The sequence below is a fragment of the Geotrypetes seraphini genome, chromosome 11, assembly GCF_902459505.1.
Source record: "Geotrypetes seraphini chromosome 11, aGeoSer1.1, whole genome shotgun sequence".
Lineage (NCBI taxonomy): Eukaryota > Metazoa > Chordata > Amphibia > Gymnophiona > Dermophiidae > Geotrypetes > Geotrypetes seraphini.
Genome location: NC_047094.1, coordinates 138,373,643 through 138,596,653, shown reverse-complemented (window position 1 = coordinate 138,596,653; position 223,011 = coordinate 138,373,643). Strand labels below are relative to the sequence as shown.

The following is a 223,011-nucleotide window of genomic DNA, read 5'->3' as shown; positions in this document are numbered from 1 at the left end:
TGGTCTTTGTCTCTTTCCCTTAGTCATTTTCTTGTCTTGGGGTTTTGGAGGTTTTTTCTAGTTTTAGTGATTTTTCCACCTCCATTATTGTAGGGTTTATTTTTTGTTCTTTGTTAAATTACAAGACATTGAATATGTCTTTTGGGATCCCATTCAATTACAACAATTTTTGTTAGCGCGTGAACAGAAATGAGATATTTCCTTTTATAATGATTCAATGTTTTGAGAAAATTGGTAGGATGTCAGAGTCCTATATAGTAGGGAATGATTAGGATTCATTTGAATTCAACCCATTTCTTTGTTTTCCTTTTAAAATTATGTTATAAAATGCAAGTGTGTCTCCCCAATATAGTGGGCTTGAAAAGGATTGTTATGTACTATAGAAGTGTTGTAAGATTTTGTGTAAGAAACCTTTTTCTTTGATATCATTTGATATTGTAAATGTATTAAATTTATAAATTTAAAAAAAAAATACTGGTGTTACACTTTGGAACAAGTTACCCTGAGAAATTTGTGGGCAATCATACCTCTTTAGTCAGACTTCTAATCTCTGAGTATCAATATAGAGAGGAGTAAACTGTCCTTATAGAGAAATATCTATATATCACTGGAGGAGTGAAGAGAGAGGGGGGACATGATTGAGACCTTTAAATATATCACGGGGCGTATAGAGGTGAAAGATGATATCTTCAGTCTTACAGGGCCCACGGTAACCAGAGGACACTCGCTGAAAATCAGGGGAGGGAAATTTCAAGGTGATGCTAGGAAGTACTTCTTCACCGAAAGGGTGGTCGATCATTGGAACGAGCTGCCTCAGCAGGTGATTGAGGCCAACAGCATGTCAGATTTTAAAAGAAAATGGGATATTCATGTGGGATCTATAGGGGAGTAAGAATCAGGGAGTGGGTCATTGGTATGGGCAGACTCGATGGGCTATGGCCCTTTTCTGCCGTCAATTTCTATGTTTCTATCTTACAATGAGCTAAATGTGATCTCGGGTTGGATGTGGAGGACTTTTCCATTTTTCAGAGCTACCGGATATTATATACTCACACAGAGCTGGAATACCGGTGATATGCACAGTTATATACAGAAAGTGCTAAAATCATGCATAAATGATGGTATTCTATAATCTAGGCTCTCTGGATGGTGTATCTGAGCTACTATATCATCTTATATATTTATCAATGATCTAGAGATGGAAATAACTAGTGAGATAATTAAATTTGCTGATGATACAAAGTTGGTAAATCGCAAGAGGATTGTGAAAAATTGCAAGAGGAGCTCGTGAGACTGGAAGACTGGGTGTCAAAATGGCAGATGACGTTTAATGTGAGCAAGTGCAAAGTGATGCATGTGGGAAAAAGGAACCCGAACTGTAGCTACGTGACGCTGGGTTCTGTGTTAGGAGTCACTGCCCAGGAAAAGGATCTAGGTGTCATTGTTGAGGATACGTTGAAACCCTCAGCTCAATGTGCGGCGGCTGCTAAGAAAGCAAATAGAAAGTTAGGAATGATCAGGAAAGGAATGGAAATGTTATAATGCCCTTGTTTCGCTCTATGGTACGGCCGCACCTTGAATACTGTGTGCAATTACAACTACTATTAATTATTTTTAGAGCACTACCAGATGTACGCAGCGCAGTACAGAATCACAAAGGAGACAGTCCCTTCTCAAAAGAGCTTACAATCTAAACAGACAAATAGCAATTCTGGTCACTGTATCTCAAAAAAGATATAGCGGAATTAGAAAAGGTACAGAGAAAATGATAAAAGGGATGGAACGACTTCCTATTAGGAGAGCTCTTCAGCTTGGAGAAGATACGGTTCAGAAGGGCTATAAAATACTGAGTGTAGTGGAAAGAGTAGATGTGAATCGCTTGTTTACTGTATCCAAAAATACTAGGGTTAGGAGGCAGTAGATTTAGGGTAGTAGATTTAAAATAGACCAGAGAAAATATTTCTTCATACAACGTATAATTAAACTTTGGAATTCGTTGCCGGAGAATGTGGTGAAATCAGTTACCTTAGCAGGTTTTAAAGAGAAGTCATAGGCCATTCTTGAGATGGCTTGGAGAAATCCACTGCTCATTCCTAGGATAAACAGCATAAAATCTGTTTTACTACTTGGGATCTAGCCAGGTACTTGGGACCTGGGTTGGCCATTGTTGGAAACAGGATACTGGGCTTGATGGACCTTCGGTCTGTCCCAGTATGGGCAATTCTTATGTTTTTATGCTCTTAATATTGGTCACAATGGATGCAAATGCAGTTATGCAAAACTGTGCACCAGGAACGCACAAATAGCACAGAAACAATAATGTACAGCAGTTCAAACCCCATACTATAATATGAAATTAAAAAATAAATAAAAAAAGACCCATGGAGTGAAAATCAGTCATTCTCACAATGTATTTATTTATTTTAAAAACATATTATGCTTATACTTAAGCGGATTACAAACCACCCCCCCCCAAACGTAATCATAAGAAAAAACCCCAGTATAAAACACAATAAAACAAAACAATATACAGATGATATTTCCATTAATCACTTCATTTCTTCAGTCACTGCTTCTCTTGGTATAAGTTAATGTAGGTGGGTTTAAGAAAGGTTGGAACATTTTTATGTTGGATTGGGAAATCTCAGCATGAAACCTATCTGCTTTTTGGGATCCGCCACCGTTATTGTTGGATACAAGGAACTGGGCTTGGATTCTTACATTACAACCAGCTTAGTATAATTGCACACAGAGGTACAAGTTGGTCCAGAGCTGGAGCTTTCTGCCTTGAAATGGATTACCACTTTAGGTGTGGTTGTTGCTTTTGTACTGAGCTCAAGAGTTGCTCTGTGCTGACAGAGAGAAAAAAAACCCTACTGAAGAAGGTCAGAAAGAAAATTGCTATAAAGAAATATGGTTGAGCTAGGATTGTGAAAGTAGTGTTGTTCAGGATTTTGCTGAGCCAAGCAGGATTGTACATCCAGCTTATTTGCTTTGCAATAAAAATGCAGTTTTTGAATTTCATGCACTGAGATGGACTACTTCATAAAGATTGTGGAAGACTGACCCAATAAAATGTGATGAGAGAAGTTAATGTAAGTCATATGGTAGATCTAGAAGCATTAATTGACTTAATTGCAGTGGGACTCCATGATCCTTAAAATTATTATTTTTTTAAGTTATAAAAGCAGGATATGCTGTACAGTGGTAGTGGAGAGATCAAAAGCTTCATTTCCTGTCATGTGAATCAACGTGATCTTCCTCCATCAGCAAGCAAAAGGTTTCAGTTTTGTAATTAATAAATAAAGCCTTTATGCAGACTCTGAATCAGTGATTTTTAAAGACTGAAAAACTAAACTGAACATTTAAGGGATTCTTTTATTAAATATTTCTAAACTATAAAATGTGATTTGTACTCAAACAACTCCAATAAAACTACCCCAATTTTACGAAGCCACGTTAGGCTTTTTTATTGCTCCTTTGAATGCTGAAGAATGTGGTGAAAAACAGTTAGCTTAGCAGGGTTTTAAAAAAAGGTATGGATAATTTCCTACTACTTGGGATTTAGCAAGGTGCTTGGGACCTGGGTTGGCTACTGTTGGAAACAGGATATTGGACTTGATGAACCTTTGGTCTGTCCCAGTACTGCAATTCTTATGTGAGCAAAGTTTAGGACAATCAAGCCATTGTGACATCACTGCTGAGGCTGGCTCTTAGGCATTGGTGGAATTAGGCATTATGATATCACAATCTCAGCTCTGGAATGTTGCTACTCTTTGGGTTTCTGCCAGGTACGTGTGATCTGGGTTGGCCACTGTTGGAAACAGGAGACTGGGCTTGATGGACCTTCAGTCTGTCCCAGTATGGCAACTCTTATATTCTTATGTGAGCCAAGTATGGGATAATGAAGCCATTGTGACATCACTGATGAGGTTGGCTCTTAGGCATTGGTGGAATGAGGCTTTATGACATCACAATCTCAGCTCTGGAATGTTGCTACTCTTTGGGCTTCTGCCAGATACTTGTGACCTGGGTTGGCCACTGTTGGAAACTGGAGACTGGGCTTGATGGACCTTCAGTCTGTCCCAGTATGGCAATTGTTATGTTTAAGTTATTACTTCATGTATATATAGGGTTACCATATGTCTCCAGAAAAAAGAGGACGGATTGAAACATCCGAGTTTTACTTCTATTGAAAGCAATGGAAGTAAGTAGAACAAATTGAGACATCTGGGTTTTATTTCCACTGAAAGCAATGGACGTAAAACCTGGATGTCTCAATCCATCCTCCTTTTTCTGGAGCCATTTGGTAACCCTTTTATAAGGAACAAAGTTACTCAACACCCATGTGAAAGAGTAACTGTCTCCTAAACTTAATAACTAGTTGAGCCACCATAAGCAGCAATAATTGCAACCACTTTCCAGAATTTGATTTTAATCTTTCACATCACTGTTGAAGAATCTTAGCCTGCTCCTCTTTGTACACATTTGTAGGTTTTTGTGCATGAATTGCTCATTCCAAGTTCTGCCATGGTTTGTTGGTTCAAGTCACAGCTTTGACTAGGCCAATCTAAAACTTTAAATTTTTTTAATCCTCAGTTATAATTTAAAGATTGTTTTATGTGTTTACTCATGTTCCCTTTGTCTAAAATTACATTTTGTTAAAGATCGGAAACTCTTCAGTGTAACAGAGATGCAATTATAGGGGAAATCAGGAGGGGGGGGTTAAAACCTTTTCATAATTGCCATAATTGTACCCATCTTTCTTTCTGTTTGTACCATTTTTTCTCTCTGTTGTACCATTTTTTCTCTGCCACCTAATTTTCTCTGACTGTAACATTGTACCATTTTTGCTGATTGTCCAGCCCTTCTTCGTTGTAAACTGCCTAGAACTACTATGGCTTTGGCGGTATATAAGAAATAAAATTATTATTATTATTATTACTTGTGACCTGGATTGGCCAATATTGTAAAGAGGATGCAGGGCTAGATGAACCTGTGGTCTGACCCACTATAGCAATTTTTATGTTTCTAAAAGGAATCACACCCGGCAGAGAATCCTTGATTACTCTAAGAGGACAACTTTGTAAAGAGTTTACCTGAATAAAATCTTTGGTTGAAAAATCCATTCTCCTATTGGAGGTGAAAGTACACAATTTTTAGATCTAATGTTAAAGGGGAAAGGGAGGGCAGGAGCTGGCAGATCGGGTGCAGAGATAGCATCCTAAAACCTAAGGGAGAACCTAAGAATGCAATCTTTTGCATAAAGTACAATATTCATGGATATAGAAGGTGAAATTTGTTACAGTGACTTTGCCAGTATGAGGAGCGATACAGGCTGTAACTAGTCAGTATGCAAATACCAAAGCAAATATAAACAGAAAATCAACACACAATATCCAATCATGGATCCCCACCAATACCCCTATTCCATCAAGCAAAGCAACAGAGAGTGAGGCAGATTTCCCCAGATAATCCCTGCATGTGCAGTCTTCCTGGATGGGTGTTTTGCTTCTTGCTAGACCAATCCAGACTGAAGAATGTACCACCACTCTATCCCTCAGGGTGGAAGAGACGGCCCCTCCAAAACTGCCCTGCCAAAATACATTTTCAGGCCAGAAACCAACATCAATCTTAGAGTTTACATTCCTTTAGAAAGGAATGCAAGAACGACCGAGTTCCACCTTCCAAATAACCTCTATCCAGGAAGTAGCTTGAGCTCAAGTTGAATTTGCCTTAATCCATTTAGCCAAGATCTTGAAGGCTGCCTTTGGGGTATAACCGCATTTCCTTTTGGTTTTCCCTTCCCCTTCATTTTTTTATTTTATGATATGATAGAACCATGCTGTCTTCCTTTTGTCTCCTTCACTGTTTGTATCAAAAACAGTCTCCTACATTATTTGAATTGTTTAAGTCAAGTCTCTCTGTTTTCAATTACTTTTAGTTATGCTTTATGCAAACTACTTAGAATGTATTTTAAATTTGAAACCTTTGCGCAGATCAAAACAGGAGGAAGACATTTGTAACCTCTCAGCAGCGGGGGGGGGGGTAGGTCTTCGTGGGGGGCGCTGGCACCTCTTCTCCTCTCTGCATACCTCTTTAAATGTTCGCCAGCGCACGCAGCATCTTCCACTTGCAGCTTGCACTGGCTTTGGCTCCCTTCTCATGTCACTTCCTGGTCACAGGTGGAAGATGCTGCTCATGCCAGTGAACATATCAAGAGGTAGCCAGGGGGTGGGGGGTGCATGGCACGGTGATGCCAGGTGCCACTGCCCTGGGCATTAACCTCCTTCGCTACACCACTGGGTGTATGCACATAAATGCCAAACTTCTATGCACATAGGGAAAGGGAACCCAATGAACAGTTACACGATGGGGGGATAATATTGGGGGAAGGCAACCTAGAAGAGGACTTGGGGGTTTTGGTGGATAAAACAATTAAACTGGCGGTACAATGCGCAGCGGCCTCAAAAAAGGCGAACAGAATGTTGGGCATTATCAAAAAAGGTATCACTACCAGAACAAGGACGTTATCCTCCCGCTGTATAGGGCGATGGTGCGACCGCATCTGGAGTACTGCGTTCAGTACTGGTCGCCGTACCTAAAGAAAGATATGGCGATACTCGAGAGGGTCCAGAGAAGAGCAACAAAAATGATTAAGGGCATGGAAAACCTCTCATATGCTGAGAGGCTGGAGAAGCTGGGGCTATTTTCCCTGGAAAAGCGGAGACTTAGAGGGGATATGATAGAAACTTATAAGATCATGAAGGGTATAGTGAAGGTAGAGAGAGACAGATTCTTCAGACTGGCGGGGGCAACAAAAACTAGAGGGCACTCAAAAAAATTGAAGGGAGATAGGTTCAAAACAAATTCTAGGAAGTTCTTCTTCACACAGAGGTTGGTGGACAGCTGGAATGCACTTCCAGAGGAGGTGGTTGAGCAGAGTACGATTTTGGGTTTCAAAAAGGGATTGGACGAGTTCCTGAAGGGAAAGGGGATCCAGGGGTACAATTAGAGGGTTACTATACAGTACAAAATGCTTTAGAGTAATAGATCACTACAGGTCATTGACCTGGGGGGGCCACCGTGGGAGCGGTCTGCTGGGCATGATGGACCTATGGTCTGACTCGGCAGAGGCCATGCTTATGTGCTTATGTTCTACCTAAATGCAATTCAATAAATATGGGCATATCTTCCATGGTATTTCTTTGACAAAGAGGCATACACATATGGTACTGCTAAGTTTCATGCGGGAGTTACACCAGCTCTATGCATTTTCTAAAGGAAAGTAGGCAGTTAATTCTCTTTTTAGCATAGCTCCTCCCACAGAATTCCGTTCCTCAGATAAGCTACTCTTAGATTTATCCTTCTCCTCCACTGCCACTTCTAAGCTTCGTTCCTTTCATCTATGCCTGGAATAAATTACCTGAGTTTGTCCGCCAAGCCCCTTCCCTTCCCTTGTTAAAAAGCAGACTGAAAACCCTTAACCCTACTCTTCTGCCCTCCAACCCAGCCAGCTGATTAACCATTCCCATTAACTGTATCCATGACATCTTGTTTGTTTGTCTTGGCTGTTTAGATTGTAAGCTCTTTCGAGCAGGGACTGTTTTCTTTGTGACTCTGTGCAGCGCTATCGAAATAATTCATAATAGTAGTCGTGCCTCTGCATAGGTTTTTTTGTTACAGAATTGTCCTCCACACATTTAGAGCAGTTCAGTATCCTGACAAGTGTCTTAGCAGAGTTTAACTCATCTTTTTCAGGCTGGGACAATTTGGAGACGCTGCTAAGCAACAGTCCACGGCCAATTTATTCATTTCATTACCATCTTAGAACTGGATTTGCAATTAGGATTTCTAGGATTTTACTATGCATGAAAATTCTCATCTCAGAAGTATGGGAAATCCTTCCACACTGTGCTGGGGTATTCCCAGTTCATGCGTCGCACAACTACCACATGGTTTTTTGGGTTTTTTTAGAACATGGATTACTAGGAGGAGATTTTCAAAGTGTTCAGTGGGATCCTGTTCTCTTTCCTTTCAATAAGAGGAGGGACACCATTGCCAGAATTGTGGTTTGAGTGTTACGGTTATTGGATAGTTGACTGATGTGAAGAATGAACTGCTGGGATCTCTCCTGAAAATACAAGTTGAGCGCAGAGATTTTGTGGTTATCCATGCTATGGGTTCAAATGCTAATGCTTTCACTCATACAAAGTCAGTAGAGAAATGTATTCTGAATTCATGAATTTGGGTGATGTGGGATGCCCTAATCTGGAATCACCCTGAAGTCTATAGAATACATTCCTCTCTATCACCTTTTGCATTTTAGCCCATAATTAATTGTATGAGGCTCCATGACTTATTCCATTCCTAAGAGTTACTGTTACATGTCATGAGCCAACGTCCCCCTCCTTCCTGCATGTCAGTCTGCTATAGTCTATTAATTCCAGGTTTCTTTGTCAAACCACAAGAGTTGCAAAGTAAAGCAACACTGACGATGGTGTTTAGGGTTTCTCTGTGCTTGGCTACCTGCAGCCACATGATTCCACCACCATATCTTCATATTGTTTGTAGACCACATTATTGGCAGAGTCAATGTAGAGAATGCTGATGGGAGTCAGTTTTGTTGGGACACAGCAAGTTGGGGGAGTAAACTCCGGGTCCATGGAATTCATCAGCGTTTGGATAACTGCATGGTTGGTGGGCTCCAGATGAGACCTAAGAGGAAATTCACAAAGCCCTTCACAGTGATAAGCCTCATACTCCAAAGGAGCAATGATCCAGTCATCCCAACCCAAGTCCTTGAAGTTAACGTGAAGAGGTTTCTTGCTGCATCTTGCTTTTGGATTCTTGTTAGGTCTCTTCCCTTGCCGAGCTGAAAGAGGAGCCCTCCTCTTCCTTCTTTGATTAAATAAATATTCATAAACAGTTTTATCATCCTGCCCGGATCTGGCTTTGATTTCATTAAAGAACAGGTCCCGTTTCTTAGTCCTGCCAAAAACCAGGAGAAGTGCCTTTTCGTTGGTTTGCCGTCCTGTTCTGTTAAACCCCATGCTTCTTGGGTCAATGGATTTCCCCTTCTCTGATGCTTCCAGTTCAAAACACAACTGATCAAAGTTTCTAAAATGTTTGGAAACTTTCCAGATGTCAAACACTTCCCACTTTGGAGTGTCTACTGCACTGATGGTGCGAGTGTCAATGAGGATCGAAGACTGCCTGGTAATGGGGCAGCTGTACAGCTTTAGCTGGTAGGACTTCCCAGAAGGGAGATTCTTCCATGAGTCCAGGGACCTTTTCCTGAGAATTCGCAGTTCAGCTCCCAGTAAACCATCCTTTTCCAAAGTGCTGATATCAAAAGTGTATTTCTGCTTTCTGCTAAATGGAGAAAGGTCATCTGAAAACAAACAGACAAAAAATAAGTACTTTATGGAATTTTATTTCACTTTTCATTTATTCACTTAGAAGCCACCCCATTTGTAGAAATGTGAGCAAGGAAGCAAAATCATTTCTATCAAACATACAGTAGAACTCCAAGACCCTAATCACCTACTCATAAGCACAGAACTGAAGAGGACTGCAGAAAAAAAATGTTTCCTTTTTTTTCACAAAATGTTAGAAATGTAACTAAGAAAATCAAAGCAAGTGTTAACTGGGATACTGGACTGGATTTACATTTATGATATGTATGTACAATCTAAGAGTTCAAGATGACGTTTATCGCCAGTTGCCTAATTTGATAAATTTAAGGAGAAAGTCAGAGTCTGCCATGGTCTGTGCCTTCAAAATGGCAAGGAGAAACCAAATATGCATATGAACATAAGACGAGCCATACTGGGTCAGACCAATGGTCCATATAGCCCAGAATCCTGATTCCAACAGTGGCCAATCTAGGTCACCAGTACCCAGCAGAAACCCAAATAGCAACATTCCAGAATCTCAAAGAGTAAGATTTCGGAACCCCAAAGAGTAGCAATAGTAGCATTCCGGAACCCCAAATAGTAGCACTCCATGTTACCAATCCAGGGCAAGCAATCTTATATCCTGCCAAATCCTCACAAATCAGAGTTCTAAGAAGGTTACATATTGCTAGATAGAATTCCATATAGAGTCAAACATGTTACATAGAGTTATACATACTACATCAAATTATACATACAGTCCAGGACAGGGGTGGGCAATTCCGGTCCTCAAGAGCCGGAGCCAGGTCAGGTTTTCAGGATATCCACAATGAATATGTAAGAGATAGATTTACATGCACTGCCTCCTTGAGATGCAAATCTATCTCATGCATATTTATTGTGGATATCCTGAAAATCTGACCTGGCTCCGGCTCTCGAGGACCGGAATTGCCTACCCCTGGTCTAAGATAAGACATCTTAATAATGGCTTGAGCACTTTTAAGAACTTGTCCAATACTTTTATAAACCTTGCCAATCTAACCCCATTTACTATGTTCTCTGGCAATGAATTTCAGAGTTTACAGTAATTACAAGCAGAATGAAGAAATATTTTCCTAATTTGTTTTAAATCTCTCTGGTCCTTGTATTTTTGGAAAGAGTAAATGTGATTAAAATCTAACCATTCCAGTCATTCTACCCATGAAGGGCAACATTAAATCTTCTCCCCCCCAAAAAAATATTGTATAGCAGTATAAAAATCAGGACATCCATTCCTTGGTTGTTCTTTATCACAGAATTGAATATTGACTAGAATATTTTTAGGCTTGGGGATAAATATACTGAAATGTGTATACTAATCCAGTTAATGCAAAGTATTTAAGGCAGGTCCCATTTCATGCAGTGAGATTGATTTACTATGAGTACAGACTAACACAAAAAGGCACTTTAGTACGTCTAGCTCTAATGTAATCGTGACTAGCAATAAATATGAACCAAGGGAAATATTAACATTTTGAGGATGTTATACCAAACAGGTTTGGCTCTTCTCAGTGGCTTAGACTTTGATGCACTCTGTCTAGGCTATTTATGCTGAGCAAGTGGGGAACAATGGTGCTCCCCTGCAAACCTTAAGCGGGATCTAACTCTTTTGCAAAACATTTCAGCAAAAGCATCCTTCTTCTCTTTTAGAACAGCTTATAATTTAACTGAAATAGCAAATCAACAAGCAATTACTGGCATTAATTAGAATTAATTTTAGTAATAGCATCATAAGTTAGGTGGTGGCAGGCTCTCTACCACCGCCTCAATTAATTGGTTCAATCAGCGTAGTAATTGACCTAATTTTAAAAAACGCCTTTAAAAAAACGGAGGCGCCTACAGGAGCCTTCAAAAATGGTGCTGTTGCCTGACTAAGGAGGCACCTTACAATGCCTACAGCCACTGTAGGCATGGTTAATGCCGGAAGTGGCCTTAGGCGCCAAGGTACACATCAGAACTGTAGGCCTTTAAAACTCTGGCCTACATGATTCTCCAAATAGCGCCATTGAGTGATTGACATGCAATCAGTGCTGCTTTTGTAAGCAACCACTGATGCAGGTGCTCAATGTACGTAAATTTTGTGATACTTATGGTAAAAGCCATTAGCCTTTATGGTACGTGAAGAGGTAAAATGCCCATCTTATACACAACCCCAATGTGAATATTGCCTAACTTCAACTCTTGATGCTCATTTCAAGGACGTTTGACCAACTCATGCTGCCCATATCCTCTGCCATGTCATGTTGTGCTAGTTACTCTTCAAAAGTAATTAAGTACAATTACTGTGAGAAGGAATAAAAGTAAACTACATGATTTATTACTACAAGGAAGTAATTACATAGAAACATGACAGAAGATAAAGGCCAAATGGCCCATCCGCAGCATCCACTATCTCCTCCTTTCCCTATTGGTTAAGGCTCTTTACACCTGCATTGTGATGTCATAGAGCATTATTGTTATAAGCTAAGGCTCTTAACACTTGCATTGTGAGGTTAGAGAGCTTTATGGTTATAGAAACATGATGGCAGATAAGAGCTAAGTGGCCCATCCAGTCTGCCCAACCACAGTAATCATTATCTCTTCCTCTCTCTCTCTCTTCTCTCTTAAGAGATCTCACGTGCTATCCCAGGCTTTCTTGAATTCAGATACAGTCCTTGTCTCCACTAGGAGAGTATTCCACGCATCTACTACCCTGTAAAAAAGTATTTCCTTAGATTACTTCTGAGCCTATCATCTCTTAACTTCATCCTAGCATCCATAGCTTCCTTTAAAATGAAACTCGACTCATGCGCATTTACATCACATAGGTATTTAAATGCCTCTATCATATCTCCCCTCTGGATATATATATATATCTATATCTACAATGCCTCTGGATTTTTAAAGTACTTAGACATTTGTTATGTGCTGAATGTATCTTGCACAGCCAGGTTCACTGTACAGTAGCTCAGTGAATTAACTAGACACCATGCTATGTGGAAGAAAGAGGACAGATATTCAAAGATTAGTGTCAACCTCTCCTGAGGGAGCATCTGATTTTCAGGATACTCACAACAAATATGCATGAGATAACTGAAATATCCACTGCCTCTATTGTATGGAAATTTCTAATGTTCAGTCATTGCAGATATGCTGAAAACCTGACAGGATGGTGCTTCCTCAGGACTGACCTGAAGTGACCCTGTTTTCTTTGGTATATAGTAGGTCAACATTCCTTCTTCTAGTGAGATATGACACAGTCCCATTCCTTACCTTGACCTTTATCTAAGAAGCTAGTTATGGTATTAGCCAGCTCAGCCTCCATCTTCATACTTCCATTCAAGCCTTTCTTCTCAGCATGGGACAGTGTGTGATACAGGGACAGCATGTACTCATGTGGGGTGACTAACGGTCGCTGAGATGTCTCTGTAGTGCCCCTCGGGGTGCCAGCGGTTTTGTACCCGCTGGAATCGATGTTCTCAAGGACTCTCCTAGTTGAGGCTTTGCTACTCATGTCCTGCACTGTTGGAGTGACGGTCCTCGCTGAAGGCTGCCTATTTAGAGGGTGCACCAGCTTACCATCTGGGCTCCTTGCTCTACCCAGCAATTTGGGGGGCTCCTCACTTTTATTCTGATGGGCTGCAGTCCGAGATATGGCCCCTTTGAGCCTAGATTTGGAAGAGTCAGACCCTTGCCCATGGTTTTCAACCCTAGAGGTTCCTGGTCTTGGCAAAAGGCTCTTCTTTCCTTCTGCCTTTAATAATCCAAGCACAGCTCCTGGCCGGCTGTGACCTGCGTCAGAAAGGCTCAGTGCTACAGGAACTAGATCCAGACAGAAGCAAGCAAAATGCCAAAGCAGGACATGGCGAAGCCCCAGCAGGTTCATCCTCTCATCTTCCTTCCAGTGCCACCAAAGAAGAAATCAGAAGAGCTTTCTCCAGGCTGAAATCATGTAAGTGATAGAAAGCTAAAGGGAGCAAAGAGTCGTTGCTTCTCAGCTTTGGACTCTCTCTGTCTGTAAGCAGAAGGTCTGAGCACAGTCCCATAGTGGAAATTCTGCTGTGACAAGCTGGAGAGGGCTTCTGGAAAGGTGAAGCTCACCTCCTGCTTTTCTCCTACAGAAGTAGTTGAAAACTTGAAGGAGTCTTGTTTAAAAGTGAGGGTTTTTGGGTTTTTTTCCAAGAAGGAAGAATGATGTAATGTTGCCTCTGTGTAAAATCTGGCTCTTTTTTTTTAATAAAAAGTTTTGAATTATTTCCAGTAAAAATATTTCTCATACAGGCTCTCCAGGTGCTCTGAGATCTTTTATAAACCTGAACCGAAGAACTGGAACTGGAATGCCAACAAAAAACCTCTTTAATTACCTTCTGATGTCATGCTGTCTACACTAATTTAAGTGCAGTGTATTTCTTTAAAAAGGTCTACTTTCCCCTCTCTGTACTATGAGTCATAGGCTATGTGAGAGAGCTCCATAGGCCACACTTTTCATACTGTGCCATTAAAAAGACCTCCTTCCCTTCTCACACATGTGCGCCAGCCTGAAGCTTCTCTGCAGGAGCAACTGGCAAGCTTGGGGACTTGAGAGACTGACTGACATCATATTCTGCAGTCTAGGAGAAACCAGAGCTCTTTTATTAAATGTAGGGCTAGCATGGCATGTTTTATTACTTACAAACATTCTTTCACTCTTCAAGCCTTCATCTTTCTGGACTATATATCAAATCTTTGGGGGGGAAAAAAAAAGATGAGGGTAATGTGGTTGCATAAGTGCATTACAGAAATGTTCTCTTAACGCCTGCTTTAAAATGAACTTTCAGTGCCTGAGCCAATGGGAAATTCTGAAGAACCCTCTCCAGGCATCATAGCTAGCAAACCCCTGCTCTTCCCAGTGGAATGTCTGCAGGGGGTTTCGTCTGAGATGGAGCAGCAGCGCCCTCTAGCCTGCTCTCTGCAGCATTGCATAAAACAAAATCAAAGTAAAGCGTCAGGAAAGCCAAGGTTCAAATCTTCCTTCTCCTACTAACATATTTTGTGACCTTGGGGTAAGTCACTTCACCCTACATTGTCTCAGGCAAAAACTTAGAGCACAATTTCCAAAGGATCAGACACTCAGCATATCCAGTAGCTTCACAGATGCCGTATTAGGAAGATCTTGTCAACTGCTTCCCTAACTGCATATATACTGAAACTGCACTATATCCTATCTGTACAGCATCCCGAATTGAATATCCACTGGAATAGCCCAATCCTCCTTGCCGTATCCCATTCCCTAAACTATACTACACCATTCTTCTTGTAACTCCTCTGGAAATGTTCTTCTTCTTGTAACTCTTCTGGAAAAGTCCAGAAGTCTCTTTGTAATCATCCTGGAAATGTCCAGATGTCTCTTTTGTAATCCGCCCAGAACTGCAAGGTTGAGGTGGAATAGAAATCAGTAATGTAATGTAATGCATTAGATCAAATTTGCTGGTCATCTCATTTATGTTGTAAATAAACATTTTATGCACAAAAATGGTTTATAAAATTGTGCTCTAAGAGGAGAAGTAATCAACATAAGATACTGTGAAGATGTGTTATTTTGCTACTAACCCCAGATATTAATAACTTACTCCCCCTTTTTACAAAGCTGCATTAGACTTTTTTTTTTATCGCCGGCTGCATTAGCTTCAACACTCATAGAATTCCTAATATTGCTACAGCCGGCGATAAAAAAGCCTAGCATGACTTTGTAAAAGGGGTGATGGTGGTATGTCTTTTTGTATAAAATGGAACCTGTGCTAAAACAGCCCATTAATGATAAAATAACAGGTCTTAATGGTTGCTCACATTGACAACTATGTGAAAACAGGTTTAAAAACTTACCTATTGGGGGGGAACTGTGGACTGTCTTGAGCCCATTGTTTTGGGTTTTTTTTAAATTTTGTGTGGTGGAGCCTCAGCGTGGCCCAAACGTTTTCAGAGTCCTGCTATGGCTTGTTGACAGGACCTGGGTGGGACACAAGTGTGCACTTAATCCAGCAGTGGCGGCATTGAATTTTGCTGAGCGCTGGCTGATAGGAGAGGAGGACCTGTTGGCGCATGCGTGGTGGTTTGTGCATACACAGCAGCAGCAGGGGGCAAGCCTGAATGGTGCGCCGGTAATGTGCACCTATAATGGGGATGCGCCAGCATGCCGAAGACTAGGCCGCAGGCCTGAAGACGGGGCTGAGAAAACCAGAATCGGACTAAAGCCAGCACCAGACCCCAAAGATTAAGTTGGGCTAATTATGGCCTTAGCCAGCCAGGAGGGGCTTTATGCAGGCTCAAAAGTGTGCTGGATGGCATGGAAGCACGCTAGGGGGTGCGGTGGTGCCCGAGTCAGCTGGGGTGTCCCTGTTAAAGGGAAATGTTGTTTTTGAGGCCCGGTGGCAGCTGGGATTGATCGGGACCCTAGCGATGGGAGGCCAGGGGTCCCAGAAAGTGTTTTATGGCTTAAATAAAATATAAAAGATATGCACGACTAGCGTGCATGTGCATGGGGTAAGCATGCAAGAGGAAATTCCCTGGATGTCAGGAGCGCGAATTTGGTGCAGAGAGTGAGCTTGAGCTGCTTGTTATGCTGGCACGAGAGAGGAGATGTAGAATAACTGCATGCACAACCAACTTTAAGGTAATGCAGCTAAAATATTTATTTTAAGTTTATGAGACGTTTTAAGTTTAGTGCAGGATTATTCTTTGGAGCAGATGGAAAAATTATGTTCTTACCTGTTAATTTTCTTTCCTTTAGACGCAGCAGATGAATCCAGAGACTAGTGAGATAGCACCAGCAGGTGGAGATAGAGAAACTGATTAACAGGTGGTCCTATTGGTTGGCTGCTCCTTGCCCAAGCATTCGGAACTTGTAATCTGCTTAGCATGTAAAACACTTCTTGTAATCTGCTTAGCATGTAAAAAACTTCTTTACCAACTATAACGAAACCTCTGAAACTTGCAAAAAATAAACCAACCTGCAATATGTAGAAAGGGTGGGGCTCTGGATTCATCTGCTGCATCTAAAGGAAAGAAAATTAACAGGTAAGAACATAATTTTTCCTTCCTTTGCAACAGCAGCAGAATCCAGAGACTAGTGGAATGTAGCAAAGCAATCCTCAATCTGGGTGGGAAGCAAACCCTGCCTCTGCAATGACTGAAGCACCAAAAGTAGCTTGCGCAGTCTCCGACATCCACAATCGCACCAAGCTTATAAAATGCCTTTTTAATGGCATGCTTATAAAATGCCATCTTAGAAGCACAGACCAATGGCTGCCAAGGAAAACCTCTGGACTCAATCCAAGAAGGTGGCAGTGGTCGAGGTGAAAGTGCATGAAGCTCATGCGAGAACCGCTTCCCTGCCATACAGAAAGCGGAAGTCAAGATCCCCTTGAGTCCTCAAGCGATGGGCGCTTTGGTCACTCCCAAAGCTTTGATGTGTCGCACGAAGAAGACAAAGAGGAAGAGTCAAAGTTCTAAGAAGCACCATGAAGAGAAGCACGCGCCCCTCCTGTCCTCCTCCCAGAAAGCAGGAAGGAATAGGGAAAACGACTGAAATGCAAAGAAGACATCACCTGAGGAAGAAACAATGGGACTATACTAACCGATACCCCAGAATCTGTAATACATAAAAAAAAGATCCCTGGAGAAGGCCTACAATGGAGAAACTCACCTAAATGGAGTCATGGCCACAAGAAACACTGTTTGCAATGCCCCTCCGTTACAGCGTCAAAAGACAAAGGCTCAAACGGTATGTGTTTGAAATTCCGAATAACTATCATAAGTGTCTACCTAAGATAGGGTATCTACACCGATGAACGAATAGGCTGTACTATTATCAGGAACCGAACTACAGCTGACTGATAAGCAAGACATAGAAGTATAGAAGGGCTAAATACCAGGAGAACTGCCTAAGACTCAAAAGAACCCCTCCAGACACAAGCGTAAGCCGCAGATATAGACATCTGAATTGCCTGGAATAAAGGAGAAATAATTTGTACGCCTCGGCTGTGACGAAGAGCTAGGCCTGAACGTCAGTGAGACAAATGTTCATGTCGACGAATCCCTGGGTAAACAAATCGGAAGATACTGAGAACTACAACGGCTCACCCACCAACAAACCCCTCCGACCCGCATACCATGGACGGCGCGGCAAAACCGGAGCTACAAATATCATCATGTCGTGAAAGCGAGCCATGAGAAGGAAGTATGCAAGCATTGTTCAAGGGAAACACTTAAAGAAGAGTACCCAGAGGTCAGAAAAGAGCGAACGCAGCTACCTACTCCGACTCCCTCGGAATCCCACTCACTGAGCCCGCTGAAGAAGCTGGCATTTCAATATAAGGAGATGTCATCTCTACACAAGAAGCTGGAGCTCCTAAGCGGAAACTTTGCAAAGCCCGGGATGTAGAAGCCCCATGTTGAGTAAGTATGTGGAAACATGTGGGATTTTTTTTATTTATTTTATTTATTTATTTTTAATCTCGCAATGTGAGTCACTGAGAGAAGAGGAAGATAAGGTACCACCTACCGAAACAGGATTATTGCTTTGACTAGCAACTGACGAATCCACACACTTCTGTGGTGGCTGAAAAAATGCAACCGCCAAGACGCTACCCTACAATTCCCTCATTGAAGGATGGTCTGAAACTCTGGAATCGCTAGACTGAACGTCCACAACTCCCGAAGAGCAAGCGAATACTGAGCCTCTTACTGAGACCAGATTCCTAACGCTGAGCCTGGAAGGAACTGAGTCTCCTAACCACAAAGACTGGAAACCTTGGTGACTATAAGAGGGCCCATTGATAATTGTGGCATGCCTTTGAAAAAATAATTTCACTGAGCTACCCACTTATACTGAACTATGGATAAGGAGTCCATGAGATACTATGGGTGCAGCCTCCTACACCGGGCACTATCGGCACAGAAGCCACAGCTGCAGCATGCTGACGTGAAATCCAGCCGAAGGCGCTAATTCCAGAAATGCCACCATGGATTCTAGAACCTGTATATAATCCTACACTCTCGGTCTGAGTGACTGAAGAAAAAAGACAAACCTGAGACTGGAAGTGGTCACCCTGCATGTCGAACAATCCTACGAGATGTTCCAATGACTACCACAGGACAAGAGAGTTCTGTAGGGAATCCAAAGATTGAAATAGATAAATCACTCGTTTGTGTCACCCCCAAACTGACCTGCTGGAAGGCACCTGAATGAACTGGATGATGAAGGATGTATTTGAGTCCCCTTAAACATAAGAACATAAGAACATAAGCAGTGCCTCCGCTGGGTCAGACCACAGGTCCATCCCGCCCAGCAGTCCGCTCCCGCGGCGGCCCAAAACAGGTCAAGACCTGTCTGAATCATCAGAAGGGGCTCCCTTGCCACCTTGGTTTCCCATTTAAGTCCTGCCTTCCTATCGAAGTCCTAGCCCTCCGGTCTTGCACATGCACGACCAGGTTAGTTTATACTCATTACCTGATTTACTTCCTATACTTGTGTTACCTCCCAGCTCCTCCCTCAGTATCCCACAATCCCTTTATCCCTCAGGAATCCATCCAATCCCTGTTTGAATCCTTGTACCGTATTCTGTCTGATCACTTCCTCCGGTAGTGCATTCCAAGTGTCCACTACCCTTTGGGTGAAAAAAAACTTCCTTGCATTTGTTTTGAACCTATCTCCCTTCAGTTTCTCAGAATGTCCCCTCGTATTTGCTGTCCCCTTCAGTCTAAAGAATCTGTCCCTATCCACCTTCTCTATGCCCCTCATGATCTTGAAAGTCTCTATCATATCTCCCCTGAGCCTCCTTTTCTCCAGAGAGAAGAGCCCCAGCCTATCCAGCCTCTCGGCATATGAGCAGTGTTCCAGCCCTCTTACCAATTTCGTTGCTCTCCTTTGGACTCTCTCAAGTACCGCCATGTCCTTCCTGAGGTGCGGCGACCAATACTGAACGCAGTACTCCAGATGTGGACGTACCATCGCTCGATACAAAGGCATGATGACTTCCCGTGTTCTGGTTGCTATGCCCTTCTTTATGATGCCCAGCATCCTGTTGGCTTTTTTCGAGGCTGCTGCGCACTGTGCAGATGGCTTCAGTGATGCATCCACCAGCACACCCAAGTCTCTCTCGAGTCTGCTGTCTCCCAACAATACCCCCCTTAATTTGTAGCTGAACAACGGGTTCTTTTTCCCTATATGCATGACCTTGCATTTGTCCACGTTGAAGCGCATTTGCCATTTGTTTGCCCAGTCTTCCAGCTTGTCCAGGTCCCTTTGTAGGTCCTCACACTCCTCCCTGGTCATAACTCTGCCGCACAGTTTGGTATCGTCTGCGAATTTTATAACCTCGCACTTTGCTTCCTTTTCCAGGTCATTGATGAATATGTTGAAGAGTAAAGGCCCCAGCACCGATCCCTGTGGCACACCGCTCGTGACTCCCCGCCAGTCAGAATATTGACCCTTTACTCCAACCCTCTGCAGTCTTCCCGACAACCAGTGCTTGATCCATCTGTGCACATCCCCTCCCACCCCGTGGTTCCACAGCTTCTTAAGTAGCCTTTCATGTGGCACCTTGTCAAAAGCCTTTTGAAAGTCGAGGTAAATGATGTCTATGGGCTCCCCCTTGTTGCGATAAAATGCCACAACCGCTACCATCACCTTCGAACCTGTCCTTGAAGCCATTGTTAGGACAAATGGCATCCACCGAAAGCGATAGCACCTGGCCAAGGGGTTCAAAGCGAAGATACTGCAGATACGGCGACCACACAGGAATATGTAAGCAACCTTATTTGAGATTGAGTGTTGAAGAGAACTCTCCCAGTTGAACCAATGTAGGAATCTTGAAAGATACAGGTCCCCCAGAAAGAATCTGTGAGAGGAAAAGAGTACTCAAATTGTTATCATCCTGAATAATGTCCAAAGTCCATTTTTGAGAAGTCCTAAAGAGCTAGCAGAGGGAGACAAGAAACAACTTCTCTGCGCAACCCATACGTCCCTAAAAGGAAAAGCGCACTATATGAAAGCTAGAAATGCCTCCGCCGCCCAAAGGCCGAAGAGCTGCACTTTGCCACCTACAACAGCAAGAACTCAAATCCAAAGAAAAATCCTAGGGATGGAACTAATTGCCAAGTCATTGAATCCATGATTGCAACCCCTCCATTATTATATCATATTAAATTGAAGCCGTCTATTCCGCCAATACCTTTCAGTTCTAGGTGGATTACAACAAAAGTTAGCCTAGGCAAGTCCATGGAGAATAAATGGTTAATAGATGAAGTATGTGGCGCGATCAGGGAGGGTCAATCTGGAGCCCTGCTCCGCCCCCCTCCCGAACCCGACGCCTCAAAGCCGCCGCACCCCCGGAGAGCGGCCTTCTTCTCTCGGCCCCCGCACTGTTGCCAGTGGGTAGCCGAGCCTGTGGGAACCAGCAGGAGAGGAGCGTGGGAGCCCTGCTCCGCCCCCCTCCCGAACCCGACGCCTCAAAGCCGCCGCACCCCTGGAGAGCGGCCTTCTTCTCTCGGCCCCCGCACTGTTGCCAGTGGGTAGCCGAGCCTGTGGGAACCAGCAGGAGAGGAGCGTGGGAGCCCTGCTCCGCCCCCCTCCCGAACCCGACGCCTCAAAGCCGCCGCACTAACGGCGTGCAGCCGTTCGGCGTGCCGTCAAAGGCGCACGTCTAAGGTGCGTGCGCCTTAGCACACGCCTTTGCGAAGCGACTGCGAGCGACTCTTGTACTTGGTGAGCCAGATCCCATCACCCGGATCCCAGCAATACCTAGCCCCCAAACACCCGGGCTGCCATCTCATCTCATTTCTTCTCACTATCGCCCCCCTCACGCGGGGTCCTGACATCACAGACTGGACTAGACACAGCCTGGTCACCCCACACTATTGCGACGGGTCTACCGATACGATTCTATCTGGCCTTCCTGCAACGCGGAACCTGAGCTGATAGGGCAGGGCATCATTTTACAAAAGTACATAGTGTTTTTTGCATTGTACCGCCTTATTCGTTAGAACCTAGAAAAGTTTACACTGTACTGCCTTGCTGCACTGCGTGAACCCGCTTAACCTGTTTAACTTTACATTGCTTTATTGCATCGCTGTAACCTGCCCAACTTTATATTGCCTATTGCACCGCTGTAACCTGCTCAACTTTATATTGCCTATTGCACCGCTGTAACCTGCTCAACTTGGTATTGCACCCTTCCCCCCTACTATTCCCCCCTCAGCCTCCCCCCTGGCTTCTACCAAACCCCACTTCCTTCCCCCCCACGAGCGTGTCACCATGGCATGGCCAAACACCCCTCAATGTGCAGCACTACTTCTAATATATCTCATCACCCTCAGGGTCTGCTCTGCAGACCCATCACACGCAACCACCATCCCTGTCCACTTCTCCCTATATCGCCCTTTAAAACCCAAAGTACCTTCGCTCACACCCCACACCCCACATTTTCACCCTAACACGATTCCGCCCCCACACCCGCCACCCTCCCGCAAACCCACCAAACCCTGCTCAAAAAAACCTAGAACACTAAAAAAACTGGCCTACTCCCACTATGCCCCAGCCAACTACCCAAACCACCAGAACCTACTAGGTTTCTACCTAAATATTAGATCCATGAGGAACAAAGCCATTCTAATTAGAGACTGGCTGACTGATACCAACCCCGACTTTGTCCTACTCACCGAAACCTGGCTACTATCAGACAAGGATATTATAATCAAAGATTGTCTACCCGCAGGATACAAGATCCTCTCCCTGGCCAGAACTTGGGGAAGAGGAGGAGGTCTAGCAATAATCTTCAGAGACCAGTTTAATTGTACTATACTTAACACCAAATCCTCTCCCAATGCAGAAATACTAGCCATCTCACTCACCTCTAAATCCCTGGCCTCCTCGCTAACTATCACTCTATTCTATATCCCACCCAAAAAATGGTCCCTAGCCAAAGAGGACTTCGCTGATTCCTTATTAACTAATTATCTAACAAGTCCTTACAACCTTCTATGCGGAGACATCAACATCCACCTGGAGCAAGCTGACCAACCAGAAGTTGCTGACTTCTGGTCACTCACCTCCCAACTAGGCTTCTTCAAACCCCCCCAATCAAAACTCACCAAAAGGGCCATCAACTAGACCTGGTCACTTTCTCCTCCAACGAGCCGACCAACCCAAAAATATACTGGAAACAAGCCAACTGGACAGACTCCCTATGGTCTGACCACAGACTATGCGACTTTTCCATGAACTGCCAACAAAAACATTCAAAAAACAGCAAAACAAGAAACATCTCAACCTACACTTCCAGAGGAATGATAGACCCAGCGGAATTCTGGTCTCGCTACGACACGCACACAAAACAAAACGAAGAAACAGATCAACTCATGTCCGCCTGGATTATTGACAGCACAAACATTTTAAATGAAATAGCCCCTATAAAAACCCGCCACATCAGAACCACAAATCAGGAGGGATGGTTCGACACAGAGCTGCTACTGTTAAAGAGGGACCTCAGAAAGTCAGAAAGATCATGGATAAAGTCAGGAACTCAGAACTGCCTGGAGACTCAAACTAAAAACCTACAAAAACCTTATCAAGGAAAAACGGAAAAAATTCTACTCCCACATAATTGGTAACATCACAACCAACAGCAGCAACCTCTTTAAACTCGTCAATAACCTTTACAACATCGAAACACTTACTAACAACCATGAAGAATCAACACTAACCGCCAACACCCTAGCGGATTTCTTCAACTCCAAGATCCTAAAACTAAGATCATCATTACCCACCATGACCAATCCCCTGGAGCTCTTTCCCATCCTCCCTGACATCGACATAGCTAAACCAGACCAAGGGTCTAGATCCGACTTAAACTGGAACCACTTTACCACAATCGACTGGAAAACCTTCAACAAATATTATAACAAATACACCAACTCCTTCTGCAAACTAGATACCTGCCCCCCAAATGTAATGAAAACGGCTCCGATCCACTTCAAAGCAAACATGCTATTAAGGGTCAACTCCCTACTATCCACAGGAAACTTTCCTCCAGAGCAAGGACATATCTTAATAACCCCAATCATAAAAAGCATAAAGGAACCTTCCAACGCACCTTCCAATTATAGACCAATAGCTAGCATACCGCTATTTACCAAAATCGCGGAAGGGGCAGTAAAAGCAGAACTCTCCGCATACCTGGAAAAATTCAATATCCTAAGCGACAATCAATCGGGCTTCTGCACGGACCACAGCACAGAGACCATTATAGCCTCCTTACTTGACCACTTGCACATACTCTTCAGTCGGGGCTCCAGCGCCCTGATCTTGCAATTTGACCTAAGCAGTGCGTTTGACTTAGTCGACCACACTATTCTCCTGGAATGCCTGGCCCACATTGGCATCTCCGACCTGGTCCTCAGCTGGTTCCAAGGGTTTCTACGAAACAGATCCTACAGGGTACGGAAAAATGACAATTTCTCCTACAGCTGGGTTAACTCCTGCGGCGTACTGCAAGGCTCCCCCCTGTCCCCCACCCTGTTCAATATCTACCTCGCCTCCCTCAGTAACCTCCTTCACAAACTCAAACTTAAATTTTTCATCTATGCAGATGACATCACAATTGTCATCCCTCTAACCAGTCTATCCCAGGAACTTCTCACCTACATAACTAGCATACTCAGTCAGATAGAACTCTGGATGCTCTCCTTCAGACTAAAACTCAACCCGGACAAAACAAAATTCTTCCTAGCCACCCCCAAAGACAAAATCAAAGACACCACAATCCAAGTGAAAGGATTGGTTTTCCCACTCGAACAAACATTAAAAATACTGGGAGTCACGCTTGACAAACATTTATCCCTAGAAAATCACACCGACCTCACTGTCAAGAAAGGCCTTTCAGCACTCTGGAAACTCCGTACCATAAAGAAATACTTTGATGACACCGCATTCCGCCTACTAGTTCAATCCTCCATTCTCAATATACTGGATTATTGCAATATCATTTACCTAAGCTCCACAAAGAAAATCACCAGAAGACTAAAACTGATTCAAAACACAGCCGTCCGCCTCATTTTCGGCCTGAACAAATGGGAACACATCACTCCCTTCTACCACTAACTGCATTGGCTACCTTTCGAATCCCGAGTCCTTTTCAAGTTCGCCTGCATCTACTACAAAACAGTATTTGGTCTTTCACCAAAATACCTCTCCCCCCATTTCACTATGTATTGCACCAATAAGAAATCCCGCAGAATTCAGATGTTTGCCTTCCCCTCCATTAAATTATGCCAGCTCAAAAGATTCCTCGACAAAACCTTCGCCTTCCAGGCGGCCAAGCTGAACCCTTGGCTAGCCCAAATGATGCTAGTGGCCCTGACCTACCTCGACTTCAGAAAACTTCTCAAAACACACTTCTTCCGCGAACAGGACCCTTAACCCTTTTTCCCCGCTACAATCCTACCCCCCCATCCCTTCCTTTCTCTCCCCCTCCCCTCTCTTGGTTCCCTCTCCCTCCCTTTTCTCTTCCAATCCAACTATGATAAACATCTGCTAAAACCCCAATACTTCCTTCCTCGTTGTTTGTAATTCCGACAAAATTTTGTAAATCCGTGTTCAGACCGGATCCTAATTTAATTGATGTGAACTGCCTAGAACTCTTTGGGTATGGCGGTATATAAGAACTTAATAATAATAATAATTTAACAAATGTCTTGAATAGAAACCGGAAAAGAGGCCATATGGCTAGCATTAAATGAGGTTGAACATCAGGGAACTGGACTGTAGACTTGAACTCCTGACGCCACCAAGCAGTCAGGATACACTGGAACATAAGAAGTTGCCTCTGCTGGGTCAGATCAGGGGTCCATCGCGCCCAGCAGTCCGCTCCCGCGGCGGCCCATCAGGTCCACGACCTGTAAGTGATCCTTTGTCTAAAACCCTTTAATCCCCATTTTTCTTCTATCTATACCCTTTCATGATCCTATCTCTACCTCTATCTATATCCCTCAATCCCCGTATCCTTCAGGAACTTGTCCAATCCCTCTTTGAATCCCCTTAATGTGCTCTGTCCTATCACATCCTCCGGAAGCGCATTCCAGGTGTCCACCACCCTCTAAGTGAAGAAAAATTTCCTAGCATTGGTTCTAAACCTGTCCCCTTTCAATTTCTCCGAGTACCCCCTTGTTCTTGTAGTTCCCAATAGGCTGAAGAATCTGTCCCTTTCTACCTTCTCTATGCCCTTCATGATCTTGAAAGTCTCCATCATGTCTCCTCTGAGTCTTTGCTTTTCCAGGGTGAAGAACCCCATAACCCCATAAAGGTTTTCCATAACTTTTATCATTCTTGTCGCTCTTCTCTGAACCCTCTCAAGTATCTCCATGTCCTTCTTTAGGTACAGCGACCAATATTAGACACAGTACTCCAGATGTGGTCGTACCATCGCGCGGTACAGTGGCATGATGACTTCCTTCGCTCTTGTTGTAATACCCTTCTTAATAATACCCATCATTCTGTTTGCCTTCTTTGAGGCTGCTGCGCATTGTGCCGTTGACTTCATTGTTGTGTCCACCAGTACAAGCCGAAAAGCAAAGGAGAGATTTTCTTTTCCTGTGTTAACTTTGTCTAGTAGTTCACGTACCTGAAAAGTTTCCAGTAGGTTCCTGCAAAGTAAAGATTCAGTAATTAAAATATGGCTGCGCTTCAAGGAGAAACACACTGGAGAAAAGAGTGAAGATAGCTCAAAGGTGTATAAGAAGGGAAGAAAGGGGTACTTACCTGTAACACGCCTTAATGATTACCTGTGGGTTGAAAGAAAAAGTTCAGGGTCACTGAATTTGGAAGATAAGTTAATGAAAAGGGTAGAGAAAGTTTTGTAAGATAATATTTACCTGGAAAGTTCCTAGGTTTGCCTAAGATGAACCTGCAGGAGACAAAAACAAGATATTTAAGCACTTTACACAAAAGAGAGTTGTTATTGAGAATGTCAAGCAAATTATTTTAATTAGAATATTTACAATTGCACTTTAAGTGAGGAATGTTTTTAATGCTGTTCTTACATGATATTTTAATTTGATAAAGCACTTTAATGTTTTGCAATGCACTTTTATCTTCTTTCTGTACAATAAAATCTAATTTATTCTGAGATGGTGTTTGTGAAGTTGTAATCCTTTAGCAGACTCACACCAAACACAGCCATTGTGCCTTGACCCGGGGATTCTGTCCTATGAAATACTGGAGCTCCTTTCTGGTTTTGAATTTTGTATAGTACACTGCTGAATTTCCCAGTGTAAGAAGGCGGTTTATATAATTTAATAAATCTGTAATCAAGAAGGCGAACATGGGCTTGAACACATGACTTGGTGTTCCTGCATTTCTGTACTGGAAGTCTGCTTTCTTTCCTTAGCTTTGTCTGTCTGATGGCAGCAGGTGGCAGCCTGCACTCAGTGGAAGGACGGTGCAGGGCAGAAGGCGTGTTTGGTTAGATTAGAATTCAGGCACAACACAGCTCCTCAAGTTGTCCCTTACGTCACAACATGGAAGTTCCCCGCATTCAGCAACTGGGCCTATAATATTAGTCAGAGAACAATACTTGGATTCTAAAGCTGCTACTACAGTTAGTTAGAGTGAAATCACCCTGAGGGGAGTTAGCCTCGTACCATCTCCCTACCATCCCTGAGAGGAAAATGAAATGCGGCCTGTAAACAGCTTCTTAATATCAGGCAACAGTTGGAATCAAACCACTCTACGTGTGGCTGAATAGAGGAGGGGAAAGCCCTCTTGGAGCTATACCCCCTCCAATCTCCCTAAATCCCGCATTCCCTGCCCCATGGTCCTGTCACCCCTCCCTCTCCACTCCAGCCTTGTTCTCCTTTCCCTTTTCTCCCGCTCCTGGATCTGGGACTGACGGGATCTTCAAAGCTTAGTAAACATTTCAAAACACTCATGCACACAGGCATAAGCCATCATCCATGACTTGGGTGCAACTGCATTATGGAAGCAACCTCATCTTCCCCCCCCCCCCCAACCTCATTCTTCTTTTTGAAAATTAAAAAAAAAAACCAAAACTGAAGGAGCGTGAATAAGCTCCATGAAATAACATACAGTGATACCTTGGAATCCAAATGCCCCAGTATTCGATTAACTTGGAATCTGAACAAAAAATTCAAGCAAATTTTGCCCCAGAATCCGAATGCTGCTTTGGAATCTGAACGCTCTGCACTTTGTTTATGTATGTTTGTGCGTACATTTCCCCAGCGCTCGGACCATACATACGTCGTTCAGTTCATTGTCGGAAGTTGTAGTGAAAGCATCTTGTGTGATTTTCACCTTTGTGTAGTGTAGTGAAGAAAATACTGTATTGTATTATTATCAGTTGTTAATATCGTACCTTAAAATCCAGTGTATTTACTGTTAAAATTTGAGTTTGTGGGACCCAGGAACGGATTAATCCAGTTTCTATTATTTTAAATGGGAAAAATTGTCTTGGAACTCGAACAGGGTTCTGGAACAGATGAAGTTCGGATTCCAAGGTATCACTGTATTTTAACTTCTTCCACCTGCTGCCAGTGTCTGAATTCTTCTATAAGTAATGCTGGGTACTTGGTGACATTGAAAAGCGGGTGGAGGAGGAAGGGAAGGGAGGGATATAATATTGCAGATGCAGGGTGGTACATTAGTAGGTTACAGTTGGAAGAAGAGGGATGCAGCGCCTCTATGTAGTGGAAGTGGTCAGGTCACAAGCAGGTGCATGCTTGTGAACTGTCAGAGAAAAATTACAGAAAGGAGAGTAAGTGAGAAAAGGACAGGACTGGAGAAAAAGACACATATGTTTGATACCCCTGATCCCACTGCAAGAGCAGTCAGCACTGCCAGATACTTAGCGGTCATGTAATTTAATATATGCTGTTAGGAGGAGCCAATAATATAATTTTCTTCTTTTGTATAATTAATCTGATTCAGCCCATCCTTGATAAAAAATCTTCAAATGTTCTTGCTAGCTCTTTTTTTTTTTTTAGACTCAATAGCTTCAGTTTATTCAGCTGTAAATGGGTGTAAACACTGTTCTTCTCTGTCAGAACTGCTGTTGGTCAGTGACCTCAGATGATGATAGCTCCTGTTGCTTTTGTTGGATGATCTGATATAGAAAGCTGTTCTTGCTAGCTCTAAACATAAGTCATTTTACCTAGGGTAGGAACATAAGAATAGCCTTACTGAGTTAGACCAATGGTCCATGTAGCCCCAGTAGCCCATCTTCATGGTGGTCAACCCAGGTCCCTAGTACCAGGCAAAAAACCCAGATAGTAGAAACATTCCATTCTACTGATCCAGGGAAAGCAGTGGCTTCCCCCATGTCTTTCTCAATAACTGACTATGGACTTTTCCTTCAGGAAATTGTCCAAACCCTTCTTAAAACCAGCTACACTATTTGCTCTTACCACAACCTCTGACAATGCATTCCAGAGCTTAACTATTGTCTGAGTGAAAAAATATTTCCTCCTATTGGTTTTAAAAGTATTTCCCTGTAACTTCTTTGAGTGTTCCCTAGTCTTTGTAATTTTTGACAGAGTGAAAAATCGATCCTCTTGTAACTGTTCTACTCCACTCAAAATTTTGTAGACAGGATGCTAGATGATCACCCACTGTAGCATAAGAAACACTTTCCCCGTTTGAAAGCACTAAGTCCAGTATGACCCTATCCCAAGTGATGGAACCAACCAACTGATGGAATAGTTCTCCTTGTAGAGGATCCAGGATCTCCCTACTTCTAGAAGACCCGCAATAGGGATACCCTAATCAACATCCGGCATGTTAAAATCACCTATTTGTAAGACTTCCCCTTTTTTAGAGATATTCTGAATGTCTACTATTAAATCTCTATCTACTTCTTCCGTCTGTGAAGGAGGCCTGCATATCACACCAATATAAATATCTAATCTAATCTAATCTAATCCTTAGGTTTGTATACCGTATCATCTCCACGTTCGTAGAGCTCAACGCAGTTTACAGTAGGAGAAATAGGAAGGAACTACAACAGAGGGTTAGAGGTAGAAGTGTGAAGAAAATTTAGAGGACTTGGGATGCCAAGATATAAGAGTTTTCTTGATTCCTAAGTTGGAGGAAGACTTACATTTTTTGAGAAAAGCCAGGTTTTCAGATGTTTGCGGAAAACTTGGAGAGAGCTCAAGTTCCGAAGAGGGGAGGTAAGGTTGTTCCAGAGCTCAGTGATTTTGAAGTGGAGGGAGGTCCCTAGCTTTCCTGTGTGGGAAATGCCTTTTAGCGAGGGGAAGGATAGTTTTAATTATATTATTAAATTAAATTATATTTAATTTTAAATATATTCATCATTCCCTCTTTCCAAATTGATCCATAGTGCCTCTTCCTTGCCCTGCAGATTCTGCAATTGTGTGGCTTTAATATGATCTTTAACATAAGTATAATGCTACTCCTCCTCCTTTTCTTCCTACCCTGTCCTTCCTAAACAGATTATAGCCCGGTATAACTACATCCCAGTCATGGTTCTCTGTGAACCATGTCTCCATAATCACTACTATATCCAGCTCATCTTCTTCCATCCCAACTTCTAGATCCAGAATCTTGTTTCCCATCCGTGTAGAGGTATTCAGGTATTTACTTACCTGAGGGCTTATACTCAGCTGGGGGCTTTGATCACCCTGCCCCATCACTTCTAGTTTAAAGCTCTCTTCAGTAGATTAGCCAGCCTGCCGCCAAAGACACTTCTTCCCTTCTTTGATAGATGCACACCATCCCTACTCAGCAGGAAAATCATCCCATGGTCCAGGTAGCCAAAACGTTCTCAATGACACCATCTAAGTAGCCGCACATTCATCTCTAGGATGCATGCTTCTCTGATATGTCCCTTCCCCTCGACAGGAAGGATTGGTAAGAATACCTGTGCACCTGACTGCTTCACCTTCTCACCCAGAGCCATAAAGTCACTTTTGATAAGTTTGCAGGGGTACCTGGCAGTATTGTGGATGAGCAGCATCAGATAATAGTCATTAAGCTTGATGAGTTTTGGCATGCTCGCCATAACATCTTGGATTTTGGCATCAGGCAAAATACCTTTCATGATATCATGTCTGATATGCAGATGGATGCTTCTGTACCCCTCAGAAGGGAATTGCCAACTACCACTACCTTACGTTTCCTAGTGGTCACGTATCCAGTAATTTTGGGGATTTCAAGCTTTAGTCCTTCCTCTCCTTGTGATGCTCTCAACTCCTCCACTTCCAGGCAGCATACTGGTTCTTCAGTTTAAGGGCGGGGGAGTCACAGTACCAATCTTGCTGTGTTATGTAATCAGAGTCTAGCTGTCTTCCCTTAGCACAGCCTCTTCTTCCCCACTGCTGGAAATCTTTGACGCCTCATAAACCATTTCATTGAGGTACCTCTCATTCTTACAGATGCTTCTCAGTCTTGCCACCTCCTTTCTCAGTTCCTTTACTTCCTTCATGAGGGATTCAAGCTGAAGACAGCTTGCACATGGAGCCACTCCCTCTGCCTGGGTAACATTTTCTGTCTGCACAGAGACAGAAGTTGTTATCTGAGTGGCAGCTTTGGTAATACGATGTATTCCAGCCATACTGTGGTGCAGAAGTACTTATACCTGGAAGAATAAAGACAGGGCAGAAAAATCATACCAAAGTAATGCCTTTTTTCTGGTTGGCTGAAGAGCCTATAATTCAAAAAGCTCTGCCTTGGGGTGGGCGAGAGGGAATTAAATTAACATCAGAGTCTTTCCTCAACAGCTATTTGTGCCCTAATCTGATATTATGTCCTGAAATGCAACCTAAAACAATAATCTAGGCTAAAACACTGTTTTGTATCAAACCCTAACAGAGACTCTAAAGGCTATACTATTGCCTAATGATTTTGCTGAGCTAAAAAAGAGAACTACAATGATATAATCTACTAAAACCCAAGTTTACCTTTCCCAAGTTTGAACGCCAGCAGGCAAGATATTCCAATGAATGTTTTTTTTCTCCTTAGCAGAGCAGATCCTCCCTCAATACCTCTTCAGGTGTGGGGAAAAGGGTGTTTTCAGATCTGGTGAGAGGGTTTGGGGGTTAGGTGTTTCAGGTTTGTGCAGATTGTCCTTGTTAAAATCAGCTGGAGAAATGTGAAGGGTAATTTAAGAGTAGTATAAGAGTAATTTGAGCCTGGGGATGGGTGGGTGGGCAGAAGTAGACAGTAGTTCACAGGTTGCTGTGAAAACTATCTTTAATGTTGAGCCTCTACAACCTTTCTCTTAGAACCACTGAGGGTTAGGAACTAGGCCAGCATTCCACCCCTCAAGGGTCACCTGTAGAGTCTGATCTCTTAAGAAAGTCCTCAGAGTTCAGTCATGTTTGGAATTCTTTTAATACCCTGGGATGTATACCATCTGGTTCAGGTGATTTATCACTTTTTAACTTGTCAATTTGGCTTAGTACATCTTCCAGATTCACCATCATCCTTGAAAACCATTTCCGGTTCAGGTAGATCTCTTACATAGCCACCAACCTCCTTCGTAACACTTTCCCCAAAAACAAAACAATATTTTCTTTATCTTGCCAGAGTCTTCATTTTGCTCCCATTACCTCTAAACTTTGCAGATTTTCTTTCTCCAGACAGCGTCCTTCCAGCTTCGCAGCTCTGGCAGCCGTGCATATGTCCCTCCTGCTCCTGTCACACAACATTTGTGGAGCACTACAGCCCTGGCCTGCTCAATCTGCAATATCTAGCTGTAATATATAAATGAATACAGTACTTACCTGAAATGATGTTTGTGGAGTTGGCTTGTGCCATAAATCTGAAATCCTGTAATTAAAATATCCCCCCTCCTCTTTTACAAAAGTGTAGTATGGCTTTTAGCGCCGGTCGCAGCAGTAACAGCTCCAATGCTCAAATGAGCTTTGGAGCTGTTACTGCCACAGCCGGCGCTTTAAACAGTGCTACAGCTTTGTAAATGGGGGGTATGTGTTAATTTGACATCTGCAAGTACTGAAATTAAATTGATAGCTATTCAACATCTAATAATCAACAACCTATTTTTTATGTTTAATCTCCTGACTTGGTGTTGAGATTAACTGGGGAAACCAACGTGACATATTTAACATCAGGTTTAAAAAAAAAAATTTAATATTTTTTCCACCCCCCCAGGGGGGTCTACACTAACTCTGTTGCACTAGGTCAACGTCAGCCTCTCTCTCACACACACAGTTCCCCCCCCCCCTCTCTCTCTCTGCTCCCTGCCCATATGCATGCAACTTGAATGCATTTGCATGAAGTTATTAAAACAGTAGATATACTTAGTGGTGAGTGTAATCTGGAAGTGAAAAGACAGTTCAGGAATCATCCTCTGGGCTCTTTTTCATTTTCTGTTCAGTGTCTTTCCACTTTAATTTCTGTTTTCACAGTGTCTTGCACCTGGAGTTCTTTTTCAGTTTATAAAACCAAACTGCTCTTCCTATCTGATGCTGGAACCATTCCAGACCTGAGCTGATGCATTTCAGCATCAGCCCCCTGCTGAGTTGGAACTGGGTGTCCAAAGGTAAAGTCACATACTGGTGGTATTAACAAGTGCCAATAAAGACTATAGATGAGCACAGAAAGAAGAGCTGAATGCCTGCCATAGTAGCTACGGTATAGCTATGGGCAGCAGCCTTAAGAACATTTTGGGAAGCACTGGAAGAGAGGGAGGGGCAGGGAAGGATGAATGAGCCAATGAGATTGCTCAGTTGACTGACACACCCCATCTGTATTTTGGCCCAGTACCAATGCATGGAGAGGAACAGCACTTGGCTGAAAGGGGAACTTTGTCCCGTGCCATACGTTTTAAAATTAAAGAAGCCCTGTATGTGTACAAATAGAAATCTGGAGGTTTAAATTTTATTATTTATAGTCTGCCTTTAACAAGGTGGATTACATACAAAATAAATATACAATCAACATATAACAATATCTCATTCATCTAATACAAAGAAACGTCAATAATCATCTTACAAAATAAATGACGTTTCAACAATTTCTTTAAATTACACAAGTCTTTCTGCTTTCGAATATAGAGTGGGAGTTTGTTCCATTCAGTAGGGCTCGCACAGAAGAAGACCCTAGCTCTTACTGCTTCCAAATGCAACTTTTTTTCGTGAACACGCAGGACAATCGAGCGCCGACAATACAGAGCAGACAATGGCGTGCAGGACATCAGCACGCCGGACTTAAACTTAATTTTAAAGTGCTCTGAGTGGGGGTTTGTGGAAGAAACCCCCGCAGTTAAGTTAGTACTGTTTGCGCTGCCATCAGAGGGGGGGTGTTGGGGGGGACCCCCCATTATAGAGGGAAGAGGCGTTTTTCCCTTTTTTTAGGGAAAAACATCAATTTCCTCTGTAATGTGGGGGGCTTCCCCCCACACACCCCTCCCCAAAAGCAGCGGCAACAGTATTAACTTAAGTGTGGGGGTTCCCCACACACCCCTCGAAGCACTTTAAAATGCAGATGAATGTGTGGCTACGTGGATGGTGTCGTCGAGAGCGTTTTGGCTTCCTGGACCACGGGATGATTTTCCAAGGGCTGCTGAGCAGGGATGGTGTGTATCTGTCAAAGAAGGGAAGAAGTGTCTTTGGTGGCAGGCTGGCTAATCTACTGAAGAGGGCTTTAAACTAGAAGTGATGGGGCAGGGTGATCATAGCCCCTGAGTTAGGTAAGTAAATAACTGAATACCTCTACACGGATGGGAAAAGGGGGCAATGTCTGGAAAGCTCTAAGTATGGGAAATAATATTCTGGATCTAGAAGCTGTGATGGAAGAAGATGAGTTGAATATAGTGGCCATCACGGAGATGTGGTTCACAGAGAACCATGACTGGAATGTAGTTTTACTGGGCTATAATCTGTTCAGGGAAGACAGGGTAAGAAGAAAAAGAGGGGGAGTAGTGTTATATGTTAAAGATCATATTAAAGCTACACAATTGCAGGATCTGCAGGGCAAGGAAGAGACACTGTGGATCAATATGGAAAGAGGGAATGGTAAATATATTTACATTGGTGTGATTTACAGGCCTCCTTCACAGACGGAAGAAGTGGACAGAGATTTAATAGCAGACATTCAGAATATATCTAAAAAAGGGGAAGTCTTACTAATAGGTGATTTTAACATGCCAGATGTTGATTGGGTTATCCCTATTACGGGGTCTTCTAGAAGTAGGGAGATCCTGGATTCGCTACAAGGAGAACTCTTCCAGCAGTTGGTAATGGTCTGAAATTTGGCAGCCAAAATTTAGTGCTAAGAAATGCAAGGTCATGCATTTGGGCTGCAAAAACACAAAGGAACGGTATAGTTTAGGGGGTAAAGAACTTATGTACATGACAGAAGAGTGGGGCTTGGGTGTGACTGTATGTGATGATCGTAAGGTAGCCAAACAGGTTGAAAAGGTGACGGCAAAAGCTGGAAGGATGCTAGGGTGCATAGGAAGAGGTATGGCCAGGAGGAAAAAGGAAGTGAGACCTCATTTAGAATATTGTGTTCAATTCTGGAGGCCGCACCAACAAAAAGATATGAAAAGGATGGAGTTGGTCCAGAGGAAGACTACTAAAATGGTGCGTGGTCTTCGTCATAAGGCGTATGGGGACAGGCTTAAAGATCTCAATGACCAATCTTAGTCTTAGGCCACGTCCAGTGAATCCCAGAATGCACTGGGAAGGAGGCCTAAGACTCCAATTGGCCCAGGCCTGTAACTTCTACTAGTTGTTATGATGATCTACCTGTTGTGGTTACGTTTTAATTGTGCTGACTGCTACTTGCTGAATTTACTTGCAGAATAGATGCGTCCATCTGTGATTTCTGATTTAATAATAATACCAAACCGCCAAACCATCAGTTTATGGCGGTTCACAACAATAATGCACTGGGCATTGGAAGTACTAAATTATACAGCAATGTTAAAAAAGGAAAATTACACAAATCTAAGTAATTCAGCACTAGGCAAGGAACTTACAGCATCCTAACTTGTAAGAAATAGAATACAGGTTGATAGTATAAATTCATCAAATAATCGATAAAAAACTTAACTGAATTAATAAAATTTAAAAATTAAAATCAATTTTGTGTTTCATGTTTTTTTAATAAATAAGTTTTAAGATCTTTCCGAAATTGATAATAGGAAAGGGATGGGGAGATAAGAACATTCAAACATGAATTCATTACTCCAGCCTGACATGCCAAGGTCCAGTCTAAACATTTTAGTGACGGAAGAGAGAACCAACCTGATCTTCAAATGTTTTTTTTTAATAGTAGAAAATCTAAAATGGGAATAAAGATACGATGGCCCTGGGTCAGGCGTAGGCAATTCTGGTCCTCGAGAGCCGGAGTCAGGTCAGGTTTTCAGGATATACACAATAAATATGCATGAGATAGATTTGCATCTCAAGGAGGCAGTGCATGAAAATCCATCTCGTACATATTCATGGTGGAGATCCTGAAAACCTGACCAGGCTCTGGCTCTCGAGGACTGGAACTGCCTACCCCTGTTCTAGACCAAATAAAATCTTAAAACAGATACAGCCGAATTTAAATAACACTCTGGCCTCAAATGGCAACCGATGACGCTTTTGATAATATAAGCTAATATGATCATGTTTTTTAAGGTTAAAGATCAGACGAACTGCTGTGTTTTGTATTACTTGCTAATCTAATTGTCTGTTCATGAATAAGTGGCTGCACTTAATGATATCACTGTCTAGTACTAATAAAAGCTAAGTACTTTATATTCCCAGGGTGTCTGGGTGGAAATGTTTACTCACCACATTCAAGGCCAGGGGTGTCCAACCTGCAGCCCAGTGAAGTATTTTGTGCGGCCCGGTCAAGGATGATGCAGTGCTTTCCTCTGCTGCTCCCGGGTGTTTACCGTCTTGCCGGCTCCCTCCTCTGTCTTGCTGCAGAGTTTGCACATTTGTGCAGCCCCAGAAACATTTTTTTTCGACCAATGCGGCCCAGTGAAGCCAAAAGGTTGGACACCCCTGCCCTAGGCTGTGGCCCTATCTAGTTTATCTGTGGCCCCAGAAGTTGTTAGCAGATCAGATCATCCCAGCATTACTTTGCAGCCAGGGAGAAGGAGGGTTTCTAGCTGTTGAAGGGAATAGCCTCCCTCCCTCAAGGATCAGGGGCTGACTGGCTGACATCAAAACAAGCAAGAGGCTCCTCCATTAAAAGGCTGGCTTTGAAGGACTAATGGCTCAGGATTAATCTAAGGAAATACCTTTTTTTAACATAAAGGGTGGTAGATGCATAGAACAGTCTCCTGGAAGAGGTGGTGGAGACAGAGACTGTGTCTGAATTTAAGAAAGGCACATAAGATCTCTTAGAGAGAGGAAGAGATAATGGTTACTGTGGATGGGCAGACTGGATGGACCATTTAGAAACATGATGGCAGATAAAGGCCAAATGTCCCATCTAGTCTGCCCATCTGCAGTAACCATTATCTCTTTCTGTACTGTGTTTCTATGTTTATTTCAGACATACAGGCAAGAAGAAAGGAACGATGTCTGAAACTGGAAGTGGAAAAAGGTATAGATAAAAGCAATTTGTCTGAGAAACGGAGTTCTTGGGGAGGTGTATAAGGAGAGACAAGAGAGGAGAGATACTGAGGAACTGCAGCAAGAACACACTTGTAGGTTAGTAATAGGAGTTTGAACTGTTTGCAAAGGCAGATAGAAAGCCAGTGAAGTGATCTGAGGAGAGGGGTGAGGTGAGGTGAGTGTAGCAAAGTTGGCAGAAGATAAGTTGTGCAGCAGATTTTTGTACAGATTGCAGGGGAGAGAGGCAGTTCAGCGGGAGACCTCAGAAGTACATTGCAGCAGTCTAAGCATGAGGTTACAAGAGTGTGGCCAAGGGATTGGGTAGTGTGCTCAGAGACGGGTGAATTTTGGCAACAGGCTTTAGCAGTCTGTTGGATATGGGTAGAAAATAAGAAGATGGAGTCGAAGATGACTCCAAGATTAAGAACCGAGGAGACAGGAATGATAACTGTATTAGTTACAGAGATGGAGAATGGAGGGAGAGGAGCAGAGGGTTTAAGAGGACAGAGGAGCAGTTCAATCTTGCATATGTTTAGTTTTAGGTGGCAGTGGGACATCCAGGCAGCAATATCAGCCAGACAGGCTGAGACTTTGTCTTGGATTTTAGGTGAAATCTTGGGTGTAGAGAGGTAGATCTGGGAATCATCAGCAAACAGGTCTCCATATTGATCGCATTTTTGCCGAAGTGGTGAAACATTATGATCCCAATTACTAATGAAGGCAGAAGAATTGAGATCTTTGGAGGTCGGCACAGTAAATGCCCCAAAGCCCATAGGGATTTAAATAATTTTGGAGCTTTTGCTGCACTCGCTAGCGCCAATTTGTAAAAGAGGCCTTAGTTTGTAACCATATTTAAGGAGGTGGATATTCTAGTTATACATATGCAAAAAACAGTGGTTAGAAATGGTTCCAACCACAGATCCCCATTGTGTTTAATATAACTGGGGTGGGTGATAGATTTAGTAAAGATGAGGCTTTTTACATAGACCAGCTAAGCAATAACTGTCTGTTCCTGAAACTCTACTATTGGAAAAATAACAATATTTAGATTGTTGGGATTATTTTCAAAACCTTTAATAAAGCAAAGGTCACAGTTCTCCAGACGAAGAAAGCCTGTCATCTATGGAAACCCATTGGCATTTATTTGCAAACTGTCTAAACCAGGGGTCTCAAAATCCCTCCTTGAGAGCCGCAATCCAGTCGGGTTTTCAGGATTTCCCCAATGAATCTGCATGAGTTCTATGTGCACGCACTGCTTTCAATGCATATTCATTGGGGAAATCCTGAAAACCCGACTGGATTGCGGCCCTCAAGGAGGGACTTTGAGATCCTAATATCCCATCTTATCGATGACTTTCGTGAACTTTAATTTATAACATTTTATTGAAGGAATCAAATATATATACAATAATAAGATACAAAGAGATATTCATTACAATTAAATTCACAATAATAATATTTCCATACGTATTTTTATCATTCCTCCAAAATATATTTCCATATACCTAATCCATTCCTTTCTATACCCCCTCGATCCCTCCCCCTTCCCCCTTCATTCTTTTTATTTCATTTATGTTATAACATTTTATTGAAGGAATCAAACAAATATACAACAATATGATTCAAAGAGACATTCTTTACAATCAAATTCACAATAAAACATTTGCATAAACATTTTATCATTCCTCCAAAATATATTTTAATATATCTAAACCACTTTTCCCCTATATCCCCCCTCACCATATACAGTATATTAAAATCATTCCAATTTCCCTCCCTACCCCAGAATGAAAGGCGACACAAAACACCAAATAAACAAAAATATTTAAATAAAAATAAATAAATAAATTTAATTAAAAAAATTGAAAGAATTACTTTAACTGTTTTACAATGTTTATTTTTGCTAAAATTCCCAATAAACAGATTGAAGTAAAGAACAAACCCAAAACCACCTGAAAAGTTCCAGGCGAGGTGGTTCCTTCCGTAGAGTCGGGGGGGGGGGGAGGGGGATAGTCCCAAACACCTCGCACCGTTTCGGCCCCGGGGAAGTCCCGCTTCACCGCAGAGACAACCCACTTCCGCAACAGCCCCCGTGACGTCGCGACGCAGCCCACGTTCGCCTGACGCAAACGACACGGAAAAAAAACAAAACCAAAACACCTCGCGTACTTTCCCCGCCCGGCCCCAGGCGACGTGCGCGCGCGCGCGCACGCACGGACGGCGCGCCAACTTGGATATAAAGGCGGGCGGGCGCCGCCGTCCTCGTTTATTGCTTTTACGCACTCGTGTGGAGAAGACGCAGGGAGCGCGCGTGCCCTTCTCCGTCTCGTGCTTCACGTCCACGCTTTTGGCCGTCCGTCTCGTGCCCCCCGCGCTTTTTTTTCCTCGCCGCCTGGAAGGATGATGAAGCTGCTGCTGCTGCGCGCGCTGCCCGCTCTGCTGCTGTTGGGCCTGGCCTCGGCCGAGTCGGTGAGTTGTGTCGGCGGGGGAGGGGCCGGGGGCCTGGGTGGGCGAGTGCAGGCCTTAGCTCGCTCTTTGCCCGGCTTCCATGAAGTAGACTTAAAAACAAACCGAAGACGACGTTTCTTCACGCGGCTGTGGAATTGGTTGCCTGGGAATGTGGCGAAAGCGGTTCGCTTAGCAGGGTTTAAAAAAAAAAAAAAAAAAAAAAAAAAAGCCGAAAAGAAGTTTGGCTAACTTCTAAGCTGTTTTGTCAGAGAGTTTGCTCTAAAGCTCTTTCTTGCCTGTTTCACTCCTCCTACTTGCTTTCAAAACTTGTGCCAAATCTTATCAATCCGAGGGAGGGGGGGGGGGTGTTGCTCATCAGTTGAAAAGAATTCAATTCCATTATGCAAAGATCGTATTTATGGACGCCTTTCTCTAACCTTGTGGTTATTTGTTTTAGATTTAAGAAAACTGGAGATTGACTTATTTGACTATTGCATTTTATGGTTGTGCTTCAAATTGTGGATGTCGGTGATTCATAAACTTTTTGGGGCTTGGGGTAAATCCACTGCTCATTGCTAGGAGAAGCAGCATAGAATCTCTTTCACTACTTGGGACCTGGATTGGCCACTCTTGGAAACAGGAGACTGGGCTTGATGGTCCTTCCTGGTCCCAGGATGGCAGGTCTTTATGTTCTCCTATGCAGACACTTTATCACTGGCTCTGCTTTTGTACCTGGGGCACTGAAGAGTGAAGAGTTTAGTGGTCATCAAAGTGTGTAATGTGTGGCTCTTGTGTGGTGAGCCTGCTGTGGGCCACTGGCGCTCAAATTGGATGGACCATGACCTGGCGGCGCAGCTTCCCTGATCCGGTCAACAGTGGGATGTACTGGCCCAGCTCTGTGGGCTGGGGAGAAAAATCTCAACTAGTTTGACCATAACTTTCCTTTGTTTTTCTAAGCATGTACTTAACAGGCTCATATTGATAGTGATCTTCTCCTGAAGTCATAATTGTTACAGAGTACTTATCATGTAGTTTTAGTGCAAAGGTTTGTTTAAACTTACTAGTAAATATTTTGTGACGATATAAAAACACCTTAATTGCTCAAATTTAAAACGGGCCTATGACAAGGTCTTTTTTTTTTTTTGGGCGGTTATTATTATAACATTTTATTGAAGAAATGCAATAAATACATAATATAACACAGTAAAATAGTCATTACATTTAAATTGGCCATGTTAACTTCTAATAAATGTTTCATTCCTTCAAAATAAATTTTTTAAACAGGACTTTTTATATGTATGTACTTGCAAAAAACCCCACAAAACTCAATGTCTTTTCTTCCTCTCTCCTCTCTCCCCCCTCCCCACCCCCAGGTCTTACTTTACCTCTTTCCAGATCAATGCTTGGTTAAAAAAAAGTGCATCACTTAAGCATTTTCCATTTATTATGCAATATCCAGGGATCCGACTTTGTGTGGTGATGGCACAGATTTAAAGGAGATGATGGATGTCATTCTCCAATTATCATGTTTGAATTAAAAGTGAAAGAAATCCCTCCCATCTTAATGTATAAACTTAATGAAGTCTGTGGCGAAAACTAGAATTTATGTGCTCTAGAAGAAAGGAGGGGCAGAGAAGATGATAACCTTTGAAAATTTAAACATTTGTACTGTATCAAACCTTTAGTTAAGACAAGAAAACGGTACAACTAAAGAGTAGCAGGATTTGATATTTCTGTGGTACAGTAATATAATAATAATAATAATAACTATTTTTCTATACCGCCATAGTCAAACTGACTTCTAGGTGGTTCATAGTCTTCATTTAGTATAAGCAGGTACTGTACTTTCTCAGTCCTTAGTGAACTCAGTTTTAAGTATTGTACTTGGGGCAAGTGATTTGCCCAGAGTCACAAGGAACTGCAGACATGAAATGTACTTGTTTACATTTTGTGGTTTCATCAGGCCAGTATTTTTTTATGGGAAGGCTGGTGGATGTCTGATTTGTCCTCCCAATTAAGATGGTAGGGGTAAAAAAAAAGTGACAAAATTCAAAAAGGTGTGGCACAAATACAGGAAATCCTTATATAGCAACAGGATGACTTTCCCACTTCAAAAATAGGCATAGAGGAGTGTAACTCACACAGAACAGATACATCTCTAGTTACCTTAACTTCATGGGCCATACTGGGTTTTATCTGCAGTCATTTACTGAGACTGCTACAATTTTCAGACATCAAGTTTTGACTATTCAAGAAGGGGCAGGAACAATCTGCTTTTTGCTCTTGCCCCTTGCAGTGCGATCTGGAAAGATGGCATTTCCTGACCATTAGTGGTGTCGGGGGGGGGGGGGGGAAGCAGCCCCTTTAAAACTGTGCTGCTAGTGAATGAAAGGGATCTCTGAAAATTTTGAAACTATGGAAGTGTCAGTTGCCATACACCTAGATAAAGTTTTCAGCTGCTTTTTAAAAGATACGCCTGTCACGGGAAGATATGTAATACATGCTATAGAATTTTGTACCATCTGCAATGCCATGTGTGAGGGAACCCAGCATACAAAGCATTGTAATAGTCCAGTTGAAAAAGTACCAAACTGCGCTACTGTTCTCAAATCTATTAGAGCACAGGTGTCAAAGTCGGTCCTCGAGGGCCGGAATCCAGTCGGATTTTCAGGATTTCCCCCAATGAATATGTATTGAAAGCAGTGCATGCAAACAGATCTCATGCATATTCATTGGGGAAATCCTGAAAACCCGACTGGATTCCGGCCCTCGAGGACCGACTTTGACACCCCTGTAATAGAGGAATCATTAATATACAACTGAGAATAAAACCTGTAGATCGGTAAAGTATTGCTTATAAATTGTTAACCTTTGTGTGCGCATGTATGTATATATATATATATATATATATATGTATGTTGTAAGGCAGGGGTCTCAAAGTCCCTCCTTGAGGGCCGCAATCCAGTCGGGTTTTCAGGATTTCCCCAATGAATATGCATGAGATCTATGTGCACGCACTGCTTTCAATGCATATTCATTGGGGAAATCCTGAAAACCCGACTGGATTCTGCCCTCAAGGAGGGACTTTGAGATCCCTGTTTTAAGGGAAGGTTGCTAAAAAGTGAGTCTCCAGGAGTACACTGGGAGAAATGATTTTTCATGTTTTGTGCTTTGCCTGAAAAAAAACCCCCCACACCTCCCATTAATCACTTTCTAAGGGGTATTAATAAGCTTATACTCTGGAAAGACAGCATATACTCTAACTTTATACTGCTTTTGATGAGTTGTTCATAGTAAACGTAGGTATTCCTGTGGTTCTTACTTGGGAGAAGGGCCCAGAAATCTTTAGGACACGGTGTTTAGATGTGCATAAAGTGATATGTAATTTTTCAGTCATTCTACCATGTTGGGGGGAGACCGTTGTCCTCTTTCTTTAGCCTTTAACGCTTGCTTTCTGTTCCCTATAACTTTCCTCATTATAATCTCTCAACTTTGCTGTCTGTTTCCTGTTTTCCCCTTTCTTTCCACAGCCTGGCAGGTTACCACTGAATTTCTTTTCCTTGGTGTATGGCAGTCGTACTTCTAGATTTTCACTAGTAAAGCAGATGTACTTAGCAGATGTGTTTCCTGTTGGTAATGTTGACTAGGATGACATGAATTACTTGGGATAATTACCAAGGGCGAGGAGAATTTAATTGTAAACTGGAAGATTTTAGTTAAGTTCAGCTTATTTCAAAATTTAAAAAATTGTTTTCTGGTGATTAAGGGAGACACTGGAAATGTAGTCTTTAAATCCATTCTTCAGTAGTACAAAGAGTATCACAAAATAGATTTGAATACACTTGGGCTAGTTTCTAATAAATCAGCTTGGGTGGAATTAACTTTTTCACAACGGAAATGACTTTTCAGTCTGAAGGGTAATTTGGATGTTTCTAAATTTATCCTCCTTGGTCTTCATTGAGGAAACATAACTTTCATGTTGCAGGACGTCATTGCATGTTTGGATTGCAACAGGGTTTTGATTTTGCATCGAGTACAGTCATAGGGAAATTCTTTTCCAAATATGGCTATGCTTCCTTTCTGCTTCTGTACCACCTCTCCTGTGGGAAAACTGAGTCAGAATTAGTGCTATGCATTTCAGTTTCTCCATTTGTGTGGTGGGGGAAAGAGGGGCAGTATAGCAAAGAAAAACGAAGATGAAAACTTAAGATGGGGATCATGTTTGCATGTATTAAATTCACATTCACCCCTCTGAAGGGACACCACATTGTAGTGGTGGAGGAGCTTCTATGTTTCATTGACTTAGGGGGCTGTTGAGGAGAAACCAGACAATGCCCCAAACCTGTGGGACTCAAGATGGTGTTTGAAGCAGAAGTGCTGTCAGTTCAGCTCCTGTGTTGGCATCTGTTTTAAGCCATTTTCTCCCTGTTTGTGCTGGATATAGTGGAGAAAAAAAAGGGACAGATATGTACCTACCCACGGGTGCGAGGTTCTGTTCTTCAGCTAACTATCCTCGAGGTTGTGGGCATTAGAGAATGACACAAGGACAAAATTTTCCCTTCCCATCCCTGTGAGTTCTTTTCTTGTTTTCCCCATTCTTGCAAACTCCGTCCTCATCTGCTCAAGCCTCAAACACTTTAAAATCATAAGAGTTTGAAGCTTGTACGGTTAAGGCAGAGCTTACAGGAATGGGACAGTGACAAAACTCACCGACGGAATGGGGACATTTGTGTCCATGTCATTCTCTAGCTGGCATCATGACCTATGGATCTGCTACAGTGCCTTTGGGTTGGGGGGGGGAGAACAATATTTAATGAGTTGGGCCTTTGTGCAGAGTTGGGTGTCTTTGAGGCTTGAAATAGGCTGGTTCCACCAAGATTAGGAAGCAGTTTGTTGGCTTCCGCACTGTCTGCGAAGGGGCAGGAGAAGTAGTGGCCTCATTGAGCAGGGGACCAGTGTGTGGAATGCCCTGTTTCCAGGTTGGCCGGGGAGAGGATGTCGGAAATCAAATGTTTTGACATTGCAACAACTTCTGGAGCTGCTGAGTTGGTTCAGCATGGCACCACCCCTTGGTGGATTTTAGAAACCAGAGGTAGTTGATTGTGACCCCATAGGAAGCCATTATAGGGACTTCTGGAGAGGTCTGGTAATATCCAGGCCCAGATGGAATTACAGGGTGTTTACCGTATTTTCACGCAGATAACGCGCACCTGTGTAAAACGCGCACACGGGTATAGCGCGCAGAAACCACGATTTTATGTACAAAAACTTTTGTATACCGCGCATGCTGCCCGACTGTCCTTTCGCCCGCCCCGACTCTCCTCTGGCCACCCCGACTCTCCTTTCGCCCTCCCTGACTTTCCGTGCACTGCCCCGCCTCTCCGTGTGCTGTCCCGACTCTCCGTTCACCCTAAGGCGTGGCCTGGGGGCGCGGCCTGAGGCACATGGTCGGGTTGGACCCATTTGCCTCAGGCCGCGCCCCCAGGTGGGACATAAGGCTCCAGGTCCTATTCTGATTGGCCCACGCGCCTTAGGCCCCACCAGTAGGCGGAGCTTTGGGACGGATGGGCCAATCCGGCCTCATTCCGTCGTTGGCTGCCTGCCGGACAGGCGGGTTTGGCTCCCGTCTGTCCGGCCAACTACCAAAGGTACGGGGAAGGGGGGTGGGGGTGTCGTGGGGGTCGGCCAGGGGGGCGGTCGGAGGTTCTTGGGGGGGGCGGTCGTTGGAGGGAGGGGGGTTTGCGTCGAGGGCAGGAGGGCCTGGGATCCCTCCTGCTCGTAATGTAGTGCGGGGTGGGGGTAGGGGGTCGCCGTGGCCAGGAGGGTTTGGGCTCCCTCCTGGCCCGATATTGTTGAGGAGTTGGGGAGTCGGCCGGGCAAGAGGGCTTGGGCTCCCTCTTGCTCTGATCGTGGGTGCGGGTGGGAGCGCGTGCGAGCGGTCGTTCGGGGTGGGGGTGCGAGCGGTCCTGCTGGGGGGGGGTGAATCGGGCATCGGGTGGGGTGGGAAATAAGTAAAAAAAATTTTTTGTATAACGCGCGAGGGGTATGCGCGGTAGGTAAACGCATATAACGCGCGCGTTATATGCATGAAAATATGGTACATCTAAGGAACTTTTGTCCTGGAACAGGACTGAAATTTAGGGTTATGTAATCACTTCAGATATATGTATGAACAATTTCTGGGTTCTCATGGTTTGTATTTTTTCCTGATTTTTCTTTGATTAGCCCAAGGTGCTGTAAGGAATCTTCTTTTTTTTTTGGGGGGGGGGTGTGATGGAGCCATCTTGCTTTATTAAAATTTTTTGTGATGTCATGTTAAATTTAATGGTGGGGTCTTATTTCTTGAACTCAAGCAATTAAAATGTTTTGGCCCCTTGGGAGGGGGATCAGCTATGATTGTAGTCTCCTTTGGTTAGCACCTAATCTGGCTGTCACTGTCTACGATTCATCTGCTTTGTAGTTGGTGGGTTTTTTTTTCTTTTTTCTATATGTATGTTTTCTGCTTGACTCCAGCAATATTGTGGACTAATATTTATTTCCTGTATTAAGGAGTTTCCCTGTATATTTGAAATATATATTTGAGTATTATGTTGAACTCTAAAATAAAATATGAAATCTGTAAAAAGAATTCTCATCCACTGTAATGTTAAGTTAGCCACAGCCTCCTTGCTCATGTTGACAGTAAATGAAAAATGAAGGCAGGAAAGCCATGTGGCCTGTTTGGTCTACCTGTCCATAGGAATTAGAATTAGAACAAATTGTCCCACCTTGGCCAGAGTGAAAGAATTCAGTCAATACTGGATGTTCAAGAACTCCGAGCTATCTCCATTCCTTCTGTCTAGCCCAGTGTTCTTCCACAAGGTTACTTTGAGTCTGTTCTTTTTTCGCTTTCATCTTATACCACTTCATTCCAGGGTTTCTTTTCAATTGACTTGCCTCCTGGGTATTTGATAGACATTTAAATACCTCAGCGGCATATCTCCCTTCTTGCCTTTCTTCCAACTTAGTATACTTCTTGAGGTCTGTCTGTCCTCTCCCCCTGTGCCGAATGACAGATTATTGACCATTTTTAGTAGCTGCCTTCTGCACCAACCCAGACTTACATGGGAGCATTATTGCATTTTCCTGCTGGCCATTCCTTTTCCTATGTGCCCAAGCAGCCTTCTGGATTTATTCTCTTTTCTACCTGTTTTAGCCACCTTAAAATCACTACATATAATCATCCCAAGTCTTGCTCTTCTGTGCACAGAAGTTCTGTACTGCTTCCCTGGGCTTTTGCAAAGCAAATGCATGACTCTTTTTTTTTTTTTTTTTTAAAGCATTAAATCTTGGGTCTAGTTCTCGAATTTGGCAGCTTTCTTCAAACTTTAGTGCTAATTAGATACACTAACAAAACTAACACAATGTAATATGATCAAGTTGGCTTAATGGCAGAATTGGCACCAAGGGAAGCTACAGCACTAGCATTTAAATTTTAAAAGGTGGTTTACTCACATTACCAGTTCAGGAAAATGTTACATACCTCTTTTTCTCCGTTGACCACATTTCCTCCTATTGGTTTTAAAAGTATTTCCTTGTACCTTCGAGTTTGATGGAGTGAAAAATCAATCCACTTGTAACTGTTCTACTCCACTCAGGATTTTGTAGACTTCAAACATATCTCCCCTCAGCCATCTCTTTTCCATGCTGAAGAGCCCTAAACTCTTCAGTCTTTCCTCATACGAGAGTTTCATTCCCTTGGTCACTTTTGTTTGAATCTTTTCTAGTGCTGCTATATCTTTCTTGAGATAAGGAGACCAGAATTGAACACAGAACTCCAGGTGAGGTCATACCATTGAGCAATGAGATGTATTATAACATTAGCCTTGTTAACGATCCCTTTTTTTAATATTTCCTAGCATCTTTGCTTTTTTGGCTGCCGACGCACATTGGGCAGAAGGTTTCATTAAATTGTTTACAATGACACCCAGATCTTTTTCTTGGGCTCTAACCCCCCAAGGTGGACCTTAGCATTTGGTAACTGATTTGGGTTGTTCCCAATGTGCATCATTTTGTTTGTTCACATTAAATTTCATCTGCCACTTGGACACCCAGTCTTCCAGTTTCCTAAGGGCTATCTGCAAATTTTCACAATCTGCTTGCATTTTAACAACTTTGAACAGTTCAGTGTCAGCAAATTTAATCACCTCACTTGTCATTCCAATTTCCAGATCATTTATAAATAAGTTAAATAGCACCAGTCCCAGTACAGGTCCCTGCAGCACTCCATTATTTACTCTCCTCCATGAAAAGTCGTTTTCCTCATTGCCCTTAGTTCTTCATGCTGTGTGAACGAACTTCGAGCTCTTGTCAGGTTCTCCCTCTACAAGATTCTTCCATGACAAGAGTAGTACTTCGCACTCATCCAAAATTCCTACCCAAGGTTGTCCATACGTGGAGAAATGCAAGGTAATGCATTTAGGCAGTAAGAATAAGGAATATGAGTACAGAATGTCAGGTGCAAGTCTGGGAAAAAGTGTACAAGAAAGGGATCTGGGTGTACTGATAGATAGGACCCTGAAGCCGTCAGCACAATGCGCGGCAGCGGCAAAGAAGGCAAATAGAATGTTGGGCATGATAAAGAAAGGAATCTCGAGTAGATCGGAGAAAGTTATAATGCCGCTTTATAGGGCAATGGTCAGACCCCACTTGGAATACTGCGTCCAACATTGGTCTCCCTACCTAAAGAAGGATATAAAACTGCTGGAGAGGGTGCAGAGAAGAGCAACCAAACTAGTGAAGGGTATGGAGAAACTGGTATATGAGGATCGACTTAAAACACTGGGATTGTTCTCCCTTGAGAAAAGAAGACTGCGTGGGGATATGATCGAGACCTTCAAAATACTGAAAGGAATCGACAAAATAGAGCAGAGAAGATTATTTACATTGTCCAATTTGACACGGACAAGAGGACATGAAATGAAGCTAAGGGGGGACAAGTTCAGGACTAATGTCAGAAAGTTCTGCTTCACACAGAGAGTGGTGGACATCTGGAATACTCTCCCAGGGGAGATTATTGCAGAATCGACAGTCCTAGGCTTCAAAAGCAAACTAGATGCATATCTCCTTGAGAGAGGCATATAAAGTATGGTTGGCTATAAAATAAACCAGGTGTATACCTGGCAGGGCCTCCGCGTGTGCGGATCACCGGACTTGATGGACCGAAGGTCTGATCCGGAGATGGCGCTTCTTATGTTCTTATGTTCATAGTTCTCCTTTGTTTTCTTTCCAAAGCCAATTTTGCATCCTGGAGCGGAGGTGCTGCACACTTTGATTGTGGCGTGCTCTGGCATAGTTCCTAGAACTAGGGTTACTAACTGTCCGGGTGCCCAGAGGGATTTCCAAAACCCAGGAGTTTGTCCAGGTTTTGGAAGTCCCCGAGCTCAGGGCTGTGCCTGGAGGGCCTCTGTGTGTGTGTGAATGTTGATGCAATGTCACGTGTGTGTATAATAACATGTTGACATTCACACATGTGCAGAGGCCCTGCAGATGTGGCCCCAAACTTGGGGAGGCACTTGTGGGGGCAGGGCCAGAAAATCTGGCAATGCTACCTAAACCTCAGAGGATCTTCTCGGCTCTTTGTAAGCTTTTGTCCCTAACAGACCTGGAGTTCTGTTTGCAAGAGAAAATCTGCACTTGGCTAGCTGGCAGACCATATCTCCTTCGTGTATACTCAGGCTAGGCTAATGCTGCAGGGTTGTGTACCAGCCCCCAGTGTCCAAGCTATAGCTGCATCTGTAGCTCATTTCCACTCTGCATCCATTGAGGACATTTGCAAAATGGCCACTTGGTCCTCAATCCATACCCTGCTACTATTTGGACCAAAACTCCAGAGGAGATGGTTTGGGCAAGGAGTCCTGCAGACTTTACTTCTTGAGCACCAACTTTCCATCCAACCCACTTGAGTTTTCATCAGGCTTATTGTTTATATATCCATTATCCTTGTCTAGAGCCATGATCCTGGCAGTTTGGGGAGTCCCACATGTGAGAATATGCCTCCTTGTCCTTGGAGAAAGCAAAGATGTTTACCTGTAGCAGGTGTTCTCCGAGGACAGCAATCATTTATTCTCACAACCAACCCACCTCTCCTGGTTGGCTTCTTGGCTTTTTTACTGAACTGATTGATAGTCCTGTAAGCCAATGTTGGGTGGGAAGGCATATGGGCTTTGGCCAAAAATTTAAAGTAATAGGCACTTGGTCATGTCCATAATGGGTTCTGTGGATGTCTCACCACTTGTGAGAATATAGCTTTGCTCTGCTGGCACAGGCATTTCAAAGGAAGTAGGTTTATTCCTGACCCAAAGATTTTAGGGAGAAAACATGAGATTACTGGGAACACAATCCTACTTTTTGTGGTAATAGACTTAAGATTTTCTCTTTGGTTACCAGTTCTGCAATATGACCTGTTCAAATATTATATTAATACATTTCTTATATCCTACAAATCCCTTGTGTAGTTCAATATGGATTACAAACTAGGCATATTTAGAAATTATAACTAACTTTTAAACAGATTAAAACATTTTTGAAACAAATGCCTTCAGATGCATCTCAAATAGTAATTTAAACCAAAACAAAGAAAACTGCAGACAGGTGTACAAAGATGCAGGCTAAATTTATTAAACCAAAACCATGAATGTAACAGGACATTGATCTTGAATTCAAAAAGTAAACTATTCACAATTTTACAAGTGAACATTAAACATAAATATCCTTATTTTAGTCCTTTACAACCTGGAAAATGTAGTTTCCTTAATTCCTCAAACATTTATTTATTTATTTTTTTTCCTGCTGGGTATAGTAAAGTTGTGGAGATTGGTACTTTAGAATATGGTCAATATACAGTCCTTAAAAATTGTATGCACATGTATTAGAAGTCAATGTGATCGTGTAAATAATGCTGTTTCAACCCCCAAAATTAAATCTTATTGCTATATTATGTAGTGCCTGTAATCTTTTTTGCATTTTTTTAATAACCTTTCTTCAATATTAAATGCATAGATACTCAATTTTTCTACAAATTCCTAATAATTCAACCACTGAAATAATGATTTCTATATTAGAAAATGGAGCAAGCAGTTCTGCCTCATCTATTCTCTACTTTAACCCTCTAAGGCAGTGGTTCTTAACCTGGGTTCGACCGAACCCCAGGGGTTCGGTGAGTCAGTCTCGCGGGTTCGGCGGAGGTCAAAACACACCTCCGACTCATATAGCACTTCGGTCACGTTCAATCATCTATCAGTTATTCAGTGATTTTGATCAAGACTGATCGTGTACTCGGTTTCTTGATCTATCAATCTGTAACTAACGCCTTATATACATCAATCAATTCCTGATCAAAATTTGTGATTTAACTGATAAGATGATTGAACGTGACCGAAGCGCTTATGATTCGTGATGATACGCCCCGCTTGTCCATAATTGGCTGCAGGTGATCACGCAACATCGCTTGGCCTATCTGTGCTGCAGGGGATTTGATGCGCACAGTAGTCGAATTGTAACTGTTGTGATGGTACGTCGTGTTATACCTATCTTAATATTTTAATCCCTTACTAACTATGTCGAGCAAAATACGAAAGAGGTCGGACGAATATGTACAATATGGATTCACATGTATAATGGAACGTGATGGGAGTCAGCGTCCTAATTGCATGATTTGCAATGCCAAGTTGAGTAATTCTAGTCTAGCTCCGGCAAAACTAAGGGAATAAAGAAGGGTTCGGTGAACACGCATATGAAACTGGTGGGGTTCAGTATCTCCAACAAGGTTAAGAACCACTGCTATAGGGTTTTGCCAGACTCAAGAGTATATTCAACATTTAACCTCTGCCAGAGGTTTGGTCATTGGATATGTGGGGTGGTAGCTGCCTCTCAATTATGCAGTCACACCAGATGAATGTTCAGTGTGAAAGATTAAATCATGAATGTGTAATAGCTGGTGGTAAAAATGGCATAGAGCTCGGCTTTCTGTGCTTTCAGCAATTAGAATAGTGTGCATACCCAAGGCTGTGACAGACAAGTGAAAGAAGGCCCTACTATGGTAGCTAATGCATAATTAAATGGTTTAATTAGAGCACATCCAAAACCATCTGGATCAGAGATTTAGTATAGGAGATGTGTGCTCAAAGGGGCCAGAAGACTTATATACTGATTTTAGTCTGTAGCCTAAGTTTTAGAATCTGCTTCTGACATGTAATTCAGACTGCAACTGATCTCATGCTGCTCTCCTTGAACTTGTACAATGTGGCTCTTCTGAATACTGGCTTTTACCCATCTGCTCTTTGCTCTCATGTTTTGCACATACTCAGAGATGTAAGTTCAGAAGCAGTCTTCTCTAGGACGGTTGCAATGCTCTTGACCACCACTTATTTCACACCTTAGCTATTTTTCCCTACTTTTCAGTAATGCTGCCTGATTCAGGGGAAAAAAATTTGATTCGATTCAGCCTATTGAATTGATTTTTCAATTCAATTTTCCTGCCCAATTGGGTGGATTTTTTTTTTTAAACATCCTTGTTGGTTTATTTTATAGCTTCACCCCTTTGCCTTCTCCTACCCACACTGGCACTGTGGTGTAAACAAAATAAACAAAAAACTTTTCCTCTCTGTTAAATCCTAGCTCAAGTTTGTGGACAGCTCTGGCAGGATACACATTTCAAATCTGACATTGCAATCACAAAACAGAAAATAATTTTTTTACCTTTTGTTGTCTGGTCATTATTCAAACCATGTTGGTCCCAGGCTCTGGTTGTCTTCTGATAACTCGCTTGTCGGTCTCCTTCTTTCTTCTTTCTCCATGCTAACCATCCATCTTCCATCTCTGTCCTCCCCTTCCGTTTCCCTTCCCTCCCTTGGAGGTCTGGCATCTTTCCTTTTTTCATCTCCATCCCTACAGCTGCATCGATGGACCCCCCACCATCCCCAAATCCACTATCTCCCCTTTTCCCAGCTACCCTCCTATCTAGTATCTCTATCCCCCACCCCATCCCACATGTCCAACTTCTCTCCCTTTCTGTTCCTTCCCTCCCTAAATCCCATTGCCCACCATCTCTCCCTCTCCTCTGTTTTTAGACCCATTATTTCTCCCCCCCTGGTCCAGCATATGCACATCTTTGAACCCCCCTCCCTACCTCTGTGTACTTATACACCAGGGCCCCCCCCCCCGAAGGCCTGCATGTTCCCCTCCCCCCGGCCTCCCGGTCTTGCTTTTACTTAATTACAGCAGCGGAGCAGCCTGCAAAGGATTGCCAGTGCTGTAGCGATCCTTGCAGGATGCCATCGGCCTCCACAGCTGTGGTTCCCTCTGCCGCAGTCCCGCCCCGCCTCTGACATCAGGGGCAGGATCACAGCAGAGGGAACGGCGGCTCCAGAGGCTGATGGCAGCCTGCAAGGATCGCTAAAGCACCAGTGATCCTCTCTGCAGACTGCTCCACTGTTGTAATTAGATAAATGTAAGAGTGGGAGCCAGACACTGCAGCACTTCTTGACTGACCCTCCCACCTTGCCCCCTAAAGCAGCAGTGGCCAACCAGCAAGAGGCAGCGCCCCCACTCCTGCTTTAGGGGGCGAGGGGGAAGGGTCAGTCACCGAATCAGGAGGCTTTTTTTTTTTTTATTTTAAACAAAATTGATTCGAATCAATTCACCCGAAGTGAATCGGAAATCGGGTTGCATTATTTTCAGACAAGACTAATTTTATTTAAATCAACTAAGGATGTTTATTTTCTAATCTTCCCATCTTCCCAATTTTATCTGCCTCTTTATTAATCTTCTCATCTATCAGCTATTATAGCACTGGTAAACTAGTGATCGGTGCTGAGCAGTGCATTTCTTCTGGCATATTTACTTGCTTAATGAAGGGACATGTAAAAAAACAAACCTGAAGAAAGGGCGAGCTCTTGTAGCTTTAAATGGTAACATTTTTTATAACCTCTTTTTTATCTGCTTAGCACTCTTCCCTTCCTTGTATGGGGCTTAGGACCTTAAAGCGGGTCAATATGACGGCACACTAGTGCAATTTCTGCAAATTTGAGCCTGTAGTGCTCGGGTTAAGAACATAAGACTAGCCATACTGGGTCAGACCAATGGTCCATCTTGCCCAGCATCCTGTTTTCAACAGTGGCCACCAATCCAGGTCACAAGAATCCAGCAGAAATCCAATCAGTAGCAATATTCTGTGCTGCTAATCCCAGGGCAAGCAGGTTCCCTTCATAGCCCACTCAACTTTTTCACAGAGTCTATCCTTAGGCTGATTAATCTTCTTGCTCTGGAAGGTGCCCATCCAGTTTGAAAGCACTTGAAATTCTTGTGAAAATCAAGACAGCATATTTCCTTCGAGGAAATGTAAAATATTGACCCCTTGAGTGAAACTAGTTAATACATTGTGTAAGTTCAGTAGAAATATACCACCTAATATTACAATTGTAGGAGAATTTTTACACCACACTGGGCTCCACAAGTAGTGGTTGGATTAGTGTCCAAAGCATGCCATCCACTGGATAACTTGTGGTTCAAAGGTGCCCCTCAGAGCAGATGTAGAACATAAGAAGTTGCCTCCGCTGGGTCAGACCAGAGGTCCATCCCGCCCAGCGGTTGCTCCCGCGGCGGCCCATCAGGCCTGTCACCTGTGCAGTGGTCCCTGACTATTCCTATAACCTGCCTCTACTTCTATCTGTACCCCTCAATCCCTTTATCCTCTAGGAACCTATCCAAACCTTCTTTGAAGCCCTGTAACGTGCTCTGGCCTATCACGGCCTTCGGAAGCGCGTTCCATGTGTCCACCACTATCTGGGTAAAAAAACTTCCTAGTGTTTGTTCTAAACCTGCCCCCTTTTAATTTCTCCGAGTGCCCCCTTGTACTTGTGGTTCCCCACAGTGAGAAGAATCTGTCCCTGTCTACCTTCTCTATGCCCTACATAAAGGAAAAGCATGAACTAGTACATGTGTGAACAGTAAAATCAAAGCCTGCTTACTACATTTAATAGTAGAAAGCAGTTTATGAAATGGTAAATCCTAATATAAATGTTACAAATCAGTATTCGTAAGAATTCAAGTTACTTCTGTTTTTGTCCCTGGAATTGAACAGACCACAACTTAGTTCATGCAGGCCCTATTAAAGGCCCTGTTGACATCACCTGAGGTAGTGGACGATTGCCTTCAGTCATGCAGTCCTCTCTGCAGCTTTGCTATTCCGTAAAAATATAGGGGCTGAGCAGAAGTGACAGGAGGTGTCTGGGCTGTGAGGAATGCAGCTATACCAGATCCACCTAGATTATAACATGTAGAGCAGGGGTGCCTACACTTTTTGGGCTTTGCGAGCTACTTTTAAAATGACCAAGTCAAAATTTACCAACAATAAAATTTTTAAAAAACACAAAGCACACTGTACGCAGAGAAAATGTTAATTATCATTTATATTCTAGAATTTTTTCAAAGGGGTCACGGCAGATGACTTTAAAATATGCAATGTCACCTCAGTAACAACTATACAAAAATAGACAAATATACCCCTCCCTTTTTACTAAACCACGATAGCAGTTTTTAGCGTAGGGAGCTGTGCTGAATGCCCTGCGCTGCTCTCAATGCTCAGGTTCCCTGTACTAAAAATCGCTATTGCGGTTTAGTAAAAGGGGGCCATAGTGTAAAATATAGACAGCAGATATTAAGTCTCAAAACAGACATTTTGATCACTAAATTGAAAATAAAATCATTTTTCCTACCTTTGGTGATTTCATGAGCTCTGGTTGCACTTTCTTCTTCTGACTGTGCATCCAGTATTTCTTCCCTTCTTTCAGCCTACTTACTGTATGCTTCCTCTACTCCAGACCTCATTCCCTCCCCAACTTTTTCTTCCTCTCTCCCTGCCCTCTCCCCTTTTTTCTTTCTGCCCTGCCCACTCCCCTTTCTTTCTGCCCACTCCCCCAAGCCACTGCAATCGCCATTGGGGAATAGGTCCCAAAGCCATGCTGCCCCAAGCTCTTCCTGCTTCCCGACGTAGAAGTGCTGGGTCGACCAGCTTTTCTCTCCCTGACGTCAATTCTGACGTATGAGAGGAAGTCCCAGGCCAGCCAGGCAGCGATTGGCTGGCCCGGAACTTTCTCATTGACGGGGAGAAGAAGGCTGGTTGGCCCAGAGCTTCTGCATCCTGTTTACGGCATCGGTATGCAGGTAGAACATGAAGGCAATGCAAGTATCACGGAGCCTGAGATGGGCTCCGCAATCGACTCGCATTGCCTTCGATCTACTGGTCGATCGCAATCGATCTTTTGGGCACCCCTGATGTTGAGGAAATTGACTCTATATATCTTAAATCTTAACTGACGTCAAGGGCATGTTTGAGGTGCCTGAAACCCTTTGTAGAAAATTACTCCTTTTCTGAGCTTAGGAGCTCCATTAAAGCTTAAGCATACTGTGGCTATTGAAATATGTTATGCAAAGTTACCATGTGGTACAGATCCTGTATGTGCTGCCGCTCCCACAATTCGCGGGTATTCACTCTTGCACAAAAGGGGAAAACAGCCGGACTCTGCTTCCTGCCTGTGAGTGGCACACAGCCAGTTTTAACTACTGTTCTAATATATGTCCTCCCTCAAAGCTTTCTGGGAATTTTATTTAATGCAATAAAAGGAGCAGGAGTTAGCCCTCACTCTGTGGTTGCAGGCATAGAACTGAAAGGTATTGGCAGGATAGAAGACACTAAAATAATGTAATTAAGAGATTTCTAAAGATAAGCTGCCCCCAGACTGCCCTAGGCTGCAAACAAGCTACAATCTTTAAATCTTTAGAAACAAACAAGCTACAATCTTCAGAAATGCAGAGATTCCTGAAATGTTTTTGTAGAGCATTGGAATACCCTGGAAAGGAATTCTCAACTTAAGAATTGCCCAGTTCTATATGCTTTTATATAGAAGTTGTAGGCTACAGAATAAGGCAAAACTGGCCAAGGTTGTCCCTCCAAAGACTACTTAGAAATCTGTCTAGAGCCCATGCCTTTGAGAGTCACTTTCACTAAGATGTCAGAGGGCACGATGTAATGAATTGGCAGCTTGAGGGCAGGACGCCAATCTGCAAGAAAGCTACATTTTGATAATAAGCTGGGACAGATAATGTGTTTGTGAAATCCCTTCAGACAGAATGAAACAAGGCTCCTAAAGGGTGACTAGTACTTACTCTTTGGAACATAGTGTGAAAACTATCAACTTGAGTCCCTTACTTCGGCGTCTAGACACAACTTCATCAGAATAAGGAGCCCCCTTTGACCTGTTTAAGCTAAATATAAACTGAGATTTTTGGACCTAAAAATAGGGGCCTCGGGTCAGCACTGACCCGCTCCCCTCCTGAACCTGTTGCAGGCCTCTGCAGGGCCTGCTGTAAGATCTGGTGGTCCAGCAGCGGCCTGGACAGGGGGATTCCCTCCCACCTCCTGTCTCGGCTGATTCTGAGACGTGTACTTTAGTTTTCCTGGTGGTCCAGCGGTGAACTGTGGCAAGAGCGACCTTCCTTTGCTCCTGCCCGTGCAGAGCCGCTATCTGATTGGCTACTGTGAGTTCCTGGCTTTTCTCCATGTTCATCCATCTGTTTCTGCAGTGCAATTACTATTGCCACCTTTCCACTGCATGAGTTCAGCTACCTTTGTGCTGGCTTATATTCCACCTGCCTTTGTGTGCTTAGGTGTGTTTTCAATGCTGCAAACACGTTATTTAGGTGTGTCCTGGAAAAGGTGTGGTGCAGTGTTTCATATTACAGAAAGTGCACGCATTTCCTGTCAAATCCTTGGATGCTTTCATTAATGCAAGGGGATACCCTTGAGAATGTTCATCGGGCAGTGCTTTTTAATCAATGAAGGACAACAATTCCTGTAATTGCTGTCCCTGTTTTAGTCTATGGCAGTGTGCAAGGGTAAGGAGGAACTTTTTTTTTTTAATTTTGCTGCTATGAAGTGTTTACAGTGATTAACACTAAATTTAAGCCTAAGCTTGTCTTTTTCAGATGTCTTGGATGGCATTACATAATTTAGTGGTCACCATTAATGACACTATATTGTCTGCCTGTTTGAACAGCTGATTGCTAATGTGTCCTACAGACCTGCCAGTATGACTAACTGTAACATGACCAGACTTTCCTGTTGAGAATTTGCAGTTCTGTGGAATGTGTTAAACTATGAAATGGAGCCAATTTGGAATGGAGTGGGGGGGGAGAAAAGATTTGGCTTTCAGTGGGGTCAGCTTGGTGTAATCTGAATTAGATAATGACATGGAGACAAATTTGTCCCCGTCCCTGTGAGTTTTGTTGCTGTCCCTGTCCCATTCCTGTAAGCTAAGCCTTGACTGCAGAAGCCTTGAACACTTATGATTTTAAAGTGTTTAAGGCTTGTAAAGATGAGGATGGAGCTTGCAGGAATGGGATGGGCAAATGAGCTCCGGCGTGGACGGGGGAAAATTTGTCCCCATGTCATTCTCTAATCTGAATGCACCATACCTTGTTATGCCTCCATTATCTTTCCAGTGTTAGATGAAATGGGAGGTGCAAGTGACATTCGTCTTGCTTTTAGAGAGCCCAGACTTCTGGCCCCAGTGGTATACACTAAGTGCTGAATCTTAGATAATTGAGTAACTTGGCACCCAGATTTATTCCAACCTTGATGACTGAACAAAGTAGTACACTTACTAGCTTTTTGGTTGCTATTAATGCTGTGCCTCTCAAAGCTGCATTGGGTGTGTCTGCATTGGTGGATCACTAACTTAAGGCTGTTTTTCTGATTCAGATGAGAGAGACGGAGACCATGCAGCCTGCAGAGATAGATTTCAACGATGACATATTTTCAGGAGCCTTTCCAGATGATGAGGATGAAGATGACTTCCAGACTGAAGACTTCTCTGGTTCTGGAGACACAGGTATGGCACAAGACTAGAGTATAGCTGTGGGAGCCATTAGCTGACAAATTGCTGCTGCCTGGAAAGCTCATCTTAAGTCAAGAATACAGATGGAAGGAACTGGGATGCCAAAGGTCAACACCTGGCAGTTGTCCTGTCAACTGTTCACTTCCTGTCAGCCTTGTTCTACGTTGTCTTTACAAGGCTGTGCAGTTTACCTGCAGACTGAGTAATTTTGAGGTTGGGTTTGAGTGATATGTAAATAGTTCTACATTGGTATGAGGGGGATAGAGCATTTGGGCCACACCAGTGTATGACTAAAGCAGTTGCTAGTAGTCCTGAAAGCTTTATTCAGAAGGAACTGCACTGCCTTGCAAAATCAAGTTTTGACAAGCGAATGTTGCATTTATGTATGTACAATATGGTATTTGAAACCCAAAGAAAGATCAGGCAGTGATGGTACATGACATGTCCAGGCATATTTGGAAGTGTACTTAGGAAATATCTCAAGCAAGGTAGTGGCATTCTGGAGAGGCAGCCAATAAGACAGGATCAACATGGCACTGCTAGGTGGCCTGTAGGCTTCTTGCGGAAAATGTGCCTTACCCCAGCCAACAATGCACAGAAGTCTCCTTTGTTTCTTGTTTTGAAGTAGCATTCCACATTGAGCTAATGAAGGCCCTTTGTTTTTGTTTCTTTGGTGAAGTACATGTAGCTGGGGTGATGGGACAGAATAGAAATAACCAAGCTCAGCTAGCAGTCCTTTTTACCAGTGCTAGAAGGTTTGCAGGTTCAAATTCTGACAACCTTAGTTGGAAAATAGGTTGTGAAATTGTAGTGATTCAGAGGATGCAGAGGATCTCATTCTTATATTCCTTTACTTCTAGATGATGACTTTGGAGAAGATGAGGAGGAAGATGATGCTGAAACAACAGCTGAGGTCAGTATCCTGTCATTGATTTGCACTAACACAAGCTGCATCAATATGTTGGGCCTTTTTACAAGAAATCCAAAATGCTGATATCTGCAACATTAGGAACTGTGTGTGGCACCTTCTGGCACCCCAGATGTTTCAAAACTTTGCTGCTTTGTTTTAATCAAGCCATTTCCCCCTGAATGCAACCCTGCAAAGGCAAATGCCACATTTTGATTTATAGTATTCAGAAAGCTGTATTAAAGCTCACTTGTCAAAGTTAAATACAGCTTCAGTGGCAGCAGTCGGCAAGTGTGGAAGAGCAGCTTAATGGTTAGAACATCCAGGGCTGCTTGATTTAAATCATAACCATTAAAAAGATGATCTCGCAACGGTCCAAGAAAGGTTTTCAATCAGGAAAAGATCTCGGCAACCCTACAGACAATCCAATCTGGATAAACAAATCTGCATGACGTGGGTTCTGTTGTCTCTGATAAATAAGAGGTTTTTGATCAATGAAAGACGACGGAACCCACATTCTGCAGACTCGTTTATCCAGATTGGATTGTCCATTGGGTTGCTGAGATCGTTCTCTCTCTGATTGGAAAAAAACCAATTTTTCTTGGACTGTTGTGATCTCATTATCGGCTGAACTAATGCTGTGGGTTATAAATGAATAAACTTATCGGGCAAGTCACTTAACCTTCCATTGTCCCAAGTATGAAATTTAGATTGTGAGCCCACTAGGGACAGAGAAAGTACTTGCATGTAATGTGTTGAGTGCTGCATACACCTAGTGTTTCTATGGAAATCAGTCGTCGTACATGGTGCTCTGCTTTGCCTCAGAACATGGAAGTCTTTCAGTTCTGCTCCAGGACTAGCCTGAGGTGCCTTCTTTCTAGATTAGGCCTAATGTACATGTCCTAATTCCAAAGATTCTAAGTCAAACAAGACCAGTAGTAAGTCTGGAATTTCATAATCCCTTTAACACCAGTAGGACTATTATAAGGTTCTGGTGATTGCTTGTATTTTAGTTGGTCAACTGGAGAGAATATTTCTTCTCACAATGATGCAGACAGCCCTTGCTGCTTGAAACATTTAGGAAGTCTGAGTTGGGTCACGGCAGCCTCAGTTCAGCTAAAAATGAAGCCTTTACCCAGTTAAGTAAATCAGCAAAAAAAATCTTTACCCTACAATTATCTATAAGCAGAGCAAGAGGATGGGAAAAAGGTGGAAGAGACTTAATGTCACCAGCAGTTTGAGCTAGTCTGCTCTGCTCTGAAAGCAAACAATAGTGCAAGAATAGTTATTAAACTGTTTACTGCTACAGGAGAACTCAAGGCTATTTTGAGAGATGCTTCATAATGTATGTAGAACAATCACCACTGGACTTTGCAAAGAAACAAACTTAATTTCAGCTTGTAGGTGATTTGAACTGGGTCAGCCAGCCAGAACTCCTTGGCCAGTCACGTTTAAGAAACGTATGATTGGATTAATATGCTGCGTACTAAGCTTGTGCCTTGGAGCTGCTCATTACTATGCTTTGCAACTCTGCTTTTGGTTTTTACAGATACCAATGGACAACAGTATCCCTGATAATGATCCCCAGGATAAGAACAAGGTGGTTGATGACGATGATTTGCTAAAGAAAAATGAAGTTGTTCCAGAGCGTGCTTCTCCAGTAGATAAGGAGCCAGCCAATAAGGTGTCCATGGCAAGCACGGCCAACACAAGTATCTTTGAGAAGACGGAAGTCCTTGCCGGTGAGTGTTCACTTTCTATAATTTTAGTAGAAACAGGTGTAGCATTGTCCGGTTCTAGATTTATCAATGTACAGGAGGAAGAAAAACATACAACGCCAATTCACTATCAGTTTGAATAAATGCAATCTGAAAAGACTGCAACTGCAAAATATTGGGACAAAATTGATATTTGGTAAACATACGATCATGTGACCCTTTGTTTAGGATACTTGGCTCCCCATGTTTTGGAGAATTCAATTCAAATTCACTTGTGATTTTTAAAATTTTATACAGGATTTTCTCCTTTAATTCCTGTCTCTTTCAATTCTCGTTTACCTTTTCATTCAAGAAATACTCCAATGTAAACTTGGTTAAAAGAATCAAAACTTGTATCCAATTTCTGACAATCTTTTGCTTTCTTATCTGCAAAAATTTGGAATGAGCTTCCTTCAGAGATTAGGTTACCATCTCAATTAACCTTTTGAAAAATATTAAACATTTCAAAAATCTCTTCCGTTTTTAAGATAATTGTAGGATGGAAATTCTTATTTTCTAGTTGTACTCAAGAAATTTTGTTTACCGAGTCGAGCCCTTTTTCAAGGGATGAATCAGTATCTAAAGTCAAGGATTGGATTGGACAACGTATTGTATGAAGGTTTCAGCACTTCTACGCTACTGACTTGTTATACTTTTCTTCACAGCTCTTATTGCTGGTGGTGTGGTCGGACTGCTCTTTGCAGTCTTCCTTATCCTCTTCTTGTTCTACCGCATGAAGAAAAAGGATGAAGGCAGCTACGACCTGGGGAAGAAACCTATTTACACCAAAGCAGCCACCAACGAGTTCTATGCATAAGCTGTGCTGCCGACACCCAGTCATAAGACTTAGGAGCATCTCATGCCCGTGCAGGAATCTGGGTGTGCAGACAAATGCTTTCCTTATCTTACTTCCAAATGATTTTTACAAAATCTTTCTGTACAGACACCCTATTTTACTAAGCTAGAGTAAAATGTAACAGGGCTGAAAGGGTTTTTGTTTGCAATTTGCCAAACATTGCCAAAAGTTTTGGTTGGGTGGAGGGCATGAATTTATGGCTGTATCTTGAATGTAAGGGAAGTCTTGGGAAGAGGGCAGTGACGGAACTGGAACATTTTACCAGCATGGACTGTTTGTTTAGAATCTACATGTCCTTCAGCACTGAGTTGTTGGCATTTCACAGACTGAAAAAGGAAGAGGACTGAACTTTTTTTAATTTAACTTTTTTGATGCCTTATTGATACTGAAGTGCCCATTCACGCTGGCTTGTGTGAAAGTTTTTGCTAGGGTCAGGACCAGATCGCAAAGAAATTCTTTCCTTGGTGCCATAGTTACTGCCTTTGTCTTGCCAGGCTTCTTGGAGCAAATCCACTCACTACACAGCAAAATACTCTAAATCTTAGAGCTTTCTTATGTCTGACTGCTGAGGATCTTCTTCCCTGTTACCAATGGATACGTGGAACTGGACTTTTGAAAGGGCTCTGAAGCAGCTTTTTACTTGCTGGTCCCCAGATCATGTTTTTAGATGATGCCTACAGCTTTAAATATGTTGGTGCTATTTCTCAAACAAATGCTGTTGTATTGGAATACACATCTCGGGTCACATATGCAGGCCTAGATGTATATAGCTGGGCCAAGCTCTCTGGCAGCAGTGTGGAAATTTAATGAAGCCATAGGCTGCTTTCTACTGGTCAGGCCTGGAGCACATTTGCCATCTTGGCTCTACAGGACTACAGTCCTGAAGCATGGCATATGAGATTTTCCAAGCAACAATGTTATCAACTCTGGAACTGATTAGAAATAGCCACAAGGGCTGATTTGGCTCAAGTTTTGCAGGTTGCAGCTAGAACACAAATCTGTAAAGCCAGTGTGCCAGTTGTCTATTTCCAGGTGTGATACATATTTCTCTTCCTGTTTAATAGTGGTTGGAATAAAATAGCCTTATTTTGTAATGTCTCTAGAATTTTTCTTAATGTATTTTAACTTTTCTGTTAGCAATGATATGCATATTGACAGGGCATTCTTTGTATTCATGTCGTAACTCAAAATGAAAGCTGTTAAGTTTGGCTTGATAGCATGGCATTCTCTAGCTGCTGTTGGTTAAGAAGCTAAGGGAGGGCCAGAGTCCTCTGGCACTTGAGATGTTTTGCTATATTTTATTTTTATGCTTTTGACTTTATATTAGTATTGCTGCTTTCTCCTTATTTTCCCCCTTATACAATGAAGAAAAATGGGGTTGTGTTGCTCCCTTGAACTGTGATCCTTAACAAGATCGGTTTGTGGAGATGTGGGGTTTTGAACTGTGTAGTGCTACAGTCTGAAAGAGGTTTTGTGTCAGGTTTTTCCCCTTACTGAATACCTACTATTACTAATCATTTCTATAGTGCTACTGGAGCTGTGCAGCACTGTACATCAAAACAGACTGTCCCTGCTCAAAAGAGCTTACAACCTATATTGGTGCTTAGAAGGTGGGTTGGAGTTTGGAATACCTAACGATAAGAAGGTGATGAGACCCCAAAAGACTCTACAGCAGCTGGAACATGACAAGCAAGAGGCCAGATCTGTCAGTTTGGCTTGATGAACAGTGGACAGTGTTGCCATAGTCTAGGAGAGGACATTTTGTGGCTGTTCAGCTTCATGTCATTCCTAAAGTGCTTCAGCAGGCTTTGCTTTTCTGCTTTCAGATTTGGTGGGAGTTGGGGGCCTTATTACAAGCATAAATTTCTGCTTTTGAAGACTCGTGTTTTTGGGGTCTGGGTCCACTGAAGACCGTGACTCGCCTAATTCCTGCTTATGTACTCTTTTCAGACACGTACAAAGCATTCCTCTTAATCAGTAGGGAAGCTTTTTTTCACACTGGCAACCCTATTGACACAAACTTAGCTAGAGCCACATTAAAGGCTCAAGTTACCTGAGGAATGCAAGATCTTATGCCTTGAGCAGTTACTGTACATGGCCTAGCAGAAATGAATACAGCCTACTACTACTGCTACTATTTATCACTTATATAGTGCTGAAAGGTATATGCAGTGCTGTACATTTTCACATTTAATACAGTCCCTTCTCAGAAGAGCTTACAATCTAACTTAAGTGTAGAAGTTTCATCCTTTAACTTTGGCGTCCCAGACCATCAAAGAGATGACTGTTGCCAATCTTTGTACCTTGCTTTCCAAATATAAACCCCATCAGAATGTGCTTTGACCGCTACATCCCAATATTTAAGACAGAATAACTACATGGTCACAAACTGCATTTTCAGCCCATAGTTTGCCTTTTCCAGCATTTAATGCAGATTCTGTACTTTTGGAAGCTAAAATCCTTTCAGGAGGGTGTACAGTGGTTTAAAGGCTGAGTGATTGCTACCTTGGGACACCCAGGTTGAAGCATCTAGCACTTGAGGGGGGAAAAAGGAAGGCATTTCAATGCAGGCAAACCTCCTTTCCTGGAGGCAGCTCAGTTTTCAGGATTGCCACAGTGAGATTTGCATATGCCTTTACCAAGGAACTGTACCTCGTGTGTAGTCATTGACAGTTTTTGAAAACCTGACTTGGTAACTTGTATTTCAAGTGCTGCTGACGCTGCCATGTCCACACCGATCCTGGAGTCCCTTTGTCTAATATCTATGAAGTTGTTTTTTTATACCTTTGCTTTCTTTGTAAGATGGCTTTTAGTGGACATGGGGAGAAAAGTGTCGAATGTATAAGATTTTTGTGCTCAAGTACTATTTCTAGCCGCAGAGTGCCTTTGTGCAGTCTGTTACACCACGTAACCTAGAACAAATGTGCATTTCTGATGCTGCTGTTAACTCACATGGTACTCCATCACTACACTGCACACAGTACTTCTGCACATGTTGTATACACATAAATAATGAAACAGTGCAATCTTGAATTTGTTTTATAATCTCAATTGATAAGGAATTTTGTATAGCTGTATGAAATCTATGTAAAAGGTAGACTTAATTCTTTAAATGTCAGAGAAAGTGCTTTTATCTTTCTATTACTGATTAAAATAAACTATTTCTACACTTTGCCTCTGTGTTCTTACTTAACTGCTTGCTGCTCGTTTATAAAATGTAGAAGGTAGTTAGGAATACGAGACTGATTCAGTTAGGGAGCTGAAATTGGCCCAAAATCCTTTGGTTCCAATTTTGTCTGAAAAGTGACGGCCATCGTTTTGGTTTCAGTGTGTTGAATGGAAGCCAAATGTTTGTGCTTTGTCCTGTCTCCCTCCCTCTGTGCATTGAGCAGCCTGCACTGTTAGAAAATGAGGAATTTGCATTAGGGAGAGCTGGACCAAAGGCAGCGGAGTGTGCCAAGATGTTTCCAAAGAGAAATCGAGTTGTGCAGTTCAAAAACATTTGGCATTTAAATCACAGGGTTTTTCTGTTATGTTAATTTATACATCATTCTAACCCTATACTTTTAGGAAAAATGACAATTGCCTCTGTTTACAATGCAACTTCAAACTTCTGCACCAAACAAACACTCCACAGAACTGTTTTCCTACCAAGACAGAACTGTCTGATTTGCTAACCCTATACATCAAATAACTTTAGTTTCTGCTTTATTCAAAATGGGTTCGTCTGTGGGCTTAACCACAGTAAGTTAATAGAACATGAAATTTAAAAATAACTAGAACTTTTCCATATTGATTTTCAAAATGTACATAGAGGCAAATAACATGTTTGTCCCTGCCTCCAGGTGATATGACCAACAAATACCTGACCCCCCCCCACCTTGACAACTAGTGCCTTATAAAGGGCCTAATGAGTCACAAGCTAAAAGGGTAGGCCTACAAACCTTAGTCTAAAAAGTCTTCCCTGTGCCGTGTCACTGATGATGCAGCAGAGGGAAGCCCTGGCGAAGAAACCTGTTCAGAGCTGGCATCTGCTAGATGTTCTCTGTGCATTAGGAGACTTGATGGTATGTCAGATTCTGGAGGAAGGGAGGGACAATTGAATTGAAAAATTTGATGCAAACATTTTTCTCAAACTAATCCTCACTGTGCAATTTGATATGTAAAACAGGCTTGACACAAAAACCTTGATCAAATTTTTAGTAAGATATTTGGAAACGTAGATGGCATTTACTAAAATGGCACGGAATGCTGTGTAAGTTGCAGCTTTCCCTGTGCTTTTCACCTTGACCTACTGAGTCCACATATCATGTTACAACGTTCGTACTTGAACTGAGAAGGAGAGGAACTGGCAGCCATGTCATCCGTTTGCTCTTCTAGGTTTACATTTCATTTATCCATATAAACTTAAAACTTCATGAAATAGAATATTACCCACAAAAATGAACCCTTACAGAGTTTTGAGTAGCCTAGAGATCGATCAGCATTTAGAATAGTGAGGCCCAAACTAGCCAGGATGGCTAATGCCCGAGGTGCACGAAAGAGAACACGTGTGCCTAGTGTTTGTTCTAAAATGATGCCAAACAAATCGTTCTCATTATTTGAGCTTCTGCCCTGTCTTTTGGAATGCTTCCACGCGGGTTAAAGAAAAGAAGGAATTCAATAAAAGGGTTGGGATGGCTTCAGTCCAGGGACCTATTGTACCATCAGGGGGAGTCTGATTTTTTTGGGGGGGCTGTGGTTGGGGTAGAGTGAGGGGGTGGAGGACAGTGCTGTGGCCCCTCTTAAGATGTAGTCTTGGAGACATTGACAGGATAGTAAAATAACCTCTGCTTTTTGCTGGGATTATTTTTCTGGCTACAGTACAATAGAATCTAAATCTCATTATGATGTAGCTCAGGGTGATTTAAATTACAACACGGTGGCAACTAAATCGCATTAGTACTCTTTAACATGCATAAAGGAACAAAAAAACTTAGGGCCCTAGCGCAGCTTGGTAAATTCCCACCATCTGTCTTTATAAAATAAAATTAGATGCTGCTGCTAGAAGGAGTAGAGATCTATGTTTCACAGTGTAAATGATGGCCTGTCAAAAGAAGGGTCCTAGAGTCATAGGTGATGGATCCCATATGATTTGTGGAAGATGACAATGGTGTAAAGCGTCAATTACAGGTCACCAATGGCAGGATTCCCAAACTAAGAGAATAATTTAAAAAATAATACAAACTACAACAACATGGGTGATCTATATTATCATGTGTCCTTGTGACTTAGTTAATGTGGGGCAGACAAAACTAAATGAGCATAAGTCCAGGATCCACACAAATAATCTTATGACCATCATTGGGTTGAAAAAATGCAAGGTGGAGAGTTATAGAACATTTAGAAATAGGGAGGGAGGAGGAAAATGTCAAACAGCATCTTAATTTCCTTGACCAACAAAGCATATAAATTCTAATCATTGTAAACCGCATTGAACTTCACGATCCTGCGGTATATAAACTGTTTATTATTATTATTATAAACTCTGCAAGTAGTTCAGCTGCATGGCTTGAATGCCAAATTGGAATGGGCTTCTCTTCTATGAGTATTAAGGGTGATCATAATATAAATCTAAAATGAGAGTTAAAATGAAGAACGTAGACCTTTTCAATAGCTACGGTACCTTTTCTGTTGTACTAGCGATTGCAGTAAGTTATACGTGCGATCAGCTGTTAAGACGCTAAGGTTTTTAAATTATGCCTCTAGAGCAGTGGTTCCCAACCCTATCCTGGAGGACCATCAGGCCAATCGGGTTTTCAGGCTAGCCCTAATGAATATGCATGGAGCAGATTTGCATGCCTCTCACTTCAATGATATGCAAATCTCTCTCATGCATATTCATTAGGGCTAGCCTGAAAACCCGATTGGCCTGGTGGTCCTCCAGGACAGGGTTGGAAACCATTGCTCTGGACAACGCCATCTCTTCATGAGAGAAAGTGGTCTGTAAAGCTGGCGGGTAAATCAAACTGGTATGTACTCATGATGGAAAGAGGGGGGTTTTAGGTTGGTGATTTACACTTGTATTTATAAAGGAATGAGTACAGTGATTAACATTTTGTGATCTTGTTGTAGGGATAACGCCTTGAAAAAGCTCCAGGGAAACGTGTTGGTGGCCTGATTATCCCACTGGTTGAGACACATAGTTAATAAGCTAAGTACCTGTAGAAAACCTTCAAATTAGCTTTATTATAATGTTTAAACAAGATAAGACATACATCTAAGTTATTTGCACATGCACTTTAAAGAAAAAAACTATATAAAACAAAAGAAAATTACTAATTACAATTTGAGTAGTATTAAATATTGAACCTGTGATGAACCTACACGTCAGGCTTAAGGCTATGATTGCAAGGAGCCTGGAGTGGTGTTCTACGCAAGTCACTAAATCCCCTCATTGCCCCAGGTATACTAGGTAGAGGACAGATAGGGAAATAGGATAAAGTACCTGAATGTAGGATATAAGTGGTATATAAAGCATTAAATTAATTAATTAAATAAATATGTTCAGCTTGAATTGGTGATTAATCACTGAAGATGAAATACTGAATGTTGATATATTTGGATTGTTTCAAGCTAGAAGATTAATCTGTGCTGACGTATTCATCACATTTAAAGCCACCTTATGTCACCAGTAGGAGATGAACTTATTATCTTCCCTTACCTTGTTTAAAAGCAGACTAAAAACCTACCTTTTTGATGTAGCCTTTATTCCATAATCCACTGCCCTGGCCAGCAGGTTAACCATTCTCCCTAACTATATCGATAGCATCCTGTTTGTCTGTTTAGACTTGTAAGCAGTAGAGAATGACACGGTGGCAAAACTCATCACCGTTCCCGTCCCCGCGGATAACTGCAGAAAACCATCTTCATGTCATTCTTTAAAGAGAGAGGGAAGAATCAGAGTATGAATGGTCACAACCACTGACCCGCAAGCTTTGCTTTGAAGAATGCTGGTGTAGAAGGACCGAGGTTGAAATAGACACTTGATAATGACATGGGATTATTTCCCGCGGTTATCCGCAGGGACGGGGAACGGTGATGAATTTTGTCACCATGTCATTCTTTAGACAGAGCTTAAAGGAACGGGGCAGGGACAGGAAAAGAACTCGCCAAGACGGGAAAATGAGTTCCTGCAGGGGACGGGGAAAAATTGGTCCCCGTGTCATTCTCTAGTTGGCAGTTACCCTAGGTGCCCTGTTATGGACTTACCTTCTTACATGTTGCTTGTATAATCTCTTGCAGAAACAGATTTCCATTCTATCCAAATAGGCAGAGAAGAAATGTGTGCTTTGCTTCTTAATCTGGCTCCAGATTTTGCAGGATAACAATGGGACTGCACAACCCCTCTTATACATAGAAACATAGAAATAGATGGCAGATAAGGGCCCACGGCCCATCTAGTCTGCCCACCTTAATGTCCCTCCCCTACCTTTGCCCTGTGAATAGATCCCATGTGCCGATCCCATTTGGCCTTAAAATCAGGCACGCTGCTGGCCTCAATCACCTGTAGTGGAAGACTATTCCAGCGATCAACCACTCTTTCAGTGAAAAAGAACTTCCTGGTGTCTCCTCGCAGTTTCCCTCCCCTGAGTTTCCACGGATGCCCTCTTGTTGTCGTGGGACCCTTGAAAAAGAAGATATCTTCCTCCGCCTCAATGCGGCCCGTAAGATACTTGAACGTCTCGATCATGTCCCCCCTCTCTCTGCGCTCCTCGAGCGAGTATAGCTGTAATTTGTCAAGCCGTTTTTCGTATGGAAGATCCTTGAGTCCCGAGACCATCCGGGTGGCCATTCTTTGCACCAACTCTAGTCTCAGCACATCCTTGCGATAATGCGGCCTCCAGAATTGCACACAGTATTCCAGGTGGGGCCTCACCATGGATCTATACAATGGCATGTGGGATGTGTTTTAAGCATCGGTGCTTGTGCTACTCATGAGCAATGAGACTCCAATTATATGTTTATGAAATGCATTAAAAAATTTCACAAGATCACTCAGGAGTGAGATGTAATTGAACAATTTCTGCAATTAAACGCTGAATGTGCCTTAATGGATGCAGCCGTAATACAGCTTGATTACTACTACGCCAAACATTTGCCCCTTAGTGAGTTAAAGGGCATTAAAGGAATTTTTATTACCTTAAGGTATGATAGTGTCAGCTACTGCAGGTTCCATAATAATGAGATGCAAAATGACTCATTACTACATAAATTCAATCATTACAAAAATATCACCAGCAAAAAGCCGGCATTATTGCTCCACACCAGGGGCATCGGGCCTCAAAGCCATAACTCGATGATACGTTTAGTTTAGTTTGCAATGTGGTAATCCTCTATTTATAATCTAGGGAAGTCTAATGGCAGCTTGAGGAGGGAATGAGACGTAAAGATGAGCAGCAATGATTGCAGTTGGGATGGGGGGAAGAGGGTTAAATTGTGATTGGGAAGCACCTCAGTTATTTTTAATTATTTAACTTCAAAAAATTATTTCAAAGACTTTTCCCCACCCAAATGTTTTTTTCCCATCCCCTTTTTCTCCCTTTTCTCTCAACATTGTAACTTTACCCTACCATAAACCTCTTCCCTCACAATCAAGTTTGTCTAGTCTATGTTTTAATATACACTGTCTGTACCTCTAAATATTGAATATATTAACTCCTCTTCCTTTTTTATATTTTTATTGTAATGTACACCAGCCAGATATTTATTTGATGGTCGGTATATTAAAACCTAATAAACTTGAAACTTGAAACCTCTCATTTGGATCTGGCACTTCGTTGGGTATTCAGCAAGAACCCTCATTGGCTAAGTTCAAAAAGCAGCTAAAAACATTTGGGGATAAGAAGATGGGCACTGTAGATATACATTCATACAATATGTATATGAGAAAGAGAGATTAAACACATTAATTAAAAAGAAAAAGGAGAAAGAAGAAAACAAAACAACTTCCAATACAATATAAATCATCTCTCAACAAAAAGTCCACATTATTGGAAAAGCAATTCACATTAGTAGGGCCTTATTATTATACAGAAATTTATAATACGAAAATGCAGTGTTACTTCTTCAAATAATTGAAAACTAGACCTTATTCCACTGTGGGAGCATTGGACAGCATTACCCCTTTAGACTCAAGAAAAAATCGTAATTGGGGGGGATCAAAAAAAATATACGAATGTTGATCCAACAAGATCAAACATTTGCAGGGATATCTGAGTTGAAACTTAGCCCCCAAAGTTAATGCAAATTGTCTCATTTCCAGGAACTGTTTCCTTCGGGATTGAGTTAATTTAGATACATCCGGAAACATGGAAATCTTAGAGTCCATAAAGGTCACCTCTTTAAGCCTAAAAAACAGCCTAAGAAGTGCCTCTTTATCTTGCTGAAAAACAAATGTCACCAGAAGTGTAGAATGTGAGATGACTTCATCCTCTGAGGTTTCCAAAATTCTTGTAACATCCATAGGGTTTAAATTAGCTGAAGCCTTCTTTGAAACTGGAAGGTAATAAACTTTGTGTAATGGAGGAAAACCATTCTCAGGGTATTTAAATATCTCTTTCAGAAATTTGTAGAATAAATCTTTAGGCGTCATTGCTAAAGTTTTAGGAAAGTTAAGTAATCTTAAATTCAACATTTTAGTATAATTTTCCAAATTTTCTACTTTCCTTACTAATAGCAATTTGTCCTTCATTAAAATAGTCTGTGTTAATTGAATGCCTTGGACCCGTTGATCCAGGCAATCCATCTTTTCCCCCTGAGTTTTTATTTCCTCCTGCATAGAGTTAATCTTTATATTATGTGCATTTACCAAAGGAAGAGTTCCTGCACATAATGTGTATAATGAGTCTAAAGCAGTCCAGATGGATTCCAGAGTGAATTCAGTTGGCCTTACCAGTGGGGGGACCGATGGAATTTGTCCCCCAACCTCTGATGCCAACTCTGCCTTCTCCAACGCTGAAGTCTCTGCCTGAACAACCAGGGATACCGGTGAGCCCTCCAGCTCTCTCAGGGTGGATCCTTCCTGTCCCTGCAGAGCCGCCGTAGTTCCCTGGTCTCGCGGCTGTTGGGGAGGCTCAGGTCCTGCAGGGCTAAGTGAGATATCACTCCCGATAGCCGAGACCTCCCTCTGCCTCGGCTGAGCCGGTTTGCCCCAGGGGGAAGAAGAGAAGAAGCTCGAAATCGTCTCCTGTCTTCTCGGGGTAAGTTCAGCCTGCCGGGCTGTGGCAGCCGCTCTTCCCCTTCTTTTCGGCATATCGAGCCGACTCACGGGGGACGTGCAATCGGCGAGGAAAATAGTAATCGCAGGAGAACCGATAATGAGCATCCTCACTGCACCGCGGCCATCTTGTCAATCTTGCCTGTAAATTTTGCTTGTCATTTGTCTTCACATATTTTGTAAACTGCCTATTTATTTATTTCATCTTTTATCCCGTCCCCCCCAGAGAGCTCAGAACGGGTTACAAGGTAACATACATAATAAATGAAAACAAGATGCAAAAACTAACCCCCTCCTTTACTAACACGTAGCGTGGGTTTTAGCGCCAGCAACTGCTCTGATGCGTTAGTAAAGGAGGGAGTAAAGCAGTTCAGGCTACAGTGATATTTGTTTATTACAGTTGTTCATCCTAAATTAGCAAGCACAGAATGAATATTTGTCATCCAGATAGTCCATCTTACATTAGCAAGTCCAGAGAGACGTTATTCACATATAGTCAGAGCATCATAAGCATGTATAGAGTCTAGGTGCTCTACCGCAGTGATTCCCAACCCTGTCCTGGAGGAACACCAGGCCAATCGGGTTTTCAGGCTAGCCCTAATGAATATGCATGAGAGAGATTTGCATATGATGGAAGTGATAGGCATGCAAATTTGCTTCATGCATATTCATTAGGGCTAGCCTGAAAACCCAATTGGCCTGGTGTTCCTCCAGGACAGGGTTGGGAACCACTGCTCTACCGTATAAATATTAGCCTGAGGAAATCAGGTGAATAAGTAAGTTTTTATTGCTTTCCTAATGCTCAAAGACCCTTCAAGGGATTTGATTCTAGTACTGGGGAGTAGAATTGGCATCTGGCACTTTCTAGTCATAGACTCTGACCAGGGTGTAAAGTAGATATATTTCCTCCTGGGAGAGGAGGGATCTGTTTGGATGTAAGGTGGTTGATATGTAGCAGGGTGCCGTGTTGTGTAAGGACTTGAACGCAAGTACTAAGCCTTTGAAGAAGCAGTGTTTGGCTATGGGTAGCCAGTGGGCTGATGCTAATGTGTGGGATATTGGATCGTGGCTGGAAAGGTTCTTTAGAAATCTAATTGTTGTGTTTTCTACACTTTGGAGACGCTGAAGATTTTTTGCTGTCAATCTATTGAATAATGCGTTGTAGTAGTCCATGCAGGAGAGGTTGAAGGCATAGAGAAGTTGGGTAAAGTCAGGTTCGAAGAAGTAATTTTTTTATTCTCCAGAGTTGTCAGAGATAGTAGAACGAAGAGAAGACCACTTGAGAGATGGACTTGAGAAGTACTCCTAGATTGCGTACTTGGTCTTTGTCAGTTATGGTAGATGATTCCCAGAGAAGAGAAGGGTAGTTTGTGGATCCAAAGGAGTTCAGTTTTTGAGGTTTGTAGTTGTGGTTTGTTTGTGGACATCCAGATTTTGATTTCTGAGAGACAGTTTTGAAGTTTCGCAATCCTGGATTCAAGGTTCTCTCCCCCACAGATCTCTTAGTGGAAGATATAGTTGGATGTCATCGGCGAAGGAGTGAATCTGGATTTGGTGTGTATGGGCTATATCCAGGAGATTAAACAAAAGAGGGGTTGGTAGTGCCCCTTGTGCACACCATACTTGATTGGCTTTGGCTTTGTTAGGGTAGTGCCTAGTGGCACACATTGGGATCTGTTGATTAGGAAGGAAGTGAACCAGAGTAGTGCCATGTCTTGGATGCCAAGTGAGGAGAGGAGGAGGATCAACGGCGTCGAAGGCTGCGCCTAGATGGGATCTGATCTGATTTGCAGTCTAGTAAATCTTTCTAATAAAGCAAATAAAGGAAGCTTAATGGTGATTGCAGCAGGTGAGATGGAGAGGGATCTAGGGAACACTGGTGAGAAAGAAGTGACAGGAGCAGGGTGTGTGAGCTGAACCTTCATCGTTAAGAGGATCATAGGTCGCAAAACAGGTTCCGTTAGGTGTGATAATTCTCTTTAATTACCTATGACTCATTTTCTTGAGACATGTATTTTAAAAGTAAAATCCCAAACAATATCAATAACACTCTGCAGATTCTCATTTCCTGAGCTACAGCACAATGCACCAATCAAACACCCACCCAGGTACACGTCCAACATTTTGATTTACTGTTCTACATCTACTATGTATGATTATTTGCCCTCTGGATAGAGCAGGATGTATGAAAAGGAAACAGACAAGTTAGGTCCTGATAGGAAATGGAGCAGCTTAAAGAGAGAGGGACCAAGTGTTTTGTGTATTTCACCACAGACACTTTCATTTCATGGGGCTACTCTCTCTCTCTCTCTCTCTCTCTCTCTGAAATGAAACAAGTCCCAAAAATATCTATTCCTAGCATAACTTAACCAACTTCCGGCCAGGTCCACAGTGCTGCTCATCTCTTCACCTAGTTCCCCTGGCATTCTAGTTGCTTAGCTGAAACAAAGGGATGGATATAAGTGGAGAAGTTGCCCAGAGCTTGCTCTCAAAAGTGCATTGACTCCAAAAGGTGCAAGGCTGAAAATGATGGCGCTCAAGAGAACAGGGCATGGTTGATCCACCCTACCCTGCCCCTCCCCAGAGGAGAGCAGGTGATGTGTCAGTTTCTATCTTTATCCCCTCCCTGCTATAGGAGAGAAACACTTCTGAATGTAGTCTTAAAAAAAAAAAAGGATGAGGAAGCCTACAAAGGAAGATGAGAACCAGGTGATGATGCCAGAAAACCTGTTGAGGAAGAGGTCAGAGAAGGAACAGACTAGCTTGGACTACGAAATGGCTAGAGGCTACCTAGGTCAAAGCTGCCAGCCAGGAACCTGGGGGGACAGCAAGGAAGTCCCAAAAGAAGCTGGAGCTGAAATTGACCAAGAAAAAGAGAGGGAAATCCGAATGGAGCCTAGAAGGCATGAAGACCTGAGGCTGGAACTGTGAAACATGCTGTGGACTGTAGGTAGTACCAGCCCTGAGCGCTAAAGATAGAGTCAATCATAGGGACAAAAAAGGGAGTTTCCAAGTCAGAAAAAGAAACCACCTATGAGATAGTGTGGGAGAGAGAAATTGTGAGAGCCAGAAACCAAATGCCAGCTTACTCTCTAATAGGGCTGTAAGGTAACAGATTCACTAGTATAAGTCAAAAAAACTTTTAGTTTAAACTTTGTATTTTCACAGAGAGAGGTGTCAAAAGCAAATAAGAACATAAGAATTGCCGCTGCTGGGTCAGACCAATGGTCCATCACACCCACCAGTCCGCTCAGGTGGCAGCCCTCTGATCAAAGACCAGCGCCCTAACTGAGAATAGCCCTACCTGCGTACGTTCCAGTTCAGCAGGTACTTGTCTAATTTTGTCTTGAATCCCTGGAGGCTGTTTTCCCATATGACAGACTCTGGAAGAGCGTTCCAGTTTTCTACCATATAACATAGTAACCCCTCCCCCCCCAAAAAAAAAAAAAAAAGCCTCTGGTTTAACAAATACTGTACAAATAAATATTGAATATAAAACAGGTGATCAATGCACTTTTATAATTCTGACCATCCAAATCCATGTAACACTCAAATAATGGTACTGACAATGATTCTTTTAGGAAGCTGGAAGTACAAGAGTAATGGAAGTTTCAGATAAGTAGTGGATATTTCTATATATTTTGGATTTATTATGAAGAAGTATTGATCGATTGGAAGAAATATTTTGATGATTTATATATACCAATGAGGATGTGACTTAGATCCAGCTTGGTGGTGATCATTGGATCTGGTCTGGTGATCGCCATCTGAAGGTCCTTCAAGAATCATTGAGTGTTAACAAATACAAAATATTGTCCCTTTTCACAAAGACCAAAATTCACTCCTCTGCCATTATCAAATCTTTACGTTTCATACAGTTATGCTCCTGTAATTATGTATTTCGTAATTATGCTCCTGTTGGTGATAGTTTCCGTTTCTAAGATTCTCAGCATTTGCATTGTTCTATAGAGAACTTCTGTCCACATTTTCGATCAGGCTCGTGACACCCGGTACAGCTTTATCTTTTCATGGTCTCTGATGCATTTTTTTTTTGGTTCTTGAGGATCCTTCTTTCAGTACAGTCACTTGACACTGATGACCGACCTCCCTTTCCCCTGGTTTTCTTGAGTCAATCTTTTTATCTGTGGGAATAATGTACAACTCAACATCTAGTCTTCGTACCTTCACTAAAGATTAGTACTCGCCATATGACCACATTCTCAGTAAGTGCCCCCATGATCTGGAATTCATGGCCAATACACATTAGGGAAGAAAAAAAATCTAGATAAATTTAAAGGGGCATTGAAATGTTTTCTCTTTAAAGACGCCTTCGAACACTGATGTTCCCCTTTTTCTTTCTGCCTAAAAGGTTCCCGGTGGTAATGAAGCTGTTCCCCTTCGTTCCTATTGTTTTCCCCATTCATGTTTTCTTTCCTAGATTTTATCATGGTTCATCCCTCTCCCCTTTCGTTTAATTGTATGTTGTGTCTACATATTTTGTATGTCTTTACTTAAATTTTTCTGCTCCCCCTTTTTATTATTGTATATCGCCTAGAATCCAGGATAGGTGATCAATGAAATTTGAAATAAAACTTGAAACTAATCACATTTCTGTCCAGGTTGTTAGCTCAGCGTTTTTCTGACATAGCAATGATACAGTTTTTACTTGGCACGTGGAAGATATCCCATTGTAAAAAAATGGAACAATTGTTTCTGGATGTCACAGGATGCGTTTAACAATGACAGGTTTATTTAAGTCAGTTGTCTAAATGTATCTGAAGTACAGGCAACATATATCATAAAAGTAGAAACAGGAATTGGACCCACACACGGACTGTGTTTTGGCTATCTTCGTCTTCATCAGGGGTCCTAAAATGATAACGAATTTTGTGTGATCAGTCTCAGGGTGTGAATTATAACACAAAAATTCAGCATTATACTGGCATTGTACTATGGTGTCAAGATATGGACTAGCTCTTTCAGCTAGGTGTCCCATCGTGCCTCTCGGTATACAATTTTTTCCAAAATCAGCAAGCCACACTTAGAATGAGATGTGAAACATAGAAGAAACATAGAAGATGATAGCAGAAAAGGGCTACAGCCCATCAAATCTGCCCACTCTGCTTACCCACCCCCTGTCTATGCCCTAATGACCCAATTTTCTTATCTTGACCCTCGTAGGGATCCCACATGGATATCCCATTTATTCTTAAAGTCTGGCATGCTGTCTGCCTCGATCACCTGCACTGGAAGCTTGTTCCAATGATCAACCACTCTCTCTGTGAAGAAATACTTTCTGGTGTCACCATGAAATTTTCCGCCCCTGAGTTTGAGCGGGTGCCTTCTTGTGGCCGAGGGTCCCTTGAGAAAGAAAATATCATCTTCCACTTCGACACGCCCCGTGAGGTATTTAAATGTTTTGATCATGTCTCCCCTCTCCCTATGTTCCTCGAGAGTGTAGAGCTGCAATTTGTTCAGTCTCTCTTCGTACGAGAGACCCTTGAGCCCCGAGATCATCCTGGTGGCCATCCGCTGAACCGATTCAATTCTGCGCACATCTTTACTATAATGTGGCCTCCAGAATTGCACACAGTACTCCAGATGAGGTCTCACCATGGCCCTGTACAACGGCATTTCTAGTTCAGTATGGTTATCTATGCTTGATATAGGCCTTTACAATACACTGAACAGTAAGCAGGTGGGCTCATAATCTAACTATAGTACCTGGGGCGATGGAGGGTTAAGTGACTTGCCTAGGGTCATAAGGAGCGGTGCTGGGATTGAATCCAAAACCTCAGGGTGCTGAGGCAGCATCTCTAACCACTAGGCCACGCCTCCAGGCATTTCCTTGATCAGTTTTCTTTCTTTATGCTGGCTGTCAGCCATCTTGCCCGTACTGTATTCTCTTCAGTAATTATCAATCTCTCATCTTTGAGGATGAATTGACTCATCCTTAACCATTCTTGAGTCTGATTTTGATGTAACTATATTTCTCATCGTATTTGTGCTTCAGCCAGTGTTCCCTTGTGTGTGTTTTCTCCTGGTTTACAAATTCCATTGCTGGTGAACTCTCACTCATGCCTTTAATTTGTTGGAATATTTGTTCAAGTAATGGATGGAGACAGACTCTGTCTCTTTGCTTTTATACTTCAGCGTATTTAGAGAGCTTTGGTCTGGAGAAGCTATTAAATATGTCTGAACACCTATGATTTCAGAAAACCTTTTACCATTTAATTTCAAAAAGGACATTAGAGTCCAGGAAAAAATACAGAGAAGGATAAAGAAGATGATTAGAAGATTTAGAAACATGATGGCAAATAAAGGCCAACAATGCAACTTCCACAGGAAGAGAGGTTTAAAATCCTTCCAGTTTGGAAAAGAGATATCTGAAAGGAGATACGATATACACAGGGCTTTTGTTGAAGGGGTCCTGAGTAACAGCATTGCTTGATAAAAGTGACCCATGGTCCCCAAGACTCATATTGATAAAAGAGCTACGGTTCTGTACACTCAATGCTGCCTTTTCAGGGGGCCTGGTCAGTGGGGGGGTGGCACTTCCCCATCCCCCCTCTCTGCTTCCCTGCCCCCCACAACACATTCGTGCCCTCTCTTCCCCCGTACCTCATTAAATCTTCACAAGCACGAGCAGGTTCTCCGGCCTGCTGCTTGCATCGGCGTTGACTTTCCCTCTGATGTCATTTCCTGTCCCCGCAACCCAGAAGTAATTCCAGAGGAAAGCCAGGCCAGTGCAAGCAGCAGGCCTGAGAAGTTGCTCACGCTAGGAAATATTTAATGAGGTACGGGGGTGGGGAGAAAGGAGATCACAAGCATGGCATGGGGGGGGTGGAGAGGTGCCGGTGCCCCCACCAAGATGACGCCTGTGGCCTGGGCCTGGCTGCTGTGGGGTGGGTCCCACAATAATCACCCACTCCTGAAAAATGGCCTGGTATTGAATTATCAGCACCATTTGCTAGAAAAAAAATGCACTGTAAAAATCCTGAAAGTCAATGAGGATTCTATAAGAGCTGAACCAATTAGTGTCCTCTTGGTGGACCTTTTGCTCTGCTTTTGCATACGCAGACACTTGCTGTTGTCACACGCAAGTGTTGGCTGGGCTGGTTGCCCATGAAACAAATAAAGAGTTATGAAATGCCACCGTCTGCTTCTTGACCAAAAGTCTGTCTACATTACCCAACACTTCTGTGGCAATACGGGTGTGGTCCTACGGGTAAAGCTGGGGCAACAGGATTGAGGAGAGCAGTTGCCATAATCATCATCTTGAAGGAAACTACTGCATTGGGACAAGTTAAGCAGTCTGACCTAAATAGATGAACCTGCACCAAGTGACTCTTCCTTGGAATCAATGTCATTTTTCTTTGAAGCAGAGAAAGGGGCTTTGCTATCAAATGTTTATGGGACTAAAACATTTATAAGCAGGCTCTTGCTATTTGAACCTTTTTTTTTTTTTTTTTACCAACCAAAGATAAAGATTTAGGGCCAAAAATAGGGGCCTCCTTTGTGCACATGTCCAAAGTAAACTGGAAGTGCCAGCATCCATTGACACCACTGTTCTCTCAAAGCTCCATCTAGAGTCCTGCCAGTAGGGGGTGCTGTCTCACTGTCACATTTTCAATCGAGAGGAACGGGCAAACTGCCGGACTTCAGGGAACCTGCCTGTCCCTAGCAACTGAAAACATGGTATTGAAGCAGTAAGAGCAGTTAATGTAGCTGGTTTTAAAAAAAAGGTTTGGACAGGTTCCTGGAGGAAAAGTCCATAAACCACCCCAGGTGCCTCTCACCCTCGCTAAGCCACCGCATCCACTCTCTTTCTCTCTGCATGGTTCCTCAATCCTGCCGTTTGCACCACGGACAGCACACGGCAAGGTCCTGTGTGCTGAGGGCAATGTGCAGTCAGTCCATGCCCCATCCCACCCGCTGGTCTTTATGAAATACTAGTGTAAGTTGCAGAAGTCATGCCCTTATTGCAGGCACAGATTAATAATACCTGCCTGGGACAGCTGTAAAATGTCCACATTATTTATTCCATTTTCTACACTCTTCTCCCAGGGGAACTCAGAACAGTTTACATGAATATATATTCAGGTACTCAAACATTTGTCCCTGTGGGCCCACGATCTATCTAATGTACATGGTGCAATGGAAGGATTAAGTGATTTGCCCAGGGTCACAAGCAGCAGCACAGGGTTTGAACCCACAATCTCAGGGTGCTGAGGCTGTAGCTTTAACCACTGTGCCACTCTAGAAATCAAAATATAGGAAAAGTAAGTAAAGTATAGGCCAATCCAGCCATTGTGACATCACTGATGAGGTTGGCTCTTATTGGTGGAATGAGGCGTTATGATGTCACAATACCAGCTCTGGTTATCAGAGGCTGAAACTTTTCACACTATTTATTTATTCAATTTTCTATACTGTTCTCCCAGAAAAGCTCAGAATGGTTTACATGAATGTGTTCAGGTACTCAAGCATTTTTCCCAGGGATTTTTGAAAAGCTGTCCGGACTGGAGCCCTGGACATGTCCTCATAAAGAATGACATGTCCTTGAAAAGGAGGACATCTGGTAACCCTACCCAAGGCAATGCCCCAGAAATGAAACAGGACAGACTGAATGAGCTTAATGGTCTTATCTGCCATCAGATTCTCTATTTTTGTTGATCCCTTCTATCTCCCTTTTGCCCTTTTTCATTCTTTTCTTCTCCGTCCTATTTTTTCTTCAGGTTTTTATTAGAATGTGCTATCCCATATATCGAGTAAACTTCTACACAGCTTACATTCTAAAATGGGGGGGAATAAGGGGGTGCATATCGAAGACAAGACAGTGGTGAAAAGGGAGAGGACCCCCAATAATATATAGAAAAGAGAGGAGGGGTAAAAACATGGGGGGAATGCGTCTGTGTTGCAGTCGGGCCTTCTCATATTTCACTTGTAGCTGGGGAAAGGGGAAAAGAAAAAGGATCATTGTAAGTGTCTTTAAAAAAGAAAGGTTTTGAGGTCAGCGTTGAATTTTTGAGGGAAGTTTTGTTTAATCTTAGGTGAGATAATATAGCCTCGCCCAAACCCAGGGGAATGTCAGCATTTATCTCCAGAGCCCTTTTGATGGGAAAAAAAGCCATCCTCACCAACTGGCTCTCCCGTGATCCCCCGTTATATGCACAATGGAGATCCCTAATAGAGAATGACACGGTAACAAAATTCATCACCGTTCCCGTCCCTGCGGATAACCGCGGGAAATAATCCCATGTCATTTTCTAGTGTCTATTTCAACCTCAGTCCTTCTACACCAGCATTCTTCAAAGCAAAGCTTGCGGGTCAGTGGTTGTGGCCATTCATACTCTGATTCTTCCCTCTCTCTTTAAAGAATGGCATGAAGATGGTTTCCCGTGGTTATCCGCGGGGACAGGAACGGTGCTGAATTTTGTCACTGTGTCATTCTCTAATCCCTAATGATAGTGCACGCAACACTGGAGAGACGCATGGTGGGAGACTTGACTCTTGGCCCGGGTTGCAAATTTTGTCAGGTGTGGGAGCACTTCTGGCAGGACCTCACACCGCATGCTCGCAGTAAACTTTTGAATCTTTAAGATTTAATAAAAATGATTCAAACATAAGATTTTATTCCCACTTTCAGCTGTTGGTCTGGCCATGGATTCTTGGGGATGGGAGGGGAACTGATTATATTGTTGAAAATGTTAGTTCCTGAACAGAAAAGATGGCTGAGATGATTTCACGGTAGGTTGGAATAATAATGAGGTTTTGGTCTGCGGATCTGAGAGAATGGGAGGAGCAATAGGGTATGAAATGTCCAAAAAGGCAAACTGGAGATTCTGCCGTGCATGTCTTGAAGACCAAGAGCAAAACCTCATCTGGAGTTGGAAGCCAGTGGGCTGATTTTAAGAGGCCGATTTTACGTTGACTAGTAATAAGTTTTATGGCAGTTCTCAGACCTGTCTTCTGCAGCATTGGCTCACTGGACTGAAACGGGCCTAGCGCCGTTCTTCTGTGGGGTGGGGAGTGTGTGGCAGTCATCTCGTGCCTGTATTAGAATAGCACCTGGGTAGGTGAGAAGCTCTTTTGTGAGATGTCAGCATGCCTAATGTGCTTTGTTTTGCTTCTAGCAGGGAGAAAAAGGTGTCCAATAGCCAGAGAACAGAAAGAAGGATAAACATTAGCTCAACTTTTGTTTATTCACTCAGGTTTCTATACTGTTCTCCCAAGGAGCTCAGAATGGTTTACATGAATTTATTCGGGGGGATTAAGTGACTTGCCCAGGATCACAAGGAGCAGCGTGGGTTTGAACCCATAACCTCAGGGTGCTGCGGCTTTAGCTTTAACCACTGCGACACTCTAGAAATGTAGCAAAAGTATGCCAAGAATAGGACAATCAAGCCAATGTGACATCATGGATGAGGTTGGCTCTTATTGGTGGAATGAGGCATTATGATGTCACAATACCAACTCTGAAACTTTTCACACTATTATTGATTCAGTTTTCTATACTGTTCTCCCAGGGGAGCTCAGAATGGTTTATATGAATTTATTCAGCTACTCAAGCATTTTTTCCTGTCTGTCCCAGTGGGCTCCCAATCCGTCTAATGTACCTGGGGCAATGGAGGGATTAAGTTACTTTATACAACTGATCTTAGCCAATAGATGGTATATGGGGTCAAAAAGGAAACAGTCCAAGTATATAGGAAATCCCACAATAAAGTATAAAGAGTGTTAGTAAAGGGAGATAGAGGAGAATGGGGACAATTTTTTTACTCCATCAGAAATTACAAAGACAACTATGGGATGCTTGATGAAGTTACAGGAAAGTACTTTTAAAATCAATAGGAGGAAATATTTTTTAACTCGGAGAATAGTTAAGTACTGGAATGCATTGCCAGAGGATGTGGTAAGAGCTGTAAAAATAGCTGGTTTTAAAAAAGGTTTGGACAATTTCCTGGAGGAAAAGTCCATAGTCTGTTATTGAGAAAGACAAGGGGGAAGCCACGGCTTGCCCTGGATCAGTAGCATGGAAGGTTGCTACTCTTTGGGATTTTGCTCCAGGGACAGCTGGAGAAAAGCTAAAGGAGTGAAGAAGAAAAGGGTCAAACAGGGAAATATGATCTGGAGGAAAGATACACCAGAGTAGAGGAGAGTAGAAAAATAGAGGAGATGTTAGATTTTGGGGAGGGGGGGGGAGAAGGAATATGACATGAGGGAAGGAATGGGGAAAGATTCTGGACAAAACAGAGAAATAGCATGCTTGGTGTGAAATTCTGGCCAGGGTGTAGCAGGACACAAGGGAGGAATGGTGAATTATTCTGGATTCAAGGAAACATCACACAGAGGTGAGAAAAGGAATGGGTGGAAATTCCAGATACAGGAAAGTAAAAGGCAGGGTCATAAAGGTGAGCAAAGAAACAGATGCTGGACAAGAAGGAAGAAGGGTGGTGGACATGGAGAAAAAAAGAAATACCAAATGGATAGGAGATAGTGGAAAAAGAATTCAGGGAAGACAAGGAACCAGAGACTGAGACAACGTAATAAGAAAAATAAAATAGCCAGAAAACAAAGGTAGACAGATGATATCATTTTATTTTCTATTTAAAGATTGGAATTTGTAAGTTTTTGGAATGTATAGGCCAGTTCTCCCAAATTTCTGCCTTAGGGTCCTAGAGCAATTGCCCTGGTTGGGAGGGGTGCTGTATTCTGGGAGTAACTGGTAGGAAGAGAGGGAAGAAGTAGTTACTATTTTTGTTTATTAATATGTCAACTTTGGGAAATGTGCATCCGGTCCCCCCTCCGTTGAGAGTGATAGTGCTCTATAACAGTTGTGCACACGGTACTTTACGGACCCCAGGTTTCAGACAGCTGAAGTTTCTGGACCTTGGCTCAAATTATTTGAGTAGCCCTGCCCCAAGGCATAGTACTCCGACTCCTTGCAACACACATACACACCTTCAGCACAACAATTGAAGGGGTTAATGTATTGTATTGTTTGATTTATGAATGGGTTTTAAAAATATATATATATAACCTGTCTTGGGTGGTTTAATAAAGAAGCAAAATGTCAAAGTTAAATGAAAATCAAACCTGTTTTCACTCTTGAGCACCTAATACTGAGAAATGAGTCTTATAGCATCCATCATGGGTCCCTGCACTTATCACAGTTCCCTCTAAATCAGGGATCTCAAAGTCCCTCCTTGAGGGACGCAATCCAGTCGGGTTTTCTTGATTTCCCCAATGAATATGCACTGCTTTCAATGCATATTCATTGGGGAAATCCTGAAAACCCGACTGGATTGCGGCCCTCAAGGAAGGACTTTGAGATCCCTGAGCGGGAGTCCTCCACCTAGTCCTGCCAGTGGGGGGTGCTATTTCACTATCACCTTTTCAATAGTGAAGGACATGGGAGCTGGCACAGTATTGAAGTACCACCCCCTACTGTCAACATTACAATTGGAGGACTTCCGCTCAGCTTAGAGAGGATAGTGCTTGTGCATCTGACACGCATGTGTGATTCAACATCTAATAATTTCACCAATTCCTTTGTCAATTCTTTCACCGCTTCCATTTAATATCTTTTTGGCACCTTTACTAACACTCAGCCAATCTATTGGATTTTCTACATTTGCATACGCAGATGATATGTCGAGCTCCATTCTCATGGAGATGATGCGGTATATAAACTTAAGGTTTAGATTAGATCCTTTAGATCTACTAGATTCAAAAGAGATAACATCCATAAACAATAAATTACTACAAATAAGCGAATGGCTTAAAGACAATATGTTAAGATCGTCGCAACAAAACTTATTAACTATTCCTTCTTTGAAAATAATTGGGACTAAAAGAGCAACTATCTTCTCAGTAGAAGCACCCCAACAGTGGAATAATTTACACATCTTTTTACGCAATGAATCATCCTTAGACAAATTCAAACGCGCCTTGAAAAGCATTCTTTACAAAGATGCATTTAATACATAGATAGAACATTCCAATTTAAGCTGTATTTAGTCCTTTACAATCAATTCTTTTTTATATTTTTTCTTAAATGATCCTACCCTTGTGTGCAAACCTTAAATGTTATTTTATAAATTGTATTTCTACCCCTTACCTAATTGTTCCAGTTTGTATAAATAGAACAAAATGATTAGTCTGTATAACTATGTCTTATTTGTATCTGTCATCCCTGGTTTATATTGTATATTAGAATGATGTAATACGCATTGAAGTACTGGATATTGCGTATAATCAAAATTTATTAAACTTGAAACTTGAGCTTCCTTAGGGTTAGCAGACGTCGGGATTTCCCCAGACATGTTCTCCTTTTGAAGACATGTCTGGGGGTCCTGACGGCTTTTCAAAAACCGGAACTTTGTCTGGGTTTTGAAAAGCCTCCGCAAATTGCATCAGGCAGGGAGGAAGTCCGCGCATGCATGGAGCCACGCGATGACATCACGCACACGCATGTGTGATGTCATCGTGTGGCACCCGCGCATGCGTGGACTTCCTCCCTACCCGACAAGGGCAGGGGGCGGGGCTACGGTGGGACTAGGGCATTACAGGGCGGGGATGGGCAGGCCTGGGGGGCAGGTCTAGAGAATCCGGATTTTCCGATTGGAAAATCTGGCAACCCTAAGCTTCTTGTACAGACAAAATCCAATGTGAGTTGCTGCAGCTCAGTCTCAGTTTGTGTCGCATCTGGGATCTGGGATACATCAAACATATGAGGACAAAATGATGTACGGGGCAGGATTTATTTAGATTGATTTCTAAGTGCTAGTCACTTCATAAATACCTGCCCGGGCCAATGGTTGTCACGAGGGTACTGGGCCCGTACTGATTTGTGCTCTAATTGTTTCTAGTTATTCATTTTCACGTTAATTAAATTGTTAGTCATTGGAGGTACACCTGCTTTTCTTCGGTGTTGGCTAGGTTCAAGGAGATTCTATCATTGCTTCATACCAATTTTCTTGTGTTTGGATTTTCATCCTTATTGGTATATATATATATTTTTTGGTTTTTGTTGGCATCTGGGATAAGGCCAAAAATGAAACAGAAAAGGACAGATGCCAAAAAAATGAGGAAGTTGGAAAGAAGTGATCGTTGCAAGAATGCACATGTCCTAAGACTGCAGGGGATTTCTCAGGAAAGTTAGTAAGATATACAAAGTTTGCAGACGCTGCTTTTGCCAGGAAGGCTGGGCGCACACGCAGGGCAGAGGGCAGGGTGACTAGTTGCTGACTGTCTGCTGGCCTTTCCGTGTGTCCGTGAGATACTGCTGCTTAATGGTCAGCACCAAAGCACCTCCCTCTCATTGATAACTAGGAGGGGAAGGTCTAAATAAGAAATGGTTTTACAGGAACTGGACAAAGCCGAGTAGGGAGAGAGTGAGATAGAGAAAGAGAGAACAAAAACTGGAAAGCAGAAAGTGGTCAGGAGGTGAAGAGGACAGGAAATGAGGTAATGGAAGCCAATAGTATGCAAGTCACAGGAATCAAATTATGCTTGCTCCCAGGATGCTGTAAATGTGTGTATTTGTTCATAACATATATGAATCCTGTCACAGTGCCACATAAACGACATCCATGGGAATGGCCATACGAGTTTCTTGTAAAAGTATGCATAGACCTTCAGCGCGGGTGTTTTTTACAAGCACACATTTATTTAAAAGGCCTTTTACAAGTGGTTCTGTGGTGGTTGGTGAAGCAGAATTCTGGCTGGAAGTATGAGGTTGAGGGACTTTGGGTTTGAACTCAGTTTATAGGAAGGTTTATTTCAAGGGTGCACATAGATGGACGGCTTTGAAAGACATTTGGGAATTTGATCTTGGGGAGAGTTTTCCAAAACAAGTGTGCATTAGGATTTTCAAGCTCTCTCTTTCAGCTTCTTTGACCCAGTCTTTATTTCATGCAGTGACTTACAAGATCATGAAGGGCATAGAGAAGGTGGAAAGGGACAGGTTCTTCAGCATATTGGGAACTACAAGAACAAGGGGGCACTCGGAGAAATTGAAAGGGGACAGGTTTAGAACCAATGCTAGGAAATCTTTCTTCGCTCAGAGGGTGGTGGACACCTGGAATGCACTTCCGGAGGATGTGATAGGACAGAGCACATTAAGGGGATTCAAAGAGGGATTGGACAAGTTCCTGAAGGATACGGGGATTGAGGGATATAGATAGAGGTAGAGATAGGATTATGAAAGGGTATAGATAGAAGAAACATGGGGATTGAAAGGTTTTAGACAAAGGATCACTTACAGGTCATGGACCTTATGGGCCGCCGCGGGAGCGGACTGCTGGGCGCGATGGACCCCTGGTCTGACCCAGCGGAGGCATTGCTTATGTTCTTATGACTACTTTACGAGATTTCAAAGTTGTTTGAGAATGGATCAAGTCAGTGTTGTTAGTGGGAATTTTTCAACATATGCTGTTTGTGTGTCTTCCTCACCTGAAGGGGAATTGGGATTTGGTGTGGAGGAGAGTAATGGAAGTCCCTGGAATTCAGGTTGAGCTTACTTATAAAAGCGTTATAATGAGGTCTGCAATCTTGACCCATCTATTGCATAAGCATAAGGCTAAATTGTTTGATTTACTTGTAGGATTAGCTGTTCAAGACATTTTATCTGGGTGGAAGGATAATACTGGGCTTCCAATCAATGCTTGGTGCCTGGTGGGATCTTGTTTATCCAGTAAGGAAGCAGGAGGAGGTGGTCGCTGGAAAGTCTGGGCACTGCTGGATGCTTTTTGTCAACTTGTGTACATATAATTTCTGGACTTGTATAAGGGATGGTGATTGGCAAATCTGTCCTGTTTAGGGGGGGGGGGGGTGTTGCATTCATTTGTGGCAACTTAAATATTTTTATTAACAAAAAAAAGTCAGCCAGTGAAAAACAAACAAACACCAACTTTTTATAAAATGCATTATATTATGTTACCACACATTTCTAGAGCTATTTAATCATTTTTATATCTCACAGATGTTTGCAGTGCACATTTTTTACAAAATAGTTATTTTGTATTTCATATTGGAGGGACTCTCTGAGTACGTCTGTGATGGTCCGATGGGCCAGTGAAGAGGTAGTTACTAAAGACAACTAAAATCTTTGCAGGTTCTGCAGTAAATGGATTATGGAGTTCAGGAAATTGTACACTAAGTAAGCTTTCTACATGTGTGTAGTACTTTGACACTTTAAGTACTTGCTTGAAAATCTCATGGTGAGAAACTGCAAAAGTTCCAAGTTTGTACAGGTGATTTTCAAGGTTGTTTTTTATTTCTGCAATAAACCACTGTAACCCAAGGGAGTTACTTAGCCTTGGTTTTGCTCTAAGGCATGTATAGAGATGTTTCAGCTTTAGTTTAAATCCTTGCATGCACTGGAATAAAACCAGTATGGATCATCTTTTTTATTTGCTTGACCTAGGTAAGTTGGGATCTTAGAAAAGTGCAGCAGTGTTTCACACTGACCAGCTGAAAAAAAAGAAGAGAACTTTTGGTAAGCTCTGATTGTGATATTAGTGGTTCATGCTTCTGTCATATGCAATCAGGCACATTTTGTGGTTATTTGCTGGCAGCTTTATGACCTGTGTGATTTTTAAACGCAGGTTATCAAATGAAATTAATGAAATACATGGGTTTATGAATGGATCACTTGGCATCTTTGAAGGTTGGAGAGCAAAGGTGACGTGATCGGGCTTGCAAGTTGTTAGTTGTATAAAATGCCCCCTCACTCCTCACAGCAGCCCTGCTTCTTCTTTTGCCTGTGCGCTTCCTCTGCGCTGTAGCTCTGCCGCCATCTTCTGGACAGGCTAAGTATTTCTCTTCATCTCTTGTGCCACCAATGTTTTGGGCCTGGAAGTTGTGAGGGGCGGAAAACATTTCCTCTGCAACATATTCTGCTCTGTTCCCTCTTCTCTAAAATCTAAATGAGTGGCGGACCTGTTTTGGAGCCTAAATAGCAGAGCTCCTTTCTGAAATGTGGCACTACTTTCCATAGGAGGGTGAATGGAAAAGTCACCGCTTGCAGGCTTATTTTCCTTAGACATGTGTGACTGTCGGGAGGGATTTCTAAAACCCAGCAGTTTGTCCAGGTTTTGGAAGGCCCCGAGGGCCTCTGTGCATGTGCAGAGATCGATATGTGCTGACATCACATGCATGAGATTCATGTCATCGCGCTGACGTCTTGCGCATGTGTGGAGGTCCTCCAGAAACGGCCCTGAGATCGGGGGAAGGAGACATGATGTTCATGTGGGGTGGGGCAAGACCACATGTCCTCTTTTTTTTAAAGAAGAAATCTATTAATCTTAACCTTAACATCGCAGGGTTTGCCCTTCAATGCTTTCGTTCTTACTTAACAGGGTGATCTTACACAGTTCAACATTCTGGTCTTTCCTCAGCTTCTAAACTGCTTCTTTCCAGGGTTCCTCAGAGTGGCGGAGTAGTTAGAGCTCCAGCCTCAGCACCCCGAGATTGTGGGTTCAGATCCCACACTGCTCCCTGTGACCCTGGGCAGGTCACTTAATCCTCCAGGCCCCAGGTCCATTAGATAGATTGTGAGCCCACCAGGACAGTTAGGGAAAATGTTTGAAGTACCTATATATAAATCACTGATTATTTTGGTTGTAAAACTACAAAAAGGTGGTGTTCCAATGCCTCTCGCCCACGGTCTCGATATCAGCCCCCTTGTGTACAGTGCAGAGTCTTTCCTGAGAGTGCCCACTCTTTCCAAAAGAAAGGACCACAGACTGAAATAGTCTGAAGAGTTTTTTTAGGTGGGGATTTTGCTGAGATGCTGTTGGAGACCTTGACAGGTCTTTAGAGGGCCAACAGGCTGATCCAGCTTTGCTTTGGCCCTATTGTCTCTCTGCACATATAATTCCAAGGCCCGAAATTCAGCTGGGTGGATTATCAAGATAATACCACTGAAAATCTCTTTTGTCCTCCCTCCCTCGCACTATCTGTGTACCGCCAACACAGTCCAGGAGGGGCTGTCCTGACAAGTGCTGGCAGCCAGAATAAATGGGGGCCTGAAAGTCTGGCTGTAAAAAACCTGTAGTAATCACAAAAATATACTCCACTGTATTGATTTATTTAGTTAGCAGTTATCTGTAAGCTTTGTTTTATTATTTCATCTCCCCTATCTATATTTTATAGTCTTCAGGGGAAAAGTCTCAGAATCTATGAGCCATTAACCCAGACAGGTCACAGAAGGTGATAGATTCACCCAGCTCTCAATACGGTCATAGGCATAAACCCCTTTAGATTATTAATCTTTTCTTTAATTTATTTCTTTTTGTTCATTTTTTATCAATTTTTTATTTAAAAAAAGAGGGCCATTTATATTCGTATGCCTAACACCAACGAACTTTTGTTCAAAAGAAATTTTCTTATGCTGCTAAGTAAATCTAATCTGTTGCTCTAGTGATTTCAGCTCATTCATTGATATACATCAGTTATAAAGCTCAAAAAATTAAACTTATCTTATTATGTAGATCAAGCATATTAGATACTTCAATCCAATTTCGCAATATGCCTTCCTTTTGCCGCTATCTAGTAAAAAAACCTGTAGCAGTCGGTTTTTAAATGAAATGTGCACTGAACACGGTGGAGGGAGGGGGAAGGGTTCATCTAAGAACGGAAGTACTCTTAAGTTCATAGGTGAAATGCAGCAAAGCTAGAACGGAAGGCACTTGTCAGAGCTACACCGTGACCCATGGCCCAGGGCAATTAGTTCTGCATAAAGAGATGAAAATTTGTCCTAGTGAATTCTTGATGGATGCTGTCCAGCAGAGAGTCCGAGTCCTGGCTGAGGCCGGAGGGCAGGTGCTGGCTGGCAAGGCAGCTCTGCTCTGGAGTGTATGTAAAGGAGAAGCTACTGGCATAGATCAGGCCGTCTGTTCTGATGAGAGAAAGCGGCACAGTTACCGGGTACCGCAGCCACCTCCATTCGCTGCCAAAGGCTGAGACGTCGGGCACCACACACACCATGGACTTGGGATTCCTGAGAAGAAGAAAGAAGTGGTCAGTGCGTTCTGGTTCTAAGCTCTGGCACCATCATTTTTCCTCTCTCTCTCTCTGTGCCTGACCCTCTGCTCTGCTAGATTTAGTTCAAAGCATATTATAATCAGGTGCAGTACAATCCCCACTGGCTACCAAAAATCCTTTGGCTTTGCATGTTTTGTAGGTCACTGGGTTGGTTGAAATTCTGATGGCTGATGGCAGAGAATTTTCACCCCCTTGAGTTCCTTTTCCTCTACTTTTCACATTTTATCTTTCTCAGTAATTACTGGATAGCGACCAGCCCCAGCTCATGTATAGAAGAGGGACTCTGGTGTTTGAAGCACTTCGTTCTATGGGATTTTCTGTACCCCCTTTCCCCTTTTTTCCATTTTTATTTTTTTATTTATTTCTTGCACAGTATACATAAGTAAATCTTTACCTTGGGACGCCCGAGTACATTATGTCATTTTAAACTGTGTTAAGTGCTCATTAGCACCTAGGGACCCTCATGTTAGCCACAAATTTGTCATTCACTATTCCACAAAATTATTGTTGTGTAGCAGTAGTTACTATGTAAACCAGGGGCATCCAACCTCAGCACTCGCCAAGGACTAGATGTACTAAAGCCTCCGATCATCTAACGATCGTCGCTAAACTGGTTTGACTGGTCTAGCGCCTGATCGTATTTGCTAACCCGAGGCACAAAACAGCTCACCGTGTGGTTTTCCATACGATTGCTCATTCTCCGATCTGGCCATGCAAATAAGGTCATTAATATTAAAATGCCATGCAAATTAACCAACTGATCAATGCTCTAACATCGCTTCCCCATGCACAAAAAAATAGCGATCACTTTGACTGACTCCAAAAAACCAACAGGTAACTGACAGCTCTGCCTGGTTTGGCTTTTTTTCATTTTTTTTAAGGCACAGATATTATGCCTGTTACATGCACAATATCTGCTCCATTAAAAATAAAACCCATGAGCCGAGCCACCCCCTCCCAGTGATGAGCCACTGCACCCTCTCTGATGACAACTGCAGGTCTCCAATATCATCCGTGCACCCCTGACGACGACAGCCACTTCCACGATAGCGACGCACCCAGAGAGAAAGGAGGGATTCCTACTCCCTCCTGCCTCAGCAACCAGGTTGTATATCTGGGCCACCTGGACACCCCCTCCAACAAGACCCCAAAAGACAGTCCTTGTGGTCTGGTAAGCTGGGGGGTCAGCTCAGAACCTCCCCCAGCTCAAGCACCCTCCCCAACCCAACTCTTAATGTAGAAGAGCTTAGGTATAATCTCGTGGAGCTTTTGGTGCTTTTGTAATCTTTCTTTGGGCTGTGCAGTCTGCAATCTCACCCTTCCATTCTTTACCTGTACATCGTTTCTGCTTCCACATCTCCAAACCAGACCTTCAGATGGGGGTTAAAGCATTCTCCGTTTACCTCCAGCATTGCTACATCACCGCCACCATTCAGCTACCACGAGGAAAGCAAAACACAGCAGCTCAGTTTGGATGTCAGAGACATGCACAGACGACAGCAAAGGAGTTTATATTCAGAAATAATTAATAGTTGTAGTAGTAGCTGAACAAGTGAATCTGTAAATTCAATGGGGAATTTCTTATAGGATTTCCAAATTTCTTATATATTGGCGACCCATGGGAACCAATCTCTCTCTCTCTCTCTTTTTTATTTTTTTTGGAGTCTGCATGCACACAACAGAACTTACTCCCCCTGTTGGCACCACAGGCTTACCTTCAAGTCCCTGGGTATAAAAGGCAGAAACGATCCATGCTTACTCCTGCCCATCGCAGCCCTGGCTTCAAAATAGCTGCTGCAACCCCTAGTGGGAGCCCTTGGAGGGGGGTTTGGAATTGGGGCTGGGATCTTGGTTGATATCCTGCATACCTTAAGTGTCTTATGTGGATGCCTGGCTGGAAAGCTGCCCAGATATCCAAATCCACTGCCAGCTGAATAATGACCAGCTGGTTTATATGCGTTACTCTATTTCTATGCGGATAATTGACAGAAACGATTCACAGGGAAAAAATGACACAATTATAGCTCACACCTACTGTAATTGTGTGCGTCTCACCTCCAGGCTGGTAATAAGAGGGACAGGTGTGACGGGGTCCCTAGACTTTGCCAGACTGTCGCTGAATGTGTACTCTGCTGACTCGGTCCCAATTATTGTCCAGCATGACCCGTCATTCAAGAGCTCGCGGTTTGCATCTTTGGGACAGGGCGATGCCTGAAAGAACAATTTCCAGCAGCACTGTACAGTTAATGCAAGAATGGATGATGGATATTCAAATCTCAAATAATTAGGTGTGATAACAGGTCAATCTACTGAGTTATCCTTACACAGATATCCAGCTGCATGTATCAGCTAGTGATGAATATCTAGCTAAATCAGAATTTAGACCCTGCTGTTTGCATGCTTGTGATTACCCAGGTAAATGTAGCTGGTTAGTTTGCGAGACAGATTAACAGATGAGACATGCGAGAGGAAAAGAAAACCATAGTGAAAAATGACAGAAAGATTTTGTTAAGACATGAGTGTAACTGTCATGGAATGAGGTGCAATGCTGGGCTCAAGCAAAAAAACAAAAGGAATTGACCCCAAAATATCCACAAAGAAGAAAATCCAGAGAAAACAAAAAAAAACTCTGTGGAGTGACGATGTTCCTAAATGGACTTTATTTGAAAGTGTCAAAGTTCCAAAGGTCCACTAAAATCATCCACATAAAAGTAAATCATCCACATAAGAGTCTTAAAAGACCTATTCCGCTAGGGATACAGGACCCAACACGGTCCGACAAAAAGTCTTCTTCAGGGGTCCCTGGGGGTCCTATAAAGGTGAGTACGTGGGAAACAATTGTGTGCAAATGCAAGCAGTGTCTCACTTCCGGTTCACCACACAATTGTTTCCCACGTACCCACCTTTATAGGACCCCAGGGACCCCTGAAGAAGACTTTTTGTCAAAACACGGACCGTGTTGGGTCCTGTATCCCTAGCGGACTAGGTCCTTTAAGACTCTTATGTGGATGATTTACTTTTATGTGGATGAATTTATTTTATGTAGATGATTTCAGTGTACCTTTTCAACTTTGACACTTTCAAATAAAGTCCATTTAGGAACATCGTCACTCCACAAGAGTTTTTTTTTGTTTTCTCTAGTTAGTCTCGTCAGACAAATCTGATCAATTTCTTTGACTGGGTGACCAGAGAATTGGATAGCGGGCGTGCGTTAGATGTGGTGTATTTAGATTTTAGCAAAGTCTTCGACAGAGTTCCACACAGACGTATAATAAATAAACTGAGTGCCCTCGGGATGGGTCCCAAAGTGACAGGCTGGGTCAGGAACTGGTTGAGTGGAAGGCGACAGAGGGTAATGATCAGTGGAGATCGCTCTGAGGAAAGGGAGGTTACCAGTGGTGTGCCTCAAGGGTCTGTTCTTTTTAACATTTTTATAAACGATATTGCTAAAGGGCTGTCGGGTAAGATTTGTCTCTTTGCAGATGATACCAAAATCCACATTTTCAAAAAAGATATACTTTGGAGGAAAAGCAGGAGAGAGGAGATATGATAGAGATGTTTAAAGACCTATGTGTTATAAATATTATTTCTATAGCGCTGAAAGGCACGCAGCGCTGTACATACGCATGAATCAAGTCTCTGTCATTTGAAAGAAAACTGCAGAGTGAGAGGACATAGAATGAGGTGATAGGCTCAGGAGTAATCTAAGGAAATACGTTTTTTTACAGAAAGTGTGGTAGACACGTTGAATAGGCTTCCAGTAGAGGTGGTAGAGAAATAGACTGAATTCAAGAAAACAAGGGACAGAGAGGGAGAGGAGGAGATAGTGGATGTTGCAGATGGGCAGACTGGATGGTCCATTTGGCCTTTATCTGCTGTCATGTTTCTGTTTTGTTTTTTTCATCAGTGAAGAGTTCCAAGGTTTACTATTACCTGGAACTGAATGACCTTCTCGTTAGACAGGCAGAGGTACATCCTGGGACTGTCCTGCAGCTGAAAAGCACATTTATGCAGCTGGGACACAGGTTCATCCAATCCTAGCAATGCAAACTGCTTGTTCACCTTACGGATGACCTGAGAGGACAAAGTACAGAAGAGTTATTTTCTAAAAACTCCTGCAGAAAGATACTCTGACATGTCACCGAGCTGACTCTCCATTTATTACTGATCCCAGCAAAATATACACAGTCTGGCCAACAGAGGCTGACTGAATTACAGTTTTAGCACTGAAACCAGTCCAAAGTCCTTTTCCTGCCCAGTTTCAGCTGAAAGGTTATTCTAATTTTCAGCCATGTTTTTGGTTTTGGCTGAAAATGACCATGTGTTTTTGGTGGAAGCCAAAAATTTGTGCTTTGTCTCCTCCTAAACAGGAGTTGTCCATCTCTGAGAGCCTCCCAAACTCTTAGGTGGTCTAAAAGTGTAGTTGGGGGTAGGAGCAATTCCCAGTTATTCCTCCCCATTCAAGCTCTGCTCTCAAAATGGCTGCTGCACTGGGGCATCTCTAGGGTGGCCCTGCCTACAACGCTGCCCTACTCCTCCCAAGTCATGCTCTAGCCCTGCCCCAAGCAAGTAATGCAGTTATGGTCTTCCACAATAGTTTATATGGTAAATAGAGCATTCCATATAAATGCTTCTGATACAAACTTTTAGCAGGAATTTAACTCTGCACATCTGAGATGAAATAAGCTCTTTATAAAATGAGTCTCTCCATGAAGTTATACTCAGTGCCATACTACAGGCATTTTCCCCATCCCACCCCCTTCCATGCCGCTTACCATAGGAGGCAGTGCTATGCCAGTAACCGTGCACACCAGCTGCACCACGGAGCCATAGCGAATGTAGCCCTCCCGTCGAGGAAAGTCGCCACTAGAACCACACTCATCCACTGTGAAGAGGGAGAGAACCCATCACTCATCTCCCACTGCCCAGCCATAAGAACATACGGAAGGTCACTAAGCCCAGCAACCTTCTCTAACAGTGGCTGCTCTGGGTCATTAAGTACCCGGCAAATCCTAAAAGTAGATTTAATGGAATAACACATCCCTCCCTTTCCAACCAAGAACAGCAGAAGTTCGACAGTTTGGAATAAGGCCATCCCTCCTCCTTTCACACCCTACCGTATTAAATAAAGCTTCATTAGCATATTGAATTCTTTCATATAAATCAGCATTGATTCCCTAATTTTGTCACTAATAACGAGCAGCAGATTTCTGATACAAATATTGTAGTTTGCAAGGTTACACCGCTGAAACATGGACATTGCATGTGACTTTCCAGGGTTACACTAGGAAAGTGGAAGTCCAGAACACCCAGCAGTGATGGCGAAATGATCAGGATCCAAACAGAAGTGGATGCAATGACTGACAGAGGCCTCGTCGCTCAGAGTAATATTACCTCCACCTAGATCAGCAAGACAATAGCATTCCTCCTCTACTAATGGAGAAGACACAGACTAGGGCTTGTTTAAAGATTTCTCTCTATCTGAGCCACGAAACATGGCATCAAAACCAGGCATTCTTCTGACCTTGCTAAACACATACTGGGTCAATCGTCAAAAAGACTTATCTAGATAATGCTGCCCGATATCCAGATATTCTCTATACTATCTTTATAGTGCTTCTGAATATCTTGATAACACTCTTCCCTCTAAGCCGAGTGGGAGCCCTTCAACTACAGTCCTGCCAGTGGGGGGTGCTGTTTTGCTCACATGTTCAATAGTGAAGGATAGGCAAGCTCTGCAGGACTCTAGGGAACCTGTCTGACCCTAGAGATTGAAAACACAATATTAAAGCACCACTACGATTTTGAGCCAATGAAGGCCTTAGGCCACTCACACTGCATTCCAAGATGCATTGGGAGGAGGTAGGCCCATCATTCTGAGCACGCAGCCCTATAGACAGGAGGGAGTGGGCCGATTTGTCAGTGGAAGGTACGGGGGTGGGCAGAGATGATGGGGAATGTCGAAGGCCCAGAGATGTTGGGGAATGTCGGGGGGGGGGAGGGGTCTGGAAATTGCAGGGGTCTGGAGATGTTGGGGGGAGCTCTGGGGGAGGTGTGTGTGTGGATCAGGTGTGAGGGAGAGAAAAATATTTTTTTTTTCTCCTTTCTGATTCAGCTGATGGGAAGCCTACATTTTTTCCCCTCTTTTGGGTGGTGACCACTGGAGGAGTAAGTGCGTGTGTGTGTGTAAGGGGGGGGGGTCAGGCCTTAAACCCTCCAGTGGTCTTCTTGTCAGTTTGGGCACCTTTATGGAACTTAGATGCAACTAAAACAGGTCTAACTCCCTACGTCTAAGTTCTGCCTAGGACAGTCCTGGGAAAGCTTTGGTTATCCCTGCAGGATGTCCAGGTCTAAGCCCACACGTTGCCCACCCCAAATACACTTCCCAATATTCCCCTTTGAGCTCTAAACTCAGCAGCTTAGAAGTGCTGCTGAACATCCAGAAAGTTGGTTTTGATTATTGGCACTTGGACATCCCAGCTAGCAGGACTTAGGTAGGTTTTTGCACGTTTTAAAGTCTCATAGTCTATGAAATAAGGACTCACTGTAGTTGTATGCCAAGTATACTGTAGAGCAGGGGTGTCCAACCTGTGGCCCGAGGGTCACATGCGGCCCAGTGAAGTATTTTGTGCGGCCCCGGTCATGGGTGATGAAGTGTTTTCCTCCGCTGCCCCCGGGTGTTTACCACCTTGCCAGCTCCCTCCTCTGTCTTGCTGCAGCATTTGCGCGTTTGTGCAGCTCCAGAAACATTTTTTTGGCCAATGAGTCCCAGAGAAGCCAAAAGGTTGGACACCCCTGCTGTAGAGTATTATATGAAATCTATACTACTAATGAATTGACTAGTTATACAGGCCCTATGGCTGAGCCTGCTGCATCTGTCTGCCAGCAAACAGGAAGTAGGGAATTGTCTCACCATGGTGTAGCAGGAATGATGCCCACTGCCTGGCACTGGCTATGAATGTCCCTCCCTCCACCGACAGGTAGCGTGTGCTTACTGTCTGAGAGCGCAGGCGATTAAACAGAGAAACTTTGGATCCAGAGGAAATGCACACTGCAAAGAACAAGACTTAGATGAAATTCTGGGTGGCACCGAGGGATGCAACCAACACAGATTACAGCATTAAAAAAAAAGCAGAAGCGGCTTATCCAATCTACCCAGTAAGGTGGTAGTTAGGGTTGTACAAGGTATGTACAAGGCCATTTCACCGCTCTTTTGAGTGGAACCACTCAGAGCTGGTTTTCCATTTAGGGAGGAAGCGACAAGGAAAATTAGAATCTGGAGTCCTGTGTGATATTGATATCCAGTCAATGTCAGGGTAACTGAAATCACCCATTATTACTGTGTTACCCAATCTGTTACTTCTCTAAATTCTGCTAACCTTTCTACATCTATCTGTCCATTCTAACCAGGTAGACTCTTATCGCTATCCTTTACCTCTTGCACATGGGATTCCAAAGTGTATTTTTTTATCAGGGCCTTTGGCCGATGAGCTCTTTGGGGAAAGTTTTATTTCCTTTGGGAGTTAATATTTACATGTATGCAAACACTATTATGTTATAATTCATATAACATACAAAAACAATAATGTCACCTTAATTGTTCAGACAGATATTGATTTAATTTAATTTAGAGCTTATGAATGTTGGTTGAAATTGAATTTGAATAGAACAAAAATGTTGGCGATGGGATCATTAGAACATTTGTTATCAGGTAATGTAGCTCTTACAAACAACATTAAGTTAGTAGGGTTGACTCTTTTGAGTCATATATTCATTGTCAAACTAAGTGATTTTTTAACTTAAGACAGGTATGATGGATAAGATTTTGTAAAAATTTGGTCATTTTAACTTATTGGTCCAATCCCTTCCTTGTTATCACACAATTGGATTATTTAAATACAATTGGGACATTTAAATACTTGAAAGGTATTGAAACAGAACCAAATCTTTTCCAGAGAAGGGAAAATGGTAAACCTAGAGGGCATAACTTGAAGTTGCAGGGAGGAAGACTTAGGAGTAATATTAGGAAATTATTTTTCATGGAGAGGGTGGTGAATGCCTGGAATGCTCTCCCGAGGGAGATGGTGGAATTCAAAAAAAGTGTGGGATCTCTAATTAGAAAACAAATGGTATAAATTAAAGCACTAAGGCCAGTATTGGACAGAATTGTATGGTTTGTGTGCCATATATGGTGATTTGGTGTAGGATGGGCTGGGGAGGGCATCAATAGGAACTCCACGAACTTGGAATATGAGGATGTTACTGGCCAGGCTTTACAGTAGATATCCTGCAAACAATGGGATCGTTGGATAGGCTGTAGCAATTCCACTTGTTGTATTTCCATTTTAATCTTTTGTAAACCCCATAGAACTGTAAGGTTATGCGGTCTCGAAATCGATTTTATGGTTCCAGCTTGATTCCTTAGCTATAAATTTCTCTGTCACAGAGATCTAAGCCTGACAAAGGTTTGATAACTGTCCCTTTTCCCTCAGCAATCAAGATCAAATCTAAGCAAGTTGTTAATTCATTATCTTTATATCAGGCTGCTAAGCTCCAGAAGATTTTATCTGCAGATCTAAAGGACGATACCAATTATACGAGTTACCACAGGAAATGAAAAGCATTTTTTTAATTTATAGACTTGAGAAAAACATTTTGCTTTGTCCATAACATAGCGAGAACTCATGTACGCAATCATTGTGTCTCTGTAACTCACAGTCAGCATTCTTCAGTGACTGCTTTTTTTGAGAAGGTTTGGAAATCACTTTAATCATTTTGCTATAAAAAGTGCCAATTTCTTGTCCGTTGCTGAAGTAAAGTTTCAAAATCAGTTGAAAATGTTTCCTCTTATCAGCATCAGAAATGTATAAGGCTTTTGCACAACTGAATTTCTGCAACAGAAAATTAAGAATGATGATTATTTTTGTAGTCTGTTAATCACCAAAGACAACCTGCTTTTCTTTCTTTACAAGGATTTAGTTACGGTCTTTTTGAAGTAATTCACCCAAGGCAAAATAAGTCAAACATAGGCAAATAGACAATTACAGCAATAAACATATTCAAATAATGATATACACATCCCCCTCCATATTTGCGGGTTCGGAACTCATGACTTTGGTTATTTGTAGTTTTCATCTGGGAGACCCACCCCTCCGCCTCCCAGACCTCTCTACTTACTCACTGTTTTTTTAAAACCTGGTGGTCTAGCAGTGAAGCGGGGCAGGATTGATCTTCCTACGCTGCCCTGTGTAGAACTGGGAACAAAAATGACTGCTGTGAGTTCCAATAGTCTCGCGGGAACTCATGGCAGCCATTTTTGTTCCCAGCTCTGCATGGGGCAGGAACGTAGGAAGATCGCTCCTGCCCCCGCTTTACTGCTAGACCACCGGGCTTTAAAAAGTATGTACAGTGGAGAGGTCTGGGAGGTAGGAGGGAGGCGGGGGTGGGTCAGTGTCAGCCCTAAAGTTATTCGTGGGCTGGTTTTGCTCCTAACCCCCGCAAATATGGAGGGAGACCTGTACTGTATATGATGATAGTAGATGGCATGGAAGAGCAGACTGGACAGGCCATATGGTTTTTATCTGCTTTAATTTCTCGGTTATTTTTTCTACATTAGAAACATAGAAAATGACGGCAGAAAAGGGCCACGGCCCATCTAGTCTGCCCACACCAATGGCCCACCCCCTAACTACCTCCATGAAGAGATCACACATGCCAATCCCATCTTTTCTTAAAATCTGGCACGCTGCTGTCCTCAATTACCTGTTGTGGAAGATTATTCCAGCGGTCAACCACCCTTTCGGTGAAGAAAGGGTGGTTGACAGTATTTCAAAACAGTACACATTAAGACAGTGGTCTCCAAGATACGACCCCAGGGCCGCTTGTGGCCCCAAAATCTTTCATTGCAGCCCTCAAACAGTTGGTTTAAATGCCCTTCAAATCCTTCAAATGCGATAATTTCAATCTTGGCCACTTGAAAGAGTAACCTCAAACAAACAATCTCTTATGTGTGTTACTCAGGTGTCTCATTTATGGAATTTGCTACTGTTGACTTTACCAAAATAAAGACAGTTTTTAAATTATATCCCTAAGTGCTGTACAATCAAAATTAGTATTCAGTTTTCATGTTTAATATCCACTCTGAACAAGCAGGTCAAGGTAGTTTACAAAATTAGTAGTATGTGTAAGCTTGAAATCTTTTGGTGGTCCTTGCAGCTCTCTCGTATTCATGCTGAGGCCCTTAAAACATCTTAATAGACAGCATAGAGTGTATGAGGAGGTGGGAAACGACAACATGATGACCCTACTTATACATAGACAACTCAAAAAGCCAAGATGAGATGGAACGTGTAAAAGGCAATTTTATAACAACACATGAGCAGTTAGGCATGTCTTGAACCCATTGGTAGCGCCCCAGTCATAAGTCTATAACAAGGGTGGGCAATGAGGGCCAGAATCCAGTTGGGTTTTCAAGATTTTCCCAATGAATATGCACGAGATCTATTTGCATGCACTGCCTCCCACTGCATGCAAATGGATCTCATGCATATTCATTGGGGAAATCCTGACAATCCTACTGGATTCCAGCCCTCGTTGCCCACCCCTGGTCTATAAGATAGCACCTAAGTGCTATAGCTCGTAGCCGCAAGGGGGTATGCACGTGGGCAGAGCATGAGTAAGCCACAGGCATGTCGCCAAGTAACATGCACACCTTATAAAATATTAGCAATTGCACATGTTGGAATTTATGAAAAAGCGATTGGAAACACCTGTCATAAGTGGGCATGCCTATATTTTATTTATTTGGATTTATCAATCGCCTTTTCATGAAGAGATTCACCCAAAGCGTTTTACAATACACTGAATAGTAATCAGGTACTTTAGTATTTTCCCCTAGATGTCCTGGCAGGCAAAGGAGGATTAAGTGACTTGCCCAGAGTCACAAGGAGCTGGCTGGGATCGAACTCGCAACTTCCACATTCTTTGACACACAGACAAGCCTTTGGGCACTGACCGACATTGTGATGGTACCACCTAGAGCTCTATGATGGGGATTTACCTTACAGTCTGCCTGCTCTTCAAAGCTCAGTTTCTGCGTTTCAGTGTGGCTGGTAGCCATGCCATCCAGACCCATATAGCCACACACCTTGGAGCCCGGGTCTTCCATTCCTCGTGCTGCAAAAAGGAAACAAGCAGCAACTGCTGATCCCATCGAGTCATAAGCACCATTTACGTTCCCCTACCTACAATGTCACCAAAGACTATACTGGATCTCTGGTTATTGCCCCCCAGCACCCCCTCCCCTTGCTCTATCTATCTGTACTAAGCACACTTGAATTCTGCCATAGTTTTGGTTACAAGGATACTTGCTGGCAGGAGTTTTCATGGATCCGCCATAATTCCAGCAATTATTCTCCGAGTTGCTCTCTTTCCAGCTGTAATTCAATAACGCATGGGATAAACTCAGAGATGTAGTGAAAGCCAGGACCTTGAAAGTCTACCTGATCGGCCTCAGCATTAATCTTGGTTCAGGCTACTTCCTTTTATTCTTATGTCGTTCTTTTCTTCCTTTTTATGCTGCTTTTAAATTGTACACCCCTCTGATATTTTGGAAGAGCAGTATATTAAGCACAACTAACTCAACTATTCACCTCCCTAATCCCACCTTCATAGTCTACTATTGAGCTGATTTTTTCAAATATAACGTAGTTACTTTATATACCAACTGTTGGACAGTTTAATGACTGTCAATTGGTGCTGCCAAATCTTAGATTTGCCTTTTACTTCTTAGCACATTTTACCAGGAACAATGTCCTGTTACGCATTCGTAGGGAGCCTTCTTTAAAAAAAACTTTAACGTGACCATAAATGAGAATGTTAAGGAACTTAACCAATGCCTCGACATTCTCTCATTTCTAAACTAAACTAAAGCTTAACTTTATATACTGGGTCATCAACCTAAGGAAGCTCGACTCAGTTTATAACAATTAAATAAAAACTAAAGAAAGTAAAAACAAAAGAAATTAGTTTTCAAAATGTTTGGCAAATAGAAAAGTTTTTAGAAATGTACGGAAAGATTGGAAAGAACTGGCCCTACTCACGGTTATAGCAAATGATCCAAAACTGCTGTCCTTTATTGAATGGTCACCACTAATATGGTCAGACCACTAGATATGTAGATTCAACTTAAATCGCAAACCATCACATACCAATCCATGACCAAAAAGAAAAGCCATTAAATCTAGAGGGAAAAATCGATGCCCAAATGTTCTGGGAAATGACAAACCCAAATCCAGACAAAAATGATCAAAAATGGATGGAATCCACAGAAAATCACATTAGAATTAATAGCTCCACTAGTGGAGAGGAAAGTACCCAGAAGCGAGAAGCCAGAAGCCTGAAAAGAGAATGCTGAAAGCTAAAAAGAGCCTGGAGAAAATCGGGAGATCACGTGCTTAGAGACAGATGGAGAAAACAACATGCATATTATAACATACAAACAAAAATATTACTTAGATATGATTGGGTAGACAAACCAGACTTAAGGAATTAGTTCAAAATTTCTAGTGCACAGCAAAAAATGCTGCAAATTCCCCCCCCCCAACCCAACTCTTTACTTTGAGAATAAAATAAGAGAATATATTTAAATTATTTAATAACAAGGCAGACAATCAACTAGAGGATACTATTTCTGAAAGCAATAAGAACATAAGAATTGCCGCTGCTGGGTCAGACCAGTGGTCCATCATACCGAGCAATGGATCGAACATGGACAGCATTTAATACTGGAACAAGAACAGAATTAAGATCTCTGGTGAATAGGCTATCTGAAACGGAATGCCAACTGGATCTATGTCCATCCCACCTATACCGAGATATGCCGGAAGAAATACTGAATTGGTTAGTTGAGATGATTAATTCTACACTAGGGCAAGGATGGTTCTCAGAGAAATTTGGGGAAATTCTACTTACACCTACCCCTAAAAAAGCAGACCTAGACCTATCCCAAGCTACAAGCTACAGACTGGTAGCAAGCATATCATCCATGACAAAGTTGATAGAGTTTATAGTCGCCACCCAACTAAAAGATTATATTTCAAAATGGAATTTACTATTACCCTCCCAACATGGGTTCAGAAATTAACACAGTACAGAAATATACTTGATTGATCTGACATCAAGAGGTTAAATCAGTATTCAGCACAGGTAACCAAATGTTACAACTATTGTTGGATGTCTCAGCAGCATTTGACATGATCAACCACTCTCTACTGCTAAACAGACTAGCTGAAATAGGAATCTCAGGAATGGTATTACAATGGTTCCAAGGCTTCCTGACAAAGATGCTACAGAGAGTTAAAACATGGAGCCTTCTCTGACTACTGGTCTCCAACATGTGGAGTACCACAAGGATCTCGCATCTCACCACTATTCTATAACATCTTCATGACCACATTGTGCTTGATAAGCTTCAGACCAGGAGAATGAATCTTCTCACGCAGATGATGTCTTTCTACTAATCCCTGCGAGTCTGAACCAAGCAAGCATGATTACAATATTGTCCAGAATGCTAACTAAAATGCAAGAATGGACGAAGAGATATCATCGCAAATTAAACACTGAAACCCCCCCCCCCAATCTATTATGGTTTAGGCAACACATACACCTAAATCCTATCTACTATTACTCTGATAAGTGGAACCAGCTTCAACAATTAGAAAACCTCCAAAGTACTGGGAGTCACTTTAGATAACTCATTAACTCTCCCCCCTTTTACAAAGCTGTGCTAGCGGCTGCCACTGTGGTAAGTGCCCCAAAGCCCATCTGAAAATCCTTTCTTATACTACAAAAACTAAGGATAAGACCCTACTTCTTCCAACAGCATTGAAGGACACTAGTGCAGTCAATCATATCATCACTACTAGACTACTGCAATGCTCTACTCTCAGGTATTTCTGTGAAATTAATGACAAAACTTCAACTGATACAAAACACTGCAGCAAAACTCATATATTACAAATCAAGATTTGACGTCATACCACTACTTATAGAACTACATTGGCTACCTAAAGAAACAATAGAATTCAAACTATGCTGTGTAGCTTTTAAAACACTCTACGTTGATAATATTTTTATTTTTATATACTGCCAAAGCCATAGTAGTTTGAGGCAGTTTACAATAAGAAGAGCTGGACAGTCCGCGAAAAAAATAACAATGAAGTCTTTGAGTACATGAATATTTGTAGGGAGGAAGAGAGACAGAGTAAAAGTTACAATGTAGGGACTTCGAGTACATGTAAGTAGTATACAAGGATAAGGCTTTAAGTGTTCTTGGTTACAAATTGGTTAAACAGGTTGGTTTTAATTAGTTTTCTGAAGTTGAGGTAGGAAGAGGAGTGCTTGATGAAGTTACCTAGCCAGCCGTTCTGTTGGCCTGCTTGGAAAGCAAGAGTTCTGTCAAGGAATCTTTTGTATCGGCAGGTTTTTTTTGTAGGACGACTAAATATATGTATTCTGCGTATAGGCCTGGTGGAACAATCCAATTTAAAATGGGAGACCAGGTATAGGGGGGCCATACCAAGAATAGATTTGAAACATAGGCAGGCAAATTTGAACAACACTCTTGCTTCTAGGAGCAGCCAATTAAGTTTTTGGTCTCTAATAGCTTCCCCAGATTACTGAACTATTAGATAGATCTGCGGACCAACAAAGCTCTAACAACCTGGCCCCATCATTCCTAACTCTGAAAGATATAAAATACAGGACATCTCACAGCAAATCATTCAACTACCAAATAGCAAAAGTGTGGAACTCACTTCCCATTGAAATTCACACAACCACAGTACATACATATTTTCACAAAAATCTAAAATCATGGCATTTTAAGAAATCCCTACAAGGGTCCAAAAAGACTCAGACTAATGAAACAAGTAATCCCCCCCCCAAAAAAAAAGACAATGTTAATGTTCAGCTGGCATTTATGATCTCTCACCTTTAAGCTGCTCCTGCTTCAGTTTCCATCCTGAACCACTGAGATAAATGCAAGGAGGGGGGCAGAAGAACCTGGAAGGAAAAAATGTGCTTCTCAGAATTAAAAGTAACAAGAAAGCCCATTTTTCAGGCTGCTTTCAATGCCTAACTCCCATTCACCGTAAAACTACCCATGTCCATCCTATCATTCTCTCTGCAAGAAACTCCCCACTCCCTAAATGTCCTGTCTGTCCAAATTAGACTGTAAGCTCTTTTAAGCTCGTCAAATGTGCAGCACTAGAGAAATGATAAACCGTAGTAGCGGTAAGAGAGCTGTAAGCCAGGCAGGGTCGGGTGATTTCAGTCTGGCATGAATTTACAAGTTTCCAAGTATATTTTTCATTTGATATAGCACCTATCAATTAATGCCATCTGGGCAGTTAAAAAAATATTCAGTAAGGAAAAGAAATACAAAATTTATAAAGAAAAGCCATAGATCACGGGCAATTTTCACCGGGTGGCTGCTGTTGAGATAGACGTGGGGGAAGCCATTGCTTTGCCCTGGGATCAGTAGCACGGAACATATGAACATAAGCATTGCCTCCGCTGGGTCAGACCCGAGGTCCATCGCGCCCAGCAGTCCGCTCACGCGGCGGCCCAACAGGTCCAGGACCTACACAGTAATCTTCTATCTATACCCTTCTATCCCCTTTTCCAGCAGGAATTTGTCCAATCCTTTCTTGAACCCCTGTACCGTACTCTGCCCTATTACGTCCTCTGGAAGCGCATTCTTGCTACTCTTTGGGGATTCCGAATGGAATGTTGCTACTCTTTGGGGATTCCGAATGGAATGTTGCTACTCTTTGGGGATTCCGAATGGAATGTTGCTACTCTTTGGGGATTCCGAATGGAATGTTGCTACTCTTTGGGGTTCTATCTGGTACTTGTGACCTGGGTTGGCCACTGTTGGAAACAGGAGACTGGACTTAATGGACCATCGAGTCTGTCCCAGTATGGCTAGTCTTATGTTCATGTATGTATGCTATAACTTCCACCCCCATTATAAAATCCACGCTCCTGGCTCTTAACACCAGGCACTCCGACAGTACGGTTCTTACCTTTTTTCATTACCATAAGATTTCTGGGCTACCTTTGCATGCAAAATGAGGACTGTCTGCTCTGCTGGAAACTGCAGGTACCTAGACACACCATCCCTCATCGGACCCATTTGGTCTGAGCTGGATCTGAAACGAAAGGACACGGAGCATGGGAGACTGGCTACAGCACTAAAGGTGGTCTAATGCAAATGGCCTCTAGGATCCGTAGCCACCTGAGTACAGGGTCTTACAATTTTATTTTCTTATTTATTGAAACTCGTTATGCAATGTGCTCAGGGACATTGGGGTAGGCGCAGAGCGCAAGCAGCCCTCCCCCAAATGTTGTGGGTGCTATTGTTGAAATAACAGCTGGTGCTAGAAATAATGGGGCCCAGGGCAGACGCTAGGGAGGGGGCCCCTCAAAGCTTGCCTGCAGATTGTCCCTCTTTGGGCCCCCACTGACATTGGTCTGTTTGCCCACCCCCACTGCTAATGACTTCCATACCCTCCCCCCTCCCCCGCCACCACTCCAAAATAAGCAAACTCTACTGATGAGAGGGCTTCAGACGGGAACTTATGCAGTGATTCATATAAAATATGTACTTTGGTGACAGCTTTGCTCGTGCTTTGGAGCAGATGTAGCTTTTGTGGGACCTTTTAGGTAGGGCAGCTTTCCCTGCCGAGGCACCTCTGAATGGCAAGAGAGAGCCAGTGGCATAGTAAGGGAGGGAGGCACACCACTTCCCTTCCCCCGTACCTCCAACATTTGTGGCACAAACAGCAACCCTCAAGCTGCTGACGTGCCAGCTCTTCCTTTGACGTCACTTCCTGGCCGCTTTTGGCCCAAACACTTCCGTGTTGAGTCTCTATTTGAATGACTAAAGGACTCTAGCCCCCCCCCCCCCCCCTGTCTTTTGTGGCTTCTTCGGTGGGTGTGAGGTGATTTCTCCTGTCTTTGGTACATTGATGCTTCTAAGTGCATATAAAGTTATTAGGGTGGAAAAACCAGCGATCTTAGAAAGTCAGTTTCCCTCTAAGAAACTAGAATAAAATGCATCTATTTCTCCTTTCCTCTCTGTCATAGACAGACAGCTAGAGAGCAGCGTCTCTCAGAGTTAAAAGAGAAGAACGGATGCTCTTCCAGTCTCTTTGTGGCATTGGTCCCCAGTAGCCTTACCTGACATCCCCTTCACACTCAAGTGAGTCACAGAAAGGAAAGCAGTGGACTTATTTTGTACCTGGAGCAACGGAGGGTGTCCAGTCACAAAGAGCTGCAGTGAGAACTGATCCTCTTCAGACCCACTCTGCCTTCCCTTGGCTGCTTTAGCTTCCAATTGGAGATCCGATGGTCCTCTCCCTACACTCAGAGGATACTATCCAGCCCTTCAGATACTGGGAACCTAGCACAAGCCCACCATCACTATAGGCGTTTAGACGTTTACTTACATTTCACTTTAGAGTCTTATGACTTTACCAGAGGGAGAAAATGTTCCAGTGACTGAGGAAGGAGGGGGGTTCCTGATTCTTAAAACTTCTTCTGCAATACAGAACGACATGGTGACAGAATTCATCACCTCTCAAACTTGTGGCCCGCCGGGTACTATTTTGAGGCCCTCAGTATGTTTATCATAATCATAAAAGTAAAATAAAAGTTTCTTGATCATCTGTCTCTTTAGCTATAAATGACAATATTATTATTAAGACTTAGCCAAAAGGAAAGATTTATAAACTATAAAGAGTTTTACCTCATGCAAAATTATCATTTCATTAATAAGACTTTAACTATTTTTTTCTGAGACCTTCCAAGTACCTACAAATCCAAAATGTGGCTCTGCAAAGGGTTTGAATTTGAGACCACTGGTATAGAAGGACCAAGGTTGAGATAGACACTGAAAAATAGCACAGGATGGTTTCCAGCCATCGACCCTCAAGCCTTGCATTGAAGAATGTTGGTGTAGGAGGTCCGAGGTTGAGATGGACACTAGAGAATGACACGGGATGGTTTCCAGCCACTAACCCTCAAGCCTTGCATTGAAGAATGCTGGTGTAGAAGGACTGAGGTTGAGATAGCCACAGGATGGTTTCCAGCCACTGACCCTCACGCCTTGCATTGAAGAATGCTGGTGTAGAAGGACTGAGGTTGAGAGAGACACTAAAGAACGACACATGGTTTTCGATGGGAACGGTGATGAATTCTGTCACCCTGTCATTCTCTACTCTGCACCTCATATAATGTGGACAATCACATTCTACACAGTTGATCTCTGCATAGAACCGAATTGAACCAAGTGGAACTGAATCTCGGGGGTGTTGGTGATGGCTGGACTTACTGTACCTGAAGCAGTAGGAGGAGCCGATCGTCAGACAGTCATCGGAGCTCTGGAAGTGACTGAGAGAGCCCTGGGGACAGTGAGGGCTCCAAGCCTGGAACAGCACAACTGCAGAGAGAGATCCGAGTAAACTCATCACATGGTAGCTAGGCTCCTAATACAATACTGCAGAAAATGAGGATAGAGAGGGAAAGGTCTAGCAACTAGGGGTAGATAAGGGGGAAAAAAAAAATTTTAAGAGACTCATCATGCAGAGCAATATGGGGAAGAGGAAGAAAGTTGGAGGGGCAAGAGTAGAATCAGTGCAAAAACATTGGGCACCCCAGAGAAATCTCAAGCCTTACAGAGCGCTCCCTCCCACCCTCATGAATTTTCAGGTCCTTAGCTCCATCCCCCCCCACTTAGGATTTAGATAATTAAACTCTACAATCATGATCATCCTACAAAAACACTTAATTTACCCTTATACTTTTAAATATAAATATGTATAGCAGATGTACATAATACGGAGGTCTATAGTTAATATGATTTAGAATATAAACCTCTGAGGTTTGTAATATGGTGTATAATAAACATAACATATTAGATGTATGCAATGCACACACACATTTATCCAGGTACATGGGCTATTTGAAAGTTGCCTGTTCCTCTTCTTGCACATAAAGACCTGCGTGATCCCCCCTAAGGTGCTTAGTTGTACCTGCCTCTCCCTCGATGCCTTTTTAAAGGTGTGAAGGTGATTTCAGTTTTGCTTTGGTTCTCCTCCTCTTCCTATATAGGAATTCCACACCACCCTCTCCATGAAAAAGTATTCTCTGTTTCCCCCAAGTCACCACCCCACAACCTCAATTCATGTCCTCTAGTTTTACGATTTCCCCTTCTCTGAAAAAACATTTGTTTCTATATTAATGTCCAAGCCCGGTCACTCTTTTCCTAGGGTTCACATATTCAGGTCGTCTCTTCTCATATTGGTGCAAACTCCACACCATTATTGTCACCTTCTTCCAAGCCACTGCGTGTCCATGTCGAGACAGGGTCTCCAAAACTGAACATAATACGCCAGCTCTGACTGTATTGTATGGTTTATTAATCTTTATATACTGCCTTTTGCTCACTCACGGTACTTGGGCTTGCGTGCATCTGAGTAGCTGAAAGCTAGGCCGTCGATAGTTTCACTACCAGCAAGGCCTCCCAAGGTGGACAGGTTTCAGTGGAGATGTCAGACTAACGAGCAGCATGAAGATGGGCAATGTTGGAGGTGGATGATCGCGTTTGATGCAACAACATTGAATTTATACTGTGCAAGAGAGAGGCTCGGTAATCTACTTCTGTATTCTGCCATGAAAACTTGAAGATGTTCACCAAGGCACTAGAACTTGAACACGAGTCAATGGCACCTAACAGACTGCCTTTTGCAAACAGTAGCAAGGTGGTTAACAAATTTAAATATTAAAATAAAACAGGAGGTACAAATCAGACAGGAAAGTACATGACAAGAGAGAGACATTCAACAAAACCTAGAGCATTTTAAAATAATCAGATCAGTGTGGCAATCCCTGTACGAATCAGGAAAGCTGAAAACTGACCTAAAAGTTAGGAAGGCTGGTGAATTATCAGGGTGACAAGTAGCAGCAAAGAGATAAGCACAAGCCATTGCGAATAAGGGCTTTATTATTCTAACACATTGCTTTGAGGAAAAAGAAGTGTGTGACAGCTGTTACGGCATATGGCGAGTGGTGTAGCGATCTCTCTACTCACTCTGCTTCTCCTGCTCTGCTTCCGACTGTTCCATAGTGTCTTGGCTCAGAGAAAATCCGTCTGCAGTGGCATTTCCATCAACGATATCCACAGGGTGCATGGGACAGTCAGTCCATAGTGATACCCTCAGGGTACGTGGGACAATCCTTCCGTCAGTGGCAATCACAGTTCTTCAGCTCTAAAGAGCTCACTTCTGCCTCAGTTCATACATTGTTGGATTTTGCTCAGCATCTCAAAGTACAGTTCTTTGGCTCGGCTCTGCCACTGCTCCCCGGTGACTGCCAGTGACTGCGTGTGGCATGGTCTATCGTCAGCATTCAGCTGCCAGGTGATGCACAGGTGGGTCTCCAAGGTCTCCAGGCTGTTACCCTTCATTCCCAACCTGTGTTGCAGCTGTCCCGTTCCCACAGCTCTCTGTGTACACGAGGCGGGTCTATGATAAGGAGCTTTCTAGCCACCCTCGCTGCAATGAGTCTGCGAGAACCAGCCCGGACCAAATATCTCCTAGCATTGTAAGGAAAGATGACAGAGAAAACGATTTCTCACAGCTCCACTCCCATAGGCAGGCTTAGGGCCGAAGGCTCTCCATAGTCTTCTTGTAGGGAAACCTTACAAATTCTCTATAAAATGTTTTTCATTCTGCACTTCTTATATTTCACTTATTTTTATTACCTGGTTTTTTTTCCTTGAAAAAAACAAAATGGATTACAATCAGACTTGCAAGTAGTCCAATAGTTGGCGCAATAGGCCGAGAAAGTGGCAGAAACAGGAGTTGAACCGTGGCTTCCTCAAACACCCCTCAAGATCTTTGACGTTACTTACTCCCACATGTTGTAAATGGCACTCGAGGTCAGGCAATTATGCAGCCACTTAAGAGAACAGGGCCAGTTATATACAAGTAACTAATTGAGGCAAAATTGGCACTTAATTGGTGTTAGCAAGAATTATTTATTTATTTGGATTCATTAACTGCCTTTTGGTGAAGAGATTCACCCAGTGGTTTACATGCATTGAATGGTAATCAGGTATTCTCTCTGTCCCAGCAGGCTCCCACTCTAACTGTGGTACCTGGGGCAATGGGGGACAAAGTAGCTTGCCCAGCTTGGGATTGAGTTCACAACCTTGGGGTGCTGAGGCAGCAGCTCTACTCACTAGGTCACTCCCTCCATCCCATTCTACCCCTCCAATGTCTCATACCTCCATTGCTCTCTTACTTCTCCCCCTGTTCAGCTTCTCCCATCTTCTTACTCATAAGAACATAACAATTGCCATACTGGGACAGACCGCAGGTCCATCAAGCCTGGCCTCCTGTTTCCAACATTAGCCAACTGAGGTCCCAAATAGTAAAACGGATGGTATGTTGCTTATCCTAAGAATAAGCAGTGGATTTCCCCAAGTCCATCTCAATAATGGCCTATGGACTTACCTTTTAGGAAATCAGCCAAGTATTTTTTAAACCCTGCTAAGCTAACCGATTTCACCACATTCTCTGGCAACGAATTTCACAGCTTAATTATATGTTGTGTGAAGAAATATTTTCTCCGGTTTGCTTTAAGTCTACTATTTAGTAGCTTCATGGCATGTCCCCTAGGCCTAGTATTTTTGGAAAGAGTGAACAAGTGATTCACATCTACCCTTTCCACTCCTCATTATTTTATAGATCTCTTATCATATCACCCTTGAACTGTCTTGTCTCCAAGCTGAAAAGGCCTAGCCGCTTTAGCCTTCCCTAATAACAATTGTGTGTGTAACTGACTTGTGCTTCTATTATGTATACCGAGTGCCTAACTTTTCTCATGCACAACCGCAAAGGGGCAGAAAAGTGGGCAAAGAATGAGTATGTCGGAGACATTCCATCTAACCCCGCCACACACACTTTATACAAGTTGAATTTGCATGCCCAGTTGCTGCAACAGTTTATTATTTCTATAGGCTACCAGGCGCACACAACACTGTACATGCAAGAGATGGTTCCCTGCTCAGAAGAGCTTACAACCTAATTATGACAGACACACAGAGGGGGCTAAAAGGTAGTAGGGGACTTCTCAATGCTTTCTGGTCCAACAGTAAACAGATCTTGCTTCCCCCTCCTTTTCTGCTCTATTTTTATATAATGTAATTCTCCCCTCTTACCGCTCGTTCAAATGTATGTCTATATTATGTCCTGATTATTTTAGTCTCTTGTTTGTATTCCCCTTTTTATTACTGTAAAACACTTAGGGCCTCTTCTATCAAACTGCGCTAGCAGATTTTAGCGCAGAGAGCACGCTGAATGGCCCGCGCTGCTCCCGACGCTCATAGGAACTCTATGAGCATCGGGAGCAGCGCGGGCCATTCAGCAAACTGCTAGTGTAGTTGGATAGAAGAGGCCCTAAGTGTTTATGATAGGCATTTTATCAAATTTTAATAAAACTTGGAAACTTAAGGGAAAGACAGACAAATGGTTGGGTCAGTGTACAAGATGCAGGCAAAGTTTATTATAAATAAACAAAGAGATTGTTGCGTACAAATACACCACTTTATATAAAATATGGGACACAACACGGTCCATGTTTCGAACAACACGTCTTCTTCAGGGGTCCCATAAAGTGGTGGTAACAAAGGAGATGCAACAAATGCCTGATCTGTATGTTGTGTACTTTAGTGGCTAAATTGCGATCCAAAAGAATACCCAGAATTTTAATTTCAGGAAGTAAAGTTAGTTATCTGGCTACTTTAACGAACGTAGATATTGAGCAGATGTAAAAGTGTAAGGCTGAGTGCTGAACAGATCTAGTTGAAGTTACCCGGATAATCTTAAGAGGAGCTATTTCAACAGCCTGACTTAATTAATCAAATGGATAAAGCTTCTGTTGAGCTCTGTCCAATTTGACCAGGGGTAGGCAATTCCGGTCCTCGAGAGCCACAGGCCGGTCAGGTTTTCAGGATATTCATAATGAATATGTACAGGATGGAACTTCATGAACTGTCTCCTTGAGATGCAAATCTATCTCATGCATATTTATTGTGGATATCCGTAAAACCTGACCCGCCCGTGGATCTCGAGGACCAGACTTGCCTACCCCTGAACTAGACTAAGGGCACCCGAGTCAGCTGTGGCTGGTTCAAAGCTATGCAAGTAGTAGGTTGGGGGAGGGGGGTGAACTATGCTAAATATATCATAAGAACATAAGAATAGCCTTACTGGGTCAGACCAATGGTCCTTTAAGCCTAGTAGCCCTTTCTCACGGTGACAAATCCAGGTCACCAGTACCTGGCCAAAAACCCAAAGAGTAGCAACATTCCATGCTACTGATCCAGGGCAAGCAGTGGCTTCCCCCATGTCTTAATAGACCATCAAAACATCTCAAAAATTATAAATGCACAAGAATATCCTTTCTACTGCAGAGGTATTTTTTTTTAAAGACAGGAGACCACAATTTAAGATAGAAAATTAGATTTAATAGCACTGAAGTATACTATTACAGCTCCCATGCATGATTAAGAAACAGAGACCAGGGGAGGTTTGGAAATGGAGCTGTTTTTAGGTCTGTACTACCCTCCTGGGTTCCTGGTGGCCCTGAGCACTTTTCTCTCCTTTTTAAACTACTTTTCAGTTTCTAACTTTTTGTTTTTCAAATGACAACTTTGACCCGATGTTGTCTAAACGAGTTTTATTGGTAGTTGCTCATGAAATGGGCCTTTACATCAGGATTTCCTGTGGAGTAACACCTCAGAAAGCCTCAGTTCCTTTGATGAGGTAGATTTATAATGGTTGAGCCTAAATTTGAAAATTCTTGGAAATTACATAAAGGTTATTGGAAACGTTACAATTCTTGCTTTTTTCCCCCCTAGATTATATAAGAACTAGTTCAGTGCTTGGATGTTTGATACAGTTCCAGTAATTCTTTGCTGTTTTAAGAAGAAATCGGCACAGTACAGACTTGTTTTTCTCCTTCAGATTTCTAGAGCTGTGGCGTTCCTTGCTCCTTTGTCTGGACCTATTAAGTTCAGGTTGGTTTCAGGCTCTGATGCCTCGAACTGTTTGGGAGCATTAAGTTCTGCTGCCTGAAGGACACTTCAAGTCCTCATTCATTTTGTCTCGTTGCTTAGCTGGTGGCTACACCTCCTCAGAAGCAGCATTGTCCGTCCCAGTTTCTCCTTCCATACCAGAGTTGATTACTGGCAGCCGGTCACCCCATTCGCTTGCCCGAGCACAACGATATAGATCCCTAAAACCAAGGAGAGAAAGCAGGCATCGTCAACCCCTTAATACAAACAGAATAGAATTTCTCATGGACCAAAGGAGGACCTGGGTAGAGCTTGACTAACATGTAGTGCTGTGGTGTAGCGTGAGGGAGAGAAGCAGCCCCCCACTCGCTCCTTCCTCTGTACCTCTAACGTTCCTGGCCCAAGTAGCAACCCCAACCTGCTGCTTGCACCAGCATTCGGCTCTTTATCTGACGTCACTCCCTAGGTGTTGGTCCAGGAAATGACGTCAGAGGAAGAGCCGACACTAGCGTGAGCAGCAGGTGGAGGTTGCTGCTCGCGCCACGAACATTAGATACGAGGAAAGGGAAGGGGTGCCCTACTCTTACTTTCCCAATGCCTATGCTCAATTGCTCTCTGGACAAAACACTTAGGAATAAGAAATTTACCTGCCCTGCTTGCGAGCTGTAAGCACGGTGTGTCGATGAGAGCCATCCGAGCAGCATAAGGAACAGTGCACATGCCGAGTCCGTCGCTGTAGCTCCTGTGTGATACGGGGCCATTCGTTCTCAACTGCTGGAGCTGCCCGACTCATTATCAAGAAGGAGAACTTCTCTCTGTTTACACTGCCGTTCTGGAATAAGGACAAAACACAACAGGAGCAAGATCCAAGGCTTAAGAGCTATTTATTTATTTTAAAAATTTATATATCGTTTAAATCTAAATGGTTTACATATCGTTACATACATAATTCAATAAAACAAATAAAATCAAACATTAGCCTATAATCATCAGAAAATCACGTGAAGTGCCCATCAAAAGAACCACCGCAAAGATCAGTTCCTAGAAAAATGCATTAACAAATAACTGCGTTTTTAATAGTTTCCTGAAATTACCCTTGTCGTGACATTTTTGTAATTGACCGACACGTGAATTCCACAATTTGACTCCCGCACAGCAAAAGGCCATTTTACTGGTCTCGGCATATTTTAGATTACCATTTGTTTTTATTTATTTATTCCCTGAAAATTGTCCCTCTTCTACACAGAGAAAAGGAAAAGCACCTGTACGTGATTCGTACTTTACTTCTTAAAAGAGAAAAGTCGGCAACTACAGGTAAAAGGATTTGATATGCCACCTTTCTGTAACACAACCATTAGGCTACTCTTCCATTCAGTGGTGTAGTAAGGTGGGGATCCGCACCAGCGCCATCTTGGTGGGGATGCTGGCACCTCTCCCCCTCACACCATGCTCGTACCCCCCCCCACCCCGGTACCTCTTTAAATCTTTGCCAGTGCAAGAAACTTCTCCAGCCTGCATCTCGCGCCGGCCTGGCTCCTCTCTGAAATCACTTCCTGGTCATGGGGCCAGGAAGTGACTTCAGAGAGGAGCCAGGCTGGCGTGAGCCGCAGGCTGGAGAAGTTTCTTGCACTGGCAAAGATTTAAAGAGGTACCGGGGGAGGGGCACGAGTGTGACATAGGGGGCAGGGAAAGGTGTTTTTTTTTTAAGGTATATAAGTGAGAAGCACCAACTACCATCTTTCTTCACCATGTCTAAGGTTTCATACTATGAACTTTTTTTCCCCTCTTTTAATCTTCCTTAATGGTACAAAATAAAGCTTTTCTTGCCTTCTCACCCACTCCCCTTTTTCCTTTCTCTATCTCTACCACCTGGCTTTCAAACTATGCCTTTTGCCATAAATTTAAGGCAAATGTTTTCTTCCATTAAATTTTGACAACTTTCTGACTCCATATTAGTCCATCCCACTGCTGACCAAAGGTACTTACCCAGCTGAAGGGAAGGGGCTCATAGGTCTGAATGAAACTGCAGGGCAATATCACTGGCTGGGAGAGGCGTGGACATGGCAACTGGTGAGGACACTAAAGGGAAGGAAGAAGGCAGGACAGAAATGAAAAATATCCTAGAGCAGGGGGGTCAAAGTCCCTCCTCGAGGTTTTCAGGATTTCCCCAATGAATATGCATGAGATCTATTTGCATGCACTGCTTTCATTGTATGTTAATAGATCTCATGCATATTCATTGGGGAAATCCTGAAAACCCGACTGGATCACAGCCCTCGAGGAGGGACTTTGACACCCCTGTCCTAGAGGCAACAAGCAAGATACAAAGTAAAGTACCACACACACCGATTTCATTTACCGACTGCTCTTTGTAAAGCACTGTAGCTTTTAAAACAGGTCTAGTTCCAAATATCTACAAAAAAACTCTGGATGTTTTTTTAAAGGTTTAATTATCTCTGCCGAGTGTCAAAGTCCTAATCCCACCCAAAACATGCCTCTAACATGCCCCGTTAAGATTTGGATTAGAGAATGACGCGAGGACAAATTTTTCCCCGGGAGTTATTTTCCTGTTCCTGCCCCATCCCTGCAAGCTCCATCCTCATCTGCACAAGACTCAAACAGAGGCTTGTGTGGTTTAAGGCAGAGCTTACAGGAATGAGGCAGGGGCAGCGACAACACTCACGGGGAAACTGAATTCCTGCGGGGACTGGGACAAATTTGTCCCCGTGTCATTCTCTAATTTGGATGCACTGGAGACAAAACGAGCAGAAAGATGTCTAGAAAGTCTATTTTGAGACTTCCCACTTGGACATTTTGACTAGTAAGACCACGTCTAAGTGCTGGTTTATGCTGTCTTTTGGACGTCAATCTTTTTTGAAATTGAGCTTACACCTACACCAACCAACACAAGGATCTGCAACAGCCAACTTACTGGATGTTCCCCCTTTTCGTACGATTCACTTAGACAAATACAGAAATTCCATATTTTATGCTGCTGGCCCAAGAATGTAAAATTCACTGCCTTGTTTCATGAGATCTATAAATAACTAGGAACAGTTTAAAAAAAGCTCTGAAAACGATTGGAAAAATTGGGACAGATTGAACTATAATTTTTGGTGTAACTCAGTTTGCCATATATATAAAATGGAACATACATTTGCAATACAAAAAGGATATATGGATAAATTCAAAAAGATTTGGGGACCATTAACAAAATATTGTAATAATTGAATTTCATTTTCCCATAATAAGAAAATAGTTAAAGAATAAAGGGAGGGAAGGGATATGGGAGGGGGGTTTATACTCTTTATTATAAATTATAAATAAAATATTATTAATAGATGGTAATAAAGGGAAGGGAAAAAGGTTAATAATTTAAAAAATAATTGATAAAATCATTACAATATATATGTTGTATAACTTTATAAGAAAAATAATTACAGTTAAGCACAGTTACTTACCGTAACAGGTGTTATCCAGGGACAGCAGGCAGATATTCTTTACGCATGGGTGACGTCACCGACGGAGCCCACGGTACGGACCTTTTTACTAGAAAGTTCTAGTTGGCCGCACCGCGCGTGCGCGAGTGCCTTCCCGCCCGACGGAGGAGAGCGTGGTCCCCAGTTAGTATAAGCCAGCTAAGAAGCCAACCCGGGGAGGAGGGTGGGACGTAAGAATATCTGCCTGCTGTCCCTGGATAACACCTGTTACGGTAAGTAACTGTGCTTTATCCCAGGACAAGCAGGCAGCATATTCTTTACGCATGGGTGACCTCCAAGCTAACAAAGAGGGAGGAGGGATGGTTGGCCATTAGGAAAATAAATTCTGAAGTACAGATTGGCCGAAGTGCCCATCCCGTCTGGAGAAAGCATCCAGACAGTAGTGAGTAGTGAATGTGTGAACTGAGGACCAGGTGGCCGCCTTGCAGATTTCCTCAATGGGTGTGGAACGGAGGAAAGCAACAGAAGCGGCCATAGCTCTTACCCTGTGGGCCGTGACAGCGCCGTCTAGTGACAGACCGGCCCGAGCGTAACAGAACGCGATGCAAGCTGCAAGCCAGTTGGATAGCGTCCGTTTAGAGACCGGTCGACCCAAACGATTTGGGTCGAAGGTCAGGAAGAGCTGAGGGGACAAGCGGTGAGCCCTTGTACGATCAAGATAGTAAGCCAGGGCACGCTTGCAGTCAAGACTGTGCAATGCCTGTTCTCCGGGATGTGAATGAGGTTTCGGAAAGAAAACAGGCAACACAATGGACTGGTTGAGGTGAAAAGCTGAGACCACCTTTGGAAGGAACTTAGGATGGGTGCGCAGAACCACCTTGTCATGGTGAAAAATAGTGAACGGTGGATCGGCAACCAGTGCATGAAGCTCACTAACCCTCCTGGCAGAGGTGATGGCAATGAGGAAAAGAACCTTCCATGTCAGAAATTTGAGCGAAGTTGTGGCAAGCGGCTCAAAGGGAGGTTTCATGAGGGCAGATAAAACCACATTCAGGTCCCAGACGACCGGAGGAGGCTTCAGAGGTGGTTTGATGTTGAAGAGGCCCCTCATGAATCGGGAAACCAGAGGGTGAGCCGTGAGAGGTTTTCCTAAGACAGGTTCATGAAACGCCGTGATGGCACTGAGATGGACTCTGATAGAGGTAGACTTGAGGCCTGCGTTGGACAGGGAGAGCAAGTAGTCCAGAACAGTTTCCACCGCTAAAGAGGTGGGATTGTGATGATGACGGAGGCACCAAGAGGAGAACCTGGTCCACTTCTGATGGTAACATTGGAGGGTGGTCGGTTTCCTGGAGGCGTCCAAAATGAGACGGACAGGCTGAGACAGATTTCCTGAAGAGGTCAGCCCGAGAGAAACCAAGCTGTCAGGTGGAGCGAAGACAGATTGGGATGTAGTAGAGACTGATGTTGCTGTGTAAGTAGAGTAGGAAACACAGGCAGAGGAATGGGGTCCCTGGAGCTGAGCTGAAGCAGGAGGGAGAACCAGTGTTGACGAGGCCACCGGGGAGCTATGAGGATCATGGTGGCTCCGTCCCTGCGGAGTTTGGATAAAGTCCGCAACATCAGAGGTAGAGGAGGAAAGGCATAGAGGAACCGATCCGTCCAGTCGAGAAGGAATGCATCCGGGGCCAGACGATGAGGAGAGAAGAGTCTGGAGCAGAACTGGGGCAGCTGATGGTTGTGAGGAGCTGCAAATAGGTCCACCTGCGGAGTGCCCCAGCGAGCAAAGATGGAGTGGAGCGTGGGAGGGTCCAAAGTCCACTCGTGAGGTTGAAGGATGCGGCTGAGATTGTCGGCCAGGGAGTTCTGTTCGCCCTGGATGTAGACAGCCTTGAGGAAGAGACTGCGGGCCGTGGCCCAGGTCCAAATGCGACGAGCCTCCTGACAAAGGAGGCGAGATCCGGTGCCGCCCTGTTTGTTGATGTAGTACATGGCAACTTGGTTGTCCGTGCACAGGAGCAGAACCTGAGGGCAAAGAAGGTGCTGGAAGGCCTTGAGAGCATAGAACATGGCTCGTAGTTCCAGGAAATTGATGTGATGAAGACGCTCCTGCGGGGTCCAAAGACCTTGGGTGCGTAGGTCTCCCAGGTGAGCTCCCCATGCATAAGGGGAGGCATCCGTGGTGATGGTCATGGAATGCGGGGGCAGATGAAAAAGAAGGCCCCTGGAAAGATTTGAGGAGTTCAACCACCATTGTAGAGATTGCTGAAGAGACGATGTCACAGAGATGGGATGAGAAAGAAGGTTCGAGGTCTGCGACCATTGGTTGGCCAGAGTCCATTGAGGTGTCCTGAGGTGGAGTCGTGCCAGGGGAAGCACATGCACCGTCGAGGCCATGTGGCCCAGGAGGACCATCATCTGTCTGGCAGAAATGGAGTGATGAAGAAGCACCTGACGACACAGGTGGAGCAGGTTCCGCTGACGGTCGGAGGGGAGAAACGCCCTCATTAGTGTGGTGTCGAGAACTGCTCCAATGAACTGAAGGCGCTGCGTGGGAAGCAGATGCGACTTGGGGTAGTTGATCTCGAACCCCAGGAGGTGGAGGAGAGAGATGGTCTGATGAGTGGCTTGTAGCACAAGCGGAGACGTAGGTGCTTTCACCAACCAATCGTCCAAGTAGGGAAACACCTGGAGGTTGTGAGACCTGAGGAAGGCCGCCGCCACAATGAGGCATTTGGTGAACACCCTGGGTGATGAAGCGAGGCCAAAAGGTAGCACTTTGTACTGATAATGGCGATGGTGCACCTGGAATCTTAGGTAGCGACGTGAAGCTGGATTGATTGGTATGTGAGTGTAGGCCTCTTTGAGGTCCAGGGAACATAGCCAGTCGTTCTGAGAGAGATGAGGGTAAAGGGTGGCAAGGGAGAGCATTCTGAACTTCTCCTTGACAAGACATTTGTTGAGGTCCCTGAGATCGAGAATGGGACGTAGGTCTCCTGTCTTTTTTGGAACCAGAAAGTAACGGGAGTAGAATCCCCGGCCCCTTTGTTCCAGAGGTACTTCTTCGATGGCATTGAGGAGAAGGAGGGATTGGACCTCCCTCAGGAGGAGGGGGGGTTTGAGTTGAAAGAGAAGCAGACTCTACGGGAGGATTGTCTGGTGGAAGAGTCTGGAAGTTGAGAGAGTAGCCGTGGCGGATGATGTTGAGGACCCACTGGTCCGATGTGATGACCTCCCAACGGCTGAGAAAAATGTGGAGCCTGCCCCCGATTGGTTGAGGGAGAGGCAATGAGGGTGGAAGACTGGCTAAGCCCTGGAGAGAGGAGTCAAAAGGGCTGAGAAGGTTTGGCAGGAGGAAGAGGCTTGGCAGGTTGATTAGACTGTGCACGAGCCTGGGTATGGTGTTGCTGGCGAGCCCGCCTAGGTTGCTGTGAAGGCGGGTTAAGCGGCCTAGCGGAGAACCTGCGCTGGTAAGAAGACTGTGGTTTGTAAGGCCGAGCAGGAGGGGTCTTCTTCTTTGGTTTGATGAGAGTATCCCATCTGGTCTCATGGGCGGAGAGTTTTTGTGTGGTGGTATCCAGAGACTCTCCGAACAATTCGTCTCCCGTACATGGAGCGTTGGCTAGTCGGTCCTGATGGTTGACATCCAGATCAGAGACCCTGAGCCAGGCCAGGCGTCGCATGGCCACAGCGATGGCAGATGCACGAGAGGTAAGCTCAAAGGAGTCGTAGATGGAGCGTACCATAAATTTTCTAAGTTGAAGCAGGCTGGAGATGTGCTGCTGGAATAGTGGGATTTTGTGCTCCGGCATGTACTTTTGCATGGCGGAGAGTTGCATTACCAGATGTTTCAGGTAGAATGAAAAGTGGAAAGAGTAATTGTTTGCCCTGTTGGCCAGCATGGCATTCTGGTAGAGCCGCTTGCCAAACTTGTCCATAGTTTTGCCCTCCCTGCCAGGAGGGGTAGAGGCATATACACTGGAGCCTTGAGTCTTTTTTAAAGTGGACTCAACCAGGAGAGATTCATGGGGCAGCTGGGGTTTATCAAATCCCGGGATTGGAATAACCCGGTAAAGGCTGTCCAGTTTACGGGGTGCCCCAGGGATAGTTAATGGATTTTCCCAATTTTTATAAAAAGTTTCCCGTAGGATGTCATGCACGGGTAACTTGAGAAACTCCTTAGGGGGTTGATCAAAATCTAATGCCTCCAGGAAAGCTTGTGATTTCTTGGAATCAGATTCCAGAGGCAAAGATAAGGCCCCCGATAACTCCCTGAGGAATTTCGAAAAGGAAGACTGCTCAGGTTTAGATGTGGTATCGGGGGCCGAGGGCTCTTCGTCCGACGACGATGCATCCTCCTCGGTACCGAGGGGAGATTCCTCCCAGAGGTCCGGGTCTCTGACATCGGTGTGTGCGTGCCGAGAGACTGGAGTGGAAGGCTCGGTATGATGAGCTTTGGACCGAGACTTGCCTGAGCGTACCGAGACGGTACCGGGGGATGAAGACCTGTGTCTGTCTCGGTCCCGGGAAGAACGGTGCCGGTCAGGTTCGCGGGAAGACCGGTGTTCCGCTCGGTCCCGAGGAGGATCGGCTGTCGTCAGAGCGACGGCCTCGGCATGGGCATGGGTATGCGGTGCCGAGAGAATAGGCATGGAGGGGTCCATAGGTACCGATGGTGTGGATACCGGTTGGACGGTGTGGGGCTCGGGCCGGTCTGGTACCGAAAGCAACGGTGCCAGGATAGAGGGCAAGAGCTGTTTAAGTTGCGTTTGGAGTTGTTCCTGCAACTTATCCTGGAGGATGGTCGCAATGCGGTCATCCAGGGATGGCACCGGAACCACTTTTTTCTGCTTTGGTTCCATGGGTGCCGCTCTACGCTCCGGCGATGAGGAGGCCGATGACGAGGCACTCACCGATATCGGAGCGGAGCGTTTTTTAGTTCGGCGTGGAGCCGAAAGAGCCGGTGTCGCCACCGAGGTGGGAGGGCGCTCAAGGGTGGAAGGCTTCTTAGCCGGCTTACCTGGCGCCGGTGGCGCCGAAGTGATGTCAGGCGGTGTCGAGGTGGTCGGTGCCGACTTCGATGGTGCCGCAGTTGAAGAAGTCGAGTCCATAGTCGGGCCGGTGCCGAACAGGAGACTTTGCTGAATTTGACGATTCTTCAAAGTGCGTTTTTTAAGAGTGGCACAGCGGGTGCACGAGTCTGCCCGATGCTCAGGTCCCAAACACTGTAAACACCAATTGTGTGGGTCAGTGAGGGAGATCGGGCGTGCACACCGCTGGCATTTCTTAAAACCGGGCTGCGGGGGCATGAATGGAAACACGGCCTCCGCAAAATCAAACCCCGAGGCCTGGATTGTGACAACAGGCCCCGCCGGGGCAGAGACAAAAAACGAAACAAAAAGAAAATATTTTTTTTTTTTTTTTTTTGGAAATGAAATAAAAAAGCAACCCGAAGGTAAAAAACCGAAAAAAGAACGCGAGCGGGAAGGCAAAAAGAGATTTTCAATCAGAGTTGAAAAACGCACGTCTTCTTCGCTCCGCGGAAACGAAGAAACTGGGGACCACGCTCTCCTCCGTCGGGCGGGAAGGCACTCGCGCACGCGCGGTGCGGCCAACTAGAACTTTCTAGTAAAAAGGTCCGTACCGTGGGCTCCGTCGGTGACGTCACCCATGCGTAAAGAATATGCTGCCTGCTTGTCCTGGGATAATATGATATATAAAATCATAAGAAATATAAGATAAGAAATGTTATGTATAAAATACATTATAGAAATATCAAGTGTATTATTAAGATAATTGTATGAAAATTTATGACACTTGTTAAATGAAAAAAATCAATAAAAAACTTAAACATAAAAAAAAAAAAAAAAAAAAAGCCTCACCCCTTGCACTTGACGTCCCTACAATGGGACTCTCACTCTCTCTCTTCCTCCCTACAAATATTCATGTATTCAAAGACATCATTGTTATTCTAAGACTTCATTGTATTCAAGGACTTCATTGTTATTTCTTCGCCGACTGTCCAGCTCTTCTTGTTGTAAACCGCCTCGAACTACTTTGGCTTTGGCGGTATATAAAAAATAAAAATTATTATTTATGTTTTCTTGTTATCTGTTGAGGATTAGAGATTACTCAGAATATACATTTTTAAAATAAATAAAAAAATGTTCTAAAGTGTTAAAATAAAAATCAGAAAACGAATAAAGCACAAGGACCATCCAGATTCGGGAACAGACGTGAAGTTTAGGGACTCTTGTTGGGTCCCTAAATAAACTTCACGTCCATTCCCAAATCCGGATGGTCCATTGTGCTTTTTTTGTTCTCTGGTGTGGTTTGTATTTTGACTCTCTCCTATACTGATTAAAATAAAAATCAGCAAGGAGACAGAGGCCCTCTCAGTTGACTATGCAAAGCTCTCTTTGGAAAGACATGGCCTTAAGCTCGTCTTGAATTCTTCTCAAGCAGAGCGGGAGTTTATTCAAATAAGCAGGACAGCTCTCTGAAAAGGAATGACGTGTCCAAGTGGGTTCCTATTTCAGCTGACTCACCAAGTATCTCACAGAACCAGTGAATGTGCATTTATGCACGAAGCAAGCCCTGGAAGCAAACTCTGACCTCAAAAAAGCAGAACCAATAAGTTTTTCTTAAGTTAAGAAGCAGCCACTTCATAGCCTTATTTCCACAAGACAATCCGCTATACTTTGGATCATTTGTAATCTCTTCAAACCTGAGACAGTCATAGATGAATTTCACTACAATGATTCAGCCTTCTTAACATCAAGGCAACAATTATCATCAAATTAATTTTATTTATGTAAAATATCATTTGCAAGCTTAAAAAAAAAAAAAAAAAAAAAAAAAGCAATGGCATATTGACAAGATCTGCCTCAATCCTGAGAACTAGGATTTATTTGTACCCTTAAACGTGTAATAGAATCCAAGCCCTGCAGCCGAATCCCCGTTAACAAAAGGACTCTAATATAGAACCAAAAGCCACAACTGACTTATTTGGGTTGAATATTTGGGCAGTGCTGGGTTTAGCCATAGCACAAATGTTTCCAGCCATTCAACAAGATTATTAAGGTGAGCCCATTGTGAGAATTGGGTACATACACTATGACTTGTACCTTATCTGCAAAAAAATAGAATTGAAACCCGTTTTCCATATACTGGCAAAAGAAGAAACATCTAAAAAAGGGGAATAAAAGCAATCTCATACCAGAGTGAACAAGATCCCAGAATATCTCTCTCATCCTCCTTACCTAGAATAAAATCTGTTATTAGCAAGCAGAGTTACTTGGAACGGTACACATCTGGATACGGGGTCCAAAAAGACAATCGTGGACCTAAACGGAGTTTGCATATACAGGGCCAAAGACACCGATTCAACTGTTTAAGGCACTGTGATCCCGGGGCCAACAGCATCCCAGGCTGATCGCCAAACTCCAGGGACAAATGAACAAGCATAAAGGAACTGTAGCTGAAGGGAGAAAATATTGCAAATCATGCACAGAAAAATAAAAAAGGCTGTAAATAATATCTTACCGGAGCAAAGACATAGGTTGGCCTGGAGTCATGGTACACACTGTCTTTTGCCTACGACAGAGAAAAGAAAAAAAATGAGATGTAAACCAGGAATGCAGTTTGCAAGAAGACTCGTGCATAATCCGACAGGACAGGGACTAAAATTTGGCAGACATCAATTATAAAGCAAGACACTGGCCCCATAACCAAAATTAGATTGTAAGCTCTTCTGAGCAGGGACTGTCTATTGAATGTTGAATGTACAGTGCTGCATATGCCTTTCAGTGCTACGGAAGCGATAAATAGTAGTAGTAGGAAAACCAAGTTCATGAAAATGGTGTTGCTTTTGAGCTGCTCAGCTAAACTATTTTCCCCGATGCTGAGCAAAATAGAGGGAAACCCTATGACTGGGGCCCAGTATTTAAGGCCTCCTTTTAGCGCACGCTAAATGCGGCTAGAACTAACGCCAGCGCTATTACGTGTGTTAAACCGCTAACGCGACTTTGTAAAAGGAGCCCTAAATGAAGAACGAGAAGCAGGATGCATCTTTCATCCTGACCCAGACTTGGGGTGCAGCAGAGTCATACATTCGAGGGAATGGGAGCAGTAACACGGCTTTTGATGGTGGTAAAAAGAAAGTGGACTTTTTATGGACTTTTTGCTCTTTTACCCCTTAACCTTTTGGTTTTCTCATTGTAATTTATCCCTATCCCCTGTTCGTTTTTGTGTCAGTCTGTCGTTTTACTCCGTTTGTTTTACTATCATTTTTAACCCATTGTTTTTATTTTTGTTAAAAATAGCGGTATATTAAATAAAAAAAACTATAACTGTAATTGATAGTAAAGGGAGAGAGAGGGGAAAAGAGGGCTGCATGGGGGTGAGGAGGAAAGGGACAAAGAAAAACCTGACACTTGCTACTATCAATTATTTCTATAGCGCTAATAGATGTACAAAGTCACAAAGAAGACAGTCCCTGCTCAGAAGAGCTTACAATCTAAACAGGGCGGCATGGATTATGCTATCATTTTTGCTTAATGGAGCAAATTTCTTGCTATTATAGGCTACAGCTTTTATGTTTTCACACTCAGCAAATGACACATTGATAAAAAGACATTTTGGGCCCGATTCTAAAAACGACGCCTTAAGTAAGGCAGCGATAGGTAGGCGCCCTGCTGCTGCCTACCTTAAGTGGTTTTAATTGGTTTAATCAGCTCAATGATTGGCTGCGCCAATTAAAATTTCATTGAAAAACCATTTCCTTCGATTTCTCTTGAGTCTATCAACTTCAGAGCTTCCTGTGCATGTGAGCTACTGTTAAGATGTGTTATTTTTATTGTTAATCCCATTTAACTCACATAAAACAGGATCTGTGCTAAAATAGTGTTAATGGTAAACTTGCCCCATTCCATACACTTGCCTTGTTCCAAATACTGCTCCACCCTTCCCCTTCCTCTCTACGGGCAACTGTCCAAAGAGCTTTTCTTGCTGGATATTTTGGAATGTAGAATAACCAGCACATAGAAATAGACGGCAGATCAGGGCCACGGCCCATCTAGTCTGCCCACCCCAATGACCCTCCCCTACCTTTCTCTGTGAATAGATCCCAAACGCTGCTCAGGCCCCAAACGCTGTGCGGGTCTGTGATGGAAATAGGGCGCTGGCACTTCTTAAAGCCGCTCGAAGGTTTCAACATGGAAGGGAAAAGACTCAGGGGTCCTTTTATCAAGCTGCGGTAGGGGTTTAATGCGCGTTAAACCGCATGCCGTGCTAGCTGCATTGAGCACAGTTTTTTAGCCGGCTGCAGGGGTTAGCGCGTGATGATAAAAGGACCCCTCAGTGGCCGACACCGAGTCAGCAATACAGCAAAGGGGGGAAAAAAGGGGCCCGGAGGACCAACTGAGGTAACAAAAAGGAAAAGAAATATATTTTTTATAGATCAAAGCATTATAATAAAACAAAAAATAAGCAAAGCTGAAAGACAAAAAAGGAACGTTGATAGGAAAGCAATTCAATTTTGGACAGAGTACAAACAAATACAACTTCTTCACTCTGCGGAAAACAACCCAACCCCCCCCCAAACAAAAGAACCGCGAGCCGACATCGGGATGGAAGGTGCGCGCGTGGTGTGGGCAGTCTTCAAAGCTTTGCAAATCTTAAAGTGACGGTGCAATTTTCACCGCTCTGTGGATGACGTCACCCTAATGTGAGAGTATGCTGCCTCCTTGATCACCCCCCAAGTCCCATTTTTCTTCATAAGAACATAAGAAATGCCTGCACAGGATCAGACCTGGGGTCCATCCAGTTCAGTGATCCGCACACGCGGAGGCTCAGCCAGGCGTACCCTGACGCATACATTAGTCACTCGTATCCCTCAATGTGTCCTGCAAGAAGATGTGCGTCCAATTTTCCCTTAAATCCTAGAATGGTAGTTTCCTCCACCATCTCTTTCGGGAGAGAATTTCAGGCGTTCACCACTCGCTGTGTGAAGCAGAACTTTCTGACATTTGTCCTGGCCGTGTCCTCTCTCAGCTTCAGTCCATGACCTCTGGTCCGAGTCTGGGTCACATTCGCCAATGTGAATAAGGCTATTTCTCACACAGAGAAATATTTCACCTCCTATACCGGACTGCTCCATTGTGTTTTTGTAGCCCAAATGCATGACCCTGCATCTTTGTAGCATGAAATTTTAGCTACCGCAGTCTAAATCATTTTTCAAGCTTTAATTCTATCCATACCATCAGGAATTGTCTACCTAGAACTTGGTATCATCTGTAGAAAAACAAACCTTATCAGACAGCTCTTGCACAGATCACAAACCATTCCCTTTATACTTTGTTACTACAGAGTGGATTTTTTTTTTTAAACTGCTGCCATGAACAGTTATGATGGCAGAAAAAGACCTTCATGTTTGCAATACCCAAATATCCTCCTAAAACTGAGAAGGACGGCTTCTGTAATAATCAATAAAACAGAATATCTATCTTGCTCAGCGGAAGAGAGAGTAAGAAATATACGCGCTCCTCACCCTCAGCACAGCGTCTCTGGCCTCCATCAACATGCGATGCCCTTCCTTCGTCCCGTTTTCAATTAAAACCTTCAAAATAAAATCAACAGCTTTCAGTTATGACAAAGGCATGCTGTAAAAACCAAAAACTAGCGCACCTTTAAAGAAAGTCTACAAGAGAACAGACTGAACTCTACGGGCTTCACTGGAATGCAGAGTCAAAGACCTAGACTGCCTTTGCCTTCACATCTTCAAAACCAAGCTTTTTGGGTGTTTGATATACCGCATTGGCAAATGCATCTATGCGGTTTACATTTAATATAAAAGGTTAAAATATAATGAAAATTGAAAGTTATATTTTAAACAAATAAAAAAAAAAGAGATAAAGTATGATAAACTTTAAATTGAAATGTGCACTTCTAATTCCATACTGATGCTCACCGAGTCCTCCCTGAAATATAAATATATACCGATCGAATAGAAGCAGCTAGTTAAATGCATCTGAAAATAAAAAGGATTTTAAAAGTATCCTTTCTGCTTATGCCAAGCATTGTTGAATTCCGATACTATTTTAGTTTGGGTCCATTAACAGGGGCCTGTTTTGAGCCATGGTAAGGCAGCCACAGCATTAAACATATATTTGGCCATGTTAGATAAAAGAGCGTGATTATTGGATGTTTTAAAGCTGGTCTAGGCAGATTACTTTCATCGTACTGTACCCTGCACAGATTAGCTGCATATTGTCGCTGTACGCATAGCGGATAGTTCCCTCGCTCTATGCTGCCTCTGTCGCTACACATAAGGATAGCACCAGGACAGTCGGAGTAAGTTTTGATCAGCACTATCCGGTTCATAGACAACACCGCGAAAGACAAAGGCGCGCGCCGACAACTGAGCGCAAGATGGAGGTGCGCGCCGAAGAAAATGACTGTTTTTAGGGGCTCCGACGGGGGGTTTTGTTGGGGAGCCCCCCCAAGTTTACTTAATAGAGATCGCGCCGGCGTTGTGGGGGGTTGTACTTGTAACCCCCCACATTTTACTGTAAACTTAACTTTTTCCCTAAAAACAGGGAAAAAGTGAAGTTTTCAGTAAAATGTGGGGGGGTTACAACCCCCCAAAACGCCCCCACAACTCAGCGCATTCCCCCCACATCCCCCCGGCGGAGCCCTAAAAACAGTAATTTTTGTGGTGCGCGCCTTCGCGCTGCGCTCAATTGTCTGGGCGTGCCTTTGTCCCGGCGCGCTTTTCACCTGACACCGCACTATCCATACGGTGCTTTTAAAATCTGCAGATGGAAGTTGCATTGATCCAACTTTCCAGTACGACTGCTGGACGCGACACCCACCAGGAAGCCACTGGTCTTCCTCCAGAGAGTCTCTACAGTACTAATGCGATCCACCCTACTTGGTAATTCATTCAACGAGTAAGCAGAGACGACAAGGTCAAACTGCACCTACAAAAAAACAGAGATGAAAGACGTTCATAAAATCAGTAATGCCACCAGACACTTAACACCCCCCAGCCCATGTGGCACACTGGCGTCATGCCTCTTCCCTGAGCACAAACTGGCACTTAAGAAGAGCTGCTGAAAAGTTCTCAGCCCAACCAAGAAGGTTTCAAGGTTTATTAAATATTTGATGAATCGCTATATCTTTATACAAAGCGATGTACATAATAATACAATAAGTTAAGTTAAAATAAAAACAATATATATATAAACATTAGAGGTAAGACAAGACTAACAACAATTGGAAGGGAAGGGGGGTTAAAGTTACAACTGTTATAATGAGAAACACATTTAAGGGAAAAACATTGGGGAGGAAGGAAATTCTTAAAACAAAAATTAGGATAAATTTTATATATTAAAAGCCTGTTTAAAAAGAAATATTTTCAGAGATTTCTTGAAGGAAGAAATGTCTTTTTCAATTTTTATATTTTGGGGCAATGAAACTTACAAATTATTCCACACTTTTCTTGACATTCAATGATATGAAATGAAGCAAAAAGTTGTGGAATAACTTGCAAGTTTCATGGCTCCGCATCATTCTCTTCTTGGTTGGGCTGAGAACTTTTCAGTGGCCCCCTGTCAGACTAACTTTCCTTTAGTAGATACTCGGGTTTTTGCTGTTTCCGTGGTAGTCATTTGTCCCTCCCTAAGTCAAAGTATTTCACCAGGCCTGTCCCCTATCCCTAAACATTTACACCTGCACTCTCCCCACTGTAGTTGTACATCTTACCTTTGGTGAAATAGGTAAGAACTGTCTGAAATGAACCCCAGGGATACACATTTCTTGCGACTCAGAGCCTCCTGTAGAGACAGTGGAAACAAAGGAATGAACCAGTTCCTTGCCAAAGAAAGGGATTTGGTCCCAGAACCCAAGTACAGACCAGAAGAAAGGGAAACGGCCTTAGCACCACAAAAAGACAAGCAAAAGTCTGTACAGTCACTTTATAAGGGGTTGAGAGGCAGGGGGTCACTTGAAGGAGGGAGAAAAGAGCAGGCAAACCTCTCATTAGGCATTCTGCCAGCAAGTTCATGGCTGCTGAGCTGTCTACACACACGTATTCCCGGATAGACTCTCCCCACGTTGTGTGTGCTGCCCTGAAAGGCAAGAGGAAAACTGCTGTAGAAATTGCAACCAAGTGGTGGTTTTCCAATATACTGCACAAGAGCCTAGAAACAGCTATACCTGCTAGATGGTTACATATTGGATTACAGCAAGAAAAAAACTCGGAATTGTGAAACTCAATAATATTACAACAAACACTTTCACTGAAATGAAAAGATGTCACAAAAAAGAAGAAGAAAGCAGCACTGCTATAGTTCCAAAAGGGGAGTTACAAAAGACTGGAGGAAAAAGCCTCAGATAGGAGCCCTTCCACCACCACAATGGTGGTCCAAGGTGGTCGGACGTAACACCTCACTGGCAAAAAACCTCCAGACCGACTCCCCGTAGTAAAGAACTTAAAGCAGGGCGGCGGTGCAAAAGATAGAGGATGACAATCCACTTATCTAAATTAGTAGATCGGTACACCGATTGTCATCCTCTATCTTTTGCACCGCCGCCCTGCTTTAAGTTCTTTACTACGGGGAGTCGGTCTGGAGGTTTTTTGCCAGTGAGGTGTTACGTCCGACCACCTTGGACCACCATTGTGGTGGTGGAAGGGCTCCTATCTGAGGCTTTTTCCTCCAGTCTTTTGTAACTCCCCTTTTGGAACTATAGCAGTGCTGCTTTCTTCTTCTTTTTTGTGACATCTTTTCATTTCAGTGAAAGTGTTTGTTGTAATACATATTGGATTACAACAGGACCAATGGGTAGAGCTCAGCAGCAGATTCTTTATCACTAGATGTCCCTAAGTCACAGTATTTCACCAGGCCTCTGACCATGCTATATGACTGCAGACGTCTTGCCAGACTTGAAAGCAGCTGCAACCTCTAATAAAAATAAGATTCAGCAGATTTTGCTCTTATCAAGACCCAAATGAATTCCTCCAACATGGGTATCGGTTTCTGTATTATGTTTTCGCTTAAATCCAAACTGAAAATGATCAAATAAGTCATTCTGTTCGCCAAACCTAGCAACCGTTCCAATACTAAACTTTCTCAATAACTTTAGAAAGAAACAAAATGACAAAAATAGGGAAAGCTTTCAACCTCGCCAAAGGTCACAAGAACCATTTAACTATTGCCTTCCTCAGCCGTTCAGGGTCAACCATTTATTAACCGTTGCTAATTCTCCTTTCATTGTTTAAAAAACCAGGAATATAAAGTCAATTAATTATTTCTACAACTTGTTGGCAAGTAGCAGGGAAAATTATCTCCATTTAACCCCCCCCCCTCTCCTTTCACAAGCAGAGAACTAATGTCAGGACTATTTCCTGAAAAACAGCATGCAAATTGCTCACTTATAACAGTTTCACTAGTTAAATTTTGAGAGAGAGTAGTAGCTTGAGAGAGAAATTGAAAGAGAGAGCAAGAGAAAGAAAGAGTAACAGCTTTCTATATTTTGTGATCATAATTTTTCTATACCCCCCTTTTTTTAAGTTTTGCATACATATACAGTACTATTCTTTCCATCCATTATGTGTATTAACACTGGTGTTCATTTATCTCATAACACTGAAAATAGTTAATTCTATTTTATATGTTTGCTTATTCATTGTTATTTTATGTTTTGGCTCATTTTTAACATATTCACAGTTTTTTTGTCCCATATACTCTTTATCTTATTGAATCTATAGGTTATTCATTATATTTTTATTGTATATTTTTGACTAGTTGATAATCAATAGTTTCAATGCAATTTTTATGTAAGCATGATTAGTTATATCTTTCTAGTGTATTATTGATGCAGAGTTATTATATATTTGGTTAATTTATGTTTTGCATAAAGCCTTTTTTGGTCTTTATAATCTGTGCAGATATGGATAGGTCTTTATTTTTAACCATGCTGGTCTTTATATGTGTTTGTTGTTTGGATTCTTTGCTGTTTTTACAATATATTTTACACATAACATTTTTTTTATATAACATCATTCATATTTTTAACATTTGTTGTTTTTATACATGACTATGTTTATTTATTCATCATTATTTCGGGTGGCCGAAACATGATCATGTCGAGTCATTGAGTTACTTTGGATGAAAGAGTTATTTTGGATGAATAAAGACATTTGGATTTATCAGATGAGTTGAAAGACACTTTTTGTGCACCATTCTGATTGGACATTTCCACTTTTGCTCTTGCTTGTTTGATTTTTGTGGATTTGTTTCCCCTGTTTTAGTGTGCATAATTTTACTCTAACATTACACAACGATTGATACTTCTCTCAAGTAGACCCATCCACCTGCTTTTATTTCCTCCAGCAGCTCTTTTCTTTTTTTTTGTAATTCCCCTTTTTTCAGTTCTAAGTTCTGTAAAACACAGTTGGCGTTTTTTTTTTTTTTGGCCCTTCCAAGGACTAATCCTATCTAATCCTGCATGAAAATGGCAGCCTCTCCCTGCTCCCCCTTTTGCTCTCTGTAGCTTTAACTCCCAGGTCTCAAGCTCTCCTTATCCAACAGTGACCAGGACAGCCAATAGAACCTCTGATGGTTACCAGAGGGGAAAATCGACTTGTAGCCCAAGTTATCCTGGTATGTCCTTTTCCAAAGGTTTTTTTGGGGAGAAGCTGCGACATATTTCAATATTATGGGCGTTTTGCATCTATTTCTCCTTTTCATAACTGTAAGGGCAAGCCGCAATAACATCTCACTGTCTGCCCTTCCCAGGAGACAGCAACAGATTCTCCGTACCGCAGCCATTTTCCTTAAGTCTCAAAATTTTGCATTTTAGAAAGCATGAAAAGTGCAACCAAGTCTGCAAGCCAGTCTATTTGTTCAGCTCTTAAATATCACATCATTTGTCCAAAGATTCTTCCATGCAATTCCAGGAAGGAGAAATAAAATCACTCACATGTGGAGAACGGAAAAATAACCTCACACTTGTGGGACTTTCAGCTGATCTTAAAGATAGCACTTATGGGCTCAATCCCACTGTACAGCAACGTGTAAAAGTTTTCTTCCTTGGATGTTATCGCTTTTTGATAAATACAATAAAAATCTCTTTCACCCTTTCCAACTGAAGGCTCACATAACAAGATTACACAGAATCCTTGAGTATTAAAGGTGGACTAGTCCAGCGCATCCTTACCAGGTCACAGAGCCAACTCCAGAGCCAAAGTCCAGGAGAGAGTATGGCGAAAAGTCTGGTAGCTGCTTCCGAATCTGAAAGTCATTACAGTGGTGATACTGTTAACAGGAGTTACCTCTCCTCTCCGATTCACATAACATCATTGGCAGTGCTTCAGGGGGCTTAATGTAAACATATCATATTCCAACAAAAATTCAAAGTAATCTACTTATAATAATCATTTCCATAGTGCTATTAGACATACGGCTATGCTACTAGAGCCAAACACTCCCCCTTATGCATTGAGGAATGTTCAATGATTACTACATTGTCCTTCCACGACATCAAACAAAGTCAATAAAAAAAGGACGACAAAGTATGTAAATAAAACAAGCAAAAGGTAAAGATGTATAATAGTCCAACATGTCAGTGAGTCAGAACTCCCTTATTTCAATGACACTTACTTCATGGAATGCTCTGCACAGGGCGGCAAATTCTCCAGCAAGCCGTGATGCCAGGTATATCAGAGACTGGCCTTCATCATATCTAGAAATACATTGGTTCACAATAATATTACTACATATGCCCCAAATATGACTGAATTTCACACTCTAAGGCCCTGAGAGTGGTAGAAAACTGGGATGCTCTTCTGGAGTCTGTTATAGGGGAAAACACCCTCCAGGGATTCAATTTGAAGTTAGACAAGATCCTGCTGAACCAGAATGTACGCAGTTAGGGCCAGTCTCAATTAGGGCGGTGGTCTTTGACCAGAGGGCCGCCGCTTGAGCGGACTGCTGTGCACGATGGACCACTGGTTTGACCCAGCAGCGGCAATTCTTATGTTCTGAGGGGTGAGATATACAGTCTCATTACAAATTTATACTTCAGCTCTAAATGCTTTAAACACTTCTAAAACGTGCAATCCCCTTACTTCCCAATGCAATTCAGATGGACTATACTCCATCTAGGGTATCATAAATCAGCTGACTTTTCTCAGTGGCGTACCTAGCATATGTGACACCCTGGACCCATCATTTTTTGACACCCCCCCATCTATATGAAAAATATGATTTTTAGTAACAATCCACATATCGCACAACAGGAATGTACCTAGGAAAAGGCAGCATCTTAAACACTGCAGTGAGCACTAGAACACCAACACATACATTGTAAAACTAAACAAGCCAGACCCTGTACAGTCAATGCTATCAGAAAGCCATGTCCCTTTCATACACACAGACAGATACACCCTCGCCCAATATGGAATAATCACAAACTAAAAATAGAAATATGTAGACAAAAGTTAAACTGAACCGCCAAGAAACCAGACTCTGCATACAATGCAACACTACAAAAACAGTAATACATGTCCTCTAATACTGTGCAAAATATAAAGACAGTAGATGTAAATTTGAAAAAACTGATACATAACAATCACCACCTTACAAATTAACAAATAAAAATAAAGCAAATAATGAGAAATAAAAAAATACCATTTTATTGGACTAATGCCCGTAAGCTCGGTCTCCATCCCCGCAAACCACCTGATTCCATCCACACAAACCTTGAACTGTTTTATATTGAACTTATTAAAGTATAAAAAGAAACAATATTCTGTACAATTGTCAATTTTTAAATCAGCATCTTCTCCCCACTCTCTCTTCCCCATTTCCCTTCAGCGTCCTCAGCCGACTCTCTCTCCACTTTCCTTCAGTGCCCGCACATAAAAACAAGCAAGTAATTTTATATCATTTTCATTCTATTCATTCATAGAAATTAAAGTCTAAATAATGCCAGTCACATAACAAAACATGATTTTACAAAAAAAATTCCCTGCACAGTCAAGCCTGCAAGGATTACTAGATGTCTTTCAGCAGCTCCCCTCCCTCCCTCCCCCTTACCTTCGTGGCCAAGTCAAAATGATCTACCAACAATAAAATTTTAAAAACACAAAGCACACTGTATACAGAGAAAATGTTAATTATCATTTATATTCCGCGGGTTTTCAAAGAGGTCAAGGCAGATGAATTTATGCAATGTCACCTCAGTAACAACTATACAAAAATAGACAAATATACTCCCTCCCTTTTTACTAAACCATGATAGCGGTTTCTAGCGCAGGGAGCTGCGCTGAATGCCCCACGCTGCTCTCAATACTCATAGGTTCCCTGCGCTAAAAACCGCTATTGCGGTTTAGTAAAAGGGGGCCATAGTGCAAAATATAGACAGCAGATATAAATTCTCAAAACGGACACATTTTGATCACTAAATAAAAAATAAAATCATTTCGGTAATTTCATCAGTCTCTGATTGCACTTTATTCTTCTAACTGTGCATCCAATATTTCTTCCCTTCTTTCAGTCTCCTGTATGCTTCCTCTCCTCCAGACCTCATTCCCTCCCCCAACTTTTTCTTTCTTTCATCCTGCCCCCTTCTTTCTTTCTCTCTCCATGCCCTCTTTCTTTCTCTATGTCTGTCTTTCTCTCTTAGTGCCCCATTTCTTTCTTTCTCTCTCCATGCCCTCTTTCTTTCTCTCTGTCTGTCTTTTTCTCTCTCTCTCTCCGTTGCCCCATTTTTTTCTTCTTCTTTGTTTCACCCTGCCCCCCCCATTTCTTTCTTTCTCCCTCCCCTCCCCTATGCCACCGCCATTGGGAAAATGCTGCCACCGCTGCTGGGGAATAGGCTGTCACTGCTGCCATCGGGAACAGGCCGGCTCCGAGTTCACCCTGCTTGTCTTCCCCACGGGGCCGACTAACTCTTTGCTGCCCGATGTCAATTCTAGAGTCGGAAAGGACTGTTCCGGGCCAGCCAGGCAGCGATTGGCTGGCCCAGAACGACCTCTCCAAGTCAGAATTGACGTCGGGCGGCAAGAATTGGGCGGCCCTGCAGGGAAGAAAAGAAGGGAGAACTCGGCCGGCTTGTTCCCGATGACGGAAGTAGAAGCCTTTCCCCGGCGGCAGCCTATTCCCCAGGTGGGTGGCCAGCTGTGCAACCCCTTGGGGTGTGCACCCGGGGCGGACTGCCCCCCCCCCTTGGTACGCCACTGACTTTTCTTAAGCTCCTGGAGGAAAAAAAGTCCATAGTCTGCCATTGCGATGGACATGGGGGAAGCCATTGTTTGCCCTGAGATCAGTTGCTACTCTGAGATTCTGAATGGACTGTTGCATCTTGATTACTGATTCTGCATGGAATTTTGCTACTCTTTGCGATTCTGGAATGCTGCGACTATTTAGGTTTCTGCCAGGTACTTGTGACCTGGATCGACCACTGTTGGAAACAGGAAACTGGGTTAGGTGGACCATTGGTCTGACCCAGTATAGCTAGTGTCAAAGAAGAGTTTGCATGAAAGTTAGGTCCCCAATGTGATATGCTCTCTCTTTTAGTCATCCACCATCTCAAAAGTGACATGGGTCTGTGCAACAAATCTATTTCAGTTGGTGGATACCGATGACTTGGCTGCATTAACTGGTAACATTAATGAACAGGTTAATAGACTTAATCCACAAAACTTACATCTCTTGCAAATGGCCACATCAATCACGGCTTAATAGCACACACTTCATTACCAGCCCTTTACCAATCAATACTGTTAAATACTGCTCTGGCTTCTCTCCTGAAACCTCTCTCACACTCTTTCCTCTCTCAGCTAAGCCTGCGTACACATCCTTTAACCATTAACAAAAACTTGCTCCTCTCCTCCTTTTTTGCTTCTGTTGACTGGTGACCTTAATTCAGTCCAACCACGAGATTCAGCAACAAGCTCTAAGACAGAGAGAGTGCTGGATGGGGGAGGGGGGGGAGTCTTACCTTACCTAACTGGCTGCCAGTGGTAGGTGGTCTTACGAAGCACAGTCAGTACCTTCTGCTGCAGTTTCTCCTCTAGTTCTTGTTCCTGGTCCGGGCTCTGGCATTCTGAAATTCACGTAAGAGAAAGAGGCGATGAACTATCATGTCTTCATTACTCCTTTCTATTGTCCCCGCATTCGTTCTGAAGGCAGTTTTTATTTCATGGAAAGGGATACGACATTTGATGTGTTTTTAGCTTTAGCTACATGCCACAATAACCAGCACAAACATCCTATCCTCCTCTCCACTCCCAAATATTGCTTTTCATGAAAGCAGCTGGCACATTTCAACATTTGCTCCCAGAAGCAAGTGTTAAACCCTTCTTATCTGAAAAAGAAAGCCTTCAAGACAGTTCACAAGAGGGCTTTAAAAACTAGCCCCATCTTGGCAGTTATGCTTCCTTAGCAGAATCTGACAAAATTAGTGATGAATATGGTCAATTGGAACATGGTTTAAAACAAATGCCAGAAAGTTCTTTTTCACCCAGAGGGTGGTGGACACATGGAACGCGCTTCCGGAGGCTGTGATAGGCTGGAGCACGTTACAAGGCTTCAAAGAAGGTTTGGATAGGTTCCTAGAGGATAAAGGAATTGAGGGGTACAGATAAGAGTAGCGGTAGGTTATAGGGATAGTCTGGGACCATTGCTCAGGCAATGGGCCTGATGGGCCGCCGCGGGAGCGGACCGCTGGGCGAGATGGACCTCTGGTCTGCCTCAGCGGAGGCAACTTCTTATGTATATATTTGATAGGACATTGAGCTCACATTCTTAGCCTAATTTTCCAGGGGCATCAGGAATCATATTTCATATATAAAATGATTTGAGATTGGTCCATAACCACTCATCTGTTTTAGATGATAATTTAAAAACCTGAGATTTTAAAGTCAAGGCAGAGTTAAGTATAAAGCCAAACAATTTCAAAAGGAGCCGAGAAGAGGAACAAGGCTAAGGATTGCAAAAGACAGAATAAAGAGGTTGAAGTTATCTGAGGTGTTTTTTTTTTTTAATTTAAAAATCATTTATATACTGCACTGCCTAAACCCAACCAGCTGTTTTAGGATGTTTATATTAATGATTTTTGTTCTTAGAATTGTAAACACAATTAATATATCTATCGTTTCCGAAAAGGCCTTATGAAACCAGTTCCTACTGTCAGTAGTAGAAAAGTCAAAACCCAGATGCCTGACCCCCCTACCTGTGGTCACTCAGAAATTGCATCAGATTTAAGTTCTTTCTCTCCTGGGTTATACACTCAGAACTTAAGACAACTTTTGGCTCTCATTTATGCTTTTTCCCCCCCCCCCCCCCGATTTTGCTGTGGATTGCATCCTTAGACTTTCTTACTAATACATTACACTCCTAATACAGTGCAAACCAGGGTGGATTAAAAATCAATGATTTTAAAAATAAATTTTAAAAATCAGTTAAAAAAAAAATATGCTTTTTTTGAGAAAAAAAAATCTATCTAAAGATATCTATTATAGTCTAGAAGTTATTAATCATGAAATAAGAATTAGTTTTTAATTATATAACATGAGGTCATATATTAATGCAATGTTTACATTTTTTGGTAAGTCTTGAAGAATGGAGTAATGTCCACAATGATCTTTTTATATGTGCTTGTATAACAATAGAAGAAGGGAATATCTTTCTGCTTCAGGAAATGCACATACAGCAGAATACTTACAGGAAGTAGCAACAAAAGCTATAATAAAAAATGAACAAAAATTCAAAATGTCTAGTATGCAGTTTAGTCACAGACAATGCTGCAAATGTATCCAAGATGGGAAGAAATTTAGAAAAGCATGAAGTTTCAAGTTGAAATTTCAAGCTAATAACATATGGTTGCAGTGCTCATTTGCTGCACCTCCTAGTCAAAGACTTCAGTGTCCCAGAAATAAAGACTAATTTTGTTGAAATTGCTAAATACTTCCGTTAATAAGTTATTTTGCATCAGCAACTCTGAAAAGAATGGATGGAACCAAACTAACTCTCCCACAAGATGTTAGATGGAACTCTGTAATGGGCTTTTTGAGCAATATATAAAAGCACTGGCCTATTCTGACGACATCTGGTTGTAAATATTAAAATTATACCAGCAAGAATGAGTCTGTAGAAAACTATGATTTAAATCAAGTCTTTCTGAACTAGGGATTTAAATCAAATTATTAATATCAAATCCACCCTGGTGCAAACTGACAAACCCCCAGTTAAAGAAAGCTCCCAGTAGCCACAGCAATAAATGTTGCCCTATAGAAGAAAGCAGTCCATATGGTTTATTTATAAAATGCATAGCCTGCCAACAGAGTTTTTCTTTGCAAGTAACAAAACTCATATCAAAAATAATCACAGAAACAAACAAGACAAGACAGTAACAGAAAACAAATACAGCAAAAACAAAATAAACCAGAACTGCGAAAAATTAAGTATCTGAAGCAAAGGTGAATCGGAAAGTAAACACGGTTTTACCTAGTACAGATGGCTTGATCTTTTTGTAGAACTTTTCCTCCAGTTGGCAAGCGTGTGCTCGCAATTCATTTGCTTCCACAGGGCACTTTCGGCTCCACAAATAGTTGGTCAGTGCCTGTACCTGCTCCTTCAACAGCTTCACGGAACTACCTGTGTGGACAGTGCAACAAAATATAAACACACACGTTCAGAGAGCTTATAATAATAGCATTTCAATATCCTTAGTGGTTTTCTTTTAATTAGGCAGTTTTCTCTTTCTATAGTTTCCACATCAGCTGGAAGTGGAGATGTGGTGCAGTGGTTAAAAGCTACAGCCTCAGCACTAGTGCTGCCCGATTCAAGAAAAAAAAATTTTGATTCGATTCAGCCTATTGAATCGATTTTTCGATTTTCCTGTCCAATTGGGTGTTTTTTTCCAAACATCCTGATGGGTTTATTTTATAGCCTCTTCACTCCCTTTGCCATCTCCTACCCACACTGGTCCTGTGGTGTAAACAAACAAAAAATACTTTCTTCTCTCTCTATTAAATCCTAGCTCACGTTTGCAGTCCAATACCAGCTCTGGAAGGATACACATGTCAAATCTGACATATTGTAATCACAAAACAGAAAATAAAATTATTTTTCCTACCTTTTGTTGTCTGGTCATTATTCAAATCTTGTTGGTCCCATGTTAGTCTGGTTGTCTTCTGATCAGGCTCTCTCTTCTTTTTCCGTGCTAACCATTCATCTTCTATCTCTGTCTTCCCATTCTGTTTCCCTTTCCTCCCCCGGAGGTCTGGCATCTTTCCTTTTTTCATTTCCATCCCCCCACAGCTGCAGCGATGGACCCCACCATCTCTCCTTTTCTCATCTACCCTTTCATCCAGCATCTCTCTTCTGTGTCCCTATTCTCCTCTCCAGTACTGTCCCCTTTGTGTCCCTGTTCCTATGCTCCCTCCATGCCCAGCATCTTATCTCTCCTCATATCCAGCTTCTTCTTTCTCTCTTCCTTACCTCCTGTATCCCCTTCCCCAGGTACAGGCTTTCTCCTACTATCTCTCCTGCCATCCTGCACCCTGCCCACCTACTTTGGAGCAGTATCTGTCCCTCTTGTACTCTTCCCCTTGTGGTCTTGCATTTCTCTCTCTCCCTCTCTCCATTAGTCCAGCACCTCTCCTCTGCTTTCCTCCCCCTCTTTTTGGTTTGGTCTCTCTCTTCCCTTCACTTCACCCCAAGTCTGGCATCTCCCTTCCCCTTTCTTATTCCTTCCTCCTCCCTGCTCCTTGTCGCGAAGACCTGCTTCCCCCAAGAAGGCCTGCTCCCCCCCCCGCAGGCACTTTCTCTCTTCCTCCCCATCGTGAAGGCCTGCTCCCTCTACTAAGGCCTGCTCTCCCCCGCCAAAGGCACTCTTTCTCTGCCGCGAACGAACGCCTGCTCCACCCGCAAGCCTGCACCTTCCCCACTCTTACCTCCTTAAGGCTAATAGGGCAGCCAGCAGCGATCCCTGCAGCTGCCCGTGGTCCTCAGCGGCACATTCTCTCTGCTACGTCCTGCCCCTGCTCTGATATCAGGGGCAGAATCGCGGCAGAGAGAATGTGCTGCCGAGGACCACGGGCAACTGCAGGGATCGCTATAACATCAGCGAGCCTGCAGGCTGCCCTATTAGCCTTAAGGAGGTAAGAGCGGGCAAGCTGGGGGAGCGGGCAGGAGCCTTAAGGAGGTAAAAGCGGTCAAGCTGGGGGAGGCCTTTCTGTCTGACCCTCCCCCCCTCAAGCAGGAGCAGCAGCGGACGGCCAGAAAGAGGCAGCACTGCAGCTCCTGCTTTAGGAAGGCACGGGGGACGGGTCGGCCATTGAATCAGGAGGCCGATTTTTTTAAAAACTGAATCAATTCGAATCGATTCACCTGATTCGAATTGTGAATCAGGCAGCACTACTCAGCACCCTCAGGTTCTGTGGGTTCAAACCCATGCTACTCCTTGTGACCCTGGGCAAGTTACCTAATCCCCTCATTGCCCCAGGTACATTATTAGATTGTGAGCTCACCAGGACAGACAAGGAATAATACTTGAGTACCTGAATAAAATTCATGTAAACCATTCTGAGCTCCCCTAGGAGGGATAGAAAATTGAATAAATACATTTGTTTGCCATTTCCATTAGCTTACCACCCAACCCAACCCTGTCCCAGCATTACAGTAACAATTTTCAGGAGTTGGTCACAAATTGAAATCCCCTTCAGAACTTGAGTGGAGCCTGAATCTTGGCTCATATGTCATGGTTGCACAATAATCAGTTTCCTCCACCTCAAGGGCTTTGAAGTGTGCTTCCTCAGCGTATGAAAAAAACTGTAAACTCGCTGGACTAAGTGTATAGCCCTCAGTGGAGACAACATTTAACTTGATTTTTTTTTTTAAATGACATTTTTCAACGGGCGCTTTAGCATTTAGCGCGTGCTAGTCGCATAAATAAGCAAGGAGAGTGCAAGCAAGCAGTCTTTCAGTGCTCACTTTGCACAAGAAGCTGGGCAGCATCCGAGAGTTTTTGTGGTAACTTCACCGTCTTCATATGCAGGACTCCAGGGTGTTTCCGGTGGGGAACCTGCTGCAGAAACTCTGATCTATTGTCCACTTGGAAAACGGCAGAAGCTAGACCCTATAACAAAAAACCAACATATAAAAGGATTATTATTCTACGCAGATACAGAATGAAGATTTGGAGAAAAAGTTTAACTCTTTTGCTAATAATTCGAGTTTACTGCCCAAGTCAAAGATGTGGATGCTAGGACTTACAGAGAATGGGTTCATAACAGCATTGTTTGCCCACCCAACGCTGCTTGTTATCATCACCAAAGGCTTAAGACTGCCCCATCAATCGCCAGGCTAAGCCACATCACACTAGAGCATAACAGACATTCGCTGTACTCTTTGCTGCCCTCAGCAGCCTTCAGTTCTAGGAGGCAGGGTGTGGACTCAGTTCAGACAACAGAGTTACAAAAGATCTTCTACTTAGAATGCCACTAAATGATTCCTAAAATACCAGTACTTTGCATCGTACTGAGGGAGTATTCTGCAAAGCCCTAGACTTTCAAAAGATGTGATAGGGACAGAACGGCTCCAGCTACCAGTTCTTCAAGGGTCGCTTCTCACTATTCATACAGGCTCTTTCTGCTCTGCTCTCTCATATACCCACGCACAGACATACACCCCTCCTCAGCCATTATCGGCCACAATTTCTTATACACCCACAGAAGCAGCTCTAAATCTTACCTGAAACTGTTTAATTCATTAAAAAGTACCAGAAATTCCTCTTCCCTACCCCAAGGGCCTGTTGCTATAAGACTTTTTTGGACAGGACATTGGAATATCAGGCGGAGAAGTTGAACTCCTGGATGAGTCCGCTGATTGTTCCAGCCTATTCTTTTCTTACATTTAGGAAATTATTGAAAACTTACCTATTTGATAAACAAGAAGGTTGATATTTAAGAAGATATTTTTTTTAGGCTCTGTATTTTAAATGTACTTTTTATCTGATGCTGTATTTAATGGATGTAGTAGTTATAGTTGTGTTTTTTTGAATTTGTATTTTTTAACTTAAATGTTTCAGTTCTTCTGTTGAAAACCGCCTAGAATTGCTGGTGGGGCGGTATACAAGAAAAAATAAAATTACTATTATTTATTAAATCTCATTTATACTCTATATTTGTAGCCTATACCCATAAAATATACTTTTTACGTACACCTGGCTCTCGTCTCATCTTTATTCCCACTGTTTCTGAGGGACCCAAAACAGACCATTAAATACATTACATTTGGGGGGGGGGGGGGACTCTGAGAGCCAAAGTACAAGGTCATTTCTTAAAACCGAGGCTCTATGGTTTGTTTTGGGTTTTGTTTTTTTAGTGATTTAACAGTGCAATTGCACTTTACTTTATAACATTTTTATTGAAGGAATCAAATAAATAAACAATAATATGATACAAAAAGATATTCATTACAATTAAATTCATAATAAAACATTTGCATATGTATTTTATCATTTTGGGGTTTTTAAAATAATTTATTTAAATATTACCTGTACTGTCCAGTCATTCTAGGTGGGATACAAAAATAAACCACACACAATCAAAAGATAAGATAAATTAACAACATGCCAAATTAACCCCCCCCCAAACTATTGACACAATCAAACTGTGCAAATAATTCGGTCTTTAACTCTTTCCTGAACTGGGAGAAAGCAAACTGTGAGGAACATCCAATGGAAGGAAGTCAGACAAAGCTTATGTTATAACATTTTATTGAAGGAATCAAACAAATATACAAAAAGACATTCTTTACAATCAAATTCACAATAAAACATTTGCATAAACATTTTATCATTCCTCCAAAATATATTTTAATATATCTAAACCACTTTTCCTCTATATCCCCCCTCACCATATATATTAAAATCATTCCAATTTCCCTCCCTACCCCAGAATGAAAGGCGACACAAAACACCAAATAAACAAAAATATTTAAATAAAAATAAATAAATAAATCAAAAACAAAAACCCCACATTTAAATCTAATATAAAGTATTAAGAATCATACTTCTAGCTTTCAAGGATAATTTTTGTATATAAGGATCCCAGATTTTTAAAAATAATCTTGTTCTTTTAGGAAATTTACGAACCTCAAAAACCTCAAATAAAATTAAACGATGGAATTGATTCCTCCAATGCCAATAATTTGGAGGATCTTTTTGTAACCAATATTGTAATATGCATTTATGACCAATCATACATGCTTTTTGAAAAAGAATACATCTTTCATGCCCACAAGCTGCTGCCTTACCAAACAACACACCTTTTGGAGATTCAACCAATTGACAATTCCATAATGACCCCAAAAATAATAGGATGGCAGACCAGAAAGATTTGATCAGATGACATTTCCAAAATGCATGAGACAAAGTATTGGAATCCTTCTCACATTTGATACAAATAGAAGAATTTACTAATCCTGCATGAAAAAAATGCCCTATGTAAAACTCTATATGTACATTCTCTCCAAATATGGTAAAATTATGGTCATACCTGTTAATTTTCTTTCCTTTAGAAGCAGCAGATGAATCCAGACTAGTGGGTATAGCTCACATCGACCAGCAGGTGGAGATAGAGAACTGATTAACAGTTGGCCTTAAAGCCTGGTGTTCTTTCTGTTGATTCAGTTATGCACTTTGCCCAAGCATCCCGAAGGAGAATGAGCAGCCACAAACTCCATTCCAGTAAAAAACGTGCCTTTCTCTTCTGAATACAATTGATATTTTCTCGTTTTTCTTTCTTGCGTTTTGTTTTTTTTTTTTTTTTTTCTTCAGTCATGAAATAATACACTTACCAACCATAGCCCCGGCTAACCTAATGACCTAAACACCCTACACACAGCCCGTGCACATGGGGAGGGGCTCTGGATTCATCTGCTGCTTCTAAAGGAAAGAAAATTAACAGGTATGACCATAATTTTACCTTCCATAGCAAAGCAGCAGATGAATCCAGACTAGTGGGATGTAGCAAAGCAAACTCAAACTGGGTGGGACGCCAATGCCGCCTCTGCCAGCACTGCCGCGCCAAAACTCGCCTCTGAACGGGCTGCTACATCTAACCGATAATGCTTTGAAAAAGTATTTCCTGACGACCAAGTGGCCGCCCGGCAAATCTCGTCTAAGGACATCCCCCCGGACTCCGCCCAAGAAGTAGCTAAAGCCCGAGTGGAATGAGCCTGCAGGTGCTCCGGCACCTTCTTCCCTGATAACACATAAGCCGAAGCAATAGCTTCCTTGACCCAACGCGCAATGGAAGCTTTAGACGCCGCCATCCCTTTGTTTTTACCCGCGAACGCGACAAAGAGATGGTCCGACCGGCGAAAAGCATTCGTCACCTCCAAATAATGGAGAAGCATACGGCGGACATCCAGAAGCCGTACCGACAAAAAACGCTTCCCCCAATCCTCCTTCCTGAAGGATGGCAGAAAGAGACTCTGGTTCACATGAAAGGACGAAATAACCTTAGGCAGGAAGGACGGCACCGTACGCACCGTCACCCCAGACTCCGAGAAACGCAAAAAGGGTTCCCTGCAAGAAAGCGCTTGCAACTCCGATACTCGCCGTGCTGAAGCCATCGCCACCAAAAAGACTGTTTTAAGTGTGACATCTTTCAAAGTGGCCGCTGACAGGGGCTCAAAAGGTGCCCCCTGCAATTTCCCAAGGACGAGCTTAAGGTTCCAAGTTGGACAAATTCGCTTAACCGGCGGCCGGATATGTTGAACGCCCTTGAGGAAACGCACGACGTCCGGCTGCGATGCGAGAGACGAGCGAGCCACCCGGCCCCTGTAACAGGCAATGGCCGATACTTGAACCTTTAAAGAGTTATATGCTAACCCTTTCTCTACGCCCTCCTGCAGGAACGCAAGAATAGCCGGCAGCGAAGCATGGAAAGGCGCAATTCCGTGTATTCCGCACCATGCCTCAAAGATTCTCCAGACCCTCGCATAGGAGGCTGACGTTGAAATCTTCTTAGCCTTAAGCAGGGTGGAAATCACCCGTTCTGAATAGCCCTTCTTTCTCAGCCTTGACCTTTCAATAGCCAGGCCGTAAGACCAAAGCGGCCCGGATCTTCCATTAATATCGGACCCTGAGTTAGCAAGTCCGGAGTAACCTGGAACACTACCTGCTCGCCTACCGACAGCAGCATTAGATCCGCGTACCACGGCCGCCGTGGCCAATCCGGAGCCACCAGGATTACTCTGCCTCGAAAGCGAGAGATGCGCTGCAACACCCGCCCTATCATGGGCCAAGGCGGGAATACATACAGAAGGGAATTCGGAGGCCACGGGAGAGCTAATGCGTCCACCCCCTCCGATCCCTGTTCCTTGCGTCTGCTGAAGAACCGAGGCACCTTCGCATTGCGGGAAGAGGCCATGAGATCCATCTCTGGCAACCCCCATCGACGGACTAGCAGGCCGAACGCTTGAGGCGACAACTCCCATTCGCCCGGATCGAGAAGAGTTCTGCTGAGGAAGTCTGCTTGCACGTTTTCGTGCCCTGCAATGTGGGCCGCCGACAGAAGCGGAACCTGCCCCTCTGCCCACCGATTTTTTTTTTTTTTTAAACTGGAATGAAGAAGCCAGCCACTCCTGCACCTGGAAAGGAACCCCTCTATCCAACGGAGGGGAGGGTGGAGTAGGGACCTGGGAGGGCCCAGGTGTACCTCCCAAAGCCGGCACCAAACAGCCAGGCACCCCCACCTACTGAAGAGAACAAGTCTCAACAGAGGAATCCTACCGGAACACCACTTCAATCTATCCTGCCACAAGCAGAGACCAGGAGCTAGAAGTATAGCTCCAACCCTGCTGGGAGATAGAGCAAAACTGAATCAACAGAAAGAACACCAGGCTTTAAGGCCAACTGTTAATCAGTTCTCTATCTCCACCTGCTGGTCGATGTGAGCTATACCCACTAGTCTGGATTCATCTGCTGCTTTGCTATGGAAATCCTGAATAGCTTTTGTAGAATATTGTCATATGTTCTATGGGAACTTAAAAGCAAAAGCGTGGAAGGAGAGTAGTCTGAATTGGGTTATGAGACCGCAGCCGTGTCTCACCTCAGCCATTGGACTCGGCGCTGCCAGCCGTGAGTCTTTTCCAAAGCCCTGTGGGGGGAGCTGCATCCGCGGGGCCGGTCGAGGGGTTAATTGCTGCGCCCCTTCGCGCCCAGCGCCCGCATCTCCTGCGCGCTCCCCTCCGCGCGAGGGCCCCTCGGTGCCTGGGAACTCACTCACGCGACTCGCGTGACATCCTGCAGGGACAACCACGTGGCTCTCGTCTCAGACCTTCCCCGAAGCTCCAGGGAGTGACGCAACGCACCCAGCACGTGACCTCGGCGATGAGCTTCCATCCACTGAGCTAGTCAGCGGCGCGGCGGGCCTTATATGAGCCCGGGTGCGGGGGGGCTTTTCGGTTAGGGTGGGAATTTGGATTTTGTAAAACGACTGCTCTGCCTCAGGGATTCACCAACCACGCAAGACAAAAAGACCTCCGAGCTCTCGAGTTCAAACCTACTTCTCTTTTCATGCTGGGGATCATCCGCAAATATGCAAATAGGGGCGGGGTCTTATCTGCATAGTAAGCAAGCTCCCATGTCTTTTTAATGCAAAGTCTAAAACGACTAATAAATAAACTCAGAAATAACAAAACCTGTCAAAGTCTTCACTAGTTAGGTGCCCGATAAGGAAACACTTAACCCCTCGCAAACGCAACGCCACGAGCGTCCGGGTCACTCATATACCTACCCTGTGCTTAACCCCTACTGCTCCACGCGCTTTAGTCTGGCCGCCACCGAAAAAGCCCGCCAAGCTCGCGCATCTTACACTCCTTCTGCCACACGCAAGAGACGCCGCGCCGGCCATCGCAGGGACGCACGAGAAGCCGCGCCCCCCCCCCCCCCAACCACACGTAGCCAATCGCAGCAGCCCATTCTAGGGACGGCAGCAAACTTCCTGGCGCGTCGGAGGCTGCTCCGGAAGTGAATGGTAGGAGTTCTGGGAGTGTCGGGGGCGGGCCCGGAAGTGGATAGCAGACCTTGTTTGAGGCTCGCTGGTTTCCATGGCGGCTGTTCGCGGCACTAAGCGGCGCCGGTGCGATGCAGACGAGGGTACGGAGGACGCGCTTTTCTTGCCGAGAGCGCGGACGAGCGACAGTGTGCGGCTGAAGTGGGGGCCCTTTTATTAAGCTGCGCTAAAGTGGGCAAAAATGCGCCCGTCAGCGCGGGCTTTTTCATTTTAGTTTTGCACTTTTTCAGGAGGGGGCGGGGCGGCTGATATCCAGCTCCTGAGGTCTTGGCCTTTCATTTCAAGACCTAAAATGCGCTACATTTCTACTTATTATGGCAAATACCCTGTTATGCTTGTGACCCGTTCTGAGCTCTTCTGAGAGGGTGGGATATAAATCCAGATAGAGCAGTGGTCTCAAACTCGCGGCCCGGGGGCCACATGCGGCCCGCCAGGTACGATTTTGAGACCCTCTGAATGTTTATCATAATCACAAAATAAAATAAAACAGTTTCTTGATCATATCTCTTTAGCTATAAATGAGAATATTATTATTAAGACTTAGCCAAAAGGAAAGATTTATAAACTATGAAGAGTTTTACCTCATGCAAAATTGTCATTTCTTTAATAAGACATTAACTATTTTTTCTGTGGCCCTCCAAGAACCTACAAATCCAAAATGTGGCCCTACAAAGGGTTTGAGTTTGAGACCACTGAGATAGATGGATAGTGAGACCTGTACAAACAAATTGGGAAAAGCCTTCATATACTGCCATAGTTAGTGTGACCATATGGTTCCAGAAAAAAGGGGACGGATTGAGACATCCGGGTTTTACTTCCATTGAAAGCACCCAAGATGTCTCAATCTGTTCTCCTTACTTTCCATTGCTTTCAATGGAAGTAAAACCCGGATGTCTCAATCCGTCCCCTTTTTTCTGGAGCCATATGGTCACACTAGCCATAGTGAATCTGGGTGTAGTGCACAGGAATGCACTAAGCCGGGGATCTCAAAGTCCCTCCTTGAGGGCCACAATCCAGTCAGGTTTTCAGGATTTCCCCAATGAATATGCATTGAAAGCAGTGCATGCACATAGATCTCATGCATATTCATTGGGGAAATCCTGAAAACCCAACTGGAATGTGGCCCTCAAGGAGGGACTTTGAGATCCCTGCACTAAGCCCAGTGGAGAGGAGAATGGTGGGTTTTCTTAAGTTATTTATTTATTTTTTTTTTTTAAATCATCAATTTGTTATCCACCCTGACTAAAACTGTCTAAAGGGGGGACATTACAGGGTATGACCAGAGTCTTGGGATGCAGAGCAGAAGAGAGAGGAAGAGGAAGGCAAACGCCTAATTTATCATTTTTTTTGTTTTCTAGGAGCAGGGAGGAAGCAAAAGTCTACACTATGTAACCAAGAACAGGAGGAGAGTGAAAAGACCGAATCTGATTCACAAACTGTACCAGAATTGGAATTACGTTGGGAATGGGAAGGTGATGAAGTCTGGAATGTTTATTCTAAAGAGGTGAATGCAGAAATCAACAAGGCCTTCAGGTCAGCATTGGACTGTGATCACAGAAATATCAAATGTGGGTTTGTAGGAAGCCTTTAACAGCAGATGAGGGCTTGGAAATGGATGTCCTATTATGAGATAGTAAATCATTCTATGATTTCCCATGGCAACTGGGCCTATTAGTAGCCGAAAAGTGTCAATAAGGTTGGTTTTTACTAGCTCTTCTTTTTCATTCTGCTAGACTACTACAGTGCTATAAGAGACAATCCCTGCTCAATAGAGCTTACAATCTAATTAAAACAGTCCAGCCCGGATGCAAGGGTTTATGCCACTCTCAGTAGATGCTGGATTCGTGAAGCAGAACACTTTCTTAGGGTGCCAGGGTCACAGTCTATAGGCAGTGTTCCTTGATGCAGGCAGAATACTTCTTTCCAGTGACATTTGAAAAGGTTCAGATACCAATACTGCCTCACACATATACTCTGTTGTCTACGGTACCGATGCATCGGGGGAGGGAGGGGGGCATCTCATTAGAAAGAAAAAAAACACACATGCATTTGTATGGCTAAAGAAATGTCCCGTTTATTCAGAGCACTGACACATATAGCATTTCACATGGGTCAGTTTTTTCAGCATATGACTATAGGAAAGACCATATTTGGTAACAGGATACATAAAAGCAACTAGAAAGAGGTAGCAAACATAAGGGGGGAATAGTGGGAAGTTTCCATTATAGCATATAATACTGTCTTGTCTAAGGTCTAGCAATGTTTCTTTTTTAACAAAAGTTTCTTATCAAAACAAGTCAACTACAGAACAAAATGGGGACACAGAGCTCAGAACACAAAAAGAAAAGACCTTGTGGTTTCTTGGCAAAATGATAACTGTTTCAGCAGTTCCTTTTACACAAGCAGGAACAGAAAAACTTACAAAGAATATATGTGCCCCTTCAACATTATCCCCTGTATAAGGAGTGTTGCAGCCCAGGCACTTGCTAGTATTTTGCTTTCAGTAGATAGTAGGTATGCTAGATTGGTGTAACAGGAAACTTAAGCTCCCAGAGTTCAGTCTGCAGGAAGTTTTCCCTGGTGGAGATGGATCCTGGTTCATTTTCTGAGGACAATAGGCTGTGGGACACCTTCTTTTGGTTGAGTAGGACCCTTTTCATAACTTTGATAAAGCAGTTGCTATTGTCTTCTGGTGCAACAGTCCAGATAGGATTTTTAGCTCCCTGGGTTGCAGTTTTTCTTGCTTCCTGGTTGAGCGGATCAGTACTGGTGAGACGTGCTTTATGGGAGAGTGGGGAGGTCAGTTTGGAAGTCGATGCCTTATCCTACTATGAAGGGAGCTTTGAAGGCCTATGGGTACTTGTGTGCCTGCATATTTTAGAGGTGTAAAACCTTTTGGAAAAGGCGTTCATGTGGATTTTGAAATTTCCCATGCATATTTGACTCTTCTTTAGCACTCTCCAGACCAGTAGAGGTTAACTTTACGAATGGGTATATATCTAATCATGACCAGCAGGTGGAGACTGAAAACAAAACTTTGGGACAGTATATCCTAGCCCCTCCTCTCTATTTCCCTCAGTCTTCTTTCAGTCTCCAGCAGGTGTTGAGTGATCTGTACCCATCTCCCTTGGTAGGGCTGTTGGAATTTGTTTAAGGGGTTTATTGTCCCTGTTTTTAGCCGGACGGAGCTTGGACGGACTCTGTTTGGGGGTTCGTCCGACCTCGGGGGTGTCAAACCCGGCGGGTCACGAGCGGGGTCCCTCCCCCCACTTCCTCCACCTCCCCACATTTTTTTAGAGGAGCCTCAGCAATAAGCCTTGCCCCCTAAATCAAGCAAGACTATTGCTTTGAGAGCCTGTGGAGTCTGTTCTGTGTAAAAAAAAAAAAAAAAAAAAAAAAATCCTGAGGTAGTGCTGGTCTGGAGGGTTGTATCCCTTTAAGAAAACTGTATTTTACTGTATTTTTTCAACTAACCGGCACTTTTTTACAGCTAGGTCGCGTATGGAGCAATGAGCACTTCTAAAGGGAAAAAGTGCTCATTGTGCTCCAGACGCGAGGCACTCGCGGCCGGCCTGTGCAAGCGGTGTTCAGGCCGGTGCGGTGGAGGAGCTCCGTCGGCAGCGGCTGCAGGCGCCCAGAGCTCCCCGCCGATGGTGCCTCGCGAGTCGGCAGGGAACGGAGGAGAAGCCCGGTCTTCTCCGTCCGCCCACGGAGGGATTCCCCGAGCCGCCGACGGTCGGGTTTTTGAGGATTCCCTCTCAGCTGATATTTTGACAGCTGATGCCGGCTTGCCTGTTTTAGCGGCTGAGACTTTTCAGGTCTCTCAGCCGCTGCAGGCTGTGGAGGGAGCTGTTTTGGCGGGAAAGACGCCATCTTCTCTGTCTGGCCCCTCCATTTTGTCTTCCACCTCAGGTGACCTTCCCCCTGTTTTGACTATGCAGGGGCAAGGTTCTGCTGGGTCCCCTGCTGTGGCAGGGAGTCCCTTGGGACCCTCGGGGGGGTTTTCTCCTGAATTTTTCTTTTCTTTATGCAGAGCCTATTTTCAGGCGGCTGGGGGTCCCGGTTGCGCCCAGGGGGTCTCGGGGGGTGGTTTTTCCTCCGCGCTTCCTGCGGCTTTGCCTCTTTCGTCTGGCGTGACGTCCCCTCCGCCGCCTCCCTTGTCCAAGCGTCCGCGGGTGTCGTGGGACGAGAATTTGTGGTCGGAGGAACGGGTCGGTCTGGAGGAGGACCTGGACCCTTCTGAGGAATTCCAGGACTCTCTGGAGGGGACGGAAGCTGGCGGCGGGTTGTCGGATTTCCCGTTCTCCAGTGACGAGGCGTCTGTGGTGCGTCTTTTTCAGAAAGATGAGTTGCCTGACCTTATTCAGCAGGTTTCTTCGGTCTTGCGTTTTGAGGACGCGCCGCCGGAGACTCCGCGTGTGGGGGACCCCCTGTTGCGGGGGATCCGTACCGTTTCCCGCTCTTTTCCTATGCATCAGGATATTCGGGATATTATCCTGGAGCAGTGGAAAACGCCGGAGACGCCGTTTCGGCTGGCGCGCAGCATGGCTCGCCTGTATCCCATTCCTGAAGGGGATCGGGCTACGTTAGCTTCGCCGGTCGTGGATGCGGTGGTCTCGGCAATTTCCAAGCGGCATACCGTGCCTGTTGAGGGCGGTTCTGCCTTGCGAGATCCTGAGGAGCGCAAATTGGAGGGCCTCCTTAAGCAAAATTTTCAGGTCTCTGGTTTTGGGGTCCAGGCGGCTATTTGTGGGGGACTGGTTGCTCGCGCCGTGTTTCGGTGGGCGGAGCGGGTCTTGGATCGAGAGTCTGACGACTGGTCTCTGGTGGATCAGGAGGTTGCGAAGATTGAGATGGCGGCCTCATTCCTCTCGGATGCTCTCTATGACTTGGTGCGGATCTCGGCTAAGTCTATGGCTTTTGGCGTGGCCGCAAGGCGTGTGTTGTGGCTGCGCGCTTGGGCGGCGGATGCTGCGTCCAAAGCTAAGCTTACTAAATTTCCCTTTCGGGGGTCGTTTTTGTTTGGAGAGGATTTGGATAAGTTGATTCAGACTCTGTCGGACTCGAAAGTTCCCCGTCTGCCGGAGGACCGTGCCCGCCCGGCGTCTCGGGGGGGTGCGGCCCGGGGGCGTTTGCGGGATTTTCGCAAGTATCGCCCTGGGCGTGGGGCTGCTTCTTTCCAGTCTCCGGGTTTTTCCCGGGGTCGGTTCTTCCAGCGTATGCAGCCCTTTCGGGGGGCCCGTCGGGGGGCAGGGAATCCCTCCGCCGGTTCCCCCGCTTCCCGTCCTGCACAATGACGCCTTGCCGGCGCCCCCTTTGGTTCCGGTGGGGGCCCGGCTGCGCGAATTTTTCCCCAAATGGGCCGAGATCACGTCCGATCAGTGGGTCCTGGAGGTGGTGCGGGACGGTTATGCCCTGGAGTTCGCCCGCTCTCTACCGGATTTTTTCCTCGCTTCTCCATGTCAGACTCCGGGGAAGACGCAGGCTTTTCGCCAGACCCTTCAGCGCTTGCTAGATCTCAGGGCAGTTGTTCCGGTGCCCCCTCCGGAGTGGGGCACGGGCAGGTACTCCATTTACTTTGTGGTGCCCAAGAAGGAGGGGACTTTTCGGCCCATCCTCGATTTGAAAGGGGTCAACAGGGCTCTCAAGATTCCCTCTTTCCGTATGGAAACTCTGCGGCCGGTCATTCTGGCGGTTCAGCCGGGGGAGTTTCTCACTTCTCTCGATCTGACGGAGGCCTACTTGCATGTTCCCATTCGGGCCTCTCATCAGCGTTTCCTGCGCTTTGCGATCTTGGGTCGGCACTTTCAGTTCTGTGCGCTTCCCTTTGGGCTGGCCACGGCTCCTCGGACGTTCACCAAGGTGATGGTGGTCGTCGCGGCAGCCTTGCGGTCGGAGGGCATCCTGGTACACCCCTACCTGGACGACTGGTTAATTCGGGCAAAGTCGTTGCAGGAAAGCTCCCGGGTTACTGCTCGGGTGGTGGAGTTTCTCCGGTCGCTGGGCTGGGTGGTCAACCTTTCCAAGAGTCGGTTGGTCCCGGCTCAGCGTCTGGAGTACCTAGGGGTGCTGTTCGACACCTCCTTGGGGAAGGTCTTCCTCCCAGAGGGCCGGGTGAGCAAATTGCAATCTCAGATTCGCCTGCTTTTGGCGTCCCGGTGTCCTCGGGCGCGAGATTTCCTCCAGGTCTTGGGGTCGATGGCGGCGTCCCTGGACGTGGTGAGGTGGGCGCGGGCCCACATGCGTCCTCTCCAGTATGCTCTGCTCCGGAGGTGGTCTCCCCAGAGGCACGGGATGGATGTTCCGGTTCCCCTGCGAGGCTTGGCGCGCTGCAGTCTGCGTTGGTGGCTCCAGACCCCTCACCTAGTTCAGGGGGTGGGTCTGGATCTCCCGCAGTGGACGGTGCTCCTGACGGATGCGAGTCTCCTGGGTTGGGGGGCTCAGTGTTTGGGTCACTCGGCCCAGGGCACCTGGTCCGCGGAGGAGGCCGCCTGGTCGATCAACGTGTTGGAGACCAGAGCGGTCCGTCTGGCGCTGTTGGCTTTCCACTCCCTGTTGCGGGGCAAGTCGGTCAGAGTGCTGTCGGACAATGCCACGGCGGTGGCTTATGTCAATCGTCAGGGGGGCACCAAGAGCACTCAGGTGGCGGCTCTGCTCATGGTTTGGGCGGAATCCCATCTGCTGGACCTCTCGGCCTCTCACATAGCCGGAGTAGAAAATGTTCAGGCAGACTTCCTCAGTCGTCACTTCCTAGATCCAGGAGAGTGGTGTCTCGGCGCCGAGGCGTTTCAGTTGATAGTGCAGGCTTGGGGGCAGCCCCTGATGGACCTGATGGCCACGGGTGGCAACGCCAAAGTGCCCCGCTTCTTCAGTCGTCGCAGGGACGGTCTGGCCGAGGGTCTGGATGCTCTGGTCCAGCAGTGGCCAACGGAGGGGCTGTTGTATGTATTCCCTCCTTGGCCGCTGGTGGGCAGGGTGCTTCTTCGCATTGTTTACCATCCGGGTTTGGTGGTGCTGGTGGCGCCGGATTGGCCTCGCCGTCCGTGGTATGCGGATCTGGTGAGGCACCTGGTAGCGGATCCTCTTCCTCTGCCTCTCTCGGACGACCTGCTGATGCAGGGTCCCATTCCCATGTTCGACCCGTCTCCTTTCTGTCTTACGGCGTGGCTCTTGAAAGGGGTCGCCTTAGCAAGAAGGGATATTCAGACAAGGTGATCTCTACACTCTTGGGGTCCCGGAGGCTTTCTACCTCTCGGGCTTATGTGCGGGTTTGGCGTCTTTTTGAGGAATGGTGTCGGGCGCGGGGAGTGACCTCTTTTCGCGCTTCTCTGCCTAACATTCTGGAGTTCTTGCAGGACGGTCTGGATAGAGGCCTGGCTTGGTCTTCTCTCCGGGTTCATCTTGCGGCCCTGTCGGCTTTTCGAGGGTTGGTGTCAGGTCAGCGTTTATCGGCTCTTCCTGATGTGATTAGGTTTTTGCGGGCGGCCAAGTTGCTTAGGCCTCCCCTACGGCCCTCGGTTCCCTCTTGGGATCTTAATCTGGTGCTTTCTGTATTGGTGCGTCCGCCTTTCGAGCCGTTGGACGACTGTTCTTTGAAGGACCTTACTTTGAAGGCGGTCTTTTTGGTGGCCATTACTTCTGCTAGGCGTGTTTCTGAGCTGCAGGCTTTCTCTTGTAGGACTCCCTTCTTGGAGTTTTCTAGGGAGCGGGTCGTCTTGCGGCCTGTTCCTTCCTTTCTGCCTAAGGTTGTTTCTCCTTTTCATGTCAATCAATCGGTGGTTCTCCCGGTCTTGGGTGGTCGGGAGGGCTCTTCTGAGCAACGGCAGCTGCGCAAGTTGGATGTCGGTCGGGTCCTTCGCTCTTATGTGCAGCGGACCCAGGAATTCCGGAAGTCCGATCGTCTCTTTGTCCTCCTGGCGGGTCCTCGTCGGGGAGCTGGCGCTTCTAAGGCTACTATTGCGCGCTGGATCAAGGAGACGATTGCTTCCGCTTATCTTCTGAAACAGCAGCCTGTTCCGGAGTTTCTCAAGGCTCATTCCACTCGGGGTCAGGCGGCTTCTTGGGCTGAGTCGTCGCTCGTGCCTCCTGTGGATATTTGTAAGGCTGCGGTTTGGTCCTCCTTGCATTCCTTTGTTCGTCATTATCGGGTTGATGTGCAGGCGCGTCGGGACGCGGTGTTCGGTGAGCGTGTACTGGTATCGGCCCTTCGGGGGTCCCGCCCGTGAGAGGGACTGCTTTGGTACGTCCCATTCGTAAAGTTAACCTCTACTGGTCTGGAGAGTGCTAAAGAAGGAGAAATTAGGTTCTTACCTGCTAATTTACTTTCTTTTAGCTTCTCCAGACCAGTAGAGGTCCCCACCCTGTCTGTTGTTGTTGTTGTTGGGGCTGTTGCGCGGGCAGTTTTTGGTTTTTTGCTGCGGGTTCTAGTATTTTTCTAGGGCCGGGGAGAATTGAAGAACAGCGGCTGTGGCTCGGCTGGCTTAGCTGGCGAGCTGTGGGGACATTCTTCCTTCGGGAATTTCTCCTCTGCATTTTCCAACAGCATTTTGGGTTTTGTTATTTGTTACTCCTTTCGGAGTATTGTTTTTTCTCTCTGTTGTTTTCCAGTTCTTGGTTCTGCTTGGCTATTCGGCAGACTGAGGGAAATAGAGAGGAGGGGCTAGGATATACTGTCCCAAAGTTTTGTTTTCAGTCTCCACCTGCTGGTCATGATTAGATATATACCCATTCGTAAAGTTAACCTCTACTGGTCTGGAGAAGCTAAAAGAAAGTAAATTAGCAGGTAAGAACCTAATTTCTCCTTTCTGCTCCAGCCCTGTTCCTTTTATATTGTGGCATATGGGGATGCAATTTTCAAATGCTATATATATTTTTTTTGTTTCTTGTATTATATTTATTAGGTCATTTCTGTCTGATTTGTAGACATGAGTTGGGTTTTTTTTTGTATCCAGATCAGACAAATATACCATAACAGTTATGCCCACTGAAAATGACAAATTCCATCTTGACCTGAAGAAAATGGTGCAACAGAACACAAAAACAGGAGCTGAGAGATGTATCCGTGCTGCTGTTAGAGACAAGGAGTCTTGTGAGTAACCTCAGACCCTTCTAAATTATCTCCCAGTCTCCGATCCTGTACTTGCTCTCTACTCTCATGTATAATGTATTTAGGAATGTCAGCCAAGCATTGATGCATTTTTCTTTGGAGTTGAATTAGATATCTGATCCTTCATACATTCTGTCCACAGATTTTGTTTGGCATTGGCAGGGAGATGATGGTTCCTGGATCCCATACAATGCCACTACCTGTAATGCACTAGAGACTGCTCGGTGTGCAGACGAGAAAAGCCTGCCTTCTTCTTTTGGAAAAACTTCATACACACTGGACCTGGCAAAAATGGTACAGATCAATGCTAATTCCCATTACAAGAGGAAAATGAAACGCTTAAAGTCAGGTATAACAAGGGAATCAAAATTTGTTTTATTGTTTATTACTGTTTGGCATTATGAATGTCTATGTTTCTACCAGAGCTGCTGTGTCTTGTGTCAGCCTTTTTATTGCTACATGGATTTTGTTTTGGTATGACTTTAGCATGTGTTTGATAGCATGGTTTGAGCCTTAAGCTGTTGCAGCACAGAGGACAGGTCTGCACCCCATCTTTCTTTGTTTTAAAATATCACACTAGACCAGTGGTCTCAAACTCGAACCCTTTGCCGGGCCACATTTTGGATATGTAGGTACTTGGAGGGCCTCAGAAAAATGACAATTTTGCATGAGGTAAAACTCTTTAAAGTTTATAAATCTTTCCTTTTGGCTAAGTTTTAATAATAATATTGTTATTTATAGTTAAAGAGACAGATGACCAAGAAACGGTTTTATAGGTCACAACTTCTCCTTTTCAATTTTAGACCTTGCTTTATTTGTAAAACATTTTCAATTACCCTCCTGATGTTGTTTTTCCTTAAATGTTATCTTACTTTCTTTAACAATTGTAGTTCACTCCTTTTTCCCTATGTATCACTAATTAATTGTGTACATCGATTGTATGTTTACCTGTTTAAATTGTTTTATTTTGTCCTCCCCAAAATTTTTTTATTGTTATAAGCATTGAAAATATTTGATATTGCATTTATATCAAAATTTTAATAAACTTAAAACTTGATAAACATACTGAGGGCCTCAAAATAGTACCTGGCGGGCTGCATGTGGCTCCCGGGCCGCGAGTTTGAGACCACTGCACTAGACCGACATTTAACACTAGCAGAGCACATGAACTTAGTGGTACAAAAATGTCTTTTTACATTGTGGAATTAAGAACCATAAAAATATATTTTGATCCTTTATCGTTCAGACTATTGGTACAGGTATTAGTTTTATCTATTTTAGACTATTGTACATCATCTATTTAGGAGCACCCAAAAAAATTCTAAGGAAATTAAGGATAATTCAGAATATAGCTGTTTGATTGATTTTTGGTTTAAAAAAGAATGACCATATTAGTCCATATTATCGTTTACTTCATTGGCTGCCCTTGGAGGCAAGAATATTATTCAAATTTTCCTGTATCTGCTTTAAGCTGATATCGGGATTGTCTCCAGCTTACCTTTTTGCTCATTTTGTGTTGCATAGATCATCAAGGGAAACTAGAAACTTCTACTTATTTTCTTATCCAAAAATTAATGGGTGTAGATATAAGACCTTCTTAGATAGGATCCTAGCAACAATCTAAACCTGTTGTACCACTTATATGTCTAGCTACTCCGCACTGTGTATGTTCATTTGTAAACCGTTCTGAGCTATTGGGAGGACGGGATAAAAATCTAAATAAATAAATAAATAAATCTTGATTAGGTAAATGGATTCAGCAAGCTATGTTAGCCTATTGCAGTTTTCAGATATTAATTAAGACCACTTTGTTTGATAAGTTTATTACTTAGTGGGTTTTATTGTAGAAATTTTATTTTACAAATATTTGTATTTTTTACTGTATTATTGTATTTCTCTGATTGTCCAGCTCTTTTTAGTGTAAACCAACTAGAACTTTTGGTTATGGCGGTATAAAAGAATAAAGTTGTTATTATTATTACAGTGGTGCCTCACACAACGAACTTAATCCGTTCCAGGAGCAAGTTTGTTATGTGAAACGTTCGTTGTGTGAAACGCGTTTTCCCATAACAATACATGTTAAAAAAAAATAATTCGTTCTGTAGCATAAAATATGCTAAGATGACATAAAAAAAGATACATTTTTGGTTATTATTTTTATTTAGATACATCTAAAAACATAATTGTTTTTTAAAACAACACACATTTTTTAAATTTAAAGACAGACTAAGTAGAGTCTAATTTTACAGTGAGAGGGCAGAGTCTCAGCGGCAAAAACTGGGACTTAACTGTTCATTTTTTTTTTTTTTCTACCGTGTTTCCCCGATGATAAGGCAGGGCCATCAAATAAGACAGCCCCCCCTTTTTAGAAAAAAATGTAAAATAAGGCACCCCCCCGCAAATAAGCCACCCACCGATACCTGCGCTTACCCGAATCGGGTGGTACGGTGGGTGACTCCGTGTGGTCCCTGGCACCCCCGACACGATCGGGGCAAGAGGGAGCTCAAGCCCTCTTGCCCCCCCGACTCCCCGACACGATCGGGGCAAGAGGGAGCTCAAGCCCTCTTGCCCCCCCCGACTCCCCGACACGATCGGGGCAAGAGGGAGCTCAAGCCCTCTTGCCCCCCCCCGACTCCCCGACACGATCGGGGCAAGAGGGAGCTCAAGCCCTCTTGCCCCCCCGACTCCCCGACACGATCGGGGCAAAAGGGAGCTCAAGCCCTCTTGCCCCCCCGACTCCCCGACACGATCGGGGCAAAAGGGAGCCCAAGCCCTCTTGCCCCGCCGATTCCCCAACTCCCCGACAATATCGGGCCAGGAGGGAGCCCAAGTCCTCCTGGCCACGGCGACCCCCTAACCCCACCCTGCACTACATTACGGGCAGGAGGGATCCCAGGCCCTCCTGCCCTCGACGCAAACCCCCCCTCCCCCCAACGACCCCCCCCCCAAGAACCTCCGACCGCCCCCCCAGCCGACCCGCGACCCCCCTGGCCGACCCCACGACACCCCCAACCCCCTTCCCCGTACCTTTCTGTAGTTGGCCGGACAGACGGGAGCCAAACCCGCCTGTCCGGCAGGCAGCCATCGACGGAATGAGGCCGGATTGGCCCATCCGTCCCAAAGCTCCGCCTACTGGTGGGGCCTAAGGCGCCTGGGCCAATCAGAATAGGCCCGGGAGCCTTAGGTCCCTCCTGGGGGCAGGGCCTGAGGCACATGGTCGGGTTGGGCCCATGTGCCTCAGGCCCCGCCCCCAGGAGGGACCTAAGGCTCCCGGGCCTATTCTGATTGGCCCAGGCGCCTTAGGCCCCACCAGTAGGCGGAGCTTTGGGACGGATGGGCCAATCCGGCCTCATTCCGTCGTTGGCTGCCTGCCGGACAGGCGGGTTTGGCTCCCGTCTGTCCGGCCAACTACAGAAAGGTACGGGGAAGGGGGTTGGGGGTGTCGTGGGGGTCGGCCAGGGGGGTCGCGGGTCGGCTGGGGGGCGGTCGGAGGTTCTTGGGGGGGGGGCGGTCGTTGGGGGGAGGGGGGGTTTGCGTCGAGGGCAGGAGGGCCTGGGATCCCTCCTGCCCGTAATGTAGTGCAGGGTGGGGTTAGGGGGTCGCCGTGGCCAGGAGGACTTGGGCTCCCTCCTGGCCCGATATTGTGTGGGGAGTTGGGGAATCGGCGGGGCAAGAGGGCTTGGGCTCCTTTTTGCCCCGATCGTGTCGGGGAGTCGGGGGGGGCAAGAGGGAACCAGGCGGAGAGAGGGCAGTTAAGCGCAGTGCCTGCGCGGAAGGATGCAGCTCGGGCGACTTCGTTGTGTGAAACGAAGTTCGTTGTACGGATCAAGACATAAAGTTCGTTATGCGCAGCGTTCGCTGTGCGAGGCGTCCGTTATGCGAGGCACCACTGTATTATTATTTACGTGTATTAGATGTGGTACCACTCTGAGAAACTAAGAATGAGACTTTGAGGGAAAATAGCTAAAATGGTTGTAAACTGGATGCTGCCTTCTGATACATTCAAATTAGGAACCAAGATGAGAAGATGATGCTTTCATGTACAGTGGGGGAGAAATTCTTGAAGGTATTTTTGAAGAAATAAGTTATTTTAGTCGCAGGAATATGGGGAAACATCCTACAGATTAGAAAAAAGGGCTCCTTTTTAATTGGTTTGGTGCATTATCTTTTAGCTGTACGAAATGTGATTTTGATGTGGTTTCCTTTGTATCACACAGCGGCCGTAGTTTTGGATGTGAATTTGCCGTCAAATAGCACTAGCACCACATCTGCTTTGTTCACTGAAGGACTTCCCAGCACAAGGAGAACACACAGAGGCAGAAAGAGACAATCTAGGAACCGCCAGACAACTGCTACGGCAGAAGATACAGGAGGAGATGACAGTCCTGTGCAGGGATACAATGACAAAGGTATTTCTGGGCCCTTTTATTTTAGGGCAGTATGGTTAGAATTCAAAATATAGAGAGGTCTGAGGTACCAAATTTTAGGAGCATAGTAGACTTCCCTCCCTCCCCCCTTGTAAGCCTTTTTATTCTTTACAACCCAACAGAAATTGGAAAGAATTATACAAAAGGGATCGAGAATAACTCTGCATGTTCATTTGTCTGTGGGCAAAATATTTTTTGTGAGAGTTAACAGAATGGGCTGAATCGTGGTACGAGGGGGAAAAAAACAGTAAAGAGACAACAGATTTGAAAATGGGGCTAAATTGCAAATGGAATTCCAGAGATATAGGCATCACCCCCCCAAAACAAACCCCCTAAACAAAACCCTTAATGCATTTCTAAGGGAGGAGTTTCAGCTTCTGTAGCAGAAAATTAGAGAATGGATAGAAACTTGCATGTGAGTAAAAGGATACACTGAGTTCAAAATAATGAACTAAATTTAACCAGAGATTCATGAGATAAAGCCCCCACAGTATAGCTAAAAGCATTTCTATGGGAAAAGGAATACCAGCTTCTGTAGTATATATTGCCTGTAACAGAGCACTGGACAGTTTATGTACTAAAACAAATTTAAAAGAAGGAAAGGAATGCCATTCTGTGAAAGGACAAAATAACATGCATCCGAGCACAAAGACACTAAGGTCACAGGATCAAAAGACCAAAGGATTTGGTGACTAAAAGCAAACTTGGCCCCCAGGCCAGTCTCTAGTCTGTCAACCCCCATTAATTGTCATAAAGAGAAGAAATGAGTGAGGACATGGTATGGGAAACTCTTACTTTATCTCGCCAAACTAAAGCCAGCTTCTTTCTATCGGGTCAGTTTGGGCAGCTTTAGTGCCCTTTGGGATTATGATGCTTTGGCAGAGGTTTGGAATTGGGGCCTTTCTTCTCAGGAGATGGATTACATCGTCTTATGAAACATCTTAAACATCTGACCCGATCAGTTGCTCTCCATGAGCAGCCTTATAAATTCCTCCTACACATATATATATATCTCTGTATATATATGTTGCAAAAAACTTCTTTAATGACTAGAAAATGTATCCTTTTACTGCGGAGACAATCTGAAACTCCTACTCTCACTCTTTTAAAACCAATAGGAGGAAATTTTTTTTCACTCAGAGAATAGTTAAGCTCTGAAACGCATTGCCAGAGGTTGTGGTAAGAGCAGATAGCACAGCTAGTTTTAAGAAAGGTTTGGACAATTTCCTGGAGGAAAAGTCTATAGTCTGTTATTAAGACATGGAGGAAGCCTCTGCTTGCCCTGGATCGATAGCATGGGTTTTGGCCAGGTACTAGTGACCTGGATTGGCCACCGTGAGAATGGGCTACTGGGCTTGATGGACCATTGGTCTGACCCAGTAAGGCTGCTATTATGTTCTTATGAAATGTTCAAAGGGGTACACCAGGTCAATGGAGAAGGTTTAAGGTCATCTGGGCCTCTGCTTGGGATGTAGTGCTTTTCACACCTCTGACTTCTAGCTGGTATAGCATAGTATGACTTGCTCATACTTTCAGATCTGATCCATTCTTTTTTATTTCACACCAAAATAAACAGTTGGAATGGACTGACTTCTTTAGTAATCTGAACCTTTACGAGTGCCACACCAGGATGTGATTCAAATATTGCCACGTAGGAAAACTTAAATGTGCACCTTCTCTGAGTTAAGTATGGTGGCTGCACTTTTCTGGTGATAACACTGTGAATACTTTTGATTTATATAGTATCATACCACAGTGTCACATCTTTTCTACAAAGCTTAAATATAGCAAACTTTTTTATCTCTATCTCTGCCTACAGAATCTGTAAAGACCTTGCTACTGAAGGGAAAAGCTCCAGTTGATCCAGAATGTACAGCCAAACTAGGGAAGGTAATATTATTCTTAAAGTGTTTATTTGATTGTACAGTGGTGCCTCGCATAACGGACGCCTCGCACAGCGAACGCTGCGCACAACGAACTTTATGTCTTGATCCGTACAACGAACTTCGTTTCACACAACGAAGTCGCCCGAGCTGCATCCTTCCGCGCAGGCACTGCGCTTAACTGCCCTCTCTCCGCCTGGTTCCCTCTTGCCCCCCCGACTCCCCGACACGATCGGGGCAAGAGGGAGCTCAAGCCCTCTTGCCCCCCCCGACTCCCCGACACGATCGGGGCAAGAGGGAGCTCAAGCCCTCTTGCCCCCCCGACTCCCCGACACGATCGGGGCAAGAGGGAGCTCAAGCCCTCTTGCCCCCCCGACACGATCGGGGCAAGAGGGAGCTCAAGCCCTCTTGCCCCCCCGACTCCCCGACACGATCGGGGCAAAAGGGAGCCCAAGCCCTCTTGCCCCGCCGATTCCCCAACTCCCCGACAATATCGGGCCAGGAGGGAGCCCAAGTCCTCCTGGCCACGGCGACCCCCTAACCCCACCCTGCACTACATTACGGGCAGGAGGGATCCCCGGCCCCCCTGCCCTCGACGCAACCCCCCCCTCCCCCCAACGACCGCCCCCCCCCCAAGAACCTCCGACCGCCCCCCCAGCCGACCCGCGACCCCCCCTGGCCGACCCCCACGACACCCCCAACCCCCTTCCCCGTACCTTTCTGTAGTTGGCCGGACAGACGGGAGCCAAACCCGCCTGTCCGGCAGGCAGCCATCGACGGAATGAGGCCGGATTGGCCCATCCGTCCCAAAGCTCCGCCTACTGGTGGGGCCTAAGGCGCCTGGGCCAATCAGAATAGGCCCGGGAGCCTTAGGTCCCTCCTGGGGGCGGGGCCTGAGGCACATGGGCCCAACCCGACCATGTGCCTCAGGCCCTGCCCCCAGGAGGGACCTAAGGCTCCCGGGCCTATTCTGATTGGCCCAGGCGCCTTAGGCCCCACCAGTAGGCGGAGCTTTGGGACGGATGGGCCAATCCGGCCTCATTCCGTCGATGGCTGCCTGCCGGACAGGCGGGTTTGGCTCCCGTCTGTCCGGCCAACTACAGAAAGGTACGGGGAAGGGGGTTGGGGGTGTCGTGGGGGTCGGCCAGGGGGGTCGCGGGTCGGCTGGGGGGGCGGTCGGAGGTTCTTGGGGGGGGGCGGTCGTTGGGGGGAGGGGGGGTTTGCGTCGAGGGCAGGAGGGCCTGGGATCCCTCCTGCCCGTAATGTAGTGCAGGGTGGGGTTAGGGGGTCGCCGTGGCCAGGAGGACTTGGGCTCCCTCCTGGCCCGATATTGTCGGGGAGTTGGGGAATCGGCGGGGCAAGAGGGCTTGGGCTCCCTTTTGCCCCGATCGTGTCGGGGAGTCGGGGGGGCAAGAGGGCTTGAGCTCCCTTTTGCCCCGATCGTGTCGGGGAGTCGGGGGGGCAAGAGGGCTTGAGCTCCCTTTTGCCCCGATCGTGTCGGGGAGTCGGGGGGGCAAGAGGGCTTGAGCTCCCTCTTGCCCCGATCGTGTCGGGGAGGCGGGGGGGGGGGGCAAGAGGGCTTGAGCTCCCTCTTGCCCCGATCGTGTCGGGGAGTCGGGGGGGGCAAGAGGGCTTGAGCTCCCTCTTGCACCGATCGTGTCGGGGAGTCGGGGGGGCAAGAGGGCTTGAGCTCCCTCTTGCCCCGATCGTGTCGGGGGTGCCAGGGACCACACGGAGTCACCCACCGTACCACCCGATTCGGGTAAGCGCAGGTATCGGTGGGTGGCTTATTTGCGGGGGGGGTGCCTTATTTTACATTTTTTTCTAAAAAAGGGGGGCTGTCTTATTTGATGGCCCTGCCTTATCATCGGGGAAACACGGTAGAAAAAAAAAAAAAATGAACAGTTAAGTCCCAGTTTTTGCCGCTGAGACTCTGCCCTCTCACTGTAAAATTAGACTCTACTTAGTCTGTCTTTAAATTTAAAAAATGTGTGTTGTTTTAAAAAACAATTATGTTTTTAGATGTATCTAAATAAAAATAATAACCAAAAATTTATCTTTTTTTATGTCATCTTAGCATATTTTATGCTACAGAACGAATTATTTTTTTTAACATGTATTGTTATGGGAAAACGCGTTTCACACAACGAACGTTTCACATAACAAACTTGCTCCTGGAACCAATTAAGTTCGTTGTGTGAGGCACCACTGTATTTGGATGTTCTGTTTCTACTGGTCTGGCTAACAGCAGCATTGGAATGTAAAACAGGACTCCCAAATTTGATTTAGAATTCCACATTTCAGGCAGTGACTTTGGTGGCTGTCTATTAGCACATTACTGGCTAAACTTCCTGGGTGGGGGAGGGAGGCCATGCATTTTATGGAGGTTAATGCAAGGAGTTCTGGATCAGACAAAAGATACAGTATCTTGTACAACAGTGACAAATTGCTGGCAGGATCCCAGAGAGGATTGACTGCTTATTCATGAGCCTAACTGGTGGCTTTCTCAAGCCTACAGTGTTAATGGTCCATATGGGTCAATGTAGTAGCCACAACTAATGGCATTTTGTTTTCTATATGGGGTTCAGGCAGGACTGTATTAAGGCAAACCAAGCAGGCATTTCCTGCCCCTAATTTTGCCCTGGATTCTGGATTGCAGTGTCCTTCCTAGTACAGAGTTCTGATATTCTGGGCCTTGAGCAGCAGGAGCATATCCTGGACTTAAAATTCTCCTTTGCTTTCTTCCCCAGGCTCATGTATTCTGTGACGGAGATGATATCTATGATGTAATGTTAAACCAGGTAAGCAATTAACTGGCTTGAAGTCTTGTCTGCTGCTTGTGTTGGCACCTTTGTCATTCTCCTTTCTGTCTTTCCTTCAACCCACTCTAGTAGTCACTGTGCATGCCCTGGAAAAAATGACTTTCACTTAACATGTAATTAAACTCTGGAATTCATTGCTGGAGAATGTGGTGAAAGCTGTTAACTTGGAGGGGTTTAAAAAAGGTTTGAATAATTTCCTAAAACGTAAGATGGACTTGGGGAAATCTGCTTATTCCTAGGATAAGCAGCATAAAATCTGTTTTACTCTTTGAGATCTTGCCACCTACTTGTGACCTGGGTTGGCCACTGTTGGAAACAGAATAGTGGTCTTGATGGACCTTCGGTCTGTCCCAGTACGGTAATTCTTATGTTCTTATGTAATCCAAGTATAGGATAATTGAGTCATTGTGACATCACTGAGGTTGGCTCTTAGGCATTGGTGGAATGAGGCATTATAACATCACAATCTCAGTTCTGGAATGTTGCTGCTCTTTGGGTTTCTGCCAGGTTCTTGGGACCTGGGTTGGCCACTGTTGGAAACAGATACTGGGCTTGATGGACCTTCGGTCTGTCCCAATACATTAATTCTTATGTTCTTATGTAAGCCAAGAATAGGATAATTGAGTCATTGTGACATCACTGTCTCGGTTCTGGAATGTTGCTGCTCTTTGGGTTTCTTCCAGGTTCTTGGGACCTGGATTGGCCACTGTTGGAAACAGAATACTGGTCTTGATGGACCTTCGGTCTGTCCCAATACGGTAATTCTTATGTTCTTATGTAAGCCAAGTATAGGATAATTGAGTCATTGTGACATCACTGTCTCGGTTCTGGAATGTTGCTGCTCGTTGGGTTTCTGCCAGGTTCTTGGGACCTGGATTGGCCACTGTTGGAAACAGAATACTGGTCTTGATGGACCTTCGGTCTGTCCCAATACGGTAATTCTTATGTTCTTATGTAAGCCAAGTATAGGATAATTGAGTCATTGTGACATCACTGTCTCGGTTCTGGAATGTTGCTGCTCTTTGGGTTTCTTCCAGGTTCTTGGGACCTGGGTTGGCCACTGTTGGAAACAGGATAATGGGCTTGATGCATCTTTGGTCTGTCCCAGTATGGCAACTCTTATGAATATAGGTATGCAAATTCTTTTTCCCTGAATGAGCAAAATACAGAGCCAGTAATTCCCAAGCTGAAGGTCTAGGTACTAGATTTTTTAACCTTTAATTTTTGGTGTGGTAGCAGTAGCCCCTTGCAGTGTGGACAGGGCTATGGTAGGTGGAAGCAGACTTCTTGTTTTGACATAAATAGTAAGGATGTTTGAGATATGGTAAGAAAATGTGGTATGAAGATAACTGATGGCTAAGGAGAAGTATCAAACTGTCTACATTAGTATGAAATTCATTTGTAGTTTGTACTCGCAGGGTTTGCACCAATCTGTTGAGTATTTTTTAACAGGCCAAAATAATGTGAATACTTTGAAAATCCAAAAACTGTTCTTAATTGCCACTCCCACCTAATTCTACCTTCAGGAACACCTCAAAACCAATGCCTACAATCTTAAAAGAGCCCATTTCTGTGAATGTTGCCTTTTCTGTGTAGTCACTGTTTCTTTTCTGCCTGTTCCCTTTGATTGCACGACATTTCAGTTTGCTTTGGAACTGGTGTTGGAACTTCTGTTCATGTATAATAAACTTTGATCCGTGTAAGTCTTTCAGAGCATTTGTTGGTTTTTTTTTTCTGTGTCTTCAGACTAACCTTCAATTTAACAACAACAAATATTATCTCATCCAGTTGCTGGAGGATGATTTGCAGAGGAGCTTCAGTGTTTGGATGAGATGGGGCAGAGGTAAGGAAGGAAATGAGGGGAAGGATCATTAAAGGCAAGAGAGAGGTGACAGGAAATGTATCACTAAAGGCAGAAAGAGGGAAGAAGAAGAACTTACTTGGGGGCTCTTGTCCTGATTCATAAAAATATTTAGCATCTTGTCTCTGATAGTGACTAATCAAGGAATAGATCCATGCCTTATTCTTAACAAGAGCAAAACAGTGACTTCATTGTTCCTCCAGATCTTCTAGTCCTCATCATTTTTATAGCGCTACTTAACATATGCAGCGCTGTACATCAAAACACAGAAGAGACAGTCCCTGCTCCAAAGAGCTTAACAGACAAACTGGACAAGAAGGTGTATCAATACAATATGCTCAGGTGGGGGAATTAAAGGGAAGATAAGACAGATTAGTCCAGAGGTGTGGTTTATCCCAGGACAAGCAGGCAGCATATTCCCACACATGGGTGACGTCACCGACGGAGCCCCGCAGCGGACAGCCTCGAAAGCATCTTGCTTGAAGATCTCGAGCTTTCGATTGCTGCATCGCGCATGCGCGCGTGCCTTCCCGCCCAAACTAGGGGGCGCATCTCCTGAGAGGATCCTCAGTTCAACGTTTTCCGCGGAGCCGAGAAGACTTGTCGACTTGGTTCCCGTAGCGTTGTGCCTTCTCTTCACCGCGGCTGAGTACTCTTTATTGTTTTCGGTCGCTGTGTTCGTAATTCTAATTCTATTTCTACTTATATTTTATTTCTAAAAAAAAAAAAAAAAAAAGATACATCTTTTTGTTTTTCTTTAGCGTCGGGTTAGAAGATTGAGGCCTAGGCCTCTCTTCTCCGTTCTCGACACGGACTTTGTCCTATCTATGTCCCGGCCTGTTACCGGGTTTAAAAGGTGTTATCAGTGTGGTAGAACTATTTCCATCACTGATCCACATAGTCGGTGTATGATCTGTCTTGGGTCGACTCATCGCCCCGAAGATTGTATTCGCTGCCTCACTCTTCAACCTCGTGCTTTTAAACGCCGCTGCGACAGATTTTTGGAGCTTTTTCCTCGTATGGAGCCTGAAAAAGCTGTGGCCTCGGTCGAGGCATCTGTAAAATCCTCGACTCCGGGTCCAACCTCGAGTACTAAAACCTCGACCTCGCCTCCTCGACAGGCCTCGGCCTCGAAGACCTCCGGGTCCTCGGCCTCGAAGGCCTCGACGATGTCCTCGAAGCCTGGATTGGGGGGTAAGTCTCCTGCTTCCTTTTCAGGTACCATCTCTAAGAAGCCGACAGAGTCTACCTCCATTCAGCCTGGGGCCCCAGGTTTGACTCCGTCTTCCAGACCTTCAAAACGTGCTTCCAAGTCCAGGGAATACTCTCGATCGAGGTCGCCCTCCTTGGAACGCACGAGACCTCCTGTGACTCCGAGTCCTTTGGTCTCCGTCCCCATGTTTGAGGATATGCTGAAGTCAATTCTGACTACGCAAATTTCCTCAATAGTGGCTCAGTTGGTACCGGTCTCGACTCTGTCTGCGCAACACCAGCCTGAGCATAAATCGGCACCCTCTCGGCGATCTCCTCGTCGCAGGTCTCGATCCAGGGTTTCCTCGTCAGACTCCTCGTCTGAACATGGAGCTAAACAAGCATTACCTCGATCAAAGCACAGGTCTCGATCTTCGAAGCTTACCTCTACAAAGAGCTCGAAGCATTCTGATATTACTTCTAAAGCTCATACTACCATTGCCTCTTCAATATCGTCGAGGCATTCGAGGTCGAGGACACCACCTTCGAGGCATTTGTCTCGAGAAAAATCTCCTCTTACTAAACCTCGTACTCCGCGCACTTCTCCGACTCGGAGCCTTAAGCGGAAACATTCAGCCACTCCTCCTCTGACAGGCAGTGGAACATCTTCCATCACTTTACATCTTGAATCTGAGCCTCTATCTCAGTATTCACGCGAGGCTTCTCCATCTTTTTCAGTGACACATCGTTCTCGTTCTCTTTCTCCTGAGGAAGCCTCGACCTCGAAGTCTGCTTCTTTTGCTAAATTTGTCTTCGACATGGGACAGGCTCTTAATATTGATTTACATTCTGATTCAAAATACACGCCTGAATACCTTGCGGATATGGAACTTTCTCATCCTCCTAAGGAGACTTTACGTCTACCCATGACACCGGTGCTGAAGCAGACGTTTCTACGTAACATGGAGACTCCTTATTCTGTGACAGCTATTCCATCGAAGCTGGAGTCTAGGTATCGTACTGTTCCATGTAAAGGGTTTGAGAAATCCCAACTTTCTCATCAATCCCTAGTGGTGGAATCTTCCCTGAAGAAGGCTCACCCATCTAAGGTGTCTGCAACAGTTCCACCAGGACGCGAAGGGCGTACTATGGACAAGTTTGGGCGCAGACTTTATCAAAATTCTATGATGACAAATAGAATTTTGAATTATAACTATGTCTTTACTTCATATTTTAATCATTTTTTGAAGCAGTTGTCATCTTTTTGCCCAGACTGGCCCAAAGAACGCCTTTCTGAATATAAAAACATTATTCAATCTCTGTCTCAGTTACGTCTATTCATGTTGCAAGCATCTTATGATGCTTTTGAGCTATCCTCCAGAGTCTCGGCATTTGCAGTGGCTATGAGACGTCTTGCATGGCTCAGGATTGTAGATATGGATCCCAACTTACAAGATCGTTTAGCAAACCTGCCGTGTCAAGGTTCTGAGCTCTTTGATGACTCTATTGAAGCAGCTACTAAAAGGCTTTCTGAGCATGAGCGTTCCTTCGCCTCTCTGATTCGTCCGAAACCAAAACCTTCTCTGACTAGAGCTTACAGACCTCCAGCTCGTCGTTACCCCATGAAGTCCACACCGGCTTTTTCTAGGCCTCCACCTAGACGGCCACAACAACAACGTCCTCAAAAGCCTCAGACACCTGCTCCAACCAAAACAGCTCCGTCTTTTTGACGGTCCAGTGATGAGCATTCCAACCTCTTTGCATCCAAATTCCTCCCTACCAATCGGAGGTCGTCTTTCCCTTTTTTCATCTGTCTGGGAAACCATTACATCGGACCTTTGGGTCCTTACGATCATCCGAGAGGGATACTCTCTGCGCCTGCTTCAGGTGCCTCCAGATCACCCTCCAAGAGAGTGTCTTTCCAGTTCCTCGCAACTCCCTCTTCTTCTTCGGGAGGCTCGAGCTCTTCTTCTCCTTCGAGCAGTGGAGGAAATTCCTCCTCCCGAACGCAACCAGGGGTTTTATTCCAGATATTTCCTGGTTCCAAAGAAGACGGGGGATTTGCGACCCATTCTGGATCTACGAGCTCTCAACAAATTTCTAGTCAAAGAAAAATTTTGCATGCTTTCTCTCCCGATCCTGTACTCCCTCATGAATCAAGGGGATTGGATGTGCTCACTGGATCTCAAAGAGGCTTATACTCACATTCCTATTCATCCAAATTTTCGCAAATATCTCAGGTTCAAGGTGGGGAACCTTCACCTTCAATACAAGGTTCTTCCATTTGGCCTAGCAACCTCTCCTCGGGTCTTCACCAAGTGTCTGGTTGTGGTAGCCGCGGCTCTTCGAGCCCAGGGATTGCAAGTTTTTCCTTACCTCGACGATTGGCTTATAAAAGCCCCTTCTCTTTCAGGGGTTACGCAAGCGACCCTTCAGACTATTTCTTTTCTTCAAAGTCTGGGGTTTCATATCAACTTCCCAAAATCTCAGTTAGTTCCAACTCAATCGATTCAATTTATTGGGGCGGTGTTGGATTCCATCCGCATGAGAGCTTTTCTTCCTCTCAATCGACAGAATACTCTCTTAAACCTTTGTCATCATGTAACTTCCCTATCAACTATCAGAGCGCGTCAAATGATGGTCCTTCTCGGTCACATGGCATCTACAGTACATGTGACTCCTTTAGCAAGACTACATCTTCGCATCCCTCAGTGGACTCTGGCATCCCAATGGCAGCAAGCTCTAGATCCACCTTCTCGCCATATAACGGTGACGCCTTCTTTAAAGAAGTCTCTCCGCTGGTGGATGCTCTCTTCAAATCTTTCCAGAGGTTTGCTGTTTCACCATCTTCCTCATCAGAAAGTTCTCACAACAGATTCGTCCGAGTACGCATGGGGAGCCCACGTAGATGGTCTCCGTACGCAAGGATTATGGACGGCCACAGATCGTCGATGTCATATCAATCTGTTGGAACTCAGAGCGATATTTCTGGCTCTCAAAGCTTTTCTTCACATCCTTCACGACCAAGTAGTCCTTGTTCGGACGGACAATCAAGTAGCAATGTATTATGTCAACAAACAGGGGGGAACGGGTTCCCATCCTCTGTGTCAGGAAGCTCTGAAGTTGTGGCATTGGGCGATTTCACACAACATCTTTCTTCGAGCCGTTTATATTCAGGGTATTCAGAATTGCCTTGCAGACAAATTGAGTCGTCTGCTTCAACCTCACGAATGGACGATCAACTCCCCCACACTTCGTCAAGTATTCAACCGATGGGGGACTCCTCGGGTGGATCTTTTTGCGTCACCCAACAACTTCAAACTTCCTCTGTTTTGTTCCCGCATCTTCTCCCCTCTTCGTCTCGAGGCGGATGCGTTTCTACTAGACTGGAGGAATCAGTTCCTTTACGCCTTTCCTCCTTTTCCTCTGATTCTCAAAACTCTTGTCAAGTTGAAGTCGGATCATGCCACAATGATTCTCATAGCTCCTCGGTGGCCCCGACAACATTGGTTCTCTCTTCTTCTGCAACTCAGCATCAAGGAACCTCTTCTTCTGCCAGTTTTTCCTTCTCTGCTCACTCAGAGTCAGGGATCCTTACTTCATCCAAACCTGCAGTCTCTTCATTTGACAGCATGGTTCCTTTCCACCTGATGGATTCTGCTGAATTTTCTCAGTCTGTTCAGGATGTTTTTCTGGCTTCCAGAAAACCGTCCACTCGTCAATGTTATAGTCAAAAGTGGACCAGATTTTCTTCTTGGTGTTCCACTCATAATCTTCAGCCAACTTCTTCTTCTTTGGCTTCTGTTTTGGATTATTTACTTCATCTATCCCAGTCGGGTCTCCAATCCACATCTATTAGAGTTCATCTTAGTGCAATTGCTGCTTTTCATCAGCCTTTAGAGGGGAAATCACTCTCGGCACATCCTCTAGTTTCTCGTTTTATGAAAGGTCTTTTTAATCTCCATCCACCGATCAAACCTCCCCCTGTGGTATGGGATCTTAATGTGGTCTTGGCTCAACTGATGAAACCTCCTTTTGAACCTATTGACTTGGCTCATTTTCGATATCTTACTTGGAAAACTGTTTTCTTGATTGCTCTCACTTCAGCTCGTCGAGTTAGTGAGTTACAAGCTTTGGTTTCGGATCCACCTTTTACTGTTTTTCACCATGACAAGGTGGTACTCCGTACACATCCCAAATTCTTACCTAAGGTAGTGTCTGATTTTCATATCAATCAATCTATTGTTCTACCCGTATTTTTTCCTAAGCCACATTCTCACCCTGGTGAGGCGGCTTTGCATACTTTGGATTGTAAACGTACGTTGGCTTTCTATCTTCAACGTACTCAACCTCACAGAAGTTCTCCTCAACTTTTTATTTCTTTTTTTTTTTTTATCAATAAATGTTTATTGAAAAGTTTTGAGAATATACAAACATACCATGAATATCATGGACAACATAACATACAGCCATCAAACAGAGAGCACCACAATAAATGTACAAATCACAGAAGTACCCCCATCTATACAGTCAAGCCCCTGATACCCAGCAACAACCATAACTCCACAAATCCCTCCCCCCCACCCCCAAGCTTCACCTCCAGCAAAGAGGGCCCCCAGTTGGTTCTTCAGGAGAGCCCCCTCAGTCCTCAACCCCCCCCCCCACAGAAAAAAGCTCAAGACAAAGATGTAATTTTATCAAGGATTCGTGTCCAAGTCCGGGTATAAGTATAATAATAACCGTGACGCTTTGCAATAGACAGTTCCATATTACAAATAAACTGGAGTTTAACAGTCCATTCCAATTGGGTGGGCGCCTGCCCCTGTTTCCAACGAGCAGCTATCAAACATTTAGCCGCCGCCAGGCCCCAACGTCGGATCTTAGTTTGCCATGAATATAAACATACATTGTAAAGGCCTAGCAAGCACCCCTGCGGAGAAAAAGGCAATAATATTTGTAACAATTGTGATAAACACCCCACCACCTGCCGCCAGAAAGGCTGTATGACGGGACAGTCCCACCAGATATGCAAAAATGTCCCCAAGTCCATCCCACATCTCCAACACAAGGCTGAAACACCTGGATACATACGGTGAAGACGTTCCGGTGTATAGTACCATCTCATCACCACTTTGTAAGCGTTTTCCTTAATGAGAGCACACGAGGTGGCCTTGCCAACCTCAGAGGTGATCAGAGCCCACTCCTGAACAGAAAATGTACAGCTTAAATCCAACTCCCAAGCTCGCTGATAAAGAGATGGAAAGGAATAGGAGCCTCGAATATATTGGTAAAGAACAGAGATAGGCTTAGGAAGGCTCTTAAGAGTGAACCACATGTGAGCAAAGGGATCATTAGACTGAAAAGATCCCCGATCCCACTTCCGAGAATGAAAAAAATGACGTATTTGAGAATAGGCTAGAAAGTCTCCTCTGGGCAAGGCAGCACTAAGCCGGAAGGTTTCAAAAGACATCAGGACCCCTTTTTGAAGCACATCCCGAAAAGTATGCAGCCCTAAATGTGCCCACCGCACAAATGTAGAACTCTCCCTTCCAACAGGGAACAGAGGCTCCTCCCGCACCGCCCCCAAAATCGACGGAACCACCCCCCCACCCCAACGGCGACGGGTATCGCACCACACTTTCAAAAGATGTGCCAAAAATGGGTTCCCCGGAACCACGAACCTCCCAGTATCAATGGAGGATGACCAAAGTAAATATTTCAAACGGGGGCACCCCACAAAATGTTGTTCCAGTCGGACCGCCAACTTATACTCTGCAATCTCCCAATCCAATAATAGACGCAATTGAGCTGCTCGAAAATACCAAAATAAATTCGGTACCGCCCGCCCCCCACTAGCCCTGTCCGCCCACAGCGCTGCCCTAGAGATACGAGAAGGCCTCCCCTGCCAAATAAAGCGAAAAAACAGAGTATGCAACTGTTTCAAAACTGGAGTAGGGACCGAAATCGGCAATGTTTGGAAAAGAAAAAGCAAGCGGGGCAAAACATTCATTTTAAGAACTGCTATGCGACCCCACCATGACAACCAAAACCCATTCCAGCGTTGAATATCAGTCCTAATCTGTTGAATAAGCCGTGCATAGTTAACAGTATACAATTGGGATAAGTCCGCAGGTAACCGAATCCCCAGATAACGAATAACCCCAGGCGCCCAGCGGAAAGGAAACCGAACAGCCAAACGACGTTGGTCTTCTTCCCCCAATGTAACACTCAGCATTTCAGATTTATCCATATTCACCGTAAATCCCGAAACCCTCCCATATTCCATAAAAAGGGCAACAAGAATCGGCAAGGAAACCTCCGGGTCCCGAACATACAATAACACATCGTCGGCAAACAGTGCTAGTCGATGTTCAAGATCTCCCACCTTCACCCCCAGTAAATCCCCATGCTCCCGTATACGAATGGCTAATGGTTCCATAGAGAGAGCAAACAACAAGGGAGATAAAGGACAGCCCTGTCGAGTGCCTCTCCCAATGGAAAAAAATTCGCTATAAATCCCATTACAACGCACAGTAGCCTTAGGATCCTTATAAAAGGCTTGCACCCAAGCCAAAAAGAAAGAGCCCAGCCCCATCCGATGCATCACCTGCCATAAAAATTCCCACGCCACTTGATCGAAAGCCTTTTCCGCATCAATCGCCAAAAAGGCAACTTTTGCAGAAGTCCGCTGCGCAGCCCACAAAAGATGCAACGTTCGTCTAATATTGTCACAGACCTGCCTCTTTTGAACAAAACCAGATTGATCCAAATGTACCAGAGAGGGTAGTACCTTTCCCAGACGAAGAGCCAAAACTTTCGCTAGAATTTTTGCATCAGTATTTAATAACGAAATCGGTCTATACGACCCGCACCCAATAGGATCTCTGCCCGGCTTGAGCAAGACCGAAATCCCTGCCTCCCCCATGGACTTGGGCAAGGGGGAACCTCCCCGTACCCCATTCGCTACGCGGACCAATAATGGAGCCAAGATGTCACGAAAAAGTTTATAAAATTGATTAGTATACCCATCTAGCCCAGGCGATTTGCCCAACTTCAAATTAGCAATGACTCCCAGAACTTCCCCTAATCCAATTGGCTCATTAAGCACATCCCTCTCCGTGTCCGAAAGCTGCGGTAGCCGCAACTCAGAAAGGTACCCCTCAATGGCCGCGGAATCATGCCCCCCCGATGGCTGATACAATTCTGAGTAAAAATCCTGGAACACAGCACTAATAGCCGAATCAGTACAATGCACAGTGCCCGCAGTATCCCTAATCTTTGTAATATTCGATCTCGCCTGCTTCAGCTTAATAAGTCGAGCTAAGCGAGATCCAGGTGTGTTATTATACTCATAAACAGTGTGGCGTAGGCGCTGCCGCAAGAACTCGTATTCCTCCATCTGCAGTAAGGAGAGTTCCGCACGAACCTTAACAAGATGGTCATACACCAAGGGGTCCTGATGTCTCTGATGCAACTTCGTCAATCGCTCCAGCTGTTCATGAAGCGCTAAAGAACGCTGCGCCCGCAAACGCTTACGGCGAGCACCCCATTTAATAAAAACGCCCCGTACTACCACCTTCAGTGCATCCCACAGAATCGCATCAGTGACCGTATCGTTATCATTATGTTGAAGGTACTGAGCCACTGTCGTACCCACCTCTCGAACTACAGCCGGATCTTTTAATAAAGACTCATTAAGTCGCCAAAAACGACGTCCCACCCCCTCCCAATATCCCGCGCAAGCTACCCACATTGGCGCGTGGTCAGAAATTTGGATAGTTCCAATCTCGGCCTGTCGTATCCCGCCCCAAGAGTTACGATGAACCCAAACCCCATCAATGCGTGCATACGATCTATGTGCATGAGAGTAGTGAGTGTAAGAGCGCTGCGCAGGATGAGACAACCTCCAACTGTCTACCAAGCCCAAAGAAGAAAACAAAGATAGAAGAGCTTTTCTAGCAGCCCTAGTCGGAGACCGAGTCCCTCCCACAGAGTGATCCAGATGAACATCTGGGGTAACATTAAAATCTCCACCCAGATAAACAGAGCCTTTCACAAAACCCACCAATTCAGTTCTAAGGGACCCAAAATATGTTGCTTGACCCGTGTTGGGACCATACAGATTTATAATAGTGATGGGACGCCCTTGTAAGGTAGCCATTAGAGCCAAGCATCTCCCTGCCCCATCCCGAAAGACTTGTTGAACCACTAGACCCAGTCCCTTTCTAACCAAGATGGCTACCCCTCCCACCCTCTTCCCCGGCGCCGCCCCCTGGTGTGTCCAGATTTGATCAAAATATGGAGATTGTAGGACTGCTACATCTCGAGGCCTTAAATGTGTTTCTTGAAGTAGACAAACATCCCATCGCAAGCGTGTCAACTCTTTTAATACAATACTGCGTTTACCCGGACTATTAAGTCCATTAACATTCCACGAACCTAAAATGAAAAGCTTATCACCCTCCTTCCCTGTCCCTCTTCCCCCCCTAACCCCCCCAGAACCCACCCCCCTCCCCCCACCCCTCCGCTGATCTGAATCCCGTGCCTCAGGATTCGCCAGCGTGTAGAAAGTGCGATCCTCCCCCAAAGGCAAACATCACTCATCTATAAAGTCAATGAAACTTCCAACAAATGAATTCCCCCACTGTCACTATATTCCACTCCCCCCTCTCCATCCTGCACTCATCATCCAAGCACTCCCCCAACCCCTCACACCCCATACTTGCCAACACCGAACCCCCCGGATCCCAGACCCCAACACCCAGAAAACCATACAACTTCACACGTACACCATGAGAACAGTACATAATAAGAAACCACCAACCCCCAGTCAAAGAGAGCAGTGTCAAACCAATGTCTCTAATTCTCCCAGCCAATTCCAAGGGCCTGCACTTAACCGGCCCAGGCAAAGCCCCGCAACGAGGCGGAACAAAATGGTTTTACCATCGTCCAAACATGTTCAGGTCTGGGATTTCGCAGATTTCTTGCCAGAACGCAATGCTGTACTCCAAGGCTCGCTTTGCGCAGAAGTGGATGCTACTGCCGGAGGTCTGTCCTCTTCCATCGGAGTCCCGCAGCCCAGTGCTCTCATCTCCGCCCAAGCTTCCGACACTGTGGTAACTCGGCGAGATGTGCCGTTAATGGTCATCCATATGCCAAAGGGGAATAGCCACCGATATTTATGGCCCCCAGTGCGCAGCGCTTGTGTGACATCTTTAAACGCTCTGCGCTTCTGCAAAGTAGACCACGCCAAATCTTGGAAAACCCCCACTGCCAGATCTTTCCATCGGAGAGCTGCTTGTCTGCGGCCTGCTAATAAAATACGTTCCTTCAGTGTAAACTCTCCAAAGCAGGCTATTATATCTCGTGTGCCCTGGGCCCTGGGAGCCCCCAAGCTGCGGTGGGCCCGCACCAGAACGATAGACTCAGGAACTTCAGCTCCATCCGCCCTCAGTAGATGTGCACAAAAGGCTCTCACCACCTCTTTACTGTCCCGAAAAGCTTCCGTTTCAGGGATGCCTTTGAAACGCAGGTTGCATCTCCGAGAGCGGTTCTCCAAGTCTTCAACCTGTGCCTGCAGTTCCCGGAGTTCAGTCGATAGGCGACCCGTAACATCAGAGGTGGTGGATACAGTGGTAGTTAAAGCAGCCACGTTGTCTTCAGAAGCTGAAACCCGAGCTCCCAGCTCACTGACCTCCGTACGGAGCTCTGCAATCGCCGCCCGCACATCTCCCCTCACTCCAATTATTTCAGCCTTGAGCTCTGTAAACCAGGCAGCCATGGACTTTTTCGGTGCCTCTCCAGCCTCCCCCCGCTGGTCAGAGATGCCTTCATCTTCCGACTCGGACTGAGTCGTCGGCCCGGCCGCCATCTTTTTTTTCTCTCCCGTGCCACTCACCACCTCCGGGCCCGATTTTTCCGGCGGATCGCCGAAAAATTTAAATTTGTCCAGGCGTTTTCGGGTCGCCATCAGCAGAGGAACCCCGGCAGCCGAAAATAGTGTCGAAGAAACAACGCTGTGGAAGCGCCACTCGCGATGTCTTGCAAAAGCCCGACGGAGCTTCTGCCTCACGCTGCCATTCAGCGAGGTGACGTCACTCTCCTCCAACTTTTTATTTCTTTTGATCCAAATAGATTGGGTCATCCCGTTTCGAAGCGTACTATCTCCAACTGGTTGGCTGCGTGTATTTCTTTCTGTTATGCTCAGGCTGGTCTTCCTCTACAGAGTCGAGTAACGGGCCATAAAGTCAGGGCTATGGCGGCTTCGGTTGCTTTCCTCAGATCAACTCCTATTGAGGAAATTTGTAAAGCTGCCACTTGGTCCTCGGTTCACACTTTTACTTCTCATTATTGTCTGGATACTTTATCCAGGAGGGATGGCCATTTTGGCCAATCTGTGTTACAGAATCTTTTTTCTTAAATTGCCAACTTCCCTCCTCCCTTTTGATTTAGCTTGGAGGTCACCCATGTGTGGGAATATGCTGCCTGCTTGTCCTGGGATAAAGCACAGTTACTTACCGTAACAGGTGTTATCCAGGGACAGCAGGCAGATATTCCCACAACCCTCCCACCTCCCCTGGTTGGCTTCTTAGCTTGGTATCTGAACTGAGGATCCTCTCAGGAGATGCGCCCCCTAGTTTGGGCGGGAAGGCACGCGCGCATGCGCGATGCAGCAATCGAAAGCTCGAGATCTTCAAGCAAGATGCTTTCGAGGCTGTCCGCTGCGGGGCTCCGTCGGTGACGTCACCCATGTGTGGGAATATCTGCCTGCTGTCCCTGGATAACACCTGTTACGGTAAGTAACTGTGCTTTATGTTCTCATGTCATGTGCTGGATTAACTACAACACCCTCTAAGGAGACCTGGGTATCTTGCACTCTTTAGAATTTCTTTGTCTCTAGAAAATAGTAAGCTGGCTGTGCAGTCTGTGACAGCAGTTTAGGACAGAGAAGGCAGGGGGTGGAATTGTTCTGCCTTGTTAACGTTAGGGGCGCTCAGAAGATCTTTGGACCAGGTTTGATTGCTGGTCTTTGAGCTTGGAGGTATCCAATCCTGATGGTTTAAATCCTCCTCCTTCTCCTCCTCCCCGTTTTCCAGAGCCTCCTGTGAGCTCCTCTTCTGCTTTTAGAAGCAGAGGGAGGTGGGCAAGAGGTACTTGAGAGAAGGCACTGTCTGGAGAATAAATATCTGTTTAAAACAAAAAACACCCCCCCTCCCCCCTAAATTACTAGTGATGTAATTAGAATCAGCTTAATGAGAATGAGTATAGGTTCAAAAGGCAAGTTTTTTTAATCTTAACTAATATATTTAAGGTTTTTTTTTGGCAAGGGGAAGGTGTAAACAAACAAGTGGATAATGGTGAGCTAATTGATAATAGCATATTTGGATTTTCAGAGAGCATTTTGACATTGTTCCTCATGAGAGACTCCTTAGGAAGTTGGAGTCACGGAATAGGAAACCATACCTTTTGTGTATTGGAAATTGGCTAAAAGAGAAGAAACAGATAATGAGGCTAGATAGTCATTTCTCCACATAGAAAAGGGTCACTGTTGTTGGAAGACATGGTCAAGCAAGCAACATAGTGAGATTGACGAGGAAAAGTCTAGAAATCAGTCCTTTAGATTTGGGAGAACCATTGTTCATCCCAGAAAAGTAACTACAGGAGATACATTTGTACTATTTGGGATCTGTTGGGTAATTGCAACTTGGATTGGCCATTGTTGGAGACGGGATGCTGTGCTCGTTGGACCTTTGATCCTGGGTCTTCAAGTTCTGGAATATAGGATGTCAACTTTAGATCTGGTTCTATGTGCCAGGTAACTCAAAAACATTACAAAAGCAAAAAGAAGACCTGATATTCCACAGTGAGAACAATCCAATGATAGAGACAAAAAAAAACTGGATGTAAATGTTCTGAAAGATGATTGATTATTCGCTCTTCACAGTAAAATCATAAAAATACAAATATAGGTTTAAAAATATAGTACACATGTGATTGTCTATATTTTTATGATTTTACTGTGAAGAGCGAATAATCAATCATCTTTCAGAACATTTACATCCACAGTTTTTTTTTGTCTCTATCACTCTCAAAAATATTGCCAAGAGCATTGACCAAGATCCTTATCTTCCCTGTCCCTAGTGGTACATTATGATGTATTGTTAGGGATTAGGTGCCAGGGCAAGGGGTGGATCTTGTCTACCCCCTGCCTAGTACAAATGTTTTTGTGTAGTTTACAGCTTCTGTTTGATTTCAGGAATTATTAGTGATTGTCATATTTTCTTTTTTTTTTTTTTTTATAATTCTTTATTCATTTTAAAACTTTCATCAAGTGTACAAAAATTGCAACACAATAACATAGATTTAACCACTTGTACATCTTATCATTATAACTTATAGTTGTAAATATAACCCTCCCTCTCCCATCCTGAAATCCTTTTAGTAATTTTTATTTTTCATATAATAGAAACCCTCCCCCCCACCCCACCCTTATCTTACATATTAAATATAGAAATATTAGGAAAATGGCATCAATCATGACAAAAGGACGTTAATGGTTCCCAAATTTTAATGAAGTTTTTATAATTTCCATTTTGCACCGCTATTGATCTTTCCATTCTGTATATGTGGCAAACTGAATTCCGCACACAAAATGGTCGTGTGATCGCAGCGCTCCTCTTACCTGGGCAACCGTTGAATAAATAAAGATTTCCTTTTAAACTGTTTTCGGCTGAAAACATCGGAGAGGACAGCGGGAGCATGGCGAGCACCCGACAGAGTAAAAGTGAAACCGGAGGGGCTGTGAAAAGGCAGAAGCAGGATCAAATTACCCCGAGTAAGGTTCCGCTTCCTGCTGATGTATCAGAGGAGTTAAGCAAAGCTGAAGTTATGGGGGAACTGAGGCAAATCAAACAAATGCTGACAGAGACTGTGAGTAATATGGCAGAACTGAAGGAAGAAATCCTGAATATACACAGACAAATGGAAGTAGCTAATAAAAGAACAGAGTTAGAAGTTAAAATGGAGAGAAAAAGATGCAAAAATGACAGTTTGGAAATAATTCAATTGAAAAGTCAGCTGGAAGATTACGAAAACCGTGGAAGAAGAAAGAATATAAAACTTTTTGGAATACAGGAAAATTTGGAAGGGAAAAATGCAATACAGTTTTTAGAAAATTTAATTCCTAGATTATTGCAGTTGGATTTCAAACAGCCTTTGGAAATAGAACAGGCACACAGGATTCCAATAAAGAGTCTGGAAAATCAAGGGAGACCAAGACCATTAATATTCAAGATGTTAAGATACCAGCAAGCAATAGAAAAGATAAAAACTTAAACTATAAAGGATCCAAAATATGGTTTTTACCAGACTTTGCTAAAAATACAGCAAATATTAGGAAGAAATTCCTTGAGCTGAGATCTCAATTAAAGGAAAAAGGATATAAGTATGGGTTATATTACCCAGCAAAAATGAGGGTATCTTGTGGGGATAAATCTTTGTATTTTGTGGATCCAGAAAAACTAAAGACCTTTCTTTCAAAATCAGAACCTATGTCATTTTAGCACAATCATTTTAGCACAATGGGTGTTGAGATGAAGGGATAAATACTAAGACTGGATTGGTGGATATTGAACAAAAAATTAAATATAAAGAACTATGGGACGTTTGTTTGTTGGAAAAAGAAGAATATGCAACAAAGAACAGGAAATAAAAATGGACAAGTGAAAAAGAAAATAAAAGAATGTAAAGAAGAAAGAAGGATAGACTGGAAAGACATTAAAGTGAAGTTATTAGACTGAACTTTTAGGAGACTGAAAGATGGATGGTTGGAGTAAAGAATGAACAAGAAGGATTAAAGGACTGGACATGAAAAAATTTGTTCAGAATATTATGTAATAGATATAAAAGTGATATTGTGTATTCATTAGTTGTAACTCAATATTTTGTACACTTCATGTAAAATATGAAAATGAATAAAGAATTATAAAAAAAAATAAAATAAAATTAAGCCTACTATGGTCTTTCCAGTTATTAGTAATATGTTGAATGGCTACTCCGGTCAAAATCAATAAAAGTTTGTTATTACACATTGATATCTGTCATATTTTCTTTTAAAATATCTTACCTATTAATTGTTACTTCACAATGTGCTTAATTGTGATTCCAATTTGTAATCTTCTGCGACCCTAGTATTAAGTCCTTAAAGTCTGGTTAGCAGATGCTAACAGGCTACCACAGGAATGCGTTAAAGCATTTTGTGGTCTTTTACCTTTTTGCATGTGCTGTTTTTGGCAGAGGGGTGTGACATAGGCACAGAATGAGTGTTCTGTTTTCTGGCTTGTGTGCTATGATTAATGCATGTTAGTTAGAGCACACAAACTCGGTGACCAAAAAATGCTTCTCCACACTTTGGAAATTAAAAACCATCAAAAAATATTTTGACCCTCCATCTTTTAGACTACTGGTACAGTCACTGACCACCTTAGACTACTGCAATATCATCTATGCAATAAGGTACTATCCACCTTAGACTACTGCAATATCATCTATGTGGGTATACCCAAAAAAACCTTAAAAAAATTAAGAATAGTGCAAAACACGGCCGTCCGACTAATATTCGGACTAAAGAAAAGTGACCACATTAGTCCCTACTACAAATTGCTGCACTGGCTGCCAATCGAGGCATGGATTTTATTCAAGTTTTCCTGCTTTTGCTATAAACTGGTGTGGGGAATGGCCCCAATTTACCTATTACCTCACTTCGAACTTTACACCCCCATAAGGACAACCAGAAATCGCAACTTCTTTGCCTACCCGAAGGTCATAGGTTGCAAATACAGAACCTTCCTGGATAGAACTTTCAAGTTCCAAGCTGGCAGACAGCAAACCTGGTTAGGCAACTTCCCTGACAAAGCCAGGCTGACCTAAGGCGCCTTTCGGAAAGAAATCAAGACCGCCCTATTCAATAGATTTATTTCCCAGCCAGACAAAGCCCCCCCATCCTAATACTTCTCTCTTTATGTATTCTGTTCTTCTCTTGACTATTCAGTGTCTTCCTCACCATCTGTATTCTGTAATTCGCTGACCATCCAGCCCCTTTGATGTAAAATGTTCAAGTTTATATTGTAACCTATTTGTAACCTGTAAACACTGATTACTCAGTGACTTCCTACCTGTTCTCACATTGTAATTCACTGACTGTACAGCTCTCTTTCACTGTAAACCGCCTAGAAGTCGCAAGATTATTGCGGTATAGAAAAAATAAAGTTATTATTATTATAATGTAGAATTAGCATAAGAGAACTAAGTACAGTAAGTATTCCTGTGTTAGTTCTTTGCAGGTGCCACGCACGAATGGGAATTCTGCTATTAAAACAACAAAAGCCATAAAAAACGCTGCAGTCAAATCGGGCTTAATGCCCCCAAAAGCCCTGCATTAATCCACAGCTTAGTAAAATGACCCCCATGTTCCTTTATAAAAGAGGCACTTGTTTAAATTTTATTTTTAGGTGCTCTGTTCTGAAATTAGTCTCCACCCACAAATATACCATTTAAAACAAGCTCTTTAAATGGTGGAGTGGAGGAGTGGCTTGAGAGCAGCTCCCTCGGCACCCTGAGGTTGTGAGTTCGACTCCGGGCAAGTCACTTAACGCTTCATTGCCCCAAGTACAAAATATGTCTAAACTATGTAAACTGCTTTGATAGTAACCACACTGAAAATGCCCACCCCCTTCAATTCTTTTATCTGTTTCCAAAAAATTAGAAAATCATCAAATTAATCTGAATTCCTATAACAACCATTTCAAGGCTTTGATGCCCACACCAAAAATGTCCATTTATGAATTTTCTGTAATAGCATAGCGTTCACGATGAATGTAAATCACTTCCTGGAGCTTATTGCACAATTATGTAGCACGAAACATCTCCCTTCAGACTTTAAAAATCAGCAAAACAGCCTTAAACTGACAATGTGCAGAAACTGTAGCCATTGCAAAGCCTTTAACACCATATTTCAGCTCACCCCAAATTCTGGATGCCACATTCTGGACTAATTGTAATTGGTGCAATTCCATAAATAACCAAATTACTGTAGCTTTAGTTGATTTGTGACTTAATGCCTCCATCATCACTAGAAATTTATTTCGATTTCTACAATGTCCTCCCAGTAGCTCAGAACAGGTTACAAGCCAACGTTCACAATGGAAAACATTTTGGACAGTCCAAGACTATACAGCGACTTGTCCTTTCTCGCCTAAATATACTGTGTGAACTGAATATTATACTGTTACTATCGTTTATTATTCTTTGCTTGGAGCAGTCGTGGAAAGCTGAGATATGAACTGAAAGAATTACATTTTTGACTTTCGTTTTCTGTTCTTATCAGTGGGAAAAGCTGGTCAGAAGTCCCTTGTGCCTTGTGGACAGGATCTGGAGACAGCTAAAGAAATATTCCAGAAAAAGTAAGGAGCTCCTGTGTAATCTCTAGTTATTGTAACTTAATCCACCCCACCCTGCCTATCCTTAGAGCTCTTCTACCCCCTTTGCATCTGGCTTCTGCCTTGGTGGCCTGCACACCAACTATGTCAGTCTTAAAACTTAAATTTGTACCTGAGGCCTTTTTTGCATATTGGCTATATACTCTGTTCCATCATGATGGGGTGGCGTTATGAGCACATCCCCGGATCTAGTACATCAGTGAAGATAAGTGTTGCCTACCCTCTACCCAAAACCTTATAACATAACTTGTACATGTTAGAAAGCTCATCACAGCTTGGTCATAAATAAGGTCTTGCTTACTCACTGAAAAGGATAGTGAATCTATGCAGCTGTTCATCTCCTTTAACTAGAACAGACGTGGAAGTGTGTACCCTAGCCAAGAGCCACTGCTGCAACCATAGCTCTTGAAAGCTGTTAATTCTTGCTACATACTACTGCCTGGGCTAGCCCTCAAACAGGGATGGTGTGTTTGAGCATGCTGATATTTGAGATATTGTTGGGTCACAGGCATCCAAACCACCATACAGCACAAAGACTAAACAAAACCATAATAAGGGGAGAAAACCAGACCTCACTCAATATGCTATGCTCTTTTGATTCATAAGAAATTTATTAGAGCAGGGGTTCTTAACCTGGGCTCCATGGATGGGTTTCAGGGAGTCGGTAAGAGTCAGATAAAAATTAACATGTGTGGTGCAGTGGTTGTGGGTTCAAATCCCACGCTGCTCCTTGTGACCTTGAGCAAGTCACTTAACTCCCCCTTTGCCCCAGGTACATTCGATAGTGTGAGCCCACCAGAACAGATAGAGAAAAATACTCGAGTACCTGAATGTAAACCACTTAGGCTGTAAGTGGTATAGAAATACTAAAATAAATAGTCATTATACATCACGGTACTGTTGATTTTTCTCACAGATAACGAGAGAGTAGATGTAGTAGAAATCGTAGTAGCAGTAGATCTGTGTTTCCACTTGCACAAGAGGATTGTAGTTCATAGTTATAATGAGTGGCCATTACTTTTTGCATGAAAGGAATGGGGTTGTTTTTTTTTTTAGATTGTTTACTTTAAAGTTTAATACTTTGTATATGTCATATATGTATGAGACAATTAAATCTCGATTAAATAAAGTATAATATATTCATTGCATGCAAAGTTGTATTTACGTGGCTATTTCTGGGGAAGGGGATCCATAGCTTTCATCAGATTCTTAAAGGGGTCTGTAACTCCAGGATTATCGGGCACACAGACATTCCCCCCCCCCAAAAAAAATCTATTTGTGGAGAGGATGCGGTATATAAACTTAAGGTTTAGTTTAGTTTAGTAATTTTGAACTTTAAAATGGTGCATGTGTTCAGAACTTTACTTCTGAATTTTGGGAGGCGGTTCTGTCCTGGTACCATTTCCTATTTGTGTGCCTGACTAGTCTTTCCGTCTACAGAAAACACGTGTTACAAGTAAGCTGCTTTTTTGATAGAGTTGTGTGGCGCAGTGTTTGTAGTTACAGCCTCAGCACCCCGGGGTTGTGGGTTCAAACCCCGTGCTGCTCCTTGTGACCCTGGGTAAGTCACTCAGTCCTCCATAGCCCCAGGTTAAATAGATTGTGAGCCCACCGGGACAGACAGGGAAAATGCTTGAGAACCTGATTGTAAAACCGCTTAGATAATCTTGATAGGCGGTATATTAAAAAAAAAAAAAACCCCTAATAAAACTTAATTAATCAGCTGGTGTTAGGGGAATAGAAAAGATTGGCATTCTCTTTGAATCTCATCTTTTTCAGATTTTTTGACAAGACAAAGAACAGCTGGGCAGAACGTGGAAACTTTGAAAAGATTGCAGGGAAATATGATATGCTGAAGATGGAATATCAAACAAATACCCAGGTAAGAAGGCATCAGACGAATACCAGGTAGAACTGGTAAGAAATAGTGCATCAAAGATCCCTGTTTGTACCATGCTTCCAACAAATAATGTGGATGACTGTTACCACGCAGATGGGACCTGTGAAGTGGAAAGCTGCCCAGGTTGACCCTAAATGGATTAGCACTCTTCATGTACATGTAGCTGGTTCATTATTGTTAATATACATTTTTTTCTTGTCCAGTTTACTTTTTAGATTTATTTTGGATTTTAGGCAATACAGGAGTAATTTTCTATAGGCACTGGGCTGATTAGCCATTCTACCCATTTATGCTGCTTTCTGTTAAACATTAAAGAGTGATTTTAATAAACTGCTCTGCTAGACTCTAACGTTATTTGATCACAGTTTCCTGTACGCCTGGGAATGCCTACATACGGATTGCAAAAAGTAGGCACACGGTTTCTAGGTGCATATTGTTTCAGGCATAAGCTGTTGTGCAGTTGTATAAAAGCCATTTTCTGCATTTTAAACAAACTTTTTATAGGTAAAAAGGGCCCATGATAACAATAGTGTTAATATGTTAATGCAGGTTAGTAAATGAGACTGCAAGTTTATACCTGAGGCAGTCGTGAGTGAAGTGACTCCCCTAAAATCACAAGGAACGTTGGTGGGAAAAATGGGGTTTGAACCCTGGCTTCACTGATTCTCTCTGCTCGTGGTGCCTCATTTTATGGAGGCTTCTTTTCAGTCCCTCATCATTATTAGGCCTTAGTTTATATTGCTACACCTTGGGTTTTGGCCAGGTACTAGTGACCTGGATTGGCCAGCGTGAGAACGGGCTACTGGGCTTGATGGACCATTGGTCTGACCCAGGAAGGCTATTCTTATGTTCTTATAAGTCTCTCCTCTCCAAGGGCTATTTTCAAAGACAGGTTTGTGCATAAATCCTTTTTCTACATATGAAAAGGGATAGAAACATGATGGCTGATAAAGGCCAAATGGCCCAGCCAGTCTGCCCATGTGAACGTGACCTTAGGTGTGTGGAGCTGTTAATTGTACAAGTTTCAGAAGTGTTTCTGGAGAGAAGCTGGAGTAAGGATTATGCTTAAATGCATACTTCCATAGCAAAGCAGCAGATGAATCCAGAGCCTAGTGGGAGAGTCCCCACTAGGCTCTGGATTCATCTGCTGCTTCTAAAGGAAAGAAAATTAACAGGTAAGACCATAATTTTATCTTCTTTCTTTCCAAAAGCGCATGCCTGCTTTGACTGGGAAAGAGACAAAGTTGTGCACAGACATTTGCATAGGTAATTTTGAAAGGGAATATTCTCCCTTTGAAGATTGGTATAAAGTCTGTAAGTAAAAGCTTGTCGGGTTTTTTTTTTTCACTTGTGTGTACAGTTTGAAAGTTTTTCTCTATATTTTTCCTGTTCTGTGATTCTCTGTCTCTTTCTCTAAGGATGATGAAAAAAAAGAGCACAGTGACATTGCAAAAGTTGCAAAACTGGAGTCTAAGCTGGATCTTCGGGTTCAGAGCCTTATAGAGCTAATCTGTAATATCCAAGCTATTGAGGAAACGATCATCGAGATGAAATATGACACTAAGAAAGCACCACTGGGTGAGCAACTAGATATTTGATTAGACACAGTGCTTTGTTAGAAGGCTAGGGAATATGGTAGATGATGGTAGAAAACACACCTGTTGTGCTATCCAGTATGACTTACCTTACAGCAAAGCTACTCAAATGGCGGACCGCAGTCCATAGTCCAGACCAGGGAGTCTTACATAAGAACATAAGCAATGCCTCTGCTGGGTCAGACCCGAGGTCCATCGTGCCCAGCAGTCCGCTCACGCGGCGGCCCAACAGGTCCAGGACCTGTGCAGTAATCCTCTATCTATACCCCTCTATCCCCCTTTCCAGCAGGAAATTGTCCAATCCTTTCTTGAACCCCAGTTCTGTTCTCTGCCCTATTACGTCCTCTGGAAGCGCATTCCAAGTGTCCACCACACGTTAGGTAAAGAAGAACTTCCTAGCATTCATTTTGAATCTGTCCCCTTTCAACTTTTCCGAATGCCCTCTTGTTCTTTTATTATTCGAAAGTTTGAAGAATCTGTCCCTCTCCACTCTCTCTATGCCTTTCATGATCTTATAAGTCTCTATCATATCCCCTTTAAGTCTCCTCTTCTCCAGGGAAAAGAGACCCAGTTTTTCTAATCTCTCAGCGTATGAAAGGTTTTCTGTCCCTTTTATCAGACGTGTCGCTCTCCTCTGAACCCTCTCGAGTAACGCCATATCCTTCTTAAGGAACGGCAACCAATATTGGACGCAGTACTCCAGATGCGGACGCACCATCGCCCGATACAATGGCAGGATAACTTCTTTTGTTCTGGTTGTAATACCCTTCTTGATTATGCCTAGCATTCTGTTCGTTCTCTTAGCAGCCGCTGCGCACTGTGCTGTCGGCTTCATTGTCATGTCCACCATTACCCCTAAGTCCCTTTCCTGGGTACTCTCATTCAATAACATCCCTCCCATCGTATAGTTGTACCTCGGGTTTCTGCTTCCCACATGTAATACTTTACATTTCTCAACGTTGAACTTCATCTGCCATTTCGTCGCCCATTCCCTTAGTTAGTTCAAGTCCCTTTGCAATTCTTCACTGTCCTCCTTAGTCCGAGCTCCACTAAATAGCTCCCTCTCCTTGTGCCTGGTCAGCATCACTGCAGCTCCCCTCATTCTCCTGCGAATCCTCTGCATTCGCCCTGGGTTGCAACAGTGCTGAAAGCTGCCTCTCCTGCCAGTGGATTTTAATCTCTGCCTCAGCCGCCCACAGGAAGTTACATCACACTTTTACTAAAAGGCCCCAAAAGAGAAAAATGAATAATAAAAAACAATGCAAGGCCTTATTCAGAAAATACTTAAAAGTAGTAGTTAAATAACCTGACTTGGCTGCATTAGGGGTCCACAAATTTCTAAAACACAACATATTAATAATACAATGTATAAGGCATTTACAAAATAATTGAAATGACAGGACCTTTCCTCTGATTGACTCATCAGAGGAAAGACCCTGCTTGTCGGGCTGGCCACAGGCAACCTCTTCTGCTGACTGGCTGCCAATTTGGGTAAGGAAGGGAGGGAGCGAAGGGGTTTGCGGCTCAGGACCATCACCTACTTTTGCTGCTTTGGGGCTTGAGAGAGGAGCGATTTATGGCTCAGGACCGGTGCTGCGGGGAACTTAATTTATTTTTTTTTCTGTAAATTCTTTATTCATTTTTGCATGTTACAAGTGTAGCAGATAAACTCATATGAACTTAAAAATACACACTTGATTAACTTTCATATAATACATTAAGTATAACATTTCATTACAAATTAATATTATTATATATTAATATTATTAAATTAATATTTTGAATATTATGCAATAAACCTAATATTTAAATTATTCTTATTAAATAGAAAAATCCTTCCCTCCCATCACAATATTACATACAAGTATGAAACTGTTGATATAATCATATATTATGAAATAACAAAAATAAAACCCACCCCTTATTTATTTATTTATTTTCACCAACGATTTTTTTGCAGGTTGGTTGACAGTGCCAGTTAATTTTTAATTTTTAAATTCTTTATTGATTTTCATACTTCAATAGTGCAATATATGAATATATAACATATAATACGTCAATACAAGCACATTCAACTTACAATTATACTTAATCACTCATTTTCTCTCATTTTTGAGAGTGCCAGTTAATTGAATACTGGTTAACTGAGATTCTACTCTTTTTGTCTTTCTCAACTAAATTGTAAGCTCTACTACCACTAATTATTTCTCTAGCGCTACCAGACACACGCAGCGCTGCACAGTCACCAAGAAGAAGAAAACAGTCCCTGCTCCAAAGAGCTTACAATCTAAACAGACAAACAGAATGTCATAGATGCAGTTTAAGGGGAATGGATAATCAGCAGAGGAGTAAGGTTAAGGATTGAAGGCTATATTAAAAAGCTCTGTGCAGTATTTGCAGACAACTGCTAGTGCTATAGAAATGATAAGTAGCCGTAGTGCTCGTGGCATTTAGGTGCCCAGACTCTGGTATAGAATTCTATTGGAAACCGGCATTGGCGTGCCCAATTGTAGACATAAATAAAATTACATTACATTACATTAGAGATTTCTATTCCGCCATTACTTTGCGGTTCAAGGCGGATTACAAAAGATTTATGAAAGGGGGTTACAATGGAAGAACATTTGTCATTACTAAAGTTGTAAGGATAGATCATTTGTCATTTCAAGAGTTGTAAAGAGTAGAATATTTGTCGGTATTTGAATGGTAAAAAGTGGAGAGGAGTAGGTAGAAATTTGGGAAGAAAGGGAAACTAAGGAAGATCATTTGTTGGTTTTCAGGTTGTACGATGGAAGAACATTTGTCCTTTCTAGAATTGTAAAGAGTAGATCATTTGTCATATCAGGAGTTGTAAAGAGTGGATCATGTCAGGATTGTTTCAGGAATTTCTTGAAGAGTATGGTTTTTAATTCTTTTCTGAATATCTTGTAGTCTGGGGTGGTTATCAGTAGGTTAGAGATCTGGTTATCTAGTTTTGCGGCTTGAGTGGCTAGAAGGCTATCGTGTAATTTTTTCCGTTTTACTTCTTTGATCGGGGGGGGGGGGTATGAATGGGGAGTGCGTTTTTCTGTGTCTGGTTGAGGTTGCTTGGATGAGGCGGTTGTTTAGGTAGGATGGGCTGTCTCCGTATAGGGTTTTAAATAACATGCAGTAGAATTTAAATAGTATGGCTAAGTGTGGCAAGCAGTTCAGCACGTATGTGGGAGGCGTGCCCGTGACCTGTGCATGCATGCTCCTCTCTTGCACCTGGAGTGCCAAGACATCCTTCATTATTGCCTTGCATAAGTGCAGGCATTTAACTTCAAGGGTGGTGTGACCGCACTGTTCTGATACAAAATCCCATTATCTGTAGGTAAGCTCACGGTGGAGCAAATCAAAGCTGGATACCAGTCTCTGAAGAAAATAGAGGATTGTATCGAGAAGAAGCAAACAGGGAAGGCTCTGGTTGAAGCTTGCAATGAATTTTATACTCGTATACCTCATGATTTTGGGTGAGTAAACTGTCCTTCATCCCCTTCAGCTGGCTTCTCGTTAACCAAAGTGTCCGCATTGCTGCATTTTCCCTAGACCTGGGAAAATGTAAAGGATTTGCATCTACTTTTTCTTACAACTCAAAGTCTTTCTGAAAGTATGAAACTAAGCACATTGTAACAGTCCGTGCTAGTGGAAATGTCTTCACTGAATACAGGGCAAGTGTGTTCAATTTTATCCAGCTTACCTATTCAGATATGAAAATGGCCCCTGCACCCTCATACACATGGCTATTGTTTTCTAGGTAGACTGTCTTTTGCCCCATAAGGTTTTCTTCTTATAACCACCTTCCCATTACCAGCCCCCACCCTGGTGTTTCTTGGAAGCGTGCTTAAAGTGCAACACTGCATTTACCTGTAACTACACTGAGCATGTGAAATTTTCAGAAAGTCCATTTACAAAGGTAGATTACTTTTATCCCTCTAAATTGATTTGAAAATTGCCCTCGCAATAAATGAGGAGCTGCTGAGTTGAAGAAAACTGAAACATCTAATAACCATAAGTGTAATGTGTAAGGCTCCACCATAGCAGGAAGGGTTAGATTGTGATTGAACCCAACCAGAGGCAGCCTCTAAAGCAGTGTGTTGCTAATCTCGAGGCTGCGGCTGGAGGGCACCTGGAAATGCGTTTACGTCGATGCGATGATGTCATGCACAAGTGTGACATCATCATGTTGATGTCCATGCAAGCGCAGATGTCCTCCAGCTGCAGCCCTGAGCCTCCTATTACCGCCAAGGGGGGATGCTGCAGAAGGAGGAGAGACACAGGTGCTGCCTGACTGACTACAGGATGTGCCTCTCACTGCAGGAAGTACATCCTGTAAGCAGTCAGCCGGCACCCCTTCTCCTCGCTGGTATCTCGCAACACACCTGGAATCTGCTATGCTTCTCTAAAGGAAAGTTGTTTGATAGTTTAAAGTATCTGGAATGTGATGGCTGTAGTATAAAGTAGAGGTACATGACATGACATTAGGGACTTCTATTCCGCCTATACCTTGCAGTTCAAGGCGGATTACAAAAGAGCTAACTGGACATTTCCAGTGAAGTTACAACAGTTTTGGTTTTTTGGTTACAAGGGAGGAGAGGTACCTGGATTAATTCCGGAAGAACTTGCAAATTGGATATTAAATTGACTGTACGTTACTGTGTGATATAACAAATAGATTACAGTTAGAGTACAAATAAGATTACGTTACATTTCAGGGATCTGAATACTTGGTTGGTGTTTTGGGGAGGAAGAGATTATTTAAGTGGAGGTTTTGGGGGAGAATTTATCTAAGAGGAGGGGGAAGGGTTGGGTTAAGATATCTGGATAAATTTTTTGAAAAGTAGGGTTTTGATTTCTTTTCGAAAAGTTTTGAAGTCGCCCGTTACCGTCAACAGGTTGGAGATGGAGTGGTTAAGTTTTGCTGCTTGCGTCGCCAGAAGGTTATCAAACATCTTTTTGCGCTGAGTGCCCTTGAGTGGAGGGAAGGCAAAAGGGTTCGGAGTTCTTCTTTGTCTTGAGGTGAGGATCTGGTTTAGGCGGTTTTTTAGATAGGGGGGGTGGAGCCGTTTAATGCTTTGAATAATAGACAGTAGAATTTGAATTGAATTCGTGCTTGCATAGGTAGCCAGTGAGAGTCTAGGAAGGCAGTTGTAATATGATCATATTTTTTCAGGGAGTAGATCAGTCTGAAGGCAGTGTTTTGTATGGTCTGAAGTTGTTTTATCATGTTGGCAGGACAAGGTAGATAAAGGGAATTGCAATAGTCCAGTAGACCTAAGACTATTGATTGGACAATTAGCCTGGGGTTAGGAGAGACACTAACTGCATGGGTCAATGATTGGCTGAGTGGCAGACTTCAGAGAGTGGTGGTTAATGGTATCCTCTCTAAAACATCGGAGGTGACCAGTGGAGTGCCCCAGGGCTCAGTCCTGGGTCCACTCCTTTTCAACATATTCATAGGGGATCTGACTCAAGGGCTTCAAGGTAAAATAACACTATTCGCCGATGACGCCAAACTATGTCATATAGTAAGTGAATGCAGTTTACAGAATTATATGGCGCAGGACCTGCTTACATTGGAAAGTTGGTCCTCAACCTGGCAGCTAGGCTTCAATGCTAAGAAATGTAAGGTCATGCACCTCGGAAGCAGAAATCCATGCAGGACGTACTTCTTAAACGGAGAAACTTTAACTAGGACTTCAGCAGAACGAGATTTAGGAGTAATCATCAGTGCAGACATGAAAACTGCCAATCAAGTGGAGAAGGCTTTCATCTAAGGCAAGGCAGATATTGGGTTGTATCAATAGAAGTTTCGTCAGCCGAAAGCCTGAAGTCATAAAGCCGTTGTACAGAGCCATGGTGAGACCTCATCTGGAGTACTGTGTGCAATTCTGGAGGCCACATTATAGTAAAGATGTGCGCAGAATTGAATCGGTTCAGCGGACGGCCACCAGGATGATCTCGGGGCTCAAGGGTCTCTCGTACGAAGAGAGACTGAACAAATTGCAGCTCTACACTCTTGAGGAACGTAGGGAGAGGGGAGACATGATCGAAACATTTAAGTACCTCACGGGACGTGTCGAAGGGGAAGATGATATTTTCTTTCTCAAGGGACCCTCAGCCACAAGAGGGCACCCGCTCAAACTCAGGGGCGGAAAATTTCATGGCGACACCAGAAAGTATTTCTTCACAGAGAGAGTGGTTGATCATTGGAACAAGCTTCCAGTGCAGGTGATCGAGGCAGACAGTGTGCCAGACTTTAAGAATAAATGGGATACCCATGTGGGATCCCTACGAGGATCAAGATAAGGAAATTGGGTCATTAGGGCATAGACAGGGGGTGGGTAAGCAGAGTGGGCAAACTTGATGGGCTGTAGCCCTTTTCTGCCGTCATCTTCTATGTTCTATGAATTGTGCTGGGTTGAAGAATTTTCTTATTTTACGTAGATTTCTCATAATTAAAAAAGCTTTCTGGGATGTTTTATTGATTTGGGACTGCATTGTGCAGCATCTGTTTATCGTTACTCCTAGGAGTTTGAGTTCGGGCTGTATTGGGTATTTGGTGTTTTTAATTTTCAGTTCTGTGATAGTGGGAGTTTTGGCCTTTTCGAGCAGAAGGAATTTTGTTTTATCTGAGTTTAGTTTCAGTTTGTGGTCTACCATCCATTTTTCCACTGCATCTAGGGTTATTTCCAGTTTTGCTGAAGTGGTGGGCTCTGATGGGTCGAAGGGGAAGAGTATGGTGATGTCGTCTGCGTAGCTGAAGGATGTAACATTTAAGTGATCTAAAGTGGCTCCAAGGGAGGAAATAAAGAGGTTGAAGAGCGTAGGTGATGGAGGTGATCCTTGTGGAACTCCGCATGGGTTGGACCATGGTTCTGATTTGATATTATTGGACTTTACCCTGTAGGATCTTGATTTGAGGAATCCTTGGAACCAATTGTAGACCTTGCCTGAGATCCCAATGGCGTCAAGTATCAGTAGCAGTATGGAGTGGTCGATCAGGTCAAATGCTGCGGAGAGGTCAAGTTGGATTAGCATCATCTTTTTGCCTTTGCTAATTTGCTGTCGAGCTGTGTCTAGTAGTGTTACAAGTAGTGTTTCTGTGCTGTGTTGGTTCGAAATCCTGATTGTGAGGGGTGAAGTAGGTTATGGTCTTCCAGGTAGTTAGAGAGGGTAGAGGGACCAAGGAATCCTTTCAAGAACATATGACAAAGGGTCCAGAGAAGAGCGACTAAAATAGTAAAGGGGCTGGAGGAGTTGCCGTACAGTGAGAGATTGGAGAAATTGGGCCTGTTCTCCCTTGAAAAGAGGAGACTGAGAGGGGACATGATCGAAACATTTAAGATAGGGAGAACGAGAGGGCACTCTCTAAAGTTAAAAGGGGATAGTTTCCGTACAAACATAAGGAAGTTCTTCATCCAGAGTGGTGGAAAATTGAAACGCTCTTCCGGATTCTGTTATAGGGGAAAACACCCTCCAGGGATTCAAGACAAGGTTAGACAAGTTCCTGCTGAACCGGAACGTACACAGGTAGGGCTAGTCTCAGTTAGAGTGCTGGTCTTTGACCTAAGGGCCGCCATGTGAGCAGACTCACGATGGACCACTGGTCTGACCCAGCAGCGGCAATTCTTATGTACTGCTAAATTATCTGAAAACCCTTTTTTTTTCTAGTTCTGTTATGTAAATTGATGATTAAGAAAACGCCAGCAAAGCACCATTATTAATCTACAGTACTTCTTAATTGAAAATCTTATGTCCCTTTCAGATTGCGAACACCACCCCTCATCAAGACAGAAGAGGAACTGAAGGAGAAGATCCAGTTGCTGGAGGTGAGAAGCCCTTGAAAGATTTTGAACGTACCCTTTCTCTAAAAGAAGGATGGTGTGCTGCCAGCTGCTCTTATTTCTCTGTCTTTCTTCCCCCCCCCCCCTCTCTCTCTCCTACATTTGCATCAGTGTTGGAGCCACATTTCACTGTCAGGTACCAGAAAGGATCATATTTGCTCATCTTCAGAAGCAGTAGTATAGGAGGGTGTTAACTCCTAAGCACAAGTGGCTCACTGGATACAGTCCTTAGCAGTAAGTTTTCAGGATTCCCCTGAGATTTGCATGCACTGTCTCTGCTGTATGCAAATCTATCTCTTGCATATTCATTCAAGGTATCCTGAAAATCTGGCTGGATTGGTGTGTCCCAAGGCTGGGTTAAGAACCCCTGGTCTAGATAGACCCTTACCAAGTTTCAAGTTTTATTTTTGTTTGATGAATCGCTTATTTAGTTTTACTAAGCAAGATACAATATTAATAATAATAAAAAAAGCATGTATTTAAACATATCGTTTAAAATTTAAAATAATGGGTTAGACCGACAGACTTACAGACTAATAAATACACAAGGTAAGTAGGGGTAGAACTACAATTCAATAATTTAAAGAACCGAAGAGAGCCATAAATGGAAAGAACATTAGGGAGGGAAAAGTGGAAGCCTGAAGAAATGAAAAAAAATAAAACAAAAAACTAATGTAAAATTTGAACATAATTTAAATTATCCCAGGACAAGCAGGCAGATATTTTTAACGTATGGGTGACGTCACCGACGGAACCCCGGTACGGACACTTTTAACTAGAAAGTTCTAGTTGACCGCACCGCGCATGCGCGGGTGCCTTCCCGCTCGACGGAGGAGAGCGTGGTCCCCAGTTTCTTCGTTTCCGCGGAGCGAAGAAGACGCATGTGCTTTCAACGGCTGTTGAAATCTCCTTCCTTGCCTTCCCGCTCGCGTATTTTTCTTATTTTACTTTTCCCTTCGGGTTTTCTTTTTGTTTCGTTCAAAAAAAAAACCAAAACATTATTAATTAGTTTTTTTCCTTATTTTTCTGGCGGCCCCGGCGGGGCCTGTTGCCAACATACAGGCCTCCGGGTTTGATTTTGCGGAGGCCGTATTTCCATTCATGCCCCCTCAGCCGGGCTTTAAGAAGTGCCAGCGGTGTGCACGCCCGATCTCTCTCACTGACCCACACAATTGGTGTTTACAGTGCCTGGGTCCAGAGCATCGGGCTGACACCTGCACCCGCTGTGCCACTCTTAAAAAACGTACGTTAAAAAATCGGCAGATCCAGCAGAATATTCTTTTCGGCACCGGTTCTGCCATGGAATCTGCCACACCATCGACGGCGCCACCGAAGTCGGCACCGACTACATCGACACCGCCTGATCCTTCTTCGGGGTCGATAGCGCCAGGTAAGCCGGCTAAGAAGCCTTCCACTTCCCTGGAGCGCCCTCCTGCCACAACGGCAACACCAGTCCTCCCGGCATCGCGCCGACCCCGCAAACGCTCCGCCCCGATATCGGTGAGTGCCTCGTCATCGGCCTCCTCATCGCCGGGGCGTGAAGCGGCACCTATGGTACCGAAAAAGAAAAAAGCGGTACCGGTGCCTCCTCTGGACGACCGCATAGCGGCCATACTCCAAACCCAATTGCAGGAGCAACTACAGCAACAGCTCCAACATCTGTTGCCGGCAATGTTGGCCCCGCTACTTCCGGTACCGGACCGGCCCGAGCATCGCTCCATACCACCGGAGTCCACTCCATCGGTGCCAATGAACACATCCATGCCGATACTCTCGGCAGAACCCATTAATCCTCTCATTCAACTACGATCTGACGCCGATCCTCCCCGACATCGGGAACGGCACCAGGCTCCCCGAGACCAAGACCGGCACCGTTCTTCTTCCCCCGGTACCGTCTCCATGCGTTCTGGCAAATCTCTCTCAAAGACTCGCCACGCAGAACCATCCACACCGCCGTCCCGTCCCACGCACCCCGACGTCAGGGACCCGGACCTATGGGAGGAATCCCAACCCGGTACCGATGAGGAGCCTTCCTCATCCGATGAGGAACCTTCCACACTTACATAAGAACATAAGCAGTGCCTCTGCCGGGTCAGACCAGAGGTCCATCCCGCCCAGCAGTCCGCCCCTGCGGCGGCCCAACAGGTCATGACCTGCCTTAATCACCAGAAGGGGCCCCCTTGCCTCCTAGGTTTCTCATCGAAGTCCTATCTTCCCATCAATGTCCTAACCCTCCGGCCTTGCACCTGCACGACCTGGTGAGCTGTCTATACTTATGCAACACCCCAGCACCTCCCTCAGTACCCCATGATCCCCTTTTCCCTCAGGAATCTGTCCAATCCCTGTTTGAATCCCTGTACTGTACTCTGCCGGATCACTTCCTCCGGGAGCGCATTCCATTTGTCCACGACCCTTTGGGTGAAGAAAAACTTCCTTGCATTTGATTTGAACCTATCTCCCTTCAGTTTCTCTGAGTGCCCCCTCGTACCTGTCGTCCCTTTTAGTCTGAAGAACCTGTCCCTGTCCACCCTCTAAGTATTTTGAAGGTCTCTATCATATCCCCCCCTGAGCCTCCTCTTTTCCAGAGAGAAGAGCCCCAGTTTATCCAGCCTCTCAGCATATGGGCAGTTTTCCAGCCCTCTTACCAGTTTCGTTGCCCTCCTTTGGACTCTCTCAAGAACTGCCATGTCCTTCTTGAGGTGCGGCGACCAATATTGAACGCAGTATTCCAGTTGTGGGCGCACCATCGCTTGATACAGCGGCATGATTGATGACTTCCCGCGTCCTGGTTGATATGCCCCTCTTGATGACGCCCAGCATCCTGTTGGCTTTCTTCGAGGCTGCTGCACACTGTGCGGATGGTTTCATGGATGGACCCACTAGCACACCCAAGTCTCTTCTCTACCCTCAGGTCCTTCTCCTGTGCACAGACAACCAAGTCGCCATGTACTACATAAACAAGCAAGGCGGCACCGGATCTCCCCTCCTCTGTCAGGAGGCCATCCGCATCTGTACCTGGGCCGCGGCACACAGTCTCTTCCTCAGGGCTGTCTATATCCAGGGCGAACAGAACTCCCTGGCCGACAATCTCAGCCGCATTCTTCAACCTCACGAGTGGACCCTGGATCCTCCCACGCTCCGCTCCATCTTTGTTCGCTGGGGCACTCCACAGGTGGACCTCTTTGCAGCTCCTCACAACCATCAGCTGCCACGGTTCTGTTCCAGACTCTTCTCCCCTCATCGTCTGACCCCGGATGCATTCCTGCTCGACTGGACGGATCGGTTCCTCTATGCCTTTCCTCCACTGCCTCTGATGTTGCAGACGTTATCCAAACTCCGCAGGGACAGAGCCACCATGATTCTCATCGCTCCTCCGTGGCCTCGCCAACACTGGTTCTCCCTCCTGCTCCAGCTCAGCTCCAGGGAGCCCATTCCTCTTCCTGTGTTTCCTACTCTACTTACGCAGCAGCATCAGTCTCTACTTCATCCCAATCTGTCCTCCCTCCACCTGACAGCTTGGTTTCTCTCGGGCTGACCTCTCCAGAGAATCTGTCTCAGCCTGTCCGCCGTATTTTGGATGCCTCCAGGAAACCGGCCACCCTCCAATGTTACCATCAGAAGTGGACCCGGTTCTCCTCTTGGTGTCTACTACATTATCACGATCCCACCTCATTGGCGGTGGAAACTGTACTGGACTATTTGCTCTCTCTCTCCGACGCTGGCCTCAAATCTACCTCAATCAGAGTCCACCTCAGTGCCATCACTGCGTTTCATGAGCCTATCCTCGGAAAACCTCTTACAGCTCATCCCCTGGTTTCCCGGTTCATGAGAGGCCTCTTCAATGTCAAACCGCCTCTGAAGCCTCCTCCAGTCGTCTGGGACCTGAATGTGGTTTTATCAGCCCTCATGAAACCTCCGTTTGAGCCTCTTGCCACAACTTCACTCAAATTTCTCACATGGAAGGTGCTTTTCCTCATTGCCATCACCTCTGCCAGGAGGGTTAGTGAGCTGCATGCACTGGTTGCCGACCCACCTTTCACAGTTTTTCACCATGACAAGGTGGTTCTGCGTACCCATCCTAAATTCCTTCCCAAGGTGGTCTCGGACTTCCACCTCAACCAGTCCATTGTGTTGCCTGTCTTTTTCCCTAAGCCCCATTCTCATCCTGGGGAACAGGCGTTGCACACGCTGGACTGTAAGCGTGCCCTTGCATACTACCTTGACCGTACCAGGGCTCACCGCTCGTCACCTCAGCTCTTTCTGTCTTTCGATCCTAACCGTCTAGGTCGTCCTGTCTCTAAACGGACGCTTTCCAACTGGCTTGCTGCCTGCATTGTGTTCTGTTATGCTCGGGCCAGTCTCTCACTGGAAGGTGCTGTCACGGCCCACAAGGTCAGAGCTATGGCTGCTTCTGTAGCTTTCCTCCACTCCACGCCCATAGAGGAAATCTGCAAGGCTGCCACTTGGTCCTCAGTTCACACGTTCACTACTCACTACTGTCTGGATGCCTTCTCCAGACGGGATGGACACTTCGGCCAATCTGTGTTACAAAATTTATTTTTCTAATGGCCAACCATCCCTCCTCCCTCTCTGTTAGCTTGGAGGTCACCCATACATTAAGAATATGCTGCCTGCTTGTCCTGGGATAAAGCACAGTTACTTACCGTAACAGGTGTTATCCAGGGACAGCAGGCAGATATTCTTAGGACCCGCCCTCCTCCCCGGGTTGGCTTCTTAGCTGGCTTATCTTAACTGGGGACCACGCTCTCCTCCGTCGAGCGGGAAGGCACCCGCGCATGCGCGGTGCGGTCAACTAGAACTTTCTAGTTAAAAGTGTCCGTACCGGGGTTCCGTCGGTGACGTCACCCATACGTTAAGAATATCTGCCTGCTGTCCCTGGATAACACCTGTTACGGTAAGTAACTGTGCTGATTGAAAGCATCTTTAAAAAAGAAACTCTTTAAGTTACTTTTAAAACGATTCAAATTATTTTCCTCTCTCACATGCTGAGGTAAAGTGTTCCAAAGTTGCGGAGCCATCACTGAAAACATATCATGCCATCGAGTTCCAATAATTTTCAAGAAGGGACTATCATGAGCTTTTAGTTAGTGGACCGGAGGGAACGCGACAAACTATAAGGGATGAGTAATTTATTAATAAATTGGGGTTCATTAGTGGAAAGGGTTTTAAATACTAGGAGTAAAATTTTAAAAGTAATACAGTGGTTAATTGGGAGCCAGTGGGATTTAATCAGAAGAGGAGTGACGTGATCATATTTTTTCCGTTATGAATGAGTTTAACGGCAGTGTTCTGAATTATCTGAATTCGCTTTTCTTTTTGTGTGATGTTAATTAAGAAAGAATTACAATAATCAAGTTTAGCAATAATTAAAGAATGAATTAATATATTTAGTGATTTAGAGATCGAGCGAATCATTCGGAGTCTATAAAAGCAAGATTTTACGGTATTACTTATGTGTTCGTGGTAAGAAAATTTATCATCGATGATGACGCCCAGTATTTTTAATGATGTTACTAACTCCAAGTGAATGTTATCGAGGGGAAAAGGGGAAAAATCTCCACAGTAAAGATGCCAAATTCCAGACCATTCTTCAAATGTCCTTCCAAATGTTATTGACACCATCAGGGGTGTCTACCCTGTTGCAGATTTTGGTAATATCTGCAAAGAGGCAAATCTTACCAGGCAGCTACTCAGCAATATCTCCTCCTCTCCACACCTCTTCTTTATCAGCACCCCCAATTGGCGGCTCAGGGCCCTATCTAGAGGACGTCGGCGCACTTCTGGGTGCCCTTGAGCCATGGCCACCGATTTAGTGTGCCACGGTTCGTAAAATTTGTGACACACTGCTCTAGAGCTTCAGAGTCATTTCTCTGATTTGGATTCCACCTGATATCCCACTGTCCTTGGAGAATCTGTTGCTGTAAATAACTTGACTTTCTTTGTGTCCTAGGCTGAATAGATTAATTTTGTGTTTCAGACCCTGAGTGACATTGAGATTGCTGTTAAACTGGTGAAATCAGAACTAAGCAATCCTGAGCATCATCTAGACCAGAATTATCGAAAACTGGGTTGCAGTCTGCAGGCCCTGGAGCACAGCTCTTCCGAGTTTCGGGTAATTGCTCTTTAAGGTTTAGACAGAAAATACTGATTTCATCTGAAGTCTCGAGCCTTGGAGTTTCTATTATGCTGGCGAATGCTTCTTGGATGTTTCTGGTTCGTAGAGCCATTGACCATCCAGAGAAGAACTTTGTAGCTTAGGTTGGTCCAGTGTTAGTCCTTTGCTGACCCAATTTCACTGGCTGCCAGTTTCAGCCCTTGCTCAGTTTTGATTTTTATATATTTACAGATAGGAGTAGAGGTAGATCATAGGGATAGTCTGGGACCACTGCTCAGGCAATGGGCCTGATGGGCCGCCGCGGGAGCGGACCGCTGGGCGAGATGGACCTCTAGTCTGCCTCAGCGGAGGCAACTTCTTATGTTCTTATATGGTTTTTAATTTTATTTGGGCATTGGATCATAACAGCAACCAAATGATCTTATTTTTTTCCTTTCTCTCTCTCTCTACCTGTACTTAAATATTGGCATTCTTTTCTTTTAAATTGATGTCCACTGCACTGATGTTGTAACAAAGAACGGTATATGTTTTGAGTCCTAAGATTTCCAAGACCTGCCTATTTGGCTGGATCTTTGAGATGGTTTATGCTTTCTCATGATCTGCACTATAGTTATGGCTGTACATGCCCATGCTCTCTCTAATTATTATGACATGTGCTTGCTTATTCTGCTATTTGGATGGACCTTTGGTCTGTTTCAGTACAGCAGTGCTTATGTTCGTTGCTCTTATTTTGGCTGTTTCATCCTTTTTCTTAGGTGATTGAGAAATACCTACAGTCTACCCATGCCGCGTTGCACAATGATTACACGATGACCCTGCTGGATGTATTTGAGATAGAGAGGGAAGGAGAGAAAGCGGTCTTTCGACAAGATCTTGCAAACAGGTTATCTTTCCACATACTTTACTAATCGGTTGTCTACGTGACCAGTTTGAATAGAGTGGTTTGCACTGTTATGCGTCTTTGACCTTGATGGTATTATTTGGGTATGTTCTAATGCAGCTTATAAGCTACTCTGGTGACAAGTTCAAGTTCACTTTATTTTTGATGAATCGCCTATTTAATACATTCTAAGCGATGTACATTTAAAAACAGATTATAAGAGAACATACAATTAGAACATCATATTAGTAAAACATTAAAAACAACAAAACAAATATTTGTTAGATAATTAAATAATACATTAAAAACAAACATGAAAAGGGGGAAAGGGGGGAAAAGTTACAAGTTTTTCTAATGATGAAGGAAAAAACATATATTAGGAAAAAACATAAATTGGGAAAAAAAAAAAAAAAAAAAAAGGGGAAGAAAATTATTATTCGATAAAGGCATCATTAAATAAAAAAGTTTTTAAAAGTTTTTTAAAAGAGATAAGATATCTATCCTTTCTGATAAAAAGAGGCAGAGTGTTCCAGAGTTGGGGAGCTAAAACAGAGAACATATCGTTTTTCCTTGTTCCCACAATTTTTAGTGAGGGGACCAATAATAACTCTTGTTGTGATGATCGAAGGGATCGATTTGAATGATATGGAATAATCATTCTAGATATAAATTGAGGGGTGTTATGTAGTAGAACCTTAAAGACTAGAAATGCTATTTTAAATGTTATTCGATGATTAATAGGTAGCCAGTGTGACTTAATAAGAAGGGGTGTTACGTGGTCGTATTTTTTTGCTTTATGTATAAGTTTATGGCCGTATTTTGGATTATTTGGAGTCTTTTCTTTTCTTTTTGGGAAATATTATATAATAAAGAATTACAGTAGTCTAATTTGGAAATGATCATAGAATGAACAAGGATATTAACAGATTTTGGTTTTTTAGAAGGATGAAATGGATCTTATCAGATGTAATTTATAAAAACAGGATTTAACCGTTTGACTTATGTGATCATGAAAAGATAAGTTCGTATCAATAATAACTCCTAAAATTTTTATGGATGAGACAGATTCAATTGGGTTATTTTCAAGCAAAAAAGGAGAAATTAGTATAATGTCTTTTTTCCATGTAAATAGCATTGTTTGTGTTTTTTGTATATTTAGTGAGAGTTTATTGTTGCAGAGCCAGTTTTTTATTGTATCCAATTTGGAGTTGATGGCTATAATTTCATCATAATTTCCAGGATCAAGTGGGTGGAGAAGTTGGATATCATCAGCATAGGAAAATGATGTAAAGCCTAGTGATTGACAGATAGTAAGAAAAGGTGAAAGAAAGATATTGAATAAAAGAGGAGATAGAATAGAACCCTGAGGTATACCAAAAGGCGAAGTGTAAGGGGTGGAGTGATCTTCTTTGATTATGACAGTTGAAGATCGATTGGAAAGAAAGGATTGAAACCATTGTAGTACTTGTCCTCCAATACCGAAGGATTCCAAACGATTGAGTAGGAGAGCGTGATCTATAGTGTCAAAGGCTGCTGAAAGATCCAAAGAAAAAAGGGCAACCGATCTGTGGTGGTCCAAGTAGTAATGAATATTAGATACCAAGCCTAGCATTGAATATTCTGTGTTATGATGTTTCCGGAAACCGGTTTGGTTAGGGTGTAGTACGTTTGATGACTCAATAAAGTCAGTTAATTGTTCAAAAACCAGTTTTTCAGTTACTTTTGCTAGGAAAGGCAAGTTTGAAATTGGGCGATAGTTGGCTACATCATTACGATCAGCATTATATTTTTTCAATATTGGGGTGACGATAGCTTTTTTCCAATTAAGGGGAACAGTGGATGTAAGAAAACTATTTTTGATAAGCGACTGTATATAGGGACCAAAGCAAGAAATGAATTTTTTCAAATAAAAAGGAGAGATTAGTTCTGAACGAGAATTTTTTAATTTAATTCTTTGAAAGATTCCTTCTATTTCTTTTAGGGTTGGAATTTATGCATTTTTCAGTCTAAATTCTGCTCATTATCTCTGCAGTGTCCATAAACTGCCTTCAAATGAGGCATTTTTCGATTTCCTTACAGAGGGTGTAGGTGCTTTGTATCTATGGGCCTGGAAACTTTAATTTTCAAAAGGAAAGTCGCTGCAGAGTTTCTCCTTTTGAAAATTTAATCAGTAAAGGTATTGATATAATGAAAATCATACATGGAAGGAAACTGTCTTACTGTGTTCATGGCCATAAAAAAACTTCTCAGAAATCAGCGTAGAAGGCCAACGGGGGTTTTGCACGTTGTTCTGCAGTGTTAGCTGAGGGCAGTGGAATTTGTTCTTGGCCATGTCTATGGGCCCAGCCTGGATCAGGAAGATTTCTTTAAGAGTTTATACAGTAAGCTTGATCACTTTTCTGGCCTCCCCTTAATTTTAGGTGGGGACTGGAACATATGTTTGAATAGAACCCTCCACTTCTCTGGGAACTGGAGCAGTGGGGTGGTGAGTCCCCCCATGTTTGCTGCTATGGTTGAGGGTCTGGGGGTAAAGTTTGCTTGGAATATTCTAGTTTCAAAATGTATTTCAGACTTGGTTTTCTTCAAAGCGGTATATTATCAAAGCATTTACAATTCAAAGCTACGTATATCCAGAAAAAAACTACAATCGCATAGGAAAGGGACAAAGAACAAAGACCACACACAACCAGTAAGAGAGCAGACCCTGCTTAGAGAAGACTCTGCCCATGCTTGCCACAGAATTCAGTAGTGAGATGCGGGCACCTTCCTGCTTCATAGGAAGGTGCCAGATTTGACTCTGGCCCAAATTGGGATATCATCTAGCAAAGTTAGTTGTAGTTGGAGCTTGGAAACTGGGTGTCCCAGGATCAGAAATGGCTTGCCACGATTTGGAGAAGATTTTAAGTTTCTACCCTTAAATGGGAGAAAATATGGGGCCTTTGGCTAGACTTTGCAGCCCATATGTGGTTTTGGTGATGCCCTCTTTGAGGGGGATGGGTGGTGGGGGTGAGGGAGGAAGTTCCTAAAGTTCTGTTCCTGGAAGTTTTTATCTCCACTACTGCACCTTTGTAGATTTAATGAGTTATGTTATTAGTCACGCAAATGACACAATATGAAACTGTTCATTGATTTATTTGCTGTGATTCAAAAAAGATCTTCCAGAAGCAGGTAAGATTGCTAGAAAAGCATTTGTCTAGCATTGCTGTTTTCTCACAGTGGTAAGCATCTTTCTGTCTGCTGAAGAAGCCTTTTATGTATTCTCTTCAGGTTGTTACTCTGGCACGGCTCACGTTTATCCAACTGGGTAGGAATCCTGAGCAGAGGACTGCGTGTGGCTCCACCTGAGGCACCTCTTACTGGCTACATGGTGAGTCCATGAGCTCAGCACAAACTTACCTACATGGAACAGTCTGGTCATTATGGGACTGTGTGGTGCAGTGGTTAGAGCTACAGCCTTGGCACCCTGTGGTTGTGGGTTCGAATCCTGCACTGCAAGTCACTTAATCCCCATTGCCCCAGGTACATTAGTTAAGAGTGGGAACCCACCGGGACAGTGCAGAAAAAATGCTTGCGTACCTGAATAATTTGTAATCCTCATAGAATTGTAGGATATGTGGAATATAAATTATTATTTTTTTTAAAGTAACAGTGCCCAGCTTTGTAAAGAGCACTTTAATGAACTCTCTACCTGAAAATGTAACTGATCATGTACCAAGTGAATACAATCTAAGGGGTAATACAGTATTTGTTAACTGGGCATTGCCAGAGTGGATAGCGTAGCTGGTTTTAAGAAAGGTTTGGACAGTTTCCTGGAGGAAAAGTCCATAGTCTGTTATTGAGACAGACTGCTTGCCCTGGATCGACAGCATGGAATATTGCTACTCCTCGAGTTTTAGCCACTGTGAGAACGGGTTACTGGGCTTGATGGACCATTGGTCTGACCCATGAGGGTATTCTTATGTTCTTTGTCTTATTTTCACCCCTTTTCTAATAATTCCTAGTATTCTTTTTGGATTTTTGGACTGCCACCACACACTGAATAGAAGATTTCACCATAGGTTCCACAATGACACCTAGATCTCATGAGGTGACTCCTATTGTGGAACCTAGAAACATAGAACATGATGACAGAAAAGGGCCATGGCCCATCTAGTCTGCCCACACTAATGGCCCACCCCCTAACTTCCTCCATGAAGAGATCCCACATGCCAATCCCATCTTTTCTTAAAATCTGGCACGCTGCTTGTGGAAGATTATTCCTAGTATCAACTAACTATGCCTATATTATATTTTATTTGTCATTCAGATGCCCATTCTTCTAATCTCACCTCTTGGTCCATATCCTCCCTACTCTAGCCAACATTGCCTTCTATATCTTGTCCCTCCTCACATCCAGCTCCCCCCACCCCCAGGGGCCAGTCTCTCCCTTCCTGGGGGCTAATATTTCTCCCTTTCCTTCTGCCCTCCTTACCGGGAGTGGGGTGCGGTCTAGCAAATATTTTTCTCCTTACCTCAAGTTCCAGCATCTCTTGCTTTCCAACCCACACACCTCCAACAGGTCCAGCATCACTCTGCCTGCTCCAACAAATCCCAGCATCTGTTCCTCTCTCCTTGTCCTACAGCCTAGCATTTCTCACTTTTCAGTCCCCCCTTCCCACCCTAGCAGACCAAGAACCTTATCTCTGTGTCTGGCAGTGTCGGACACACTGCCCTTATCTGGCACAGGTCTTCTTTCCTTTGCTATGTCCCACCAGTTAGAAACAAAGTTGCAGCAGAGGGAAGGAAGCCTGCACCAGCTGGAGGCAGTGTTTCTTCACCGCTGCTGTCCAAGCAAGGTTCACAGTCTCCTTGGGGGGGAGGGGGGGCTGGGATGGAGAGTGAGGGATGCCCGACCGCAGGAGGAGAGAGATTTCACTCTGCAGCAGCCGAACACTTATGTGTATGAAAAGCACATTTAGACATGTGAGCTGGAGATGGGGGCTCTAATGCATGCGATGTGGCATGTCTGGCCTATGGTAGTTGAGACTGGTTTTTGACAAAGTAATTATAAATCATGTAGAGCATCTTTTCTCTCCTCTTTATTTAAGGAAAATGGGAGCCCAAATACTGAGAGAGAACCATTTCCCTGTTTCAGGAATAGTTGTAGAGTAGGTGGCCTAATTGTTTTCTAGCGTGTCTCAAAAGGAGGTTTCCTTGCAACTACTTGCACCATGTATCCTGCTCACTAGAGGTGATCTTTTTCACGTCTTTTTAACATGGATTCTTAATTCTAGCACAAGCCTTACTATAAGCTTTTTTCTCTCTCTTTCAGTTTGGGAAGGGCATCTATTTTGCAGATATGTCATCAAAAAGCGCAAACTACTGCTTTGCTTCAAGACAAAAAGACATTGGACTACTGCTGCTTTCCGAGGTAAATAGCACTCATTGTAAGGAGTGTGTGTATGTATTTTTTTCTTTTATTGGAAACCACCTAGAACTGCTGTAACTTGGCAGCATATTCAACTTTTTTTTTAAGGACTTTAAAATCACAATAACAGAACATCCCCACATCCACCAAGGCACCAAGAAGAACCAGGTTCTGACCAGGAGAATCCAACAAACCCCAGACTTTCAGAAAATATGGCAAATACTTCTGTTTTACAGCACAATCTGAAAGTTCAGAACTATTCTTCCTGCAAGTCAAAATTTTCTGAATTGCTAAACCTATTAATACATCAAATAACTTGGCTTCAGCTTTATTTAACACTGCAACCAAGACCACAGAACAACCAATCTGTAAGTTAGTGGAACATTTAAAAAATAGCTAAAACTCTACCACAGATTGATTTCCAAAACAATTGTACACAAGAACAAGCAAATAACATTCAGTGTTCTCCCCAGAAATTTTTTCCAGCCGGGTGGCATGAAAAAATAGCCGGGCGGGATGGGGAAATTTGGTGGTGGGGAAAATTAAGGGCTCCTTTTACGAAGGTGCGTTAGGGCCTTAACGTGCGGAATAGCAAAAATGCTGTGCACGCTAGCCGCTACAGCCTCCTCTTGAGCAGGCGGTAGTTTTTTGGCTAGTGCGCACTAAAAACGCGCGTGCACTTTCGTAAAAGGAGCCCTAAATGTGCATTATTTTTAATAGTTAATGATTATTATTTTCCAATGCTCAATATGACTTTCTTTTTTAAAGTTTGACACTTAGGCAGTGTTCCAGTAGCATTTAAGCCATCTTTGAAAAAAAAGTAATGCAGATCCTCTTATTCCGAATAACTACCGTACTTGAGAGAGTGGGATTCAACCAACTTCAAACTCATGTTGAATCAGTTAAAGCTTTGCATCCCCGGCAATCTGGTTTTTGTTGAAGACATAGTACAGAGATGGTAGTTCCTGCCTTAGGGCTCCTTATAAAAAGCTGCGATAGCAATTCTGTCATAGCAAATGCATTGAAGCCCATGGGAGAATTGCTACTATAGCTTTGTAAAAGGGGCCCTTACTGAGTGAACTAGACCAGTGCTTCTCAACATTTTCAAGCCAAGTACCCCAGCCCGAGCTCCGCCCCTGACCCCACCCCCATTATAATAGTACTAATTGTAATGCAATTTCTCATGTACACACAACATCTTATTCATAATGGTAATCGCAAAATTAAAAAACACAAAGCACAGTGTATGTAGAGAAAATGTTAATTATAATTTATATTTGTTTTGTTTTTCAAAGAGGTCAAGGCAGATGACTTTAAAATATGCAATGTCACCTCAGTAACAACTAAAGACAAATATAGTGCAAAATATGACAGCAGATTATAAATTCTCAAAACTGACATATTTTGATCACTAAATTGAAAATAAAATCATTTTCCCTACCCTTGTTGTCTAGTGATTTAATTAGTTTCTGGTTGGACTTCCTTCTGACTGTGCATCCAACATTTTTTTTCTTTCTGCCTTCTGCATGCTTCCTCTCTGGACTGCATTCCCTTCCCCAACCAACATCTCTCTCTGTCCCTCCATGAGTCCAACTTTTCTTCTCTCCTCCACCCCTTTGCAACATGTCTCCCTCTCTCTCCCTCCTCTGTTATGATCTTGCATCTCTGTTCTTCTTCAGTGTCTCTCCCCCTCTGTCTCTTTTGTCTGCCCCTCCCATAGTCCAGCATCTGCTTCCTGTCTTTCCCTTTTGGTCCAGGTCTCTCTCTTTTTCTTCTGCTTACACCCCCCCCCTTTCTATCCTCAGGGGTCTCTCCACCTCTGTCTCTTCTGTCTGCACCTCTCATAGTCCAGCATCTGCCTCCTGTCTTCCCCTTTGGTCCAGGCTCTCTATCTGTCTTCTGCTTACAACCCTCCTCCCCATGTCCAGCATTTGTTCTCCTTTCTTCTAGGTCTTTCTCTGCCTCTCTCTCTCTCTCTCCTTCCTTCCTCCTTCCCTCCCTGGTCCAGAATCTTTCCACCTCTCTGCAGTCTCTTTCTTTCTCTTCCCTCTATAGACCCCCCAAGTCTAACATCTGCCCCCCTCTCTTCTGCCCCTTTGTTTCAGGTTTCTCTCTTTATCTTCCTTTTGCCAACATTTCAAGTCCAGGTCTTTCTGTCTCTCTCACTCTCTTTGTCTTCCCCCTCCCCAGGGCTTGGCATCTCTCTCTCCTCGGTTCAGGGTGTTTCCTCTCGCTACCCCCTTCTAATTCCAGCATCTGCCTTGTCTTTTGGGTTCAAAGTCTGCTTTCCTGCCCCATCTCAAGGTCCTTTTCTGTCTCCCTTCCCCCCTGCGGTGTCCAGATCCAGCATCTCTATGGCAATCCCCATCCCGCCGGGGCCCTCGCAACAGGTGGGACATTACCTCCTCTGCTTCCCGCACCCAGTAAGAGAGATCATCTTCCACATTGTGACAGCCGCTTGTTGAGGACCAACCTTTAAAAGTAAATATGGCAGCCTGCAGAGGATTGCCGGTGCTGTAGTGAACCTAGTGAGCTGCCGGCAGCCTCTGCAGCATGTTCCTCTGCCACAGTCTTGCCCCTCCTCTGACATAAGGGGGCAGGTTCATGGCAGAGGGAACATGCTGTGGAGGCCACCGGCAGCCTTCTAGGTTCACTACAGCATTGGCAATCCTCTGCAGGCTGCTGTAATTACCTTTTAAAGGTGGGACCAGGGGGAACCATGCAAGTCTTTGGAAATCGGGCAGTGCTGGTACTATACCGCGTAGACAAGTCAGCTGTACAGACCTTGAAGCAGGGCCCTTGGTTGTGTTGCAAAGGAAGTGTGGGAGAGACGCCCTGAGGGAAGGGGATGTAACATAAGAGAAAATGCCGGCATGGAACTTTTTTCAAAATGTCAATTACTCCTGGAGAGAACCTCACCCTCCATCAGCGTTGAAGGGTACCTGCAGCAGTTGCTGGTGCTGCGGTGAAGAAGGGGAAAGGAGGTTGCCGGGTTCCATCACGGCAGGAGGTGCGGGGAAGAAGGAAGCATCTTGAGGTCTCTTCTCATCAAGCGCACCAGATGCTTCTTCTCTACTCTAAAAGGCCAAACAATTTTATTAGTTTAGAAATAGCATGTGCGATGCCAAAGGGAATTGTTTCTTAGAATTTCCATTTTTGTTTTGAAGAAATTGCTAAAAAACAAAACATGCTTTTCGGCATTTTATTTACAAGTGTATGTAGACATTCTTCAGGCTGTATGGTTTGTACATCTATCTCAAGAAGAGAACCTGGCTTTTAAGTTTCTTTACTGTTTCTCTCGGGTGCACGTCAAACACCACGTCAGTCATTTGCGTGCGACAATTGGTGCACCCTTTTCTTGGAGGTCCCTGGAGGTTCGAGCAGGCAAGGAAGTAGTAGCAGCAAGCCGCAAGAGCAGATTGTTGGGTTGTTTTTTTTTTGGGTGGGGGCTGAGGGGGGAGGCAGGACATAGAGCTTTCTTTCTGCCTTTGCATGGCTTATGAGGTAGGGGAAGAGGCGGACGGTTGGTGATGGAATATCCGTGGGTTTGAGCATGCTGGGGGATTCCTTTCTGCTTAGTCCGTCTAGTCCAGGGATATCAAACTCAATCACACAGGGGGCCGAAATCTTGGGCATAGGCTGGATCGGGGAGCCAAATTTTTATTGAGGTATGCTAACCGATTTTAGCGCGCGCTAAATGCACACCTTAATAAAAGGACCCCTTAGTCTGTAGAAGTGTCGGTGTGGTCTCTCCAGCCCCGCGATGTAGACAAAATGGATGGAAGAAACGTGTCTATACTGGGATGAGCCAACGTGCATGACTGACACAGTTTGTGGGAAGTTTGTATTTCTGAAAATCTTTTGAACAAAGGAAAGGGAGGACTACCTGTGGAGCTGATCTTTTGTTCGGGAGAAACAGTAGGGCCCTACTTTTGGGAATGAGGGATGGGGGGGTACGCTCTGGCCTCTTGTGCTGCCCTTGGCCTTGCAGAGGTCTGGCAGCACGGCCCCGGTCATCCTTCCTAGCAGATCATGCAAGGCAGCCATCTTGCTTCCTTCTGCTCCTCTGCGAGAGCAGCCTAGCCTCCGCATTAGTGTTCATGGGGCACTTTGACATCTTTTTCATCACTTGATGGGACCTCGGCTTGTCTCTTGCTGGCTCCCCATGGCGTGCATGACTGGAATGTGGGCCAGCCCTCCAGACTCTGCACGCCGATGGCAGACTGTTTGGATCACTTCTCAGTCCACAATTGTGAAGCGCTCATGCCTTCGGGTGCCTCGCGTACATTCCCACAGTTCTTGACTCGTCTTCTGAAGCGGCCGAGGCTTTGGAGGGCGGCGGTTCCAGCCTAGCATACCGGAATTGGGAGACGGAGGTCGTGGTCCGTTGCTCACCCTGTTGCCACTGGCAATGACGGGACAGTGGGTTGTAAGGCCACTCGGCATTTGAGTCTGTCTGCCTGCGGGCCAGCTTGGCTGGGGTTTTGTGGTCGTCTGGCAGGCCAGATTTTGACATGTCTGGTCTAGTCAAAAATCAGCCGGTGAGGTGCGGGTGCAGCAACGAGGGGTTGAGAATACAGAAGGCGACGCGAGCTCTGCTCAGCAAATTACCCATCACCGCGGCATCCCATCCTTAGCTGGGCTGCAGAGAGGGGTTAAAAACAAACAAAAACGCATGTGGTTTCCTCGTTCCGAAAATGGGTTGTGGGGAGAAAAAAAAGTTACTTACTCCTGAGGGGAAGCGCGTCATTGGAGGAAGGCAGCCGGGCGCTCACCTAAATTAGCCGGGCGGAGCACCCGGCTAAAACACGCTAAGTGAAATGTTCCACTGCAGGCGACAAGATCAATAAACACTTGACCCCCCCTTTCGACAACCATGACACTTATAAGGGTGTCCAAAGGGCTCGATGAGCCATATAAAAGAGTGACTGTGTCACTGAAGCCGAAAGGGTAGTCATACAAACCCTCGTCCAAAAAGTCACCCTCCCCAAAATGGTGCTTCCAGATTAACCCCCTTAAACTTTTTTTTTTTTTTTTTTTAATATAATGTTTGTCTATTCACATTTTTAAATATCAACACACCTTCCAAGGTACAAACATTAGAATCATCAAACAACAAGCACCGTCGGCATCCCCCCCCTCCCAGTCCAGTACCCCCCACCAGATATCAAGAGACCACCTTCAACTCAGGCGCTCGAAAGCCTCTCCTCATTCACGCCCCCTTTCTCCATGCAGTCTAAATAGCCCATATTTTATGATAAGTCTAATGACTCTTTTCTGTCAGTTCTGCCTTTTGAGCTGGGCCTGCTTTCCCCTGTCAGCCTCCAATGGTCACCCATTCGGTTTAACATCTTTAAGTCCTCTGATGACTCTGATACAAAGCCATGGTCGTGAGTGTACTGCTATGCAGATGACATCTGTGACCAGTCTTGATTTATCCTATTTACAGAGAGCAGCATTGATTGGACCACAGCCTGCTCTAGCTCAGCACATAAACAATGCCCAACTGTGATTCCTAATTTGTTTGCCAAGAGTTTTAGATATCTTGGGTAGTAATTGATCATTCACTCAATTTTGTGGATTGGATAAAAAAAGGCAGAAGCTATTTTGATCAGGTTTTGTACTTTGCTACACGCTCTTTTTATCTCACATCTAGATTACAGGAATATTGTGTATGCTGGTTTATCCAACACAGCCATCAGACTTTTAGGATATGCTCCACAGTGTGATCATGTTGCCCATTTATTTGTAGTTTCATTGGTTACCTGTTTTTTACAGGACAAAATGAAAAGTTCTCTGTGTAGTACGAAAAATAAGAGAACAAGAGGGCATTCGGAAAAGTTGGAAGGGGACAGATTCAGAACGAATGCTAGGAAGTTTTTCTTTACCCAACGTGTGGTGGACACCTGGAATATGCTTCCAGAGGGCGTAATAGGGCAGAGTACGGTACTGGGGTTCAAGAAAGGATTAGACAATTTCTTGCTGGAAAAAGGGATACAGTAGAGGATTACTTCACAGGTCCTGGACCTTTTGGGCCGCCGCGTGAGCAGACTGCTGGGCACGATGGACCTCAGGTCTGACCCAGCAGAGGCATTGCTTATGTTCTTAACCTCAGCCACCACATTTGAGCCTTTTGACGGTTCTGTACCTTCGGTCCTTGCGAGAACATAGAATGTCTCTAGGGATCACTGAGAAGCCATGAGGGAAAGAGCATTGTTTTGAGTCGTACCTACACTTTGGAATGGCTTTTACCCACGGAAATTAGATCTAAAGTGAATTAAACACAGCAGTGTACTACTACTTATCATTTCTATAGTGCTGCAAGGCGTACGTGGCGCTGTACATTAAGGTGTAAGAGACAATCCCTGCTCGATAGAGCTTATAATCTAATCAAATACAGACAAACGGGACAAATAGGGGTTAGGGAATTTCTCACCGAGGAAATGATAAGAGTTAGCAGTTAAAGAGCAGCCTCAAAAAACTTGGGCTTTTAGCCCAGAATTTCAACACTGCCAGCCTTGAACATATAGATGGGATCTGGTAGACTTACTGGGGACCTTCTTTTGATTGACAGTAAGGTGCTGGTATTTGCTTTGTGCTTGTTAATAGTGTCATTGTATGTAATTTTGTAACCCGCCCATGGGTAAGGGTGGGATAGAAACAAATAAACCAAAATAGAACTATAAATATGTTTGTATGTAGTTCAAATAGGGGATGTCACTGTCATTAGCTCTGTTCTCTATTTTTCTTCTGGCTCCTTCTTAATACTTTTTTAATGTTGATGTCAAAAAGGTGAGCAATACATTTAAGCTTTTAAAGAAACATAACATAAGCGTACTTGGCCAAAAGTGAAAAGGGCATCAGAAGTTTAATTTCTCTTTATATTGGAGTATGTACAATAACTAAATCCATGCTGTCTGATATGATGCATCATTTCAACTCTGCTGCCATTTGTCATTCTGTTACGACTGAATCCTAGAAATGGGAATAACATTATATAGTATTAGAAATCTACAAGGATATTGTTGTTCTGCTTATCAAACCTAAGCTTTATGCTGAGCTGTACCTGCTGCACACTGCCTTGGACAAATCTCTTCATACGAAAGGCGGTTAAATCCCAATAAATAAAAATATCCTTTGTGTCTTTAATTGATGGGTTTTGTGCTGTTGTCTAATCCCCTTAGGTAGCTCTTGGAGATATTAATGAGAAGTTAGAGGCCGATCACAAGGCTGAGAAGAAACTGAATGGTAAACACAGCACTAAAGGCCTAGGCAGAATGGCGCCAGATGTCTGCAACAGCGTCACACTGTAAGTACTCGGAGTCCCATTGATGAAACAAGCCATTCCTTGGGCAAGTCCCTTAACCTCCCGTTGCCTCCAGGGATAGAGAAATACACTATTTGAACGTAACTCCAACTGCTACTGAAAAGTATGGGCATGCGATATATTTCTTAGGCTTATGAGATTTTACTTCTAATTTCAGTACTTGACCCTATAGATTCTGGCCAGGATTCTGAAAGTGGCGCTGTTAAAAAACCATATAATAAAAGCTTTTATTAATCTATTTTGCTAAATGTAATGGTTATTCTTTATGAGAGCCAACCTCCTTTTCTACTTATTCTATGCCATTTCTTTGTGGTAACTGTTTAAAATGTTTATTCCAAGTTGATCATTTTGGCTCAAATACCCTAAAAAAAGGTAAAACCTAAAATGATCAAATAAAATTTTTTTAAAAAAGGAGACACCATGAGGCATCTACAAAACATAGTGCTGGAGTTGCATATAGACAGATGCTTCGTGGCATTGAACATCAAAAGAGGCGTGGCTAGATGCGGGGTTGATGTTTGGTGCCTGTAAAACCCTGCTCTACATTTCCGGCGCCTACCTTCAACCCAGGCTGTGACGCTGCAACAACGCCGTAATTGGAGTGACACACAGGCATCTGCCGATTATGGCGCTGCTTTCAGAATCCGGGCCTGTGCAATTTAATAAGACTGAATTGCTATGGCTTTGTAAATCTTCCACCTGTTAAAGAATTCATTATTTTGAATTCTGCTATGATGATCCCTGGTATGACTGTTAACAGAAATATTTTTACAAATTACAGCTTCTTAGGCAACCTGTTTTATGGAGGGCATTTTTGGTACAAGCATTAGCTAAACCACATCCAGATTATAACACTACTTTATTTTGCCCCTGATGTTGTTTGAGCCATGTACAAGGTTTACAGGTGGCTGGGGGGGCTTTTGCCTTCCATGTTCAACCTTGTTTGGCCCTCCTCCCACCATCTTCGTCCAAGCGGCTGTGGGTCTCATGGGATGAGGATTTTTTATTTGCAGACATATTTTCGCCAGATGAAGACTTAGACCCTTTGTTGGATCCCAACGATCCTCTCTGGGAGAGGGCGGGTGTTGTGGGCATCTATTTTTCTGAGACGCCAGTTGGCAAGGACGCGTTGGTAGGGCACATTTTTCACCGGGAAAAATAGCTGCAGGAGCTTATTCTTCAGGTGTCTTTGGTTTAGCCCTTTGAGGAAGAAGGGAAAGATACCCCCCTCCTTGTGTGGTGGGACCCCCTGCTTTGGGAGATCCGGTCGGCCTCCTGTTCTTTTCCTATACCATTCTCCTAAAGGCGCTCAGAATGGTTTACATTAACTTATTCAGGTACTTGAGCATTTTTCCCTATCTGTCCCAGCAGGCTCACAATCTATCTAATGTACCTAGGGCAGTAAAGGATTAAGTGACTTGCCCAGGGTCACAAGGAGAAGTGTGGGTTTGAACCCACAACCTCAGGGTGATGAGACTGTTGCTATAACCACTGTGCCAGACCCTCCCCAGGATGTGGTGTATGCTCAGTGGAAGACTCCGGATGCACTTTTTCGCTTGGTGTGGTCCATGACCAGACTCTATCCCATTCCTGATGGGGATAGGTATGCCTTTAAGTCTCCTGTGGTTGATGCAGTGGTCTTGGCTAACATAAGAATAGTCTTACTGGGTCAGAGCAATGGTCCATCAAACCCAGTAGCCAATCCAGGATCTCTAAACTCCCAGCTGTGAAGCAGCGGTTAATAACTTTAGTTCATTGGAAGTCATATCTTGGTATCTAGAGCATCTGAGTTGCTGGTGGAGAGAGAGGCCTTAGTTCAACTGTCTTTATTGAGCGCCGGAGCTGGTAAGGAGAAAGTGGTGGTGACAGTCATGCAGGAGAGCAGTGCCAGTCATCGGGGGGTGGGAGTGCAGGAAAGAAGCACCCATTATTTTAAAGGGAGTTGGTGCTTTTGTAATATCTGGTGGACTTGAATAGAATATAAACAGAGACCCTCCCCCCATTTTCAGTATATACAGTATTTTACTTATTTGTATCTTGCGATATTATTTCATTGTACAACCTCAAGAGGATTTTTAAATAGAATATAAATTCTGGAATTAAATTATACTGGGGACCTAAAGCTGATGATAGTACAAAACCTTTAGGAGAACTTAGACACATTCACCAAGCAGTTGACCAACTTTTTCTGTTCTCCTGCACAGGAATGGAGCAATAGTTCCTCTGGGCCCTGCAAAGGAAACAGGAGTGATGAACGTGAATGGTTACACATTGAACTACAATGAGTACATTATCTATAACCCCCATCAAGTCTACATGAAATATCTGCTCAAGATCCAATTCAACTTCCAACAGCTGTGGTGATTCTATTTCAACCAGCGACCTGTTGAAGGAATTGAAGCCTCTTCCTCCCTCGGCTCTGGCCCTGGAAGTTAGCAGGGTAGTTACAGCAGCAAGTAACCAACCAACCCCAGCCAGCAACTTAGCATTAAGTATCCCTACTCTATAAGCAGTTTAACGTAACTAACTCAACCAAAATAAGATGCCAACAGCAGTTCTGTGGGTGAATAGGGGCTGTCCAGTCTGTCATATAATGTGCCTTTAGGTATGTAGCTAATGTAGAAAGAATGCCTCACTCTTATGAGTCTGATATCTGCCAACTGGAGTCATATGAACTTGTTTCAGGTTGGTGAAAATTTAGACTGCAGCTAAAACTTATCACCTGACCCACTGGGGGATTGGCAGAGCCGCTAAACTTTCAGTGGATTATTACTGTTCAGTCCCCAGGAACTAGGACACAGACTGACAAACTGCGGGAGTCTTTTTAACAAAGACTTAACAGATCTGGCCTGAGTAGGTTCCTCAATCTACATATAGTTAATCTAGTGTTTTAAGCCCATTACATTAATGGGTACTAGAATATATGTCTGTCTGTCTTTCTTTCGTTCTGTCTCAGTACAAGCCCGCTGTCTTTTGTTCTCGTGCGCTGCCTGCCTTTCTTTGTCTTTCTCCGTGCTTCCCCTCCTCCCACCCCACTTCCTGTGCAGCAGCGTTTCTGGCCGGCTCCTCTCACGATCTGCGTCGGAAGCCTTCTCTCTGATGTGACGTCAGAGAGGCTTCCGACGCAGGTGCGGCTTTCAACTTAAAAATAACTTCGGTAAGGGAGCTGGCCAGACCGTGGGCCCTGAGTTTGACACCACTGTTAGACGGAGTGAGGACAGGAAGGGGGGAGTCGCCTCTGTGCGTCCCTGCTTAAGGTGCCTCTGCATGTGCAGAAGAAACCACCGCTGACTCCTTCTACTGCGCATGCAAAGCCACGGAGTTACAGAGCACGGATCACGCAGGTAGGAGTGCACGTGTGCTTTGGGTTTTATTATTAGTGATATCCTAAAAAAAAAAAAAAAAAAAAGGCACGATTACCAGCATTTTATGCTTACCCAAACTATGCACCAGTCGTACAGAGGGCTACCAGCTCCCACCTCTGTCAATCTCCAGCAGGTCTCATTGGTTTACATTTGCACATTAAACTTTAGGGTTGTTTTTTTTTTTCCTGTTTGGCTGTGGCTAAAGCTGGTTGGAAAGATCAGCAGCTGTTTTGGTTTCAGCCCAAACTGGAAAAAAGCAGTTGTGGTCGGCCTCTAGTTGCACCAGAAAATGAAGGTGGGTATCACACACAATTTAGTAGTTGAACACCACATCATATGCTATTTCCAGAGATGCATGGTAAATGTTGTAGCCTCTGATTGGGGACACAATCTGTGATGGCTGAGGTGAGTTGGTGGAAAAGAGAAAAACCTTCAGCTAATTGTGAATACCAGAGTCAGGGAGAGGCTGATTGCAACTCTGCTGACAACCTAGAAAAAACTATCAGGCCAAAAGATCGGCAAATCGAAATGAAGACATTCAGATTCCGGCCAAGGTATAGTCTTTTCTAAAACACATAGCGAATGGATGTTTGTGACAGGAACATCAATGAGTCAAAAACAGGGGCAGAAATGTCTATTAGCCACTTTAGAAATTTTTCTTGCCAGTTTCACTTTAAGGATCGATATATTTTTTGATTAGCTTTCAAAGGCAATCCCACCACCTTCAGATCTCCTGGGGGATTGAGAGGGTGACCTCCCCTAATCTCCCTTCACTAGGACCAGTTTTCGGCTGGGCACAGAGGTACATTGCCCTGCACTGGTTTCAGTTTTAGATACATAGAGCT

General features: G+C 43.9%; 5 protein-coding genes across 10 annotated transcripts; 2 read left to right on the top strand and 3 right to left on the bottom strand.

Annotated features, from left to right (window-relative positions):
- Positions 1–7,534: 7,534 nt before the first annotated feature.
- On the bottom strand, positions 7,535–13,302 carry GDF5 (growth differentiation factor 5). Its single transcript, XM_033962632.1, has 2 exons — positions 12,690–13,302; positions 7,535–9,394 (listed from the first exon to the last, which is right to left on the bottom strand). The coding sequence occupies exons 1-2, from the start codon at positions 13,300–13,302 to the stop codon at positions 8,526–8,528; spliced, it is 1,482 nt and encodes a 493-aa protein (XP_033818523.1). The 3' UTR covers positions 7,535–8,525.
- Positions 13,303–39,268: 25,966 nt separating this feature from the next.
- On the top strand, positions 39,269–65,084 carry SDC4 (syndecan 4). Its single transcript, XM_033963650.1, has 5 exons — positions 39,269–39,476; positions 58,255–58,384; positions 59,251–59,303; positions 60,847–61,039; positions 61,720–65,084. Exons 1-5 carry the CDS (start codon positions 39,408–39,410, stop codon positions 61,869–61,871), a joined length of 597 nt encoding a protein of 198 aa, XP_033819541.1. The 5' UTR covers positions 39,269–39,407; the 3' UTR covers positions 61,872–65,084.
- A 24,706-nt stretch (positions 65,085–89,790) lies between these two features.
- Positions 89,791–111,579, bottom strand: RBPJL (recombination signal binding protein for immunoglobulin kappa J region like). The gene is made up of 12 exons (XM_033914299.1): positions 111,377–111,579; positions 109,624–109,726; positions 107,310–107,435; positions 106,214–106,284; positions 102,281–102,396; positions 99,938–100,112; positions 98,135–98,272; positions 95,997–96,106; positions 95,155–95,295; positions 93,277–93,432; positions 92,554–92,657; positions 89,791–91,177 (listed from the first exon to the last, which is right to left on the bottom strand). Exons 1-12 carry the CDS (start codon positions 111,474–111,476, stop codon positions 90,904–90,906), a joined length of 1,614 nt encoding a protein of 537 aa, XP_033770190.1. The 5' UTR covers positions 111,477–111,579; the 3' UTR covers positions 89,791–90,903.
- A 3,435-nt stretch (positions 111,580–115,014) lies between these two features.
- Positions 115,015–149,782, bottom strand: METTL17 (methyltransferase like 17). 2 transcript variants are annotated; one of them, XM_033963359.1, is made up of 14 exons: positions 149,627–149,782; positions 143,811–143,955; positions 141,321–141,470; positions 138,819–138,918; positions 135,471–135,552; positions 135,028–135,101; positions 131,842–131,936; positions 131,572–131,642; positions 130,680–130,787; positions 129,356–129,424; positions 126,352–126,402; positions 117,353–117,445; positions 116,014–116,198; positions 115,015–115,587 (listed from the first exon to the last, which is right to left on the bottom strand). In XM_033963359.1, exons 1-14 carry the CDS (start codon positions 149,741–149,743, stop codon positions 115,476–115,478), a joined length of 1,452 nt encoding a protein of 483 aa, XP_033819250.1. In that variant the 5' UTR covers positions 149,744–149,782; the 3' UTR covers positions 115,015–115,475. The 2 variants fall into 2 exon arrangements, with proteins under 2 accessions (XP_033819250.1, XP_033819251.1); XM_033963360.1 differs by lacking the exon at positions 149,627–149,782 and adding an exon at positions 148,940–149,615.
- Positions 149,783–149,820: 38 nt separating this feature from the next.
- PARP2 (poly(ADP-ribose) polymerase 2) lies at positions 149,821–222,232 on the top strand. Of its 5 annotated transcripts, none has more exons than XM_033963356.1 (19): positions 149,821–149,866; positions 151,264–151,409; positions 158,857–158,993; positions 159,154–159,360; positions 163,229–163,420; positions 165,258–165,328; positions 168,072–168,122; positions 169,890–169,986; positions 187,580–187,655; positions 189,471–189,573; positions 191,010–191,169; positions 194,539–194,677; positions 198,973–199,036; positions 205,050–205,184; positions 205,943–206,070; positions 209,335–209,434; positions 211,379–211,477; positions 218,659–218,783; positions 221,006–222,232. In XM_033963356.1, exons 1-19 carry the CDS (start codon positions 149,864–149,866, stop codon positions 221,163–221,165), a joined length of 2,193 nt encoding a protein of 730 aa, XP_033819247.1. In that variant the 5' UTR covers positions 149,821–149,863; the 3' UTR covers positions 221,166–222,232. The 5 variants fall into 5 exon arrangements, with proteins under 5 accessions (XP_033819247.1, XP_033819246.1, XP_033819245.1 ...); XM_033963355.1 differs by having other exon boundaries at positions 149,862–149,988; XM_033963354.1 differs by having other exon boundaries at positions 149,862–149,988; positions 151,264–151,438; positions 169,932–169,986.
- Positions 222,233–223,011: the final 779 nt, after the last annotated feature.

Bases quoted from the DNA above. Each gene is read 5' to 3' on its own strand.
- PARP2 (XM_033963353.1), top strand. From the start codon at position 149,940: ATGGCGGCTGTTCGCGGCACTAAGCGGCGCCGGTGCGATGCAGACGAG. The intron at 169,987-187,579 runs GTAAGGAAGGAA...TGTTCTTATCAG, and splicing joins TTGGATGAGATGGGGCAGAG to TGGGAAAAGCTGGTCAGAAG. The intron at 199,037-205,049 runs GTGAGAAGCCCT...TTTGTGTTTCAG, and splicing joins AGAAGATCCAGTTGCTGGAG to ACCCTGAGTGACATTGAGAT.
- METTL17 (XM_033963359.1), bottom strand. From the start codon at position 149,743: ATGGCCGGCGCGGCGTCTCTTGCGTGTGGCAGAAGGAGTGTAAGATGC. The intron at 135,102-135,470 runs GTAAGTGTCATT...AATGACTTTCAG, and splicing joins TGTGCAGAGCATTCCATGAA to ATTCGGAAGCAGCTACCAGA. The intron at 131,937-135,027 runs GTAAGGATGCGC...CTTGCCTTTCAG, and splicing joins GGAGTTGGCTCTGTGACCTG to GGCAGCACACACAACGTGGG.
- GDF5 (XM_033962632.1), bottom strand. From the start codon at position 13,302: ATGAACCTGCTGGGGCTTCGCCATGTCCTGCTTTGGCATTTTGCTTGC. The intron at 9,395-12,689 runs GTAAGGAATGGG...GTTTGTTTTCAG, and splicing joins CTTCTTAGATAAAGGTCAAG to ATGACCTTTCTCCATTTAGC.
- SDC4 (XM_033963650.1), top strand. From the start codon at position 39,408: ATGATGAAGCTGCTGCTGCTGCGCGCGCTGCCCGCTCTGCTGCTGTTG. The intron at 59,304-60,846 runs GTCAGTATCCTG...TGGTTTTTACAG, and splicing joins ATGCTGAAACAACAGCTGAG to ATACCAATGGACAACAGTAT. The intron at 61,040-61,719 runs GTGAGTGTTCAC...TTTTCTTCACAG, and splicing joins GAAGACGGAAGTCCTTGCCG to CTCTTATTGCTGGTGGTGTG.
- RBPJL (XM_033914299.1), bottom strand. From the start codon at position 111,476: ATGCACCCTGTGGATATCGTTGATGGAAATGCCACTGCAGACGGATTT. The intron at 96,107-98,134 runs GTGAGACAATTC...CCCTCTTCACAG, and splicing joins ATCATTCCTGCTACACCATG to TGGATGAGTGTGGTTCTAGT. The intron at 95,296-95,996 runs GTAAGCGGCATG...TTGTCCTCTCAG, and splicing joins GCATAGCACTGCCTCCTATG to GTCATCCGTAAGGTGAACAA.